The sequence below is a fragment of the Apostichopus japonicus genome, chromosome 18 (assembly GCF_037975245.1).
Source record: "Apostichopus japonicus isolate 1M-3 chromosome 18, ASM3797524v1, whole genome shotgun sequence".
Taxonomy (NCBI): Eukaryota; Metazoa; Echinodermata; class Holothuroidea; order Aspidochirotida; family Stichopodidae; genus Apostichopus; species Apostichopus japonicus.
This window is the reverse complement of record NC_092578.1, coordinates 10,392,233-10,680,590: the sequence shown is the minus strand read 5'-3', so window position 1 is coordinate 10,680,590 and position 288,358 is coordinate 10,392,233. Positions and strand designations below refer to the sequence as shown.

The 288,358-nt window shown below is 37.7% G+C and overlaps 9 protein-coding genes, 2 long non-coding RNA genes and 1 other non-coding gene across 17 annotated transcripts in view; 7 read left to right on the top strand and 5 right to left on the bottom strand.

Annotated features, from left to right (window-relative positions):
• LOC139958328 (F-box/LRR-repeat protein 4-like) overlaps window positions 1-4,125 on the top strand; it is a 45,603-nt gene extending 41,478 nt beyond the window's left edge. For all 3 annotated transcript variants that reach the window (XM_071955315.1, XM_071955316.1, XM_071955317.1), the window contains one exon: window positions 1,074-4,125. The gene's annotated coding sequence lies outside the window, so the exon portion shown is untranslated. The remainder of the gene's footprint in view (window positions 1-1,073) is intronic.
• A 146-nt stretch (window positions 4,126-4,271) lies between these two features.
• LOC139958326 (uncharacterized) lies at window positions 4,272-49,199 on the bottom strand. Its single transcript, XM_071955311.1, has 9 exons — window positions 49,054-49,199; window positions 46,939-47,185; window positions 44,656-44,727; window positions 43,806-43,874; window positions 29,879-29,944; window positions 29,341-29,486; window positions 20,605-28,749; window positions 19,774-19,962; window positions 4,272-4,544 (listed from the first exon to the last, which is right to left on the bottom strand). Exons 2-9 carry the CDS (start codon window positions 47,166-47,168, stop codon window positions 4,531-4,533), a joined length of 8,931 nt encoding a protein of 2,976 aa, XP_071811412.1. The 5' UTR covers window positions 47,169-47,185; window positions 49,054-49,199; the 3' UTR covers window positions 4,272-4,530.
• Window positions 4,551-6,026, top strand: LOC139958329 (uncharacterized). Its single transcript, XR_011789763.1, has 2 exons — window positions 4,551-5,381; window positions 5,991-6,026. It is a non-coding gene; the product is annotated as an uncharacterized lncRNA (long non-coding RNA).
• Window positions 49,200-89,109: 39,910 nt separating the features above from the next.
• On the bottom strand, window positions 89,110-92,856 carry LOC139958835 (uncharacterized). The gene is made up of 3 exons (XR_011789889.1): window positions 92,593-92,856; window positions 91,543-91,759; window positions 89,110-91,104 (listed from the first exon to the last, which is right to left on the bottom strand). It is a non-coding gene; the product is annotated as an uncharacterized lncRNA (long non-coding RNA).
• Window positions 92,857-100,499: 7,643 nt separating this feature from the next.
• LOC139958682 (small ubiquitin-related modifier 1-like) lies at window positions 100,500-113,533 on the top strand. The gene is made up of 5 exons (XM_071955946.1): window positions 100,500-100,813; window positions 104,589-104,675; window positions 105,660-105,737; window positions 106,334-106,405; window positions 108,297-113,533. Exons 1-5 carry the CDS (start codon window positions 100,790-100,792, stop codon window positions 108,360-108,362), a joined length of 327 nt encoding a protein of 108 aa, XP_071812047.1. The 5' UTR covers window positions 100,500-100,789; the 3' UTR covers window positions 108,363-113,533.
• Window positions 113,534-117,981: 4,448 nt separating this feature from the next.
• On the bottom strand, window positions 117,982-144,252 carry LOC139958678 (uncharacterized). The gene is made up of 8 exons (XM_071955943.1): window positions 143,574-144,252; window positions 139,241-139,359; window positions 135,912-136,120; window positions 134,344-134,502; window positions 127,386-127,441; window positions 125,939-126,128; window positions 125,344-125,416; window positions 117,982-121,194 (listed from the first exon to the last, which is right to left on the bottom strand). Exons 1-8 carry the CDS (start codon window positions 144,042-144,044, stop codon window positions 121,107-121,109), a joined length of 1,365 nt encoding a protein of 454 aa, XP_071812044.1. The 5' UTR covers window positions 144,045-144,252; the 3' UTR covers window positions 117,982-121,106.
• A 457-nt stretch (window positions 144,253-144,709) lies between these two features.
• Window positions 144,710-144,783, top strand: Trnan-guu (transfer RNA asparagine (anticodon GUU)). Its single transcript has one exon. It is a non-coding gene; the product is annotated as a tRNA-Asn (tRNA).
• Window positions 144,784-149,478: 4,695 nt separating this feature from the next.
• LOC139958680 (C-C chemokine receptor type 8-like) lies at window positions 149,479-159,816 on the top strand. The gene is made up of 2 exons (XM_071955944.1): window positions 149,479-151,102; window positions 152,598-159,816. Exons 1-2 carry the CDS (start codon window positions 150,402-150,404, stop codon window positions 153,037-153,039), a joined length of 1,143 nt encoding a protein of 380 aa, XP_071812045.1. The 5' UTR covers window positions 149,479-150,401; the 3' UTR covers window positions 153,040-159,816.
• LOC139958677 (DNA-directed RNA polymerase I subunit RPA2-like) lies at window positions 155,850-198,132 on the bottom strand. Of its 2 annotated transcripts, XM_071955941.1 has the most exons (26): window positions 197,824-198,132; window positions 192,396-192,533; window positions 190,963-191,037; window positions 187,362-187,481; window positions 186,133-186,273; window positions 183,471-183,569; window positions 182,483-182,578; window positions 181,143-181,219; window positions 178,658-178,858; window positions 178,045-178,162; window positions 177,146-177,239; window positions 176,725-176,831; window positions 175,413-175,548; window positions 173,777-173,850; window positions 172,386-172,592; window positions 169,611-169,808; window positions 168,740-168,847; window positions 168,183-168,359; window positions 167,379-167,523; window positions 166,796-166,892; window positions 164,502-164,643; window positions 163,776-163,932; window positions 163,043-163,168; window positions 162,486-162,613; window positions 161,088-161,252; window positions 155,850-160,179 (listed from the first exon to the last, which is right to left on the bottom strand). In XM_071955941.1, the coding sequence occupies exons 1-26, from the start codon at window positions 197,914-197,916 to the stop codon at window positions 159,952-159,954; spliced, it is 3,447 nt and encodes a 1,148-aa protein (XP_071812042.1). In that variant the 5' UTR covers window positions 197,917-198,132; the 3' UTR covers window positions 155,850-159,951. The 2 variants fall into 2 exon arrangements, with proteins under 2 accessions (XP_071812042.1, XP_071812043.1); XM_071955942.1 differs by lacking the exons at window positions 190,963-191,037; window positions 192,396-192,533; window positions 197,824-198,132 and adding an exon at window positions 189,123-189,132.
• Window positions 198,133-199,386: 1,254 nt separating this feature from the next.
• LOC139958681 (cyclin-dependent-like kinase 5) lies at window positions 199,387-216,153 on the top strand. Its single transcript, XM_071955945.1, has 8 exons — window positions 199,387-199,596; window positions 202,330-202,418; window positions 206,000-206,185; window positions 209,123-209,218; window positions 211,015-211,186; window positions 211,388-211,518; window positions 212,843-212,923; window positions 213,483-216,153. The coding sequence occupies exons 1-8, from the start codon at window positions 199,560-199,562 to the stop codon at window positions 213,576-213,578; spliced, it is 888 nt and encodes a 295-aa protein (XP_071812046.1). The 5' UTR covers window positions 199,387-199,559; the 3' UTR covers window positions 213,579-216,153.
• A 9,440-nt stretch (window positions 216,154-225,593) lies between these two features.
• Window positions 225,594-239,519, bottom strand: LOC139958676 (kelch-like protein 12). Of its 3 annotated transcripts, none has more exons than XM_071955940.1 (6): window positions 239,381-239,519; window positions 235,022-235,996; window positions 233,477-233,839; window positions 230,642-230,757; window positions 229,025-229,134; window positions 225,594-228,553 (listed from the first exon to the last, which is right to left on the bottom strand). In XM_071955940.1, exons 2-6 carry the CDS (start codon window positions 235,989-235,991, stop codon window positions 228,310-228,312), a joined length of 1,803 nt encoding a protein of 600 aa, XP_071812041.1. In that variant the 5' UTR covers window positions 235,992-235,996; window positions 239,381-239,519; the 3' UTR covers window positions 225,594-228,309. The 3 variants fall into 3 exon arrangements, with proteins under 3 accessions (XP_071812041.1, XP_071812040.1, XP_071812039.1); XM_071955939.1 differs by having other exon boundaries at window positions 239,193-239,481; XM_071955938.1 differs by having other exon boundaries at window positions 239,203-239,481.
• Window positions 239,520-248,109: 8,590 nt separating this feature from the next.
• Window positions 248,110-287,852, top strand: LOC139959093 (mucin-2-like). The gene is made up of 29 exons (XM_071956667.1): window positions 248,110-248,302; window positions 252,092-252,250; window positions 257,432-257,493; window positions 260,167-260,205; window positions 260,946-261,147; window positions 263,024-263,169; window positions 264,278-264,739; window positions 264,926-265,048; window positions 265,306-265,414; window positions 265,794-266,051; window positions 267,432-267,621; window positions 267,936-268,160; window positions 268,784-268,958; window positions 269,588-269,721; window positions 270,405-270,514; window positions 271,692-271,744; window positions 274,025-274,265; window positions 274,679-274,791; window positions 275,372-275,632; window positions 276,007-276,305; window positions 277,440-277,596; window positions 278,307-278,544; window positions 280,015-280,067; window positions 280,605-280,765; window positions 283,282-283,380; window positions 283,973-284,033; window positions 285,935-285,973; window positions 286,675-286,728; window positions 287,243-287,852. Exons 1-29 carry the CDS (start codon window positions 248,241-248,243, stop codon window positions 287,653-287,655), a joined length of 4,698 nt encoding a protein of 1,565 aa, XP_071812768.1. The 5' UTR covers window positions 248,110-248,240; the 3' UTR covers window positions 287,656-287,852.
• Window positions 287,853-288,358: the final 506 nt, after the last annotated feature.

The window sequence follows — 288,358 nt, the reverse complement described above, 5'->3', positions numbered from 1 at the left end:
AGCCAAATATAAAAACCCACACATCACATCACAAGGACAGGATGTCTCCTGGATTAAAAACCCTATCTTATATTAGCTGGCCAGGGTTTCAACCTACTGTATAACCAAGTCCCAGATGCTAGGTGTCATAGGTTGTAGTGGAACCACCTTTATCCACTCTTCAATAACACTGTTGTATGGTAGCTATGGTTGAATTCTTAGACTGTTTGGGTGATGATATCTCTGATGTGCAGTGCAGTTCCACGCCCAAAATGAGCCTACTACAGCCTTGGTTGCTGCAATGTGTTCCGTGCTGCTTTATACATGGGTCCCACCTGGAAACCTACTGGGCACAGGTAAGGCCCAGGGCTTTCTGTGGACTAGCCCTCCTTAATTGTGGGTATATCATTTTGGTTTCTTTACTTATTTCCTCATTGATTCCTTGCTGGCAAAGGGGGAAGCAATGCAAGTGACGTGTGGATATTGTTTATGCTGATATGAATACATCAATGGGGCGCATATGCTGACAGATGGATTGAGTTTTCTGTTCATAACTGTACTATAACTGTACTGGCTACCCTGTATATGCTGGGCATGTATTTTATGCAACTAGCCATGCCCAGCATCATTTGGTAATGTCTGTCTCACTCTCCGCAGCAGAGAGAGCTGTTTGAATGACCCATTTCACAAATAATATTGAGTCATTAGTTGCTTCCCTTGCATTGAGTTTTGTGCAAATATTCTGTGTAGTGCATAGGCTCCATATTGATGTCAAGACATCTGCTCGCACAAGGTACGGTTTAATGTTTTGGCACAGGAACAGGGATCATTTTGTTTGAATTTTACAGTCACTAGATCGCTTCAACTGGGCCAAATATTTTTGAAATAATCCTCATTAGTACGGAAACCTTGCGAATCACTTAAAGTCAATAATAGTCAACACTTAAAAATGTACTTTGGATGTGCTACTGATGAATATTTTCATAAAAAATGTGGGAAGGAATCCCTATTTAAAGTCAGTTGGCTGTTCTTTCTTTTTTTTCATATTCTGTCATGTGTTCAGTTTCAAATGTTGCTTGTCTTTGTTCTTTCAGAGTGACTGAACAGTCTACCCTAACATATGCCCATGTCAAATTTGGACATGGCAACTCCACCTCCCCCTGGCCTTCTCATTCCACATGATCACCTCAGGGCCCAGTAGAGAACACAGTGTCAGGCAGGTAGCTGTTGGTGGTGTCTGCAGGTGTCCAAGGTGGGGATAACTTGGTTTAGCAAGTCTACAAGTAAAGTAGTGTCTTGTTGCAGGTATCATGAAAACTTTGCTCTAGGTCATGTCGCTGCTACATTTGATTTATTATGTAATAAAAATTGATCATGAGGCTGGATTATGGAGCTATGTATCAGCATTGTTTGATTTGAGTGAAGTGCCAACTCTGAACTCATTATTGTATATCCAATGGGACAAAGAATTTCTGAGTATTCATATTTGCAATGACCTACATGCTATGGTACCTCAACCAAGAATGCAAACTTGAGATCAAAGAAACAATTAAACATGTTTATGCAATAGCTGAAAGGCTATTGAAATGGAAATTAAGAGATATTTATGATAATATTGACCTATTTGGTTGGGAATTTTAACTCATAACAAGACATGCTTGTTGCCATTTGATTTATGTAGATCACTAACTTTTCTTTGTATGGAACTGTCTCCTCCAAATACATATTACTGATAAAAAGCATGATATAGAATTCTAGGACCCTCTTTATGTGCATAGTTTTATATAGTATTGTAGAGTGGCAATACTATTGCTACTACTTCATGTGTAGAATATTTATCAGTGTACATACAACATTCTATATTTGTCATTGTTTGTTTTTACAAGGAAGAATTATGGGTATTCTTTATGTAAGAAGTAAATGTAATGTATTTTTGGTTGGTATATCCTCTATATTGAATTCTCTGGCTCTTAAACTGTCATAATTTTAATAATTTTTGGTTTCGATGATAATCGTTACCTTTGCATTCATGATGGCGTGTGTGTGTGTATGGGTGTTGCGTGTGTGTTTGTGTGTGTCGCCTTGCTTGTAAACACAATATCTCAAGAAGGGAAGCTTGGACCAATCTCATATTTCGTGAGTAGGAGAACCCTATTGTTTGTGTGGAGTTCAAAGTCATTTGGGGGTCACCAGGGGCCAAATTGTGGAGACCTGTGTAAAAATCTACCTTGTCTCCCACCGACCAGCCTATTCGATAACATTTGCATTACGCCTCATAAGAATAGGAGAGGTTGTTGGCAATTGGAAATTACCTTATGGGCATCCGTAGGATCTGAATTCAGAAGTCGTAAACAAAAAGCATCAAAAGCATCCTTTAAAATCTAAAATAACAATTTATTACAGGGAGTGGTTTAAACTAACAAATTAAGTAATATGCCTTTACAGGCATTTGTAAATATGTTGGGTTCATATATTAGTTCCTCAAGTAATTAAAAAAAGTGTTTAAACATCGATATCACCACGGCTTGGTTATGAGCAGGCATACCCATACAGAGGAGTACAGTACTAGCAGCCCCGGTATAGACTACTAACAATAAACATTGGTCATCCCCATCTGAGTAGGGTACAATTGGATTTGTTAACACAAAAACCTGAAGGAAAAATGTTTCGTGTCAGAATACCACTTATGGTGGCCAAACAGCTCCTTAGTTATTTGTTAAGGCATTTCCTACATGACGTCAGTCATATTTTGCAAAATATACAATTGTTATTGCTGATAGTTTCTTGGCAAAGATTTTCACGCAACCTAGTTGCAAGTGAAAGATAGATGCTCTTTCAACCGTTTGGTTTTCATTGCGTAAAAGATCGCTTTGATTTAGGTAGTGTAATGGAGTAATGGCGATATTTTTTCGCCCCAATCTGCAGCTAAAAACAAGATAAATAATTGGGATAATGTAAAGAATCACGCTTATCGAGTAGCGGTTCAAAGTAGCAGTTAGGTACTGTATGGGCCAAAGACTCGCGCACACCTACAGTAGCTACTATTTAGTATATGCCACGTTCTAGAGAAGCCCTTTATATGTAACAGAAGCCAAGCTATCTTCGTAGGTATTTTGCAGATGTTTTATTTGTATTTGGTTGAGACACAACCATGGGCCTAATTGCTTATTTATGATGATGCGTCATGTTTATTTGTTCTTCACTTACTTTTGGTGGAAAAAAGTTTAAATTTTATACTGCATAGAAACATAATTTTCCATTTGCAAGTACGTAGCACCATGTTTCTGCCCAACTATAACCTTTGTTCATAGAAAGTATTGATTTTGTAGATCTGTACTATGGAGATTTGAACAGCAGTCAAAGTGGCGAGTGAATTTTGCGTATTGGCAAGTAGACTTTAAGTCACGGTCGCCAGATAGCGAGTACATTTATAAACATTTGTCAGGCCTGAAAACCTTGAAAACTTGATTTCTCATGGCAGAAGTCTTAGACACTTTTCATAGGCTAAATGGTGCATGTATTTGTCATATTGAGTACAAGAATCCTGTTGCTTGTTAGGTCAAACCTCATTTGAGGTCACCAGAGGTCAAACTCTGAAAAGCCTTTTACATTATAACAAACGATGGAAATCGTTGATATTTCTCATACTATGTATGTGGATGCATGACATTGAGTACAAGACCCTATTGTTTTTGGTGGAGGTGTGTATTGTCACGCACAGTAGACTGACTGATGTTTACCATGCCATAGTGTAATTGTATATTAACATAGTGTTTCGGGCCATTTATATTGTAACAGCTATTTCTGGTGTAACAAGCAGAAGTCTAGTGCAATGAAGCCAGCGAAACCTCAATGAGTTTCGCATTCTTGTTAAGAATCCTCTTGTGTTTTATGGAGGGGAAACTTCATTTTAAATTTAATAAAGGTTTGTAAACATGCCGTAACTCAAAACATAAAACTCGGATAAACTTGATATACAGATCCAACTTGATGAAACAAGAATTATGTTCTTCTTTGTGGAGGTCAAATTCTTATAATGTTAGTAGAGTTGATAGTCTGAAAAATTCGTGAACACAATTCGGGGGGAAGGTTGAAGTTTAGACTTATAAGTGCAGTGTTATAGTTATATCAATTGTTGTAGCAAGCAATCACCTTTTACGGAGGAAAAAAGAATTGGTAGGCAAATTGATACGCATTGCTTCAAATGAATGAGGTAGGGGAATCTATCTCGAGCACGGTTCTATCCTTGTTTTTATAAAGGCGTTTATCGGTAAACGACAATAACAGTGAGGTAGCTCTCTTGAATTTTATTCGAAACAAACCTGAACAGTGGTTAATTAGTAGTTTAATTCAAATGTGAAAACACAAAACTATGTCGAAAATAAAAGATCGTAAATAAACTGGAGATAAGTCAAAAAGTGTAATACAAGTGTCAACCATCAGCCTCTTCTATAACAAGTCTACTTCCGAAGAATGAACTTGTAATGCTCGTCATAGATGGAATTCGCGTCACGGCTTCTTTGCTGCAACTTGTGGATCCTCATACTTTGTCTACTCCAACGAAACTGAAATAATAAATGAAATAACAAGTCGGTGCTAAATCGTCCCCTTGACAAATAACGCACCACATATAATAAATACATAAATAAACTGAGAAAGAAGGAAAATGCTGCGTGTACAACACTTAGCCATAGTATATGAACATTCGGATAACAGAACAGACCATTCATTATTGCTAAATGCTACAACTAGATTCTCCTCAGTCATAAGCTGACTTTTGGAACCTTCAATATCTAACTAAAATTCAACATTAAAAGTGAATGAACAAAGGAAAACTGACTGGGAAATTATAAGCAATGGAAAGAGCTGGATTCGAACCAGTGTCCTCTGGATGACACGCCCAGCGCTATACCAACTGAGCATGCAGTCGTATAGTGACGATCCCATTGTAGCCTTTTGTTGCTAGTACGGCGCCAGTCATAAGCCACTGTACGTCCTGGCATACCGTGTAACCAGGGATGACGGCCCAGTTTCATTCGATATAATCCAGAATGCGGCAGTTAGGGATTTCAAAAGAAATTCAGCTTTTATCTTAGAAATTTTACAAGACCTCTATAGTATTCGCCATAGTGGTATGCAAATCGAAACGACTAGAGAAATTCCCACATGATCCAACCAGATTAAATGGAGTGTAACAAACTCAACAAGTTGATGGCATATGCCTTTTTTGTGCATGGGTGACCGAGGACATAAAGGTTGTTTTTATTCCCACTAAGGGTTTTGCTAATAATCCTTTTGTTTTGGATGTCAGGTTTGCTGCTTGACCACACATATATATTCTCACGCTCGGTCTGATCATATGTGGAATTTACTTAACTGCAAAGCTGTGTGAGTTGACTTTGGTGAGTTATCTATGTTATCAGAAACTACAATCTCATTACAAATCAGTTGATTTCACAGACCAGACAAGTTTTATTTCACGTAATGAAGAATAAGACGATAACTTTTACTTTTGTTAATGTTTCAGTAATATGGAAAGGTGCCTGGGTGACTTATGTTTAACTTAACATACACTAGGTAAATAACAGTACAGGGTAGTTGGATCCTTTGCAATTTCATTTTGAGAAAAGCTTGAATGGTTGGTGCAAAATTGTAGAGGTCGACTGTAGTATGGTAGGCGGTCGCGCACCTCGTTTGGAGGAGGACATATTTTCAGTTAATTTTCAGTGAGAGGAGCGCAGACGAATGTCACCCTTACAGTTGTACCTTGACATATCATACCTCTATAAACTACGATAACAGTTCAAAACAGTTTAACAACACAACATGTTGGAAAAAAAAGATGTATAAATTTCTCTTCCCTTCAAGTAAGTCAGTGTATTTATCAATTTTAAGTAACCCCATTAAACTGTAAATAAGAATAGATCCTTATTGAGCATTTCATAATGAAATTAAATAGTAAATTAGGATAATAAATGCATTTGAACATTGGATACATTTTTAATTTTCAGTGCTACATCATACGGTCGAGCAAACAGGTAAATCAATTTTCAAACTGTAGTAAACATAACAGCAGATTTTAAATACAATTAAAGATATATACATGATCAATACTGTACAAGACAAATAGAATGAGTTAATAAGGGTGAGTTGGCACTTGAAGAATTAGCACAGTTTCAACACTGTATAAAACAATAATGATTTCATGTAAGAATAGTGTAGTGAGGAGATTGTTGGAAGATATAACGATATTATGTACATTGATGTAGGTGATATTATTTCTGAGAGTAAAATGTATACAAATAAAAGCATACACTTGCAGCAAATGTCATTTTTCCTGATACTTTTGAAGTATTAAACACTGTGATGGTAAAGGTACCTGTCATAGGTTCTTAGTGGGTTCTACAACAGCTAGCAGATGCATGGTTTCTGCCAAATGACTAGCGTTATATTATTATTATTATTATTATTATGATTATGATTATTTTTATTGTTTTCTGTTAAGGTCAGTTGACTGTCAACAAAGGTAAGAAGTGGAAACGTAAACATGATAACTCTAGAATTAAAGGTTGGGTGAAGTTGATTCTTGCTAAGTTGATCCATCTTAATGTGTAAAAGAATCCTATTGCTATCTTTGAAGGTCAAAGTTCATTTAAAGTCAAGAGACAAATCAAAACCTTGTAAACAGGTCAAAATGAATGCAATAACATTTCTGATAATGTGAATTCTGAAATAGTAAGTCTTATCGGTAGAGTTGCATTAAATATTTGAATGTACAATGTGGCAACGGGTTAGCCATTTGGCTTTCTGGTCATGAGGGGATTTCAAGGAGAAGTGCATAAAGTGTAGTATTTGTCAGCTCACTTCACAAAGAGTCGGAAAACGCGAACTCAAATCACTCAACTCACTTGTACAAAACCACCTGATTCCAAATCAAATTCCCTTTTATCTTTGGTCTCGGCAAAAGGCATTTTCCTTGCAGAATTTGAATAAGAATACAATGCTATTAGGGAAATAGGGAAAACAGCCCTCTAGAGTTAAGGAGCAAAGAGGAGTAGATGGGATTAGGCTCCGCAAAGGGTGTGAAGACTTGCGCAAAAAGAAACGTCTCATGCCGGTAATCTGACCTAGTTTCGAATGAAGTGTAACAGAAGTGTTGGACACCACCATCGATCCCAGAAAATACACACAGCTTGCTACCGTCGGTAATTAGACACTAGTGTACAGTCAGTACATACAGCTGCGGTCGATATCCACAGCACAGTATATAAACGATACAGCGATGGACATCTCAGGTCCAGCTAAAGATAACAAGGTATCACGTTTCATTACTGTTTGCATTGTAGTGACACGAACAAAACGTCACTTGCAAGCAACAGAAAGTTAACTTTTTCAGATGGCCGCACGCGGTTTGGGGCGAGTCTTAATGCCTTTAATTGCATACTAAAATTGCTCACATTTGCAGGCAGCTATGATGAACTGAGCTATATCTACATGCAATTTAACACTAAATATATGTTATAATATGACCTCACTTCTTCAACTTTATATTTGAGGACTAAAAGTTATGCAACATGTGACATACTTATATAATAAATAATATATACGACATAAATACAAATAGAGAGAACATACAAATCAACTGTACAAACCCTTTCCTTTAGCTATGCTGGTGAAGTTTTAAATTGCTTGAGAGCAGAAAAATGAATTCGATGGTTACAGAAACTGTCCGGTGTTCGGCGGATGCAACCACACGACAGTTCATCACCTTGGGAATGTGAGACAAGGGCCTTAACCCTTTTGTGTTAAATTAGTGATAATTTACGAGAATTTCCTCAAATTCACACACACGACTGTAGTCAAATGACAGATATTGGCACCTCCTACCCAGATCTGTTCCTGAATTTAGTATGCATGTTTTAGACAATTATATCACAAGATGGCAACCCATGGAGTTGCAGATCTCACCCACAGAGACTTAAACATAGAAGCCTGCTGACACCAGTACGCTTTACAGATATTTGAAGGTCGCTCGCGCCATCTTGTACACCCAAAACGACGACTCACGCAAGCTGACTTGATCATGTTGAGGTAAAACATTTCCTTGAACAATTTTATGGCAATTTAAGTCTACAAAAGCTGAAGCTCAGTAAAAGATCTTCGAAATATTGCTGCAGTTTTTTAACTGAAAGGTACGTCGCGATTAAAGAAACAACCAATATGCCATTATTGCTGTGTATAATTTGAAGAACAAGGTGTTAGGAAAATAGGTCAACACGCAAAACGGTTTTGGATAGAACTTCCCAAAATGTATTCCTCTGTAAAATTTCTGTTGCATACGTGTAAGCATGCATACATTTCCCTCAAACATTTCATCTTCATCGTCATTTGCGTTGAGTGTACAAGGACTGTCGTGTTGCATCTTAGGTTTCTAAATGAGGAATGCATGTATAAGCAAACAGCAAATGCAGACTGTCATCTCAGTCCCAACAAAGTTTGTTATCACCATTACATGAGTTGAATTCTACTTTCCTATCCTAGCACTTGGCTATAGGCTCGGCCTAGTTACTACTGTAGTCTTAGCACAACGATAACTTTATGGTTATACTAGTAGTCAGTGTTCGACTTATGGCCAAAAAATTGCATAGCAACAAATTTCGAAAATTGCTATACAATATTTTTGTTGCATAGCAGTTCCCCAATATTGAATAGCAGTTTTGAAATTACCACAAAACGGACCAAATGTTGGCGATCAATGTATTAACTAGAAAATGTTTGTTTATTATTATTATTTACACTAGTGTTGCTACGATAATCGTTTTCAATATCGGTATCGGTCGATATTTGCAATATCGGCAGCATATCGGTATCGGTAAAATTTTGCCTAATTGCCGATAACAGCAAACCGATATTGAACTTTTCTTTTTAACAGCAGAGCCACCTGTACTTATTTATACTTGCAATGATTTGTTAATCTGCCCATGACGATCCATTTCTTTAGCGTTAGTTAAACTCAGATTCATTTTCGATTAATATCCATGGAAACCTGACTCTCCGTAACATCTAAAAAAACGTCTACGGCATGCGAATATAACCAATGACCTTCGTGAACCTTGGCCTACACACAGCATTAGTGCAGCATATATACACTGTACTAACCATTCATTTCCTCAAAGGCCTCCGTGAAAACCTTGAACATGATGCATACAGTAACTGCACAGTTCAGCAGTGTTGGAAAACCTTGTTCAATTTCCCGCGAACACACTGCCGATTTCCCGCCGGTGTTCGCCTGCCTAGCACGCGTAACGTGCGAGCATAAAGGCGTGGTGTCTAGGGGCCCGTCTTAGGACTATGGTGGGGTCATGGGGTAGAACCCCTCATGGGGATCCTGGGGGCGAAAGCCCCCGAAAATTGTTGTCATTTTTGCGATGTCTGGCGATGAAAAAATTCGCAGTTGAGGATGCAAAATACTGACAACTTGTTTATATAAATTGTCACGAAACTGATGAAAATTTTAATATGACAAGTTGAAGTTGCTATATTATGTTATAAAATGAAAAGAGATTTAATCTGTCTTTCAATCTTTAAAAAGTGCAACTTACAAAACTTCCGATATTATGAAACAAACCAGTGGCATAGTAAGGTACGTTTGAGTGGAGGGGGGGGGGGCTGAAGACTGATGGCCGGCCTGGGGGAGGGGTCTTAGGGGAGGGGTGTCTCCCTCCCCCTTTGGATTTTTTTTGCATTTCCAGGTGGCCTCAGATGCAATTTGGTACAATATAGCACACTTCAAAACCCACTCCATTTTGTAAATAATTTTGCATTTTCACCTGGCCTTAGATGCAATTTGGTGCTCTTAATGAGATTTTGTTCTCATTTGGAAATGAAAAAGGGGTTTTCTGACTTGCGAAGCGGGGGGTCTCCATATTTTTCACTGGGGGGGCTGGCGCTCCCCCCCCCAGCCCCCCCCCCCCAGTTCCTACGCCCTTGAAACAAACAACGTTCAGCAAAGCCCCGTTTCTAGGCTGCCTAACAATGAATAGCGTGCACTATGCATACAATTTTTACAACTGCAGTGTTTAACCCTATACCCAACTACTGTACCACGGTACATGTGCTGCGAATTTGCCCAGGTACCTTCCCAACAGCTGTGAGCTCATCCCCTGTGTAACACCTGTTTGTTAACATTTTTTTGGCACGTTGCCAGGGAACCTTTTAGTTACGTGAGATTCGTAACCGCCGAGGTGGTTAGGCTATTTGCTTTACACTTAACTATGGTAGGATATTATTTTTTCAGGTTTTTTTTTCGCTATACGGTCAAGTGAATAAGTTGTACATTGAGTATAAACTCAATAAATTATAACTTCTACATTGTGATCGACAGTTCGTAAGTTAAGGTTTGAGTGTTTGCTCCCAAATCTGACTAGGAATTTGTATCGCACAAATCGGCACAATGTGCGATGCTGATTTGGAAACGTATCGCAAGTTTGTCGTTTTGGATCGCATTTTGCGATGCGATACCGGAAAAATCGAACACTGCTAGTAGTATAGTCAGTTAATTTGTAGCTAGGCAAGCCATATGCTATCGCCCGTCTGAGTCACTGCCAGTGAAATGCCAAAGGACAAACAGTCGAGTGGTAATATAATACTGATCGATTAAACTCCGGTTACATCCTATGAGTTGTATATTTATTGAGTTAAAAACTTGGAAACGTTGTTAAAGGTGCAGTATGCTTCCGTAGATAGACAGTGTTACGTCTCAGCAGTACAGATCGCGCAGTTAGAACCTGCTTCGTGAAACCAAGTTTTTTTGTAAACAGAAACATGATAAAGATTCCGTTTCGTTTTCAATCCCGCGCACGTTTACCCTTAGAAGTGGCTCACAATGTTTTATTCTTTTAAGTTTAATTTAAAAATTTCTTACAGTCTGGAAAATTAATTGGGCACTTCTTTACCTAACGTGCATTTATTGTGTACGTCGACGCTTTTGGGTGAGCTGTTGATCTTCAAATTTCTATGATCTCACCTCTGCTATGACGGAATGGATCTATATTGACATTTTACCCCTAACAACTACATAAGTATTATTTCACTTTCTTACTATTGAAACTGGATTATGATGTTCGCAACTTTTCATACAACTTTACCATTATCCTAAGTTGTAAGGCCAGGGGCGTCGCAAGAGGGGGGGGGGGGGTTTCTCACCCACCCAAACCTTGGTAAAACTGACGATAGTTGGAAAATTGGAGTGCGACAGTCGGAATTTCCTATTCATATCTTCCTGTGATTGTGAATGACCTAAATATTGAAAAATTTCGGTTAAAATTGACCTATAATCAGTCATATTTACCACGTTTTCCTTGCCACTTTGAGAAATTGTTGTATATCGCGATCCTTATACTCCACCATACAAACTTCGTATGATTTTGAATACTCTAAACAAATGCCTAATAGAAATACCGTACAACGTTCGCCAGCTTCAATTCGGTTTATTTATGTACTAATTTTGCTATCGGGTGGGTTGACCCTGTTCGCTAGCTTCAAGTAAGTTCAGGGGGGGTCACGGGGGGAGCAGTGGGAGCAACTGCTCCCCCTTTCAGTGACGAGAAAAATGTTAAAAACTTATATTTTTTGCATGGTATTTTGTTAGTGCTCTTTTGATCTTGATACTCGTCAGCTCCGTTAACTCGATTATAATCGTAGTAACATTCAGGCCTACTGATTCAGCTACTTGGTTTGGCAGATGCAATTAGCTAAATTTAGCCTATAGCCTAATACCAGCCTGCGTAATAAAATACATAAAGCCTACCAACCGCACTCGATGGAGAGGCATGAACCGTATGTACAATGATGACGACAACGTGCGTTCTCATCCTTTATGATTCGTCATAAGTTGTTGCACGAACAAATTTCTCAAAGGGGAGGGGGGGGGGGGGGCACCCAGTGCCACCCACTCCCCTTAATCCCCTCCCCCATATCACTTATTTTTATAAAGCAACTATGTTAATATCATGATCAAAGTCATGGGCGCAGATCAGTCACCGATAATGGTGGGGACGCGTTTCTGTTCTTTGATACTATGAAATTTTCGTAACAATTGTAGTCATTACAGAACAGTATAAAAAAAGAGTAAGCGGTCGAAATGGACTGAAAAGAAATCACAATCTATAAATCTGCCAATAAAACAACTAGATTCAGATTCTAATTAGTAACTGGAAAATATTCATGCCTGATGACATACGTCAATTTTGTCATGTTTTTCTGAAAGTGCTTATTGTTTTTAACTCTCATTCTCCCATTTCAGCGCCCCCTCCAAACCCGGGGCACGTGCCCCTCCCGTGCCCCACTCTAGCTACGCCACTGGGTCTAATGCACGGTTAATCTATTGAAAACAATGTAGGTCTAGTCTCAGTGGCGTAGCTAGGATTTTTTGAGTGGGGGGCCATGGGGGGCTGTTCTTTCTTGTGGGGGGGGCCGGCGGTTACTATCTGAGCGGAGCGCCACCTTGGTTGGCGCGGAGCGTACAGAGAAAATTTGAGATTTCAGCACCCCCCAGATCGCAGGAGATGGCACCTGTGAGGCAAAATAGCAACCAAAAAGATGTGCAACTTTGGTGACAGAAATGCAAAAAAAAAATTTTCTCTTTCATGCTGACTGGCCTTGTCAACTCAGCCAGACTTTTAACTTGAGTGAAGTTGACATCAAAGGCGTACGGGACCATTTCAGTTTGGGGGGGGGGGTAGAACTTTTTGTGCCCGAAAGTTCCCGTGACACTATCTAAGCGGAGCGCCACCATCGGTTGGCGCGTAGCGAACAAGAAAATTTTTGGCACACAATGCCTCTCAGATTGCCGGAAACGGCACTTCTGAGGCCTTGCAAGTTGCATCTAAACATTCTTTATTTTATAATCTCACGTTTTAGAAATTTACAGTTCCCCAAAAATTTGGTAAATTAGAAGAAGAAAAAATGGTGACATCACTTTGAAGGGGAAAAATGGGACAGTATATTTTTTAAGCTGCTATATTTAGTTACCTTATTTATTATTTTAACACAGTACTCAGCTACCTCCAGAAAAACATTGTTCAACGACACGTAGGCGGGATAATGTCGCTGTGTCGGGTGAGACTGCAATTTGTCTCACAAAAAAGTATAAAATATAACAAAGAATATGATAAACCTGTACTTCTAGGCTTGTAGACACTCCCCCCCCCCCCCCCACCATCCATGAAAAAGAAAATGTTTCTTTTATACACTCATGTCGGGGATATCCAGGTCAAGGGCGGCGGAAGCACTTTTAATCTGGGGGGCACCGACATCAAAGGGCACTTTGCAGAAATTCGATTGGAATGATGCAGCGTTATATTCAGTACCCTTTATAACTCTTATTGTATTATCTTATTTGTGTATACACATCACTCCATCAACGTCCCCCCCCCCCCCTCTCAAGGAAAATATGCATACTAGCACTGCAATATCCAATGCGCAAATTGGGAAACAATGAACAAGTTTTCTTTTGAGACAAAATGAGGTGAAATCATGCTAGTTGCTAATGTAGGAATCTTCCGAATTAGAGTTTTTTTTCAAATCTTAACAAATTTTTTCCATTCGAAAATGCTTTGAGTTTGACTCACAGAAATTCGTTAAAAGTCACGGGCTTAGCCAGGATTTGCAAAGTTGTATGCACGGCTATCTGTTTCTTTTATACACTCATGTCGGGGATATCCAGGTCAAGGGCGGCGGAAGCACTTTTAATCTGGGGGGCACCGACATCAAAGGGCACTTTGCAGAAATTCGATTGGAATGATGCAGCGTTATATTCAGTACCCTTTATAACTCTTATTGTATTATCTTATTTGTGTATACACATCACTCCATCAACGTCCCCCCCCCCCCCCCTCTCAAGGAAAATATGCATACTAGCACTGCAATATCCAATGCGCAAATTGGGAAACAATGAACAAGTTTTCTTTTGAGACAAAATGAGGTGAAATCATGCTAGTTGCTAATGTAGGAATCTTCCGAATTAGAGTTTTTTTTCAAATCTTAACAAATTTTTTCCATTCGAAAATGCTTTGAGTTTGACTCACAGAAATTCGTTAAAGTCACGGGCTTAGCCAGGATTTGCAAAGTTGTATGCACGGCTATCTGAGCGGAGCGCCACCATCGGTTGGCGCGGAGCGTACTTTTAGAAAATTTTTGGTTTTACAAACCCCTCAGATGGCCGGAAACGGCCCTTCCCGAGTGTTCATTCTGGTTCCCTGGCCTCTTGCTAACTTGAGGCACCTCAATTTTTATGTAGAAAAAAGGCACATTTCTAACCTGAGGAAAAGTGGGGGAGGGGCACGTGTCCCCTTTTTCCCCCCGGTTCCGCCGCCCTTGGTCCAGGTATACAATTGACTAGTTATAAGAAAAAAAATTGATCGTGCAAAAAGCGTGGTAGCCCAGATGAACTGCGCTTACGGTGGTGTTACACGGAGATATTCGGGCATATTCTTGTCCTCTGGAAATTTAGGGGGCAGTCTGCCCCCCCCCCCCTGCACCCCCCGCCTCGTACGCCTATGGTTGGCATCATTTGTTGTTTCAAGGTGTCAAGGCCTTTCTCCCAACTCAAACCCCTGTGGGCTACCGGTAGGTTTGCAGGAAATGCCCACATGTGGACTTAAATAGCATTAGAGGAAGGGGATGGAAGACTAACACTCATCGATGTTTCGGTAATGGTCCACATTGGTGGCTCGGTGCTAATTAGGCCATTTATTGGGTGTCTTGAGGCAGCTGTCATCAGAATCTGGGTTTTTGTGCCAATCGATGACCGATAACATGTATTGGTAGATATCGATATCGCGCAGCACATGCACAAGGTTCGTGGTGTATGGTCGCAACCGTCGCATCGACCATTGCCATGCCATGCTGTATGACCATTCTCATGATTACTACAGATATTGTATTATTCTTATTCTGCCAGATGCAGACGAGAAAATTGTGTAACTCTATTTCCCAAATTATTGAACAAAAAATATTAGTGAATCCCACTGATGAGTTTATTTTTTGTTTTTTTTTACATTTTTTGTTTTTTACAATTTTTTTTACCCCATTCCCAGTGGGGGGGCCAGTGGGGGGGGGGGGGGGCAGCCGATTTCATGGGGGGCCCCGGCCCCCCCCAGGCCCCCCGTAGCTACGCCACTGTCTAGTCTATAATTGCACAAATGTAACACTCTCCGGTCTATTAAAACTGCTTAGTCGATTTCCTGGCCCTGGTTTATAATCATCCAAAACACGTAATATACGCTATATACGTACGGAGCAGCTATATAGCTGTGGAAATTAACTATGGCGGTGTAGTACATAATGCCATGCCTATACAGGCTAGCTGTTCGTGTCCGCGATCATCAAATAACACCGAGTCGTTGCGGATAAATGCGATTAACATTTGTTGCTTGCAATTTTTTTGCAGGATGTTTTTAACTCAAATGCATTTAAATGTTACCTGTCTTGTTTAATTGGAGAATGACGAACCAAAGTAGAGAATTTAAGAGAAAAGATAACCGGTCTCGTATGCCTACTACGGTGACTATACCGAACAGCAGAACATCCAAATTTAACGTTGTCGAAACCTGACCACCTAGAAGTTTACTCCATTCTTTCGGAACTTCTGTACATTATGCATATTAATGATGACAAGTTCATTGTCGAGCACTAATCAAGGACTATATTCAGTGACGCTCAGATGCTTTTCAAAATTCTGGCCCTAAATGAAATGCAACTTGAACTGCAGTCATATTTCTGGAGAAACTGTGGAAGTATATTCAGTATATTATTTGTTACCCCGCCCAAACGCAGATAATTTTGTGGGGTAAACATACCCCCACCCACCCCTATCTTGTCAAGGTTTGAAAGCATCCTTCATGATAAGCAATTTTTTTGCAGAAACTGTCAAGATGTTACCTTTTGAGTTCACAAGAATACAAAATTGTAACCATCATATACCTGTCCGTTTTGATAATAAAGTTACTTTATGAAAATTGTTGTTACAACATTTTCCTGCTTTACCACATATAGGCCTACCTCTCGCAATTCAATCACCTCATTACACCTTGTATTTGTTGAGAAGGATTTAACCACGAAAGTGTGCCTATCTCTTTCTTTATCGTGTCGATACTGTGGCAAATATTGTTACATAAATATTGGCGGGACATAGCTGGCCCCGTTCGGCTGTCCCCTCCACATGAAATAGTCCTGCCTGCAACAACGCCTCCCAAGGAAATCAAAATGTTCTGTATATGCATTGCCCCACCCCCAATTCTCTACCACATTAATTTAATCTGAGAAAGGTAAGTTGTGAAATTCAGGTAGTTTTATGAAAAGCGCGATTCATCAATCCTGCCATGGGTTGCTCTTAAAACTTGGCAGGACTAACTTTTGTGCCAGTTAGCACACGCCACAAACCTCTTGAATAGTGTCAGAAGTTATTAAATTATCTAAAGTTTTGTTTTGAGAAAGCATTGTAATGCCGGAATTTGGTATGATGGATCCGTACTGTCGGGATTTGTCTCACTTCATCAAGTGAGTTGTCTCACCTCGGAAGTTGTCTCAAACTGGTTCGACACAATTCCCCGTTTGGTGTTTGTGATGGTACTTGGATTATTGTACTGATCAGTTCACCTTATAAGCAGGTTAGTTTTATAACATTTTTAGGACATTATGCAGAACATTTTCATTACATTTTTATAACAGTTTTATGACCTTTAATAACAGCATTAACAGCTATAGTCCTACTTAACACGTGCCATCTTCTTTTAATGACGAAATGGGTTTCCCATTTCGCCCTTTCTATGACACCAGCCATGATCATTTTACTGAATATGAGGTCTCGAGACTCAGACATGGTCACAAAGCTAGTGGAAATTGCTTCATAGTTTTTATGGTTTAGGAAAATAACACACAAGGCTTGATTGCTGACCCTGCTAAATCATGTGTGAAGTCCCATTTGCAGGTTTACCTCTCGACCCCTCTCCCCTCCTCACCCGCGCATATTATCTGTAGATCATTTCAGCGATAAACAACTATACAATAATCCTATCTCGATCTGGAGATAGGCTTAATAATTCTTCATAGTTCGTGGAAACAAATATCGCTAGTCATGTTGAAGGTCTCTATGGACGTCATCAATAAAAATGTAGAAAGTTGAGAGAAAATCGATATTTCCAGCGTTTGTATTATTGTTTGTCAACTGACCAGCAGGACTACCCAGTTTAAAATTCAATTGGTCCTACAGCTAATCGAATGGCCCACATGTTTTGAATGGGACGATAGGTAAAAAAAGGAAAGTTCCCATTATTGAATGTTAATTAATAATACAACCCTTAACTTATTGTCTAGTACTTATCTGCAGCTAATACTGCATTGCAAAATATAATAATGGTATGTCTCACAAAAACTAAATAACACAAACAATCTAAGAATATTTATTCATATTTGACAAATTGTTACGATGAAAGGGAATTCTTATGTCATCTCAAACAGAAACCAACGACTTTAAACTGCAGCCCTGAAACAAACGCCTTATCGTGAAAGACTCCATGAAAGATATGGATAACGTCATCTGTTAGTTCGTGAAGCGCTAGAGTCTTTGAGAAACTCAGAAAAAATATATGTTGAACAATGTTTGCAACACTGTACAAACATTTCATTTTTTATTTTGGGCCCCAAAAGACACATTCATACTTTTTTTTATGTAACAAATGGATTCAAGTTACCCCTCCCTATATATAGAAACAGGTACATAGGCGTACGCGGCAGGGGGCCAAATTTCCACAGGACAAGAAATTCGGGCACAAGTCCTGAAAAATTCGGGCAGCCTAAGAGGAGAAAAAAATTAACAAATATATATAAATATGCAGTAACTTGCCCGAATCTTTTTCAAATTTTTGCCCGACAATTCCGTGGAGAGCGTTTTGTTTTCCCCCTTCAAAGTGATGTTACAATTTTTTCTTCTTCTAATTTACCAAATTTTTGGGGAAGTGTAAAATTCTAAAACGTGAGATTATGAAATAAAGGATGTTTAGATGCAACTTGCAAGGCCTCAGAAGTGCCATTTCCGACAATCTGAGAGGTATTTTTTGCCAAAACATTTCTTGTACGCTACGCGCCAACCGATGGCTTAGATAGTGTCACGGGAACTTTCGGGCACAAAAGTTTCTGCCCCCCCCCCCCCCATATTGAAATGGTCCCGTACGCCTATGAACAGGTAGAAAGAGTTGTGTGGTGTTTTGGTAAGATTATACATGCATTTTAATTAAGAAAAACATCGCATCCTCGATATTTTCTTGGCAATTGTGCATGATGGGATTTGATTACAATAAGCTTATGAATAACCATGTAGGTTAATGCTTTATATCTCGATATTTAACAAATGTGTCACTTCCCTGTGGGCTTAACAATGCGAACCATCCTTAAAACCAAGTGGCGTTTACAAATGGAGAGGGAGGTGATGGGGACCTCTGATAGTTAGGGGGATATTCCTTTACATTCAGCCAGGGAAGAATTGGACCATTACTACAAGTCCCCCTCGCCCTTGTTCTTTCAACCTCACAGACAGTATTTACTAGTGGAACCTGAAAGCCACTTATATAGACCTAAATTATCGTCTAAGTATGCCTCAAAATGCAAATTTGGCGTTTAGTTTTGTCTCCGACCCCCTCCCCCTCCAGAGCAGTCGGCTTCAATAACCCTGTGGGGCAGAATCGCCTGTGTAAATTCCTCCATACGTCTCTGACCATTCATGAAAGTTCACCACCTACCTAAATCAGTCGGGGAAATCCCCCCCCCCCCCGCCCACTATTGCAATCTTGCGATTGGTAAAGGCATTGTTTAAATGTTCAAACATAGACGTCGCATAACAACATAAATTGCATTGTCAGCTAAAGTTCACAAGATACAAATGGCAGGCGATCATTTGCTCGTTTTTTTAAAAATCGTTACTCATTGTAGCTAAGACAGATCTACAAACTTGTGAACGAAAACCAAACAAAGGTTTCGTACAATTCGTGTTTACTCGGAGAGAAGCTTCATAAGAATAAGAACTCAGTTTGTGTAGTGAAGTAGTTGCAATGAAACTGCACGAAGAGGGAATCACCTAAATGACCTAATAGATTATCCGGACATTTAATGGAACGTTTTCATACTTTTAACTGGAGCGGAAAGTTTTGAATGTTTTGTATAAGCACTACCAATGTTGTTGTTTAGACTCGTTTTTCTTGTGTTCTGTTTGTGTTTGGAGTGTTTTCCTTTGATTTTGACTATATGTTTAGCTGTGTACTACTCATCGAGTTCAGGACACATACATTCATTTGGTGTATTGTTGTATATGTTTGACGAGATTAACGCATTCCGTTTGTCTTGAACTTAATTCCTGATGATGCTTTATATTCTTTCAAGTGTTTCTAACATCTGCTGTTAGGTTTACTATGTTTGAAAATGGTTTAACTTTTTGCGATCTTATGATATAGGATAGCACTGAAAGGTGAAACATTATTAATGATCAAATGCATTCGTCTCGTTCCAGTATGTAACTCTCTTTCCAAAAGTATTCCAGTTTCATTGGTATGTTGTATATAAACACTGATTAAATTAAAAATGAAATTTATCTTCGTTTTTCAGCGTGTTCTATTATATGACCACACTATATTGAACTAATTATATCATTGTAGTATACGGTATATAGAGGGCTCAAAATATAGTGTCAGTAACGACATGTTGATAATTACTGCTATTATTGTAAAAAAAAATACTTCTTACCTGAATCGTAATCTTTTTCTTGCATTGCACCAATTATTTGATCCCTTATCTTTGGGTCATCGATGTGAGATAGAAGACTAGAGTGATGACGGAGATGACGGAGAAGCAACCCCAGATCATAGGGATCATTTATATCCACTGGTAAGTCTATCTTTGTCGTTGAGAGGAATTCTTTAAGTTGTTCCAGTACTAAAAAATAAAGTGACAAGAAGAAAAGTAATATTGTGCAACCTTATACTGCATTTGGACAAGATTTGTGTGGTATTATTCTGCAGATTTATATTGCATCGGTGCACACATTTTATATGATGTTATTGTAAGGACTTATATGGCATTAGTGTACAAGTTATGTGGTGTAATTGCACAAATTTACATTATACCATATGAAATTATTGTGCAGATTTATAAGGGTTTGCAATTTTGAAAATTATAGTATTATATAGCCCACCCCCTCACCCCAAATATTACGGTGACCATTTGTTACTCAATATTACTCTTATGGCAAGTATGGACACAATGAGGTCACGAAGTTTCCATATTATATATTCATATTGTGCATATGTAAATTTTAAGTGGTTAGGAGAATTCAGCTATGTCATCGGAACGAAACCAATCCTACAGGGGTAATCAATTTTTAGGTCTATCAGAAGCAAAGACGAATAATTTTATTATTCATCCCTGGAGAGAGAACTCCAACGGGAACAGACTGACTTGTCGTTATCGCAATCTGTAACAATACTTAATAAGTAGTAGACTTATAACATCAACAACGAATACGACGTCAACTACAGTAATAATGATACAAAAACTGTTACTGGTAATGAAATGTACCTTCTTCATCTATTTGTGTAAGCAGACGAAACATGCTTTCGTTGTCAATGGTCTTGCTTGCCTCAGGGTAGTAGTATTTTGAAGCACCAAACAAATTACCTTGGTTAGGTCTTGTGAACAATTTGTTTTCGTCAGAAAACGCGTCGGAAGATGTTTGTTCATACGCTACGCTACCTGATGGGTAGTCTTCATCCCTACTGTAAGGATGTTCGTATAATCCTGTTATTGCCTGCTTATATGGAGTTTTAATAAAATTATTATCACTATCAACGAACTGCTTATCAAATATACTCTCTGTTAATCTTCTCTGTGTTAGATGTTCCCGATTGGCACTATATTCAGTAACCAAATTCCTACTTCCAGACTGACGGTCCGAATTGTTCGTTACAATATGCCATCCGTTGTGGGGTTCATTCTCAGATAGTAACTGTCCGAATTCATATCTGTTATCCCTGTCATCCCGTTCGTCATTCGAATAACCATATGCTGAAATGACGTGCAAGTTATTCGGTGTCGTGTGAGATTGATCAGCGGTTTCTGTTTGGCTGTCTATGTGTTCGTAATTCAGTATATTCGCACGATACCTTTCAAGGTTTAACTCCATTGGGGCATTACCATCCTTGGAAAGCGTATCAAAACCACGATATTGTGATATTTCGGTTACTGCAGGTTCCCTTTCGCCAGTTTCTTCGGACTTCCTCTCATAAGGAAGACCTTCGAGTTCTGTTCTCTCCGTAAACGAGTCTCTTTCAAAATATGGAATTGAATTACCCTCTGCCTTGTTCACAACAGTGTTTATTTCCTCCTCTGAGAAAGCGTGCGTGTCTGCAATATGTTTCTCTGAAACAGTGTCTTTGGATCCCATTCCTTCGCTTGCTGGTTTTTCAAGTGGTGCCCTCTCTGAAAATGAATCTCTTTCAGAAACTGACGGAATTAAGTTACCTTCTGTGTCATCTTTCACAACAGTGATTCTTTCATGAGATGAAGCCTTTGTTCCTCCGTTACTTGTCTCTTTAAATTCCCTCCTTTCGCTTGCTAGTCCGTCACTTGGCGATCTCTCCGTGAATGAATCGCTTTCAGAGAACGGCATTGAGTAACCCTCAGTACGATCGTTCACAAAAGTGTCTGTTTTATCTGGTACTGCATGCGTTTCCTCGAATGCTGTTGCATGCGTAATTGAATCTTTTTCTGAAAACGAAATTGAGTGACCGCCTGTACCGTCGTCTAGAGCAGTGTTCATTTCCTCTGGTACATCATTTGTTTGTTCTTTAGGCCTACCTGCATTTGGAAGACGATCTTTAACTACCCTTGTTTCGTCTGCCAATTTCTCGCTAAGATTCTTTAAAATAGTGTCTCTATCCTCTGGTACAGCATTTTTGCCTTTGATTGGTATTCTCTCAGTAATTGAATCTTTGTCATTGAAAGGAATTGAGGGTCCCTCTGTACCATGGTTTACAACAATGTCGACTTCGTCTGGTACAGCATTCGTTTTTTCGTTACCTGCCTCTGAAAGACGATCTTTGACTACCCTTGTTTCACCTCCCAGTTTCTCCTCAAGACTGTTTATTTCTTCTTGTAACATATTCATCTGATTGCTAGCCTCACTGATTGCGCTCCTTTTGTTCTTCATTTCCTGTGTTAATACTTTTAGTCTTTCGTTATATTCTCTTCTTCCATCAGCTCCTGGTGGAATATCCTCTTCCCTCAGTTGTACTAATGTATCCCTTAGTTGAATTATTTCGTCTTTTCTGCGTTGAATTTCTGCTAATTTTGCAGCCATCTCAGCTGTTTTCTCTTGAAGTATTTCCCTAACAGTTACTACACTTATCTCTTCGCCAGCTTCTTCGTAGTTGCTTTCCTGAGATTTGTCATGGCCATCTGCTGTTTCCTCTTTGCGGGTTTTGACCAATATTGCAGGTATGTCTTTTGTCTGATACGATGAATCTGCAACGTAATCCTCTTCACCATTGTTTACAACAATATCGACTTCGTCTGGTACAGCATTCGTTTTTTCGTTACCTGCCTCTGAAAGACGATCTTTGACTACCCTTGTTTCACCTCCCAGTTTCTCCTCAAGACTGTTTATTTCTTCTTGTAACATATTCATCTGATTGCTAGCCTCACTGATTGCGCTCCTTTTGTTCTTCATTTCCTGTGTTAATACTTTTAGTCTTTCGTTATATTCTCTTCTTCCATCAGCTCCTGGTGGAATATCCTCTTCCCTCAGTTGTACTAATGTATCCCTTAGTTGAATTATTTCGTCTTTTCTGCGTTGAATTTCTGCTAATTTTGCAGCCATCTCAGCTGTTTTCTCTTGAAGTATTTCCCTAACAGTTACTACACTTATCTCTTCGCCAGCTTCTTCGTAGTTGCTTTCCTGAGATTTGTCATGGCCATCTGCTGTTTCCTCTTTGCGGGTTTTGACCAATATTGCAGGTATGTCTTTTGTCTGATACGATGAATCTGCAACGTAATCCTCTTCACCATTGTTTACAACAATATCGACTTCGTCTGGTACAGCATTCGTTTTTTCGTTACCTGCCTCTGAAAGACGATCTTTGACTACCCTTGTTTCACCTCCCAGTTTCTCCTCAAGACTGTTTATTTCTTCTTGTAATATATTCATCTGATTGCTAGCCTCACTGATTGCGCTCCTTTTGTTCTTCATTTCTTGTGTTAATACTTTTAGTCTTTCGTTATATTCTCTTCTTCCATCAGCTCCTGGTGGAATATCCTCTTCCCTCAGTTGTACTAATGTATCCCTTAGTTGAATTATTTCGTCTTTTCTGCGTTGAATTTCTGCTAATTTTGCAGCCATCTCAGCTGTTTTCTCTTGAAGTATTTCCCTGACAGTTACTACACTTATCTCTTCGCCAGCTTCTTCGTAGTTGCTTTCCTGAGATTTGTCATGGCCATCTGCTGTTTCCTCTTTGCGGGTTTTGACCAATATTGCAGGTATGTCTTTTGTCTGATACGATGAATCTGCAACGTAATCCTCTTCACCATTGTTTACAACAATATCGACTTCGTCTGGTACAGCATTCGTTTTTTCGTTACCTGCCTCTGAAAGACGATCTTTGACTACCCTTGTTTCACCTCCCAGTTTCTCCTCAAGACTGTTTATTTCTTCTTGTAACATATTCATCTGATTGCTAGCCTCACTGATTGCGCTCCTTTTGTTCTTCATTTCCTGTGTTAATACTTTTAGTCTTTCGTTATATTCTCTTCTTCCATCAGCTCCTGGTGGAATATCCTCTTCCCTCAGTTGTACTAATGTATCCCTTAGTTGAATTATTTCGTCTTTTCTGCGTTGAATTTCTGCTAATTTTGCAGCCATCTCAGCTGTTTTCTCTTGAAGTATTTCCCTAACAGTTACTACACTTATCTCTTCGCCAGCTTCTTCGTAGTTGCTTTCCTGAGATTTGTCATGGCCATCTGCTGTTTCCTCTTTGCGGGTTTTGACCAATATTGCAGGTATGTCTTTTGTCTGATACGATGAATCTGCAACGTAATCCTCTTCACCATTGTTTACAACAATATCGACTTCGTCTGGTACAGCATTCGTTTTTTCGTTACCTGCCTCTGAAAGACGATCTTTGACTACCCTTGTTTCACCTCCCAGTTTCTCCTCAAGACTGTTTATTTCTTCTTGTAATATATTCATCTGATTGCTAGCCTCACTGATTGCGCTCCTTTTGTTCTTCATTTCCTGTGTTAATACTTTTAGTCTTTCGTTATATTCTCTTCTTCCATCAGCTCCTGGTGGAATATCCTCTTCCCTCAGTTGTACTAATGTATCCCTTAGTTGAATTATTTCGTCTTTTCTGCGTTGAATTTCTGCTAATTTTGCAGCCATCTCAGCTGTTTTCTCTTGAAGTATTTCCCTGACAGTTACTACACTTATCTCTTTGCCAGCTTCTTCGTAGTTGCTTTCCTGAGATTTGTCATGGCCATCTGCTGTTTCCTCTTTGCGGGTTTTGACCAATATTGCAGGTACGTCTTTTCTCTGATCCGATGAATCTGCAACGTAATCCTCTTCACCATTGTTTACAACAATATCGACTTCGTCTGGTACAGCATTCGTTTTTTCGTTACCTGCCTCTGAAAGACGATCTTTGACTACCCTTGTTTCACTTCCAAGTTTCTCCTCAAGACTGTTTATTTCTTCTTGTAATATATTCATCTGATTGCTAGCCTCACTGATTGCGCTCCTCTTGTTCTTCATTTCTTGTGTTAATACTTTTACTCTTTCGTTATATTCTTTTCTTCCATCAGCTCCTGGTGGAATATCCTCTTCCCTCAGTTGTACTAATGTATCCCTTAGTTGAATTATTTCGTCTTTTCTGCGTTGAATTTCTGCTAATTTTGCAGCCATCTCAGCTGTTTTCTCTTGAAGTATTTCCCTGACAGTTACTACACTTATCTCTTCGCCAGCTTCTTCGTAGTTGCTTTCCTGAGATTTGTCATGGCCATCTGCTGTTTCCTCTTTGCGGGTTTTGACCAATATTGCAGGTACGTCTTTTCTCTGATCCGATGAATCTGCAACGTAATCCTCTTCACCATTGTTTACAACAATATCGACTTCGTCTGGTACAGCATTCGTTTTTTCGTTACCTGCCTCTGAAAGACGATCTTTGACTACCCTTGTTTCACTTCCAAGTTTCTCCTCAAGACTGTTTATTTCTTCTTGTAATATATTCATCTGATTGCTAGCCTCACTGATTGCGCTCCTTTTGTTCTTCATTTTCTGTGTTAATACTTTTAGTCTTTCGTTATATTCTCTTCTTCCATCAGCTCCTGGTGGAATATCCTCTTCCCTCAGTTGTACTAATGTATCCCTTAGTTGAATTATTTCGTCTTTTCTGCGTTGAATTTCTGCTAATTTTGCAGCCATCTCAGCTGTTTTCTCTTGAAGTATTTCCCTGACAGTTACTACACTTATCTCTTCGCCAGCTTCTTTGAAGTTGCTTTCCTGAGATTTGTCATGGCCATTTGCTGTTTCCTCTTTGCGGGTTTTGAACAATATTGCAGGTATGTCTTTTGTCTGATACGATGAATCTGCATCGTAATCCTCTTCACCATTGTTTACAACAATATCGACTTCGTCTGGTACAGCATTCGTTTTTTCGTTACCTGCCTCTGAAAGACGATCTTTGACTACCCTTGTTTCACCTCCAAGTTTCTCCTCAAGACTGTTTATTTCTTCTTGTAATATATTCATCTGATTGCTAGCCTCACTGATTGCGCTCCTTTTGTTCTTCATTTCCTGTGTTAATACTTTTAGTCTTTCGTTATATTCTCTTCTTCCATCAGCTCCTGGTGGAATATCCTCTTCCCTCAGTTGTACTAATGATTCCCTTAGTTGAATTATTTCGTCTTTTCTGCGTTGAATTTCTGCTAATTTTGCAGCCATCTCAGCTGTTTTCTCTTGAAGTATTTCCCTAACAGTTACTACACTTATCTCTTCGCCAGCTTCTTCGAAGTTGCTTTCCTGAGATTTGTCATCGCCTAGTTCAATTTCGTTGATGTCATCTCTTGGGAACCGACCAAGATCCCGTTTTTGACGTTTCTCCTCAAGACTGTTTATTTCTTCTTGTAATATATTCATCTGATTTTTAGCCTCACTGATTGCGCTCCTCTTGTTCTTCATTTTCTGTGTTAATACTTTTAGTCTTTCGTTATATTCTCTTCTTCCATCAGCTCCTGGTGGAATATCCTCTTCCCTCAGTTGTACTAATGTCTCCCTTAATTGAATTATTTCGTCTTTTCTGCGTTGAATTTCTGCTAATTTTGCAGCCATCTCAGCTGTTTTCTCTTGAAGTATTTCCCTGACAGTTACTACACTTATCTCTTCGCCAGCTTCTTCGAAGTTGCTTTCCTGAGATTTGTCATGGCCATCTGCTGTTTCCTCTTTGCGGGTTTTGACCAATATTGCAGGTATGTCTTTTGTCTGATGCGATGAAACTGCAACGTAATCCTCTTCACCATTGTTTACAACAATGTCGACTTCGTCTGGTACAGCATTCGTTTTTTCGTTACCTGCATCTGAAAGACGATCTTTGACTACCCTTGTTTCACCTCCCAGTTTCTCCTCAAGACTGTTTATTTCTTCTTGTAATATATTCATCTGATTTTTAGCCTCACTGATTGCGCTCCTCTTTATCTTCATTTTCTGTGTTAATACTTTTAGTCTTTCGTTATATTCTCTTCTTCCATCAGCTCCTGGTGGAATATCCTCTTCCCTCAGTTGTACTAATGTCTCCCTTAATTGAATTATTTCGTCTTTTCTGCGTTGAATTTCTGCTAATTTTGCAGCCATCTCAGCTGTTTTCTCTTGAAGTATTTCCCTGACAGTTACTACACTTATCTCTTCGCCAGCTTCTTCGAAGTTGCTTTCCTGAGATTTGTCATGGCCATCTGCTGTTTCCTCTTTGCGGGTTTTGACCAATATTGCAGGTATGTCTTTTGTCTGATGCGATGAAACTGCAACGTAATCCTCTTCACCATTGTTTACAACAATGTCGACTTCGTCTGGTACAGCATTCGTTTTTTCGTTACCTGCATCTGAAAGACGATCTTTGACTACCCTTGTTTCACCTCCCAGTTTCTCCTCAAGACTGTTTATTTCTTCTTGTAATATATTCATCTGATTTTTAGCCTCACTGATTGCGCTCCTCTTGTTCTTCATTTTCTGGGTTAATACTTTTAGTCTTTCGTTATATTCTTTTCTTCCATCAGCTCCTGGTGGAATATCCTCTTCCATCAGTTGTACTATTGTCTCCCTTAGTTGAATTATTTCGTCTTTTCTGCGTTGAATTTTTGCTAATTTTGCAGCCATCTCAGCTGTTTTCTCTTGAAGTATTTCCCTGACAGTTACTACACTTATCTCTTTGCCAGCTTCTTCGAAGTTGCTTTCCTGAGATTTGTCATGGCCATCTGCTGTTTCCTCTTTGCGGGTTTTGACCAATATTGCAGGTATGTCTTTTGTCTGATGCGATGAAACTGCAACGTAATCCTCTTCACCATTGTTTACAACAATGTCGACTTCGTCTGGTACAGCATTCGTTTTTTCGTTACCTGCATCTGAAAGACGATCTTTGATTACCCTTGTTTCACCTCCCAGTTTCTCCTCAAGACTGTTTATTTCTTCTTGTAATATATTCATCTGATTTTTAGCCTCACTGATTGCGCTCCTCTTGTTCTTCATTTTCTGGGTTAATACTTTTACTCTTTCGTTATATTCTTTTCTTCCATCAGCTCCTGGTGGAATATCCTCTTCCATCAGTTGTACTATTGTCTCCCTTAGTTGAATTATTTCGTCTTTTCTGCGTTGAATTTTTGCTAATTTTGCAGCCATCTCAGCTGTTTTCTCTTGAAGTATTTCCCTAACAGTTACTACACTTATCTCTTCGCCAGCTTCTTCGAAGTTGCTTTCCTGAGATTTGTCATGGCCATTTGCTGTTTCCTCTTTGCGGGTTTTGACCAATATTGCAGGTACGTCTTTTCTCTGATCCGATGAATCTGCATCGTAATCCTCTTCACCACTGTTTACAACGATGTCGACTTCGTCTGGTACAGCATTCGTTTTTTCGTTACCTGCCTCTGAAAGACGATCTTTGACTACCCTTGTTTCACCTCCAAGTTTCTCCTCAAGACTGTTTATTTCTTCTTGTAATATGTTCATCTGATTGCTAGCCTCACTGATTGCGCTCCTTTTGTTCTTCATTTCTTGTGTTAATACTTTTACTCTTTCGTTATATTCTTTTCTTCCATCAGCTCCTGGTGGAATATCCTCTTCCCTCAGTTGTACTAATGTATCCCTTAGTTGAATTATTTCGTCTTTTCTGCGTTGAATTTCTGCTAATTTTGCAGCCATCTCAGCTGTTTTCTTTTGAAGTATTTCCCTGACAGTTACTACACTTATCTCTTCGCCAGCTTCTTCGAAGTTGCTTTCCTGAGATTTGTCATCGCCTAGTTCAATTTCGTTGATGTCATCTCTTGGGAACCGACCAAGATCCCGTTTTTGACGTTCGTTTTTGTCATCGGTGGTAAATTTTATTATTTCCGTTGTGACCGTAATATTATCTTCGTTAGGTACAACTGTAGACAGCCTTTGTTGCTGATCAGCTGTGATATTTGGGTTATCTGTTACAAGGAAAACAAATTTCAGATGCATTGCTTAGTGTTTTGGGATGTAGACGTGAACCACTGAATGCTTTCAGTGCAGGCTGGTAGAACAAAAGTATATAGATTTAAATGTTTGTTTTTTGGTCTGAATTGAACCGTTTGCATGGGCCAACAGTTCGATTCAGGTATTGAAGATGACTTGCGTTGCAGTTTTTGTTTTAATTGGCCCTTGACGGTATTTCTGGCAGTATAGTAAAAGACAAACTTACTCGCCATGCAATGAGGTGATTGAAAGTTCCTTCAGCTTGTAACAATTCCAAATTGCAAACGCAAACGGGGATGATATTCGTGCAGGGATTATTGTCAAGTAGTCGCATATATTCAATATATAATTATTTTAGAGCCCAAAACATTTTGAGTCTAGCATCTTACACATTTTGCGGAGGTTATATGAGTTAAACACACAATGCAACTTTATTATTAATCAGTGACAGCCATATTGTTTGATGTAACATCATTCCTAACTTGCAGTGATAAAGTTGAGTGAATGATATTGTTCTTATACGTTCCGACTGTCCTACTTTACTTTCAAAAGATTTAGGAACTTACGACAGGCTTCAAGAAAGTCCTTGGGAGTGTATTCATTGGTAGGAAAACCTTCAGTCAAACAGCCGGTAATCACTGAAGTTGGCGGCAAGATAGTTTCAACCAACATCCGTAAGAGCAAGCAAGAGCAAGGCAAATGCTTTCCTAATCTTTGGACAAGTAAGACAGGATTCGTAGTTGCAAATCATATTAAAGTAATATGAATATATAATCTTCGCTTTTGTTTCATTTTGTCAACCAAAACAAAAATATAATAATTTGACTAAAAATTCTTTAATAACTGTAGTCAAAGTAAATTAAGTAAGCAGTATACTTCTTGGTGATTTTAAATTTAATTTTCATTCATGGAACTTTACCATTTACAAATGTAAGGAGTGTTCAAGGTAGCCTTCAATATGTTGCGATCTGTACCGGTAATAACGATAAACAATAAAGGACTTAGTTACATACTGAACGTTACATTTAAACGTTCTTCCATACTTGTGTGTTACTCGAATCTGTATATTTAGCATATATGGCATGTATTTGTTTTAAATGGTACCTCTCATATAAAGCCAAGCTCAACGAATTTTCAGCATTTCTTGTATGTTCGCCTGCTTCGAATGATCTAAAGGATTGAAGATAGTACAGAATTCAGTTCAAATACGTTTAGCTATTAATGGTCAGTTACTGTCTTACGTACACTCAATGTGCATATATAAGTTAACCGTTTTAATTCAAACTTTGTACATAAATCGGTTTCGCCGATAGATCATTAAATACTGCAACTCTAAAAGGCTCCCCCAACGGCGAGCAAAGTGTCAGCGGATGCTCTCAAGTCAGTCGTACCTAGTTCTTCGAAATTTTAAAGGATACACTATCTAGGCGCTTTAATAACTAAATACAAACAGTGGTATGATAGTAACAACCATAAAAGACTTGTTTTTCCATTGACCTTCAATTTCCCTACATGCGATTTGTGTTTTCTGAAGCATGTTTCTTGTTTGTTGATACTGCACAAGTGGAATCTTTGGTCAAGCATGCACGTTGACAAACTGAACGAAAAGTAGTACTAACGTATAGTGCAAATTAGCGCGTTCACCCATAAAGAAAAAGGCAGACCGGGGACACTCTCCTAAAGGGTGGTCAAACGGCAGCTCACTGAAACGACCAAGATTAGTAGGACATGCCCTTGTTAATCAGATCTTTCAGCGAAACTAACATGATCGCGTGCAAACCACTATGCAGATTGCGAGTGTAATACTAGCATTGTGTCTAACAGTTTATGCACTGTTATTTATATATAACTTATATATATTATTAAATAATTGAGCCTACCCACAACAGCCACACTGAGCGATGATCACAACAATGATCAAACACGGAGAGGTTAATGCTCATACTTTACAGAGATTAAAATATCAGTGGAAGTTCTAAATAATCCAAAAAGTTGCCACGAGTGATTTCACCTATTCAATTTCAAAAGATAAGTACCATATATATTTTCCTTACTAACTTATTGCTCCTACAAGATCCAGAGCAACGGTTGTGAATGTTCCTGAATATTCGTGTCTCGGGTCACCTATGGTAGGTGCACGAGGGTAAACAAAACGGTGCCCAGACAACCCCCCCCCCCGGACGATTCCCCCTCGGACAATTCCCACCTGGACAATTCCCAATCCTGACAATTGTCAACCCTGACAATTGCCCCCGGAGAATTGCCGCTCCGGACAATTCCCAACCATGGCAAATTCCCCCGGATTATGTTGTCTGTCATTACCGCTTTAATATACTGTAGTATGGTAGTTCTTTATGCAGCTTCAGTGATTAACTTTGAGAACGCGAGGTAGTAGTTAAACTTCAAGTCTTTGAAGTAGCGTATTGAGCATTATTGGCGATCGGGGCAGGGAGGGGCAAACTTCGCTTTTGGTGCCCCCTGTCAAATTTGTTAGTACAGTTTATATGGGCCCAAACCACATTTTGGCGCCCCTATCCCCTTGCGCCCCTAACTATGCCACTGGTTCTTTGCTAGGCAATCCTTTCAAATAGCATGTAAAAAAGATATCACAAAGATGATAAACAGTATAATAGACTACATGATACTATTGAATAAAAGAACACCATCAGTATTTTTCACGCCCATGACTTAAGGAAGTATACTACTGTTGAATGCACCATCAGGGGCGGGTGCAGGGAGGGGGGATGGCCTGCTCGAAAATGTTGGCTAAATAATGAAGATAATTTACTACAAAAGATGGCAAAATATTGCACCAGTTTGCATCTATGCAAACTTCCTTATTACAATATCTCTAAAAGGGGAGGGGACACCCCCCTCCACGTAGAACCCTCACCCAGGACGACGATCACTACTTTTCATCACATGTTGGACCCCCCCCCATGTGGCAATTTCTGCACACGCCCCTGACCATCAATCACAAGTCGATCCAAAGTTTAAAAAGTTACATTTTGGTAGGGATTGAGTTCAGGTGTATATGACTTCCTGCAAGTATCTTTCCAGTTAATATCACCTCAAAAATTTGCCCGCTTTGCGAACGTTTACAGCGTCTTTATCAGTGGCCATATGCTTGCATCCACGTGTGTATTTTGCGACAACTAAAATATTCAGCGTTTATGCTGTGTTAATTTTTGCGCAATTTGAATGCATGATAGATGGCTAGACCAGAGAAAAGTTCGCACGCATCGCGTGCACTAGCTAGGTTGATACTTTGATAGCTTTTATCTCCTTTCGCATGCATGTTCGCTAGCTACCACAGAATTTCCCGCGCGCATTAGCTGCACTGTTAATTAATGGCATATAGTCCTTATATTTGCTCATTTCGTTGACCTTGCATGGTAGTATCAACTACAAATTCTCTGCGCGCACAAAATGTACTTCTACTATGATATTTTTACACATTTCGCATGCATGGTAGCTCGCTAGAACAGATGTTCGCGCGCTTCGCGAGTGTTTTCATCCTTAATTCCATGCATTCTTGATAAACATAATGCAGGCTTAATGATTTTCAAACATATATTATTTATAAGAAATTTCACCGAAAATTAAGGAAGAAATTAATCTGTATTCAAACGCGGTTTATGTTGTGATTACTGTAGGAACTGTATGGAGCGTGGGTTATGTCGCAATCTGCATTTTCGAAGGTGACGTCACGTTCTGTACTGTTCAAAGTATACTTCAAATATCCATCCTACACGATTAAAAAATCGTTTCTCTATCAAACGCAACACTAGCGTTCTCATATTTTGAAAAACATGTTTGGATAATTAGTTATCGCTTTTTAAGGTAACTTCTAATGGCTACCAGACAATTCTTTTAACATGTTGGTCGTGAAGTCTCGCAGTTTCCAACATTGGCATGGGGAGCGAGGTTTGTCCCGTGTATTTTTTGGCGGGGATTGTATGCCGTCAGTTTTGTAACTGTTTTAAGTGCTCTAACACGGTTAGTAAACACTATTATGTAGTTTATCAATGTATCTTCGATACTTGTATCACCTCAGCTTTCTTCAAACAGTTGCCGTTCTTCTGGTTGAAACAATGAGTTACCTGAATTAAGCTTACAAACAGTGGAGTATCTATGTTTTCGTGTCAGGGCGGGGGGGGGGGGGGGCAACATTCTAATGACCATGCCAAAGATACCCATTGCGAGCTCAAAGCGCGAGCAAAACGGCGTGTGTTTAGAATGGTTGCATTAGGAGTCGTATATAGGTCATGTTGGGATTCAAGGTTTCTGATTTAGCCTAAAACGTGAAACCAAGGATGAAAACGCACGCGAAGCATGGAAAATGTGCAAAGTATTACTGTATCACTGACAGCAGAAGTGCAGCTAGTGAGCGTACTGAAAATTGTGTAGTTGCTAACTACCATGCATACGAAGTTGGCCGATGAAAGGACTGTTAACAAAACAGTGCCGCTAGTGCGGCGAGCGAAACGCTCGGAAAATGTTGTGGTAGGCTAGCTACCATGCATAGAAAGGGAGAAAAAAACTAGCACACATATCAAGAAAGGTGACCCAACACAATTTGATAACTATAGACCAGTTTCTCTTTTTAACTTCATTAACAATCACAATGTATTGTATAATGGTCAATATGGATTCAGGCTTAAACACTCAACGGAGCTGGCACTTGCTGATGCAGTTGACAAGTTGTCCAATGCCCTAGATAATAAGATTTCAATTGGAATTTTTCTTGATCTTTCGAAAGCGTTTGACACCATCGACCACAATATTTTGCTTTATAAGCTTAATCAGTATGGCATCATAGGAAAATTCCTTGAGTGGATAACATGCAGGTTACATTAATAATAGAATCCATTTTACAAGTTTTAACGATACTAAGTCTATAAGTCATCCTATTCGCTGCGGTGTTCCTCAAGGCTCTATCTTAGATCCAGGCTACTTTTATTATTTATATATAAATGATATAAGTAATGTTTCTACTCTATGCTCTACGATCCTTCTCGCAGACGATACAAGTGTCTTTTTCACTGGTCATGACCCAAATGTCTTGGAACATATTATTAACTTAGAACTTGTTAAGTTTCATGATTGTTTTACTGCTAACAAACTTTCAATAAACGTCAGGAAAACTAACTATATCGTTTTCAGTAACAGTAAGCGTATAAGGCTGATGAAGTTAATCTAGATCTTAAAATGAACAATGAGAGTCTGCAAAGAGTGGATTGCACTAAGTTTGTAGGTGTTTATATTGACTCCCGTTTAACATGGAACAATCACATACAGTATGTTGCAACTAAAACTGCTAAGGGCTGTGGCATTCTCTCAAAACTTAAGCATGTTTTACCCAAGAGAATTTTGCATTCGTTATATCTTACTTTAATCGCACCACATTTTACATACTGCATACCAGTATGGTCTGGTACCAGTCACACATGTTTAAAAAACTATTTTATATTCAAAAAGAGCAATTAGACACGTTTCATTTACCAATTACAATGACCACAATGATACAAGTAAACTTTTCAAAGATCTTAACATTCTCAAGCTCCCTGATTTAATAAATGAATATGTAGCCACATTTGCCTATAGAGCTATTCATGGACAGGTCCTATCTGCATTCGACAGTTTCTTTGTTCACAACCATGCCATTCACAATTGTGTTATTTTATAACACACGACACATACAAAGTTTATGCCCTAATTGCATTCACACCAATGTAGGGAAGTATAGCCTTCGACATCGTACAAGCATCACATGGAATTCTTTGCTTCTTAATATCAGGTCACAACCTTCCCGAAATTCGTTTAAATACAAATTAAAGAGATTTTACTTCAACTTATACTGAGATTGAGGTTCCTCTTTCCTTCTTTTCTTTTTCTTCCTTTCTTCTTTTCTTCTCTTTTTCTTAGTTCTTTTCTTAATTCTTTTTTTGTAAGTTATTTGTGTACTCTATGTACAGGGAGTGTACTAGACAAGCCCACAAGACTTTCTTCATACACTTCCTTTCACATTCCACAACTCTCTGTGTTCGCTACATTTTGTTGTATATATGTTGTGAAAAAACAAATAAATAAACGAAAATAAAAGAAATAAAATATCAACCTAGCTAGTGCACGTGAATCGCGCGAACAAATTGTTGGCACAAGCCAGTTACCAGGCATGCAAAATGCGTAAATTTACCGTAACACAACATAAATGCTACGGGGAATGTATAGTAGCTGGCTATAATGCATAACAAGAGTATAGAGCTTCGTGGTTCCTTGCCTTTGGATTTGAAGCCAGGTATAATTGTTTGACCTAGCGCTGTTGACTTCAGGTGACCTTTGACCTTAACCAAAACAAAAAGAATCATCTACTCACTATGGATAATCCACCACCGAAGTATGAGAATGATCACACCTTGACTTAGAGTGATTACGAGCAATTTTCAAAGAAATTACATTTGGCTCCGCCCCTCGTGAATATGAATGAGACGCGATAAGGTATTAACCTACGCATGTACCCCACCTCCTACCAATGCCACCAAACAAGTGTGAACAAAATCGGCCTTTCTGTTGCCGAGATACGGAGTCCGTCCACTTACGAATATTAATGAAATTGGCACCAAAAACGATAGGGACCATCTACTCACTAGTATGAGACCGATCAGATCTTGTATCGTTCAGTTATCGTGATTACAAGCCGGCGTCACAGACACGCAGACAAACACACGAACACACATATGCGTGACTGCTTATATTCCTTTTGCCTCTGGCAAGGAGTAACAAAGAGTCAAAGAAAAGTCTACCCGGAAACAAATGCAGCTAGAGTGCGCGCGAAGTGCGCAGAAAATGTTAAGGTTATCTAGCTAACATGCATGTGGAAGGAGTAAATAATTCTCACAGCATCAATGCAGCTCACCAAATCTATTTTTCCACAAATTTACTAAATTGACAACCAAAATATTATCATTGTGTCAGTGAAGCTATAGTATACACAATGCACGCGAAACAAAAAAATGTTTTGGTACTTTGTCTCGTAAAATACAGTCGTTTTGTTATTTAAGCTTTTCAATTCAACGGTGTTCGTATGTTTTACTACATTACAAAATTGTTACATTGATAGCGTGACAGGACAAAAGTGGTAATTCAGATCTCTATGTAAGTAGACCAAAGATAACCAATATCTCACACCTTTATGTGGAAAAGTTCAGCGAAAGTCACTCTCTATAGGGCACATGGTTTACACACAGAAAACGGAAATAAATAAATATTTCACTATGGCACGAGAATCTCGCACAAAGATACTCGTTGTTCGTATCTTTAACTTCTCGATTATTTTTTTCTCATTTGAGTTGGGCCTGTTGGTTATGCTAATATAAAATAATATAGTACACACGCAGTTTTTATTGGTGACTAGCGTTATAAAATCGTCCAAATTGGGTGCTCCCGATTGACAATTATCTGTTGGCCAATTGTCCGGGGATATTGTCTGGGGGGGATTGTCCGGGAGGGGAATTGTCCAGAGGGGGGGTATTTGTCCGGTCGGGAGTCGACAGGGATGGAAATTGTCCGTGGGGGGGAGTTTTCTAGGGTGTGAACTGTCCGGGGTCGGAATTGTCTGAGTGGGAATTTTCCGGGGATACTTGTCCAGGGGGGGTTGTCTGGGGGTAATTGTCCGGGGGTAATTGTCCAAGGGGTGTTATCCGGTCACCACCAAAACTCCACATAAATATGGAAGGGGGTAAACAGATGTTCCTGTGTGAGTGTTTGACTATAACATCAATATTGTGTTAAAACCCCTCTTCAACGGCAGGGCCATTTTCTTTCAATCTTGTTAGAAAGGTGCCTTAGGGAAATGTATAGGGCAAAAATAAAAAGGTCAAAGTCCACGACAAATATATTTTTAAACTTTCACATGCATAATAAGTATGTCAAGTACTATCTAAATAATTATGTGGTGCCATGGTATCTGAAATCAAAGGTCAGGGTCAAGGATTAAAAGTTTTGTGTAAAACATCCTCCTTCAGGGTAATCAATATGTACTCGTGCCTTGCATACCTACAGAAAGAAAGGTCAGAGGTCAAAAGGATCTGTAAAGTGACACATTAAGAAAGCGAGGACAAATGTTAAATAGCTCTACAACCTTCACAGTTTTCAAAATATGTATTCAACAACTGCAACTGAAGTCAAATCTCAAGGGCTGAGAGGGCAAGATGTTTTGTTGTTCAGTGCGGAGTTAATGAATAAAGAAATGAAGGAAATTGTCACCATGCTATTTTGAGGACAATCATCAACAGTTAGGGTTAAGCCCGGGTCACATCTGCGCGATTCAAGACGCGATTCAACTCGCAACTAAAATCACGCGCATCAGAAAAGTTGCATCTAAGAAGTTGCGCTGATTAGGACATTGCTCTATTGCAAATCAACCCAAATCGACGGCGCAACTTTTATTGCGCAACAAGTTGATACCCGTGTCTAACTACGCGATTCAACCTTCAATTGTATTGCGAGTTGAATCGCGTGTTGAATCGCGCAGATGTGACCCGGGCTTAAGTGTTTGCGATGAGCAATGCAACTCCGTGGATTGCCGTCTTGATTCGCTTGTGATGTATACCCTTGTGTTGTGATTGTCAACGTTGATGCACTAACTTACGATTTGGTTGCACAGTTAGTAATGGTTATGCTATGTTGTGTAGGTAGGGATAATATATATGATTGAAATTTCTATAATTAAATCTTTTCTGTGTGCAGACTGTTTTGTGCGAAGTCGCCGTTAGTTTACTCAGTGACAAATATTTCAATCATATATTCACCCCTTTTGAAATTTACTCCTCGGTATCTTGCCTATATATGACAGGACTCTCTGTAGAGATTTCCGAAACGCTGGGTAGCCTCACCTCCCAGATTGCTTTGGAAAACCTTTCTTTTCAAGTATATTTATCATATGACTGTTTCCATTAACAATTCGACGTTAAATTATTAGGTAAGAAATATCGTTGGAAAGAAAAATACAAGAGGCCAATCCACGGATTTTCACAGTCTCGCAGACTTTGAGAACGAAAGGTGAAAGGTCAAAATAAGCAAAACAGGTCTTATTTATAACTAAAATGGGTGCATTAAACTGGCTTGCAACATTCACAGTTATAATGAGTATGTCAGGTATTATAAAATTGTGTGGTTTCCATGAAATTTGGGTTCAAAGGTCAAATTAAGTGAAACGAGATTTTTTTGTGCTATAAAACGAAGGGGAGGGGGGGGGGGGTGAAGGAGGCAGGGGACAACCTTCACACGCATAGTCATTGTGTTAAATTATATAAGAAATGTGTGGGTAACATGGTAACAAAGGTCAAATGTATAATTTTAGTGCTTATATGTGTGAAGGTATCCTTAATCACTCGACGGGTAACCTTCAAAATTGCCGCGTGATAGGACTTTTCCGTTGAAGACCTTTTAACTATACTGGTCACAGGCGAAACGTCAAATTAAGCGAAAGGTGACTTGTTGCCATGTAATGAAATAACTGTTATAAATAGTTACAATGGCGGCAGAGGTCAAAGCTCAATAGATAACCAGAATGCAAAATACATTGTGGTTTCGATGACTTCATTGCACTAGACTTCTGCTTGGTAACCAGAAATAGCTATTATAATATAAATGGCCCGAACCACTATTTTGATGTACAATTACAGTATGGCATTATAAACACAGGTCAGTCTACTGTAAGTATGAGAAGTATCAACGATTCCCATCGTTAGATATCATATTAAAAGGGTTTTCAGAGTTTGACCTCTGGTGACCTCAAATGAGATTTGACATCACAAGCAATATGATTCTTGTACTCAGTATGGCAATAACATACACCATATTTGAAAAGTATCCATGATTACTACCATGAGAAATCATGTTTTAAAGGTTTTCAGGCCTCGACAAATATTTTTTAAGTACTCGCTATTTAGCGACTTAAATTCTACTCGCCAAAACTCAAAATTCACTCGCCATTGTGATTGCTGTTCAAGTCTCCATATAGTTTCTGTGAACAAAGGTAAGGCACTTAGGCAGATGCACATGGAAATGTATGTTTCTTTGCAGTATAAAATTTAAACTTTTTTCCACTAAAAGTAACTGTTGTAATAAAGTAAAACATGTCGCAGAATCATAAAGAAGCAGCTAGGCCTATTGTAGTGTTTCAAACAATTAAACATAAAATATCTGCAAAAATACCTACGAAGATAGCTTGGCTCCTGTTACATTAGGGCTCCTCTAGTGCTAGGCATATAATATACAGTAGCTAGGTGTGCGCGAGTCCTAAGACTATACAGTACCCAGGCGCGTATCCAGGATTTTCTAGCCCGGGGTGCGCGAATTACTATCTAAGCGGAGCGCCACCATAGGTTGGCGCGAAGCGAGCAAGAAAATTTCTGGTTTTAATACGCCCCAGATCACCGGAAATGACACTTCTCGGGCTTGAAAATGACCAACCAGATGTACACTTTTGCCTGAGAACCAAGTATTTCCAAATAGTTTTTTTTTTTAATCCATAGCCTTTTTGAAGAATGTCAACAGTCACACATCATGTTCGACCTCATCGCATCTCCTGTGGATCATTGCTTTTGTACGTGATTCTACGTCGCGGCCCACAATACCCTTCAGCCCCACTTTTCAAGGTTTTAAGCCCATTATTTGTTCAGAATTTGAAAATATTTCTCGTGAATAAATTCACTTCAAAACATACCCATAATGTTGCAAAAAATGTCATCTATGGACAACCAATATAGACAAACCTCCTTCAACCCCTATAACAGACCGGTCGAGTAGAGGAAAGTTTGATGAAGAATGTTGGTGAGGGAATTTTCGAAAATTCAGACACAGTTCATTTATTGGTGTAGACATATTAAAACCCCTTATAACGGATACTATAAAACTTCGTTGAAGGAAATAAAAAAAATACTAGATATTTCAGAAACCGAACACTACACACATAACCGTAGGAGGCGAGGGGGGGGGGGGGGGGGGCTGCAGCCCCAACCAAATATTGTTGTGGAAATTCGGGCAATATGCTGAGAATAAATTGCAATGATGTAGCTATAGGAAATCAATAGTTTAATAAAAAATCTCCTTGGTAATTAAAGTTCTAAGCTTGCCCGACTAATTCGGTAATAACACGGCAAATGATTGCATGTAATTTTGCATGCGATGTAGTAACCGATGCATGCCTATATGATATGTACATTAACATGTTACAACGCGAAAATTTGGGTTATATTTTTCGGGCAAGTCGTTGCAGCCCCCCCCCCCCCCCCAAATTGGGCTTCTATGACTAGTACTACACACATAGACAGTTTGGAGGCTGTTCATCCTGCTCACTGATATGATGTGATATCTGCTGTTTGCTTTACGAATTCGAGTAATTGAAATCATTTTATCCGTTTATTGTGCAATGCCCCACGTTCTTTTCATTTCGAAAGACGCACACTTTCAGTGTTCATTACACACTGAAGGCTTCGATTTTCTATCTGCCTTCAATTTAGGGAAGATCTTGGGATTTTCATCCGTAGATATTGCTAGATATCCATACGGTACAGTGTCCTTGGGATTTCTTGGGATTTTTCGGGCCTGATCTATGGCGGGCCATCAGTCTCAAATCGTGCCGGGGGAATCGACTTATATCGATTTAAATCGACATATACCAATTTCCTTCGACTTATACCAGTTTAAATCGACATATACCGATTTAAATCGACATATACCAATTTAAATCGATCATAAGTAAAATAAATCGGTATATGTCAATTTAAATCGACATCTACCAGTTTAAATCGATGATATGTCGAATTAAATCTGTAGAAGTCAATTTCCTTGGACTTATACCAGTTTCTAGCAACTCAAATTGACATATACCTATTTAAATCGACATATCATCGATTTAGCTCATTAACATATTCCAAATTCCGATTTCGGTGATGATTGACATGTGGAGATAAATGACGTGCAGTCACCTGACAACGCGGGCGAATTATTGAAATAAACACGAGTACAGTGGAATGCATGATTTGAGCTTGAATACTGTAATTGTTAATCCACCTGGGTATATATTTTGTCGAGTTCGAGACCAGCCACAGTTGGTTTCATAGCACAATTGTACAATTGTTTAAGGCGTCCATACACACACACACGCGTAATGATAGACCATATATATTATATATATATATATATATATATATATATATATATACATTAGTGAGAGAGGAAAAATTGAAACGTCAAAAATGGAGTTGTCGGTGTAAGGGGTAGGGTGAGGCGCACGCCCCTTCCGAAATCCTTGATCCGTCACTGGCTACCTTGTGTATATAATAAGGATCAGCGCTCACGGTAGTCACTGTTCCTCTTTTCTCCTACCGGTGTCTTGGCGTTTTTCTTGTACTCCTTCCTTTCCTTCCTCTCCTTCCCCTCCTTTTTCCCTTTTTTCTTCTCTCTTTTGTCTCTCCTCTTTTCCTTACCCGGGGGGGCGCTCCCCCAACGCCCACCCCCCCCCCCTGGAAACACGCCTGCTACCTCACTGCTACTTTGAACCGCTACTCGATTAGCGCGATTCATACATTTTGCAATTATTTATCTTGTCTTTTAGCTGCAGATTGGTGCACGAAAAATATCGCTATTACTCCTAAATCAAAGCGATCTTTTACGCAATATCAATTTAAGGTTGAAAGAGCACCTATCTTCCACTTGTAACTGATGTTGAGTGAAAATCTTTGCAAAAAACCTAGCAGCAATAACAGCTAACTTGTCTAAAAAACTCCTTTAATAGTTGTATATTTTGGAATTATGACTGAATGGCATGTAGGAAATGCCCCAAGATATCATTTAGGAGATATTTAGCCACCTTAAGTGTATAGGTATTCTGAAACGAAACATTTATTCCTTCACCTTTTTATTTTAACGAACCCAATTTTACCTTACCGTTGTATGTACAAGCAGGACATGCACCTTTATTCACATGTACAGCGACGGATATCCAGGTAGCGACACAATTAATTAAAGCAATGGTGGTTTGATCGACTTCTCTGATACTATCTACGGATGCCCATAAGCTAATTTTCAATTGTAAACAACCAGATCTCCTATTCTTATGAGGCCGTGGAGCACATGTTATCTAATATGCTGGTCGGTTGGAGATACGGTAGATTATGAAACAAGGTTTCCACAATCTGATCTATGGTGACTCCAAATGACCTTTGACCTCCACAAAAATGGCTTCTTGTACTTAACGTGTCACAATTACATACAAAATATGAGATGAGAACTACAGCACTGGATAAGAATTAGTTTAGTATAATTGCTCAGTAAAAGGTAGTTGAGGATTATCCCCCTCTGAAGTCAATAGGAGACTATTGAAAATTTGAAAGTTTACTTTAGGCGGAAATGATAATTCATAGGAAAGAAAAAGAAAATACCCAGTGCATTTTAGAGGCATGTTGCCTATTAACAATATTTCCTTCTGTATCCTCTTTCTACAAAGAAAACTTATTTAAGACATTTTTAAAATTGCGATTTGAAATAATAAATATACTTCAGTCAACCAGTTAGTAGCTCTGATCACTCAACTAGATCATATCTTCTAACAAAAGAGTTTCAGCAAGTCATTGATCACTCCACAGAAACCTTTGGTGGTCAATGTAACCGATGACGTAATGAACATTCCTATTTTGGCATACCGCCCTTACCTGATGCATATTTAACTCTATTATATATTTGAAGAGGCAGAAATGTTAGTCATAGTGTGCTTTTGACCATAGTGTGCTACAGTAGTTCAGTCTTAAATAGGGTTTGTTCTTTAGGAGATATGAAAGATATTGAGCCAGTCATTGTTGTAGGCTTCGAGTTTATGTGGGGTACATATCTTTAGTGGAAGAACCAGGAATAGACAAAGGAACAGGTGGTGTGGGGCAAAATGATGTTTCTGCCGCCACCTTCAACTGAAGATGTACTTTCTCAGCTGAAATTGTTCTGTCGATATTTCCAAAATATAGGCCTAAATTGGGAAACAAAATGTCAAGATTAAACGTACAATTTAGCAAGACAAGGCGCATTCAACGTTTGACATAAAAGTCAACATTACGATAAGGCGCGTTTACCCGACACGATTTTCCTCACGATTTGTCGTGCACGACAGTCGTGCGCGATAAATTCGTGGCGTGTGAATGGACTTTTCGCAGAAACTGAATCTGAAACTGAAAGTGCTCAACTTTGCACGACAACTCAAGATCTTGTCGTGCGCGACAGATGTTGAGCAAGATTCCATTCACACGCTGCGATCAAGTCGTGCGCGATTTTTAAAGAAATCGTCGACGATTTTGTCGTGAACGGTATTTTCTCACGACAAGAGGAGAAGCCATACACACGTACCGACAAAATCGTACAAGTCAAGTCGGCTAGAAACAAAAAAATCGCAGACGATTTGGTCGTGTCGTGTAAATGCGCCTTTACATCCTTATGATATACTAACTTTCCGAAGGCGCCTTAATGACCATTTAAATGAATAAGGTGCTCTTAAAAATGTCTTCAATACATTGTCTATGCACTGGAATAGCTAGACAGTACGTGTACCCCTGCCCACCTAGCTTGACTGAATACATCAGACATGTTTGAAGAACATATACAGCTATGACGTGGTCAGAGGTGTGATTCGGATGGTGGGGTGTGGATTAAGGGAAGGAATTTAGTTAAGTGAAATCGAGATAGAGTGCATAGTTCAGAGCCTGGACTCGGACTTAGACTGGGATGCCCTAAACTTAGTCTTGTCTCGGACTCGGCCTGCTTTGGATTCGGACTTGTCTCGGACTGACTGGACTGTTGGATTCGACTACAACCCTGTTATGACGGTAGTCCATAATCAGTTATTCATTAAAAGTATCTGTGATGAGATATGCAACTCCGTGAGTTGCCGTCTTGTTTAATGGAAGGTTAACAACGTCACGATATATAAACGCTGGTTAAATAAAGGATAGTAAGTAGAAAGCAGTTTGATACATACAGATCAACCATTCCTCTGTTATCAAACAATTCGGTCTCTTCAATAAAGACATCATTCGATTCCTTGAGCCTATAAAAAAAATGAACACAGGTTATCAAGGCTTAAGAATTGAAGGAAAGTAAAACAAGTATATCTTAGAATAGAGGTCAGAACACCACTCACTAAATATGCCAAACCAGCAGTGTCACACCGTTTTGACAATGTATGTTGTCCCAAGATGATGTCATATTATTTATTTAGCGGAAAAGAGACAAGGATGAAAATACTAACGTGCATAGACAGTAGAACAATGGCAATTCTGGTCTGTTATGACCAAAATTGATTGAATGCTATGTTGTATAGCACATAGTCAAGAAATAGTTCTGAAGTAACTTTTTTATCAAGTTCCCAGTCATCATCATTCTTTTAGATGCTTGGATGCTGAATAGGATGACATAAACTACCGACGTTCTAAAACTCGGGAGGATTGAAGGTGATTTAAATCAAATTTCTGATTAAATCAAAACTTTTCCGGAGCAAAAGCTGGCAGATGTGTTGGAGCTAAATTTCTACTTCTATCTCATATTCTAAGAGGTCATGGTGGTCAAATTGAAATAATAAGCAATCAATCAAGCAACCTCAAATTTACCGTAAAATGCCCGTTACCGTGGCATTCTGTTGTATAAGAAACACAGGGGTTGTGAAAAGTCATAATTGGAAGGCTAAGAATTTTCTGTAACTTTCCGTATTTTCTGAAACATATAACCCAACTCTCCATCTACTAAAGGCAAAATTCTATATATTGTAAACGCAATGTTAATAATAAACGTCTTCCAATTTTTTTTCATTAACGAGCCAATGGAAAACTTACACAATGTTTTTCAAATTCGGTGTACTGGCAATGTAACGCGATATATCTTGAGGAGTCAGGCCAATCAGCACTCTGAAATGAAATTGGTTGGTAAATTAGAAAGTGTGCTCAAAACACTAAATAACATAATTAACGAATAAGTCAGAATCGACCAATAAGTAAAAACAATTATTCGATATTCGATGTTTCCTACGGCATTTGCGTTTCTCCAAGTTTCGTTTTTTTCCCACATGTGTAATTTAAGGTTCTTTGATAGCATGCTGTGGCAAAATTGTAAAGGATACTCCCTGGAGCTGGCAGAGTTGCCCGTAGTGTACATATGAAGTGTTAAGCAATGTTTACCTGACTCAGAGTACACAGGGATTCGTAAATATTATCATGACATGGAAAATACTAGGGTAAACTATTGAGTTGTGATTTTTATGAAACATTTAAACCGACTGCAGGTACATACATATACCACGAAGATATGATGCAAGTCTATAGGCTAAGTGGTGATGTTTATCCTTGTTTCTACTTTTGTGTTGCAAAAAGTAAGGGAACAGCTCAAAAATTATAATAAAATTGACAATCTTCCAACATACAAACGAAATCGGTAGTCTCTGCGCATGCGCTAACGACATCGAGAGTAGTTCCGATGCGTACGTGATGCATGAATCGAAAACGAATCCAACAGCTTCAAATAATCAAACCATTTCTTTTTTGTGCTGCTATACCAACAACGAGATCATATTTAACGTCGTTGGATAGTTATCAAAGCTGCTATAATATTACCAAATTTATCTATCTGGCCCTTAATATGTAACAAGAGCCCAACGGGCACTACGGTTCCGTAGTCGGTGGAATATTAAAGTCTTGTATGTCATCACCCAATAGCATAATATTTATGCCCACCAGTATATGTACCAGCTATTAACCAACAACTGTATTCCAAGTTTGGACATAATCTGATTTAAGGTTGTGGAGTGATTGTAATTTAAATGTTGGTCCCTCTCAAAGACATTGGGCCCGATAAAGTTTTGCGTCTAACAAGGGCCTCACAAGTTCGGGCTCAAAGAATGTGTCCCAAATATATTTGAGGTGGAAATAAAAGTTGGGCCCACCTGGCCGAAAAAATGGGCCCAATGTTTGGGGGCCGAGATGGTCTATATGTACCAGCTCCTAATCAACAACTTGATGCCAAGTTTGGCTACAATCCGACTTAATATTGCAGAGTTATTGCAATGTAACAAGATATGGACCCAAATGGTCCCAAACATATTGGGCCCCACAAGTTCGGGCCTAAAGAATGTGTCCCAAAATGCATATGATGAGGAAATAAAATTTGGGTCCACCCGGCGCAAAAATGGGCCCGGAATTGTTTGGGCTCAGATGGTCCCAAAATATTTGCATGTACCAACTGTAAACCAACAACTGTATACCAAGTTAAGCTACAATCCGACGTCTAGGGACACCTAGGAACAACATTCTCCTAATCATACTAATATAGGCACCAGAAATCATGAAAATAGCTGCAACTCAAAATCTATCAAAGATTGACCATTCAAGTCTTTTCTTAACTATAGTTTCATTTATGAACAAACCTAAGCACATTTATGATGTACAGGGAGTGACTACCAAATTTTCTGTTATGTTATTCATTTGTGTTTTAAGGGCACTGAACACAGGTTTGTGGCATAAGACGATTTTTTGGATATATTTTGTTGTCTTTGAAAAGAGGAACATCACATTATCCAAGCGATATGGCACACCTTCCCATCTATAATACATAGCAAGTATGATAAATACCCATCACTCCGTTGTTGAGTTATCGCGGACCCAAACAATTGCCACAGACGTACACACCGACGCACACACCCACCCTAACGTGACTGCATCGGTTCATTTGCTTCCAGCAAGGAACCAAAAACAAAGAAGGTCGCCCTTGAAAGTATCTCCGCTATATTCGTCGCTCTCAATCCACTTTGCGTCTTTGACAATTGGATCGCTATAAACCCACCTCGTTTTTTTTGTATTTACAAAAGTTGAAATATTTAGTTTCCCCAACAGAGCTAATATGCTTTTGTTTTCATAATCTTGATAGTGCGATTTATTTGAACTGATGCTTTAAAATCACGAAACTATTTCATTTTATAAATCTCTTTATTGATATATATATAAATGTTCACCATGTCATAATGTAAACAATGTATATAAGTTCTCGCTAGTATACTCTCTCAGTCATACTGATTGTAGAACAAAACAATGTTTTCGATCATCTTGAACCTTCATAGCCATACTCACAGTGATTCGATGGTCGAAGGTAAAGGAACTTCGGTTTCAGGCAGAGGTTTGAAGCAACTGGCTGTCTCACCATTACAGTGGCAGGAGGAAGGACAAGGCCCGAGAGGTCCGTCGGTTCTAAAGAACCATGAAGACAACTTCGGTATGGATGGGAAAGGAAACGCTCCGCTGGGAGAGATAACGTGCAACACTAGAGCCACCGTCAGTGTAAACATCTTAAAACGAACCATCTCGAATTTTCCGCGAACTAAATGAAAGAACAAAATAGGGCATTTTTGCCTAATGTAGATTGGGTCTTCATTCAATTGACAAAAACCAATCATTGCTAGGACTTACAAGCAAACTTTTTCTTCAATAAATGGCTAACTGTCCAAACAATAAAACAGTTTACAATACAAGAATTAATCAATATTGATCCACTTATCTGTGACTGCATGGGGGTCGCGTAGCAAGGAATAGTGCAGCAATGTAATAGATACCCAAAGAAAAGTCAATATTCATCCAATCCGTGGTTTCGAATGGGTTTTTTTTTTTTTTTTTGGCTCCACTAGACGACCTAATATGGCACTCTCGGGCTTTTTCTGATGATAACATGTATTCTTTTGACTTGGGCTGACTTCAGTAGATGTTTTTGCCTTCGGTTCTTGTCACACCGCTGTCTGTGGTACTTTCTCTCAGTACCGTACCGTATTTTGTTATTTGGTCGATTGCTATCCGATTTGGCCAATTATCTCTTCGGAGGGTGTATAGTAGATCGATTCTGAGACCGACCAATCTTTCAGACCGACAGCAGTGACTTGCTGAGCAACGTTTTAAAATTAAACCTATAAAGTGACAATTTATTTGATAATTACAGCTGAATACTCAGACGCGTATAGGAAGTCGAACACTGTTATTGGCTTGGGAGGAGAGGGATGCAGTATTTTCAGATAGTTCCTGGCCTCTGCGAGAGATTTTGAATACGCACACGGAAACACATGTCAGAAAGAGGAATTACTAATATTTTACTCTGTGGCGTATCATAGCTCAGAACCCTATAGTATAGGTTCAGAGTGAGAAGGCCCCGAAAGCTGCAGCGTTCCGAAGTTCTTGCTTCTTGTAGCGAGTTTAAAACACGAAAATACATATCATAGAGAGAAATTACGTTTCTCCTAATTTATTCTAAGCGCGGGAGGGGGGGGGGGTGTCCTAGGGACTTCAGTTGTGAATTTTTCAAGTTTTTACTTTTCAGATGCTTAATATGAGCACCAAGGCCATTTGTCAGACAAAATAAAATTCATTGGAATGAATTTGAAAGCCCCAGAAGGGGCCAGAGTGCAAAGCCCCGGAAGCTATAACATTTCGAGATATTTCTTGTTCTTTTTTGACTACTTTTACTACTTTGATATTCTCCACCCCCCCCCCCCCCCCTCCCTATCGACCTCCCACCCCATTTGACAAGAAATATAAAGAATTATATAATTGTAAAGGTCGTGAGTTTAACTCCTCGAAGCAATTTTCCTAACTTCGCGCATGCATTGACATTTATTGTATACTTCGTAAGTAATTCAAGAAAATGTCTCAAGTACAAATTGGTATTTCCTTGTTCCATTTTGGCAAATTTTCGTTAAAATTGTGCACATTTATGAATTTACGATCGAAAATGTGTATAATTTAGTTCGCAAAGTTAAGGGGGAAAGCGTAAAACATATCTATCGTCAGCAGTTGGTCCTTAATCATTCTTTTACTCGGTCCTAGTGTCTAATTAATGTTGTGCAGATTAAATTTACGATCGAAAATGAATATAAATCAGTATACGCAAAGTTAAGGGACACTTGTAGTTACCGTATACAAACACATATCTATCGTCAGCAGTTAGGAGTCCTTAATCATTCTTTTACTCGGCCTTAATGTCAAGATTATAACTTTTAGACGAAAGTCAGAAATCACAGGAATAATACCAAGGGGCATTGAGCTCTAGCAATTTTTTGACGATGTCAATTTTTGGTTTGCTTTACCTCTATATCCAGCTACTCTATACGTCTAGACTATATATAACTACGAGAGACATAAAGGTTAATTAAGCTACTTTTTTTTAACAAATGAACTTTAATATTTAAGTGAAGAAAGTTTTACCTCTTCAATTGCACCGTTCAATCGTCTTTGCTTGTTCTTGTTCAGTTCAAAATGGACAGTTCCAGACAAATATCTGAAGCATCTAGGCTAGTGTGCAGAAACACGGCATTTGAAAGTTTCGTACGCTTGATTTAAATATTTGAGCGCGGCGCTAGATTTGTTGCACCTATCTTTTTTACACGCAAAAACGTTAAGCCAGTACACGAGCGCGTTTGCACACGACTTGTACGATTTTGACAGTGTAATTTCTTGCAGCAGCGCGTTTGCATACACGTAATGATGAAGCAAACTTTCTCGTATACGCTCGTGTCTTCGGTTGACTTTGCCATTGATTTTGTATAGCACCGAAGGCGCTAGATAGATGAATCATATACTTCTTACACATAAACACGTGAGCAAATAAACGCGCGCGTTTGCAGACGTACATTTTTGACAATATGATATCTTGTAGCGTGTTCGTATAATAGAAATTGAAGTAAATATCTTAATGGATATGAGAAAAGTATTTAAGAATATTCGATTTCTTTGGTTCGTATGCACTTAATATTCAAGCCAACTTGCGCGTATACGCTCGGATATCCATTTGATTGGTTGTTCGTTTCGTGAAACTGCTTTGCCGTATTTCTGAGATGGCAACCAAAACTATTTTTGGTTTCGTAGTTTTCGTAAAACAAGACACAGTTTTGACAAATTTTTGACAATACGATATCTCGCAGCGTGTTCGTATACACGTAATGATGCAGCCAATTTGTGTGGATATACATTTGACTCGGTTCTTCGTTTCGTGAACCTGCTTTGCCGTATTCCTAAGACAGCAACCAAAACTATCTCTTTCTTCGTAGTTTTCGTAAAACAAGAACACAGGCACAATTGAGACGTTTAACATGGATTTAATGGTAGGAAACTAGTCTTTCTGGAAAGAATGAACAAAAAATCACACCGGAATATACCAGTTTATTTCCAATTACGATCTGGGATGCATTAAAACATATATGCGGCATTAAAATTCATTAAGGCTTCACTTTCAGTACGTCAAGTATATCTCTGGACAAAAACGCTATTATTTGAGAGAGAAACATATCCAATTTCTCTGGATAGTATTTAAAAGCTTTCCTGGGGTATACGAGGCAAAGCCCCGGAAGCTGCATTGTTCTTAGATATTTCTTGCTTGCTCGTGTGTGGCGAGTTTAAAGCACACAAATACATATAAAAGAGAAGACTTCAATTTCTCTGTACTTTGTTTAATTGCCCTAGCCGGGGTCCAGGTTGCTAAGCCCCTGGGGTACGAATTACAAATAATACATAGGCATACGAAAGAAAAGTACTCAATTTAAGTGGAATGTACTTAAAAGTCCTCGTCGGGGTACATGAAGTAAACCCCCAGAAAGCTTCAGCGTTTATAGACATTAGTTGCTTTCTCGTAGCGAGTTTCAAGCACAACGATACATCTGAGAAAGATGTATGCACTTTCTCTGGAATGTATATGTAAAAGCCCTAGTCGGGGTAGTGGAGGCAAAGTCTCGGAAGCTTCAGCGTTTTTAGATAATGCTTGCTTTCTCGTAGCGAGCATAACGCACAAAAATACATACGAGAGAGAAGTATTCAATTTCTATGGAATGTATGTAAAAGTCTTGGTCCTGGAGGCAAAGCCCTGTAAGCTGCAGCGTTTTCATATAATTCTTGCTCTATCGTTGCGAGTATAAAACACACAAATACATACGAGAGAGGAGTATTCAATTTCCCTGGAATGTGCTTTAAAAAGCCCTAGCCGGGATCCAAGAGGCACAGTCCCTGAAGCTGCAGCGTGTTTAAGATATTTCTTGCTCTCTCGTTGCGAGTATAAAACACCAAAATATATATTAAGAGAAGTATTCAATTTCTCTTCAGCATACAGCATTTGGAAGACAGGAATCTAATTCATCTGGAATGTATTGAAAGCGTTGTTGGTTCCAGAGGGCAAACCCCTGAATTTGTAGTATTTAGTGCGTGTGTCTTGTTCTCCCGTTGGGACTTATAAAAAACAAAAACACGCCAGAGGAATTACAGTACGTTAGAATGTATTGCAAGTCCTGATGATCTCAAAATACAAAAATAGATTTCTGAGAGGAATGGAGTTCCAGCGGATCTTACACCGCCCGGATGGGTGTGCATGCAGGGGTAGGAGCCGGGGGCACTGGGGGCACGTGCCCCCACTTTTTTCCAAAAGTAGCAAACGTACCCTACTGGCAAATAAAACTTGCCCCTTGATGAAGAACTGTCTTTTGGATATCTTAAGCTTTTGTTAATTTTAATATTTTATTTTAATTACTTATTTTTAGTCTGTACATGCTATTTTTTTAAATAGCATCCCATATATTTTGTAGCACGGTTAACAATATTAAACAATCTCAACAAATAGTATTGATAGCATACTAATACATCATACATATTTAAGTGACATGGCCGGCGTGTATCGGTTTATAGCATAACGAGTGGTGGTTGTGGAATGAGAAAGTGCCCCTCTGATATTGTGCCCCACCCCCCCACTTTTTGGAAGCTTCCTACCCCCTGTGTACATGTCTGTATAGTATCGCCTGTCACGAACCACGTCTGGTACATATACACCTGTCACGAACCACGTCTGGTACATATACATGTAAACTGTACAATGTACTTGACCATGTATAGTTGATTATCACAACAACCGGCAACGAACCAAGCGTGTGGTGTAGTGCGTATATGTGCAGAATGTAAACATATTACCATAAGTCCCAGTGTATTCAGGCCTCAGCACTTGCAGCGATGTGTTTCCATTCAACTTTAAGTTTTCATCAATAGAGTATCTGATGAAACTCATCTCAACTCCGGAATTGAGACGGGCAGCTCCTCTAAGTCCCTTTCCAAATATTTTCCCAATATCTTTACAAATTAAAAGTGTAAATAATAATTTAATATGAAGGAAGGTTCATGTAACTATGAACTTAAATTAAGAATTCAATAAATAAACACCGATCCTTCCTCAATTAGCTTATAGACTCTGACGAATATATGATTTATATACTAATGCCAAGCAGTACATATTGTTAAAATATTAAAGTCGTCCACTTTTGTTGGACTTTATCAATACTGTATCTTTGTGTTATGCGTTAGTGGTAGTTTTGTTAATTACGTGAGCCCTCAAGAAATTGCGTCATTTTAATACATTTGATATACATTGTGATGTCTAAGAGCTGTGCATTATACGGATGTAGCCATGCTGGGAAAGTTTCATGCCTGTAATTTCATGAGAATAAAGTTTTAAATCAAGTAAAGAGAAACTCAATTGACAGAGTCGTCTCTAGCGAGTTGACGTCTAATATCCAGTGCCTCGCCAACAGGTTATGGGCCCAGGTGGACTACATGCACTAGTTGGTATACTCCTATTAGAGTCTATATCAACCCTCCCATCAGGAAAAGTGCCGTAAAGCATCAGGAGAACGTCTTTTTTATGTTATCAAGCAATATCTGGGGTTTTTTTTGGCTTGGATGTTGAAGTGCATGAATGGAAGTACATGTGGTGCAATAACTGTGTCAATTAAGGCAATTTTAGACCACTTTAGGCCTCCCAGGAGCACCGTGCGAAAATTGTTTACTACTGAGTAAAAAAGTGTGCTTACAGTTGACGAAAACTTCAGGCTCTCATAGCAAGAAAAAAACTCCGCAGTCATCATGAAAAAAATGATGGTGCCATGAATGGCCGACTTGTCAGCAATCCAGTGATACGTAGCGTTTAGCTAGTGAAAACTTCTATACAGACTTAGAGACCACATTACTTTGATGATTTAGTGTGTAAGTCAATGGGGCCTTTGATTAGGAGTCTGCTACCTTAAGTAAAATTGTGAATCTTTTAATTAAGTGCTAGAAGTCCCAAATTTGAACCAAAGTATAGTTGCTATGATGTGTAAAAAGCTTTTCCAAGAAACGAATCAGGATTTCACGCTCGGATGATTTTTACGCATCAATAAAACAGTCTTCTGAGCATAATTATGTCTGATTTGTTTTTCCTCCCTAATAAGCTCCCGGATGATTCAGCCTTCACCAGTCAACACCTCCGTACGTTGGTTCTGTCTTTCAACTTGCATAGTAGTTGCCAAATCTACGAAATTCAAAATCCATATTGTACGTTATTCTGCTAAAAGTGTGTTGTGTTGGGCCCAGCGTCAGAAAGAGAGCAAATAAAAACACGTTGCCTGTATACGTAGCCTACTGTATTCGTATCTCTATGTATTTGTCTTACACCGATATACACTATATACACCATACAACAGAGGTTCCCTAACTGGGATGCACTAACCTAACACATCCCAGGGTGTTCGTGAGACGTTTCTGAAAGTCAAAACTAGAGTACTTTTTGTTGAATTAAAATCGGATATATCATATAATTTAGTAATGTACAAAATTCGTACCTAACGACAAACTTTTTCGTGTTACATACGCATGTGTTGCCATAGTAGTACCGTACCGTGCATGTGATAAATAACTGAATTATGAAACAGACACAGGCCGCATGACTTTGGTGAAGTTGGTATACGCATGACAGTACGTTGTGAAGATAAAGAGCTGATCTGATCTTGAATTTTCCGGATAAATATTTGTTTATCTCTTGTTTTTTTTTTCCATTACAACATTACACTATGTACTTGATCTCTTACGAAGCACTGTTTTGCGTATTATAGTATAATAATGACTCAGTTCGTGTCACGGAAAGTTGGACTTTCGTGGACAACTCTGACATCCACAGGGGCTTTGTGGGGGATAAAGTTAGGGAAACCCTGCTAAACAAAGTCACTCATGCATTTTATGTATGTATACATTTATTCAGGGACGTATAGAGGGGGTTTGGGGGTTTCTTACCCTAGCCCCCCCCCCCTTAAAACTAGGTAAACTGACGATAGTTGGAAAATTGGAGTGCGACAGTCTGAATTTCCGAATGTCGCACTCTCATTTACCTAGGCTTTATTCATATATTCCTGTGATTGTGAATGACCTAAAAATTGACCTTTAATCAGTCATATTTACCACGTTTTCCTTGCCACTTTGAGAAATTGTATCTCGTGATCCTTATACTCCACCATACAAAACTTCGTATGATTTTGAATACTCTAAAAAAAAATGCCTAATAAAACTACCGTACAACGTTTGCCAGCTTCAATTCGGTGTATTTATGTACTAATTTTGCTATTGGGTGGGTTGACCCTGTTCGCTAGCTTCAAGTAAGTTCAGTATATATGTTATGCGCTATCGACCGATTTGCGCAATCGATCGATAGCGCTGCGCTATCTATGGATCCGTCGTTGGCGCAAGCATCGGTAGATCGCGCTGCGCTATCAATCGATAGTTCGTGGGTCGTGTAGGATGAGATTTAAAGGGGAACTGCAGGCCTCGTCTACGTGAATACCCTTGACGTAGACTGAGTTCGTCTACGTGAATACCCTTTACAGTTTACGAATGCACGTTTTCAGCATTGACAACTCGCAGGAACTTGGCGCTTCCCTCAAGGCCAGGAAGGTCGACAATCTGAAAATTCCGTGTTTTGACCCAATGTCGGAAGTGCGAGTCCACCTTGATGCTTGGATGAAGAAGATGAGATTTTATGGCATCGTACTTCTCCGCGCTGATGACTGGGCTCTTTGTTGAAGCAGCTTGGTGGTCGACGGTCTCCTGCATGTGTTTTCGAAAAGCTGGCTCTTTTTCCATTTTTACGAATATCGTCACTATATATCAGTACTATATGAGGTCGATAGTCACTGTTGGCCCAATCATATCAGTAATTTAGCAGATTTCTTAGAACCAAGGCCTGAAGTGATATGGTACAACCTGACAAGGGCGTAGGAACCGGGGGGCTGGGGGGCGCCAGCCCCCCCAGTGAAAAACATTGGAGGGCGGAAGTATCATTCCGCCCCCCCCCCCCCCCCGCTCCACAAGTCAGAAAACCCCTTTTTCATTTCCAAATGAGAAAAAAATCTCATTTGGAGCACCAAATTGCATTTAAGGCCAGGTGAAAATGCTTAAAAAAATGAAAATTGTGAAAATTCTTTACAAAATGGAGTGAGAGTTGAAGTATGCTATATTGCACCAAATTGCATCTGAGGCCACCTGGAAATGCCAAAAAAATCCAAAGGGGAGGGGGACACCCCCTCCCCTTAGATCCCCCCCCCCAGGCCGGCCATCAGTCTGCAGCCCCCCACTCAAAAGTACCTTCCTACGCCACTGCTTAACCTGATATATATGCCTGATTCAGCAATGGATTGAGGATATCTCCATGATACAACCAATTTATTGGAACTCATTGTATCACTATCAATTGATAAAATTTTATTGAATTTATCATAAATATTTACATAGAAAATGATAATTAAACGGGCAATTTTTGGAAAAATCGGTGATGTGTCCATTAAACAGCACTTGGCGTTGTCCTGAAGTTTAAGAAAAAAACATTGTCATTATCAAAACTAGACATACAATCCGTCGATCGATACCTGCGCGATCTACCGATGCTTGCGCTAACAACGGATCCATAGATAGCGCAGCGCTATCGATCGATGGCGCTAATCGGTCGACAGCGCATAACATATATATATTAACTCTATGGTATACAATTACAACACTCAATGCTAGTCAGTGATTTCCTTAATTTTGTTGTTGTACGAATTATATTCTTCAAAGTATCGGCTTTTCCAAATTCCATTGGGCCCTATGCTAGGCTTAATTAGTAACAACTGATTATCAATTGTACAGTGGCCGAGAAATCCATGTAGTTGAGAAACCTCTCGATTTTACCATTATCGAAGGTTGCACTTTCTTTAAAAATTATTGGGTAAATAATTTGGTGTATGTAACATGTGGGCGATACTTAGTATGTTCCTTAACTGCATCCTCCCCGCCCTAGAGATATTTCCCGGCTACGGTTTCGCATTGGCAGAGGCAGGCTGACTAAAATTGACAATTAGCGCCCTTTACAGCTATTTTATATGTATGTGACTGCCACGAAAACACTACTAGTTTTAGTCACGGTTGTAGTTGTTTCATCTGCGAACTTTATCTATTCATCTTAGAGCAGAGTTAACCATCAGGTTATTAGTTACTACGGCTTGGCGTATATCGCCACCGAATTTGTCCATATCGAATTTATATTTAGGCCTATGTGAGAACCGCAACCACTTAAAACTGTATGTTTTTAGTATGTTTTTATACTTATTTCTAAGAACTCTATTGGTCCTTGACGAAGATGATAGGCAGATTGTTCATGTGAGTGATAAATAGCCCCAACGCCGCCCCCCCCCCCCCCCCAATAAAAATATATTAAGCGCGCGAGGAAAAAGCACTGTATTTTTTGGTAATTCACTATGTCGTCGAATATAATTTGTTGGGAAAAAATATTTCCCCTTCGTTACATTAACATAGGTTTTGTAGTTAGTAGTCTATGTAGCCTTCAAGCAGATAACTTATACTCAGTTGCTTACTTGCTAAACTAGAGTGATTAATAAGTTTGTGAAGTTAGGGCCAGTGGGTACAAATGTATCGAAAAAGTTCGGAACAAAAGTGCAGTCGCGAAAGATGGGGTGTATCATTGACGAGTAGCGGGGGGGGGGGTGGGTACAAGGCAGCAGTCGGAATTTTCTGGCTTAAAAACCCATCCAGTTGGAATTTCAGCCACTTCACCCCACCCCCCCCCCAATCATCAGGCCTTAGCTATACGCCCTGCATTTATGTATATATTTTGTTGTAGTTTTACCTTATGCTTCACCTTTTTCTATGTTGACCTTCGGTAACTTATAGCCAACAATATTATCTTTTGGTCGCAAATGTCTCCCATGCACTAACAGTGATGGAGCCACTACCTTTGTTGCATGTGCTGTAGCTCTATTTTCCCAGAAATATGCCAATTTCTGCTTGGTTGGTGCAAGTGTGAATGGTGCGGTGGACAGGCATTGATAATGAAGCAGAGAACAAGATAACAGGCCTAACGAACTTGTATGGAACCTGCTCAAGCTGAGACGAAGTATGATTCAGGCCAGAGGCGTGAGAGTAATGCTAGGCAGAGGGCTTACAATGTAAAGGCTAAGCAAAGAGACAGCAGTAGCTCAAAAAATCAGAGTGTTGGGTTGGTAGTACGCCACGTGGTGTCAGCTAATGCCGGTGGTCCATAAGACATCTGGATCGTGGTGGACCCAGGAGCAACCTGTTACATGTGTAAAGATGATAGCTGTTCGTTGAACTTGATAGCCTGAAACAGTCATGTTAATAGGGAGATGGACACCCACAGCAAGCGGCAGGGCACGGAGTTGTTGAGTTTGAAGTTAACTTGTCAAACGGCGAAAGAAGGGACTACAAACTACACGATGTGCTGTACGTGCCGATACTGTCTTTATAACTTGCTCAGCGTGTCAAAGCAGCAGAATCTGGGAATATGACCAGATGCACTAATGCTGGTTGTGAAATACTGAATGCACAATGGTTCTCTCAGAAGTTTGGAATAGATTATGACGCAACCTTTTGATGGACGTGGCCACTGCCTTCTTAAATGGTAACCTCGAAGAGGAGGTGTAATTGAAACAGTCAGATATTTAGTCGCCAATGGCCAAGAACAGCGAGTTTGCAAGATAAGACAAATCATTATGGCCTGAAGCAGTCACCCTGATGTTGAAATTTTGTACTACATAACAACTGATCAAGATGGGCTTTGTGCAGACTACAAACAGTGATCCCTGCCTCTACATAGCCTCAGAAGGAGAGATGTTTATCATTGCTGTAATATTTGTTGATGGTATTCGCTTGGCTGGAATGAATGATGAACGAATGGAACAAGTCAAGTCACTCTCGCCGATCAGTTTGAAGTGTATAGATATGCGAGAACTCCAGTATTTCTGGGGAGTGAATGTCATTCAGGACCATGAGAAATGACAAATTTGGATTCGTCAACCGGCATATGCCGAGATATTCTTATACAAATTCGGCATGGAAAATGCCAAAGTATTTGCCAACCCAGTTGACTCCAGCGCAACATACGAGTGTGCTAGTGTAGATCAAGGACTGCTCCAATCTGCAGTGAGCAGTGTGGCAAGGTTCAGTGCCAACAAAACCCAGCGTTACTGAACTGCCATCAAACGTAATACGCGTCATCTTAAAGATACTCTGAAATTTGGTCTAATGTACAGCAAAGATGGCTCAAAAGACGTCATTGGATACTTAGATGCTGACAGGGCAGGAGATATCAATGACTGAAAGTCAACCTCAGGCTAATTGATTCAGACGAGGGGAACTGCAATCGGTTGGAAAAGCAAACAAGTGTTGCACTCTCTACTGCGGAAGCCGAATACATGGCATTTGCGAGGGCTGCACAAGAAGTAGTTGGTTGCGGAGACTAAACAAGAGTGAACCAACCTCTGTTACCGTCACCTTTTAAGATAACCAGTCTTACATTCACATGGCGAAAAATCCGTAGTTGCATGGAAGAGCCAAGTACATAGACATTAAATGCCAGTTTATTCGCCAACAAGTGTAAATGAAAGTTGTAATCCGTAAGCTCTTGCGGGTTTCTCCCACATTTGTGGTCGCTTAAGCGTTGTAAAAATAACTGCCTGATTAATTATTATTATTAAGTTCAGAGAGGAAACGTGAAGCTCGAGTGTTGCAGAACGGAGGAGATGGTGGCGGTATGCTTAAGAAAAGATCGCATCGGGACTAATGTAATCAACTGATAGAGATGGCTGGGGTCAAAGAATTGACTGGACATTCCGCCGGCAAGTGAAAAGGAATGTTAAAATATCAAAGTTCACTCTTGTCGGACTATATGTATACTGTATCCTTGTGTTATGCGTTAGTGGTAGTTTGGTTGTATATATGTGTTGTATGTGAACCCTCAAGAAATTACTTTTGATGTACACTGTGATGTCTAAGAGATGTGCGTGATACGTACTGTAGCCTGCTGGGACAGTTTCAAGCCTGTAATTTCATAGAATAAAGTTCTGTACAAAGAGAAGAGAAACCCAATTGACTGAGTCGTGTCTAGCTAGTTAACCGCTAGTTTCAAGTGCTTGGCCAACACATATAACAGTTAAATTAATACAGTAATGCTAACTCCTCAAACAACGTGACAGTTACCCGATATAAAATTTGTAGCTCTTGTATTTTAATTACGAGAATCAAGCATCACAATGTGTATGAATTATTCACAAGTATAGTAACCTCCTTGACAGGATACCAAAAGCTACAGCATTAACTACTTTTCAAGTTAGAGTTTCAAAATACTGACGGTAAAAACGCACTTACGTGACCAAACAGATGACATACAATATTCCAAATCTAAATGATTTGAAGCCAGGCAATTTCGTTGGGCGAAACCAATCTGTTGAGTGTCTGAGCTTTTGCTCACATAGGCTATTAATTGCGTTAAATGCAAAATGACTGACTAGATATTGGACTAAGATTCTGTGATATTTTGCATTTTGGCATTTGGCAAACAGCTAGCGTGATAATAGTAAACAAAGCACCACTGGAGCTGGTTGCCACACGTTTGGTACGTAAGTCAATGGTGTAACAAAAAGCACCATTTCATTAGCCTGGCATCACATGATTAATTACCTCCATTAACCTTCCGTGAAAATTATGGCCCCACACAAACTTAGCGCATACATGCCCAACAAGCTTATTAAAAGGAGGAAAAAGTAAGTTAAAACTCTCACTGTTGTATAGTATCCTTCAATAGCATATCAAATCTCGGAAACACTAACATGGCAGTCATGTATCATTATTGTCCCACATGTTTTAATTGGTGAAGATAAGTTTGAAGGACTGTATCGAAATTTTCAATACGTAATTATTGCAAATATATATATATATCATTTCTGTTATCGTAGATTTCCCCATGTATTCCACTGAAGACAACATTTAGATAAATATATTATTTGAGAACTAGATGATATACGACATATGTGTTAAAATAAGAATACATCGGTGTTCAATGGTATTGTATACGTTTCACAGCCCTTTAGCGGTGTAGTTCAAATTTGAACTGCAGCAGTGTGGGCCGAAAAAATAGGAAAGTAGTCCTGGCGTGAAATTACTAAGAAAAAGAAGTAGTGCTAGACTGAAATTACTTAGCCTAAGCCAGCATTCCAAAGTAAACTTGTGGTGTCAGCCTTTCTTCCCGATTTAGTTTGTAACACAAACTACACGCAATCCCTGTTTCATGGTAATCAGGTGCGTATCCAGGGGAGGTGTTGGGGGCGCGCGCCCCCCGGTAAGAAAAAGGGGAGAGAAAAAATAGAGAAGAAAAAAGGAAAAAAGAGGGGAAAAAAGAGGAGGAGGAGAGGAAGGAAGGGAAAAGAAAAAGAAGAAAGAGAGAAAAAGGAGAAAAGGAGGGAGTAAAAGAAAAACGCGAAGAGAGAGAAAGAGGAACAGTGACATCATTACAGCGCTGAAGGGTAGCCAGTGACGGATCAATGATTTCGTAAAAGTGTGACTCACCCTACCCCTTACACCGACAACTCCATTTTTTGACGTTTCCATTTTCCTCTCTCACTAATGATCTATATATGTACTATATATGGTCTATCATAACGCGTGTGTAGAATTGTGCTATGAAACCAACTGTGGCTGGTCTCGAACTCGACCGTGTCGTCGGGGAACATGACGCACTTTGGGATGGGGGCGACCGCCCGCCCCCCCCCCCATTCAGCATTTTTATAATGATATCGCTAAGTAATTTCAAAATAGAAAGTGCTTAGAGGCAACTTACAAGGCCTGGGAAGTGTCATTTCCAGCGATCTGGAAGACATTTTCGGCCAAAATTTGCTTGTACGCTTCGCGCTAACAAATGGTCCTGGGTAGTGCCATTTCCAGCAATCTGGGAGGCATTTTCGGCCAAAATTTTCTTGTACGCTTCACGCCAACCTATGGTGGCGCTACGCTTAGATAATTTTCCTACAGGCTTCGCCCCTCCCTTGGCAAATTCCTCGCTACGCGCCTGTTCGAATTTGTAACGCAAACAGCAGATATCACATCATATCAGTGAGCATGAAAATGGCGTTCCAGGATGAAAAGCCTCAAAACTGGCCGACTTGCATGAAAAAATAACCAAAAATTTTCGCGCGCCAAGCGCGCGTTCAACGTCTTCATGTCAATATCATATAAGCAAGCATCCGTTATTACGTCGCATGCCATCATGTACCGTACGGTCCGTTCAAATTGCGCAGTATTTCGCGGGATGCTAATGTAAACAACGACATGTCTCATGTAGATGTATAAAAAGCATGGAGGTCCAATTATGTCAAAACTCTCTTTTACATTAGTAATGGCGAATTAGGGGCTGCACCCCCGCCGCGCAGTGGCGGAGCGTCCATACGGTCGGGGGTGGATCCCCCCCCCCCCTGACGGACTCAAATGGACTGCTGGCGCCTTTTTCAGCTCTTTACCACTTTTTACTTATTCTAGATTATTGACTTTTTGATTGCGCTCTCATCTACTTATTGACATTTCTCACATTTTGTTGGTGTAATCTGGCGATGACACCTTATTCTTCCTTTATCTGCAAATTAGCCAGGCCCGGAAAGGGTCATTTCCGGCGATCTAGGGAGTATCTTTATTCAAAAATTTTCTGTACGCTACGCGCCAACCAGTGGTGGCGCTCCGCTTAGATGGTGTCGAAAGCGCTCCTACAGACCATTCTCGCCACTCCTGACCAATACCCCTAGCTTCGCCACTGCCGCCGCGCCTCCTACGCCTATGTGTGTAGTGTTTGCTCTCGGAAATATCTGCTATTTTTTCATTTCCTTCAACCAAGTTTTATAATAGCCGTTATAACAGGTTTTAATGTTTCTACACCAATAAATTAACTGTGTCTGAATTTTAGAAAATTTATGACCAACATTCTGCATCACACTTCCCTCTACTCGTGCAATTTTGACCGGTCTGTTAGGGGTTCAAGGAAGTTTTTCTATATTGGTTGTCCATAGATGAAATTTTGTACAACATTATGGGTATGTTTTCAAGTGAGTTTATTCACGAAAAATGTGAATTTTCAAATTCTGAACAAATATGGGGCTTAAAACCTTGAAAAGTGGGGCTCACGGGTATTGTGGGCCGCGACGTAGAATAACCTACAAAAGCAAAGACCCACAGGAGATGCCATCAGGTCGAACATGATGTGTGCCGGGTTGACAAACTTCAAAAAGGTTATGGATGGAAAAAAAAATATTAGGAAATACCTGGTTCTCAGGCAAAAAGTGTACATCTGGTTGGTCATTTCAAGCCCGAGAAGTGCCGTTTCCGGTGATCTGGGGGGGTTTCAAAACAAGAAATTTTCTTGTACGCTGCGCGCCAACTGATGGTGGCGCTCTGCTTAGATAGTAATTCGCGCCCCCCGGGTTTGAAAATCCTGGATACGCGCCTGGTAATGATGAACTATTGCAGGTAGGCTACAACCATTGAACAACAGTTGATTACTAGTGAAGATTGGCAGCTTTACCAATCATAAAACGAGATGGCATGCACTCGCACTCGGTAGTTAAGAACATAATATTGTCAACTGGGGAGTATTCCACGATCAGGGTAATGCTACTGCAAACAGAGGTACATGATAATCTTTACCTATCATTGTCTATAAGTTTTCGTCAGCATCATATTGATTAGCTTTTACTGTGTTGTTTGTACTGTGTGCACAATACATATATACGTACCTATATATGTTGAGTACACATTCAGAGGAGAAAACGTAGTTTCCTTGACGTCTCAAGTTGCAGATCGACGAAGACAACTGTGAGTGGAAGGGTTTGTTGATTGTTTTTTCTCTTTAACCTTACCTCAGAAGCGTATGTCCTGTTATATCAGTTCATTTACCGTCCAGTTTGGTAGCCTGTTCGTTTCACTTCGTGACTGATGGTTCTTCAAATTAACTAGTCAGAGGCTTTGACCAAATCTTTGATCCGATAGTCCTTATAAAAAAACTTCTGTTTCATAATCTTTCATTGAAATGGACAAATAATGAGTACTTTAGAATCGTGCATAAGCAATATAACCTTACGTCGAATTTAGATACCGTAAGCTTATTAGTCAGAACAAAGAGTGATTGACGTGTGAACAAAGAAGAAACTGAAGAAGTGTTTCGAACAGAACCTACAGTTTCTGTCCGGTATCTTACACAACAGAATATTGAACATTAACTATATAACATTTAGCCAACTTAAATTGATACAGCTAGACAGATACAGGCCTGTATTACACCGATGGATGTAGCTTAATAGTTAACGAACTTAACTCGTTACATCAATGTTGACACATGTACCTTTATTACTTGGATGGATATCTACGCGACAGGCGCTGAATCAACGTCACGTTTGTAAATTACCATCAAGTTGTCCCAAAGCTGACTTTTACATACTGATGTTAATCCTTACAAATTAAAATATGGATAACATTTTCCAGTGAACAACCAATCTTTGTCAGTGCTTTCTGTGAGTAATTGTTGTGCAAAGCAGCAGGAAGCAGGTAGTAACGCCGACATGCATGGCAAAGGGATAAGCCAAGGCTTTAGCCGGAGCTTATCAAACAATGATTCAATGGAAGCTGACGAAGAGTGGATATTCGATGACATTAACCAACGAATTATTGTAGCTTCGTTACTTTTGATCATCACTGTATTCGGACTCATAGGAAATATACTAACGGTTGTTGCTGTGATGCTGTCCAAGAAACTTCAGACCGTTGCCAACGTGTTTGTTCTAAATTTGACGATTGCAGCTGGGTTAGCGTGTACGACTCTGCCATTTACCATTGTAAACATGATTGCTAACACCGAGAGTAGTGTTATCAACACGCAACTGTGCAGTTATTCAGGTATTATGAGCTACATTAGCTTTTCTGGGACCAATGTAGCCCATGCTCTAATTGCATTCGACAGGTTTTACAGGATTACGAGACCGCAATACAAATATAGTCGAATGTTTACAAAATTCCGTGTTCTGATAATGCTATGTACAGCTTGGTTGTATGCGAGCCTTTCAGTTATTTGGGCAGTGGTAACTCAGGTTCAATTTGGCTACAGCACAAAATACCGAGTGTGCTTGCCAGATATCCTCGACGCTAATGTGGCCAAAGTTAGCATCGTTAGAGCCACGACCATAGATTTGTTTATTTTAATTTTAGTACTTATATGTTACACCGCCATACTTATCTATATCTATCGTCATAACAAAAAATTAATAAGTATGTTACAGTCAAGTATTGAAAAGAGACATTCACCAAGTTCTCCTAAAGTTACAGGTGTAAACAAAAGAAGTAAAAGTACAATTCAAGGATTGTCAACCTCCGATGTAATTGAATTGTGTGATAAGGGAACCTCTGTGGATCATGTCGACATAGAAACAGAAAGAGGTACTACTTCAAGAAGTGGTGACCATGTTCAGGTCAACACGATAAGTGAACCTCATTTTACTGGACATGTCGACGATGAAAGACATAAATTAAGAATGGCATTGCCTATGAATGCAACCTCCATGGGTGACAGGGGTGACGTCACTTTTTACCATAGAAATTCACAGGGTTCACCAGCTAAAACAAATATTTCATGGTCAGAAAATAGCAAAGACGATCTCAAATCAGCGGTCTCCACTTATGAGGATGATGATAATAATGACGGATACAACACAAATGATACTTACAGAGATAAAGTGAAAATGAGGAAGAAGTCTCCTAAAATATCTACCATGTCACACAGTCAAAATTTACGCGAGACTCTTAATGCACGTCAAGTTAAAATCACAATAAACATGTTTATTGTTGTTGCTGCGTACCTAATATGCATCACTCCGTATATGGTCTGCTTAATAGCAGAGGTGTTTGAACAAGTCTTTCCTTATGTTGCTGTTTTCTACGCATTAAGTAATGCCATAAATCCAGCATTGTACGCTTGGAAACATCCTCAGTTTAGACAGGTATTTAAGCCTATGGTGCTCTTAGAATGTTCGAAAGTACCAGAACAGTCTAGACTGTTAAAGTTCCTTTTAGGTTCAAAAAATAGAAACAACGTTTTTAAGTAATGGTTATATCGGTGGGCATGTTAATAACGTAACAAAAGTATACCAACTTTATAAACTATAGGTAACATGTATCTGTTAAGAAGCCCCTCGATGGCTTGTATATAATAACTTTGTGTAAGTACGACTACACGTGCGGGGGTGGGAGGGGACCCCATGCTTTCTTCTAGCACCAATTGCCTCATCATGTATGGATAGCGTCTTCACAGAATAAAATCGACAGAAACACGATATGATTGTAGGTTTGGCTACAAATCAAACAGTCCTATACTGAGTGAATGAAATATTCCGTTTAACTTAGTTCGGTAGAAATATTTATCCTGAAAAACATTGAAAAGTAAAGGAATGTTTACAGTAAGGTTAAAAAAGTAACCAGAGATGAGCAGCAAACAACAGCAGCTATAAATAGTAAAACAAACACACAATGCAAGACATTCATACTCGCGAATGAGAAATGATGTCAGAAACAACTTGTTGAAGCCTTGAACATGTGAAGCGTAACGAAAACATTGAAGAAAGACAAAGGTCAATAAAACTATGTCTTAATTGATTTTCACAATCTAACAAAAGACATGTATTCCCTAAACTGGTAAATTTTACTTAATTATTTCATTAATATTGAATATACTTTATTCAATCGGTACTTCGCTGGTTAATCGCCCTGAAAATATCAGTGATGTGGAAGTTGCTATCTCATTTAGTCGATTTTTTTAGCAGCTTTAGTTGATTTTTACAGTGATTTTCTTTTCATTGGCAATGCATAATACAGAAGGGATTTAACAATATTATAAAACATATTTTACATATATACATGGAAAGATTTTGTTACTTTATTCCACTAAATTTATATTTCTGTTTTAGTATGAATGTTCATTTTTTATTCTTTAACATATACATAAATTGTTGCATATTTATATTGGAATAAAGGATTTTGACACATAAGATTTTGTTTTGAAACATCACACATTTTACTTTATATGTGACTGATGGGAATATGTGCGGAGAATCATGCTATATATGTCGTGGGCTCATATCCCACTTTGGCTGTTCGATTCCATTTGTTGGCGGTAATGCTCATTGGAATCAACGCGAATTCAAACTTGGGTCGAATACAGAATTGGGCAGATTCATTCTTTCGCTCTTTCTTTCTGGTCTGTATTGCCACCAGACGGAAGTTGATAAGTTGACGAGTTGACCTTCGTGACCTCGTACATGTGTTAAGTAACTTGTCATTGGGACCCGTGTTTCAAATGGCTTAGTAAATGAACGATGGAAGTTGACCGGAAAGTTTGAAGCAAACTTGAAAAGAGCAAAGATGTCCTGCCCTCACTTGTTCGGACCCCGTTTTAAGAATGCGTGTAAGTGGTAATCTATCTTTAACGTTGATTAACGATAAAGAAATGCACAAAACTATTTCTGACTCTCCAGTTGAACGGGTTCATACTTATAAATACTTAGGGGTTGTTGTTAATGACAAACTTAGCTGGTCAGATAATATAGATCTAATTATGTCAAAGTTAAATTCTCGTCTATACTGTTTGAGGAAATTGAAATTATTTCATGTTGAACATACCCTTCTGTCATTATTCTACCGTTCCGTCATTACCAGCATTTTCACTTATTGTATTGTGTGTTGGGGTGGTAGCATTACTGAACAGGACAAGAAGAGAATCAATAGCATAATAAGGAAATCTGAACGTCTGATTGGGAATCATCAGCAGCCGCTCGATTCTTTCTATAATTCCTGCCTTCAACGTAAGCTCCGCACCGTGCTTGATGACACCGATCACCCGTTACACAGTGATCTCGTTGGACGATTCACTGGGCGGAGTGGTAGGATGAGACCCCCAGCTGCTGGGACAAACCGCTACAAACATTCCTTCGTTCCGATGGCTGTCACACATTTTAATAATACTTTCACCAGATAGGCAGCGTGTCGTTAGGTTCATTGTGCAATATTCTTAATTCGATTCCTATGTTTGATTATTTCATTCTTAATACACTAGTCTTTGTGCAATGTTTTTAGGGTCACCTTTGTAGGGTACTAGACTATTGTCTCTTTTCTCTTATGCATATTATCATTATTTTTTTTTTATCTGTTTAGGAGCAGTATATTGCTTTATAGGTACCTTTTAAAGTTTAATTGTTTTCAAAATTGAATTTTGATCCTTTCGTTTTTGATCCGTTAGACTGTCGTATAGGTTTTTCAATTTTTTAGTTTTAGGTTTAAATTCCTATTAGTTTCGATTCTTATAGTTTGACCATTTTCGAGAGTTTTGATTCTTATTCCTTCAGTCAGTTGCAATCCTTATTTTTCTTAATAGTTTGAATTCTTATTATCCTATTAAATTAATATGTGCAATTCATAGTTTGGTATCCTTTTAGTGTATTTTCATGTATACTATTTGTATTATTCTTATTCCATCTTATCATTGTATTGTCTTATTGCGAGCATTTAATTGCCCATTTTTGGTGCTTAATAAAGTTTATTTGAATTTGAATTTGTATAGGATGTAAGTATAAAGCAGCTTCAATCACGTTGTTTTGGGATAATTTGTAGTTGGTCGTCCTGTAGTTGGACTCGGATTGATTTATTTTACAAATCTAAACCATTGCCAAATAGTGGTACACTGATCATTTACAATCAGAGATAAAACTTCCTTCAACTTTCCTTAAAGATTGCAAAGTTAATTAAACATTAACCTAGACATGTCGTAATCACAATGATACAAATTCAGCTCTTGCTATAACAACAATAAACCTGCATTTGTACTGCAATTTTTCTTGCACACACGCTATACCCACCCTGCTGAAATATTGTGAAATTTATTATGGTTTATTTTCGATGCTACCGTATTCGATACTAAAATGCCACGTGAAAGCAGTGAAAATAATAAATCATGTATATATGTTGCATTTCCAGCCATCCACAGAAAACAGTGGGCTGGTTTTGAGTCCCAATTATTTCTTAATATTTTTTTTTATTTCCGTTTGCTATGCCCATCCCGCCACCAAGCATATTGATGATTGGTTATTAAGTACATGCTTATAATTATGAGAGCTATGTAACCAATCTTGTTCATTGTCGTAACCTGTACTTGTGACTACAATATGACCATTAATGTCAGTACATTACGTTACATGCATCACCAGTAGGAATTTGTATATGTATATATTACGAACCCTATATACGGTCAAGTGAGTCTGGTGAGGGGGCAGTGAAACTCCCAGTGAAAATCAAGTCTTTTTCAAAATTGGAGCCGAATCCTGCGTGGTATTACAACCATTAACGGAAGATTAATATACAAAATGAAGAAAAATAAAACAAATTTGTCTCTCAGTTTCTCTCTTGCGTTGCATGTCCCAGAGTTGGATAATATAAGGTTACCAATGAATGCTGCGGCTTCGCCCCAGCGCTTTTAGCTTGTGTTACATTCCAGGGAACTGTATTTCCTCTTTCTAACATGCCTCTTTTGTGGTGTTTGAAAGCTACAAGAGAATAAGAAATATTTAAAAATTCAGCTCCCTCCCCCCCACCTCCCTCTTGAGGCTCAGACATACATACCATAGAACTTTACATCCTCTTTCTGAGATGTTTTTTTTTTCTTTAAAATGCTGCATCCGACTGTACTCCGAGCTTATAAGAGTGTGTAGTTGTAAATATTAAACAACTGACTGTTTTTTGTTGGTCTGATTTCTACACGTTGCTCGGCCAGTCAATCAGTGAAGTCGGTCTCAAACAACGCTCTACAACAACCTTGAAAAATGGTTAATGCACAACCATGCTCGGCACTTCGATTCCAATGTAACATTCCCTCTAACTGTTACATGGTACTTTGATCCCCAAAAGTTGTTCTTGGAGTTAGGTACTCATGCAGTGCGAGAAAGCTTTAGTACCCTACGTCGAAATACTTGTTACTGGACGATGGCACGGGTAAATTGAACCAGTACTTTTCAAAGGTCAGATAACCCCAAAACTGCATTTTTAACCATTACCTGTTTGTCGACAAACGCTAAAAACGCTAGTAGACAAGGGATGTAGAGACGAAAGAAGGAAACCAACAGCCGAAGAGGAGAGGTAGGAGATAAACAGTGGAGGAACAAAGAGAGGATTAAGGGATCCCCTTTCATCCATCTCTTTGTGTTCACCATGCTCATTAACCTGTGTGTATTTTGTACGTGTTTTTGTCCCTTGTGTTACTGTTACCTGTCATTTAGCCTCTGAAGAAGATCCTGCTAGGATCGAAACGTCAGGCCAACTTACTTTTACACATTAACAATTTAAGGGACAAACTAAAACGAATGACAGCGAATGACTGAATGACAATTGACTTTGTACAGGGTTAATTATCATTCGCGAATGACAGCGAATGACAGCGAATGACAACGAATGACAGCGAATGACAACGAATGACAACGAAGGAGGGTGGTGAGAAGCGATAGAATGGAGTAGAGTAAATGCGGTTATTGGTTTTCTGCGCAAAAATGATTTGAGAAAAATCGCATGTTACGTGGTTGCAGGGTTTTGGTGTAATTTACGGATAGAAACACAGGAAAAGTTTTTGTGTGAGATGATGCGCTTGAGTGCTGTGCTTTTGACATTTACCTCTGTAGATTTAAATAGAAAGATAACTGAAGTCGTTTCAAGATTATAGTATTGTTAGTTTCTAACAATTAAAATCGGAAAATGACGTTTAATTTACTTTTTTTAAATCATTCTTACAATTTTGCTTACTATAAGGTGCGTTTGTATCTTGTCCGTACTTTAATCCGTAAGCCACGCACTTCGCGTCCATTGGTTTGCCGTGGCTTTAATATACCCACGAAGTCTGAACTGTGATATCCGGTTGAAGCAAATGTCTGTGCTGTCATTACTGTCATTCGTTTTAGTCAACGCAATTTTTTAGTGTGTACAACATATTGTCATTCGTTATGTGTAACGCAATTGTCATTCGTTTTAGTAACACCCCAATTTAACTCATTTTCATCTTAGCAAAACGTCAAAACTGTGGAAACTATTTTGAGATATAATAACCGTGCAAATTGATAACCTTTTAAGAAGTAACGTTTCACCCTTGCATCTTTGCAAAACATAAATATTAAGATTATCATCTATCTCTCTCTTGTGTGACGTCCTCGACATGCAAACCGCTTTTGTCAGATTTTACTCCTTTCTATACGAAACGATAATTTCCTTTATTGTCTCACCACAAGTGTAAATCGTCAGTGTTATGTGCCTCGCGTTCTTAAATCTTGACATATCAGGTCATTGATAGAGATATTACCGGCATGATTGGATTAGAACTGGCAATTTCCTCGGTTAGAATTTCAACGCCTTTAGAATACGCCTTTACATATAGTATAGATGATAAGTGTAAGTTCATTCACCAATTTTCCAACATATGGGGAACAAAGGGTGAGCTTATACCCCCCCCCCCTTCCTCACAATAAAGGACGGGATGCACTCTACGACAGTGTTGGTCTCCAACTGGATCCAAAGTGTGACTTTAAGCAAAATGTTAATCTTGAAATGTTATGTTCCTTAAAAAAATTAATTGGCATAGTGATTTTTATATATAGCTTTTGCGCTTTCAAGATATATGGATCCAATATCAAAACATTCTACATCTCTGCAATGATCCTTGATATGCTAACTATATTATATCGGCCGGTCAGTGCAGATCTATATGTTAATATTAATCCAATGTTTTAGAAATCAGTTTCAACGCAAATATGTTATTGTACATTCGTTGTTAATGCATCTAACTATGAAGAAAATTGGAGTAGGATTTTAAGGATAATAGAAAACAATTTTGTACATGTGCATTAGTGGCACCACATATGTTTGATCTGGTTCACTTTTTGTACATAACATAGCAACCTCAAATCTCATTATCTCAAAAACGTTTCACGGGAACTGAACGCCAAATGTCAGCACGATGCTTACGATATATTTTCTTTTATTGGTCCAAATTACATTTTCCTCTGGACTATCCTTCTCAAGTGTCATTTCTCAGAAATACAACCCGGAATGATCGCAGTGTGCTACACAACATATCAAAATTAAGTTTTAAAACACTGCTACCATTCCATGTTTTGTATCTGTGCCACTTTTAATTTTTGAGAAATTTCCATATAAACCTCTGAGGCTCATCAATTAAAGTGGCTGTCCTAAAAAAACACACCTTTATGTCTGTCTTTTAAACGGGACACAAACTTCAAAACAGGAATTTCTGAACAAAATCTTTGCTCACGTATAGTGCAGCACTCTATCTCCAATGGCTCGTATGGAAAGCCATTTTAACATTTAATCGGTAATTTCAGATATCTTAAATTGTTTCTTATTTTAGATATCTAAATTTCTATTTCAGATATCTAAATTAAATTCGAGATATCTTAAATTCTATTTCAGATATCTGAAATTGAATTCGAGATATCTGAAATTGAATTCGAGATATCTGAAATTCTATTTCAGATATCTGAAATTGAATTCGAGATATCTGAAATTGAATTCGAGATATCTGAAATTGAATTCGAGATATCTGCAATTCTATTTCAGATATCTGAAATTGAATTCGAGATATTTGAAATTCTATTTCAGATATATCGAATTCAATTTCAGATATCTCGAATTCAATTTCAGATATCTGAAATTCTCTGGTTATTCGAGATATCTGAAATTGATTTTAAGATATCTGCAATTATTTGTAGATATCTTAAATAAATTTGAGATATCTGTAATTTAATTTGAGATATCTGAAATTATTTCGAGATATCTGAAATTCCTTATTAAATGTTAAAACGGCTTTCCATAGGCTCGGCTCCAGTGGCTTATCACAATTGTTTATTCCTAGCGCACGATAATCTATATCAGGTATACGATATATGATCATTGTTCAAGTTAAAAATTAATCGTACATATATACTCATTTCTTGTAATCACGTTGAAATCTTGCATGTTCACGACAAAAATAAACATAAAATGTAGACAGCTTTCACAAACTTGCATGAATATACCGACAACCTGCTGTTGTCGATTCCAATTAGACGCAATTGATCTGAACGAGGAAGTCAACAATTCTCTGTGGCGTAAGAAGAAGAAAACTAAGACAATTGATGCCACATACATGCCGCGCATTTCCACTTGAAGAACACAGTACAGGGCATACCTCATAGAAATTATTTGACTTACAATGCAAAGATATAGTCTGTGTTACACAATAGTCGCAAGTAATAAAGGGCGTGAGTAGCGTGTAGAGAGCATTACACACAATGCAGTATGAATCTCTTATCATTTGAACAGGAGAAATCCGGAGTTCTAACAAGGTTGGTGTATCTTGTCCGCTTGAAAGAGGTGACAAATGAGCATCGATTTTATATCAATGGAAAGTAATAATGTGCCCTTTAAAATGCCGTTCGAACGGTAGTGATTACAGTAGTGTGTATGGAAATTCTTTCGCTAAAATGGGGGGTTTTCAAAGAGGTATTTAATGTGCTTTCTCAATGGGTTTCTGTACTCCAACTTTTGTAAGTTCTCATATTCAACGTTGATTATAATCAACTATTCCAGACTTTTCTTCCAAACATCCTTAACAGGATAAGGCTTGACAAATGAATCACATTCTCGTGCGGGGCTGAAGGAGTTCAACAAGATTGTGACGTCGTTTCAGTTTCACTCATCCGCACTTATATCATAGGACTAGCACTGTCCGTTTCGTCATAGGACACGCCATGACTTAACAATATTTTCACAGGAGTAAAAAATACCTAGGGGAGATGCAACATTGCCACATCGGGAAGACCACATGATGTTGGGCCAACCGGGATGAATCAATTATATGTTACCTAAATTAATTTTCTCCAAAAGAGAATCAACCAATTTCAGGTGCACCGCCTGTTCAATGCAGTTATTTACCAGTTACTGTAGTGTGCGTTCCCGTGTTAGTGACGTATGAATGGTCAACGTATGAATGGTCAGAATAACGTATGAATGGTCAACGCATGAATGGTCAAAGTAACGTATGAATGGTCAAAGTAACGTATGAATGGTCAACGTATGAATGGTCAACGTATGAATGGTCAAAGTAACGTATGAATGGTCAACGTATGAATGGTCAGAATAACGTATGAGTGGTCAACGTATGAATTGTCAAGTAAGATATGAATGGTCAGAATAACGAATGAATGTGAACCGTCAGCAAATAGACCACGTTGTGGTTTGCTATAGAAGGATACTATTTCAATTATATATTAAGACAACCCATAATAAAACTTGTTTTGTAATCTAAACTAATGTATGAGTATTTATAGACACCCTCATACAACTTTGCGCCAGTTTAAATTTCACATTACAGAAACCCGAGTGGAACTTCAGGGTTGTTTTACGAGGGAACATTTTATGGGGTCGGAACCAGTGTAATACGAGGTTGTAATTAAGGAAAGAGCAAATATGGGTGTGCATTTGTGTCTTGGCCGACCCACGGTCATATCAGAGTTAAAATTACCCTTCTGCGAATTTTAATAATAAAACGATGATCCTCTGTTCTCTATAATGATACTTTCACGACTTTCTCTGTTCTTTACGCTGTACGGTCCTTATCCCCTGCGTCAATCAGTGCTGACATAAATTGGACAACCTTATCAGTATATATGTATTTACTAGCGACCTTCTGACTTTAACCAGTGAAGGGGTAAATTGTAACTTGAATCAAACTATAGCGAACAGTCCAGCCTCTCAAAACGATAATCAGAAAAAGCATATACAAAGCCACCCTTTCTGTTGTCGCCTAATATAGTTTATTCGTAAAGGTTCAATGATAACAATCATGGGCGGCGATCCGTATTTCCGAGTGGGGGGGATATGACCTTGTTGACTATCTAAGCGTAGCGCCACCATGGGTTGGCGCGAAGCGTACAAGAAAATTTTGGGATTTACAAACCCTCTAGATGGCCGGAAACGGCACTTCCCGAGGTTTCCAAGCGGCATATACCCAACTTTAAAATAGGGATATCATGTCCGAAATATCTCATAATCAGGATCCAAAATACTTTTTTTTTTTTAATTTCGGGTGTTATTTTGGGAAAATTGCCCCTGTCAATCTTGTTTCAGGCGCTACGTTAGAATGTTCGATAGCTCTTTTATATTATTCGATGAAGAAAATGGCCTCATGCAGGCTATTATAGGCCTATACACATGCAATACACAATTACACATAGTTACATTCCTAGGTACCGATTGCTAGGGCATCCAGGCCCTACCCTGGTAACATGAGATTCTCAGCTGTTCGAGGGAACATGTACGTGTGTAGGCCTACTTTAGGGCCTATATGAATACTATGAGGGTGCATATATGTACTATATCAATACCGTGGGCGCAATAATACATTTTGTTACTATAGGGCCAATGAAGCCTACAGTCAACTATTCTTGCTTTATAAAGACGGTTTATTTGAAAAGATCGCACTGCGTTTATGCCGTGTAGGCGAGAAATGAAGCTAAAAAAGAGCCGTACATTCACGATAATGCATAAATTTAGGCATGAAAAAATTCTTATCCCTGGCATTTGGTGGGGGGATATGGTGTATTACATCCCCTCCACCCATTTTCATGGGGGGATATATCCCCCCTTCCCCCCCCCCCCCCCCAGGATCGCCGCCCATGATAACAATTAACAATTGTCATGAAAGGGCTGTCTTCCTTCTGTTCCTGCATTACTTTCCATTAGACTTAAACAACGCACTACAACAGCAGATCAATGTACATAGAAACAGCCGCTTTAAGTACCTCTCACCGTATACTTAAACCCATACACGAGCACTTCGATCACGATCAACACCGATCAAGTAACAGAATTGTCATAACTTGCTGGTAAAAATAGGGCATGAACGCCAATGCACACGTAGAGAATGCGGCAAAAGGGCATGCTGGGCATGCCTTATTACAGACAATGCTATAATGGCTACATCAGCCATAAGTTGTCTGTGTAACTGGACGCATTGATTGACATAAACGTGAAAAGCTGTCATATTCGGTACTCTAAGCACAAACAAATACACATGTTATAGAAGGGACACATCTTGTTGCTGTTTTTTTAGTCGAATTTCTCTTCACATCAAATAGTATTTAAATTTGAAACGATACAGAAATTTATTACCGAAACTCACTACCACACTGTCCATATGTCCAGTAGTGAGTTGTGGGGGTATTTGTTGGATTACGATATCATAGCCGATCACGAGAAGGAAGATTTCCCATATTGTAGGAGCTTGATAACGGTGCTATACAGCAAAGTGACTACTCTGTATACAAAATTCTAATCACAATGCGGCTTCTTGTTTTCATGTAGTACATCTATCTATACGTAACAAGTCAGTCAGTTTCAAGTTTCAATTCAAGTTTTGAGATAAGCATAATTTTCACAACTTGACCTATGCCGATCTCAAGAGATCCTTGAATTGCGTAAACCAGTGTGGCTTCCGGACTCAAAGCCTTCATCCACATAAACTAAATAAAGTCTTATTATACAACAAAGTTATGGTTTTCATCAACATAGGCTACCTAAATGTAAAACTTAGCAAACTTTACTTCTTGAGATAGCCTTATTGTTTACAAAGCTCGCAGATAAATCGATGACATGTTGCGCAACCATGCTCCTCTTTGACCCTGCCGACTCTAGATGACCTTTGACCTACGATTGTCGGCCTAGAAGGCAGTTTTTTTACAACGTTGAGCAGTTATATATGCATGTGGTAGCAGCTGAATGGCATATTCCTTACACTTTACGTCGGATAGCTATCCAATATATGGTCGTAGCTCATTTTGGATTTGTTAAAGTTTTATTTGATGAAATTCTAAGAATAAAGAATTTGATGGCTAAGCGATCATTCCAAATTTCTCAGGTTTCAAAGATATATATTAAAAAAGAAGACTAAAATAGCCCAAGAAAAGTTTTCGAAGGGTATATTTGCCCAGATGACATTACAAACGCCATATTGTGATCAGACTTCCTGGAGTAGTTGCAGGTTTAGCCAGTCAAAAATAGGTACCATTCAATCAACCATATCTCGAGTTAAGGGCAAGGTATCGAGATGGGGTCTTCAACTTGCACTGAGTGAAATGATTTTCTCTTCAATACATACAATATACGTTTCACATTGCTTGTCACTAGAAAATCCACTTAAACAACTCGATTACCAATTAAGCATTAATAAATCGCGTTATGGGAAAACAAGGCTACATAAACCTGCATTTATTGTCAGCTGTTCAATGCTCGGTTAAAATCCTACGACATACCATCAACCGGAAAGGAGCTCATGTTGATTACTTGTCCAGCTCTTAAACAAGTGTAGATGTAAAGTGTAGATGTGTAGATGTAAAGGCAACCATACAACCGACCTGACACAAATGCCGTATTTAAACACTATGTCTAGCTTTGCGTACATTAAATTCGATGGTACCGCACGGTAGGTCCACGCATCGCGAACTCAAATCAGCTTTGAAGCTGGTCTAACCAAATACAGTGAATGATACACTTGACGCAGATGTTAAATCATAGAGTTGGATGTGCGTTTCATTGCCATGCAGTAACAACCCCGGTTGTTTTTCAATATCACTGTTGTAGGAAGAGATTTAAAATTTTGAAAAAGTCTGTTGCTTTCCCTGCATATATGCTACATCAACATTTGCCTAGACAAATCATACTGTTAAATAAATTGCCCAATTACACTGTTTAAATAGGTTGTTATACTGTTTACATGTATATGCTGATTACATATTCATGAGGGGTCGTGGTTACGTCAAACATGAATTTCATTCATGTCATTTATTTGTTTTGTTTTTTCACAACAACTAAGGTGCATGAATAAGTCAAATGAATAAGAAGAACAGAAAGTGATCTAAAAACCTTTGTGGGCTTATCGAGTAAAAAACTCCATGAAAACGCCGGAAGAAGTAGAAGATAAAGAGAAAAACAATACAAAAAAGAAGAACCTTCTAAACGTTCCCTCCCCGACCCCTTTCCCACTAAAACACCACCCCCATCCTACCACCACCGTCAACCTACCACCACCCACGAGAACACAAGGGTTGCGATTACTAAAACTTGTAAGGTATTATGTACGTGCTAGCTGCCTAAATGAAGCAGCAGAAGGCTCAAATTTAAAAAATAAGGGAAACTTATTTCACAATAAGGTAGAGCGAGAAGTGACTAATATAGCACAGTAAGTAAATGTTAGAATACATAGAGTAATGAGATCATCAAGCTTGAGTACATTTAAAAGAAGCGAATAAACGACTCTTGCACTATAGCGAGTGGAGGAGAACGTTATATGCCTATACTGCTCTCTTCTGCAGAATATACTTGTTAAGATCAGTCTTAGAAAGTACCAGACCAGACGATGGAGCAACACGAAAGATGAGGATAACGTACGCGTAACTTGTAAATAGTCCGTAAAATATTCTTCGGAAAAATATGTTTTAATGTAGATTAAATACCTACACCTTCGAAACTTGTTTAGTGATATAATGAATACAACCATTAACATAATATATATAATATATATATATATATATATATATATATATATATATATATATATACATATATATATATTATATATATATATATATATATATATATATATATTATATATATATATATATATATACAGTAGGAAGAGGATTTTCTAAATTGGGGTCAATAAAAAAATATTAGTATCATCAGCAAAAAGAACAAGCGAACTTTTAATGAAGATGGAAAATATTATTCACGTAAATAATGAATATTATTGGGCCCAAGATGGAACCCATGGGAACCCCTCAAATGATATGATGATGTTTAGAATGACGTATACGGCCACCTATTGGAAAGATAGCTAGCAAACTACGAAAGAGTCAGTACCCTTATGACATGGTGTGACTACTTAGTAGTTATATATGATCAATGGTATTAAAAGCTTTTCGAAAAGCCTAAAAACACCTATACAATTTTGCTCCAGCATCAAGCGCTCTGTGAATTTTATCGATCGCATTTGCCAATGCATCCTCCGTGCAGCGACCGGGTCGAAAACCAAACTGATTATGCTTATTAAGGAAAACTTTAAGACGAGTGAACAGAATTTTAGGAAGACAAGGCAAAATAGAAATATGGCGATAATTACTTAGTTAATGAACATCTCCCTTTTAAGTAGGGGAATAACTTTTTTTCAATCTTAAACTGATCCGGAAAAACACCTAAATTAAATTAAGTATTGGAAATGTGAGTCAGAGTTTTCACAATATGAGGAATAATCAGTGTGATTTATCAGGCCTGAGGTTGCCAAAACCAGTAGATGTTTTAGTACTTAACGAAGAAGGGGCAACATTGGAAACAGTTTCAGACACAGGAAAAGAAACACCGAGGAAGGATTATGAATATACCGCGGAAACTAAAGAAATGTGCGAGGACTCAATGGAACTTGCCAAAGAAGGACCAAGATTTACAAAATACTTATCAACGGCATCAGAAATTCATGTACGTCCGTAATTTCACGTCGATTGCTAGAACTGAAACTGTCGGGAAAAGTTATCAGTTTTCTATAGAATACCATTGAGAATGCTCTATGTTATTAGTTATCTATAGAATACCATTGAGAATGCTCTATGTTATTAGTTATCTATATAATACCATTGATAATGCTCTATGTTATTAGTTATCTATATAATACCATTGATAATGCTCTATGTTATTAGTTATTTATATAATACAATTGATAATGCTCTATGTTATTAGTTATCTATATAATACCATTGATATAATGCTCTATGTTATTAGTTATCTATATAATACCATTGAGAATGCTCTATGTTATTAGTTATCTATATAATACCATTGAGAATGCTCTATGTTATTAGTTATCTATATAATACCATTGAGAATGCTCTATGTTATTAGTTATCTATATAATACCATTGATAATGCTCTATGTTATTAGTTATTTATATAATACAATTGATAATGCTCTATGTTATTAGTTATCTATATAATACCATTGATATAATGCTCTATGTTATTAGTTATCTATATAATACCATTGAGAATGCTCTATGTTATTAGTTATCTATATAATACCATTGAGAATGCTCTATGTTATTAGTTATCTATATAATACCATTGATAATGCTCTATGTTATTAGTTATCTATATAATACCATTGAGAATGCTCTATGTTATTAGTTATCTATATAATACCATTGAGAATGCTCTATGTTTTTAGTTATCTATATAATACCATTGATAATGCTCTATGTTATTAGTTATCTATATAATACCATTGATATAATGCTCTATGTTATTAGTTATCTATAGAATACCATTGAGAATGCTCTATGTTATTAGTTATCTATATAATACCATTGATAATGCTCTATGTTATTAGTTATCTATATAATACCATTGAGAATGCTCTATGTTATTAGTTATCTATATAATACCATTGATAATGCTCTATGTTATTAGTTATCTATATAATACCATTGATATAATGCTCTATGTTATTAGTTATCTATATAATACCATTGAGAATGCTCTATGTTATTAGTTATCTATATAATACCATTGAGAATGCTCTATGTTATTAGTTATCTATATAATACCATTGATAATGCTCTATGTTCCTTTCAAATCGTTTTTTGTTCTCATTGAAGTTGGTAAAATAAAAATATCATGTTTAATTACATTTGTTTTCTGGGATAGCTGATTTCAAATAAGCTGTGTAAAGTTCATGTGTCGTCCCTAATATACTTGAAGATCCATGAAGTAATCCAAGGTGCCCTTACCTTACTGCCCTTTCTGTTAAGTTCAAATAGGAAACTGTCAATGTAGATCTCATGCACTTAGCTTACAATAAAGACTATTAAGTGCTATATTAGCATTACATTATTTGAGACATTTGAGAAAGTAGTTGGTACCAGTCAGAATAAGCAAGTTTCAAGAAAAAGTAATTGAGATACGTTTACTCGAGAACTCTTGAACATAAAAGCAAGGCTAGTATTATGGAAAATGATCACTCCAATTTGCAATATTTAATCCCGCATTAGAAGTCATGAAATCGCTATTGATAAGGTTGAAGCTGTTAGAATATTATTAATTAGAGAAGCGGAACTATTGGACACGGGCTTAGTTGTAGTACACTCTTAAAACCCAAGCAAGGGCGTAGGAACCGGGGGGGGGGGGCGCCAGCCCCCCCAGTGAAAAATGTGGAGGGGCGGAAGTATCATTCCGCCCCCCCGCTTCGCAAGTCAGAAAACCCCTTTTTCATTTCCAAATGAGAAAAAAAATCTCATTTGGACCACCAAATTGCATCTAAGGCCAGGTGAAAATACAAAATTAAGTTTACAAAATGGAGTGGGTGTTGAAGTGTGCTATGTTGCACCAAATTGCATCTGAGGCCACCTGGAAATGCAAAAAATTCCAAAGGGGAGGGGGACACCCCCTCCCCTAAGACCCCTCCCCCAGGCCGGCCATCAGTCTTCAGCCCCCCCCCCACTCAAAAGTACCTTCCTACGCCACTGAACCCAAGTGCTGAAAACAGCACTTAGCATTGTATTTGCAGCACTTTCCAAGAGCCCTGAGAGGGACAGCACCCTAAGTGCTTTAAACAGCACTCTCAAAGGTGCTAACTATACCAGCACCTACAAAGTGCCATAACAGTCCCACACTTTAAGTGCTACCACCAGCACTGGAAAGAGCAACTATATATCCTGTAAGTGCAAGTCCTTAGGTCGGATAAGGGTCTACCGAGCACCACTAACTGTAAACTCAGAATCCGTACATATATATATATATATATATATATATATATATATATATATATATATATATATATATATATATATATATATATATATATATATATATATATATATATATATATATATATGTATGTATATGTTTACTTTTTTTTCAAAACTTGCTTACCAGAAACAAAAGACTTTGTAATATTATTTTCTGAGGAGTATATGCATGTCATATCTTTACCATATATATTTCTTAACAATTTTGGGGTTCTCCTTAATTGTAACAAACTTTAGTATGAGAGTATCATGAATAAACATGCTTGAATTTGCTAAGCTCTTTGGTTCTCTCCAGATATACTGTAAAAATTTAGGGCTGTTAACCAAAAGTTCTAGAGGAAATCCTGCATAGTGTTCTAGCCAACTTTATGTTTACATTTAGCCATGGATGTTACAATGTTCAAACATGATATTAATTTACTGTATTAGTGAGTGATATTGACAGGAGATGGGACTATGCACCCCTAAAATCCAGTAAAATCCAGATTACAACTGGATAAGATCTCAGATTGGACAAAAATTAATTATATAAAACCATTTTTGACCACCAAATGAGGCTTTGTTCCCCTGGTCCCTTATTTTGGACAACATCTTCAAACCTATTCACTCCAGACCACTCTTTTCATGATGTCAAATGAAAATAACAACTTGATCCCCAAATGGGGCAAAAATAAACTGGAAAATAACACTGAATAACATCTAAAAGTCGGAATGAATGTTTTAAAACATGATAAAAGGCAAAAGTAACAGTGACAACACCCAATCAAGACTAAGATATAGGTAAACCTACGCTCCCATGGGGCGAGCAAGTACTTGACATATTGTGAGTCATTAATTAGTAATGAGTAATTCGTGTGAGTGGCTGTGGCTAAGATCTGGTGCAAGCAGTATCCCTCCCATGTTTATAAGCCCAAACTTAAATCATCAACTGTACAACCTGGATAACTGGTCAAAACCTGAATTTATCCATTCACGACCAGATTCATCTGGAGATGATTTTAGAGATATATGTGGGTCTAAGTTGTGTAGTGGTCAGTTTTGTATTTGTTAACCCTGTGTTGTAGGCCTTGTATTTCTGTTAATGTCAAAAATCAACTACACTTTAGATAATAGCTACTTACTGAGCTCTAAAGGATTACTAGAATTGAAACACTGATCCCAAAGATAAAACATACGGCATGTTTTACTACTACAAAATGGCCATCGCAACTTAAAAAAATGTTAAGAGAGATCTTGAAAGAGTTAATGCTAGTATTTAACACAGATAAATGTTAACACATGCTTGCAAGAAACTTTCCTTAATGCTTTTAAATTAAACTGCGAACAGCAAGGGCGTAGGAACCGGGGGGGCTGGGGGGCGCCAGCCCCCCAGTGAAAAATGTGGAGGGGCGGAAGTATCATTCCGCCCCCCCGCTTCGCAAGTCAGAAAACCCCTTTTTCATTTCCAAATGAGAAAAAAAACCTCATTTGGAGCACCAAATTGCATCTAAGGCCAGGTGAAAATACAAAATTAAGTTTACAAAATGGAGTGGGTTTTTAAGTGTGCTATATTGCACCAAATCGCATCTGAGGCCACCTGGAAATGCAAAAAATTCCAAAGGGGAGGGGGACACCCCCTCCCCTTAGACCCCTCCCCAGGTCGGCCATCAGTCTTCAGCCCCCCCACTCAAAAGTACCTTCCTACGCCACTGGCGAACAGTCTCTACTCCACATTTTGCAAAGCAATCCTTCTCTCCTTAACATGATTACTTATCTTTTGACCTGATGGAGGTATGCCACACAACACAGTTTGGATAAAGGTGCAGAAATTTGTGAGCTGCACCGCATATGCTACATTTAAAACATAATGAACTTTCATTCGAATATCTTTAGCTGCTACAATTCCACATGCTTGCCTGGAAACAGGAAGGGCAACTCCATCCAACTACAAAAAAAACTGCTGCAAGTCAGTCACATTGCTTCCAATGGCCAAGAGGTGTGGCTGTTTTCTGCTGAGTTGGCCTTTCTTTGCATATTCTTCCACATTTGTTCCGATCTAAGAAGAAAATAAATTAATTCATGCACTAATTTCTACAATAGTGCCAATTTCTCTAGTAACCTCTGAAAAATTCAAATAGTGCAGGTGACAATTAGTTCACATTCTGCTTGCATCACTATACCGTAATAATATGTATCTTGCCTGAAGTGCTGCCTGGCTCGTGTCATATTTTAACCAAATATAAAATCCATATTAATAACTAACCAGCTACAAAAATATGCAGATATAACTTGATATATAATAAAGGATTATCTGGCTCAGGTACAGAATAGTCTACATTAACCCACATCTGTATCAGATAGTTTTATGTGGTTGACTCTTATCTCCTGAAGGAAAGACACATTTAATAAGAGCACCTACCTGGACCGCCCAGCGCAGATTGAGCCAAGGGGGCTGAGGTCTAGAGGACAGTATGTCAGCACCAATATCCCCTAGGCTCAAATGGTTAAAGATTGATCACTCTGCAAGAATTGTGGCAGATCTTTCCCACTCAACACACAAAACAACTTACTAGTTGCCAGACGATGAAGTAACGGACATTGTCACCTCGACTGCATTTTCCACTTTTCCTTGTGTTGAAAGACGGCAATAGGTGAACCAATGCAAAGAGACCATACATGGATGCATGTTCTAAAGAAGAAAATAATTAAGTTTCTTAATAATGAAAAAAAATAAAAACGGATTACATATCTCAACAAAACAGATGTATATGTCAACAAAATAGTGTGACTTGTCAGTTAGTAATTGGTTGTTCCTACTACTTGCTCTAGCAATTGCAATATCAAATACAAATTACACATAGGCACTGCATGCCAAAATAAACCAGAAAGCCAGTGGGCTTATTGTGATTCCTTGCCAATTGAGATTATAATCCCAAGCTTTCGTTATTGTTGATTAAATTGATCTACAAGGTTCTTTCACTGACTGTAGACCTACCTACTAAATATGTTAACTTACCATGTTTAAAGCTAATTTTAGAAAAAAAATCAACTCAAGCACTACCCTCTAATAAATGTGCATAATATCACATTGAACATACATTATCATGTACCGGCTATCTACCAACACCTTCACACAATGTATGATTCAATTCTGCAAATGTTCACGTTTGACCCAGTGTCCTCATTATTATTCATGAGATGAGCACCAAATCAATAGGGTTGATCTACTCACTATGGCGCATATATTTACCAAGTATGACTTCAATCCAACTTGTCGTTGTTCAGTACCGTGTTTACAAGCTATTTTAGTGAAAATCAACTTAAGCCACTCCCCCTAATCAATATGCATAATATCAACTTGAAAATATATCACCATGTACCCACTATCTACCAACATATTAATACCAAGTATAAATGAATTCTGACTTTTGGTTGTGGAGTTATTAGCATTTGAAGGTTTTCACGTGTGGCACCGTGACCTCATTATTATTCATGAGATGAGCACCAAAATCAATGTGGTTCTTGTACTCAGTATGGAGCATCTATGAAGAAAGTATGACTTCAATACAACATGCCATTGTTGAGTTATCGTGTTTACGAGCCAATGGCGTCACATACGCACCCACACACTTACACACACACACACACACACACACACACGCAATCACCATCGCATAGATTCCTTTAGACTTCATGCAAGGAATCAAAAATGGTTCGCTTTCGCCAATGAACATTCACAAATCTTTATTTAATTTTTTTGTCTTCACAAAGCTCGTTTTTACTACAATGCAATACATGTTCGATATTACAGAAATGTTTGTTATACATATCGAAATAGCAACTGTAGCATTCTTAACTTTGCTTACTGATAGACAAATGGGCTTATTTGTAACGGCAGATCAACGTTTATCGTGTTCTTAGCTAGTTCGACTTCGTAGCAATCATCTAGAACAGGGTTTCCCTAACTTTATTCTCCCACGAACCCCCTGTGGATGTCATAGTTGTCCACGAACCCCCAACTTTTCGAGACACAATCTGAGTCGTTATTATGCTATTGTTAATGCGCATAACAGTGCTTCGTAAAAGATCAAGTTCATAGTGTAATATTGTAATATTGTAATGAAAACAAACAAGAGATGAACAAATATTTATTTCGAAACTTCAAGATCAGATCACGAATTGTATCACTCATCGATCACCCATCACACACGATGAGACAGATGCTCCTGTTTTTTTTTTATCATATACACACGGTACGGTACCACTATGGCAACATATGGGTATCGAACGCGAAAAGAGTTTGTCGTTAGGTACGACTAATTTGTACATTAATAAATTATATGATATATCAGATTTTTTTCTTCGATATTTCTTCGTACGTGTACCGTGGTCTGTGGTATACTGGAGGATTATGTGACATATATGCATGTCCATGATAGTAACAACCATGGAACTGAAAGACAATACTAGTTTACAGTGACCATCCACAAATATATCCGACGCAATCCTATCCTTTTCTCGATAGTATACGTATACTATGACGTATCTGTTATACCTAACACTCATATGCATACTGATTGGTCTTGTGCGTACAGGCTCAAAACCATTTTCTGCCCTACATCGAGTAAAGCTACCACCAGTCGGCATATCATGACCAAAAATAGAGGGCATTAGCATCATAACTAATAACAAGATGCTTTCACAAATGGTTCTGTATCCCGATTGTTATATCATATGAGGAAATCTCCCATGGTTTGTACATACCTTCTTCTTTCCATAAATGTTGACAGTATACTTGAAGTCTTCGAGTGAGTTATTATTTTCTGCGGTCACTCTTAACACCTAATGCGGGCCATCAGTCGTCATACCATCGATTTAAACTGGTAGATTTCGATTTAAATGGACATATACCGATTTATTTTACATATCATCGATTTAAATTGGTTAATTGCTATTAATCGAATTCAATTGGTATATGTCGATTTAAAATGGCATATACCGTGTCCAGTCGACATTATCATCGATATAAACTGGGAGATGTCGATTTAAAATTACATATACCGATTTATTTAACATATCATCGATTTAAATTGCCTTATGTCAATCATCACCGAAATCGTGATTTGGATGATGTTTTTGAGCTAAATCGATGATATTTCAATTTAAATCTGTATGAGTCAATTTAAGCTGCTAGAAACTGGTATAAGTCAAAAGAAATTGACTTACATCGATTTAATTTAATATCATCGACTTAAACTGGTAGATGTCGTTTTTAATTGACATATACCGATTTATTTTACATATCATCGATTTAAGTTGGTATATGTCAATTAAATCGATGATGTATGGCGGGCCATCAGTCTCAATTAGTGGGGAATCGACATATACCGATTTAAATCGACATAGACCAATTTCATTCGACTTATACCAGTTTCTGGCAGCTTAAATTGACTTCTATCGGTTTAAATTGACATATCATCGATTTAAACTGGTAGATGTCGATTTAAATTGACATATACCGATTTATTTTACATATCATCGATTTAAGTTGGTATACGTCGATTTAAATCGATGAAATTTCGAATTAAAATGGCAAAAGTCAATTTACATCGACATCTACCAGTTAAAATCGATGATTTGTCAATTTAAATCAGTGGAAGTCAATTTAAGCTGCTAAAAACTGGTAAAAGTCGAAAGAAATTGGTATATGTCGATTTAAATCGGTATATGTCGATTTCCCACGATTTGAGACTGATGGCCCGCCATAAACACCTTCATGGGGTTGCAAATGCAGGCAGGTTAGCTTGCTTATAGAAAACCACTCGTATGGGAAGAAACCTTATTGTCTGAGAACATTCGATTACTTCTAAGAAAGCCTCATAACTGAACCCCGGTGTAATGTTATTGTCTAGAAATGTACATGTAGTTATGATCCGAGATATGATACAGTTCATACTATCACTCTGAATCAAACATTTAAAGAATACTTTTTTGATTAATTAATGTCGTATGTACCGGAGTTAGATCCCAAAACAGGCATTTCATTTATCGAACTATTAACTCATCAAGTCTTTAGATAATGTTGCTTATAGGACGACTTTTGCCTTGATATTTATTTTGAGGGTAATTCCAGTAAATTTCATCTTCTAGAATGTTAGCCTCTATGTCACAAAACTTATGTTGAAATGTACCATTCAGAAGTATTAATCTGCATCTAGAGATTTAGACAAATGCTCTAATATACTCTGAACTAAGACATTTGGTTCTGTTTCCAAATGTAAATGATGCATCGGGGTTTTCAGAGCCCGGAACATTACAACAGACACTTGCGCTGATAGGGATATGTTAGCCTCCCATACCAACTTTTTAGAGGGGTCGTTTTTCTCTTCACATGTTTCAAGAAGACACTCAAAATCAAAGACGGCTCTGTAGCTATGATAACGCATCTCTTTTCGAAAATTGTTTCTTTCAAGCTGAAATCACACCGCCAGGAAACCTGTGTCTGGATCAGTCTAACAGAATAGTTGTGCTATAACAAATAATGTATACTCCAAAATTACCCCGATTGACTTTATGTAAGGGCCAGACGTGAATGCAGTATTCTATAAAGGAAGGGGTGTTGCCGTTGGGTCATTGAACCAACTCCCATGTATCGGAAGTTTGAGAGTCACCTCCTCCCCCCCCCCCCCCCCCAATAAAGAAAAAGAAAGAAATAGGAGTCAAGTGGTGCTCTGTGAGGCATATTAAACTATGATTTAGGATTTTAATAGCTCTAAAGGCGAAAGGTTAAATGTGCTAACAAATAATACTAATTTAAAATTACCCCGACTGATTAAGTTAGGGTCCTGAACCTTTATGAGAAGGCCAATGAAGGAGTTTGTAAGGGAGGGTTTGTTGCCCTTTGGTCATTAAAAAGCTGTCTGTATCTAGGGGGGTTTGTGTATGGAACGCGAAAAGGGCAAACTTATTTCGTTGCTTAGTTTAACGTAAGTTTAGACAACGACGTTAAGTTTAGACAACGGAATTTTATACATCAACGTGAGTTTGAGCAACAGCATGGTAAAGCAGCAGCAACAACTTTAGTTTAGACAACAGCAACATAAGTTTAGACAGCGAAATCAGTTTGCCCTTTTCGCGCTGCACGCGCGAAAAGGGCAAACTGATTTCGTTGTCTAAACTTATGTTGTTGCCATCGGCGCTGTTCAACAATTGCTCAACCACGTGGGCTTCATATGATTACTATACGCACGAGTTGGTTCTTGCTGCCTGGGTTTAGGAAAACAGTCACGTGGACAAGGCCGCCCCTGTTATTCGTATATACGGGGGTTTCTAGAGGAGCAAAGTGGGCGGGGTCAGTACATGTATGTGGCATGGTGGAGAGCGTTGACCGGTTTGTAATTGTGTCGGGATACGTGTCAATCTTACTATTTCGTAATTGGTCAGTAAATTAACGACGTGTATAAACAGCGCAAGTTGAATTTATATCACGTGATTGGGCAATAACGTTAGTTTGGACAACGAAACCAACTTAAGACGGCAACGTAGGTTTAGACAACAACGTAAGTTTAGGCAGCAACATAAGTTTAGGCAACAACGTAAGTTTAGGCAGCAACGAAAGTTTAGACAACAACGTAAGTTTAGACAACAACGTAAGTGTAGACAACAACGTAAGTTTGAGCAACAACATGATAAAACAGCAGCAACAAATTTAGTTTAGACAGCGAAATATGGTTTCCCTTTTCGCGTTCCATATTTGTGGTCCTCCCGAGGATTTACATTAATTAGACGTCAAATGATCTTTTTTTTTGTGGTTAAAACACGGCAGGGCGGTAGCCTGCGCAGAATCCCTAGGGAAAGGAGGGGGCAGCTAAGGAACACCGAGAAACATGCATCGTCCAAAAATTACATACACTGTAAACAATAGTTAGTCAATATGACTAAAAAAAATTAGTCACAACGATGTCTCTATCGACCAGTTTTTTCTAGTCATTTGACTATATAACATAAGTTTTGTGACTAATTAAATTGAGTTTTCTGACTAATTAAAATTAGTCCTACTACGATGCCTCTATCGACCAAAGCTTAGTCTAGTGACCAAAAATATTAGTCATTGCAACTGTGACTACTTATTTAGGTCACAAGACTAGTTTAAGATCAAGTACTGATTAGTTAAGAAATGAGATAGTGACACACATTGTAAGTTTTATGGTAATTTTTATTAACATTCAGTATTAATGCAAAATGTGACAAATAAACATTCCATTTAAAAGTCATCTCATAAAGAACAGTAACAAACACTAAAGGTTAAAGAACATTTAAAACTAAAATAAATATTTATGGGAAAATTGGGAAAACTTATTTTTACAAAATTGTCAAAATCTTTTCCCACAAAACATCTTGAGAATACTTATGGGATTACTTTGAAATGCTCCTTAGCCATTAAGTTGGCAGTGTTCAACAGTTTTCAAACAATTAGACCCCCTGATGACCTATACCTACAATTTCTTAAAGACCCTCATTGTCCACTGACCATGCATCATTATGGGCTCCATCAGTTTCATCAAAATAGCAGCATGGAAGAGATGTGGGCAGACAAAGGGAAAATTGCGAGTACACAGCTCAAATATAAAAATAGAAGTTTAGCCAAATAAATTATCTTAATAAATATTTAAATATACATAACATATATTAAATATACACAAAATAATATATCATATTTTTAAATTTATTTATAAAAATAATACCCCATGTCAAATCAAACGGTATGAAAAGGCCTTGAGTAGCTCTATATGACCTTAGCTGTTAAAAAGGGCCAGAAAATATCCTTATAATCTTCATCTCGAATTAGGAACTTGGAAGTGATATTATTATCAGTTTCTGACCATGGATGTGATGGTACAATATTAATGCAGAACATGTAAGTTGAATATGTTATTATCCTTGACGCAACATTAGGGTGGAACAGAAAACAAAGTAGTTAAAACATTTCTAAAAGTACTTTATCACAAACTATAAGTTATGTCTTGAATGGTAGAAACAATGCTGAGCTACAGCTACATGTTCCCCAGGGGACATCCCATATCATTGCAGCCATGAAGCGGTGCAAATGCTATATTTTTGAATTACCTCCCAGGGTACCCTATACACCTGGGTAAAGAGCGGCAATTGAGATTAAGTGTCTTCTTTAAAGATACATACGTATCGACCAGGTTGGTACATGAACCTACGATCATGGAATCATGTGTTCAGTGCCCCAACCATTCCGCCACAACTTCTCTATGTCTTTACGTACTGTGGTTATTTCAGTGATTGCATAATGCGCACTATATATCACAGATTGTTCCTTATATGTAACTTAAGGTAGCATAAGCCCATTTAAAGCTCCATTGACTTACACACTAAATCACAAAAGTAATGTGGTCTCTAAGTCTAGATAGAAGTTTTCACTAGCTAAATGCTACCTATCACCGGATAGCTGACAAGTTGGCCTTACATGGCACTAACAATTTTCTGTATCATGACCATGTAGATTTTTTGCTATTCGAGCCGGAAGTTTTCGTCACTTGTAAACAAACCTCTTCACTCAGAGGTAAACAATTTTCCTACGCTGCTCCTGGGAAGCCTAAAGGGGTCTAAACCTGCCTCAATTGACCCAATTTTCTCACCACATGTACATTCATGCTCTTCAACATGCAAGCCACAAAAAACTATATTATGATTGATAACAGGTCAAAAAGATGTTCCCCGCTGCTTTTTGGCACTTTTCCTGAAGGAGAACAATCGAAGGGATGGATATAGACTCTAATAGGAGTATGCCAACTTAAGTGAGAGATTTTTTTTTTTTCATACCAAAATGATACTTTTAATAGTCGTCACAATATAAAACCACAACATATTTCAATGCAATTATCATTTTTGGTCCATAAAGATGTCTTTTCAGAGATTTCAGTATGCACTGTGCAGTGTGTAAATACACATATGAGCAATACTGTGTAAGCAGTAACCAGGTCTACGTCTGCAACAACATTTCCAGTCACCAATTTTGATAAACTTGACCAAGTTGGGTGCATTTATGATTCTTGCAGGTTTTATTGGTATCTGGATCACAGTCCACTTGGTCTGGTTTGCCATACCTGCAGCAACATCATCCAGAGAAGGGTCAGCGGGGAGGGCTTTTTTGTCTCTGGCTCTGAAATGTGATGAAATTGAAAACTGCTTTTGTTTAGCTCAGTTGATTCCTCCCAAACTGACCTACAGGACATACCCCAATGTATTCCTGAACTGTTTGGAACATGTTAAACTGATATTGCCTGTCACTTCAGTGCAACTGTTAAGTTACTTAGAATAAGAGAATTGAAGGTGTTCTTTGCCAAAACTGGATCATTGGGATTTGTAAACCACAGCCTAACTGTAACAGTATGTACAGTAGTCTAAATGAAAGCTTACTGAAATGCTATCTAAATACACAGTTCACCTCAATAACATATCCAGTCCATTTAAAGGTTTATCCATAGGTTGTTACAATGTATTAAAGACAGGTGTAGGGGACAAGAGGTAGATAGGGGGCATAATTTGTGATAAAACATTCAAATTTGTTGCTCGTCAAAGAACAACAACGTCAAATTACCTTATTCTCCATGGGTGGCAAACACTGGTTCCTATAGTTACTACAGTAGATCTCCCATGGAAGTATCAGGATATCTATTTCTGCTGTCAGAGTTGTTTGGAATTTGTTGTTACCTCATCTAACCAGTTGAGTCCATTGATACCACTGATACCACCATTGATACCACCATTCAAAGTATATAGCTGTGAATGCTGAGGACTTGGCTTATCAACTTTCTCTGAAAATTGACAAACAACAGAAAATTAATGATAGGCTGAGTAGGCTCAAAACCCCTTGATGCACATATGCAGGAGCAGAAAATGCATACCTTTGTGGATTATTTGCTAAATAAGACTCAAAACATTCTCTGTCCAGGGTATTAGCACTCAGCAGCCACTCTACTTAGGATACAGAACCCTACAACATTGTGCTACAGCTGGTGTAGATTTGGTCTAGGAAGTAGGATACTAACATAGCGCCACTATGAACCTGAGGCCTAGGCCTAAGCTAACAACATTATGGGTATTTCATGCATTGAAACTTAGTTTTTGTTCTTAGTTAAACACCAGGTACTTCCAACTTTATCAAAAATAACCTAAAATGTGAGTACCATGTACTTTGTACCATGTACTAGCCTAGAGCAGAAGGTAAGTACCACTCCGAAGATCTTCAGTTCAGAGTGCACGAAATGCAGACCGGGTTGGTGGTCGACGAAGTGTCTAGAAACTTGATGTATGCTAGCCTACACCACAGGCGCTTGTAACATTATAGAATAAAGGCCTAGTATACTAGCTAATAATACACATTTATATAAAATATGTCATATAAGTGTGTATTACTGCTTCTATAGTACTATACATCTACGAGTGCATGTGGCCTACACTAGGTAGACTACACTCCTAGCCTAGCTTCGTCCTAGCGTTAGCCACAGTTTTGCTTGCTATGGCCTAACGTTATAATTTTACCCATACTTTCCAGCCAAACATATCGCGGATATTCAAACCTTCTTTGAACATTATGTCAATTGTGTCAATTATTATTTATTAGAATTTCAGTTGTGATTGAACTTACCTAACTGACCACATTTTGAAACTGCTTCTGACAATTTGTTAAATGATTAAGAATCTTCTTATTTTGTTGATGGCCCTGTTCTATCTGCAGTTAGGTAATGGCCGCAATGTACGACGTACGACGTACTACGTACGTGCATACAGTATACATGTAATCGCCGGACGTCGTCTGAATTTTTGATCTCTGATCAGCTGAGCACACGGTATTCTACGGTACGATGATTGGATAAAAATAATGACGTCATTGGTCAAAGCTGAAGGTTATAGAAAGTAAACAAACAGAAGACTAGAACATTCTCGTCACGCTTACATACATGACAAGCATAGTGAGTGTCAACAAAGTTCGTACAAATTTATGTGACTAATTTATGTTAGTCGAACGACCATGCAAATTGGTCTGCAACTAACGAATTGGTAATGACTAGCTAACTCTAGTCACTGTGACTAGATTTTTGCCATTCGTGACTAACTAATGTTTTCACTATAGTGGTGCTTTGATGTGCGTATACAGGCGCGTATCCAGGATTTTCTAACCCGGGGGGGCGCGAATTACTATCTAAGCGGAGCGCCACCATCGGTTGGCGCGCAGCGTACAAGAAAATTTCTTGTTTTGATACCCCCCCCCCCCAGATCACCGGAAACGGCACTTCTCGGGCTTGAAATGACCAACCAGATGTACACTTTTGGCCTGAGAACCAAGTATTTCCTAATAGTTTTTTGTTTCCATCCATAACCTTTTTGAAGATTGTCAACCCGGCACACGTCATGTTCGACCTGATCGCATGTCCTGTGGGTCTTTGCTTTTGTAGGTGATTCTACGTCGCGGCCCACAATACCCGTCAGCCCCACTTTTCAAGGTTTTAAGCCCCAAATTTATTCAGAATTTGAAAATTCACATTTCTCGTGAATAAACTCACTTGAAAACATACCCATAATGTTGTACAAAATTTCATCTATGGACAACCAATATAGAAAAACTACCTTCAACCCCTAACAGACCGGTCGAAATTGCACGAGTAGAGGGAAGTGTGATGCAGAATGTTGGTCATAAATTTTCTAAAATTCAGACACAGTTAATTTATTGGTGTAGAAATATTAAAACTCTTATAACGGCTATTATAAAACTTGGTTGAAGGAAATGAAAAAATAGCAGATATTTCCGAGAGCGAACACTACACACATAGGCGTAGGAGGCGCGGCGGCAGTGGCGGAGCTAGGGGTATTGGTCAGAAGGGGAGAGAATGGTCTGTAGGGGCGCTTTCTACACTATCTAAGCGGAACGCCACCACTGGTCGGCGCGTAGCGCACAGACAAATTTTGAGTAAAGATATTCCCTAGATCGCCGGAAATGACCCTTTCAGGGCCTGGCTAATTTGCAGATAAACGAAGAATAGGGTGTCATCGCGAAATGACACCAACAAAATGTGAGAAATGTCAATAAGTAGATGAGAGCGCAATAAAAAAGTCAATAATCTAGAATAAGTAAAAAGTGGTAAAGAGCTGAAAAAGGCGCCAGCAGTCCATTTGAGTCCGTCAGGGGGCGCATCCGCCCCCTGACCGTATGGACGCTCCGCCACTGCGCGGCGGGGGTGCAGCCCCTAATTCGCCATTACTAATGTAAAAGAAAATTTTGACATAATTGGACCTCCATGTTTTTTATACATCTACATGAGACATGTCGTTGTTTACATTAGCATCCCGCGGTATACTGCGCAATTTGAACGGACCGTACGGTACATGATGGCGAGGGATGTAATAACCGATGCTTGCTTATATGATATTGACATGAAAACGTCGAACGCGCGCTTGGCGCGCGAAAATTTTTGGTTATTTTTTCAGGCAAGTCGGACAGTTTTGAGGATTTTCATCCTGGAACGCCATTTTCATGCTCACTGATATGATGTGATATCTGCTGTTTGCGTTACAAATTCGAACAGGCGCGTAGCGAGGAATTTGCCAAGGGAGGGGCGAAGCCTGTAGGCAAATTATCTAAGCGTAGCGCCACCATAGGTTGGCGCGAAGCGTACAAGCAAATTTTGGCCGAAAATGTCTCCCAGATCGCTGGAAATGACACTTCCCAGGCCTTGTAAGTTGCATCTAAGCACTTTCTATTTTGAAGTTACTTAGCGATATCATTTAAAAAAATGCTGAATGGGGGGGGGGCGGTCGCCCCCATCCCAAAATGCGTCATGTTCCCCGACGACACGGTCGAGTTCGAGACTAGCCACAGTTGGTTTCATAGCACAATTCTACACACGCGTTATGATAGACCATATATAGTATATATATAGATCATTAGTGAGAGAGGAAAATGGAAACGTCAAAAAAATGGAGTTGTCGGTGTAAGGGGTAGGGTGAGGCACACTTTTACGAAATCATTGATCCGTCACTGGCTACCCTTCAGCGCTGTAATGATGTCACTGTTCCTCTTTCTCTTCCCGGTGTCTTCGCGTTTTTCTTTTACTCCCTCCTTTTCTTCTTCTTCTCTCTTTCTTCTTTTTCTTTTCCCTTCCTTCCTCTCCTCCTCCTCTTTTCCCCCTCTTTTTTCCTTTTTTCCTTCTCTTTGTTTTCTCTCCTCTTTTTCTTACCCGGGGGGCGCGCGCCCCCAACGCCCCCCTGGATACGCAGGCGCGTATCCAGGATTTTCTAACCCGGGGGGCGCGAATTACTATCTAAGCGGAGCGCCACCATCGGTTGGCGCGCAGCGTACAAGAAAATTTTTGGTTTTGATACCCCCCAGATCACCGGAAATAGCACTTCTCGGGCTTGAAAATGAGCAACCAGATGTACACTTTTGCCTGAGAACCAAGTATTTCCCAAAAGTTTTTTTTTTTCCATCCATAACCTTTTTGAAGATTGTCACCAGTCACACATCATGTTCGACCTGATTGCATGTCCTATGGATCATTGCTTTCGTAGGTGATTCTACGTCACGGCCCACAATATCCGAAAGCTGCACTTTTGAAGGTTTTAAGCCCATTATTTGTTGAGAATTTGAAAATTCACATTTCTCGTGAATAAAATCACTTCAAAACATACCCATAATGTTGCACAAAATTCAATCTATGGACAAGCAATATAGAAAAACCTCCTTGAACCCCTAACAGACAGGTCAAAGTTGCACGAGTAGAGGAAAATATGATGAAGAATGTTGGTGAGGAAATTCTGGAAAATTCAGAGACACTTAATTTATTGGTGTAGAAATATTGCAACCTCTTATAATGGCTATTATAAAACTTGGTTGAAGGAAATGAAAAATAGCAGATATTTCCGATATCAGGTATATCGAAACCGAACACTACACACATAGGCGTAGGTCCCGTAGGAGGCGGTGGCTGCATCCCCCCTCCCCCCCCCCCCCGCAACCAAAGTTTTCCCCATCTTTTTCGGGAACCTACTGAAAGAAAAATAAATAGCAATGAATAGCTAAAAAATGATCTCCTTGGTAATTCAAATAAAGTTGTAAGCTTGGCCGGCATTACTACTGTAAAAGAGAGTTTTGACATAAATGGATCTGTATGATTTTTCTCCATCTACATAGGACAATTCTTTGTTTACATAGCATCCAGCGGTATACTGTGCAACTTTCACGGACCGTAAGGTAGACGATGCCATGCACTGTAATGACTGATGCTTGCTTATATGATATTGGCATTGATATGTTGAACGCTCACTGATATGATGTTATATCTGCTCTTTGCTTTACAAATTCGAACAGGCGTGTAGAGAGTAATTGCCAAGGGAGGGGCGAAGCCTGTAGGCAAACTATCTAAGCGAAGCGCCACCATGAGTTGGCGCGAAGCGTACAAGAAAAATTTTGGCCGAAAATGCCTCCCAGATCGCTGGAAATGACACTATCCAGGCCTTGTAAGTTGCATCTAAGCATTGTCTATTTTGAAATTACTAGCGATGTCATAAAGAAAATTTGCTCGGGGGGGGGGGCGGTCGCCCCCTTCCCGAAATGCGTCATGTACCCCGACGATTCGGTCGAGTTCAAGACCAGCCACAGTTGGTTCCATATAGCACAATTGTACAATTGTTTAAGGCGTCCATACACACACACGCGTTATGATAGACCATATATAGTATTTATATAGATACATTAGTGAGAGAGGAAAAATGGAAACGTCAAAAATGGAGTTGTCGGTGTAAGGGGTAGGGTGAGGCGCACACCCCCTCCGTAATCCTTGATCTGTCACTGGCTACCCTGTGTATATTATAGGGATCAGCGCTTTAACTATGACTGTTCCTCTTTCTCTTCCCGAGGTCTTGGCTATCTTCTACTCCCTCCTTTTCTCCTTTTTCTCTCTTTTTTCTTTTTCTTTTCCCTTCCTTCCTCTCCTCCTTTTCTTTTTTTCCCCTTCCTTTTCCCTTTTTTCTTCTCTTTTTTTTTCTCTCCTCTTTTCCTTACCCGGGGGGCGCGCGCCCCCAACGCCCCCCCCCTGGATACGCACCTGATACGCACCTGGTATATAACAGGGCCATTTTAATTTAATTTTCAGTGGGTCGGCCATTTCTCGACTAAAGGGAACATCGTACACTATCTAAGCTGACCGACACCATCGGTTGGCGCGTATCATCGCCAGAAAATTGTTGCGAAAAAATCCTCCTAGATTGCCGAAAATGGCATTTCACAGGCCTTGTAAGTCGCACTTAAAAAAGAAGAAAAAGAGAGGGGAAAAAAGAAGGTAATTTAGAAACATTTTATTCGGTAAACTGAAAATGAAGACTTTTACCTTACACTATAGGCCTAAGCTAAGCTCTTACACAGGTAATTGCATTTTATATGGAGATATGAAAAACACATTAGGGCATTCTGATGGTAGCCGATATATGCTGAGGGGAAGACATGTAGGGAATTTAGGTGTAAATTAATTTTTAGGTTTGCGTTATCATTATTTGTTCTACATGTCAAAATGGACCTATTTGGGGGGGGGGGGGGGCAAATGAGCTGAGTGAGTGGGCCGTGTAGGGGAGTTTTTGTAAACATATAGACCCTAGTATATACGTATGTTAACAGTGCCTCAATATTCCTAGTTAAAGCATTGGGACACTGGTATAACTGATATATGGAAATATATATAAATATTGTGAAACTGATAGGCCTTCGTAAAACACATAGACGTAATAAATGTATTTATGAACCGCCTGTACTTTCACATATTAGACGGTTACACTGTTCACGCAGGTTAATCTTATTAGGAGCTCTACGTTTATTGTTATTCTAAAAAGTAAAATCGTGAAACCCAACAGAAACGCACGGTCATCGCGTCCGCGATCGTTCATATACGTTATGAACGGTTAAAGTAAACCTCGTAATATTTTCGAACGCCATTCCTACAATATTTGCCTAAAATTTTGAGGTTGCACACTACTGACTAATGAAATCAGAATTGATATGAACATTGCGCTGAAACTAACTAAAATCGCACATACGTTATCATAGGCCTTATTACATTAAGGAAGTGGAAATCTCAGCTGGGCGGCTTCCCCTTCAGGCTACGGCCGGGCCGTAACCTGAAGGGGAAGCCGCCCCGTAACGGCCCTGAATGGTGCGGGGAGGGAGTGGGAAGTAGACCCATAATAGTGGTCCTTTTCTTCCCAGTGGCGGAGCGTCCATACAGTCAGAGGTGGCGGATGCCCTCCTGACGGACTCAAATGGACTGCTGGCGTCCTTTTTCAGCTTTTTACCACTTTTTACTTATTCGCGATTATTGACTTTTTTATTTCGCTCTCAAATACCTATTGACATTGTAACATTTTGTTGGTGTAATTTTCTGACAAAATGGCGATGACACCTATTTATTCTTCGTTTATCTGCAAATTAGCAAGGCCCGGAAAGGGTTATTTCCGACGATCAAGGGATTATCTTTACTCAAAAATTGTCTGTACGATCAGCGCCAACCTTCGGTGGCGCTCCGCTTAGATAGTGTCGAAAGCGCCCCTACAGACCATTCTCGATACACCCCCCCCCCCGACCAATACCCTTATCTCCGCCACTGTTTCTTACCCGGCAGAATGAGAAAATAAGGCTGAACTGAACTATTTCTCCGCGACTGACGATCGAAGGTGGGGGATGGACAGGGCCGTCTTAACGCATGGGCCCACTGGGCCCTGGCCCAGGGCCCCGCGATGTCAGGGGCCCCGCAATCACAGTAACCCCGTGTCTTAATCTGGGAGGAAAACTTATTGAATGGGCCATTATGCCTGATTGAATTCGATACTTGACAACTTGTGACGAGAGTTGGTGAAACACTTGAGAGTTTGACATTAAATATTCAGAACTGAGTTGGCAACCCTGGAATATACAATGGCCCGAAGGCTTACACAGAGAAACTGTTACTCCGTAACTATAAGAAAGAGGAAATTGCCTCAGCCAGGAAAGGCATAAAATTTGAAAACCGTGGGCAATACCTCACTACCAAACCTAAACAAAAGTAACCACCACTTGTGTTCAAGCTCACCTTTACACCCCATATCAAAACCACGCATTTGAAAAAAAAAACACTTTAGAAACATTGGCACTTAATCTCGCAACACGCAACAATTATCCAAACTGTTTCCAAAAGAACCGATTCTAGCCTACAATAGGGCCCAAAATCTCAAAGATTTACTTGTTAACTCAAGGTTTCGTACTAACGAAGAATCAGCTGACTCTCAAGGTTCACACGAAGCTCTTTTAGATGCTCTTATAGCTGCACCATGAGTCCATAAAAACTTGTGCACAGAAAATAGATGCATTTTGAGAATGAGACGCCCAGGCCGAATATAAAATATTCAAAGGCTACTACTGATGAAGCTCCTCCTATGAAGTTTGAAAGCAGAAACCGGTCTAGTTGGTCATAAGAACCCAGTGGCGTAGGAAGGTACTTTTGAGTGGGGGGGGGGGCTGAAGACTGATGGCCGGCCTGGGGGAGGGGTCTAAGGGGAGGGGTGTCCCCCTCCCCTTTGGATTTTGTTTGCATTTCCAGATAGCCTCAGATGCAATTTGGTGCAATATAGCACACTTCAACACCCACTCCATTTTGTAAACTTAATTTTGTATTTTCACCAGGCCTTAGATGCAATTTGGTGCTCCAAATGAGATTGTTTTTCTCATTTGGAAATGAAAAAGGGGTTTTCTGACTTGCGAAGCGGGGGGCGGAATGATACTTCCGCCCCTCCACATTTTTCACTGGGGGGGGGGCTGGCGCCCCCAGCCCCCGGTTCCGACGCCCTTGTAAGAACCTACGCTAGTCTCTCCTACTATTAACAGTACACTCAATTCACCTAATAGGTGCAATTATGTTTCACCATGAGGAGCATGCTATAAGTTCATGTTCCTCGGGCCCTCCCTTAAAAATACTTCATGTTCTTGGCGACTACGTTGCGTTAGATAGTGTAAAACCGCCTACACCTCCCTCTCAGTTGAAAGACTCAACACAAGGGTGTTACAAATGGTAAGTCCAGTATTGTTAGGGAAGGGATGGAGGGCAACTGGAAGATTTCTCTTCTATAATGTATTTCATTTTTTAGATATATCACGTATGTTGTTCAGCTAAAGTTTTATGCTTTATGCGCGACATAGGGAGGAGTGGTAAATGCAGGCATGTCTATGCTTGAGCGATTGTCAAGGATGTCAATTTTTCACGCAACTTTTTTCGAACTCACTTGATTGATGGGCCCCGCTCCATTGCCGGGCCCAGGGCCCGGTGATCACTTAAGACGGCCCTGGGGATGGAGATGCCCCACGGAACCCTTGCGCACGCCACTGCGGCAGTAACTGTTGTTTTAGCTAGGAACTGAAAGTCAGCGAAACCAGCGGTAACTTCGACATTTCGGCTTTTATACATACAGACTGGATCATGGTTCGCGTTCCCATTAGAATTATAGGCGTTCCAGGTGCGGATTGAACCCTTTCAAGTCGTCGGCGAAGGGCTCGAGGTCAATGTGTTATCGAGGCGATTCTAGAACCTCCTTGGTGTAATCAACTCCCTGGTGTAATCAACTAGTACTATTACAGAACATAATACATCACAGCAGAATGTCCAATGAACTTCGGCTTCTGCGCGGGTTCCTGCCATAAATTGACTGCGTACCTCGTCGTTGTATTGTGGAAATCGTTGCTTGACTCTCCACTTTTAGCGTCTCGCTTCCGGTACCAACACTTTAGTGAACTCACCACTCTTTGAGTCCTAGTCCAGTCACAGATATTCCAAATGGCGGACCAACAAGCCGCACAGGTAGCTATTCAAACGATATTAAGCAGGTTTAAGTATTGCAGATGTGGTAGGTAGGCCTAAGTTAAAACTGAAATGTAAAGCAGGCCTAATGTTAACTACTAACACTACTTACACTAGTACTAGCGTCACTTACAGTAGCGCTAACACAAGTCGGCAATGACAATCGCGCAATTCATTTGGCTTACAAGTGCACGCTGGTACAATAGTTACGATGTACAACGCGATTGAACGCTGTCAAATCTAAATGGAATTCATGATACCGTTTTCCGAAAATGTTCAAAACAGTGTCGCTCATCCAAAGTGAGAAAATAATATCAATTAACACAAAACATGTGGAGGTAAACCCACACAGACTTACAAAACTGTCAAGCCTTAGGTCTCGCTGTGTAAGCCTAGCCTGAAGTATAGCTGAATAGGTAATGCAATAACGTGAACAGTCAATTTCCTTTTGGATTAAAATCTCAGTGAATCGGGAAGAAATATACTTAGCTGTACAGACAAACAAATAAATGATACCAACAACATTTCTCATAATTTCGATTAAACTATGTCCAAAGGAAAACACAGCTTAGGCTAATTTAAGTTGAACCTTCCAAGAAAGATACAAACTACAAAACAAAAGCTGCTAAACAATTCAGGAAACTTGTATTTGCAAAATGAAAACAAAAGTTGTTTTACCCATTGCCGACTAGGCAAAAAAAAAAATGATCTTTATAGATTCCTGCAGTATTAATCCACATTTCCTTAATTAATTTCACGGAAGTTTTACCTTTGCAGAAGAAAATATAATATGGCATATAAACACACTATCTTTGTGGAATGGTTGGAAACCTTCTGACTCTTAATAAAGAGTGCTCTTTTGTTCAACTCGCCATTGTGTTCAAATCGGCTTATTAAAAGTTGACCGCAGCTGTGAATGTAACTGTATAGCATGGAGGGTAGTTTGGAGACAGTTTGCACTCAAGTGTGACTCATATATCTGCTTGTGGCTGTGCTCATTATAGCCGCAGAGAAATCCACCTGTCCGGAATCGGCAGTTAGATTTGCAAGGCTTCCCTTACTGAGTACTTGCAAGGTTACCGGATCACTGTATTATACTGTTGCTGCAAACTTTTCTATTTAATGCATTAGAATCATAGAGGGACATAAATGTAGCTCTGTTGCTACTGTAATTTACCACTAATCACAGAGATGTACTAAACCTTTAATCACAATTAAGCTACAGTATATTACACTGAATTGTATGCACATGTTTTAGATCATCCTGCAAACAGGAACTCTTGAAGAAGCCATCATTGGCTGATCAAAGCCGCAAGCAAAACAGAAAAAAATCTTTCCTTTTCATATATAGTATATTTCAAAGTTTACCAAGCAACATTTTTTTTTAATATTTGAAATAGCACACCGGGAAGTTGTAAAAATGGGGAATTAAAACATTGTTTTTTGGTCTCGGTAATTAATACAAATTAAGGAATTTACAAACACTGCAACGACCTTGAACAGCACTCAGGTCAGTGAATGATGTCACTGTGATGATTTTATATATAGTGTACTGTACAGTACGTATCTGTGCCTGCATATCAATCCGCATAACTCTTATTTTAATTTTCCAGCGTAATGCTCAAGACTGAAATAGATAATTAGTGTTATACAATTTCTTGAGAACTTCACCATGGTATGTACAAGGTTTTCGTGGCAACATTTGCAACAACAAAGTAGAAGCGCTTGTATGCACTACTGTTGAGTCTGACAAATGTTCCTTCTTCAGTACGTTATTAAATCAAACAGAAAGGTCACATTGAGCTTGAAATACAACCGCGTTTGAACTCAATCTAGCTCTTATAATTTTGTCACTACAATTAATGCCTATTGCATGTATCCACACGCATGTCTCGTGGTTTGGGCTTCAGGAGGAATCATTCCAGCCCAACTGCACGGCGGTCCGCAAACGGTACTTCCACACTGTGCAAACACAAGTGGCAGTGTGCGCGCTACCAAAAGTCATACTTACACAATGTTTTCGCTCGAGCATACAGAACACATTTCCTCTTCATATTACACATTTAAATGGTATCGAGGGTGTAAAGGCATCTCGTCCGCAAAAGCTGCCCTAAGCGACATCCATGCCCCAATTGTAAGTTGTATGTGGATTCTTTTCCCACATAGACATTAGGTTGTTCACGTCTGACATGTCTCCCTGTTCCAACACTTACTGTTGCATTTATCGGGATATATATAAATAATGCTGCATAAAATCATCAATCTTTCAAACATAATAATAATAAGTTTAACAAAATTGATTATCTTGTACATTCAACACCAACTGAACTTTATTGTAATACCGGCACTTCTCATTCACTCCCTCAATACATATACTGTATATTGTATATTAAAATCTGACATGTAGTGACAATGAAATGACCACAGCTAGTTATTTATACATCCTGATGAAGTGTGACCCACTAAGGAAACACCTAAATGAAATTGCTACCTCAATATACCCATGATTCATAAAATTGTCATAAAAACACTCCCAACACATTAGTAGTCAAAACACTGAAAATATCTGCATGTACTCATGTCACAAAAAAGGAGAAGATAAGAATTATTTTAATGCTGGAATTAAGTAATATAGCACATTTCAAATCATATGCTGCTCAAAAGAGGTATGGAATGTTATAAAATATTAATGATGCAATTTTGTTGCATCATTAATATTTTACTTTGTAAAATCTTCTTTTGTCATTACAATTTGGTGCAGTCAAGGTTTGCCAGATGACATGCTGGTTTGAATGTCAGTTGTTTGAAGATCAGTACTAAATTTGTAGTTACTACCACATTGAAATATGTATGCTAGAAGAAGATACAACAAAAATGCTAAACTTTGAACCACTTGCAGCTGCATTAAATGGTATGCATCTACTTTTGCAAGTGGAATGTAGTGCTCAGAGCAAACTTAACTGAACATTTCCATCATGCATATCTTCCCAATTTGTTGCAACAAATCCGTAGCATCTACTATTGTATTCCCCAGAAGTCAAAGAAGGTCAAGTCAAATCAAGCAAATCAAGAGAAACATTCATTTCTTGTCAAGTCAGAAGAGTCATTTACTGCCGAGATAAATCACAAATAGTTGTGAATTACAGTATCTCTGACTTGGCATCCACCCAAATGAAGTTCCATTGAAGTTAAAACTTTATTTGGCTTCATAGCACATCATGTAGACTGACTTTGTATCAGGGCATCTGCACATCCAACAAAACGAATCTTGAGCGACCTTGGACCCCCCCCCCCCCCCAGTGAATCTACTCAAATATAGCTCCACCGAAATTTGCATTTCTGACTTCATCTCTGCTCTTGTCAGCAGGCATCTGCACACCCATTTAATATTTACTTTTTATCCTCATTTGGCATCTTTTCATCCACTTCAAATATATTTGGCCCAACAAACTTACCGTAGGCTTAGAATCTTTGAAAAATTAGCCTTGGAGTTTACAAAATGGTTACCTTGGACTTTGACTATGATGGCATGTTTTGGCAACAAGGTCTAGCAGAAAGTACCTAATGAATAAGTCTGACAACAATTTGAGGTATAAATCTGCTGACTGTGCATCTGGATGTTTGCTGGATGCTGTAGTCTTCGACACCGCATCGTGTCATTAATTCATTACAGTGCAAGGTTACTGATATTAATATTTTACTTGTCACAAGTTGACTGCAAGTTGTTCTTGATCATGAGCTTCTTGGTTCATAACATTGTTTCTTTTCTTGTCAGGACAATAAACCAGATACAAGTAGTGGTGAAGGTGGTGGATCCAGTAATGGCAAAGGTGATTTCATCAAGCTGAAAGTGAAAGCTGTTGTAAGTCTTCATTGTCCAGGCTTGTAGGCTTATATGTAATAAAAAGAATAAATATTTACTGATTGATGAAATATGAGTTATGCATTTCTACAGAGTACAGACCGTTGGAAATATATATCAAGAACCCAAGTTTTACGGCAAGGGAATGGGGCAGGATGGTGTGAATGGGGAAGGGAGGAGAGGAAAGATGCAGGATGGGGTGAATGGGGAAGGGAGGAGGGGAAAGGGGCAGGATGGGTGAATTGGGAAGGGAGGAGGGGAAAGGGACAGGATGGGTTGAATGGGGGAAGGGAGGAGGGGAAAGGGACAGGATGGGTTGAATGGGGAAGGGAGGAGGGGAAAGGGACAGGATGGGTTGAATGGGGGAAGGGAGGAGGGGAAAGGGACAGGATGGGTTGAATGGGGGAAGGGAGGAGGGGAAAGGGACAGGATGGGTTGAATGGGGGAAGGGAGGAGGGGAAAGGGACAGGATGGGTTGAATGGGGGAAGGGAGGAGGGGAAAGGGACAGGATGGGTTGAATGGGGGAAGGGAGGAGGGGAAAGGGACAGGATGGGTTGAATGGGGGAAGGGAGGAGGGGAAAGGGACAGGATGGGTTGAATGGGGGAAGGGAGGAGGGGAAAGGGACAGGATGGGTTGAATGGGGGAAGGGAGGAGGGGAAAGGGGCAGGATGGGTGAATGGGGAAGGGAGGAGGGGAAAGGGGCAGGGAGGAGGGGAAAGGGGCAGGATGGGTGAATGGGGAAGGGAGAAGGGGAATGGCCAGAAGGAGGGGAATTGTCGGAAGACAGTATTTATTTAAGCCTTGCAAAGTGATTCTAGTTGTTGCACCACAGCTGATCTTCCTGGTGATAAGTTTTGTTGAATTTCCTGGAAAAAGCTTTTGATGCTCAACCTCTGATACAGTTTTCCTTCGACGCCTACAATATTTGTTCATCTGTTGTGACAACTTAGAGCTATTTCTTTTTGATATTTTTACCCTTCAGGACCAGACAGAAGTACATTTCAGAGTCAAGAAAACAACACAGATGAAGAAACTAAAAGAATCCTACTGCCAGAAAATGGTAAATGACCAGTTTTATACCAGCTTTTCATTAAATAGTATTCAGTTCAACATAGTCTGTAGATTCGTACTACACACCATCCGTTTCTCTATATGTACAGTAGCAGATGTGAAGTTCTATGTGCAGTTGGCATAGCAACAGTAGTTTACATCACCAGGGATACTGTCTCTCTTTGTTAGTTTAAAGAGAGACTGTAAATATGGCAGAGTTTATGTTTATTGTACCAGTAATAGTAGGTAGCGTTTACATTAAAGAAGTGTTAAAGACAAGAAACAAAGGATGGTATTAGTATAGAATATTGCATTAGACACAAGTAAGGTTATTGGTGGTTACAGAGCATATCAGACAGTTGCTGACAGTTACAATCAATAGATAATGAGGATTCCTGAGTGTGCACATGTATTTTCAAATGTAGTTGTTAGCATGTGCCTAATGAGAAATAATCTTCTTTTTAATTGAATAACAGTTAAAAGCTTGAAGGTTAGACCATTCTAGTACCAGTTATTACATAAATCATATGACTGGCAGTCATGCTGTGATCCCCTGTTTGTACTCATAGATACAGAGATTAATTTGAGTGTTTATATTTTATCCAGGGTGTTCCAGTCTCCTCTCGAAGATTTCTGTTTGATGGTCAGAGAATTACTAATGACATGACTCCTGAAGTGGTAAGCTACTTATACTCTCAAAAATAAACATCATTAGCTAGTTAACATTCACAGATGTAGTGCCATCACAATAGAAAATATAGGAACTAATTGCAAAAACTAAAGGCCACCGTCATTCTGGCACCATTATAACTAATTGCTATTTTGATATGCTTTTCTTTCTGGTGGCCCATTGGCATTGAGTACTGTCTTTGTAGTGTGATACCATTAATATTGACTTGATCTTATGATTAAATAGATTACTTTGGGGCCCCAGATTATAACAAATTTGAACAGTTGTTTATCAGCAATGCTTCATAAATTGACTTTCATCTAAACTTTGAGTTTGGATTGAGGTTTTGCAGAAATAGTGTTTTTTGTAAATAGAGAATATTCCCCAACACCAAATTTGTATGTTGTTCTCTTATTCACCATGCTCTTACTAAGTCAAATGTAATTGCTAATAGGGTAAACTGGTATAGATGCGATGTTTTAGCTTAACGACCTTGCAAACAGTATTTTGATTGGTGCAGAAGTTCTTTTGGACTTTTCAGCTTTCGTTTGAACATTCAGTGACAGATTGGCAACTAAGACGCTAATTAATATGCAATAGTCATCAGCAAAGATCACGAGACCTAGACATATTTTCATTCTGTTTATTGTTTAATTAGTTTTGAAATGCTTTAATAGATAAAAAAATATGTGATAAAAAAATTCAATATAACTGCAAGATATGTATGTATTTAGATCCTCCTGCAAGCAGAAACTCACAAAGAAGCCTCATTGGCTTATCAAAGCCGCTAGCTGACCAGAGTCAGTCTCTTAGATTCATATATAACATCCATGATTATGAATTGTCAATTGTCAACAACCCTGTAACTGGACGACATACATTAATCTTGGAGTGACCCAAACTGGGGACCTTATGATTGGAAGGCACCGGCGTTAACCAGTGAGCTAACACTCCTTTGTTGTGCCTCTAGTGATTCAGTACATATGGTATAGAAAGGTAGCAGTTGATCAAAGTGAAAAGTTGATAAATGAAGGAAAAATCACAAACACATGACAAAAAATTCATGTCAAAGTTCATTACGGTATTACACTAACATACAAAATTTTGGTCTGAATAACCAGATCATCTTCCAATCCATGATTCTTTAATAACTTTTCTATGTATAAAATAGTTATCATCAGCTGCAAGTATACTGTAGATGCATCAGTACAGACCTGAGATTTACATTACACAGATTTTCATGCTTAAAATAGAGAAAAGAGATCTCCTTGTGATTTGATTGCCATATGGTCTGTTACCATTTGGCTGGCAGTTTTGCATGGTCTCCTGTCATTGAGGTGTTAACCAACAAATTTTCCTTTATTTTACATGAATCAAATAATTATGCCATTTTTTGAAAAGTGCAGAACCTTGGCTGCTAGTATTTTCTGTCAACATGTGTTACTGTATGACGAGAGTCTCCTAATTTCATGACCATAACTGGGTGTATTTGTTACTGCGTCTTAGTTTTAAGTTACATTTGGAAGTGTTTCTGCACATGACCACCAGACATAACACTATCATCAGCACATTGTGCAGAAGTTTAAATGTCAGAATGTTGTTTCAAAAGTGATAGATCCAAGATGGTTGAGAGGAAGGTCCCAGGAGATAAAGAAAGATATCACAACAGCAATCATAAGAAAAAATATTAAGAAAATAAGTTACATACCTAATGTTAAGTTATGTTATGTGTGTGTATGTATGAACAAACAGACATTGGGATAAAATGCAAGTGTCATTTGTACTTGACCTATGCACATTGACCTTAACTAATGTTATATTGGGATTTAATGTCACATGTACTTTACACCTATGCACATTAGCCTTATCTTCTCAGCCTCTTTCTTTTTTATCTTCTAGCTTAGTATGGAAGATGAAGATGTTATAGATGTCTACAATGAGCAGATTGGAGGTTTTTGGCTATGATGTGTTTGAGGGACTTCATTTCTTCTGTAAAGACCATTGAACAACTTCCTGTATCCATACAGTGGCAGCCCGCAGCCAACCAATATAATTTGTCCCTGAAAGTCAACAGTAAAATATGACCACTTACTGTCATAAACTTTTGGAAGGACTTGGAAGTAGATCATTATTTCTGGCTGTGCGGCTGATAAGATGGTACATGCATTCTCAGAGTGAAATGAGGTCATTCCAGGGGATAGTTGTACAAGTCAAACATCAGTTAACATGGAATGGTTTTCACTAGAAGCTGCAAATACTCTTTAGTAGTAACACTGTTCCACAGTGAGAAGCCAAACTTGTTAAACTGGTCACTTCCAAATCTTATTTAATCATCATTAAGTTTCAATTGTTGTTTAAAGGCATATCGTTGATGTTGATCAAAGGACTGAAGGAAACTGAAAGACATGGAGAAATGTTTATGTTGTTGAACAAATAGCACTTTAACTTGTATGAATAAGTTTAGCTGCTTATTCCAATTACAGTGAAGTTCCAATCTGTGTGATGTGTGATGTCAGAAGCATAAACAGCCCAAACATTCAGAGGGGTCCATACAAATATGCTGCCAATATGCTGCATTTCCTGTTTATATTTTTCCAGACAGTCACCTTGCAAATGTGAAAGCTGTAAGCTTGTAATGTCAACAATTTGCAAAGAAAGTTTGATCATCTGCTTTCTTGCATTCCTCTACATGTCTGAAACATTGGACAGGCTTCACCTTCTTTGTTTTCGCAGACAGTAAAACACTTGGGCAAAGAAACAGTCGAGTTGACTAAAAGTTTCATTCTTTTCTAGATGTAACACTTGTAAGGTCCACAAAACAATCCAAAGATTTGCACTGATTGAGAATAATGTCTGTTCTTGCAGTGTCACACCCATTAGCACAAAATGTAATGCATATTAGAACAAAGTGAAATAGAAAACCTCTGAATGTTATGGACTATTGTCTTGGTGGTTTTTCAATATCATGCTAAGGCATCAAATCAGCCTTGTACCCTTAGTACAGTATGCATTATAGATCAAGCTGTCTTTAGAGTATGACAAAGTTGGACAGCAAACTCATAGTGTATGAATAGTGGGTTCTCATTCTTTGGTTGGGGATTGATCTTAAGTTTGTTTTTCCTTTGGCATGGAATAGTTTAATTTATTAATTGTTTGTAGACTTAGTAACTGACATGTGTACATAAAAGAAAGAAGTCGGAAAGCATCTTTGAATGCCACCACAGTAAATCTGACTCACTGTCTTTGACTGTGACATCTGCAACATTCCTAAAATACAAAATGATTATATTCTTAATCTTGGAAAGCTATCATTAAACAGTCAAGTTTGATTGAAAGTTGTTTAGTGAGGAGGGTAGCAAGTTGAATTTGAATAGGTAATAAAATGTTCAAGTAAATTATTGCAGTGTAATTTGTATTTTGGTAGCAAAGTTCTACAATAAGCTTAATGCTGTTAGTCTTGTTACCCACAGGGATATTGCAAGTCACAAGTGTGAAAGTGCAACAGTCTTGGACTCAAATTGGAGTGTCCTGAAGTAGACAATAGCTTTGTAAAATTGTTTATAGTCCTGGCAATGTTTTTGGCCTTTTTTATTTGAGAGGCAGGAGTTTTCTACATCTACAACAGTGCACTTTTCAAGATACTTTTCTCCATCATTGATTCAAAGGCTTGCCACATCAAAGCGCCAATGGACTGTATTTGTAAGGGGAATCACTTAATGTGTTGAATTATGAAGAATAAAATGTGGAGTGCTTAAATTAGAATGGTTTATAATTTTTAAGTTTTGTGAAAAGTTGGTGCTGTTGTTGGCTACTTCAAGAAATTATAGTCTGCTTGTTACATAATGCATAAAGTCAGTTCACACTTAATTGATCTGAGTGGCAAGGAAATGGAAGGGTAGGAATCTGCCTTAGTATTAATTAAGTATTTATTTCTTTACTTCCATCTTACACATAGCAGTCACCCTTTTCTAGTATACTTTAGTAGCAGTTATTGGTTAATAGGACCATGGATTTGTTTAGGAAACACGTCCAAATTTGTTGGTAAATCGGCTCTAATATTGAGCAGAAAATTGAGTTTGCATGGAAGATAGCTAGAGGTAACACCAAAGGTGTGTACTTAGGTAGTGTGTCACTTAGTCACTAAGGAGTTGTGACATTTGTACCCATCAAAAGTCATTGATTGTCCCAATAACTGAGCAAACATGAATATACCCACAGCCTGGGTGATCATTGCCCAGGCTACAATCTATACCTCATTATGGCTCTATTAGTTTTGTAAACTACTTGGGAACAGGCAGCGTTAGATGCTTTTTCTGTAAATGTTTTTATGGTAATTCAGTATTTGTCAGCAGTAGGACCTGAGCTGTCTGTCATACATAATGTGCAGTTACAGTTTGAATTAGATTACTAATTCAGCATGAAACATGTTACAATGGTTCATCTGTTCTGCAGTGTAATATTTATAGCTGCCAAGGCAGAATTTATTCAAATTTAAGTCCTCTGCTTGGAATTATTCTTTAGTAGCTGTTTCAATCATTTTTCCAGTTTGTATCATAGATATGATAAGTAATGACATGTGCCAGCTGAGGGTAATATTGTGTTTGTAATTGAATTTATCATTTGCCATTGTTCACTACCTTAATTGCATGTCACAGTTCACATTTGCAGAAGAGACAGGCAGAGCTACTAGTACTTCTGTTTCATAATAATAAGCTAGGTAAAAGTTGATTGATTCAGATAAATATCAAATTAGCAGTGAGAGTATGTCCTCAAACAGATTAACCATTGTACCCGACTAAAAATGTATTCCTTTGATAAAAGCTCTGAATGGAGACTTTTCTTGATCCAACATAGCATTATTAAGATAATGCGGTATAAAGATACTGTATATGCTTTGCTGTACTAAGCATACTTGTCAACTTTGTGTGCCATAGATTGACAACAGAACAGTGGATGCCTTTTAAGACAACACAATGCAGCTTTCCTAACAAATGTTGGTCCTGCCGACGTTTGTAGAGACAAATCCTTGTGGTTACCATTTATATTCCTTTAAAGTTTGCTAAATGCTGTACTATATTGATTTAGCTTGATACCTAGCCAGTGGGTACCTATGTGAAGTATGATACTTGATTCATTTCTGATATAGTTGTATTTAAATATGTAACAGTCACCACTTATATTACTTAATTCTTTTGAATATTAAGCCGAATAGTACTTTTTTCTAGTGTTCTTTTAAAGACCCACACTTGCCAACAGATATGTTCTGTTTTGCCAAACATTTGAGTCCTTATTCCTCGAGATCACAGTAATGGCAATATTTCCATGCATTCTCAGTTCATAGTGGGAAAGTTTGTTGCAACCTTTGTATTGGTTGAAATGCTTGCGAGTCACTTCGCCCAACAACCATTTCGCCCAACTGCCATTTCGCCCAACCAGCCTGGTCATTTCGCCCAACCGCGTTGGTCATTTCGCCCAACCAGCATGGTCAGTTCGCCCAACCGTGTTGGTCATTTCGCCCAACCGTGTTGGTCATTTCGCCCAACCTTATTTTTACTAATATTCAGTCAGAATAATATTACTTTTTCTATTCCACCAGTTCAATTTGATTTATTTTGGGTAAGGTTACTTCGTAATAGGTAAATAAAGTGAGGTCCGCTCGATATCGATCGGAGTCTGAGCAGTTATTTCGGGTATAATGGGAGGATTACACTACTATTACTACACCTATTGTTCTGCTTGATGACTTCGGTCAAGGTTTATCAAGTCCGCCAGGCATTAATCAAGGGTATTGTTCACAGCAGTTATGTGTTTATCTAGTTCTACATAGTGTTAATCTTATGTTATACAAACACAGGGGAATCGGTCTTCATAAAAACCTATCAAACCTAACCCCTAAAATACTGGTCCATCCTACTGACTAACAATTCCGGAACGTTAAGTGAAAAACAATATATATATAAAACCCGTCCGTAATATTTATCAATGTAACCACATATGTAATCACATATGTAGGCCTAATCAATTTAACCACGACTTCAAGTTTCCTTAATACTCGGTTCGTATCCCGTAACGTTAACAATTCCCGACCGTTTACTATCAAACCTAACCCCTAAAACACTGATCCATCCTCAAGATTCCTTAATATTCGGTTCGTATTCTGTAACGTTTCCTTACTACAGTTATACAAAGAAAAGAACTTCAAGTTTCCTTAATATTCCTTAATATTCGAACGTTTACTATCAAACCTAACCCCCAACACACTGATCGGTCCTCAAGTTTCCTTAATTAATATTCGGTTCGTATCCTGTAACTTTAACAATTCCCGAACGTTTACTTTTCAAGTATCATATTTAATCAAGGTTGGGCGAAATGACCAGGCTGGTTGGGCGAAATGACCAGGCTGGTTGGGCGAAATGACCAGGCTGGTTGGGCGAAATGACCAGGCTGGTTGGGCGAAATGGTAAGGTTGGGCGAAATGGCAGTTGGGCGAAATGGTTGTTGGGCGAAGTGTCCTGCTTCCGTTGAAATGACATTGATGATTGGATCAGAATGGATGAGTAAAAGGAGCAAGGGCGTAGGAACCGGGGGGGCTGGGGGGGCGCCAGCCCCCCCTGGTGAAAAATGTGGAGGGGCGGAAGTATCATTCCGCCCCCCGCTTCGCAAGTCAGAAAACCCCTTTTTCATTTCCAAATGAGAAAAAAATCTCATTTGGAGCACCAAATTGCATCTAAGGCCAGGTGAAAATGCAAACTTATATACAAAATGGAGTGGGTGGGTTGAAGTGTGCTATATTGCACCAAATTGCATCTGAGGCCACCTGGAAATGCAAAAAAATTCCAAAGGGGAGGGGACACCCCTCCCCTTAGACCCCTCCCCCAGGCCGGCCATCAGTCTTCAGCCCCCCCACTCAAAAGTACCTTCCTACGCCACTGAAAAAGGAGAAAACATTGTGGTCCTCCATGTTTAGATTATAAGAGCTGTTGTAATCAAGTTGTCTTTCTAGACTGCTTTTGAATAGGTAAGATAAAGAACAATATTTTACACCTCCATCTGATCAATGTGTTAATAACTTTTCTTCTAGCTGTGTATTTTATTCTTGTACCATAGTTCTTGAAATAATAAAAATGAGTCAGAAATGCACCTGTTTTGTTTTTCATAAAGGCAAATAGGGGTTGGCACAAGTTGCACCAAACATTTGCAGACAATTTATGGCATCAATGCTAAAATCCTCACCCTTGTAAAAATGCTCACAGTTATATATTTCATAGTTGAGTGATATTTATTCAGTTAAGTTAGAACATGTCATCTATCTACAGAGAAAAGAGGTACATATTAATGATTGTGATAATTTACGACACATTAGATTGTAGATAACAAAAGGGGTTTCCAACTAGGGTAAAATGTTTTTGACATATAAATGGCAAATGGTTTTGACTGCTTTTCATTTATCTACAAATCACAATATCCTTTTATATTAGTCTCCTAATAATCAGACTCCTTATAATCGGACAATATCCTAATATTCAGACTTGAAAACTGGTCTGGGGAAGAGTGACTAACATTTAGTTTAACTGCCAGATTTATCCATAAAGTTTTCTACTGAAAATTTCGAAACTGGTTTGGAGAAATCAAATAGTTTAATGACACTCTGCTACTTGAACACAAATATTCCACAAATACAATGAAAGCCACACAAAGCTGTCTCACCGGACAGTCCACACAATCTTCTTTTTTGTGCACAAATAGATACCAAACCAGAATGCAAAAATGCATTGCGGTTTCAAAGATGTAATATGTGCAGTTTTCTACATGAATCCGATGTAATGTATAGTGAGGGTGTACAACATACTTGATCTAAGCAGTGATGTGACAAACAATAAATTCACAATGGCACAGGCTGTCCTGAAATGACCATTGACATCAGTAACAGGCTTCTTGTACTAAATGTGATTGATACATCAACATACTAAATATGACATCTGTCCTTGTTGAAATATTGTGTAAAACATGGTTTTTACCATTTGACCCCTGGTGAACTGAATGACCATTGACCACCACCCACAACATTAGGCTTTTTGTACTCAATGTGGTACAATTACATACCAAATATGCGATCTGCCAAGCTTCCCTTGCAATATTATGTTTAGGAAGGTGTGTTAGTGTCGAGAGACCGGTAAGAGGGGAGCAAAGTAAATGTATGGCATAAGTTGACTTCAAATGACCTCCACCAAAAGCAATAATAGGCTCCTTAAATTTGATGCTGTACATCTACAAACCAAATATGAGATTTGTCAAAGGTTCCCTTCTTACAATATCATGTTTACTAGGCTTTTGAGATTTGACCTGCTGCCCCCAAATGACCTTTGACCTCCACGAAAATCAATAGGCTTCTTGTACTCACCTGTAATACACCTTCATATCAAGTATGAGATCTGCCCAAGCTTTCAACATTGAGATATCATGTTCACAAGGTTTTCACAATTTGTCACCTGGTGACCCCATATGACTTTGACCTCCACCAAAAACAATAGGCTTCTGGTACTCAATGTGGTACTTCTACACACCAAATATGAGGTCTGCCCATGCTTCCCATCTTGAGATATCATGTGCTCGTTTTCACAATTTGGCCCCAAATGACCTTTGACCTCCACCAAAAACAATAAGCTTCTTGTACTCCAAGTGGTACTTGTAAAAATTAAATGAGGTCTGCCCAAGCTTCCCTTTTTGAGATATTGATTTTACAAGAGTTTCACAATTTGACCCCTGGTGACCCCAAATGACCTTTGACCACCAAAACAACAGGCTTTTTCTACTTAATCTGGTACTTCTACACACCAAATATGAAGTTGGTCTCTTCTTGAGATATCATGTTTACAAGCTGGGTGTCACAAAGGCACACACACCCACTCCAACAGCATGACTGCATAGGTTCGATTATCATCAAAACCAATATAAGTGTTAACTAGGCTAGATGCTTCACACAATCACTATGCCCCACAGCATTTTGTTGTATCGGTCATAAACTTCTGGTCTGTCTCAGCAGCAAAATATACATTTAATGTACATACAAGTCATTAGTTGCTTTACTGGAAACAATCTCTAGATCAACAGAAGTGCTATGTCGGGTTCATTTTCTTCGTATTCAGGTAACGATAGAATTTACTGAATAATTTCGCAACTATTTTGTAATGAGGCAAAACATTTGCTCATGCATAGGTTTGATTAATGTTTTAGAAGCAAACAGGTTGAAGGATGATCAAACTTGGATTGTTCATTCCAAAGGGCCCAATTTGAAAAAAAGTATTTCTTGATGATTGTGTGGTCAGTGGTTGCACCAGAAAGTGAGGTTCAATGGGGGAAGCAAAAACTTTGGGGGAGGAAACACTTTTGAAGTGCACAAACAGACCTGTTTAAAGTGTACATCATGGGAAATGTAAGGGGGCTAGAGAACACGTACTATGTGATATAGGCAGGTCAAAGATATGTTATTGATTTAGCTCAGCATAATTTCGAAAAAGAACAACAGGGGAAACTTGCTTTATAATTACAACTGGGAATGCCCCAGAAGCTGTAACACTTTCAGATAGTTCTTGCTGGCCTTTGAGGCTCACAAATACATGTCAGAAAGATGAATTACACTTACATTTCTCTGGAGTGTACCTCAGGACCCTTCTGGTGTCAAGCCCCTGAAGTTCAAGCCTTTTCTGAAATTCCTTGTTCTTTCATAGCATATCTGTGTGCGATCATTTACTACACATTAGTGCAAAATGTTTGTGTAGACTGTTGGCATACGTATTGGTTTGTCATATTTATAAAAGAATGAACAAGGCTTTGGCAGACCAAAGCTTAAAATATGACAGGACAGGCATTTTAAAGTGAAATGTTTTTATGGCAAAAATAAAGATCACAAATTTACAAGTGATGTATGTTCTGTGGCTAACAATGAATCCTGTACAAACAAGCATAAATGGTATCCTTTCACTAAATTATACATATCTATGTTGATTTTACAAAAAGTCAATCAGGCTAAGTATAATGCATGTTTGGTTGTCACATGACAAACCTTGCAAAGTACACACCACAACACACTTGCTGGGCCACTTAAAAATTACCAACAAAATTCACCACCTCTGTGTCAGGTGGAATATAGCAATTTTAAACACTCAAAGGCCAGAAAAGTACAAAGTTGGTGATAACATGATGTAATAGCTTTAGCTTTGACATTATAGCTACACATTAGTGTTGTAGATTGTAGCTATACATTAATGTTGTACATTGTTCTTTCAGGTAAATTTATGAACCAAAATACACTCTAAATATTTGCAAATAGGCTGGCTACGTTTTGCCACAAGAATCCAGCAGCCAATGGTTAGTAGCACCTCTACAATCCTAGATAGAAAATGACTCCAACTATCATTCTCCCTCTACAAGCTCTTCCTTTCATTGAATATGAACGATATAACATACCCTGAGTATGTCAATGCAGTCTGTAATACACTATGTAATATATTCCAAAGAATGTAGGATTTTTGAATACCATCAAAATTGCACTTTTACTACAACTCAATGACTACTTGAATAGAGGGCTTGATCTGAATGCAATCTATGAAGTGAATTTCATCACAAGAGTATTTACATACGATGGCTGAATAGAACATTGGTCAACTTGCTACAATTCAAGTACAGTAACTGTTAAGACTTCACATTTCCTTACATCTGGAATGAGGCAATGGCCATCAACCAATCCTGAACATGATGTTACATTGCTTGAGAGGCGGCTCAGAGTAAAATCTTTGAGTATATATATCTGTATATATATATATATATATATATATAAATATATATATATATATATATATATATATATATATATATATATATGTTTATATAAACTTGTCGTTAACCTCCATTTCATTAACAAAAGTCTGTTCAAAGTATCTCTTTCAGAATCCGGCTTTAGGAATCACAAATGATTTTGAGTTGGTTAGCACCATGTTTGATTTCTAGAGCAAGGCAAATATGTCACCAAAACAGAACTAGTATTGTTCGATACAGGTGACAAACGCATACAGTGGACATACAATCAGCTCAGATTTTCTCACTACGATTTCAATTATATATATATATATGTATATATATATATATATATATATACACACATATATATACATATAGAAACATACTTATATATATATATATATACATATAAAAACATACATACAAATACATATATGAATACATATACATACATACTTATACATGGTGTAACAATTTGGTTTGTATTTCATATCTCTGGTTTCTAAAGAATTTGGTGTGGTTGTAGTATCTGGTTTGGAAGTGGTCCCCTGAAGACGTATGTACGAAGTTTGTTTGTTTTCTGCAGTTACCAAACACACCAGAAAAAATTCCACTTCATGACCAGTTTTGTCCTTTTGGGACGCAAAGGTAGGAATCGAACACCAGACCTTGGTGTCACAGACCGAAGGCCGTACCACAGATCCACACAGTGATTATACTGGTGTGAATGCATAACTATATGGCTTTGTATAACTGTCAATGAGAGTGTATTACGCAAGTGTTATGATTGTACAGAGTGCACCCCTGATGCATTTTTATTTTGACAATATACACAGAATTACCACTTTTTACAGGCAATGTGTAGCAAGTGGTATGACAGACATGTATTAAATTAATAAAGACAAACACACCAGAAAACAAGTATATATATATATATATATATATATATATAAAAGTATAGAAGTACATATACCAGTGGATTGAATCTACTCTTACAACCACAGTATTCAAGTTTAAAAAAGAGATTAAACATGAAAACAGCTCTCATCCTTTGAGATAGAGATGTGCTAGGATTGTGTAACTGCTGCATCATGAAGTCTACAATATGTTCTAGAAGAGACATGACTTACATGCATTTCACAAATCCCAGCAATGATAATCAAGAAACACCTTTGCTTGAAATGGTCCAACTTTGCTATCAGTTTATCAAAATTGTTACTGGATGTTTTATACAACAGCAAACAATTGCCTGACAAAGATTTAGTGTCGCTCATTCATCACTTTGAAGTGACACTTGCAGAAGACATTACAGATTAAGCTGACCTGTCCCCTAATTTTCTCAAAAAACTTTTATGCATTTTGAATATGCAAAATATGCCACACTAAAATGCATAGTTAGCAGTATGCATCTACTTACTTGGTAGAAACTGAACATGTAATCTTATTTTGCTATGCAGTTAGGCATTAAAACCAGAATATGGTCTTTAACAGTTTGTGACTAGTCATTGATGAGGAAAGGACAAATTATATCAGAGACATACCATTATAGCTAACAATTCAGAGATAATAATGCAAGCCAGAGATGAAACCAGAAAACAAAAACATTTAGTGGTTATGAAAGCATATTCATAGTGTGGTAAGCCATATATGTTAATATTCATGAACTTGTGCACACAAAAATGAAGAGTATTATCTATTGACTAATGAGGCAACATATAAAGGAAGGTACCAGGAATCAGTTATCATGTTGACAAAGTCTTTTTAGAGACACCGTATAAAAACAGGTACATGCATGAATATGAATGAGGTCAACTTTTATGATCTCATAAGCATCTGTCTATGTACTTACATTGTATGATGCAAGTACATGTATTAAGCTTATTAGATATACTATTTCAGAGGTATCTGATTGATATTAATGATATGCACACAAAAAACAACACGGTTGGTTGTATGAATGTAGAGTGACAGACCTTATGTGCCAAGGATGAAAATCATGGAACATTTGGTTCTTGTCTTGTGTTAAAAAGCCATTGTTTAAAATTCATGAATATTAATGACATAAAGTTGGAGACGTGACATGAAAATCTGCTTATTATGTACCAACATCACCACATCAGACTGAACCAAATTTTACATTAAGCCCCACCCACTCATTAATATTCATGAGATGAGAACCACCACAATAGGGCACATCTACTGCTCATGGGGCATATATCTACCAAATATCATATTGATTCAACTTGTGTTTGTTATTATTTAATGTTTACAAGCTGACAATTTCCAATCAAGCCCCACTCACTCATGAATCTTAATGAGATAAAAATTGTTGTTGCAAAGAACATGCATATACAATGTAGTTACATCACCATACAAAGTACAAACTAAATAGGACATACAGTTGCAGAGATATTGACATTTTAAATCTTTATGGTAAGTCCTGCCCACCATTAATATAAGAACCAAAAACAATAGTGCACATCTACTCATCATAGGACATCTATCTACCAAGTATGACATTTATTCAACTTGTGTTCGTGTTTTCAAGCTATTTTTGATGATTTCCCATTAAGCCCAACCCGCCATGAATATTAAAGGTAAAAGTTGTTGTTGCAAAGAACATGAACATGTAGTTACATCACCATACCAAGAATGAACTAAATCGGATATATGGTTGAAGAGATGTTGATAAAAGGTTGGTATACTTTTGACTTGAATGATTTCCACATTCCACCTCTTCCTGTCTCAGATAAACTCTTCAATGCCCCAAAATGTGTTTCCTGTGCTCATAATACATAAGCCACATGTCAAGAATGTGATGTTTGCTATCTTTGAGATATACAAGCTAGCATCAAACACATACACAACTTGACTACATATGTTACTCCTTCTTGAACAAGGTAAGCAACCAATCACACAGACAAGATACTTAGTGACCTTGCAAAGTGTATGTGACATTTAACGTAACACAGCATACAAGATTTACACGTTTTGAACTCAATTTCCCTCTGACCTCCCCACAAAACTTTATAGATCATGTACTCATAAAATTACATGTGAAGTCATCCAAGCCTTATGATGGGAATAAATCATGTTACAAAGTTTTCAAACTTTGACCTCATCTGGACTGTAATGACTACAATTTCAATAAAAACATTAAGTTCAATGCACTGGCTAAGGTGTAACCACAGGCCAAGTATGAAGTTCATCCAAACTCTGGAAGTTATCATGTTTACAAGGTTGTCAGACTTCAACCTCAAGTGATCATTAATGGCATTTGACCTCTACAAAAACACAAATAGGTTTCTTGCATTGATTAAGGTGCATCCAAGTATGCAGTTCATCAAAGTTTTTTTTGAAGTTATTGTATTCACTGTACAAGATATTAAGACTTTGACCACATATAACTTTTGCCCTCCACAGAAAAGAATAAGGTCCTACTCACAACCCTTGATCCACATGCCATGTATGAAGTGACATGTACATTTGAGTTATAGTGTTTACAAGGTTCTCGGACTTTACCTCTGGTGACCTCAAATGGCTGTTGACCTCTACAAACTGTATTAATGTTTATGTATTAATCAAGGTGGATCCACATGCCAAGTATGAAAATCTTAGTTCTACCTCCAAAAAACAAAAGGGTTCTTCTACTGACTATTCTTCAACTACTTTTTCAGTTACAGTGCATGCCATCCAAGGCATCTTACATAAAACACATACATACTTTATGACCATCGCATAGATTCCAGTTGCCTTCTGCCAGGAATAAAAAACGGTGTCATGGTTGTAACAATTCTTACTTTGTAAATACATGTTAGTAACAAGCCATTACAACTCCATACTGGATACCTTCCTGCCACATATCATAGAATGCACTAATAACTACTCTAGCAACACAGAACAGTCAAGTCTTCACTTCTTTGATGCTCTACTTCTGGTCTGTCTTCTTGTTTCATCTCTCTCCTTCTGAGCTAGATCAAACCAAGGTAGATAGAACCCTCTGTGTACAACAAAAACAAAATTTTTAGAGGTATATTAAATGTCCATATAGAAACAGAAAGTAGAAAAAGAAATAGAAAAATAAAATTAATGCAATAAAATTTAAAAAATGTTTACTAGAGCACAAATGGTGCTGACCTCACAGTAAACTAATGGTGCTGACCTCACAGTAAACTAATGGTCAGCTTTGTATAAGCATATACAATGCTGGATCTGTTTAGATGCAAGCACTACAACCTTCACACACTACAACTCATGGGCAGGAGGATGACCAGCATACACGTTATCTATAACCACCTTTCAGATTGTTCCTTAAATTCTTACTAAATGTAAACTGACAATTTACAACATAGAGGATCCCAAATAAAGGGTAGTTAACCACAACCTACTGTAGGTTACCATTGCATAATAAATGATAAACTTTCAGGGATTTTCTTTTGTCGTTTGACATTTCATGTGTAGTATTGCTAGGCTACTCATCATTTTGTAGGGTGAGGGATTAGTATCTTTTGCATTTTCTTTTTATTTTATTTGTAAATCATATATGAAAACAGAAGCTGATGGAAGTCGACCTATAATACATCATCAACCATCAATGTTTACTGATAAGTTTTACCAAAGTAAAAAAAGAGCAAATCTGCTTTAAATACTATTTTCAGCCAAATAAAATGTAATGTTCATTACAGTGCACACTTAAAACTGCTCACAAGTAGATTTGACTCCATAATATTTTTGTAACTAGAGCAGCAATGCTGCAGTTGCTCAACCCATTGACTTTAGGAATTGTTCTTAGTTAGTTGCTTGTGATTGTGAATATTCCCTACAACAGTAGATGTGCAAATTGGTTGGAATTTGTCACTGGTATGTTTTAGTTTCTTTCATAAGGAGCGTCTATAGGCACTGGTTATTATGTAACAACCCTGTGGCGGTCTTTGAGTCCTTCTGGGTGAACTTTTGAAATATAGACATTTGCAGCAAGAAACCAAACACAAGCAAGTGTTTGGACTTGGTAATGTTTCAATTGCTGTTTTGCTTTTGAGATATTCAGTGTTAAATATTTTGTATCTCCGCAATGCTCCTTTAAGGCTAAAGTGATGATGAGTGAAGGCCTTAATTCTAATAAATTCTAATAACTCCAAACATGTTCTTTTGGGCAACATGGCATCCTTCGATGACATTAAACACCATTTTTACTTAACAAATTCATACTTCATTGTAAACAATGTTGTAGGTGGTAATAAAAATCATCCCATTGAGGCTTGTGTTGCATTTGAGGAACTAACTAATCTATTAGTCTTTATATTAAACTACATGTATATATAAGTACATGAACAATGGCACACTGCATGAAAAAATATCCACAAAATGGAATACAGCAAAGAAAGTTAGCAAAGATATGGCAAACGAAATTGCTAGGGCTGGATAGCTGAGATGGTAGAGCACACGGCAAGTACCCCTAATGTTTGATCCTGTTCTAGCCATAAGTTTATTTGCTCTTTTCCAATTTCACAGATTTGTTAAATTTCACGTTACAGCAAACATTTGACATGACAAGTGCTACTATGCCAAATATTCTGAAGGTGTTACCCACTGAGTTACACCATTTAATCCCATTACTGCCCTAAAGCAGGACCTGGACCAAATACCTCATTTGTTCCCACACTATGCATGTTCAATGCCTACTTTGAAAAATAGTGGGAAACAGGGTTGAGCAGTGACTATCCCAAAAATCACAGAAATAACTTATAGGTGACGGAAGGCAAGTGTTAAGCTGATATGCATGGAGTACAGAGGGCAACCCTAGGGGATGCATGGCTAAATTTGTGGAAAAGGCTCATCAATGGGGATATTGGCAGTTCTAGCAAACTCACATGATATTCAGCAAACTGTTCTACCCCTGTGGGCAGGCAGCCACCAAATGACTGATTTGACACAACTATGAACTTTAGATGAACCACCTTTCCATTATATTCCCTCTTAATGCACAATCTGATGCTTAACACAACTGCCTATTAAAGGATGGACACTTGCAGTTAATTCTATGAATCAATCATTAGATAATAAAGCTACTGTAAATATCAACCTCCTGTTCAATATAGTATCTTTTAAGTACTGAAATACAGCAAAAGGTTAACAACTTATGCAACTAGCAGCAATTAACAATGAACGGTTATATCTCTCTTTCTAACATTCTGTGATAATATACCAAGTGTCAATCAATTGGTTTCTATGATATAGTGCTGAAGAGGTTTCACATGATTACAGAAATCACATTTCCACTAAACAGCTAGTCAGTCCTACCACCTAGCAATTTGTGAGGAAAAACATCTTCTGTGTTATAATTCAACACATAAATTTGCCACTTAAACAGGGCCAATTCACACTGGTACCAAATGGCCACTTTGGTTGTAAAAAAAAAAAACCAGAATGCAAAAATGCATTGTGGTTTCAATGATGTCACATGAGCAGTTTCTCCATGAATCTGACGTAATGTATAGTGAAGGTGTACAACATACTTGATCTTAGCAGTGTGATGTGACAAGCAATAAGTTCACTATGACACAGGCTGCCCTGAAATGACCATTGACCTCAACAACAGGCTTCTTGTACTAAATGTGTTACATAAACATACTAAATATGACATCTGATCTTGTTGAATATTGTGTGAAACATGGTTTTCACAATTTGGACCCTGGTGAACACAAACGACCATTGACCTCCACCCACAACATTAGGCTTTTTGTACTCAATGTGGTACAATTACATACCAAATATGCGATCTGTCCAAGATTCCCTTGCGATATTATGTTCAGGAAGGTGTGTTAGTGTAGAGAGACAGGTTAGAGGGGTGCTAAGTAAATATTTGGCATTAGTTGACTTCAAATGACCTATGACCCCCAGCAAAAGCAATAACAGGCTCCTTAAATTTGATACAGTACATCTACAAACCACATATGAGATTTGTACAAGGTTCCCTTCTTGCAATATCATATTAATAAGGCTTCCACGATTTGACCTGCTGTCCCCAAATGACCTTCGACCTCCACCAATATCAATAGGTTTCTTGAAATCAATGTAATACACCTTCATATTAAATATGAGGCTTGGCCTGGCTTACCTTCTTGAGATATCTTATTTTAAAAGGTTTTCACAATTTGACCCCCTGGTGACCCCAATAACCTTTGACTTCCACAAAAACAATAAGCTTCTTTTACTCAATGTGGTACTTCTACACACCAAATATGAAATTGGTCTAACCTTCCCTTCTTCAGATATCATGTTAACAAGCTGGGCGTCACAAAAGCACACACACATACGCCATCGAAACCAAAGTTGTGGTCAAAGGATTAAAAAATTTCTTCAAAGAAATGATAGAGAATGACATATTCTCATTGAAACTGATTTTGTGTACAAAATGTCTTAGTATATCCATATCAAGGACTTCTGACTATCCCGTATGCTTACTGCCGCCAAAATGAAAAAGTTTCAAACTTATATCAAAACTTCTGTTCCACCATTGAACCATAAGATATGACAGATAAGCCAAACTGCTTCAAACTTGAAAAAATTGTTATGAAACAGGCAAAAACTTGAGATATGTAAACTCGTTTATAAACTGTAAGCTCTTCAAACATTAAGGAGTGAAAAGCCCAATCTGGTAAAAGATCTGATCGCTCACTTTTGCAGTGAATTTGTGTCATGAAGGAATGGTTTCTACGTGTTGTAATACTTTCTCAGGGTACCATTGTGATGGGTAAAGACAATTGGTCTGAGCATGTTAAAGTTGTCTTGGACTATTTGCCTAGTAACAGGTATCTGGCAGCCAAGGCAATGGCTACAGCTCAGAAGCCAAAGGCAGGATTGTTGTGTAACTTACTGTGGCACACAAGAAAGGAACAGGGAAAGAAACACACAGTTATCTTCCATGTTTAGTGGAGTTATAGCTTCAATCAGTTGTTAATGGACTTAGACCAGACATCATGCATTAGTATAGGCCTATCATTAGCCTACTTCAACTTTTTTTCTTTGGAAAGCATGTAGACTGCTGACAGACCTAGTTGGATAGGACAGATTAAATGGTAAACAGTTCTGAAAATCGTTCGTTTAGTGAAATAAACAGAAACCAGCAACACAAACACACCAGACTTACGTGTTTTTGGGTTTTGGGACAAGAGCACCAAATGCAATTACTGGAATGGATTCTGAGACTTCAATCTTTTTAGCTGTTATTAAAAGAAATTAAGAATTAACAGTAGTTTAATGCAATAAAACTTCAAGAATAACATTACAGCGTCATGTCATATGTGAGCGAGTAGAACAAGGAGAGGAACCAGTTCACACAGCAGAAAATACAAAGCTTGTCATAGCTATACCAATAAACTCAAAAATGTAAGTTATTAGCAGAGAAAAAAAACAAATTGTTATCACACACACACTGATAGTATCCTATCTACGAGGAATGCCATGGTTGTACTGTACGACAAAATATAAACAAGATCAAGCAGCATGGTAGAAAAACAACAATGAACCTTGTGCAAAGTATATATGCTAGAGTAATGAAAACAGTTTAGAACTAACTTATAGGAAGTAATATCTGCCAATGTGTCAACTGTGACATCTAAAACATTACTAGTCTTGCTAAGACATCCTAATTACAGAAAGGCATTTAATTAAAAGTTGGTCTTTTACCTCAGATCTTCTAGGAATGCTAAATAAACAAGAGGAATACATATTACAAAACTTACTATCATTTGGTTCAGGACTGTAGGTGGTGACAATGTGTGCCCACTTTGCCATTTCTTTCTGAACTGCCTTCCACTCCATTCTCTCAATAGTCCGAAGTTCTCGAATTCTCTGTGCATCCCATCGCTTCCTCTTTTTCTCCTCCAACTCCATTTTGGAGTGTCTCCTATCATAATCCTCGTCCTCCATATCCTGGTTCAATAACAAATACACTACTTCCTTTGATAATGATCATGCAAGGATTGAATTGTATTACACCTACAAAACATAAGCATTACTAGTCAGGTAGCAGGGAATTCACACTACTAACTGCTATCAAAGAGTTCAATTTCTACATATCAGCAATTCCACTTCAACTTAGTACCAGTTGTAGTGCCGGACCAACAATCGGGTTCAATAACATACTGTAACTGGTAAACTTCCACATACAGTAGTACAGTAGTAGCAAAAACTCAACTGTAGCCAATTAAAGCTCAATACTACACAACCTAAACTTTCTCATGTGATATTAATATAAAAGTGATTGGCCTTAGTCAAACAGGTCAGCCAAACGACAAGTATATATTCCATTACGTTCCAGACAGCAGTTCTTATACACAGTTACCAAACTTTGTACAACTGTGCTGGAAGATTAGTTGTAATTGACACAAGTTGGAGTGGGTTTAAAATGCCTAGTGTACAGTAGTTGAAAGTTGCTGAACATGGTTCTTGCTACAGTTAGCTGCTTCAAGCTCAGTGCTGCTCAAATTGTTTCCATTTCTCAGATTCACTTGTTTCACAAAACAGGTCTCATCCAGGATTGTTTTAGCTGGCACTTTACATTCACTACCAATACATTGTAGCAGGTAAGAATGCAAGTATGCAGCACACATTAAAAGGCCAGCATTTACCAATGTAACCTTCCAGATAGCTAAACTGGTACCAATCTATTACACTTGTAAATGTTGGAAAGTCAATTCTATACTTCACCTTGAATTTATAGCAAAAGGTTGCTTTTTGGTTTAGTTCGACCTATGACCCATAGTAACCACATATTTTGATAGTACTTTGACATTCTCGTTCTGAGAGTCTTTGCGACATAAATTACCACCATGAGGCACCTTCCTACAATGTTTGATGAAAATCGCCCAAGCCATTTAGGAGTTTTTGACAGAAATATTGCAGATGTAAGGACACACATACACAAACACTGACAACTTTTTACCCCTCCCACAGATATGGACTTCCGTTCACCCTAACATGGGTGACCTCCTATGATGCGCTATTCGGGACCATTTACTTTTAACATAGCAACCTTTGCTATTGCAACTGAGCAAGCTGAGATAGGCTCAACTGACCAACAAAATACATTTTCTCATCCCCCTACCCTCTACAGGAGCGATCCCCCTATAGGAGCGACCCCCTCCCCCCCATAGGAGCGATTAGATCAAATACTTGTATGAGTCTTACCTCACTTTCATCTGCTGATTGACAAGTTGTTGGTTCAGATGTTCTCCAAGAAGGTACTAAGGAAAAACAAGATGTTGTAATATGATGTTAACTACAGAACCCTGGTACTGGCAAAAAACTTCCCATGACAATATGGCGACTGCACAAAATCAAAGGCTCTACAAAGACTTCATGTATGATAATCCAAGTCCTTTTGGAAATTTTAAATGCAAAGGTCTTCTTTGATCTAGCTATATTGCCAGATGCAAATTTAAAAGGGGAACTGTGGAAGGTACAGTTCATGTAGCATGCCCCTTTAAAGGACAATGGTCAACTTAAAAAGTTCCCATAATTTTTTTTTTTGGAAAGAAACTTTTTTCTTTTCCAACAGAAATTCCAAAACTTACTGGTTTGGATATTTACGAGTGACGAGCTTACCTGTCTCCTCACAACCTTAGCACCTCATTCTACCGTGCCTATAAAGTCCTGGTAAAATAATAACACTGTGCGCCCTCTATGACCGAACCCCCCCCTCGGTCACTCCTCACTACTCATGAGACCACTCCTTAAAAGTGGCCTCACGGTCACCGAAATAGGGGTGGCCAGAATCCTCTGGCCACCCCCAAGGACTCCCGTCGACTAAACTTCTCAAAGGTGAGCCCTTAACAAAAGGCACTGATGCCTTCCTAGCAGGGAGAGTGTAATCCTCCCCGCCGCAGCGGGTAAGGGGGGGGACACTCTCCTGAGCCCTGCAGGCGAAACTACCCCTTTTTCCTAACAAGGAGCCTCATCCTGTAAAGGCCCAACACTTGCTAACCCTAAGACAACTTAGGTGAGTACGCATATGAAAAACACAGGGTGCAAAGTTACCCTCACCGATAGACCTGGCCGGTGACTCTTAGTAGTTGTTGGCTCTGTCTATCTGGTGTTGTGCTTGGAGTCGTGAGCCTAGTCGAACGACTGCTCCCCCGTCCGGCTGTGTCCCACCCCCTCGGGGGAGGGAGGCGGGAATGGAGACAGGTAAGCTCGTCACTCGTAAATATCCAAACCAGTAAGTTTTGGAATATTTACTTCGCTCCTCGCTTACCTGTCTCCTCACAACCTTAGCACCGAGTGGCACTGCCCGATGGTGGGAGGCCCGAGGGGTGGGACCAAGTACCAACCGGACCTCGCATCGCCGAGCTACCAAAAGCTGCCTCGGCGTGTAGAGTGTCCGGTAAGTAACAGGCGACGAACGTAGTTGGTGTTTTCCACGCTGCCACCTTGAGGATGTCCTGTATCGGGATACCGGCAGAGAGAGCTGTGGAAGCCGAGGCCCCACTGATGTTGTGATCTCTTGGCCGGGTATCCCCCCATCGTGAACGGGCGGATCATCTCTACTAGCCATCGGGATAGGGTATCCTTGGCGGCTGCTGTTTAAGGTGGTCGTGGCAGGATGAAAAGGGAGGTTGTTTGTCTCAACTTCTCTGTCCTGTTTAAGTACCACTTCAGTGCCCTGACTGGGCACCATCGCTTGTCCTCAGCCACTGATGAAAGGGTTTTGATTTCCGGAAAGAAAATGTCACCGGGCAAGAAAGTCAAGGCCCGGTTCTTGGCAATAAGGGCCGGTCTGGAACCGTCCTCGCCCCATGGCCCTCGAATCTGATGTGGTTCTGTTTGGTTGTTAGGGCTTGGAGGTAACTCCTTCACGCTGACGCTACCGCAATGACGAAGAGTGTTTTCTTTGTAAGAGCAGCCAGGGAAGCGTTCCCCGTTGATTCGTACAGCGGTCCTGCCAGGGCATGCAGCACTGCTGAGAGCCCCGCAGAGGGGGCTAACTGTCTGACTCGTGGACGGCGATTAGCCATGCCTTTGGTGAGCTGGTCAATGTCTGGGCTAATGCCCAGCGTGGAGCCGTCTGGAAAACCAGACGTCCCCGTCTGGGGCCTGCGTGTGGGACCTGCGGCCTGGGACCCGGGGTCCGGAGGGAGCCACTAGGATGAATTTACCCTTGGAGCTGCGAATCTTCCTCAGTATCTGGCTGATCATGCCAAAGGGGGGGGAAGAATTTAAACCTCTGGTCCGTCTCAAGGCAGGGACCTGGCGCTATGTGGAAGGCTGCAGGTGGGACCGCCTGTTACAAAAGATGGGCAGCCCATTGTTGCCCTTTGTCGTAAGCAGGTCTATCAGAGGTATGCCGAACATGTGGAAAAACCTACCGCATATTCCTTGCGAAGGGTTCGCTCGTCGGGGTCGAGTTGTCCCCTGGGCAGAGCATCGGCCCTCACACTCTCCTTTCTGGCTATATGGGAGACCCATAGGGCCGTGCCAGATTCTGCAGCTGTGGTGAGGGTCTCCCATGCCAGACGGCACAGTCTCTCTGCCCTGGTGCCACCCTGTCTATTGATGTAGCTACTGTGCAGTATGCCACCACCATCGTGTTGTCTGAGAGGATGGTGATCAAAGTGCCCTGTACTTGGGCGGGCTCCAGAGAGCCCCAACCCCACAGTCCTGAGAGCGAGGCGGAAGTACATGAAACCTGGTTATCTTTGCAAATAGGGTGTTGAGGCCGATCCTTTGCCCTGCTGACGCCACTGTGGTGCAGGAAAGTGGTTTCTCTGTATATGCTGCTAAAGAAGTCAAGGACAGTGGCCTGTATGATGACCTTGTTAGCGCCTGCAATACAGCAGCACTCGCAGTACTGCTTGCAGTACCACAGTACCGCTGATGACCCCTTTAGTTATCAACCAGTTGCAATCAGAAAACCTCTGAAGAAAAGTACTGCCTTGATGATGTAGACCTAAGCTGTACCCTGTAGGGAGGTTTCATGGAGGTTCTTTCCATGAAAAATAATATTAATAATAATATTGAGGGTTGAACTGCGCCGGCCTATCTATCGATAACGAAGCCAGAGGCGCTAGCAATATTACCCTTCTCAAAAATAACCTGTTAAACAGAGAGAAATCCCTCCTGGATGGAAAGACGCAATGGAGATAAAGTGCCTTGCCCAAGGAAACAACAGAATGATCTGGCCAGGACTAAAACCTGCAAGCCTTAGATCACCAGTACACTGCCTACACTGCTTGACCACAGTGCTCTCCAAAAATTGAGTACTGAATGGATAGTTTGCTTCATCAGAGTCTTAATCAATGCTACAGCTGCTATGTGGCTTTTACAACTACAGTTTACAACTACAGTATATGTATGTATTTGTGTATGTAATTTAGATCATCCTGCAAGTAGGAACTTGTGAAGAAGCCTCATTGGCTTATCAAAGCCGCAAGCTGACCAAAGTCAGTCTCGTACATTCATATTTAATGTCCATGACTATGAATTGTCAACAGCTCTGTAACTGGACAACATACATTAATCTTGGGGTGACTTGAACCGGGGACCTTTTGATTGGAAGGCACCGGGTTTAACCACTGAGCTAACTAAGCTACAGCCCTACTCACCAGGAACAAACTCCCAACAGAGGATGTGTAGGGTGGGTTTGTGGAAATTCCACCTCATAAATCCTGGCTGTTTAACGGAGTCCAGGGAGTTACTCAGCAAACACAAAGGCGTTACTAAATGTTTAGTCTTTTGCTATGATAGCGTTATTAGAGGTGTAAGAAATATGTTACCGAAACCCTTTAGGGGCTATTATTTCAAAACAATTTCCGTTAAGACATTAATATAACATTAATATAACGTAATATCTCATAGACATCTTATGTCAACGTTTTATCAACACCACATTTAACGTAATAAACACGTATTGAATGTTATGATAACGTACCCGTTACTTCTCAAATCTCTTCCTGTCGAGATGTGTCCATTTCGTAGTGCAGTAAAGGTTTCCAGCTTCCTATTGAAACCACCTAGCGCCTAGGCTAGTCAAGACTAGGCCATCAGGTGCTACGAAATGCAACTCTGCTTAAGATGTCGGAACATCGAACATTGCTCATGAAGCGCATGCTGTATGTTCGGAGCGTGTTAGCGCTTGTAACTTGCTGGGGTTGTATCCTACCACTTTTTCAACTTACTAACGCGTTTGTCTTGGTAATTCACCAAAGAAATAGGAAGAAAGGCTTATTCCATAGGATCGCTCACGTAGTCGATAGCTCGTTGCGGTAAAAGTTGAGCTTACACGTGTCAAGCCAGGTGGCTGCTTGGCCCCCCCTCCTCTCTTAACAAATGTGCCACGTTGTACCTTTTTTTTTTTTTTTTTCTGGCAGTTTGCCAAGGATCTATGAGCGTTATGTTTCCTGGCACTTTGCCAAGTCTCGAGAAAGTTCTCTTCCTAGCAGTTTGCCAAGGTTTTAAAGTAAACGGAATACTGTACGTCATGAGAACCGATTTGAAACCCCTCAGTCTTACGCATTTTAACATGTTCTGGAAGTGGGTTCACCAGTGTTTTAAACGACAGTGTTTTTAAACACAAGTAAGATTTTAACCTAGGCAAATGGCGATGAATTATGATTAGAGAGGAGTATAATTAGCGAGGAGAATATGACCCCTGAGTGTCTGCAGGTACTCGATAAATAAACACACATTTGGGATGTGTAGTGGTAGCGGTGTTTTCCCGCAAATGATTCGAACCTGTCGTCGCCGCTCAAGCTGCTAGTTCCGGGGGGGGGGGGGGGGACGCTCCCCCTATTCTGGGAAGCGGGAGTAACCGTCCTCTGTAACCCCGAAATCTAGGGGTTGCGATCGCTCCTCGGCACCGATGTCTGTGTTCGGTGTCTGGGGATAGGTATTTCTCCCTTTGCCGTGGGAACCTGGCTCGGGGCTGGTTCTCTTTTCGGATTGGGCGCTTGCCCCTGCTACCCCGTTCTGGGGGCCCGGCATTGGTAATCTCATCGGTTCCCGGCCTCAGGACCGGCCGCGGCTCCGGTTAGGGGGTCTGCGGGCCGGGCTTCTGCACCTGCTACCCCGTTCTGGGGGCCTAGCAGTTGTTAATCTCGTTGTAAATGTTGTTGTAGTTGTAAATGTTATTGTAAATGTCGCAGTTGTAAATGTTGTTACTCTCGTAGGCTCCCGACTTCGGGACCAGTTTTGGATCCCGTTTGGAGATCTGCGGACCGGGCTTCTGCCCCTGCGCCCCTGTTCTCGTCGGGCCCGGGCCCTCCGGAGCCAATCTCTGAGGACCCAGCAGTTGATTGTATAGCTCTGGTTCCCGGCTCCGGGGGCGGTCTCGGATCTGGAGTGAAACCTCGGTTCTGCCTTCCCTTCGAGTCTCGCCGGACCCGGGGTCTCGCCGGACCCGGGGCCTCGCCGGACCCAGGCTCCCGGAGCCCGTCTCTGTGTGCGTACCACGCCGGGTACCACCACGCCGGTACTCCTCGACCCGGACATTCTGTCCTTTCCGGTGGGATTTTTTTTTTTTTTTTTTTTTTTTTTCTCGCCGGACCCGGGCTCCCGGAGCCTGCTATGGGACCGGCTCCGTTTCAGCGACCCCTCGGTCGTACTCTCTCTCTCGGACCCGAGCTCTCCGTGGCCTGTAGCCCGCGCTCCATGGGTCTCTCTTGCTGCGACCCGGACTGAGACGTTGCCTCTAGCCCGGCCGAGCCGTGCCTCTTCTCAAGAGGTCTTTTCTTGGCGGGAGCCTTGCTCCTGCCCTTCCCTCTGGCCGTAATCAACCGGACGTCGCCGGGACCGTTAGGGGTACTCTTTGCTGCGACCCGGACTGAGACGTTGCCTCTAGCCCGGCCGAGCCGTGCCTCTTCTCAAGAGGTCTTTTCTTGGCGGGAGCCTTGCTCCTGCCCTTCCCTCTGGCCGTAATCAACCGGACGTCGCCGGGACCGTTAGGGGTACTCTTTCTCTCTCTCTCCACCTCTCCTTCGGCCCTCTCCTGGCCACTTTCCTCCACCTCTCTCACCACTTCTCCCTCCTCCTCTCTCTCTCTCTCTTGTCTCTCCTATATCTTTTTCTGGGGCACCGATGGCCTAAGGAATCAAGTCCAGCCTGCCCTAAAGCTTGCTTCTTAGACTCGTAAGCCACTGGTCTATCTAGTGCCACTGGGCTGGCGAAAAATTTATGCAGACCAGGCGTGGGTCCCGTCTGGTGTAGGTTCTACACTTAGGACACAAATCGTGTTCGACCCAGGTTCTGCCTGGCCGAAACATCGAGTAGTTAAAAAGCTTTAGCTGGTTACGAGACAAACTAAAACGCTCGAATTAAGGAAAGACTAACTCTTAAGCTTACGGAAAAATGCAAACTAACAAGAGAACGGGAGATAACGGGAGGTACATAACGGTGAGTAGAGGTACGTAGCGTAACCTAGCAACGGCAAAATACGAAAAACGCTACGAAGTGGCCTAACAAAATCAACACAAGCTGAAAAAGAACATGAGAGAGCGAAATATAGAAGAAGGAATCGTGAATAGAAATACAATGTAGACATGCTATGAACATGAAAATACAACGACACGCCTATAGCGTGGGGAAGGGAAAATGGCGGGAAACCTAGGCAGTTCGCGGAACTGCTACCCCCGCAAAAAACCTAAGGGCGGAAACGCACTAGGAATAAAAACAGTCCCCAAAACCCTCCCTTTCAACAAAAAAGGATACTTATCGGGCTGGAAAGGACTGCAATACTCCTAAGAATCCGAGGAAAGAAACTTCCAAAGATCGCTAAAGAAAACCAAGACGAAATCCAAGGGAAATATATCCACAAGAAATTCACGTGAAGACACTTTTAATGGTAGAATGAGTAGTGAGGAGTGACCGAGGGGGGGGTTCGGTCATAGAGGGCGCACAGTGTTATTATTTTACCAGGACTTTATAGGCACGGTAGAATGAGGTGCTAAGGTTGTGAGGAGACAGGTAAGCGAGGAGCGAAGTAAATAAGTAAAATCCTGTAGCCTGTAATGGTTTGGACAGAACTGTACGTTTGATCTTCAGTTTCCTGTGTTCCTGTTCACTCGTAAATTAATAACAAATGCACCACAATCATAACAGATGTCATCTCTTCAATGTTCATAAAACTAAATGTTTGGAACAAACATGATCATACCTTCTACATTTGCACTGTTGTTTGGAAGATCTGGATCAGGAAGGATCACCCTAAGATCTTGAAGAGTAGGATAAAGGACATCTGTGAAGAGAAATCTGTCCTCCAACCTCAGCATTTTCTTTTTGTCTTCTTTATCATCTTTCACCTCTTGGGATTTCTCTACAGGGTAAATTAGAACGAACTTACAAATTAACAAATTATCTTCCTTATCCGCACTAAAATGATGAATAAACTGAGTGCAATGTACAGTAGGTATGAAGATTCACAAAAGAATACTTATATGTGAATATGAAGTATTTGTGAACAAAGTGGTCAATCCTAAGAAAAAGAGTATGAAAAGTTTCGGTAAACCTAGTACATACTTCACGTAGTATACAAGTATATTAGCTGTTGAACACAGAATACAATGTAGGCCTATATTCAAAACACTAATTCTGAAGATTTTGATGGAAAGTTAATTTGGTGAATGTTGCAACAAGTTTCTGTTGATTTCTTGGTCAGTGGGTAAATCCTGCAGTATAAGCCTGTTGACAATAGTTTGTTAGCAACCACTGCTAATACTCTGGGAGTCTGTTAAATCATCCAGACATGGTCCTGGTGACAAAATGCCAACGAATTGTGTAGTAGGAGGTTCCAAACACACTTCTGGAAACCAATATTTAAGTTTATTTATATTTCCCAGCCATCAAACTGACGAAAAACGATGCAGGCTTTGGATTCATTTTGTAAGTATAAAACATAAAATCTTCTACAGCATTAACAGTAAGCAGCTCAAATTAAACGTTGATCACTCAAAAATCGCACTATTTTACGGATGTCTTGTCACTAAGTTTCTTTATTATTTTCAATGTTCAGGGCATATGCATATATAGCACATGCTATGCAAGGGAGTCGTACCATAAAGTAGTGTGCATTGCATGCTGTCCAGGCCTGCACATGTAGTAACTCATCTACACGGTAATTCCCATTTCACAAGTTTGTTATATCATTGATTTTTTAAATGCACATTATAGACTTATTATGATATGTATGCTTCCATTTTGAACGAGCTGATGTGCCGTCAGGGGCCATTATTGTTTGTTCCTGTACAGAGGAAAATTTAAAATGCACTTTTTCATGGCAGACTGCAGTGATACAAGTTTTTCTGAGTGCCTTTTTGAAATGTTGCATCCCAGGGATGCAAGTTTTAAATCTTTAGTTACAATACTGAAGATGCTATGGAAATGACAGGTTTTATTCTTAGGTTTTAGTGGAGGCGTGAACTGCTTTGGTCTAACATGCGTTTAATGGAGAGTTACGATGGTTCATAAATGAAGGAAACATTTCTTGTGTTGTCAGTTCACAATGCATATAAACTGTGGGGAAAGATGGTGTATTAAGTCACCAACTTTTAAGTTGCATATTTAAATGTGGAAAAGCAATATGCTATTAAGCTTACTGAACTAATTTTTGTAGTCATTACTACTTGTGAGAAATGACTTGATTCATATTCAGTACTTGTTGACTGGGGAAGCTACCAAGTGACAAGCTGGTATTCCAGTATTTGTTAAGTTATATTGAGTTATTACCCTCATTCAACTTTTCAGTTTCATCTGTGCCGGGTTCTTCTTTTGCCTTAAGTTTCCCTTTTCTGTTTACTTCCTCCTTCCGTTGCTTTGATCGCCTCCTGTCTTGCAATTGGTCAAACTTAAGTTGTTTTGATGGAGTATCTTCTTTCCCTGCAATCTGGCTTCTTCTTACAGCAGCAGGTGATGACTGTGCAATACTATCGACCTTTCTGTGGAACACAGAAACACGAAGGAGTTAATGTTAATTAGTCTCGAATACCACCAAAACAAAGTTGCCCTTCTTGATGGGCTTCAACATAAATTACTTTGTTAATTTGCTGTCTCAAACAGGTTGGTCATTTTGTTTCATTTAGAAAAAAAAGGAAGCCCATATGCTTTGTGATGCTTTGCCAAGTTTCTTCTGCAAGTTTGGAAGAAACTTGAAACCAGAGTGAGGACAGTCCCAATAGTTTCTTTGCCATTTTATAAAAATTACAACTACAGTAGCATTGTAGAAGAAAATTTCTGAAGTAAATTCATAACTGCCACCATATGCTGCCACATTATGGGGAGAAAGTCTTTCATCTACCAGGGAGCTGCTATTGCGTAGATGTCCTGATGTCAAATCAATTAATTTTAATCAGGGATCTCACAGGGTCATACAGATTGGTGCTAGAGGGAGAGTCCACTGACCTCAATCGTGGAAAGGGTGCTGTACTTTCAGTATGTTTACACACCACAAGGGTAGCAGAAAAATCCCCTTTTAATGGGTGTTGCACCTCTGAGAACTCTCATTAGTAGTAGTAGCAATGTGGTTTTTTCATAAAAACAAGTAATTAAATTTACTTAAAGGATTGAATAAAACTTGGTTGGTTGGTGTAACTGCCATAAGTGGGAAACGAACTCCAAAAACTAAACAGTCTTACTATAATGTTTGGCAATAATTGGTTCTTGAGAAGCTGACTTAATAAGAGGGTTCTCACTTGGCAACTTTCATAATTGACTTTAAGGTGTGCAACCTATTGTATCATTTACATGTAATAAGCTTTATCCACAATAGTTTGTAGTTCTTGTGCTTACAAGGTTTTCAGACTCTGATAACCTCAATTGACATTTGACACTAAAGGAACACTAGGAAACCTATACTAAGATGGCTCTTCATACCAAATATGAAATCCATCCAATCTTTTTTTAGTTGTCCTTCTTCAGTTGTGTTTAGGTTTCAGACTTTGACCTCTGCTGACCTCAGCAAATTACCATTGGTCTCTACTTATTTTAGCCATCATATATTTTTTGAGTTATACCTCAGGCTTCCTTATGCTTACAGCAATAAATAGAACCAATGTTTCAGGGTAAGTGATATGCTTTTTGTGATGTTTTGGTTGAACACAAAATTTCATAGATTGTGTACAGACCATTATTTGAACTTGTACTGTACTTTGAGTGAATCTGGTGAAGAGTGGATTATGACTTTGAAGGGCAAGCAGTTCCTTCAGGTTCTTTCAGTTAAGCTTGCACGGTTTTGAGTAAACAAAAAACCGTTTTTTTTTTCTAGCCAAAAAAATGAATCTGGCTCAAAAACCGTTTTTTCCCCCCCTCCCGAATTGCATTAAAAACGTCCAAATCTCTGATAGAGGTGTCACAATCACTAAGATGCTGTTTTTTGTGCTATACCAACAGCGGTCCAAGCTAGTTCGTTGCAGTAAAGGGTAAAATAAGGAGAATAAATTCAAGAAATGTTACTGTCTTTTTTATTACCCACGTTAACTTAACTGAAGTAAAAATGTTGAAAAGAAATGTGTTACTGGTATGTTTTCTTAAAGTTTTAACATAATGTACACATATTTTTTGTCTTGTGTTTACTATACTTCACAAAGTTCACGTTCAATTTCATGTTCAGAAAAAAATCACAGTCATGTCGATCACCAGATGACTTTGTAAGCTAGAAAACTACTCTGATAATGACAGCACAAGTAAATAATTACTAACAGTCGTCTCAAAATTTCTGTTAACTAAGGAAGGGTTTGCTCGGTCGGTTGCTTACTGTTTAACCTGCTAATGATGATAAAATTGCATTCGATTGTTAACACAAAAACTTTTTGCCCCAGATGGAGAGTGTTCCTAAACGTAGAGGTTATTGTAATACCCCCTCCCGAGAAAATACAATCAATTGCTCTACCCCTATTGACGCTATTAAGATGTTACATTTTCGGAGATTAGGGCCAAATGTAGACCCTGTTATGACCAATTGAAGATCGTCAACAAAATTGCTTTACAATATGATTGGTCCAATAAAATCAGTAGTGGCTGACAAAGTGTTTGAAGGTACCAAATTGCACAAGGCTCTAGCCATGTTCGCAGGTGGTAAAATAAATTTCTCTTCAAGGAGTGAAGAGAATTTACTGTCTACACTTTCAAGTACAAGTTGAACAATATCGCTGGCAAAAGCGGGCATTAGGTCGGCAAAGATAATAAGTTGTTTATGTTAAAGTTGGAAACATGTGTTCAGCAACGTAACTAACAACCAACTGAGAGACGCCTTGTCTGATAACTGATCAGAAGAAGTAGTGAAAGGAAACTTTAAACCAAAAAATTTATTAGCATACAAAGAATAATTATCCAACAGCAACATTTGTAATTTCCAGCCATATATGCAACATTTTTACTCCAATAGTATTCCTTGGCTCAAGCCTGATGCCAGGTATATCTGGTGGATAGGAAAATGGACTGTGATTGGTCTAATATTACATATGGCATCTTTGTTGTCCAACTCACAGAGCCCTGCTTAAATGTTTTCTCACTGCTAGGCATTTGTTCTGGGCCGGCTGCGTGCAAGGCTGTACACGTTGTGTGGTATTGTGGATTGCACAATGTACCTTTCAAGTTTTAACGATCAGTACAGTAAGGAACAGTAAATGGATGGAACCTTTATCTTTGTTTTTACCAGTATTTGCTATTCCAATTTCGTTTTCTTAAAATAAAATATAGTACCAAAATTCGGTCTTCAAAAACTGGTTTCTGTACTAAAACCGGTTTCCCCGTGCAAGCTTACTTTCAGTATTACCTGTTACTGAACCTTAACAGGTTGACCAATATGTTTTCTTCTGTTTTCAAAATGCTTACTCAAGTATTGAATTAATGCTGACTGACAACCTGCTCCAATCAGAAGAAATTTATGCTCTGATTCCATTTCTACATTTGCATAATGCCACCACCTTCATAGGCCATATAGCTTCATGATACCTGATTGAAGCCAGACATTAATTTCTGAAAAGACAAACAGCTCTAACAGCAGACAGAAGAAATTAGTAACACCTTTGAAAGAATATTAAAAAACAATTAAAAAAAACCTTTTCACTGCTGCTGTGGGTGAATCTGTTGTCCTATCCACCTGTGGTTGACCATGGCCACGTACAGCTTTCTCAGCAAGGCTGGTCCTCCTCTGCATACGTTCCAGACGCTGTTCCAACTGAGCAAAGTACAATTGGGATAAAATGTAAATAAGTACTGTAGGCAATCCATGGAATTGCGGATCTCATCCCACTATTGGATGCATGACTATTATGATATCATCACTTTGGAGGCACATCCATCATGATACATATTGATACTGTATACCAACCAAGTCTGAAACTTACATTTGCCACACACTCACTTTCCACAGGAACAGTTTTTACTTCCTAAATGAGTAAAACACTTTCAGCAATGTTAGCATGTGCATAATAACTAAAAGCACAGGTTTCTTTATGTTTAGACTTCCAGCAATATGATTAGCAATCAACAAAGAGCTGAATTTGCATTTGTAATTGTTAACCTGATGAGATCCATTGATATTTTCACATTTTGCCCTCTGCTGACTCCAAATGACCTCCACCCAAAATAATAGCGTTCTTGTAACCATTTATAGAGAAGCCACATGCAAAATATGCTTATATTGAGATATCGTGTTTACAAGGATTTCAAGTTTTGACCCCCTTGGTGACCTTAAATGAACTCTTGACCTACACCAAATTTTGTAAAAACTTTACAGTTTAGTACATAACTTAAGGCTATGCTAAAATGCATATGAGCTCCTTCGATGTTCAGGTTCCGGAGATACAGCATTGTTGAGATGCTAACCCCAAATGACCTTTGACCTCCACCTAAAACAATAGCATTATTGCACCAATTATGGGAAAGTCACATGCCAAATATGAGAACTGCAGAGTTTACCTTTCTTGAGATATCGTGTAAACAAGCTAGGGTGTCATATACACACACACGCCAAGTTGACTGCATAGGTTATTTGCCTGCCTACGGCAAGTACCAACAAGCCTGACAAGGATTAACTTTGAAAGCGAAGGCCAAAACAAATTGGAACATACAGTAGAGTAGTAGACTATATGTTAGATATAGGGTTAGATAGGGTATACCTGTCTCTAACAACATTTTCCTGTCCCTACACTCCTACAGTATACAAAGATCCTTTCTTTAACCATTGCTTTATGCCAGCATGTATGTTTTGGAATGTTCTCACACATGTTCAAGGCATGAACCAAGGTGGTTTCCAGGTTGTATCCAATGGTGCCTATCTAATATGAGTAACAATGTCTGAAATGTACTTATAGGAGTTATTGTAATTGCTCTACATACTATACTGAAAAATTATCTTAAGATGTTATGGAATCCATGCCAACATTGAATAGACAAAATTGGTGGCAAACAGCATCCCTGTCAAGCAAACATAATATCATCTAAATATTGTCATTGTATGTATTGAGATCAAATGGAAACCACTCTTTCCTCTCAGCCTTATTGCTGGTGGAATTTGCTTCCTTTTTGACCATGCCATGATGCAATATTTGAAATTGTAACACTTTGTGAAAGTGAACAGTAAGCAACCACATGTATGTGATATAGGTGCACATTTAATGAAATGTTTCTTTATCCAATGCTTTGAATTGCATTAATATCAATTGTATTTTCTGATGCATTCAGTTTTGGAGAAAATGCTGGCAATGTACATCTCCGAGTCTGACATCTGAATTTTTTATTGAAATTCACTAGACTATTCATGATCAAACAAGAGCGACAACTCTTCAATTTGTTACATGCCATTATTATAAAGCTGAATGTCTGTAGGCCTATGCAGCTGTACAAGGCTAGTACTACGTACTTACTTTGGCAACTTTTGAACAAGATTCTTTATAAAAAACGATTACCTTCACAACAATTGAGGTTTAGGCTACCAGCTTTATACTAAGGCTAACTGCTGTTAACTGCTTGTTAACCGGTTGCAAATCACAAGGACTCCCCACCTATGCCACACATTAAAAGAATGGCAATACACATGCAGGGCCAAAGATATGTTAGGGTAACCCAGGTGTGAAAATTTCAACAGGAAGTTTGAGGTAAATTTATCTTTCTTTCTTTCTTCAAAACTGTCACATTCTCAGCATTGCTATCCCTTAGAGTTATCAGATATCTGATTGGGTTATGTATTTGGAAAGTGAATAATTTTCTTAGTATTTTTCAATTATCACTTCGAAAAAATCAAATATACTACTGTACCTCATCAGCTATCAATGTCCAAGAGCCAATAAAAGCAAATCAACAAAAAAAAAGGTGAAAAAAGGGCTATGCTCAGTTCATATTCTTTAATGCAGACATTGGTTATTATATTTTGGTTTATATCTGGTCACCAAACAGTGCTGAATAGTTTTACCGGTACTGGCTGAGTGTCTTGCATTATGAATATTGTGTGGCATACTTGGGAGCCCTGTGTTGCACATCATCAAAGTAATCAACCATACTTTACAGACTTGTCCAATTTAAAGGAGGGTATTGCACTCTCAGCACTGCCAAAAGTGATTAACAAAACCATGACGATTGTACCCTAAATTTGCTTTGTATGGCCCCAAATGCATGTAGTGTTTGCATTTGGTCGTTTGAGAGGATATTTCATGAGTGAGCTGTCCAAAATATCTTACAATTTAACACAACTGTGAGCGTAAATAAGAACTCTCCTGGTAATCACTGTTACATGCTAAATATTCATATCCTATAGTGATTGACAGGCCTTCCGTTGCACAATGCCTACGTAGCTCAAGCCAACAAAACAATTACCCTATGTGTCACAAAGGTTGTACTACATGGTTACTACATTATACTAATACTGTAATAACCCAGAACTGCCATTGAGCTCCCTGGTGATAGCCTACTGTCGGTATATTACTAATACTATAAGACCAGCATTAATGATACTATATGACAGTATGTAAAGGCAATGTCACTCTTATTTTCACATACATTAAAATTTACTGTTACAAACATGTTACAGTCCTTGAACCTTGAAACGATTTGCTGCTACAGTGTGTTTGGAAGTTAGTAAATACTCAAGTTGATGGTTTACCAGATCTAGCCATACGAGATACTGCATGTTGTCTGGCCTGTTATTCTCTGGGACAGTGGGACTAAGTTCACTTTGCAGAAGATTACTTTGCTGCAACAAATTTGGCCTAGGCTAGCTAATTTGTTGTAGCCTACCAATATCCAATGTTCAGTGTGGTATGAATAACCACACTACACTGTAGACAAGCTCATACATTCAGTATGGTTGTGTTTGTTAACTTAATTTCCCCTCTATTGTCATACTGTGTTGTAATGAAACTGCACTGACAGACCCTGTACTTGCTGTGTTTGTAAGTCAAATTGTAACCACTTCTCAATGGCAATCTACAAAGTCTTCTAACTGAAACGGCCAAACTTGCAACAGGTAGTACAGTAGGATGGTGACTTCGAAGTTCGCCCACTTAAGACTTAAAACACCCCAAAACTAAATCTTCTGGTATAAATCATTTGAAAATATACTTCATATGGTGGGAGAATTTTGTTATAGTACGATACACGGCCAAACTTTCTTTCCTGCAAACTGTTTTCACGTTGTTTTCCAAGAAGATTCTTCGTGATTGTGGAACTGGTATTTCTTGCTAGAGTATTGCGAATTTCGGCCACGCAACCTACAGTGTGGCGCTGGTAAAAATTGGTGGCGCTGTTGCTCTTTCAAGTAATTATAACAGACTTCATAGATCTTCGTCATTTTATTGACAAATATGTAAGTAATTTCTTGCACACGGGTCATTTTGGAGAGAAAATAACTGTAGCTTCGTACTTTTTGGTGAAATTTGGCTCTTCCTGTAGGTTTTCATGGTGAAAATCGTGTATTTCTTAGGGTGCCCGAACTTCGCAGTATGGCGAACTTCGCAATACTGACTATACAACATGAGAACATAATTTGTTTTACTTTGAGATCCTCATCACCACTATCCTTACAAGAACATTAGTGCCTTTACTACCATTTACTTTAAAGGAAAGTAATTAGTCTAAAGTATGGGGCAAGACTTAGGCATTGTGCCTTATTTAACTTTTTTAATTTGACACAATCCTCTCCTTCAACTTCAAATCAAGTTTCAATGTACTAGGCCAAATTTTGACCTCTGCTGACCTTTGCATACTAAAGCTACACAACGAGTTAAGAATTTGCGTACATGGTTGTCGTTTAGGCTACACAATAAGTTACGATTGTAACTTGTAACATTAGGTCTTGAAATAGCACCACGTTTGCAGAGTTTAATCTTTGAGTTAGGTCTGGTACTTGATAGGGTTAGGCCAAGGACGTCATGCCATCCATACCCGAATACTTACAGTGTACTTTTCGCTTCGAACCTTCGACAATTCTTTATCACGAGCAGACAGTTGGCGATGTTGTTGATCGATAACATCAAGATGAAGTACAGATAATGACCTCAAATTTCGAATCTGTGTTCTTAGTTTGTATTCTGTATTCCAGCTGTCTCTTTCGTTGCTGTTTCCGTTACCTTCATACCTTCCTTTGGTGGCAGCCTTGTTGCAATTTGTATCCAAACTAGGATTGTTTTCAGAGTCGCCATTAAGCGTTCTTTCCATCTCGTCTTTTTCGAGAGTGTCCGTTTCTTTGGAAACCTCCATGTTTAGAGCACAATTGCGAGAAGCTGAGTTTCGCAAAGGATACGGCTTCGATGACAGTTTACTTCTTTGACAGCTAAAATCACCAGATTGAAGATTCCCGGGAGCCATGGGTAGCTGATCGTTAGGAAATGCGGAGAAAATGTTAGCGAATATCGATGCTAACCACATAGCTCATGATGCTGAAGCCCATTGTTCCGTATGCTTCTGTAGTATAAATAATAATACGTATATGCCCAGCGTCGACTACAAATATAGTACAGTTCGGTAGTCTACACAACAATTACATGTACAGAGTGTTAGGGCACATGTGCCAGTTTATGGAGGTTAACAAATTGTGACTGAGGTATCGGCTACGGACAACATCCTCGTTAAACTTCGAAATTTCGTTTGGTATTTAAAACAGGCATAGGCTAGACAGTTGGGAAACGGGATTGAAAGGATTAAACTAAATTAAATTAAGTTCCGAACGCTTTGAAAAAAATGGCATCATTAAAACATACTTACACCCTTAAATGAATTGAATACGAAACTTGTTTAGCTTCTATGGAACTTAGTTGGATTCTAACGTTAGACCATCACTGATTTGCGTAGAGAGAGAGCGTTGTGTTGAAATAAACAATGGCTTAGGCTTTCAATATGCCGTAGAAGATAGTTCGTGGCTAACTTATGACATGCACTCGCATAGTTTTGATTTTGTTTAAAAAATAGCGAATAAGCACATTAATCCCTTTGGATAAAACATATTATATCAGTCTCAGATTAAATTGACTAAAGAAATAAAGGGCTGGAAACAATTAGAATCATATATTATTAGTATCCCTCATTTTTTCATGGCTTCTGTGGCGCAATTGGTTAGCGCGTTCGGCTGTTAACCGAAAGGTTGGTGGTTCAAGCCCACCCAGGAGCGATGTTCTCTTTTGCTACGTTACTGCTAAATGACTGGTTACAGGTAACGGAACTTTTAAAGGGCTAACGAGACATGATAATATCTTTTAGATGAATTGTCTAAATATCTTAATGTTTGGGCATTAAAATATTCAACAAATTGAGCTACGATACGTACTTTGACATACGTACTTTGACCTGAAAAGAGGAGCTGTTTGCCACAATATAAGCTGGGAGATAGTAAAGGAATCGAACACGGACAAACGTAAATTGTGACAGTGCAACCTCTGCATAGAAGAAAAGCGAACAAATTTATGTACCAACATAGGCATGGGAGCCCAATTTAATTTGGGGGGGGGGGGGGGGCTGTAACGACTTGCCCGAAAAATATAACCACAAATTTTCGCGCGGGAACATGTTAATGTGCATGACATATAGGGCATGCATCGGTTTTTACATCGCATGCCAATATCATACAAATTATTTTCCGTGTTATTACCCTTCCATATTGGTTATAATTATTGGGTATGTTAAGACCAGGATCTCTCGATCCCACTGTAGACGGAGAGAGGAAAAACAGTTTGGTTTTAGTTGTAACGATAAGGCACATGGTATTCAATCGCTGGGGCTCCGCCCACTATACACGCTATTGAACGCCAAAACAAACAACAAAATTTTGGGTAGGGCACCGCTAATCATACCCATAACACTCTCCCCTCCTTAAGAGATGTCATCCCTGACATGTAAACATGTATCGTATGAAGAAATATAGAATTCAATGTAAGAAGAAATGAATGGTGAATAAAAGTTTGATAAAATGCACTCTATACTGTTCTCATTTGTCGAGTCTTGCTAATTACAAGCTGAAGATATAAACCTTAATAGTCATCTCACTACTAGAAACACCTTGGCACCCATACTATTAAATGTATACACGTAGTTTACTTTAACCTTCTTTGTAGCAAATTTACCACTGACTATACTTTGATCTGAAGTCACAGAATATTTAAGTACATTCGTTTGGCTAAAAGACAAATAAATTTGAGCACTGCGCAATACTCAAAAGACATTGTCGTGTTGCAAATGACCAATTAGTCACTAAAACCTTGCATACCATTCCACCAATTTCCTTGTGCCCCTAAGAACTAGCATGTTCCCATTTAACTATTGTATTTACATACCTCACTACCAATGCTATGTTAGAAAACACATACACATGTCTCGAAATCTGTCATTCATGTGCGAATATACAAGTTTGATAACAATATAAGTTATAACGTATAATACAATGGAACTCAAAAGTTCTCTCAGTGTTCAAGTAATGTCTGGTAGAGTTATAAAATAAAAACTATAGTAGGACCTGTTGGCAGTGTGTGCCACTCAGCAGACGTCTGGTAATGGGAAGGTCTAAGTCGTCCCGTCCCTCCAAATAGTCCCTTAGCTGTATACCAGGTGTAACAGCTCTACAGCCTCTACATTTTCTTTCTCAGGATACCCTCTTTTAAGTCCACTGTCAATCTGGTGGACCAGAGACATGAATGCTAGCTTGTCACGTTGCCCAGGGTCCCCGATCTGTCCCTTTATCTTGAACTCTTTCTTGTATGGCAGAGCATGATCTGTGGGAGGGTGACTTTCCTTCTCGGAGGTTGACGTGGTCACTTTTAGTTCCCCTAGACATCTTTCAAACTCTGCTTCCAAGTCCTTGAGCTTCCGCTCATACATCTTTACCGTTTCCCTCATATCCGTTTCAGCGGCATCATCGGCTGAGGTGCTTTGGTCCGTCTCCATTGTGGTCTAATCTAGTGGTTACTTCAGTCCTGTCAGGGTCGCCAATTTGTTAAGACCAGGATCTCTCGATCCCACTGTAGACGGAGAGAGGAAAAACAGTTTGGTTTTAGTTGTAACGTTAAGGCACATGGTATTCAATCGCTGGGGCTCCGCCCACTATACACGCTATTGAACGCCAAAACAAACAACAAAATTTTGGGTAGGGCACCGCTAATCATACCCATAACAGGTAAGTCGTTACAATAATAATGGTAATCATTATATTAGTTTAACCATTGAAAAACACATTGCAAATTACTTTTCTTTCAGTAGGTGCCCGAAAAATTCACAGCATATTGCCCGAATTTTTACGATTTTTTTTTTGGGGGGGGCGCTGCAGTCCCCCAGCCCCCCCCCCCCTCCACCCGCCACCTACGCCTATGTGTACTAAGGACAGTATAAACTAAAACAGAGCTCATCTCAAAGTGTCACCATGTCAACAAACCGCCCGACCGTGGACATGTCAAGGTCACATACACGAATGTTTACGTGCAGTTGTCTGATGATCGCCGCACACTGCAGGCGTGAAACTCGAGTAACAACATGCTTTATGTAGTCTGTATAGGTAGACTATATTATGTACTTGCTCTACTGCTATGTATTGCGCACTTTTGCAACAGGAGGTGAACATCTGAATCTTCGTTATATACATGGGCGGGATTACGGGGGGCAAGAGTGGGCATTCCCCCCCCCCCACTTTTCCCCAGACCTTAGTTCACTCTTTTGTCGTTTTTGCAGACAAATAATGTGCACAACCCTAATCGAAATTATTCCCCCACAACAGCTATATCAAATAGGCCTATTTGTTTCGAATTTAAGTCGAATTTGTGTTTAACATCTTAACATGTAGCATGCAGAATAACTGGAGCTGGAGCTAGCACATGGTTCGCAGTACAGGTTACGGAATCCTGGAGCTAACACACTAGCGATTCAATTCTGCATGTGATGAATCCGCGGCATGTAGGCTACAGTGTTAGCTTCAGGAATTGATGTTCAACGTTGCTGCTCCACTGAATGCGTTGAATAACTAAATCCAGAGAAACGATTTACGAAAGCCAGATTTGCATATTGGGTATATCAATAATTAAATTCAATACAGTGACACATGACACCCCCGCCGGTGATAAAAGTGTGGGGGGGGGGTAAAGGTATGTTCAGCCCCCAATATTCGAAGTGGGTGCTGAACATATTCTTGATCGGTCCAATGCACAATATACAAAAAAAAATTAGGGGGAAAGAACTGTCTAGATGCGATTTATTGTTATCAGAGGTGTCATTTTTGCTGATCTAGGATTTCCTTTTTGCTTAAATTTCGACGCGCCGCGCCAACTGATGGTGGTGCACCGCCTAAATAGTGACGTATAAGCTTCAATTGTACATCACCATATAAGTTCTTCTATCCGTCCTCCCTAAATTAACACGTTCATTAATTGTTTAGATGCAATTAAAAACCTTTATGGGTGTTAATTTTACCGATCTAAGTGTACCATCATCGAAATTTCGACGCTCCTTGCCAACCGATGATGGCGCTCCGCCTAGATAGTGACGTATAACAAAAGTTGTACATCACCATCTGACCATATGTTCTACTATCAATCCTCTTCAAATTTTAAACAATAATTAACTATCTAGATACAATTGCAGACATGAGATCCATATTTCAAGGATGGGTACATGCATCTTAGAGCACTCGGGAAGTGCCGTTTCCGGCCATCTGGAGGGTTTGTAAAGCCAAAAAATTTCTTGTACGCTCCGCGCCAACCGATGGTGGCGCTCCGCTTTCATAGTCTTGCTGGCAGGTTCGCCCCCCCCCCCCCATTTTCACAACTCAAATCCCGCCCCTGGTTATATATATGGCGACATATATTTGCCTTACTCTAGAGATCAAACATGATAACTCGAAATCATTTGTGATTCATACAGCCGGATCTCCAAAGAGATACTTTGAACAGACTTTGTTTTAAAGAAATGGAGATAAACTACAAAGGCAAATTAATATATATATATATATAATTGAAATTTTAGTGAGTTGGAAAATCCAAAACAGTGAAAAAACTTCCAGCCTCCATCGGGATTCGAACCCGGGCCTCCCGCTTTATATGCGGACACCCTAACCACAAGGCTGAGGACGCTGATAGTATGTCCAGAGGTTCGAAACCGGTAAGGAAAGTTCCAGGATTAACAGCCTCCAAACTGTCTATGTGTGTAGTCATAGGCGTAAGAGCCCAATTTGATTTGGGGGTGGGGGGCTGTTACGACTGGCCCGAAAGATATAACAAAACTTTTTCGCGCGCGTTCAACATGTTAATGTACATATCATATAGGCATACATCGGTTACTGCATCGCATGCCAAATTACATACAACCATTTGCCGTGTTATTACCGAAATGGCGAATTAGTCGGGCAAGCTTAGAGCTCTATTTTAATTACAAAGAATATTTTTATTTAAACTATTCATCGTTGTAACATCATTGTAATTAAGTATTCTTTCAGTATGTGCCCGAAAAATTCTCAGCATATTGCCCAAATTTTCACAAAAATATTTGGTTGGGGGGGCTGCACCCCCCCCCGCCTCCTTTGCCTATGTGTGTAGTGTTCGGTTTCGGAAATATCTGGTATTTCTTTCATTCGTTCAACGAAGTTTTATAGCAGCCGTTATAAGAGGTTTAATATTTCCACACCAATCAATTAATTGTTTCTGAATTTTCGAAATTCCCTCACCAACGTCTTCATCATATTCTTTTTTGTGGTCGTTGGCGCGTTTAGATTGTCAGCTTTTCTTCCACGGTACTTCTCGTGTCTGAGAGATTTTGTTCCTTACAAGAAACCAATTAACAAGAATATTCTTTGAAACTCGGTTTCATTTTATTGGTAACGCCATTGTATTGGCACATTTCGCGACAATGACAAAACATTACATGCACAGTACAGAAAAACCTGCGATATGTGATATGTAGTAATTGTGTAAAGTTGGTATGTATGAACTCATTGTTGGGTACAAATTTTATCATATAAAAACGAAAGAAGGAAAAGGAAGGCCTATCGACATTAATAATGGCTGTTTTCAATATCGAGAGTTAGTGCAAAACTGTGAAAGTAGAAGTGCACTCATCTTACATTCTTCCCTGAATACATACTGAAGTCATGTAAGCAGTTACATGTGACGTGTAGTCACGATCTAATGGCGAAAATATTGTTACAGTAATGGTCGCATCCTTACACCAAAAACATCTTTACATTTGATTTGTTCAGGGTTATTGCTCATTGGATCACGAAGAACAGTTCAGTGTAAGCGAGAACTTTCTGCAACTTTACGTCATCCTCCGAAACACTGAAGAACTTTTTAGTTAGAAGAAAGATTTAGTTCAAAATTGTGGATTTCATTTTTGCATAGAATGGACATATATGACAGCCTCGCCTATAGTTTCACGCAGTGGGTGTGTTCCTTACGGATACTGATTTAAGTCTGCAGTAATTTCAAAAAGACGACCTGTGGAACTTCTCTTCTCATGAAGGTATAGCCTACTGCTAAATGTTTTAGCTTCCTTAATCAATGGAGCGCGTTCTTTTGCACACGGAATCACAAATCCGTGTATAGTCTACATTTAAATGCCCTATAGATGTATTCCTGTTAATATGTTATTCCAAAAGACTTCAGTTTAGATAGTTTTTCTGTTTATTCCCCATCGCTATCGACCAACGGTCGTAAGTAGGCCGCAGCTATAGATGACTCAGTGTTCAAAACGCAGTAATCTTATAGATTGGGAACCATCTTTTAGATTAATTACACTTGCTCTCATGCTTGACATAAAATGACAACAAACTCCGCCAATGCTACCTTCGAAATTCTTCGAAGTGCTAGGGTTTTTAACAGTATAATTTTGATGCTAGTCAGTATGATTGGGTTGATAGCCAATAGCCTAATCATCGTATCGTACGGAGTGACGAGGAAGTTGAGATCTAAAACTAACGCTCTTGTTGTCAATCTAGCAATTGCAAATAGTATTTCATGTGTTTTTCTTCCCGTCATTGCATTTTCCCTTGTCACTCAACAAGTTGATTCGCCCCGGCTGGATACCCCTTGCATCATTGCCATAGGAGTCGTACGCGTTTGCATAGGATGCAGTGTTCTAACGGTAACGTTAATAGCAGTCAATCGTTTCGTCTTGATAACGAAGAATCACGGAACATACAAACAAATGTTCAGAACAAAACTGTTACGCTGTTGGTATACAATCTTATGGTTGTTCCCAATTGTTGTTGTTACTGTCCCTGTCATCTTCAGTAGCGATGAGTTTGGGTTTGACAGGAAGCGCCATGTGTGTGGGGCGAAGATAGACAACAAGAAAACTAATCTTTATGGTCTTATCTTCGTGACTCTTCTTATTCCAGCACCTTTAATTGTAAGTTTTTACTGCTATATTAGAATATATACACACATACGGAGACATAACCACCAGTTACAGCGAAAACCTACAACTTGTGAACAAGTGGAAGCGGGCTCGTCTTCAAGGTAATTACTGATTCACGTATGTAACTAGAATGAGTTATCAGCCGAAGTGGCGATGGGGAGGGGGGTATGCCCCCAGGAGTTTTTAGAAACCCCAAATAGGCCTTTTTTCATAACTAAGAAATGACCCTATATGTTAGTGAAATGTACAGTTCCATTTTATAGTTTAAGTGCCCTTTGTTATTTAAAATGTGACAATTGTAATTAGACTATAACCTTTGATGAAACTTTGCAGTTTTCTTCTCAAACGAAAGACACACGTGACACTGCCATTTGAAGTTTGTGCCCCCCCCCCTCTCAAGACTTAACCGTCTATACAGTCGCCTGAGTATCAGAGTTTGTTTGAAATTACCATAGCCTATTATGTTCCAAATTCCAGGTTGATGGCAACGACAAAAGACATTGCCTACGTCTGGCCATCTGTATCAGATCACGCGAATAGGCAAATACCAATTTAATGCGGTACATCTATACGGTCACGATAACGCACGTAGGACCTATTTAATTGACGTGTACATCTATTTTATATATACCCGTATAAATTGAACAATGTCAATTTAAGTGGAAATGCACCATTTAAATTGACATAAACCAGTTTAATTCGACATATGACGATTTCAAGAATAATTGACAACTATGTATGTTGGGAGGATGAGGCAAGCAAACATTGGGGGGGGGGCATAAATGTTGGAAGTGAAAAAAACGCACTTGATGTAAAAAGTGCACATCACCGGAAATTTTAGGGGGCCATGTAACACGTCCGACACGAACAACACCGAATGCAGTGACTCGCTGAACGTTTCGATAGATATAGCAACAAAAGGGACAATTTAATGCTATATAACTAAAACTTTTTGCTGTTATTGGCTGAGAATATATGGCACACAGAGGCTGTAGCACTTAAGAAAGTTCTTATTCGCCTTTGTAGCGATTTTGGAGCCCAAAAGTACATATCAGAATAATGAATTACACTTACATATCTCTGGAATGCATCTCAGGGCACTAGTGGAGGTTCAATGGGAGGCGAGGCCTTGAAGTCCCTTTTCGTACTTGAACATATATTTGATTACATATTGATAACTCCAAAGCTGTCATACGTTCTTGATATCGATAATATGTCGATTTAAACCGGAAGCTTTCAACTAAAGTAGATATTATTAAGATTTGGGTAGATATTTAGATTGACATCTACCCATTGGAGTTGATATACACACGGATCCTCTGTGCTATCAAGATCATCAGTCATAAGACTATATGCCTATAATATCCCACGCCTAGGTGGGTTGAAGTCAAGGGTAAATGTTATATACCTATATACCTTAAGTACCCCAGTTTTAAGTGACGTATGTACATTAAAGACTGGCATAAAAAAAATCACACATTTCGACAAAAAGTCGATATTGTAGATAGTATGTATCGTCAAGTTTTCTGAATTTCAACGCAAAAAGTCGTAAACCTCGAGAAAAGAAGTTCATGTTAGTCAATTATTCTTCCTCAGTCCTGACGTTACCATCGAGTATACATCAAGATCATTACCGATACCAGTCAAGAGCCCCAATCCAGTAGAAATCACTCGCAGTTTGTTTTGGGTGTTACTATGTTTTGTAGTATTTTTCACTCCGCAACTGATCGCCGAGATAGCGAATGCTTCTGCAACTGTCATACTCCATACTTCAGTGTTAGTGACCGTCAGCTGCTGTATCAACCCTTTGCTCTACGGGCTCAGTCAGCCTCTCTTCAGAGCTGTTTGCCAGAACATTGTGTCCTACCGATGGAAAGAGATCCCAGAACCAACTCTCAATTGTCTACAGGTGCAAAACAATGACTCTGATATCACAAAGATGAGCCGAAGAGAACGTCACACGACAATTGTCAAATACAATGATGGTAAAACACTGTCTGTCCTTGGACAAAGAGCTAACATGGTCAAGGGGAAATGACGCAAATAAAGTAATTACTTACTTACTTACTTAGATGGAGGTGAGATATTGTAATCCGTTGGTCATTGCCGAAAAAAAAATCTTTTTGTGTGTTAACAAAATGGACAAAAAACACACTGGATTGACTTTTAACCTTCACTGGTTTAATGTCATGTTCTTTACTATCAAAATATGTGTTAACCATGGTGAGTGTAGTAGCAAATTAAGCACAATATATATATATATATATATATATATATATATATATATATATATATATATATATATATATATGACTATTTGGGAAACATTGACTTGGCTTGCAACTTTCACATGTGTAACAGGTACGTCAAGTAATAGCAAATATGTGGTTACCATGGTAACTGAGGTCAAAGGTCACATTGTTCGCTTAGGCCTATTAATTAATCCAAAGAAAGCCAAGAGGCGTGGTGATTCATTGCCACAACTGAATACAAAATGTTCTTTAACGGGATCCACATCCAACATATGATGATCATTCAAAAAGCATTGCTTTTTGGGTTGCCCTGTTTACAAAGTTTTGAGATTTTGAGCCCGGCTGACCTAAAATGACCTTTCATCTCCAAAGAAAAGGGTAGGTTCTTGAACTTTATAAGGTAGAGCCAACAATCACCTATGACGTTCATCTGATCTCTACTGTAGACGGTTACATGTTACCATATTAAAATGCTTTCAGAATTTCATCTCATTTCAGACTAGCCATTAAACCTCAATAACCTTGGCATATTGTTTATAACTAGGTGGATGCCAACTATGAAGTTTATCCAAGCTCTGCTATTGGAGTAATCACGTTTACAAAGACCTCTGTCGTGCTCGACTGACCTTTGAACTGAGGGATCATGAATATCAGTAAAGTGTATTTGCAATCTATGTGTGAAGTTCATCCAAGTTTACTTTCAGAGTTATCGTGTCCACAAGGCTCCCCATAAGGTTTGACTTCTGATGACCTCAACTGACTTTTGACCTCCACAGAAGACGACGTTCTTTGTAATTATTAGGCTGGACCCACATACGACGAATCCAACCTTTCATAATTTGACCTCATATAACCTGCGGCTTCCACACAGAGTGTTCTAGTTATAATCCACAATCGAAACAGAGGGTTCATCCAAGCTTTACTTTGGGATTTTTCATGTTTTCAAGTACCGCTGTTAAACTTCACTGGAAACTATAGGTACTTCTACTAACTATGATGGATCCACATAGCAATAATCAATTTCATCCTAGTTTTCTGTTGGAGTTATCTTGTTTACATAGTTTTCAGTAGATATTGGACCTCCACTCATTTCAAAAGTAAGTTGTCCAAACCAAGGAAGACCTACATTCCACGTATGAACTCACCAAGAATAACTTCAAAGAATTAAAGTACTCTGCACAATACAAGTTCTTACAAAGAAAATCCCTTTATGTTAGAATTGTTACAATAGGGTGCCACTTTCTTGTTTACTCTTCTCACATCCCATAGTATTACACTGCTCTACAAATATATGCCTGTACTGCATTAGCCTACTGCTAGTACGCTGTAGGAAGATGAATGCATGATTGATGTACATGTTGCTTACGTATGAAAAGACAATGTATTACAGGCATGAGACTGAGCCGGGGAAAAAAAATCTGAAATTTATCGATCGCCGTCCTGGGGGAGGGGTTTAAGGGGAGTGGGTGCCCCCTCCCCTTTAGAATTTTTTGTCGGGTAAGGAGGGCTTAGATGCAAAATGGTGGACTCTAGATGGAATCTATCACATCACATAACTCGCCAAAAAAGTGTGGAATTTCTGCTTGTATAATTTATCCATTAGCTTTTTTGAACCAAAAAAAGGCATTTTTCTTGCTTTGTGCTACTTGATTCCACCACTGGTCAAATTCGGTGTTCCTTCCCTTCACAGTCCAGCATGTTCGGCAAAAAAAAAAACAAAAACAAAAACAAAAAAAAACAAAAAAAAATTAAATAAAAAAAAATTAAATCAAAAAAATAATAAAAAATAATAAAAAACGCGAATTACGAGAAAAAACGCGAAAATGAAAAAAAAAAAATCGGAAATCCGCGTTTCCGCGGAAGAGTCTCATGCCTGGTATTAGGCTGTGTACGGGACAATTATATCTGAATAAATATTTGAATCAGAAACTTCTCATAATAATTATTTTCATTTCCGGCAACTTCATTCTACATGTGACTCAACTGAATTTACCACTGAATGAGCTTCATAAGTTTTGCTTCTTCTTAATTACTCGCATTACTCTTAAAGGAGGAAATAAATCAACAGTAACCTATTGTAACTCTTCATCGTTATTTGAGTGATCACTGCGTAATTTATAGGCTTCATAGTCTAACCTTTAATCTAAACGTACCCGCTACCAGGAGTCTATCCTGTAATCATGACAATGTCACCCATTATTGCCCCGAGGGAAATAAGTTAGAGGAGTAGGGATGTCATTTGTTCCGGTTTTATTAAATATTATTATATATATATATTATCAAATATTGGTACATTATGAAGCATATTGGGAGCCATTGAATGGATATCTGTTAAGGTTTCATAATTCTTTTTATTGATCTCTTAAAATTGGATTCATTGTATTTTATTCCTCCTCTCATTTATCATAAAGTTGAAATCCTACCCATTCCAAGACCAAACCAAGAGAAGGAAAATAGATGAAAACATAATGATCGTGTAGTGTGAGAGTGGGTAGGGGCATGTGACATCCCACAAGTTCACATTTGGTACAAAATGTGATAACATTGAATCCTTTATATCAGTGTACTGAAAACAAATTTCACAAGGATACTGAGATTATGTTCCTTCCATCAAGATACATTTTATTCTGGAATACTCTTTTCAAATATTACCAAACTAAAGATGAAGATCGTCAGGATGCTATTTATGAAGTAATGCAATGTTATATTCAGAGACTTCATGAGGCTTTAAAATCATTGCAAATCACCTTGTGTTGTACAACACAAGCAAAGATTAATGCTCCTCAAATCTACATCAGAAAAATAAAGGTGCAACACTCAAACATGGTCTGATATGTGAGACCTTAACCAAGTCAATCAATAACTTCCTGATAAGTTCAAGCTTTTCAAATTTGAACCAAAAATATTAAATGAAACAGTGGTGGATGATATTATTGTTTTGGTATGGTACTATGGTAAGATGACTATGTTGTTCAAGTTGGGAACTTTGGATCTTGTACTGTGAATGTTAAAATTCACAAATTCTTGTTAAAATCTTCATAATGGAACAAGTCCTGTACTGATTTCATCCAACTCTGAAACAATCTTGGAAATTGTATGCAGTAAGTATACCAAAATTTGACCTCTTTCACTTCCGATGTGCCCAATTCTGAAATTAGACTGCATTACAATACTTCTATTGTGAATATATATTGGAAGACTTTTGTACCATTGTATCATAGTCTGCAAGTTTTGATGGCTTCACAGTTTGAACTGCAATATGTGTTTATCGTACATTGATTGATGTTACCATGGTAATTTGAACCAAAACATCAACCACAATTTGTGGTAAATTACAAGATGAAGATGCCACTATCAGCTTAAATACACTTTCATATGTTCAGCTGCTTGCTAAAAGCATTAACTCATTACTGATGCCTTCCTCCCTAGATAAATAAAGGTTAACATTCATATGTGGACCAAACAATACTAAACCCCTCCTCAGAATTGAACAGGTCACCCCGTTTATTGTGTTGTGTGCACCACACATTACTGATTAGGTTTACTAATAAATGCATTGCCAATATTATTATAACAGCACTACCTTAGTATAGATTAATATTAACTGCTCTCCATGATTTATTAACAGTTGCAATTAGTACGATATTGTACGTTGAACAGAACTTCTGTGTACTATGTAGTTAAACATATTGAACAATATTGAAATGTTGTTCATACCTTGATAGTTACAATGCCTTTACTTAAACAAACAGTGTACAACATTAAATTAGTCTAGTCAAGGGCTTTTGATCGCAGTTAAACTGACAGTCTGACTACTAACTTGGTACTGATCTAAATCCATATTTAAGAAACATTGAGGTTACATAGTGATATCCCAAAGATAACTCAAAGACCTAATAACTAGTGTCACTATGCAACCATTCATTTGTGTCTATCAAAGAATTGTGACATTGGACCTGATATACTACAGTGTAAGAATTGATGTAGTTATTAAACAGTCAATAGTGTCATGCAACGAGGAAGCTTATTATGTTAAATATCTTGCTTAACCTCTGAAGGAAATCACAATGTGAAAGTGACTTCACTGGCAAACTTCATTTTGTTCTGAAGACATTGCATGATTGAAAAAGAAAGTCACTCTCAAACAACAAAAAGAAAACTAATATTTTCAATTTTCAATCAGTATCAAGATGTGAGTCAGCACTTAGTAAATGTCAGTTTACAACCATTAAGTCAGAACGCTTTGTGATTCCTTGCCATATAAATTGCTCATAGTTCCACCTAAATAGCTGACTAATGTAGAAAGAGTAAGTTAAAATTTTTCCAAGAATACATATATATATTTTTAAATGTTTCAATATCGAGAAAAAGAGTCTTCCTAGGTGAAATATAGACACAGATCTAATGTGTATTAGCAAATGTATATTTCATTTTACCAATTGTGAGCTAGCACATTAGCTGTCGCCAACCACCCCTTTAATAATTGTTGTTAATGAATGAGAGTTACAATGACATTGTTTTAATATTCACTGTGAAATATTTTCACAACTTACAGTCAAAGTCATCTAGTATAAATCACAGAGAATAGATCTCAACTTTGAGATAACCTGTTGACCCTTTCAGCCAAGTTTGGAGCCATTGGAGATAACCAGTTGACCCATTAAAACTCTGAGTGTGAAAACTAACAAGGGGCACTTGAGTGTGTTTCAGTTACTCATCACAAGAGTATCTCTTTGAAGCAGATCTCATTTCCTGGCTGACTGTATGTTTTGTTGAAGATTACATCAGACCTATTGTGTATTGAGCCCCTTCAAACAATAAACTGAACTGAAGTTGTTCACCAAAAGAAAATTACAACCATCAGAGAATGCAGATTAGCTGAAGCTTTAATTATGGATTTATCATGTTTACAAGGACTTCACACTTTGATACTGTTGACCTCATATGACGTTTGACCTGTTCATAAAATACTAGGGTTCCTGTACTTACTAATTTGGATATATATATCATGTTAACAAGCAGGTGTCACATACGCACACATTCCTTTTACCTCTGGCAAGGAATATATATATGTTTAGTTTCCCATGACGATGGGTAAACTTTACTTATAAAAGATATTATTTTTCTGTCGAATGAATTTTTATGACGACGACAAAATGTAATTCAAGGGTTCCAAATCAGCACATTGTGAGAAAAATTAAACATATATTCATAATTGATTCCTCTACTTGTCATGTCTGGGATTTTTTCTTGGAAAGGAATTGGGGTGCATAATTCCACAATTAAAGGTCTATGTACATGATATGAAATGATCTATATTTCATCACCTTCGTAATCATCTTCCTGCTCAGAGACTTTATTCACTACCTTCAGACTTGATTGATGTAATCATGAAACCTGTATTTGCACTGAGTTTTCCCATTTTTGTACATAAACCTTTCATTATCTACGCATAGGGTGATAGAAAGTTAGACAGCTAATAACAGAACTCTTAATCTACGCAGTTAATGACCAAACACTGCTTTTGACTTCCTGTTGGCTTACTAGCAATTCATGAAATGATACCTACTAATCGCTAGCAGGCGCTATTTCCCATGTTACCATGTGAGTGTTACTTGTTTCCTGTTGGCTTACTACAGTAGAACACTTCATCAAAGTGATTTGTTACCTACCAATCACGAGCAGGCGCTATTCTCCAATGTACCATGTGAGTGTTACATTTTATAAAGGAGTGGCATATCTTCCCGAAAGTGTATTGTCTTTGATTATAGTTAGTCATGCACCAATGTACATTTAAGTGTATAGTTACACATAAGGGTTACCATGAACAATCAAATGATCAAATGTCACTCACAATAGTTAGCAATGTGATATTTTTAGGCATATAGTCATGAACTTATGGTAAACATGTTCATTACTTCATAATATGCTCACTTAACATCCTCTGCTAGAAGGATGGCCACTGATATGATGTGGAATACACATCTATGACTCAAGAACTAGACATGACAAGATCACATAAACTTCTAGTCCAAGCATTGGGAAACCCCAGCAGGATATACACAATAAATAAGAACAACTGCACGCAGTTAACATGTAGCTAGCAAAGATCATGCTATTAACTGTATAGAATTTACCTTGTTTGTACAGTGATAAATGCATATAAGCTTACACCTACATTCATATGCAAAAGCCAGTAAGATACACAAACAACTAGAGATTAAGAAAATTGCAAGCTGTACGATTTGTAAATATTGAACGTTGATAGTTTGGTTTTGCTTCAAATCCTTTAATAAATGCACTGAATTGCCAGATTCTGCAGCCTGATGCCAAACATCTGGTCACCCTAGTTATGAGTGCGTAGGAAACTTCACACAAACTGAACTGAATTAGCTGAATAAAAGTTCAGAAGGTAGGAAGTCTATCAAACAGAGTGCATGCCAGAATAACACCTAATATATAAGGCACAATAAAACTTCAAGGTAACATTCTTTCTTTGCTAATCTTGTTGACAACATCATCACACATGTATTAGCTCAACGACATTTTCTCAAAAGCCAATACTTTTAAACACAATCTGGAAAAAAAGTTTTGCTTCAACTCTTTCAAAATCTGACTGGATGATGACAGATGTAGTTACCATGGCGCTGTGTATTTCATCCAAGTTATGCTCTTACCACTTCCATGTACAAATGTCTTCATTTAACTTCAATTACAGTTTTGACATTCATTGCACACAACTCAGCCACCAGATATCGAAAGACATATGGCAGGTAGATAGCTTCCAAGTCTTCTGATGAGCAACAGATGGCACAAGTCCACTGTCGTAAATTGTTCCCCAACATTCTTTCACTGACAGCGAAATCAGCTTGTGGTGTTTCAAGGCTAATGCCCAGTAAAGTACCGCACTTCTTACATACATGAGTCTATGCGGAAGAAAACAGAAAGACCTTAAGTTGCAAAAACATAAATATTAATGTAGTCATGCCCCCTCTTTTCTGGAAATGGTCCAGGTAATGTTTCATTTCTTCTGCTAATTAAAATGTTCTTTTGAGGTAGTAAGGAGTAAAAGTTTTATTTTACTTAATTTTTAATGATACCTTAATAACCACAACATAAATTTTGCATACTACCAACAAAAGTATACACAAGAGACTGGATTCTATCAAAAACACTTATCTAGGAAAAAATGCAGCATGAACATTAGTAAGAACTCCATACGATGTTTAGGCTACATGTATACTTGGTTAACTAAATCACATAAATTAATCAGAATTTGAAAATTTGTTCATTCTACGTTGGCAAATAGAAAAATTACAATAACAAAAAAGTTACAAGAAATGGTAGTCAATTTCTGATGCTACTTCCAATGCAAATTCCATCTATGCCTGGACGTATAACACAGCATGTGCACACTACAAGTAACAATAATGTAGTAATTCAACAGAATCATTCTAGTGTTATGATTAAGCACATATCCTGGCCAGAACTGGGACTTTCAATTAATATCTTTTCATGTAGTAATAGCACACACTTTCTTAGGCAGTTTCTTCAACTAGTATGACTAAACTTTTGTTACATTCTCTACCCTGATGGGACTGCATCACAAACATCATGCAATAGATGACAAATTTGAAGCTTCTATCTAGCGATTGTGGTGACAAATATAGTTGTACTTGTTGTTATGCTAACTATGACTAACAATTACAGACTGTTTCTAAGTAACAATTGTAACATACTTCAAGATGAAAGTGAGGAGAATAATTCCTTATGTAGTACATACATTCCTATCAAGAAGTCATATCAGATAACAATTGCAGATGACTTTACTTACCAATGTCTTATCAGAACAGTTCATCAACCTATCGTGTAGGAGAAAAGATGTCCCATGAGCTAATAAGGAATCTCTTTCCATCTCACCAAATCGGATGCCACCTGCTCTCTTACGACCTTGGACAGGTTGATGGGTCAAAAGGTCAATGGGTCCGGTAGATCGGACCTACGATATAAAGAAAGATATAGAGCCTCAGCACAAGCAATCCATTATGAATTACAAATGTATAATAAAGTATTATTCCAATATGTCTTGAACATCAATTGGTATTGAACTATAAGTAGAAACTCCCTTCCTGTTGGAAGTTCTCAGAGTAAATATACACAATTGAAGTAATACCTATTGCTCATAAAGTAGTAATAGCAAAAGTGAGGTACTTTGGCATGGATTAGAATAAAAACGAGTTAACTTTTACATAATGAACAATTATATTAAACATTCATGATTTCAGGGTGGTTTACTCTGGTAAACACACAGATCATTGAAGTGATTCCTCAATGGTACAAAACATTAGAGACAGTGTGCTAATATGTTGAATTAAAGCACCTGAAACAACAGCAGAAACTAACAAAGTATGTAGAAGCATGTCTTTGTTGCTGTCCCTGGTTGTTTATTGTTACTATATTTAGGGAGTGTTAGCTCAGTGGTTAACACCGGTGCCTTTCAATCATAAGGTCCTGAGTTCAAGTCCCTCCAAGATTAACGTTTGTCGTCAAGTTACAGAGTTGTCGACAATTTACAATTCATAATCATGGACGTTAAATATGAATCTAAGAGACTGACTTCGGTCAGCTTGCGGCTTTGAGGCTCCTTCCTGCTTGCAGGAGGATCTAAAATACATACATACACGCACGCATACATACATACATACATACATACATACATACACACTCCCATACATACATACATACATACATACATACATACATACATACATACATACATACATACATACATACATACATACATACATACATACATACATACATACATACATACATACATACATACATACATACATACATACATACATAATAGACTTAATGTTTGGTGTCTCACCATGAGTACCAGATTGTTAATGTTGCTTTGTACTTTCAGTCATTGTTGATTTCTCTCTTTTGTTCTCAGCAAGGGTCAATAACAATGAAGATGAACTTCTACTACAACCATTGCTACTGCCGCTACCAAAGGTGTATATCTGTGATAATTTGATACAACTTTGAAAAGACAAAAGATAACCAACATCTTTTTCCTTCGAATTTCTCTTTATTATTTGCTGTTATGAATGCCTTTTAATTAAAAATTGTGAGTATATGGTTGGGGGGGGGGGCTATAATAAACCTAATTCAAACCAAATATCAGACAGAGAAAGGTAGGATGAGAAATGATCTGGGATACCTGAAACTTGTCTGACACCATGTGTCGCAGCCTTTGATAATAGACAACACCAATGAATATTTCAGCTTCCAGTTCCACACCTGATGTGCCACTATACATGGTCTCAGTACCATAATAATTGTAGCCAGCTGTGAACAATAAGCAACAAAAAGTCGAATTTGAATGGTAATAATGGCAGTTTACGATATCAGATAAATGGCAACAATGAAGCAAACATTCACACTTTTATATCTTCAGAGAGCAGCAAAGGAAAGCCATGTGTTTCATTGATAAGGTTTGGAATGACTTTAAAAACTATGACCTAGCATAACTAAAAGTACACATGAAAGACTGACATATTAACCTTCCAGTGAAAAGTAGAACATTTCTGACAAATCTGCCATTAGGTTGGAAAGTCACATTACTTCATGTAAAGCATGCAGTATTTACTTTACAATTGAATATTAGCTTATGGGTATTAAGTATGGGTGCTACCATATGTTTTGTACCAATTTAAACAATTAGCCAAGACCAAGTTGAGGATTATTTCCATCATCTTCATGTCTCTAGTGCATTACCTTTAGTGAGACATTTTCCAAAATACTCAACAGCAGTATTCTTCTCAGAGAATGTAAATGGAGTGGCATCGTGACATAGTCCATGAAGACAACTTGATTTACCAGCCATGCTCTCAATCATCATACCTAAAAATATAACCACATTAACTTAATTCAATATTATTCATTTAAAAGAATGTGCTATAACGATTGGTGCTGGGTCATTTTGGATCTTGCCCATAAAAATGAATCTGCACAGTCATAGCATGTACTGATAAAAACAATGGATGAATTGAATCGTTGTAAGGTGTTATCTCATACCAAACAGAAGTTGCTGATCCATGCATTGAATATGTAAAATGGACATGCAAAACTGAAACTAAGTGAAATGAAATACAACCTTAACAGTGGTAATATGTGTAACTGGTGATATTTTCTAATTATCATTTGGATAGTAGAAGGTTATATCTTTATATCAGCAAATAGCAAACTGACCGAGCGAGGGAGAGTCCCTTACAGCCCCCAACTCAACCCCCACTCCCCGAACAGACTAATAAACGGTAGAAAACCAATAACACATGATATCAACAACTGAAAATATAATAATCAGCACTTGGGAATTTATATCAGCATGAGTCAATATTTGTAACTTCAAACAATATCAAATGTGACTGAAAACTAATGTGATACTAAAAGCAACCTATGGTTGCAGAAACAGCAAGAAGCATGAAACTTAGAATAGTTCAATTCTTACCTATTGTCATACGGGATGGGAATCCATGAGGGTTGAATATAATGTCTGGGGTCATACCACTGTCTGTAAATGGCATGTCCTCCTGGGGACATTTAAGACTGCACACACCCTTCTGTCCATGTCTACTGGAAAACTTGTCACCTATGACTGGATTTCTCTAGGAAAGAAATACTTTATGTACAAATCTGTGCACATGTGCAGTAAAAAACAGCACAAGAGGAACCCTCTCATGGATTCACTAACAGATAAATTATGAACATTCACACTTCTTATAAGTCATTAATGGATTCACTAACAGACACATTATGAACATTCACACTTCTTATAAGTCATTAATGGATTCACTAACAGACACATTATGAACATTCACACTTCTTATAAGTCATTAATGGATTCACTAACAGACACATTATGAACATTCACACTTCTTATAAGTCATTAATGGATTCACTAACAGACACATTATTAACATTCACACTTCTTGGAAGTCATCAATGGTTTAGAAAGATGAAGCAAACAGAATGTTTACTTTGATAAATTTTGTGTAAATCTGCTAATGTCACAAACCCACCACAGTTAAATGTTTCATTAATGATACAGTAATGCAACACTATAGTGCTCATCAGCTGCAGAGAATTTGTGGAAATGTTAAGACAATTTCTTTAGTAAAGTTAGAATTGGTATGCAGAAATTTTAAGATGCCTCTGCTACCTGGCATTTACTTACCTGAATTCTCAACTGAATGTAGGCCCTCTGACTTATTTCATTTCCCATATCATTACCAACCACTTTCACACTCTCTACAATTCCGGTCTCAGAACCTTTGTACTTGGAAATATCACTCTGTCCAGTGCTAAGCTGTACATACCTGTAGTGAAACATAGTACTAAGGCATATTATATTCAGTTTTTAGACAGTTAGAATTATTACTAGAATTTAAAATAGGTTATGACAAATAGAAGATGTCTACATAGATCTTTATATTTCTTTCCAAAAACAGGTGGTAGTCTAAGATGGTATCTGTTTATAATGGGCTTTACATTCTTGGAAACATTTTGCCATAATATAAGAACAAGAGTAGTCAGTTGTTACTTGCAACTTAACCAAATAGGCAATTTATTGCTATGAGCATACCCCATCCTTTCTAATATACATCTTTCATGAGATAGAAAAAAATAATCAAGACAAAAAGAGTCTGAATCTCTGAATATAATACTAAGCATTATTAATTTTATGAAGATTTAGTAGAAGAAATGGTACAGTGCAAACAAGAAGGCAATCCAGGGAGTTGCAGATCTCAATTGATCTTTGTCCTTGACCGTAAACACTAAAATCTGCATTATTTAACATTTGCCTCATTATTCTCTACATATTATGTGGTTTAATGTCTTTTTCTTACATGTTGACAAGCAGAAGATGGCTAAAAGGTATTTGACCTCTGACCTATGATGTCATGAATTACACAGGCACAAGTTTACATGATCAGGCACCTACCCACCAACTTGAACTTAATCCAACTTAAAGTTTCATAGTAGTTCATGAAACACTTTTTCTCAGGCCAATTTGACCTATGACCTCCACCCTTTATAACAGCATAAGTACAATTTTAAGATTTGTCCCATTATTCTCTATATATCTTGTAGTTTAATGACTTTTTCCAGATTACTGAAAAGCAGGTAATGGCTAAAAAACAGTTTTTGGGGTATTTGACATTTGATGTCACCAATCACGCAGCAACAAAAATTCATGGTGAGGCGCCTACCCACCAAGTTTGAACGTGATCGGACTTTACAAGTGTAGGAGTTGGCGACACACTTTTTTGCACAATTGAGGCCAATTTGACCTCAATTAACCTTTGACCTCCATCCTAAACACCTAAATCTGTCCTATTTTAAAATTTGTCCCATCATTCTCTACATATCGTGTGGTTTGATGTCTATTTCATACATAATGATATGCAGAAAATGGCTAAAATACAAGTTTTAGGTTTCTTGACCTTTGTCTTCTAACTTTTTACATCCTCAATCACGGAGGCATGAGTTTACATGGTCAGGCCTCCTACCCACCAAGTTTGAACTTGATTGGAAATTACGGTCTAGGAAGAGTTGGGGACACAATTTTATGCTCACTCACTCACAAACACACACATTCACGCACCCACACACTCACTATTCTGCTGTGGGTGAAGTGCAAATTATAAAACTTACTGGTTTATGTATTTACAAGTGACCCGCTTACCTGTCTCCCCACAACATTAGCACCTCATTCTACCGTGTCTAGTATGCCCTGGTAATCTTTTAACACTGTGCACCCTCAGTGACTGGTCCCTTCCGGTCAATGCCCTTCCTTTTCATTCTACCATCCAAAGTGCTTACTCATGCGTTTTCGTAGTGGATTCAAATCTTTCGAAAACTGCCCGGTTTACATTGGATTATTACCTTCTTTATATCCTATTGGATTTCTAAGCGTTTCAACCGCCTATTACAGCCTGATAAGTATCCTTTTCAAATAGGGAAGGGAGTTTGGGGGCTGCTTTTAGTGTGCAACTCACGCCCATGTGTTCGTTTTTTATTAGCGTAACGTTATTTTCTCAAGTAGTAGTTCCGCGAAACTACTTCGTTGGAACCGCCTATTTCACACTATCGCGAATAAGCGGTTTCTCTTCTTTGTGTACATGTTTTTATCTGTTATACTTCTTCTAAGATGTTATGATTGTTTTCATGTACTTTCGTTACTTGTTCCCTTTCTAAGTGTTGGGTTTTCACTTTTGTAGCGTACTTGTAAGCCGCGAGCCCCTATCTCGCACTATCGCGGATAGGCGGTTCTCGTAAGATGTTACGATTGTTTTCATGTTTGTGGGGAGACAGGTAAGCGGGGAACGAAGTAAATTACCTCATACACTACAGACTCTAGGAAGATGAGATAATTAGTCATTTTAAGACAATCAAACTATGCAAAGTAAGATAAGCAGAAAGAAGTTTGCTTTTGGAAATAAACCACTAAATTTAACCAAGACTTACCCATATAGAGGGTCTCCTGGTTCAATGATAGTACCAGGAGGAGGGAAGCCATCTGAATCTAATTTATCCATTGCTCTTGGGTCACTTGGGTCACATCCTGCAAAATATGAATGAAATTATTCTTACCAAAACCACAAAGAACTGATTTAATTAATTGATAATGGATAAACCAAGGGATTTAAATTAATTAAGACAACTTTCATGGACAATTTGATGATACACTTCCCCCTCCCACCTCCCATGCAAGAAAGAAAATGACATAACAGGTAAAACGTTGATGGGAATATTACATTATGATGTGTGAATTGCAACTGTTAACTAGGAAACAACTAAGAGTACAAGATAATGAAAAGCCACAACACGACTCTGAACCATTGAAGAATGCGGCCTGAAATCACCTTGTGACTTAGGAAACCACAATTGGACTGTTTACCTTTGTGTGTGTTCTGCATGTTTCCTGTATACTTTGCTAATTAGACACAATTAATTGTTTCAAACCACATAGATGTCTTAGAGAGGCTGATAGATAATTAAATAATTCTGGTTCGTTTGGTTAGTTTACTAATTTTTCATGACGGCTTACCAAAAGCATAAGTAACCTCATTGCTCTTGGATCCTTTAAGGTGTTTCTTCAAGTCAATGACCTCAGTTTTATAGATTTGTCCATGAGCAAAGCCTCTGTCCAAGGCAGCTTTATTTAACACCATAGCATCTTCCATGTCATAGCCCTGTGAATAGATAATGGAGGAAATGGTAGGAACTGATTGAGAATTAAATAAGCTATTTATAGTAGTGGTGGCATCTACTGAATATTTTGATAGTTGATAGACTGGAAGATCTAACTGCCTCTTAAATGCGGGTCTTTGTACAAGGTTGGTAACTGAAGTGTGACAAGAAATTGGAAAATTGAAACGAGCACGTTTCAAAATTATGGGTATTAAAAGATGGGAACAAGACAGTAGACTGTCAATTAGGAAGAATAAGTACAATGTCCCACAACATTTATGAAAACATACTGTTGCTAATATATTTACAGTACATTATTTTCAAAGTTACTCAAAATAAGATTGCAATTGAAAAGCTTATTCATCCTGCTAGACGGTAGATTATAAAATGAGCAAGTAATTCTCAACATTTCATCTGCCAGGCACTTGTCACATTGCTATTAATGTTATGTAATATTATAACAGAAAAATGTTAAACTCAATTCAATTGAAATGAAAAGTTATTAGTAAAGAAAACAAAGTATGTTACTTTGGCATCCTAGTATCATAAAATCAACTCAAAAAGCAATGTTGAATGTTTTGTACATGCATCAGTCATCTAAAACTAACCAACTGGTTTAAAAGAGCCATCTAGAAAAAAAAAACAGTGTTTATAAACTTACAGTATATGAAATGACTGCTACAATGGCATTGGTTCCCAGTGGATAGTTGTCCATGTCAATGATATCATAGGCTTTTGGTCTAACAACTGGAGTTTGAGCAGTCTGCAGCCTGTACATCTTATTATCTATTCGATAAGGCAACACATGACATGGAAAGCCCATTGTCTGTTTTCCCATCTGTAGAAGAGAAGTATTATCATCATAATACATGCTAGTACATGAACATCAATGACATCCCACCAAGGCAGATCTGTTATGCTATTGTCATGGGAACGATTGGCTGTGTTCCCTCACTAACATTGCATAATTCTTCTTCACTTTCCAGAAAATTCACTCTGTATAATTGCTATACAAAATTTCACTTAACTATTACTTGGTATTTCACTTTTACAGGTGATAGCAATACTTATTTTCTTTCAAATGTTGTTATAATGGAAATCATGCAAATGTATTGTCATGTTGAAGGATGCAGTTGCTTAATTACAAGACAAGATTATATTGTGCACTTGTTCTTGCCAATCTGAGTCATGCTACATCTGTGTGTAACCTACACTTACTTGACACTGGTACATATTTCTTGGACTCTGATTGAAATCAGAGAATGGGGTTAAACTGCCAGCTACACTCAGTATGCCATCTTCAGTTACTTCCATGTGAGATGTGACCTGATGAGTTCAAATGAGATATAGTATCAGCTCTCAATCAATAATTACATGAATAACCTCTACTTGATGGTCATCTTTACAGTATCTTTTCTTTTCATTGTTTTATTTGGACATATCTATAGTTGGTGTTTGTGTCCAACATATTACTTTTAAAGGTAAAGAAGAAAATCTTGCTACCTTTATACCTGAAACAACAAATTTGGATTTCCTAGAAATACTAGAAATGAACTGTCTTATTCACACATCCAATAGCTGATGTTGCTGGTTTATGACTAAAACTTTCAGTTGACATGTACCTTTGTTGCAACCCAAAAGATGTTATCACTTAAATACAATGTGTTGGCCATTACACAAAGCATTATAGGCATATACAGCTGATCTGAGCATTTGTAATTAACTTTGAAAACAGTTTTTCCATGCCTGCAATTGTCCCCTTTTGAAAAACAACCTTTAATACATTCATTGATGGAATATGTATCATCTATTACAATTACCACATTACTTTGTTGGAGGAGACCTTGCAATATATCCCTGCAAGCTAACTGTAACACAAGAGTGCTACATTTCTCTGGTAGATAGACTGTTTTTACCTCCATGGATATATTCATCTTCAACGACTAGAACCAATCATACATGTTAAGACACTTCATATCAAGTTAGTTCATAACAAGTTATTTCATACCAAGTCACTTCATAACAAGTCCCTTCATAACAAGTTTCTTTGGCTGATTCACACTGTGAGTAGATTAATGTCTTACTGTACCTCTGGTATGACCTCCTTTGCATTCACAGATACATTGAGATACACCTGCTCCATGGTACCAATCAGCTCTTCATTTTCTGTCATGAGGTTTACAACTGGTCTCAGGAGTCGGGCAGGAGTTGTGAAGAGGAACAGTCCAGGGTACTGAGTTTTCTTGCCAGTAATTGGTACCAAACAAATTTCAAGGCTTTTAGGAATCTGCAAAAAATTCTCTCATGATTGAAATGGACTAATTGGAAAGTCTTATTAATAGCAATAATTATGCTCTTATAGTACTAACAACATAGATTTACCTTCATTTAAGAAGTCCAGGTTGCTTCTTGATAAAGACAGATCCACAAAAGAAACAAACAAGTCAATCACCATGTAGGAGACACAAAGTGATCAAAAGAACTGCCCAGGGAGGCAGGTATATTTAAATGTTAATCTGTCGATTATAATTCTTCATTAGGTTCTGTGCAATTAAAGTTACAAGTTACAATTAGAAGAGAACAGATGTTCCACAGGCTAAATACAGAAGTTTAAACAGAGGACATGTCCACTACAGGATTTACTGTTAAAATGACAACTTTATGCGAAAAATCTTTAATTGACTGAATTTAATCATTTGTATGTATTAACAATAATTTGCTTTACCAACTGTTTACATAGTTGAAGAAATAGATTATAAATTTCTTGTATAATATAAAAGCAAAACAGCACATTTTCAAAACTTACTAATAGTATTCAAGTGATAGAACAGTATTATTTTAACTACAAAAGTTTTCAGCTACAAGAGAAACATATACAATTATTTGTAATGTACTTAAGGTATGCCAGACACTTTTGAGACAACCAGAAAGCCAACAAGTTCAGAGATTCCTTGCCACATTTACAGTATATGAGAACATATACTGTACTCTCTTGCACATACAGTTCCCACACTTAATAAGCTGGATCCACATACCAACTGCAGGAGCTTACATTAGTGACCTCGAGCAACATTTGAGTATTCAATGAGGTAGAACCAGACACCACATTTGAAGCTCATCTAAGCTATCTTTTTGAGTATTTGTGTACAAGATTTCAGACTTCGAACTCTGCTGACCTCAAATGACCTCTAACCTCCACAAAAACTAAAAGGGTTCTTGTCATCACTAAGGTGGATTAGAGCTGATAGTCGACTCTTTCTTTTGTAGTCGATTAATCGCATAGCTCTTCTCGCGATTATGCGATTACTCGGTTACAGTTATGAGGTCACCAATGTCATTTTTACATTGCAGAAATACAGTCAAAACAAATCTTTCTCCATGGTGCACTGTCTATATTTCTTCTTTCGTGTCTTAACGTGTGGTGTCTAAATCATGTTAAAACATCTACCAAACAAAACCTTAGCGCAATGGTTAAACATTGCTAGGACTGAATGTTGCATTGCAGAACAAGCGTATTACTGACAAGCAAACGCATGAATCTAATCTAAGCAGGTGGTTGCTGATATTTAACACAACACAGTGCTAGTGTAGCACTGTGAGAACCTGTATACTTTTGCGATATTTGCTGACAAACTGCTTTAGTGTTGTTTTTGAAAGGTTAGGCTATTTTCCAAAAGCAAATTATGTGTAGTGCTAGCTTGTAGTCGAGTAATCGCAACTTAAATTGTGAGCGCGATTAATCAAACTTCCAAAGTGTAATCGTGACTACAGGTGATTAATCGATTACGACTATCAGCACTAAGGTGAACCCACATGCAAAGTATGAACTTCATCCAATCTCAAATTTGGAGTAACAATGTTTTACTACTGTTGACTTCAAATGACCTTCACACAAATAAAACAGTGCTTGCAGTCATTAAGGTAAATCCATATCCTGAGTATGAACTACATCCAGTGTTTACTTTTGGAGCTATAATATTATACAGCTTTTCAGACTATTCCTTCTCTTGACCTATGAACTTCACAGAAAAGTTTTGGGTACTTGTACTCACTAAGGTGGATCCAAACACAAATGATTAAGCTAATCCAGCCTTCAAATTTGGAGATAGTGTCTACAAGGTTTTTTGACTTTGACCTCTATTGAACTCAAATGACCTTTGACCTCCACACAAAAGTATAGGGTTTTGTACTCACTAAGGTGGATCCACATACTAAGTATCCATATTTATAATTTTCGATTGACAGTGTTTACAAGCCAAGGTGTAACACACACATACAGCTGTTTAACATTCAGATCGAGGACCCTATTGTTTTTCTATTGTTCAAATCCACATACTCCAACCTGAATAATACCCCATAACAATAGAATTCTTGTGGTGTTTCGTTAGAAATCACATCCGAGGACCTGGAATTAATATGTTCAAGTCCTCAGTCAGAATACAGAACAAGTGCACGCACATCATGGGCCATCACCACAAACATTCATTATGCACTCAGCAAGGAATAAAGTATTACACACAAAGCACATCTTTCAGGCAGAAGGTTGGTGCCATACAAAGAATTCCTGAGCCTTCTGTTTAAGAAATTCCATAACTTCACTATAATCAAATTATATTGTTTATTGAACTTCTCAAATGTCAAATTCAGAAGAATTTGTTATAGTGGTAGCCAAACTATTGCTTAATGTACCCTGTTTATTAAATTTGAGTCCATTAACATTGTGTGACTATTCAATGATCTTATTCTTGCTCCCTAATTTCATGACACTTGCTTCCTCTTATCAGGCCAGTTCTGTGACCTATTGAAATATTAATTAATTCAATGGGTTTTATAATTATGAGGTGTCTATTACTTAACCACTCACTTCTTGTTCTCCTGTGCATTTCATAACCCTCAAGGCAGCAACGATAGATTCTGCTCCTCCTTTTGGTAACGATCCCACCACTCGACCATCCAAGACAACTTGGTATGTCTCACCCCAGAGGGCTATTTGAGGTGCATCTAGTGCCAACATACCCATCGCATATAGCACCTGTAAAAGGGGTGCTACTTTTGGTTGATTGGTAGTGACCTTAAGAGAAAAGCAAAGAGTTTGTTATAAAGAATAATGATGTAAGTTATGGAAGCAGCAGATACATTAAGATCTGTACAGTGATGGTATGCAATGTCAGTTTTGAAGTGAATGCAATAAAAATCATGATAATATTACTGGATATGTTTCAGGACAACACTGTATGTTTTTATCCACTGTTGTGCAAAAGTTTCACAGTACTTAAACAGTGTAGGGTGGACATACATTATTTTGTAAAAAGTTGACAAAGATTTTGTCCCAGTATAGTTAAAGAGTTGAGAAATGACCAAACCATAGTTATTAAAATGTCACATTGTTAGCTGTGCAGTTGTGCATGATACTAGTTTGGTTTTTCTTGTTGCCTGATATCTTGATCATGGTTACCACATCCCTGGCTGTCAACTGTGATGTATCCAAAGTTTGGGTTAATGAGTATCATCCAAATAACCTTATTGTGTCTTCACTTAACAAATTATCAATGGTATGACAATCTCTTGTATCATGCAACTTCTACATGATGTGTCAGAGGAGTTCTACTAAGTTACATCAAACTGGGGGAGTGTTTATTTATTCTCAAACCATTTGACGGTTAGCTCCTGATTATTCACTAACTGGCAAACTTTATTAGGATATATAAGCAAACTTCAATTGCATTAATCTATATATCTGCAAAAGTAACATTTTCACTGGATCCAAAGCAACAGTTCTTGTAATATCTTTCTGGTGTCCTCCTAAATTCCAAAATCACTTTCACACTAGTGACATGAATACTCTTTAACAACCTGAAAGTTACACCAGTATTGGGTCAGGTTCATATGTTACTTCCACTAAACAGCAGAGGTAGGCAAAATAGGCCTCAACTACTCTCTAGATAGAACATATATTTACCACTGATTTTAGAACAAAAGATGGCTACATTCATACCAACCATTTGCAATACAGGTCATATGTAACAGAACAAATGACAATCAACTAAATTAAAGAAATAGTCTTCAAGTCTTCTACTTGAAAAAGTCCTTATTGGAAGTGCTACTGAAAGAATAATCAGTATAAATCTCCAAATCTACAAAAGGAATTTGAATCAAAGAAATTCAACAGCTGCTTGATGATCAGGAAACATTTGTTTGTGTGGAGACTTTCTCAATTGTTTCAGAGAGGACTGATACATAGTAAATCAGACAAACCTGACACGAAGCTGAAAGATGATTCAGTAGTCCACATGGGGTACCATCAGGGGTGTGGACAGGACACAAAAAGCCTGTCAAGAGAAAAGCAATAACAATAGTATCATTAATATCAAATTAACATTCCCTGTTACTGAATGTAGGTAATCAAACCACAGTGGTCCAGATAAACCTTCCAAGGAAAGTTTACTAAGAAAAAGTTGACACACCTTTGTTCACCTTCAGGCATTTGCATACCTTCTTAATCAGCATGTAAAGAAGAGATATTTGAAAGAGAGCTTTTTCAACACTAAGCAAGTGCTAATCTTCACTGAATCTCTCACTATTTTGATGTCTGCATTGTATAATTACACACCAAGTTTCTCTGTCTCTCATGTGCAGTTCAATTATACACACAAAATGTAATCATTAAATTATGAAAGAGATCATTTCACTTACACTGTAATTGCAATACCATTATCATAAATACTCTTGTTGTATGTACAAAGGGTAGAAATACCTGCATATGGTGTCACAATGACTTTAGTATAGTCACATAAGTTTGGGAACAGTAAATCATAAGTTAATGACAATACTTTGACAGCTATGTCATGTACTTATAATACCATGCAACAATATTAATTAAAGCCTTACAAATACATGATGCAATACTTAATTGCAGATTAGGTAAAGACTTGTCTTAAGGCCTCCACACATTGCCTGATTGATCATTACATGGACAATCATGGATAGTTGGGAGTATGCATGTACTTAACACTGCCACTGGTCAAGATTTTGTCAGTTTAAAGAATTTTTCAGAATGGCAGTTGGCATTGTGTTGAATAAAACTGGCAAGTTCAACAAATGTAGCAAATCACAGGAATGTAATTTTACATATATATAAACAAGCACTGGTCATAGACATAAATCGGCCATGTAGTGTGCACTAATCAGTTGTGAGACCATGGGTCTTAACGACTATAAAAAAGTAGGTAACAAATGCTGAGTTGAAGTTGGATCTCATTCAGTCAGGCCAGTGTGCAGTCAGCTTAAAGAGGCCATGACATGTAAAATCCAACTAATCGAGAGTAATTTCCTCTGAATCTATGAGAAAATCTATGTTCAAAACTATCCTCATCACCTTTAAAATCTCAAGGACTAATTAGAAATTAACGTTTTAATATTTGCATCCAAAAACAGACCTCTGAAAAATGAGATTTCAAAACAACACAACGATGATGTCAAATACGGAACACAAGTGCTAAGCCCAGGGATGTACCGGATGTGCGACAATCATACCGTCACACATACACGCACATTTATACTGAGAGAACAACCACTGTATTATGTTGTAAAATATCGGAGAAAATGCTGGTCCGTTGTGTTGTTGGGTGCTGCAGTAATGTCATATACCATTCAATTAGCCTTCATCGATGGCCGAAGGACGAAAAAACACAGCCATAATGACCAAATTAGTGCAGAACACCAGCCTCGATTTCACTGGGCCTAGCCAGTTTACAGCTACGTATGTAGGGAACACTTCACGGAAGCAGACTACGATCCCTCCTTTCTACTGAAATAAAACAAATTGACTTTAACAGGTCGACAAATCAAATTAAAACCAAAAGAAAGATAACTTACTCTAAATACTACTCACCCCAGGCTTCTGGGAGAAGCTTTCGAGCTGAAGTTGATCTCATTTCAACAAAATAGGACCCACGATGAAGACATCGAAAATGAGAGAGGTACCTCATGAAGTTCAGTTTATCAGCAACCACAGAAAACCCAGACGTCTTATAAAAGTTAAAAAAATCAAGGAACAAACATGAAAGGTTGCATTCAACGATTATATTTTTGTTTATAATGAACCGTTCATTAAAAGGGAATCACAATACAACACTAAGCAAAATATAACAAGTAATAAGTATCAATCTGCCTTCCATTTCAATTTGTATCCATGAAGCAATCTTTGATACATCAGAATTACCAACCAAAGAAACCACCATTGTTAGGGTTTGTTCATCTTCAAATAAGCAAAACAAACTCAGGAAGCATTAACTAAGCCATTCAACATCCTTAGATGATAACTATAGCCAGAAAATATCTTTTGATATTACCACTGCTATCAGTCCAGGTTATATTTCTATTACAGATGCAATAAAATAAAAACACACAAGCATTTCATAGCCTAAGATGACAGGATAGGACAAATGGTGCTGCATCTTGCCCAAGGGTGCCCCATTGTTAATATGAAGTTAAAAGAACATGTTTGGGATGAGTTATTAGGATTTACAAAACAAATGATTAAAATTAACATTTAGACATGTACCGAGGAGCAAATGTCATGACCAATTTAGCCTTACATGAGCAGTCCAGAGATTTAGCATATTTTAAAGCTGAATATCTTGCAAACCAAACCAGCTATGAGAACATGACTAGCACTCCATCTTTTTCTTGGGCTATAACATATAAAGAAGCTCCTGCCGAAGGTTATCCTTTAAGGAAATGGTTCCACAGGAATGAATTTAATTATGTCTTTATTTATAGATACTAGATTTCATATAAGAGCAACAACAGCATCATAAGCACTGACTGGACTATAACTTACACATATTTGATAAGGCCAACTGCTACATATGAGACTTACATTCATAAAGCTTTCACTGCATTCTGAAGTCATTATAAGATTGGAGAAGAGGTATATGCCACAATAAACAAAGTAAATATTTCCTGCCTTAAATCCGTCAGTATAATTTACATAAAGGGATGACATTACATAAGTTAAAGCAACATATCAAAGAAAAAGACTAATCATTCATATTTTTCAGGTTATGTGTAAACTTTACTTTGTTGTTTACATAAAATTTCTTTCTTTCCATTTCACTGCATCCAATTTTCACATATTGACATTGGCATATTTACAAAGATTGTGATAAATTATGATGAAATGAGTATTTGGTACTATTTACCTGCATTAAACCAAGGCCTGTTGGTGACACAATATTTCCTGTTGCAAGGAAATATTCCATTGGTCTTGTGAGGCCAGAGGTCAATTTCAAACACTGGTTGATCAAAGCTTCAGGTTTCAAAAAGAATGCATTAAGCAAAAACAAAATATATAAATAACAAAATAACAAACCTCAAGAGTGATAGTAAAAGTCAAGCACTAATATTCCGTACAATCATCCTTTAGAAAATTGATGTAAAGTTTAAAATAATTTAGAAATTCCTTTCCCTACAACCAATACAGGTTTCTTGTTATTCAGTGACCAATAGACACATTCTCTAAAAGATATGACTTATTGGCCTATTAAGCATACATTTTCCACTGTAACACATAACAGCCAATGGGACAGTTACAGATGATAAGAGACTTTGTTTTCCACTGACCTGGTGTGACCTGGTGTGTAATTTGATTCCGATTTGCATTGGTTTTCTTCTCGATTACATAGCGAAAGTTGGTGAGCCAACCTTCTAGTTTTTCCTTAACAATGAAGAAAAATGCTAAGAATGAGTTATTCTTATCAGCTATGGTTTCACTTTAATAATGATCCCCATGCTTACAAGATTAATTCAATCATAGCAATAAGTTCTCAAGAACTAAAAGTCACAATCATTATTTGAATTAAGTCACAGGATTGCTACGACCATTTGCCAAAACAGGGATAAAGAGAAAACAAGAAAGAGTAGTTCAAATCATCATTACAGAAAATGTATCATAAAACCATTTGAAGTTGTCAAATTTGTTCCTTTTAAACAACAATTAAAGTGATACAGAGAAAACACTGATAAAGTCATGGAATTATCCCCACATCAAGAATATTTCAATGGAAATTTGAGCAGGTTATTAGTTTAGGCATATTGCAGCAATCTTTCGTCCATACGGTTTTGCTTATAAAAATATTTGATTCTACAGTGCTTACCACCCCACTATGAACTACATCTAGTATACTAAGCTGGTCTCTGATTTCCTCTATAAAACATTCACATTAATGGCAGATACCAAAGAAATGCAGCTTGTGGTTACCCTGTGAGTAGACTAGAGTATTCCCTGGAATGCATCACAAATTCTGAATTCAAGAGAGAAACTACCGCAAGTTCTTTACTAATGCATTAGAATGACAGCTTGACTGGTATTATTGTACACACATGCATGTAAACATAGAGTTCTGTACTAATACATTAGAATGACAGCTTGACTGGTATCATTGTACACACATGCATGTAAACATAGAAAACAATGGTTCCTGACTCTTGGGTTATTCTAACTTTGTTGCTAGAGAAGTTACCTTAAGGACAGAGAGATACAAATGTCCTGGGAGTAATGTTTCATGGTTCATTGGACTATCTGGATTCTCTTGACAGCACTGACCTCTAGCAAATGCAAACAACTTTTGTGTCATCAATCTACAAAGAGAAGGAGAATAAACTAAATGTCTTATAAATGATGCAGATTTCAACACTTCAGATCCCTCCCTCTCTCTCAAATGATATTTCCATAGCAGAGTGAGCCTTTCAAGGATACATTTAACAAGTAGCCTTCAATCAATAACTTCCATGGCAGATGCATCCAAAGAAAATTGTTCACTGTATAGGCCACATTGTTTGGACATGCCCATCTTTGAAAATTTATTTAAATCATGCTGAACATACAAGTACAAGGTATGAGTTAGGTCCAAGCTTTCCTTCTAGAGTTATATGCTTACAAGCCTGTGCCTACACATACACTACTTTACCTGGGAGAGATAGTGCCACTTAAAAACAACGACAAACATTAGTCAAGGGACTACCAGAATTAGTAATTGTAGTACTAATACTTGGTGCTGAAAACCAAACTTCAATGCTACTACTTCATGACATTGGAAATTCCATTTTTCAACACTAAAGTATACCATAACTTACACCAGACAGTCATATTTATGCCTTTTGTTTGTCAAATGGATGCAGATACATTTCTGGAGCAAAGTTTCTGTTGTCTCTTCATCTGTGCACCAGTCAGGAAGACCAAGCTTGATGCGAAATCTTTCTCCAACATACTGCAAAGCTGCCTTCTGATGGAATAGTTTCAAATGTTGTAAATTCCTTAACATTCCCAAAACACACCTGTGTAAGAGATAAGAGACTCTGAGAAAGCAGTAGTAGTGAAGCTATGAAATTTTAATATTTATGAGTGTCAAGTCATCATTTGAAGGACAGAGCAAAGAAAAACATTTCACTCTGAATTCAGAGCTGTGTGCAGCATTGCCAAACCAGGAAGCCAGCAGGCTTAGTCATTCTTTGCCACATTTTATGCGAGAAGAATTTATAAAAGACTGCAGTGTGCATTCAGATTAAAATCTAATTTTCTTTCGATAGACATAACTGAGGAGAAAGTACTGGAGGAAAGTAAACCATCCCATTCCCTCAATTCATGTTTCTTATTCATCTTTATCTCAAAACCCATCTGTGGTAATTTGAGACCAAAACAAACAAACAGGATGGCAACATATATTCAAACTGCCTCTCACAGAGAGCAAATAATATATACACGGGTCAGATGATTATGTATGTGAGTCAGTGTACAGATTAACACATAAAGAAAGTGAATACTTGAGATTTCATAACAACATCTGCTACACTTTGCACTAATACTTAACCATTTAAAAAGTATAGACAAAGCAGAAAACATTTGAACAAACTGGTCTAGAAATCTTTTGAACATTATGCTATTGAGCTGATTGGTCATTGTGGAACACATGTAACTTCAAGAGCACCATAAGCAATGCTGTTATATGGTCTTATAATGTCTCTTACCCAGAAGTTCTGTTATATGGTCTTACACTGTCTCTTACCCAGAAGTTCTGTTATATGGTCTTACACTGTCCCTTACCCAGAAGTTCTGTTATATGGTCTTACTGTCTCTTATCCAGAAGTTCTGTTAAATGGTCTTACACTGTCTCTTACCCAGAAGTTCTTTTATATGGTCTTACACTTTCTCTTATCCAGAAGTTCTGTTATATGGTCTTACACTGTCTCTTACCCACAAGTTCTTTTATATGGTCTTACACTTTCTCTTATCCAGAAGTTCTGTTAAATGGTCTTACACTGTCTCTTACCCAGAAGTTCTGTTATATGGTCTTACACTGTCTCTTACCCAGAAGTTCTTTTATATGGTCTTACACTTTCTCTTATCCAGAAGTTCTGTTAAATGGTCTTACACTGTCTCTTACCCACAAGTTCTGTTATATGGTCTTACACTGTCTCTTACCCACAAGTTCTTTTATACGGTCTTACACTGTCTCTTACCCAGAAGTTCTGTTATATGGTCTTACACTGTCTCTTACCCAGAAGTTCTTTTATATGGTCTTACACTTTCTCTTATCCAGAAGTTCTGTTAAATGGTCTTACACTGTCTCTTACCCAGAAGTTCTGTTATATGGTCTTACACTGTCTCTTACCCACAAGTTCTGTTATATGGTCTTACACTGTCTCTTACCCACAAGTTCTGTTATATGGTCTTACACTGTCTCTTACCCACAAGTTCTGTTATATGGTCTTACACTGTCTCTTACCCACAAGTTCTGTTATATGGTCTTACACTTTCTCTTATCCAGAAGTTCTGTTAAATGGTCTTACACTGTCTCTTACCCAGAAGTTCTGTTATATGGTCTTACACTGTCTCTTACCCAGAAGTTCTGTTAAATGGTCTTACACTGTCTCTTACCCAGAAGTTCTGTTAAATGGTCTTACACTGTCTCTTACCCAGAAGTTCTGTTAAATGGTCTTACACTTTCTCTTATCCAGAAGTTCTGTTATATGGTCTTACACTGTCTCTTACCCAGAAGTTCTGTTATATGGTCTTACACTGTCTCTTATCCAGAAGTTCTGTTAAATGGTCTTACACTGTCTCTTACCCAGAAGTTCTGTTATATGGTCTTACACTGTCTCTTACCCAGAAGTTCTGTTAAATGGTCTTACACTGTCTCTTATCCAGAAGTTCTGTTAAATGGTCTTACACTGTCTCTTACCCAGAAGTTCTGTTAAATGGTCTTACACTGTCTCTTACCCACAAGTTCTGTTAAATGGTCTTACACTGTCTCTTACCCACAAGTTCTGTTAAATGGTCTTACACTGTCCCTTACCCAGAAGTTCTGTTAAATGGTCTTACACTGTCTCTTACCCAGAAGTTCTGTTAAATGGTCTTACACTGTCTCTTACCCACAAGTTCTGTTAAATGGTCTTACACTGTCCCTTACCCAGAAGTTCTTTTATATAGTCTTACACTTTCTCTTATCCAGAAGTTCTGTTAAATGGTCTTACACTGTCTCTTATCCAGAAGTTCTGTTAAATGGTCTTACACTGTCTCTTACCCACAAGTTCTGTTAAATGGTCTTACACTTTCTCTTACCCAACAAAATATGTGTCCTCTTCTCTACCTCTAATCAGGTCTGCATACATCTGCTCATCATTGGCATCAAATAGAGACTACAAATGAAACAAATAGCACTATTAGTATTATTAACTTATGATATTAAGTGTTTGGTTGTAACATCACATCATCATTCTGATCAAGTAATGCAGTACCAGGACATAATAATATTACCTTCAGTCTTAGAAGAGGACACAAACCCAACCATCATCTTTGGTTTATATGAATGAGATCTTTGTGAAAAATTCTCCCAAAAGCTAAGAAATATCTTGTTCTGTTTATGATATATCCTAGTTTAAATCTTGTGTCAAGTAGCTGTTATTTTTTTTAATCTGTGATGTCATAGTGCTGCTCAGATCTGAAACCTTTTACTTACACTTTATCTTTTCACGATAGAATGTAAACAGGTTGACCCTGAATCAAAGACATTATTAGATCATATTAAGTGGTTCAATATTATAGATTCAGCATATATAGACAATAAATATTGTACTAAACAAAGTAATTGAAACACATGGCTCAATGATGTCAAATTAAGACTGGATCAAGTCTTCAGTCTTGTCTGTGAAGAAACACTAAATCTGTGATATTGGCCAAATGAATCAGATTTTTCTTAGCTTTTTGGGGGAGCTGTTCATGACAGTTATCTCTACCACATAGACCATTAATGATAGATGGGTTTGTGTCTCCTTTAACTAAAAGAGCTATATGTTCCAGATAGCCATATGGTCTTAATTTGAGACATTTTAATGGTTAAATCCAAAATGGTACTGTATGTACCCAATGTTTATGTAATGTTTGGTGTGGTCATTTTGCAAAATTTGAATAAGTTCTTGTTCTAGGTAGTACTTGGTGGACTAAATAAGAACCTTAACTGATTGAAAATTGAACCACAATGATGGAGAATCTTATATTCCAGGTGGAACTTGTAATTGCTTTATGCCCCTCTCCTCCAGCAGAAAGGCATGTTGTTGAAGTACAGAAGTGATCCTAATTGAAGAAATTCACATCAATCAAGCATGATGATATCAGCACTCTCAACAGCAACAATAGACAAAACAAGGTACAGTATATGATATCATTTAGCCAAATACTATGCAAAGATAATCTAAAAAGCTACACAAATAATTGACATGTTGCAGTGCTACAATACAAAAGCTTGAAACTGCTGTACAAACATGAAATAAAAGGGAAAAAGATGTGCAACTGATGGGGAAATATTCCACATTGCAATAGCTTGGTGAAATATCTTATAATAGAATACCACAATATAACTCATCACCAAAATTTCACATCTTTTTAAATGGAATTGTACCAACCTTTAAAACTATCATTATTGGAATAAAGAAGATCTCTTTTCGATGAATGAAACTCAAGACTGCTGTACCATTGCTGAGGTAATGAAGGATAAGTGTCTGTCAAATAAACAGAAGCTGCTTGTCATTCAAACAGTTACAACATGCTATAGGTTACCATATACGAATACATAGCCTCCACCTGGATTCAAACTCGGGCCTTCCGCTTTATATGCGGACACCAAAACCAACTAGGCGGTGGACACTGATTGTATGTCCGAAGGTTAGAAACCAGTAAGGAAGGTCGTAATTCCACTGTACGCATTTGCCATCTGTATTGAACAATGCTAATTCTGTTTTAGTGACTTATTTTGCCTTACTCTAGAGATCAAACATGATGGTTAAACCATTTCAAAATAATTTGTGATTCCTGAAAGCCGGATCTTAAAAGAGATCCTTTGAACAGACTCCGTTAAATGAAATGGAAATAAACGACAAAAGGAAAATGTAGTGAGTTGTAAAATCCAGAACTGGAAGTTTTTTCACTGTTCTGGATTTTCAAACTCATTACAATTTCATTTATATATACACTCAAACTATACAGGGAGTAAGATGAATGACAGAGCAAGAACATGTTGTCAACACATTTAAACATGTAGGAGAATAATTGTCATTCTCCACCAAGGTTATTTAAACTGTCCTGAAGCAAATCTCAATTGATTTAGGTGAGCTGGGGACCTACTAAATTGGATCATACTGAAATTATTGTCTTGACTTGTAGTATGAAACTTTCTTGTTGACAACTTAGTAATGCATCTTACCTTACAAAGTTAATACAAAAATACAGAAAGGAAATGCAAAAGTTTTTGTCAATTATTCTTATATATAAAAGATTGTAAAACATATTGAATTATAAACGAATAAAGTTACAATGTTATGATGGGATTACAGACTACTCAACAAATATTGTTTTAAATGAACCAAGCAAAGGACTTTGGCCATGAAAACTTACAGATCTAGATTGATCTTTACTGACACAGTTCATTGTCACTCCAAACTCTGTGTAGAACTTCCCTCTTGACTTCCATTTATCTCTTAGAACAGCTGTGGGCTATGAAAAGGTAAATAACAGGTTTCAAACATACAATAGGGTTGTCGTTAAGCAAGAGTTTTAAGTGAGCAATAAAGATGAGTATTATAATGGTTTAAGCGAGGACTTCTGGAAAGCACCTCAATTGGAAAATAGGGCAATTTCATGCGTTCCAGATCAGTGATCTAAACAAGTGGCAGTTTGCAGAAAACAGGAAACACAAGAGGGGTGATCATTGAATGTTGATTAGTTTGGAGTATTTATAAGCTTGTAACTATCTCTCTCCTTAAGTAAATATTATTTTATTATTTTTAATATGAATCAATAGTATAACTGAATTGTTGAGCAATGATAACATGTACAGTTTAAACAATACATGACAGTGTTAATGCAATTTATCCACAGTCCTGTAACCAACAGTGATATCAAGAGCATGAAATGTCATCCATTAAGGTATTGCTAGAAAATTGCTGTACTAAGCCACCATTATTTTACAATGATTCACCCTTCAGTACATCTGAAATGTAACCAAAACTGTGAATTATTTCAATACTTAGGATGAGCATCTGGGCCTGACCACAAACTAATATTTAGCAACTGCTAAAGGAATTAATTCCCATAGAGGATGTTATAGAACTTTATACTAAAATAATTTCTGTAACAACTGTGAACCTTCCATGCACTGAGGTTATGATGGATCCACTTAACTAAATCCAAACAGCACAAAATTAAAAAACTTTTGTATTTCATGGTTTAGACTGTTTCAGCAGAATATTTCACTTTCAATTTAAGAGACATAAACAATCACAAATACAGAGTACATGTTGTTGAATCTAAATGGAACAGACGTCAGTCTAATCATTAAGAATCTTCTTCACCATACAGATAATATTAGTTTAACCATCATTATTAGAGATAAAGACAACTGTCTGCAATATGTTAATTGAATATCCAAGACAATTATGAACTGATTCAGGGTTTGTTCAAAATTCCCTGACTTCCCATGACTTTCCAGGACATTAACTGAATTTACTGAAAAAGTTCTTGGACTTTTTTAACTGATCCTACTTATTGTACATGTTGCTATTTCACTTTTCAATTTCAATAGCAAATAATATAAACCTCATTGAGGCATATAAGAATCATCAGTACAGTACATAACAGTTTCAGAGCAGTGAGGGAACGTTAGGTGAAATGTTTCTCTTCATCAGGCCTATATTCAGAGACTTTCTTTTTTTTTGACGGAGAATTCTTTACTTGGGTAAAAGGGCTTTGGGTAAAAGGTAAAAGATGCAAAATGGGGCTAACAGTTCCATTATTTTAAGTACAATTGTGCCAGTACAAGTATTAATGTTCTCAGTGTTTACAATTTGAAATGTGTGTTCTACTAGAGCAGCAATGCCACAAAACTGATTACTACTGATGAGCTTGTACTTTGATGTGGAGCAGTTAAGACAGTTATTGCAAGGTATGGTAGGTGGAAGTCATTCAAGGCTTGTGTGATAACAGACATTTTCATGCACAGAGCATAATTTAAAAAGAGATTATAAATACTACAAAATCACTTAAGGGCAAAGTGGCAAGATAAACTACCTTAAAGCAAACAAACAGAGAACAGAGAATCCATCAGTCACTAGGAAGCTAGTGGTATCACATAGCACAGACTGTGACATAATTGTTCAGTGAAGTGTTCAAATAGCTCTCTAAAATTCAGAGGCACAACATCCTTTATCTCTTCATCCATGTATAAAGGTAGTTACTGCAAGAATGTGATTGAGATTTAAATGTAACCTTAGATGGGATGACATGTAAGCTTAGATATTTCATTGACCACAAAAAGGCAAAAATGCCTCATAATTTGTCTCTAACATGAATTTAGGCTACAAAACTAAGATGTTGACTGAATAAAGACAAAAGCCATTTATTTTTTCCTATCGATTTAAAGGACAAACAAGTTATTAATCCTTGTTTAGGGTTGACAATTCCAGGTTTTAAATTTTTTCGATATGATTTTGTCATTTTCTATTTTATTAAATTTCTTTGTAACTAAATGAACGGCATTAACTATGGTTACAGCTTGAGTGCAATGTACTCTCAGATAACAGTTTAGTGTAATGATTGCAGTAACTGCAATCATAAACACAAGGAAATGAGTGTGATAACTATGATTATTGCATTCCACACAGCTCAAATATTAGGTTAGTTAGGAATGGTTCTGTAGTAAAGGCATATTGTTTGACTAGCTCTTGAGTCGCTCGTATTTGTTGAGGCCAGGTAACTAGTACAGGTGTTGAACTTTGAGATTACTTTCTGTCATTACTGGCAATGTTTTGTTGCTTTTGTCCATTTTCTGTCAAACACTCTACAAATTCAGCAACAAATGGGGCAGTTTCTTGCATTCATACTTCATAGCAATGACACAAGCTTCCCTGACTCCTTTATGACCTCCTCCAAATAGTGTGGATTTTCTCTGTGATTTTAAATTTTAAATTGATTTTCCAGAATAGACAGGACATACATAAAAACATTGTTATTGTAAAATTTCATTCCTTTTAATATGAAGGTAATATAAGATGTTGCTCACATAATTTCTTCTTGGCGTTACTAGCATTCTGATACATTTCTCGATACCATTGATGATAAAGTAACCTCCCATCTCCTCTGCCTCTTCCTTCTTCTGAATCAACTGTATAGGGCTCAGCTGATGAAGGTTGCAATGTAGGCTCTACATAAGGCAAATATAGTATTTATAACAGAATATATCAACAGGGCAATGAACAATGGTATTTACGTAATAGCTATGGATGAATGTGAACAATCTTATGAAATCTAGTCTTGCAAAATGAGGCAATGAGCTAACTTGGCACAGCTACAGACACACAAAATTGATAAAAGAAGCTATAACACCCACTTGATGTGTACAAGTCTTCACTCACTTTCCAGTTAATAGTTCTTAAGAAGAACCATGATTTAACTGTAATCCATGCATGTATTTCCATGGTCATACATGTTATCCAATAATATTAAAGAACATTTAAATGAATAGTTCAGAGGTTTGACATATTAATCATAGGAAAAAAAACACTTCAAAAATGAATACACATCTGGTTTGCAAGTTGAGAGAAAATGATATTTGAAATACAGTAACAGTATGAACCTGGCTGTGCATGTGATGTCAAGTATTCACTTCGTGCAGACTGCCACAAATTATTTCAGGGCCTCTATCGCTGGGTACTGTTTCCACAAACCCATTCCAACCCATTGCAGTGAAACAATACTTGGCCATTCACCTAAAATGTAATGTCACTAAATACAGTATTGTTATTTATAATGGAGTGTTATCCAGGGCAGCAAAGCATAATTAACCACATGAAGAGTATTGAGATGGGTACTCACCTTTACTTATAGACATTTACTCCTAATCTGGGTATTAGTCAACGTTCAGCATAAAGAGTGGATTGAAAATAATATATTTTATTCAGTGTAAGGAATTTGGAATCTTCTCTGAGGTGCTTTGAAGTCTTTTTGCAACACCTATAGCTTTGGTATCTATGGACACAAAGTGAATCTGTGACATCACAACCACGTTCCTATTGTTTATGATTTTGGGGTTTGAGCATTTCTTTCAGTTATCATTTTTTCTTAACCTGTAATTCAGTTTGTATTTTAAATATTTACAGCTTTCCTAAAGTTATGATTTAGAGAAGATTAAAAGAACACTAAACTATGTCAACTTGATAAAGTGCCCTCTTTTCACTTGTCTGTACATGGAATTTACTTTCAGTTGTCTCAAAGAACTGCTCTAATACTTACCTTCACCATGATTGGGATTTCACCAAGGATTCCCTCCCAAGTGCCACACTCTCCAGAGCTACTACTCCAGTGCACTCTAGCAGTAAGAGGGGCCCTGTATGTCTTCCCACTCTGACGACACTGTGTTATGAAAAGAAATGCAGAAGGTATATGTGTATCTAGATCTAAAAACAATAACACTGAAAGACTTTGGCACAGTAACATAAAGTCAGACAGAAACAACACTAGGCCCGAGTCGGGTAGCCCCAAAAAAAAAATCAGAACCGGGTAGGCGGGTACCCGTTATCATTACCCAGTCCGGTACTGGGTACCCAAAACTCTGGACTGAATATTGACAAAAAAATTGCAGATTTAGCCAAACACAATGTAAAATGTACATAATAGCAAAGCACTATGCTACAGTACCTTACATTACACTTCCGAAATATACTTTTTCAACGACACTCCTGTTTATGAACAACTGGATTTCATGTTGTGATGTATCATAAATAATAATGCACATGAAATAAAGAAAGCAAGCTTCAAATTTGGAGTTATATTGCATAATCAGATTATTAACTCTATTGAATTTGACAGTGACATTCACTAAAAGTACTACTGTTCTGAATCAATTGGTGGACAAACATACTGTACTCCATGCACGGCATAGATTTGATATGCCAATGGCTAAACAAAAACACTTATGCATTAATGATGACATAGCTTAAATATGCTTTACTTTGAATGTTTGCATTTCCCTGTAAACATCACATACTAAATTGCTCAATCTAAACTGCATGAACAGGATTATACTTTGCTTTCTACAGTGTTTCAAAATACTTTTACCTTCACAGAATGTGTACATATTTTAACTTTGGCGATTATTGACATGAGACAAACTGAGACAAAGACTTTCAGAATCCCTATCAAAGAACTTATTGCATTACTTTTACTAGATATGCTTCATAACTTGAGAGGGTTCAATACTTTTCACCTGGCCTTGTCCTATAACACTTTCAGTGCATTTGCTACAGTATGCTTAGCCTAATTGCACACAAGACTGGGACAGATTTTGTTTTGGCATTAACTGTAGAATTAGGTAACAACAGTCAATCACATGGACCACTTGTCATATTGTGGTTGAGTAAATCTGAAATCTACATGGTTATAAGCTTAGTACAAATACTGAAAATTCTGTTCTCATACTACTCATTACCATCAAGTAAACACTATCTAATATGTCAATATGATATGCCCTGAAAGACCACACAGATTTATAGTTGGAACAACGTAGTGTTCGACCGATAATCGGTTAGACAATCGGCATCGGGCCGATTATCAGACAATCGGTAAATAATCGGCATCGGCATCGGCAAAATCCATTGCGCTACCGAGTAGTTGGAACCGATTATTACGTTCCACATAAAGGATTGTATTTTTCTGCGCTTTTGATACACCACAACCACAGCAGGAGAAAATTTTTGATCATACGATTCAATGCTATTCATAGCCGGGGAAGGTTCGCTAATCTACCGTGTAACGGTATCGTAAGTCCCTCGCGCGAGTTTGTACAAATGCTGTTCGATACACTATCCAGTTTTGGCAGTTAATATCATGCAGTATACCCGCGTAACAACACACAGTATACCCACGATAAGCTTAGGGGGTCGACGTATTTTTTACTTCGATTGTTGCATCTAACAAAACCACCTGTCATCATGTTAAAAGATTGATAAGAAAGATTAATTGTCTATACTAAATATAAACACCAAGTCAATATACCTTAGAACCACTTTGGCCGTGTCACCGTAGGTGAAAACTGGAAAGTGAAAACAATAACATTAGGCTTTGTTCATTGTGAGTTCTACGTACATTAGGCTAGTCTGGCTGTAGAACGGTTGAGCTTCAGAACTTTTAAGTTTGAAAATGCGCCCAAGATTTTACAAATGGCATAAAATGATGAAATCAAGGCTCCAAATACTCCTAAAAATTCTTAAAACGTTTGGCGACAGTCCTCAGTAGTTCTACTGCATTACAGTATTTTGTGATTAGGCGAACATTCTTACGCATATTTTTGCGAAAAACCCCAAGCAACTGTTTGTCCCATGTCGCATGTACCATACGTGCTAACAGTAACTAAACTGCTTACCGCAACCGACTAAAAGCAAGTCTGATTTCCAGTGACATGCCGCGACAAAGTCAATGGGACTTTAGTGTGTGATTTCTCCCACATGTAGTTAAGTCAATGGAGAAGCGCCATTGACTTACTGTCTATGATCGTTTGAAACAACGTTCGTTCGATTGAAAGTTTTACCGCGCAGATGGTAATCATTGAAAACTTGAAGCAAACGTTCGGGATTGTTTTATTTTTCATAATAAAATAAAACTGTAAGCAAAATGCTTATCCACTAAAGAGCCTGTGTAAGAATATGTGTATAGGTAAGTTGGCGTGATCTTTCGATCCTGCTAGGATCGAAACATCAGGCCAACTTACTCTTAGGCTTACACATTATTTTTCATATCAGATAATATATTTCGATATCAGCTAACGAAATAAAGAATATTTTATTTACGTGCGATATACTTTTTACTTTATTTACGTTGGAGTTGCAACACTGATAATGGTTTTGATAGCAGTTGTAAAAGCTGTCCCTAACTTATTCGTTTTTCATTTCGTAGCCAATGGCTACTATTTTTCCCCTTCTGTAGTCTGTACAGTACTGTGTTGTGGCGGGATTGCAATATTGCGACTCCTCGTTATAATCGTACATCGCCCTATGTATGTATTACAGTGTTCTTTACTTGCTCCATTTATCTTTACTGTGAAAAGTTAAGTCGTTCATTTACATCTTTGATTGTATTGGCCTAGAAGTTGGTAATCATGCATAACACTAAATCATACATTAGGCCAGTTCCACGAAAATTTTGAAATAATCGGTAATCGGCATCGGCCGATTGTCACAGGAACTAATCGGTAATCGGTAAAACCGATTGTCATACAATCGGTCGAACACTATTAATAACTACAACTATTACACCTCTCTCTATCCAATTGACAACCCCTCTCCCACAGAGATTATTTCTCTCTAAGGAACATTTACATAATTTGGATTCCTACAATGCTCATTTAATTCTTCACACAGCTGGAAGGAATCCTACATATAAATAATCTATTTAAGACCCACAAATCCAAAGCAAACTAGACCTGCATTTGTCTGCAAATATGCAGTATTGTAGTGTGCGTGGAGTGCTCCCAACATTAGGAAGAACTTTTGGTTGTTCATGGTGTTATTTTTTAGGCGGACAACACACCAGGGAGTATAGTCATGTAGGTACCTACAAAGAGAGGGAGCTTGTGAGCACTGTGACAGGCTCAGAATAAGTTGGCTACTCAGCTAGCCTCTGAAATTGCAAATGTACAGAGGCTATATGATATTTTAAGTTTCAACATCCATGTAGGTATCATACACTTGGCAAGTAATGCCAATATTGTAGCGCGCACACACACTTCAATATACGGTACAAAAGCAATTAGTAAAATTTCAATAATGGCTTCTTGACAAGGGGAAACAGAAGAACTACTACATACATTAACTCCAAACATAAGAAAAAGCATACTCACTTCTGATGGGTATACTTTATGGTCCATGGCATAAATGTTACCTTTGCTAATGATGGGTTTACCAATAGATGCATCCTGTAAAGAGAGATGAAATTGGAAGAACAAAAATGTTACCAACTGTTGTAGGCTAGGTAGATTAAGTGCATAAGTAGGATAGAGACAGGTACTGTAAAGAGTTGCTTAGTGTTGTAAAATAACTCCTTCCAGGGTGAAATTCAGATGAAAGCTTCACTGTTGTTAGCTAAGTATGTCTTCATCATGTTTTAGCCAAAATTGGTTGTGTCTGGGGGACGCAAACTTTTTATTAGAGAAAAAAAAACCAAGTACACAGACTTACAACTCCACCTATGCAAACAAAACAAATAAAAGTTTTGAATGAATATCTTTGTTTCTTTCTTTTAAAAAAACAACTTCTTCTGAATATACTGTACTTCTTCTAGAATAACCAAAATTTCTTCCAAAACTACAGTTGATTGAAGTTGTTCAGAAACAAATAAATCATAACAATCAATGCAAGGTAGAGGATTAACAACATTTTCATTACAGAGATTTTCATGCTACAAATAGTCAATGATGCTTTTCCAATTTTCCCGTGATTTGATTAGCTAATAGTCCCTTACCCCCAAGGTTTGCAGACATTCTTCCATCTGTAGTGCTTAATGAGCACAAAGTATGCAACTATTTGTAACTTACTTTCCCCTGTGTAGAGGTAGAATTTTGTAGTATGGGCTATCATATGTGTGCACTCATTACTCAAGTATCATAACGTTAGGCACAGTTGGCACAACAAGCACTTGAATTGTTTCTGAAACTATAAGTAATATTTGAACCATTGAATCATTGTTTCGATCACAAAACGTTATGAGTTGAGACAATCTATGATTTTGCGGGAAGCATCTGTAATTGAAACTCTGAAGTTCAAACAGGCCTATGTACAGTATGCAGTAGTGAACTGAACTGTTCAATTTAGCGAGAGATATGAGCACTCTACTGTAGGTACAGGGATTTTTGAAGATTTGGTTGTTGGAATCACTGCAAGGTCAAAGCATGGAACTACTACAGAGTTGGTCAGTACAAGTGGGGATGAACGAGGGGCTGGGAGGGCAGGGATTTGTTGAAAGGGCAGGCAGGCAAAAAAAAGGGGTGGGCTGGGCCGCCAATGTAAAACAGCAAAGCTAAGGCACTGGGCCATCTGCCCTACATATTGGGTAGAACATTCAAACAGTTTGGGTAGTGATACGATTGGATCTTTACAAATATTCTTATAAACATAGGTCATACAATAGACGCAATTGTTGTTCGATCAGGGAGCACGTTTTTAAGCGGGACGCAAACTTTTTAGGGGACTTTTTTCTCACATTAGTGCTTAGTATAAAATGCTTTACAGTGTGAAAAGAAAACTTCATAGTTTTTTCTGTGAAAATATGACTTACCTTTAATCCAACCGATAATTTTTCCCCATTTGCCAGGACAAATTGTACAGGAGATAGGTTTTGCAGAACAAGATTTAAGCCTTCTTTTAGTACAAAGTTGAAAGATTCGACATGAGGCCTCACAAGAGCTTGAAGTACCTGCCAGATTAAGACACAAAAAATATTACACAGTGAGTCAATTCATCATAAAAAGTGTGACAAACCCCATCAAACTCACTGGTTTGGGTATTTACGAACCATGATACTTACCTGTCTCCTTTACCTTTGCACACCTACAGAACAGTATCTACCGTAGTCTATTAACTGGTAAAAAAAAACTAAAGAAAAACACACTTTGCATAGGATTCGGTTAATAAATTAGGAACTGGGTAGTATCGCCTCGGGTGGGTAGCCTGTGCAAACACTGCTTTCCATACATGTATGGTATGTGGATTTGCCATATTGGACAGGCATCCTGTTGCTTGTGAGGTCAAATATCATTTGAGGTTACTAGAGGTCAAACCATGAAAACCCTTTTACAGGATATAGATCTATCGATGGAGTTCGTAGATACTTCTCATACTTGGCGTGGAGGGACGCATCATATGGAGTGAAAGACCCCTATTGTTTTTGTGGAGGTGTGTATTGCCATGCACAGTAGTTGAACCTGGTTTTATCATGCCATAGTGTAAATGGACATCAAAATAGTGGTTTGGGCCTAGTGCAATGAAGTCCTCAAAACCTTAATGCATTGTGCTTTCTGGTTCCTAGTGTACCGAAGCACGTGTTTTGAAACCTCCAACAGGTACTGTGCTGTATTCTGTACCCCCCCCCTCGCCCCCATCCATATGTAGACTGTTCCAAATTATAATGTGTAAATGTACCCCTTCCATGCTCGTGATTGGTTGATAAGGCTTAAACCATTTTTGAAGCTGAAAACACAAGAAACATATCTGTTTTCTCTTTTTGTTGACCATTGCTCGGTACAATGCAAGCAACAGATGCAAGGGCTAAGATTGTGCAGCAAGAATGTTAACAGTTTGGGATTACGAGGAGTGGTAAGGTATACACATACGATAAACAGTAGCAGCGGGAATATTGGTACAGTACTGTGATCGCTTAACGATCGTACAATTTCAAAGAAACGATATTCTGCGATTTTGTACAATTTTATTCGACGTTATTCAAAATTATGCGATTTTGAGCGATTTAAAAAATCGTTGAAAAATTCGGACGAAAAGTTTTGTACGATATTCGCACAATTATTCGCGGTTTTTGCTGTCAGTTTTACAACGTACAAAATCGCGCAAAATCGTTGAATAGGCCTTTTAGAATTACAACAGTCGTTATTTGTATATAACGTGTGTTCAAAGTATACAACACACTAGTCGAAGCAAATCTTAAAGTACCAATATTTAGGATAGGACGATTAAAATTCATTAAACTACAAAGTAATATTCCTACAGGTGTAGTAGCCCGACAATAACCTTTCACGATACGGAACGACCATTCATGAAAGGATTAAATCGAAATATTCCACGATGGACTTCTGCACTGACATACCTAAATTAACGAGTAAACGGCATATCCCAAGTTGTTTGTATAGCGCAGCATGTTCTGTACCAACTTTGATATAAAATAGTGATATTTTTTATTTATAGCCAGATATTTTGAGTACTTTAACTGCAACTTTTGTTGTGGAAATGAACAGAAGAAAAATTACCTTTCCGAGTACAATGTCGATTAATGGTTACAATCCACTAAAATTGGTGTAGTACCGAGTCCAATTAATGATACATAATCACCTGAAACAAAGATATTTCCATTCCTTGCGTCTTCTTTTACAACCTGAATGATTTGTTTTCTCTTGGCAATACCTTACAAATTAAAGGCACCATAAGGTGAAGAGAAAAAACATCTGCTGACCAAACCAAGACTTAATCATCTTCGTTCAGCATTTCCAACTACAGATTAGTGTTGGAATAAGTTAACACAACAATCATCGAGTTTAGGGTTCACCGTTTCTCAACGTCCCCGTCAGCCATAAGCAGTGTTACAATGCTGTGATTTGTAAACGGAAAAGTAGGGCCAGTGATTTTTAACTTCACATTATACAAAATGCCGTTTTCAGCCTCTCAAATCCCGTTAAAATTCTGTTTCATGAATAGCCAAGTTTCCGGATTTTCAGTTTTGGTTAAGACGGTCGCAAAGTACCCATTAACCCCTCACCCCCCCCCCCTTCCCAATTAAAAAGTACAATCAAAAAATTTGGATGCATGTTAAATCACGTACCTTGTCCGTAGTAGCGACTTATGCATCATACAAATGACGTCATATTTACCGTATTTTACACCAACGAGACCGAAAATAAAAAATAATATCCAAATCTATGATTGGGATACAGGCTGAGGTCTGTTGTTAACTTTTTCAATGCATCAATAACTGAATTCTAAGGAATTGATCAACCAGGCCTCGCGCCCATAACTCCATATGGTTCAGACTAAAAAAATGCAATGTTTCAACTCAACAAAAGGCTGCGTCTTTCTGTAACCAAGCAACTGTCAATCACTCCCAACAAACATTGCATGTCGGCCATCCGTCCAGGGTATTTTATTCTGTGCACCTGTTGCTAGCTAGCTACATCTGATACAAGGCAAAGGAATTCCGCCTTTTGGTGTAATATGCAAATGATGTCTGGTGCAGTACTGAACTGCGCGGTTAAAACTTGACCTCTGGCGACACACATGTAAACAACCTGTGTAGAGCTAGCTGTTATAAAATAACTTTTGTGTCAATGCACTGTAAGCCTATGGTACATTTCAAGACTTTGTTTTTTTCTGAGGTGGTCGGGAAGGAGGATTGTTTGGGTGTTCTAAATCTTTTGTATACTCCTAAATATAAAAGATGGTATTTTCAACATCTAAATCTTTAATGTACATGTAGTTTCTAATTTTCATCAGTTAGGCTTACTGAGTAAGAATAATACTTGTCTAAAAATTGCCAGTTTTACCAACATCGTAGTTCGTACGCACTTCCGTTTATCCTCCGTCACGGATCTTTATTGGAATATACGAAATGTGTTGTTTGAACATCATACGCATTTTACGGTAAGCATTTTAATAATCATTGAGCTTCAAAATCCATTTGAAACACAATCTCTTGTGCTTGAAATACAAATCCAACAAAGGGCTAGGCTATTGGCGAAATTAAACTGTCAAATGTTTGAACCTAAGCACTGTAGTGACAGGTGTTATAGACCAAGCAAAATGTATCTTGATCTCGCTCAAAACTTTACAGAAAAAAAAGGACGGCAAAAACCTAAACAAAAAAGGGGATGCAGACGAGGAACATGTGTTTCCACCTAGCACTGCATCAAACGCCCTTTATAAGTTTATCATTTCTTCAAAATCTTCCCAAAGTTTAAAAATGAATTTAAGCTGAATTTTTTCTTCATGGAACACAACCTTTATGTTAGAAAAGGGGTATAAAGACCATTGAATAGTTTCCTTTTTAAAACATTACAGTATATGGGAAAACACTGTACCAGCGTCCTCTTTCCTTCTACAGTAGATGTATATCATTAACAGTAATCACAGCATCATGAGCTAAGTACGATGTAGGAAACGGCTGTTTCAAACATCTCACTAATTCTTTCGGCCACTTTAATCTCCATTAATCGAGCACAATAGCATTTCCTTTTATCAACGAGTTTATGCTCTGTTGTACTTGTTTAAATACGCTTTTATACGATCCTGTGCGGTACACATGTCCACTTATATGGAAGGGGGTGTAGGCGGTTTTACACTATCTAACGCAACATAGTCGCCAAGAGCCTGAAGTATTTTTAAGGGAGGGCCCGAGGAACATGAACTTATACAGTAGCATGCTCCTCATGGTGAAACATAATTGCACCTATTAGGTGAATTGAGTGTACTGTTAATAGTAGGAGAGACTAGCGTAGGTTCTTATGACCAACTAGACCGGTTTCTGCTCTCAAACTTTATAGGAGGAGCTTCATCAGTAGAAGCCTTTGAATATTTTATATTCGGCCTGGGCGTCTCATTCTCAAAATGCATCTATTTTCTGTGCACGAGTTTTTATGGACTCATAGTGCAGCTATAAGAGCATCTAAAAGAGCTTCGTGTGAACCTTGAGAGTCAGCTGATTCTTCGTTAGTACGAAACCTTGAGTTAACAAGTAAATCTTTGAGATTTTGGACCCTTTCGTATGCTAGAATCGGTTCTTTTGGAAACAGTTTGGATAATTCCGCGTGTCTGGAATGAAAGGGGGGTGTACGTGTCTGGGTCCGGACCAGAAACCATGATTGTCATCTCCCATTGGTCGCCAATATAAGAGTTACATCAGGAATATCTAACCTTTAAGGGTAAATAAGCACTCTGTATTAACCAACAATCAGGAAAATATGTAAGCTCAACATTATTGAACCGACAATCGGGTAAATCAGCACCCCCTGTTAAACAATAATTGGTTAAATGCGAATTAAGGCAATGCCTATTGAAATGATGATCTTGAATAAAAGCAAGATTGCCATCCTTATGGGACAGATGATAGAGTGAATAGCTCCACTATGTAGGCTTGGTGTAATTGTGACTGTTTTGTAAAGGGCTTTAATCATAATAATAATAATCAGCAGTTATTTTTATGACGCTTAAGCGACCAAAACTGTGGGAGAAACCCGCAAGGGCTCATTGATTACAACTTACACGTTGGGTGGCTTCTAATTCAGCATTTTAACTCAAATTTGGAATCTTTTCAATATAGAAGGTCATTTCAGATGGGAAACCGTTGATTGCTCTTTGATGAAAAACAGACCTTACTGTGATCCGGGTATCGAACCCAAAACCTCCCAATTGCTATTCCTCATTGCTTCAAATGCCACCGCGGCTATCCACTCAGCCACAGTACTGGCTGTTTGTGATTTGTTTATACTTTTTATTCCTTGCCATTCTGTGAGCTTCGGCGCATCTGTTCCCGTTCCTTGTTATTAGCATTTCTTATGCTTTTATTGTCCTACTGTTTGTTCTCTTATTGTTGTATAGTATCGTTTTTATATCTTACTGTTTTATCTGCAAGCATGTAATTTCCCTTTCGGATGCAATAAAGTTTATCTATCTATCATCCTTGCTCTTACACTTAGGCCTAGACTTAGAGTTGTATTTAGCACTATATATAAATGTTTTACTATAACGAGACACACACTTAAGTTGTGTATTACAAACAGGAACATGTTGGACCTACCGAATGCCTAATCCAATGTCAATATGGCTTATGCAGTTGGGTGATGCGCACGTGCCCAATGTGTTAGTTGATATTGTAGCAAAAGTCCCAATGTTAATGTAAGGCCCTCTAGCCTAAGTTACTGCAATACTCGCTAAGAGGGATACTGTCAGTACTGGTTAAGCTACAACTTACAAGTAAATGCACTTACTTCATTTTGTTGTTTTGGGGGCACGCCATACTCGCCAGTGGAAAGCTTTGAAAACTGACGAGATCCCATTGTAGGCTTAGGTGGCCTTTCCATTCCTAATATGTACCTAGGCCTTACCAAAGAAATATTACGAAACTTTGCATTTCGCCGGTGTCGAACCGCTGGGCTTGATAGCTAAGTGTCATACACAGAATTTCAACGACTCGTTGTGTTGTGAGTTTTTTCTTCACGTGTGAGCATTTTTAATGTAACCAGAAATGAGCATTACAGGAGATATAACGGAAGCTAGGTAGAATCAGAAAGCTAATAGGGCAAAAATAGTAGGGCGCAGTGATTTCGGCGACGTAACAAATCTTTGGCAGGGATAGTTTAATAGAAGTAAGATAACTTCCGTGCCTAGTATCATATTAGCTAGCGGGATTAACGAACTTTCGTGGTCCGTCTAACATTTCACCGCACAGATTGTAGATGATTAAGAATGAATAAATGGTCAGCTATATCAGAGTTGAGTCCTTCATTCCGAAAAGCCACCCCTACTCAGTTGACCACACCTACTGTAAGATAGAATTGATTCTTGACGGGCTCCAAGAAAGGAAAGTCCTTTTTAAACCCTCCTAACTTTAGCATAAAACAGATAGAAAAGTTCAAAAACAACACAAATAAACTGACAGCACTGTACACTAAAGACACACTGTATAACTCCAAATGCCTAAAAAACATACAGTTCCTCATCATTTAGGTTCCAGTGGTTGTCCAAGTTTGCCTTGAAGGTTATCCGATGAAGTTGCAGAGACAACAACCTCAAGAGAGAGTTCCATGTATTTAACAGCTCAGTAAGAAAAATAGTTGAGACGTGTATTTGATTTGCAATGCTTTTTGGCAATCTTGAGGCATATATGCCCTCTAGTTTTGGCAGACTGATCTAAGGTTAACAAATTGCAAATTACACAATAGCCTCCAAACCATGAACAATCTTATAGGTTTGAATTAGACCCCCTCTCTTTCTGCGATATGCTAATGTAGTTAACTGGAGTGCGCGTAATCTGTCAGAATATCCATAGTACACTAGACCAGACACAAGACGTTTAGTTTTGCGTTGAACACTCTCAATACAGTTTCGTTATTGCATCCCTAAATGTAAATATTTGCCGTGATTTAATGATTTTCTTTCTTGAATAAAACACTCATGACCATATTTTGTTTTGGGGGACTGAAAGTTGTTAAGGATGCAACATGAAACCGCCAGATGTGAAGAACAGAAACAGAAAAGTGCAGTGCCTGAACGGTGTGTGTGTCTCGATTAAAATGCAAATATACCTACGACATACTATGATACTTCATGGAATGGCTTGCTTCAATTGAAAAGCATTTGCAGTTCAGAATTATGCTCTATTTCGACAAAGAAGCCAGATCACGAAACCAAAATCGGATTTAAGTTTTTCGTTTGTAAGGTAAGGAGGCTGTCTATCACAAATGTAGGTGTGGCTACTTCCTTTTTGAGTGATTCTACTGGCTAGTTACCATTGATTGGCGCCATCACTCTGGAATCAAGTACTCAACATTTTTGACGCAATCTGCACTATATTGATGAGGCTTAACACTACGGTAAAACTAACAGAAAGGCTTTCTGAACGATAAGATTCTTTCTATGGTAGTTAGTTTTTACTGAATTCAACCAAATTGTATTTACACACATCGTTGATGACGTAGATTCTGATCTATTGACAGCAAGGGCAATGCAGAAATATGAAAAGTTAGAAAAGATAGGGGAAGGTAAGTCGTGTTGTGCTACAAAGTAATTAGTACTTTAGCATTAGTAGTATGGTGGTGTACGGTAACTTTGCTTGTCCCAAATTCGCGTGCTGTGTTATATGTAGGCCTAGGCCTACGTAATGTACAGTACTGACCGCCATTGTAGTTGCCATTTTCGTAGAACGAATTTTATTTCACAAAGCCTTAGCATCATCTTTATATTTTGAGACACTTAAGTTTCGTGGATTAATTCTTCCATCCATTTAGTCGAATTATAATTGATACAGTAAATGACAATGCATATGCAAAGTCAATATTATTCCTTTGATTGAGTTTGAGCAGTTTGACTACTTTTAAAAGTAAAGCCTAATTCTTTGAATTTCTGACGGAATCAGATCGAACTATCCGTGAAATCACATAGCTCAAGGCAAGAACTAAAGCACTGAGCAAAATCAGCTAGATTGTTATCACCGCTATCATTTAAAATAACAATAATGCCCTTACTAAATATTGTAAATTTACCATATACCATCATATTCATGCTGCATAAATTCAAACTACTACTAGGCAAAGCTAGGACTGAACCGTTGATGTTAGTTTTGCTACAGTAGGATACAGTTTGTTTCTGCCATGGGTTTCCAGAATGGCGGAAATCTCCCTTCGCTGTGACAAAAAGCTACTGTTTATTGGTTGGGTATTAAATGCCAAGGCAGCAACATAAATGATTTTTGGTAACTTTCAGTCACTCGATAGTTTTCCTTACTCATATGTGTCTACAAAAATGTAGCCTAACTACGTTGTGAACTGATGGAATACATTCTACAAAGCTACTCTTCAAATACTGATACTATCTAATTAATCATGAGTTGAGATAAATATTCTTCAGCTTGGGAAAGCTCACCATTGAGATTACATTGTGTAGCTATGTGTCAAATGCTGTGGAGCTGTGTGCAATAAGGTGTTACACTATTTGCACATGTTTTGACAAGGGGTAACAGTCTGCCATGGAAATTCAAATTGAACAATGATTTGTTTAAATACTTTTAAATTCTTAAACCATCCTGCAATGTTTGCAAAATAATATCTACAGGTTATTAAGTGTTCACGGCGGAGTAGATATGAACTTAAAAGAAAACAATAGTTTGGTATGTATACAGGCAATTGTCATTCTCCTCTGCCATGTGGGTGGAGTGCTCATGGTTCCTTGTACATAGAGACCAAGATGCACCCCCACCAACTGTCGTGAAACATCCATACCTACAATATGTAGTTTTCTCCACTAAAGTGACAACAATGAAGCTTCATTGCTTATGCAATGAGCTTCCACAGTAAATATTACATTGCTGAATTAACATAGACGATACCTTTTATACTGTAACTCAGTTCATTGATGAAACAAACAGTTGTTCACAGACTGTGCATTAATGTGGGCAGGCCTGCCTAGCCTATATACATAGTAACACAGGTTTATGTATGATCATAGTAAACAGGTACTGGGTGGCAAAGGTTTGTACAGTTCCCATCACTAGTACTGTATCATTGGTATGTCTCTTATGAATATAACTTATGTTTAGGTGAAGTAAACCCCAAATTTGAACTAAAGCTCAATCATTGGTCTTTAAGTTGCACTACTATAGTATGAGTTATCTCAACTACTTGCTGGTTAATCTCATCCACCTTAAAGTGGCAATGAAGTACACTATATAAGAGAATTATAGAATTCATGATTTACACTCAAATGGATGCTGTAAATGTTTTGTTCAGCTGTGAATATTCAAAATCCACTTCAAGAAGTAGTGCTGTAATAGGAGCTGGCAAGGAACCACAATTTGTTTCTGAATCACCATTTCTATATAATAATAATCAGCAGTTATGTTTATGTTATGCTTAAGCGACCACAAATGTGGGAGAAGCCCGCAAGGGCTTATGGATTACAACTTACATGTTGGGTGGCTTCCAATTCAACATTTTAACTCAAATTTGGAATCTTTCTAATTTAGAAAGTCATTTCAGAAGGGAAAACCGTAGATTGCTCTTTGATGAAAATCCACCTTACTATGACCCGGCCGGGTAAAGAACCCCGAACCTCCCAATTGCTAAGTCTCATTGCTTCAAATGCCACCGCATTTATCCACTCGGCCGCAGCACCGATCTTCATTCTCACTTATATGACTCTTGCTTTAATTTAATGAGGTTAGCAATGATTTAGAGGTTATGCATTACATTGCGTATAAAGGAATAGTGATTGAGTTAATCAGGTAAACGTCCAACCTTTTTTGTATCCTAAGGTAGGAAAGGCTGAGACTGACCTTGTCCCTAAATTGTATACAATATAACTGGCCAACAAACTTGGTGCCTGTGGGCTAGGCCTAGTTCAAAGATCTACATCAACAATTTGAGTACTAGTCAATTAGGCTTCTTCACACAGACAGTAATGATATATAAGTGGTGTTGATTGGAAATTCTGACTGAAAAGGGAAGGTCAATCAAGTGTGTGGGACAGAATTCCACCTTTCCAAACTGGTACAGGTAGTCTAGAGCCTAGCCATGGTAAAGTAACCTTAGATAAAAACGTAATCTAAATTCCTTTCATGCAAATCTAACTACAGTGCATTTATCAAACATTTCAAATAGGACACTTGAGTGCACAAACATCAATAGTGACAGTATACATACAAGAGGTTTATTAATACAGACTTTGATGCAATTTGGCACTTACTGTATTCATATTTTCTATTCTTTTTTTTTTATCAGGTACATATGGAACTGTCTTCAAAGCCAAAAATAAAGATAATCAAGAGATTGTAGCTCTGAAAAGAGTACGGCTAGATGATGATGATGAGGTAATAGTTTGAAGAAATATTGTTTGAGTTGTAAGAAATTTACTGTTTATTTTGTTATGAAGGTCAGTTGTCATGTTGGTGACTGTGAACACTGTATGTGATATCTTGGCTTGTACACGACTCAAGAAGTACAACATGGATGAGTGTAGTACTTGGTGAAAGTTGGTAATGTGTCGGGTGCAAGTCAAAGGCCAAGTGCAATTCAATGGATGTCAAAATATTGAAAGCTTTGTCAATCTTGCATGGCTGGACTAAATCTCATTCTTGACATGTATTAAAGCAGCATTTTGAGTCCTTTTCTATGATTTTTCTCAACCTCACTGATTCCACTATGCCATAACAACATACATAACTAGCTAATCTATTTAAATCTTACTTCAAATGGTGGCATAAAAGTCGAAAAATTTGCAACTTTCAACTTTGTTTTTCTCCAAGATATTTTCCGTTGGGATCCCAATAAACCTCGCCCATGATATGAATATTTAAACACTACGAACGTCATTTACCAAATACGTAATACAACACCATGCTTGATTTGTGAACAGTCTTATGGCAGTTGTACCAGGGGGTTCCATAACAACTCCCTGGTTGTACCAACGCAAAGTCTTGAATCCTATTTTATCAACGGCTCATAACTAAACCTGCATCTCTGATTGGTTGCATTCAAACTAGTGGGTTTGGGGGAACTGTATGCGATTAATTTTAAATGTGGAATATATCGTGGACACTTTTCTCATTATCTGCAAATATCCTTAATTACTCGCCAATTAAAGCTGTTGGCAGGGAAAAACTTGGCTAACATTTGAGTTTGCTGTTTTGTGATTGATATACTTTATGTATAAAACTCGATGGACCAAACGCAAAATGCTGCTTTAAACTTTAAGAAAAAACTTTGAGATACCTCCACTCTGTACAGTTTACTGATTTTATATACATTTGTAAGTAGTGACATTTATGTGATACAGTATATAAGTCAGTAGCTGTACAAATGCTCTCATTGTTGTCTGAAAAGTATATGTTGCTGTACTCAAACATACATCAGGGCTGTTGGCTAAGGCAAGAAGCTAGGGAAGCGTGTCACATCACTTAAGAGAAGAGAAGGGTGTTTTCTTATCTAGAATGTGTCGAATAGACTAATGATAAAATAACAATGGAGAATAGCTATAGATTGGTGATAAACATGGTGACCATTTATTCACTGTCCTGAAGGTGTACATAAGTACGAAACCATTACATATTTCACTCCCCCTCTGAAGCTTAGAGAAACTGATTGAAATGATTTACAATGATTTCATAAGCAGGAGGTACCTAGGAACTGCCAAAATATACATGACGAATGTACTAAACATCATTTTATTATGATTAAATACTTGAACCATGCAAAACTACAAATGTAAACGAATCCTTGGTTTAGGTATGCATGAGGTGCGACAGGGTTTGATCGTTGTAAGCAATTCAAACTGAAATTTGACAAGTGGAAGAGCCAGATTGTTATAGATAATCTGTAAGCACGGGCTGGTATTCAGTCTTCACTTCATAACTTTGATCACTTGCAACAATACTGCTGTTGGAAGCAATGTCAGAATCTGAGGAATAATCAGATTCATTTGGGCTTTGTTCTAGTTGCCTACGAATCTCAGTAGCACCCTGTCCTTCCTCATCATTTGTATAATGAACATGGATTTGGTCTAAATGTTTAGGACTTCAAACATATTAGTGCTAGTTTTGTGACTTACAGTTCCTGGTAACCACATAGTACCCTTTTAGTAATTGCGAACAGTAAACCTTGTCTCCAGCGATCATGAGCATGCTGATCATGGTACTTTCTCTGATACTCTTGTCTACCCAAAACTCTTCGGTGCACTTTAGGGTGAACTAGACTAATGGGTACACTCAATTCTCTGTTAGACATGAGCAATGCTGGAGGGACACCAGTAGTTGAGTGGGGTGCATCTCTATTTTGCAAAAGAAACCTTGACAATTTGGTTTGGAGCAAACCACCAGCCATTATCTTCTTTCCATTTTTGAATGTCTGAACTGCCTTCTCAGCCTGGCCATTAGAAGCTGGCTTAAAGGGTGCTTGACAAACTCCTGAAAAACTGAAGATTGCCATATTGTCCAAAACAATTGTTTCTGGAAGACCATATTTTGCGAACATCTGTCGCAACTTCTCAATAGTTATTCTGTATTGTAATAGTACAAACTGTACATTAATGCGCCCAGTTCACCCCATACTGGTTTTCCACTACATTTGCTGCGTGTTCGGTGCCAGGTCGATAGCTTCTCTTCTTAGATCTACATGCTTTTTGTATGTGGTCTTTATTGTTACAATGGTGGCAAATTGCCTCTTTAAAACAACAATTTGATGGTGTATGATTTGTCCCAGAACACCAGAAACATATCCCTGACGAATTAGGCCTATTCATTACTATGCTTTGTGTTTGATGTAGCCTTTTCCTGGTGTTTGTTACTTCAAACTTTTCAATCTTCGGTTGACTACATGATCAGTTCCTGTTTCCATATCCTGTGCCGTTGTAAACAGTGATTGTGCGAGTTCTACTGCTTGCATATAATCAAGCTTTTATACTCTTGACAACAACTGCCGCTAATGCCAATTACAGTCCTGTCAAGAAGTATGTCACTTAGGCTGTCCCCAAATTCACATGGCTCTGCTACCTAACACAGGTTAGCTATGTAGTCTACAATAGGCTGTTTGTTACTACGTGCATAGGTGTAGAACTTATACCTACTGTAATAATGCTGGCTTTGGGTTCCTGGTGTTGCTGTGTTTTTTTCCTGGTGTTTTTTCCAGAACCTGAACATTAATGGAGCTCATATATGCATGGTGTGATAGCCTTATGTATTGTAAAGGTTTTACACAATTTGGTGTAGGTCAGCATTAATTTAAGGTCATCAGGGGTCAAAACTTGAAATCCTTGTAAACACAATATCTCCAGATAGGAAACTATTGGCTCTCATATTTCGTAAGTGTCTTCCCTATAATGAGTACAAGAATCTTGTTGTTTTTTGTGAAGGCCAAAGGTCATTGGGGGTTTTCAAAGGCCCCACTGTTGCATAATACTCTTTTGCTGCAAATATATGTTATTGCTGGGAGGGGGTTTCCCACTGGTTTAATTAAATTGACCAGTTCCTTGTATGACTTGGATCATTTGGATGTAGGTTAATAGCCGGTGCTAATAAATTCTTTATATCATATTTATCAGCAATATCGATATCGTAGTAATGTTGTAATAGCAGCTAGCTACCATGAAGCTCCTCTGTAAGTGTAGGTCTATTACTAGCATCCCTGCATTAATAATACTGTTGACAACTTAGGCAAAAGGAAACTGACCTGATCCCCATCTGCATCAGTCTTATTTCACATATGTTTTACTGAAAACATGGAACTGTCAATCTCATCAAGACCACCTGTATGTTAGGATCCTTGAAATGCATATACAGTCATGTCTCCAGAGTGTGTTTGAATGTTGGTAATTGGTCAAGTTGTCATTTCATTGGTTCACCCGGGTCTGGCCAAATATATGATGTTCACTTTTTATTTCAAACAATTTTTGTTCTAGGGTGTTCCAAGTTCTGCTCTGAGAGAAATTTGTCTGCTGAAGGAGTTAAGCCACCGAAATATTGTACATCTTCATGACATTCTTCACAGTGACAAGAAACTGACATTGGTTTTTGAATATTGTGACCAAGATTTAAAGAAATATTTTGATTCCTGTAACGGTGAGATAGACCCTGATGTAGTAAAGGTGAGTTAACTTTTCATTTGAGCCTCTTTTGTTAGGGTCATACCATGCCAACTCATGAAGTGAAAAATAGTGGTTTAACTGAAAGGGCCAAGTTTAATCAGTAATGAGTTAATTCCTCGCAGAGGTTAAGTCCTACAGCTTCACCATTCAGAAACATGGTTAGCCGTAACTGCTTGCTGGGTATTCCAATATTTAAGTTTGGTATTTATTGCAAAAAAAGTTAAGAGTAATGTCAAGTATATTAGTAAACCATCATAGTTCTTTCACTACCAAAATCGTTGCCACTTTATTAGAGAAATTAGCCCTTGGCAAGGTTTAGTTCATGTTGGTAGGTTTAACTTGAACTTATGTTGAAGCAGTGGTTGGGCTATTCCACAGTTCACTATTGAACTTTTTGTCACTGAGCTCTGAAAACAGTAAAACTCAAAGTTCAGGAAAACTTGGCATATGGAGGTATTGACTATGTCATACATCAAAGAAACAATATACACAGAATGTTTAATTCAGTTGTGTTTTGTAGTAGAATGTCTTCTCTGAGGTATTTGCTTTGAATATCAGGTAAAATAATTTTATTAGGGGACAGAAAATCTCTCAATGACATATTATTGTATAGGTGAATAAAGTGATTGTCAATAGCTTTGTAAAATTAAAATATATGGTTTTAAACAGTTTTTTATCTCAATACATTACATGTATAGAGATATTGTAACAGTAAGTGGGACTTTCTCTTCTCTTAAAAATTTTTCAGCATCTTCAAACAAAGTTCTTTTTCTCTGGAATTTCCAGAGCAAGAATATATCATATAGACCAACAAAAGTAACTATTTGTTATTCCAGAATTGTATCTCATTCTGTGACTTTATCACCGATTTATGTCCAAATCGGGCCAATTTGGACTGAAAACACACTTTGGCAGACCTGTTTTGCACACGCTCCAAAACTTATGTTTTATGAAAGGGAATAGAATAGAACTGTCTTTCAACAGTGGTATCGTCTAAGATAGGTTCCTACGTATTATATATTTTATTAAAATTTTAAACTTTCATTTGTTGTTTACAGGTAGGTATTAATAAGAATTTTACTACCTGTATATGACATTTAATGGCTTTTATTTGCTTTATTTGATGTTTAAATGATTTTTCTTTCTTAAAACAACACTGAGCTGCCGCCCCTACTTTTAGTAAAAAGGTCCGTTTTTGATGATTAAGCCCCGCCCCCAAGTCTGTTTTGTAGCAGATTGGCTATGACTCATAACAGCTACATGTTAGATATACGAAAATGGCTACCCTCGCGAACAATTTTCTGTTCTGTAGTTAGGTACGCGAGGTGTTAGTGTATTGCATGCTAATTACATTCTGTACTGCTGAATTCTACGTAGTGCATTTAATTTATATTAGGCCTTCGTTTTTGTAACATCCATTTAAGGATAGTACTGGTGTTCAGGTAGCTTTTCAGAGCAAGGGCCATGATAAGTGTGTTTGATTGCTCTTCATGTATTTTGTATAATTACGTATACACATTCTTGTATTTCTGAAGGCTACTTACTGTAGGCCTAGTGCATTTAAAAATATATATATATATATATATAGGCCTAGGCCCCTAGGCCTATTAGGCTTTCAGTGATAGCCACATTAGCATTGTACTGGTGTTCAGACAGCTTTTCCTAGGAAGGACCAGGGTAAGTTTGTTTGATGGGTACGTATAAAAGAGGAGCCGGCCATAGCATCACAACTTTGATAAGACTATAAAAATTGTATAAGGTTATGTTTTATTTATAACGATATAAGATGTATAAGGTTATAAGAAGTATGTTTAGCTTTCTTTTGAACCTGTAATGTTTGACATCAAATGTACAAAGAATTAAAATAAAATAACAAAATGGAGAGGAACTGAGGTGGCTATTAGGGGAAGAGGAGGCCACCCATCACTTGCATTATTTTTTCCAAGTCATAAATCCATGAAATCTTCATGTCCGAAAAATTGAGATGGAAAAACGTGGGTTGTTTTGATATCTAGAAGTGGACACAGTTTTGATGGTAGTCACCACTACAGTCTACAGTAACATACAGTAGGTCAATAGGCCTAGCTCTCAAGGCAGGCATTAAGAATATGGTCGAGTTGTTCGCCTCTTCTAATTTGGCTGTTGTCATTGACCCCAAACTATATGACCAAAAAGTCCAACAGAGACTGACCTAAGATGAAGGATACCACATAAAAAACAAGTTCTTAAATATTCTATGACATTTCTAAATCTTGCAACGTCGTTCTTTCGACTCACAGGCAATGAGCGCTAAAGGCAAGACTAGCAGGATAAAGCGTAACCTGCAGAGACTATTCGTGGCAGAGTAGCAAAAATGCAAGTTACATATTTGTTGTACCATGATTGATATTGATAATTGTAGAGACAGAGCAAAGATTTGAAATTAGGAATCAAAATTAAAACTTCCAGTATTGAGATACTGCATCATTGATGCTCTTGTATCATGATTGAATAGTAGAAAGTGGTTGATGAGATGGACTTACCTATCACTTACAGAAAGGAAGAAGTGTTGCCTAGGGAACAGTTTGAATGATAGGTGCATTTACGGTTGTGTTGCACGCTGGGGGTGTTTAGGAATTACTATGTTGTAGCAAACCTTCAAATTTTTTCATGTTGCACATGAGAGCCTGCTAATTTCTGTACATCAGCTGTGACTGATGATTAATTGATAATTCATACAGTGTAAGATACAATTTTGTGTTTAGTCTGGCTGTTCACACCAAGTTGAAAAGTTCCAAACTATTCATCCTATCTGCCCTAGTGATTTTGTGTGGTAACTACAGTAGTTTGAATCTGATGCAGAGAATGAACTTAGTAGGTTGTAATCTCTGTCTATGATTTTACATGGTATATAGGTTATTGGTCGATTGAGTAAGCTTCTGTTTGGTTTTCTTGCAGTCTTTCATGTACCAGTTGTTGAAGGGTCTAGCATTCTGCCACAGTCATCATGTTCTACACAGAGACTTGAAACCACAGAATCTTCTTATCAATAAGGTATGAGTTTGATTGACATTTGGGTCCAATGTGTATTCTACTCTTGTGTTATCTTCTTTCAGAGAAAGCTTTGGCTTCATAACCAACCACAGAAACATTTATGTGAAGTCACCCATATGCAGATCTAGTACAATTTTCTCCTCTGACTTCCACATGTAAATATTATACTGTTATCTTCAAAGTGAAGAGCACAACCCTCCCTCAACCTCACTCCAACATACTGTAAACAATGTATAACCCGTTGTCTTAACAATGAAAACACCATAAGGCATACCCAGTGGGTAAAGTTATGACCAAAACGCAAAGTTATATTCCCTGAAGTGATTTTTGTGTTTTATTGTTTTGCAGCCCCCAGCCAATCAACCGTTCTCCCACACTGTTAGGATTCCATAGGCCTCGCACTAAAAGCTCAAATGTTACTGAATCTTATTTTGGTTCCTTGCTGAAAGCAAAGGGACCTTTGTAGTCACACCGGCTGTGTGCGTGCGTGTGTGTATGTGTGTGACACTTTTGTTGTATGCACGATAACTCAACAAGGGAATGATTGATCAATGCAATACTTGGTGGGTGGGTGATCCATAATGAGTTGATGAACCCTTTTGATTTTGGTGCTCATATCATGAATATTAATTAGGTCAAAGGGTCAAACATCAAAATCTTCAAATTGCAATAGCTAGGCAACCATAAGTTGAAGTGTTTTCAAACTTGGAATGGAGATATTGGTAGACCACTTATACATGCTGATGTGTCTTGCAATTGATGTCATGCATATGTACTGTATGAGGAGGCAGGGCTGAGCGTTATATTTGTAACAGAAGTTTGTATGCAAGATAACTCAACAAGGGAATGATTGATCAGTGCCATACTTGGTGGGTGGGTGGTCCATAATGATTACATAAACCCTAAGAATTTTGGTGCTCATATAATAAATATTAAGGAGGTCACAGAGTCAACCGTCAAAATCTGCAAATTGCAATAACTTGACTTTTCATCAATATGAGTGTGTTATTGGTAGGTAGCCTACACATGGCAATATGTGTTGCAATTGATAACATGTGTATTTATAAGGAGGTGTGGCTTTGCATTATTTAGGTTATAATTTTGTATGATTAATAACCTCACAAAGCAATTATTGATCATTACCATATTTAGTGAGTAGGTGAACCTAATTGTTTTTGGTGCTCATGTCATGTCATGTGTTTTTCAAATTGCAGTAACTTATTTGGAAATCATATGTTTGATCTTCAAAATTGGATTAGTGATATTTGTAGATAGCAGACACATATTGATGTGTGCTACAAATGGTTCATGCATATTTAGAAGGGCCCTGGCTAGCATTATTTTGGTAACAACAGTTTGTGCGCATAACTTAAGGGAATGCTTCATCATTATGTACTTGGAGTGTTCCCTCTTAATCAAATCAATGAGCACATTGAGCAGAGGAACCATGAAATGTTTTTGTTCTGGGTAGTTCCTTACTGGAAGCAAAGGAATTTATTCAGTCAGGTTGGCATGTGTGTGTGCGTCTGTGGCACTTGCTTGGGACCACGAGAACTCAAAAATGGAGTGATGGTACAACTTGTGCATCCAATAAACATAGAAAACTCTTCTGGTGTCATGAAGATCGATCTGTCAAATTACTTAACACTGGAATTTTGTTAATTTGTACTATAGTATTTGAATAACTATAAACATTTGAAACATATTGATGTTTGTATTACTGTGACCCTCCAGTACGTGATTTAACTCTAAGCAAATGTTAAAGTTGAATATTTTTTTCGTGCTTCTTGTTTTAGAATGGAGAATTGAAGTTAGCAGATTTTGGTTTAGCTAGAGCTTTTGGCATTCCAGTCCGCTGCTACTCTGCAGAGGTTGTGACCCTCTGGTACCGACCACCGGATGTTCTCTTTGGTGCTAAGGTTTACACCACTTCTATAGATATGTGGTCAGCTGGTTGTATATTCGCAGGTTTGTTTCTGTTGTACAGTAACTCTGTATGTTCTTATTTTCTGAAATAGCAGTCATCTTCGTAACTTTATTTCTAATATTATATAAAGTTGTCTCTATTGATTACTAAAGATGAAAACATTTTCTTGGGTTAAGTATTCTATCCACTGGGTCTTCACTCTGAGTAGAATTTTTATTTCATTACCTTCACTTTCTCTTCAGAAATGGCCAATGCTGGAAGACCTCTTTTCCCAGGAAATGATGTTGATGACCAACTCAAAAGAATTTTTAAATTACTTGGTACACCAACAGAAGACACTTGGCCTGGAATATCAAAATTACCAGACCACAAAGTATGTGCCTGAGTTGAATTTTATGCACCCTGATCACATCCTTGGCAATCACAGTTTAACAAAATTATTTATGTTTTAGGTTCATTCTAGAAGTTATGGGTCAAACAGTACCTTTTCTCACTAATTGAGTACTGTACATCTGAAGCTTTCTGTGAAATGAACCTTTTTCACAAAGTTTATCATCTTGTTAATAGACTAGCTTAATGGTACTTGATGCCATTTTGTATAGATTGTGGTTGTATATTTTATTTCAGTTAGATGTTCATTTGCCTGTCTTGTCCCACCCTTATTGTCTTTGTACTTACAGCATCTGCCTGTTAAAAATTGCTTTGTCAGCATAGTGATTTTGTGTCATCTGTGAGCCATTGACTTCATGATTGTAAATTGTGCCATTGTCGCATCAATGAACATTAGTAATCATATAATAATTGTGTAATTTATGATGTAGCAATCTTCCATTAATCAAACTAGACATTTCCATGCTAGGTGTAACTGACATTGGCTTTGTTTTTTTACTTTTGTATTAAAAATCCAGTCTACGAAATGGAGGCCAACAATGGCAGCACCTTGTAATATATTAATTACAAACATTTGTAGGAACAACTTGTTGTACTAGTATGCTTGTGTGCATTGCACAGAGTGCCTTTGGTTGACTAATTATGTAAAATTTGTTGAATCCCTTTGTTGTGTTGTTTCATCAACCAGTTCACTCAGTTAGGCATCTTTGCTTTATCAATCAGTTCATGCTGAAGCAGAGCCTAATACAAACAACAGGTACATTCCTGCATAATATTATTTCATAATGTTCAAAATATTCAACCCAAAAAAAACCCAAGAAAAAACCCAACAAGATAACATGGCTATTCTCCAATTAAACCCTCTCAGCTGGTTCATTATTGTTGCTCCTTTGAATACTATTATCATGAAACTTAAAACTAATTCATTTATCTGATCTGCGACAGTACAAACTTCATAAGAAAGAGTTTATACAGCAAGCACATATTATAATATTGATTTGAATTCAATACTGTAATACCCTTTGATGTATCTGATTTCTTACACCTAGTTAAGAAAAGATGCATGAATCAAATCAAAACCTAAATGTAGCTGTACATAGGAAAATAATGGAATCCTCTCTCCGTTTCACTACCTTTCATGTGACATCTTAATATCAATATGAAAATTAAATGAAATTCTTTTTAGATATCAATTATTGGAGGATAACAAATAAACTGTCTAGTCTTTCACTACCTCTCTCTTTACCCTGGATCATGACTTAATGTAATGCTAGACAATGTGATACTTATGTTCTTTTGTCTCCTAGACATACCCTATATATCCAGTCACCACACCTTTGTCATCTGTTGTTCCAACTCTGTCACCGAAGGGAAGAGATCTGCTCCAAGTAAGAAATGTTCTTTTACATGAGTATTCAGAGTTCTTTGCTTTAATAGAAATTGTCTCTCTGATTTATATCACTGACATCAGTAATTTACAGGAATTCTATTTTGAACTCATTATGTGTCATTCAACACATATCTTGATAACTTTGAGTATTCATTTAGTTATTTTCACTTTTAGCCATATGTAGGGACATTGATGGCTTAGTAAGTCCAAAAGTTACTTTCAGGTAACCATCATGTATGGCTGGCAAATCTAAGGTTCTAACTCAAACAGGTGATACCAAACTTTCATTAAACCATTAATAAGAATTGTGTCACAAGTTGAAGCTAATTCCTTGTTGCACTACTTCTAAACTTATGTTCAGGTAGATCCTTGCACTTAAACTAGTTATTGGAAATTGTGCAAAGTTGTGTCACTGATTACCAAAATTTGATCACTTAACCAAGTATCTTGTTGCAAACGATGAAGTTTATCACTGATATTGTTGCTATTCTGTGCTTCCTGTATAACATTTACTACTCGGTTTATGTCACAAATCTTTTTTTCCATTTTTTTTTCAGCGACTTTTAGTTTGTAATCCATCACTTCGGATGTCTGCTGATGACTCACTGGCACAGAGTTACTTTGCTGACTTATCTGCAACCAAGGCACTGTAACAGTACAGACAAACCATCTGTCTACTTACATCCTCATAAAACTGTCACGGAATAGTAATGTATTGCTTCTCAGCAAATTGTTATGTTAACAAAGGTGATAGAAATGTTGCCAGTCCTAGCAAACTATATGAGCTCATGGAAGAATGAATGTTGACAAGATGCATTGAAGGATCATGGAAATGACACTTGGAGACTCACATGTGCAATCACCAGTAGCATGTAGGCTGTACTGTCAAATTTATGGCTGTATCTTTCTTCAATTAAACTTCATGCACCATGTAGATCAAAATTAGATCTACGCAAACATTTCCAACAAGACATAATAAGCAATCAAAATGAATACTGCAGCAAAATGCCACATCATTGGAAATGAAAGCCTGTGTCTTGCTTTATTAGCTTCCAATATCTTTTGTGGTGTAAATTTTTAATAGGTTTACCATGGTTATAATTTAAACAAAAATAGAAACACATGTATCATGACATTTAAAAGGTGTGTATGTACATGTAGGACAGTATAGATACTTGTTAAATTAACATGGAAAATCCATATTAACATAATTATGCTTATACCTGATTCAAATTTGTACTAACAATGAAGAATGCACAGGTGCATGATTATTAGTTCATACTAGTGTACTTAAAGTCATGGTTTAGTATGCATTTCAGGTTACTTGGAAAGAGAAAAGTATGTAGCATTTTTCAATTCTTAAAATATTGTTGGTGGTCACAGATAGTGAAGCATCCATTGGAAAGAACAAATATTCTAGACTGCTATTTGAAAGCCCCAGCTGTTCCTAACTATGTTCTTGTTGAAGGTTACATGTTTTTGCAATGCAGATTATCTCTTGAGGAAATGCAGTGGATGGTCTATGTTATAACAGGTTACCTTCTGAAGCTTACCTCTCCATGTTGGTTGTAACAGAGCCCTTGAAATGTGACTTTTTGATGCATGTTGAAGAATTCCAAGGCTCTTGTAAAAAATCTTATAATTTGGGCATAACTGTTTGATTGTCATAGGGAAAATAGCAAAATTTATCGATCAATTGCCATGGTGATGTCACTCACCCAGCTGTTGCCAGAGACATCCATGCAATTTAAGCATGGTTTAATAGTTCATATCTTTCCTATTAGACATGATATCAGAATGTATTTCCACCCAATTGTTACAGCAGATTAATGGAACAGTAAACTCCTTTCACTAGAATATCCATGTAACATGGACTGCCTTGAAAAATCACTGAAAGTGATGAAAATGGTCAGTTTAGTTACAAATTGTGAAATGTTTGATAAAAGTGTGATAAACGAAAGTATGCATATATGCAGAAACTTCTGTATAAGCAGCACTGACATGACACTAAATGTTCTGACAGAAATGGACATTTCCAAGTTAGATCAAGACTTCAAGATACTGATGCTAATTGGTTTTCACTGAAGATTTGTGATCTAGGGTAAATTTGGTCATAAAGAAGGAGGCTTTGTCATTTCACCTTGAAAATGTTTCCAAAATTCATGTAGGATGTTAGATCATGTAGAGTTTGCTTTGAGAGTAAATGTTAACAGTTTCTAGGCCTTGTCTTGCCAGATTTTCTTTTTCTTTGTGTGTGCTAGTTATGTTTATGTTTCATCACGTGATGGTTTTTCAGTGTTTAGCTTATTTGCATTTAATGCTGTAGTGGTAATCATTCCAGTTTTACTTAATATTGTAAATATCGTAAATTCAGTCTGATATTAAGGATGAATATAACTTGAGAGTTTTAAGTAAACTGTTTTGTTTTGTGTTATCTCCATATGCTCCAATTATGATGTACGTCTTGGGTCATACCTCATCTAATCTTAATTTTATTTGGTATTTTACAATCAATGTCTAAAATAATATAGAATCTTTAAGGAAAGTACATTGGAAAAATTTTGAAAAAAGTTTTGTTGGCAGAAGCATATTCTGTGTTTCATTTGAAGTTCAGAAATTGCATAATAAGTAAGATATGAAAGGATGTGTGGAAAGTAATTTTTACAGTATACTAAGATTGTAAAATTTTACAAAACAGTGAAAATTTCCATCAAGATAGATTTGTTAATATTTCTCATGGGAAAATCATCAGAAGTATTCAGAGACACAAATCTTGTTCAATATATATATATTTGTTTACTTGTCAAGTTACATTAAAATGACATCTTAACCACAATTGTCAATTTGTGGAGATTTTCCATTTTACTAGCACTGTAAGTCCACAACTTGTTTGTCACTACAGAACCATGAATTCAGCATCTTGCTTCCTCATTTTCAGATTGATAACACTTAGTTGGCACAAAAGGTAACCATGAGCCACACGTTTTGGTCGGTAACCAAGTGGTGTAACTGCTTGTAATGGGTGGATGTAGACTGCTCTTATAAAAAACAATGCTTTGACTGTGATGCAACATTGAAGACTCACTTCAGGGGTACAAAAATCAGTAAAATACATGTATAGGAATTTCTATAAAAAAAAATAATCACATCAACATTTTATTGATATGTATGTACAGTTGATTAATTGTTAGTTATTATGTTTGTCAATAAAAATGTGTTGAAATATAATTTTGTTTCCTGAACATTTGTGTTAGAGGTTTTAGCTATGTTGTAATGACTCAAGTCAGTGACTTGAATCCAGTCAAACTCGAGTCCAGATTTTAGGGACTCTAGACTTGTTCCGAGTCTTTGCATGAAAAGACTTGAATTGACTTATGTCTCTGATTGGTATGGGTCGACGACTGGACTCATGTTTCAACATATTGTGGATCCTATTGACTAGTCTCTTGCTGTGATGACTTGAGTTGTGCCCTAACATCTGGACTTGAAACAACTTGCTGGAGTCATAAAAATCAAATTATAACTATTACATAAGGACAGTGCAATAGTAGGCTATAATGACACAACAGTAAAGTGGATTAATGATTAAAGCACAGGTTGTCAACTGTTTTACTTGGCTTTTCTTGATTCAGCAAGTAACCAGCAGCATTGTTGCCTAATTTTAAGAACCACTGTATCATTATGCATTGGTCAAAATGTTCAGTTAGACATTTTAACATGCAATATATATTCCATTTTATCTTGCAAGTATTCTGTTTATTACATAAACTCTGAGAACTGAGCATCATAGCAATCCAGTGTTTGACACCTGGGAAAGAGGTCATTGAGTGTGTTCCATCAAATTTCAGTTGTCACAAGTGAACCATTAATCATAACTAGCAACATTGACTAAAAATAAACAAGTATGCGCCCAATTGTTCACATAATATTTTAAGTTCTATTTGAGAAACTTGGGAGTGACCGACTTACATAATTAGGGGACATAAACTCAAATTGGATAATCAGGAACTGGACCTACTTAACCAGGCCTCCGTGTGACTCACAAAGAAGGGACTAAGATGTCAAATGTGAAGACTCAACTCGAGACTTCGAATGCCGTGGGACCTGACTTGAGACTCAACAATAAGGTACCCAATTACATCACTAAGGGTACATAATTTCTTAGCAGACAAGTAGCCAATATCAGTCAAGTTTGCATAGAAATGTTTCCAAACCAAAAAAATTCCTTAGTCATAAGGTCAATGGACTTCAAACTTGGTGGGAGTTTGCCTTGACATGGAAAATAGTGCTGCCATGACTTAAAATGTCATAGGGTCAAAGGTTAAAAACATGAAAACAGCAGTTTCAGCATATGCACATACCAAAATGATCAAGAACCTTCAACCCCATGTAGGCTATGGGACTCATATTGTTAGTTCATATCATACTAATGCAGAATTTAGGTGGATTTCCTTTTCAAATTTTCACCTCTATTGACCTTCACTAACATATCTTGAATGACGTTGTACTTGGTATGTGGATATTACCATTGGCGTAGGAGCCCACTTTGATTTGGGGGGGGGGGGGGGGGCTGTAACGACTTGCCCGAAAAATATAACCAAACTGTTACTGTGCATAACATATAGGGCATACATCGGTTATTACATCGCATGCCAATAACATACAATCATTTTCCGTGTTACTACCCTTCCATATTGTTTATAATTATTGGGGAAGTGGTTACAATAATAATGATAATAATAGCATAAGTTTAACCATTGAAAAACACATTGCAAATTATTTAACTTTCAGTAGGTGCCCGAAAAATTCACAGCATATTGCCCGAATTTTCAGGAAAATTTTTGGTTGGTGGCTACAGCCCCCAGCTCCCCACCCCGCCTCCTACGCCTATGGATAGTACCACAATGAATACAAGAAATTATTGTTTTCTCACGGTGGAGAGAAAAGGTCATTTAAGGTCAGTGGAATACTGAAACATAATCACCATAACTTCAGTAAAGCTTCTATAAAATCCATACATTATATGTGGATGCCCTGTAGTGGATACATACAAGAACAGTGTTGTTATTTCTTGAGGTCAAAGGTCCATTGAGTTCAAATGGTCAAATTAGGAAACTTTGTAAACATGTTAACGCCGAAAATAAAGAATGGATGTGCTTGATACATGAGTCTTGAGATGTGGATTGACGATTGATTAAAATTGAGCTGAACTATGTTATTTGTTATTTTCGTGTTAGAATGTCGTTGTGTCATACTTTCCTTCCAAGTGTTTTTATACATGTACATGTCTTGTCGGTGGGTCCAAAAGGAAGAACTCCAAAACGAAGACCGAAGAAGGAAGACTTGAGACTTGGAAATCTCCAAACAGAAGACCTCCAAAACGAAGACCCGGAAAACGAAAACTTTCTCAAATATCTCTTTCACTACATATATTCACGACGCCTTCGGTTGATTTACTTCCGGGTCTTCCTTTTTCGGGTCTTCCTATTAGAGATTGCCATAATAGGACAATCTCTAAAACGAAGACCCGGAAACCGAAGACTTTCTCAGATATATTACTTTGGTACTCCGATAGCGTCACTTATCGTCTTTGCAGATGTATTAAAACTGCACGACAACCAAAAACAACCTCGATTTATTCTCTTAATGATAGCTATATAAAATAATATGAATAAAGTACATTCATCTCTTCCGTACTTGTCTATTTTAACAGGTCAGGGTAGTATTATATATACTCTACAGTATTGAAATGCCGGAGTAACGCTGAATACCATTGTCAAGGCCGTTGGTTGATTTATTTCCGGGTCTTCCTTTTAGAGATTGCCATAAAAGGGCAATCTCCAAAACGAAGCCCCGAAAACCGAAGACTTTCTCAAATATCGTACCTTGGTTCACTCTTAGCGTTAACATTCACCTTTATCTGTTCAACATGTACAAAGTAAACACTAGGCTCGACATTCACATCCACCCTTGATTTATTGAGAATGTTTTTTTCAGAATGAAATTTAAATTACATAATATAAAAGAAATATACACCCATCTCTTCAGAACTTGTCTTTGCTGTCATTTCCACAAATATTATATATACTGTACAGTATTGACATGTGAGTAACGCTGAAAGCCATTGTCAAGGCCGTTGATTGATTTACTTCCGGTCTTCTTATTCAGGGTCTTCCTTTAGAGATTGACATAATAGGGCAACCTCCCAAACGAAGAATTTTCTCAAATAACATACCTTGGTTCGCTGATTATAGCGTTAGCATTCGGTTCAACATGTAAAAAACCACTGCTCGACATCCACATACGCCCTCGATTTATTGAGAATGTTTCTTTTATGAGAGTTCTAGGAAATAATATAAATTAATATGTATTTTCATCTCTTTCATGGGCGTCAATCCAGGGGTGGGGGGACGGGGGGACACGCCCCCCACATTTCGATGGGTGGGGAAAACAATATCAAATGTCCCCCCCCCCCCACACACACATTTGAAAAAGAGTAGTGTCTATTTGGTTAGGGCATACACATCTCAGGATTCATATCATCGAATATCACTCAATGTTGCTGAATGGAGAATTCCACCAGATCTCGTGAGTTGGTACCCTGAGCTCTCCGACAATCTTAAGCTTAGTCTGTCTTTCTTTCGAGGCCAGTTCCAGTCGTCGTCGGTTGAAGGGTATAGATAAATATTCAAGTCGATGAATCCAGCGGTACGGGCTATGTTTGGTGAATTCGAAACTCTCTTGCGGTTGCTCCTCGTCTCCTCCGCCAGTTCGACGGAAGCCGAGAGATCTTTTAGTGCTTTGAGGCGTTTGAAGACATGGCTACGGAGCACCATGACTCAACAGAGGCTGAACCATGTGATGGTGTGCCATACTCACCGCGAACGTCTAGCCCAGTTGAAGCCTGAGGAGTTAGCAGAGAAGTTCGTTGGTTCCTTGAATTACAGACGCCGCATCTTCAGGCGATTCCAGTAGAAAACTATAGTGGGCTCCGTCAATATCATACTAGATAGCACTTCATAGCTAGAGCCAAAGCTTGTACATAGTTGTTGTTTAGTTGTAGATGGTGTTTCAAAGACGGTGCCCGTTCCCTAATATTGGGGAAATGAAATAGGGAGCATATTCCGTGGCAGCGCATCCCATTTTACCTTGTTGTTGAGTGATACCGGAGTCTACTCCACAGTGAGAACATTGGGTACACGCAGGGACGTCGCTACACCCCCTCTATAGAGGGGGTGTGGGGTGTCTAACCCCCAAACTTGGTAAAACTGACGATAGTTGGAAAATTGGAGTCGGAATTTCCGACTGTCGCACTCTAGTTTATCTAGGCCTATTCATTTATTCCTGTGATTGTGCATGACCTAAAAATTGACCTTTAATCTGTCATATTTACCACGTTTTCCTTGCCACTTTGAAAAATTGTATCTCGCGATTCTTATACTCCACAGTACAAAACTTCGTATGATTTTGAATACTCCAAAAAAAAAATGCCTAATAGAACTACCGTCATAGGCGTAGGAGCCCAATTTGATTTGGGGGGGGGGGGGGGTTGTAACGACTTGCCCGAAAAATATAACCCAATTTTTTCGCGCGCTATACGTGCACGTTCCACATGTTAATGTGCATATGATATAGACATGCATCATCGCATGCAAATAACATACAATAATTTTCCGTCTTATTACCCTTCCATTTGGTTTGAATTATTGGGGAAGTCGTTACAATATTAATGGTAATATTTATATAAGTTTAATCACTGAAAAACACATTGCAAATAATCTTTCTTTCAGTAGGTGCCCGAAAAGTTATCAGCATATTGCCCGAATTTTCAGGAAAATATTTGGTTGGGGTGGGGGGGGGGGGGCTAATAAGTTTGTGAAATGAGTGCCAGTGGGTACAAATGTATCGAAAAAAAGTTCAGAACAAAAGTGCAGTCACGAAAGATTGGGTGTCTGACTGACACTGACCGTATCGTTGACGAGTAGCGCGAGGGTGGGGGGGGGGGGGTACAGAGCAGCAGTCGGAATTTTCTGTCTTAAACCCATCCAGTTGGATTTTCAGCCACTACCCCCCCCCCCCTCAATCATCAGGCCTTAGCTACGTTCCTGGGTACACGGTGGTTACATAGTACGCTCCGACCAGAATTCATCCGATTACCAGATGCAGATCCACCTAGCAACCGAGGTAACTTGCGTGAGGACTCCAACGAACAACCACTGATATATTTTGATGCCTTCATCACTTTAGCCACCACTCACATGAGACCTATTCTAAGTCTGACGATACATGCGCTTGTGCGAGGTCCTGAAACATATTTAAAGTGGTTTGTCTTGCCATCCTTGTTTCAAATTTCATAGAAATGTATTTTTGTAGACCTAGCAAAATATTTAAACTGACGCAGTCCCATTGGAAGTGTGTCACGGGTGGCATTAAAAGTCATTGGTGGTTTAACATGCTGGCGTATGACGACTTTTGGCCAAATTTGCGCTAAGCTCAATATACGAACTCGGATCTGGGCTGTGCCTACTTAGTTAGTTATTTAAATTATTAATAATGGCGTATGAGGAAATGCACCATTTTGTGGTATGACTCTCAGGACGGCAAGTCGAGAAACTCACATACACGCAGTCGCGGCGGATAGCTTCCTTCGCCTATATGTCCGGGACATTATGTCCAACATCGGACAGCGTTCCTATAGGCGAGGGGTGGGCAACCTACGGCCCGCGGGCCACATGCGGCCGGCCAGTGATTTTTTGCGGCCCGTGAGATGTCTCAAGGAAAAGAAAAAAATCAATCTATTTTACATCATCACAAAAAACGAACTAGCTGCTTAGAATTTATCTGCACTAATGATGCTGTCAGGTAGGTCTATTATCACCATTAATTATCAATTGGACTACATTGACATTATGTTTTTGTGAATACAGATTAGTACACACACCTATTGCTTGAACGTCCTCGGAAGCAACGGTTTGAAATCAACAGCAGGTCGTTGGTTAGGTGCGGCCCTGTCAATCTTTCATACCTAAAATCTGGCCCATTCATTCAAAAAGGTTGCCCGCCCCTGCTATGGCCTATATCTGAGGCCCTGGGGTCATTCCTTTACCGACTTGGTGCAATATAATGTGCCCATTTCGAAGTTAATTTATTCACAGATTGTTAGTTGTCATGGGTTCGAACAAATGAGGGGTATTTTATGCTGAAACATAGGCAAAATGGGGCTGGGGTTCCACTTCGCCACATCATTTGTCAACTTGCACTGGGTTCTAATGTTCATGTCAATTGGAATCATATTCCACCAAAAATGAAGGCCGCATGAACTTTATTGCAGATATCCTGAGTCACGAATTTGTCTTTTTCTCCCGAAATCACGCAACTAGATGGCTGCTACCCTGCCTGACAAGTGCCATCTCCAGCGATCTGGCAGGTATTCATATCTGAAATTTTCTTGGTACGCTGCGCGCCAACCGATGGTGGCGCTCCGCTTAGATAGTACTTACGGCCGGAATACTCGAATCGATTACGTCCCCCCCCCCCCCACGTTTCAAATCGGATTGACGCCCTGCTTCCAACCTATTCTATTTTTCAGGTCAGCGTGGTATCATATTTAATATACAGTGTTGACATATTATTAGCAACGCTCAATACAAAACACTGCTCGATATCCACGTACACTCTTGATTTATTCAGAATGTCCTTTTCCTTGTTTGGATCTTCCAGTGGCCGGACACGCATATACTTTCCAAAAATTCTTTTCTTTGGTATGCTGATGGCGTTGCCACGCTTTGTGGGCTTTGCCTTGTACATGCAAAAATACTGCACGACATCGTCATATGCTCTCAATATAATGAGAATTAATTTGAGAAGTTAAACATGTTATATAATAGACTAAATTAGACTTAAACGAGATAGACTAAAACATAGTAAAATAAAAATAGACTAAAATAAAATGAAATAATTTCCCCCAGAATAGATTTGCTTCGTGTTGGATAGAATATGGTATGAAATTTTTTCGACAGTGTTATGTGAATGAGTTTTCTTAGCGGGGAGGGGCAGGTGCCACAAGTCATATATCTTGCCCCTCCACTCGCCCCCCCCCCCACAATGACATTGGTTTGCAAAACTTGTATATTGGACGAAAATTGCCTTTAATCTGTAATTGACGGGAATTCTCAAATTCATATCAGCCAACTGCGTCTTATATATTATCCTATCATTTTGCAACGAGCCCCCCCCCCTCCCCTCCCTTCCCCTCGCCACACACGATATCCAATTACAGCTAAAAATATATATTTTATTGTACAGGTAGCTATATTATGAAGAATATTTTTTCATTCGAAAAATTGTGTATGAAGGTAGGTATTATCTTGTGTGCTAATTTTCCGACCAAATGTGAAAATTGCAATATGGGTAATTAAACAATGCAACATGGCTTTGCCAATTTTATATTAAAATATAACTAGCTCTACATTAGTAAAACAAATAATGTTCTATCTTTTTCGTGATATACATTTGGAAGTTATGGTCATTTTGCTGTGTACGTCCATAACCAAAATTTTATTGTTTTTACATTTTAAATAGTTAAATTTTTCTGATTAAACTTAAAAATAATAACCAAAGCAGACTTTTAGTGCCAAACATTAACACCCAAAAATTAAAACCAAAATTTCAGTTTTTATGCGAAAATCTTGGTTATGGACGTAGGCTACAGATTTATGTACGTCCATAATCAAATTAACATACAGCAGGTAAGTAGAGATCCATTGTCCTTTTTTGAGTCACTTCCTCCCAGACACTGCTTGGATAAGATGATGTTTTTATACAGATGAGTATTTAATTGTGAATTACAAGAAATGTAGATTTTATCTATCTTTGAATCCCAAGTTATTGAGGCTGTTTTACTTCTATGTAATGAGAATGGTTGCCATCATTGATGAGAGTTGAGACACATAGAATAAGCAGGATTAGACGTAGCTGACTTGTCTTTTTCGTCATTTACTTGATGAACGTTCTCGCCAGGGTTGGTCCTTCCGAAACCTGATCATCCCCTATGTACTTAACTAATTACCCATCAACTGTCTCCAACCTCATATCCTCATCCAAATTAATAATACTAAAATCAAACCTATTATCACCTACGGAAGTATCTGCCTCCAAAGTCGCTCAAATTTTCCATTTAATATTATTAATAACAATGCAATTAAAATTTGCCTGAACATCCCTAGGTATATCTCTACTACAAAGCTGCTTGAACCCTCAAACAAAATCCATCTTTTTGACCAGCAAATTGCTTCTAACAAAAACTATTTAAAAAACACCCTTCTCCTCGACCCATTTAATCAAAATTTCCTTCTGAAGTATTCCTTCTAAACATTTTGCAAAAATTGTTGAATTGCTCAGATGGAACGAAGTGAACAATTGAACATTTTGCAGAAAAATGTTGAATTGACGACATATGATAAGTTGTCAATTAAACATTTTGCAGAAAAATGTTCAATTGCTCAGTTAAAGCAACTGAGCAATCTAACATTTTCTGATTCTTGACAAGATGTTATCTTGTTATCTAAACAATTTACTGAAAAATGTTGACTTATTGAGGCAAAGTTTTCTTATGTTGATGGCACTTTTAAGCTTCTGTAGAGTACAACTTTTTGCGCGCAATGAGAGTACACTTTATGACGTACTAAAGCCTATGAGACTTCGTTCGCGTAATTTTATTTGATTCTACGGAATCAATCTTTGGTGCGGTAAAATGTGATATCACTGTGCCCCATAATCTAAGATCATATTTTTCTGAAATGCCCCCTATGTTTCAAAAATACAGAAGTCGGTATTGATGATATTTGAGAGTAAATAGATAAGCACACTGAATTGCATAATTTATTAAAACATCCGCGTAGAACGTTAATTGGCAGTTTTCACGGTGAAAAGATTTTAATCGCCACCTCACTTTTGAATTGGTACTCGGAATCACATACTAGTCGTTACGAAATTTATCAGCTTACGCAGTTTGTTCCTAATGCAATATTTAAAAGCCTTGGTGAAGAGGTCAGTGATTCCGATGTGACAGTGATAAGGATATCTCAAAAAGTATCCTGGGCGACACCATGAAGTTTAATACTAGGTAATTTGGCAAATGGAAAACTGTCAGTAATAAGGAGAAACAATTAGATGTTAAAGTTTGTACTGACCAGACAGTATTTCAACATGTAAATGACCCTTTCTTTAAACATTTGACGCAATTGTATAGACAACCTGTCATTTTCAATTCCAACGACACATAAATCATTGTCGTCACATGATCAGAATTAGACAGTGCATAAGAAGTTAAATAAGTTGGGCTAGAAAGCCGGCAGGCTTAGGGACATGTCTTTATGGCTCCCTGGTAGTGGTTAAGGTGGCCTAGTATCTGAGCAAAGGGACACCGGAAATACAATTGAATACAAGTCAAATCCACAAGTTTAGTACCTGATGCTCCATGCAAGCTTCTGGAGATAAATTTTTTTGAAGGATCCTGGCAAATCATGTTGTGGCCAGGTCTGGTGCATCCCTAGCTCAACTGTAAGTTTTTCTTTATTATAATTGTTCCTGTTCTTAGTACATGGGATGAATGAGAATAGATAGTAGAAATTAAAGTAAAACTTGAAGAGAATAAGAGAGAATATATATAGACGTTTGCAAAACTCAATATTTTACTGATGCTGCATTTATAAACAGTTTGAATGGTCAAGTATTTACATTCATATTAATTGCATTTCATAGCTTATTTCATTCTTGTACACTACTATTGTCAGCATTGAGGTACTGTTAATTACACATGAATACACATACTACCTGTAAAGATAGTCAGTCACAATCTTCTCAAGTTGTGCACATAGGTAAGTCCATGAATGAACCTTTGAAGGTCTGCAAGGTATTGACAATGACTTTAGATTCGTTTGTACCATTCTCTTAATCAAGATGCTTCCACCACAAACAAACTGAACTACATGATGAAGTTACCTACAGCATATTTACCATTGTAACGTTCAGCCAGTTAGTACCCATTTGAGATAACTTGTTGAACCTCAGGGAGTGTAAACTGATAGGAGGCTGAAGTGCATGTTTAAAGTGCATGAGTAAAAACTCTGCAGCAGATTTCATTACTTGAATGTCAGCTATGTTTTGTTGAAGACCTATAGAGCCCCTTCACAGAACTAAACTGAACTAAAATTGACCAAACTATGCTCACCATAGAGAAAAAAAGAAAATCATAGCATTGGAGAATTCACAGATTGATTGTAGCTTTAATTTTGGAGTTATCATGTTTAAAAGGTTTTAAAAAGGCTTTGATGCCTGCTGACCTCATGTGACTTTTGACCTCTACCAATTTTAGTAAGGTTCTTGCACTCACCAAACTGGATCTACATACTAAGTATGAAGTTCAAGAAAGATGTACTTCTTGTATTATCATGTTTACAAGATTTTCAAACTTTGACATATGTTGACCGCAAATGACCTTTGACCTCCACCAATTCAAAGTGGTTCTTGTACTCAACGAGCTGAATCTGCATACCATGTATGAAATTCAACAAAGAGGTACTTTTTGAGTTATTGTGTTAACAAAGTTTTCAGGTCTCTTGGTGACCCCAAACGACCATTGAACTTCACACAAAACAGATGGCGTGTTACTGTGTTTACAAGTGTCACATACATACACACACAAACACGCCATCACCATCGCATAGTTTCCTTTTGCCTCCTGCAAGGAATAAAAAAGATATTCTGCAGCAGATAATGTAAGACTTATGGAAGAGAAAAATATTCCTCACTGTGAGTTGAAAACCCCATATCAATATCTTGTCCCTAACTCAAGATGTTGTTTCATTGAATGGAACTTGTTTTTAAAGGATAAACCCTTAATTCTTCCCGGGAATAGATCACAGTAGGTGGTCTGTGATGTCAACGACAAATGTTCTTCAAAATCTCTACATTTCTATTATAACCTTCTTGTTGATTTATTCTTGAAACTTGATACATTTGGAATGTTTGTTTAGCTGTAAAGGTTTTTTGTATTTAGCATTTCACCGAACTGCAACTGTGTTGTAGAAATATCATTTTTTTCTGTGAATAAGTGAGTAACATATTATTAAGGAACACAAGGCATTTCTAACTGAATTACTGTGATGATATTATTCACTCAGTTGTTGCCAGATGAATTGATAAAATACCACCAAATTTGAAAATTCATATCTTCTTTGTACAACATGCTGTAAGGATGCCCTTTGAGGTTGAGTTGTACAAAATTTCCAGCATCGTTATTAATCAATCATCCTCAGCGACCAGAATATCCCTTCAAAGTGACTTTGATTACACCAACATACAGAGAATAGTTCATGTGCCACATTTAGGGAGTACTGTCACCTGTGACCATCCAGAAAGAGATAGAGCCAAACCAAAGGGAAAAATAAAAAAAAAAAATAAAGAAGAGATCATCAAGATTCATGGAAAAGATTGCTAATATGTTATGTCATAAACATCTCTGTTGAACACTCATACAAAAAAACTTGTTCCTTTCGGTACTTTGAATTAAGACAACCTCTGACAAGTCACATCCATTATCACAAATTCCGTTTTAACTTTTGATTGTTTATTACTTTTATCCTTACCAATACATGCCTTTTTGTTTTAGGTTGGTACCTAATTTAATCAGTTTTACAGCACTATCTGTAACAGCTTACACTTATGTAGTATACTATTGCAAAATGTCAGCTCATGGTGGTGCACTACACTACTAAACATTCATGATTGTAGTGAATGTAAACTGTAGCAGATAAGAACTACAGTGAAACAAAACAATGAAGGAAAATAGTCGCCAAGGGCTAAGTTCCAACTTTGGCAATTTAGCTGAAAGAATTTGTGAAAGACAATGTTTAACATGGCCTCCTTTACCATAGAAACAGTAGGCAGTAACTCATATACCTGAACCTTGAAGAGGCATAGCTCACTAGAAAAAATGCATTTCAGCTCGGTCAGTACACATGCAGTACTCAAACTGATTTACCACCACATTATGCTCAGAATAATAGCTGTTTGTTTTCTTTTCATTTTAAATGGATAACAACAACCAAATTAAACTTTGAAAGAGCAGTTTCCGTAAGTTACGGCTCCTGGGCAGGTTGTAATATATGCTTCTAAATTTTGGAAGAAAATAGTTCATTAATATGATGAAACAGTGCCCAGAAGTTACATGATCTTTTGCAGATAACTTAAAGTACTTCCTGAGGTAAGGTCCTTTGAACTACATTCTTTTCAAAGATACAAAATTTCAGGTTTGACTTTTGACATTGAATGCAATACTGTAGACACATTAAACAACTGATTAGTTCCTGTTGAAGGTGTTTACTACCTGCCAGCACAGGATCCAAACCTGTAAATAGCTGATGGCATCTTAGAGACTACCTTCCATGAATCTTCCACTTCATCATAACGTTCAATTGTTTCTAAGTTGGTGCTGCCATTGCAGCCACCAAGGGCATAAAGTTTCTGGTTTATAGCAGCAAGTCCCAGTCCACTCCTGGGATTGCACATGGATCGTACATGGTACCACATCTTCTCATTTGGGTTGTAATATTCCACTTCTGAAAGGCTACAACAAAGAGGAAAGAGTTGCTTGAATTGAATGATGTATCAATTTGGTCTTAAGTTATGTAACTCTCATGCAACAAGATAAACTTCAAACTTGTTGTATAGGAAAATTTATGTCAATAACCTTACAGTTTTATGTAGATTACTTAAAGAGTACATAAATTTGCCAGTGTATGGAAATATTCCAAAACAAATTGCTGCCTTCATCATACTAGTTGACACAATTTAGAGACAGAATGATCATGTTCAACAACTGAACAGCCTGCTTTGAGACAAATCCAAGAACATTTTGTTGAAAACATTGGCTACAGATAATTCCATGAAACGATTTCCTAGCAGAACAAATATAAGTTCAACCTTTAACTCAATCAAGGATAAACTACTTTACCACAGAATATTGTCTTGGGTAAAACTGATATAAAGTTGGCTATATATAGAGACTATATAAAAGACTGTAGTGTTTGACGTTTACCTTCCACTAGAGCCACATCCACCTACGACATAGATTCTCTCTTTCAGTACTGTAGCTGCCATCATGGATCTTGGTGATGTCATTGAAGTTACTGCCTGCCACTCTTTTCTCTGTATATTGAATAATGCTCATTACAAGTATGTGTCTTCTTAATTAACTGCTAGGTTTACTTGCCATATTGTTTCAGTTCTTAACACAACTTTATGCACTGATTTTTAGGAATGTTTTTTTTTATAGGGGATTGGATACAAAAATTTCATAACAATGCAGTTTATTGGGTTAATTAATTAACTGTTGAAAAGTTGCACGTCATCAAAGAAATCCACTATGAAATACAAACTTTGTTGAGGAAATAAGACTTGTGAAATATTTTGACTTCTGCTAACCTTAACAACACAACAAAAGAAAGAGACTTTGTACTCATTGTGGTAATGCAGCATGCCAAGCATGACACTCCCCTTGTAAGATATTGGAGCTGACAAAGTTTTTAGATTTTGACTCAACTTACATCACATAACCATTAACCTATACCAACTGAACTTAATGCACAACATAGGACCAAGCTATGATGCAAGTATAGACATGTTTACAGTAACCATTCTTTAGAGTAAGAGATTTAAAGATTTTGCAATGATGTGTACTCACACTTAAAACACTAGAGACCTTGTTCTAATTATGGGCTTACTGTATGCCAGGTATAATAGAAAACATTCTCATTCTTGAAATACCTTCTGTACAAGGTTTTCACCTTCACTGACCCCAAATGACCATCCTCCTGTTTCCTAAACTAGATGGCATCATAATGCCAGTATATGATCAGTGTATAATCTCCCTCAAAGTTATGATTCTTCAGATATAGGGCTTTTATACATACTTTACCCTTTTTTTAAACTCAAATGATCATTGCTCCCACCAAAAAAAGTGAAACACTTTTCTAATTTAATCATAAAGTCAGTTTTCACCATATTTTGTATTATTTTCTGTTATGTATTGACTCTTAATCCTTGTTCAATGAATCATATTTCAAGAGCAATAATATAAATAAACACTGTGTGTTTAGTTTGTGCTAGTCACATACTAAAAGTAACACTTGCCAAAATTCCTCCTCTTGAGATATGTTACCAAGGTTTTCAGTGCTTTAACCTCAAATTACATTGACCTCCATCAACACCTCTGCGATTGTTGCACAAGCTAAGGACTATTTATGAAGCAAGAGCAACACAGTCCTTGAAATGTAAATCTTTACATTCCTTTATCTCTTCTGACCTCAAACTACCTTCCCCTTCACTCTCCCAAATCAAAGAGCAACGAGGATCATGTTTTTATTATGGTTTAGGCATTGCCCACTTTTGATATTGAGCTTAGAAGATATCTCACATTTTGACCACGTCGACATGAAATGACCTTGATCTCCACAAAAAACTGTGCATTTGTCGCAGAAATCATACAGATCTTTATCATTGGTTGAAGGTTTTCACCGACGAGTTTCTGATAGAGGACGTTACTGTTGAGGATTATATTGAGTGTCATCCGTGTTAATTATCATGATCAGAATTGTACCAACATTGTAGCACAGAGAACAGACAAGATTACATCAAATAAATATATGAATCTTACCATAGGATTGTAACACTCCACAGAGCTTAGGTCAGATGACCCACTGTAACCACCAATAACATAGACACAGTCTTCATAGGTGACCCCTGCAGCCATACTCCTAGATGAACTCATATCTGCAACAAAAGGAACAATTTCATGGAGTAAAATGTTTCCTTGATATATATTGCTAAAGTCAACTCTATGTTTGTAGATTTATTGGAACCAAAATTGTTCCACTAGTTCCACTGTCTAACTAGGATGAAATGGCCATTGCACTTCACTAACAATGATAGGGATTTGGAACTCACTAAGGAAATCCTCACACAGGGTATGAGATTCATCCTGTATACCCTACTTGGCAAATTATAAGACTTCCAGACTTTGGCTTCTGACCCACAAGAAAATAGGGTTCATAAAACTAATATGCTTAGAAAACATATCATCCAGGTTTCCTGCCTTGAGATGCTATGACAGCAATACTTCCAGACTTTGGTCTCTGCTGACCTCAAATTACATTTGATCTCTAATAAAAACCATGGATTTATCTACTTAATATGAGATCTCCAACTAAGATATCCTTCTTGAGAACTTTTATTCACAAGGTTTTATGAATTTGACCTACAGTATGCTTGCCTCAAATGACCTATAGAATAAGCAGAAAACCCAAACTTACCCTACTTACTTCTGGTTCCTCCACTTCCATTATAGCATATTTTGAACTTTGTTTATTGTTATTTCATCATAATGTGAGTAAATTGCTCATTGACTCTGTTACTGTTTATATATATGGAAAGTGGAAAATAAACTTGAACTTGAACTATTGCAGTAATCTGATTGACACAATAACTGAGGAAAATGTTTTCTAAATAAGAATGAGGACATCAAAGCATATCAGATCATTTGACCATAGTAAAGATATCCTTGTGAATGTTAATAACAGCAGGGTCACTACTGAAGAGAGCAAAAGTTCAAATCATGTGACCATTAGTGACATACAACCAGAAGGCCAAATGGTTCAGTGCTTCCTTTCCAGATTTCACATTGGAATACTTAATGTAACACTGCAGACAACATTTCAAATAGTGACCATTGCCGAATCATTGGTCACACAACTTGGCCTCTTTCACACTATCATATAATTCCAAACGTGTCACCCTTTCTTGTACAAAGTTTCAAATGTTTGACTGGCAACATGCATAGATCTGCTTTGGAATTAACCTTAACTACAGTATATCAAATGAGCAAATTGATTTGTATTTTAACACATGCTAAAATGTAACCAAACATCTGACTGTAGCCCATTTTAAGCAAATGTTTTGACAATTTATATCAACTTACAAATAAATTTCCATGTAATTGTCAGTCAAACCTCAAAGATTTGAGCCTTAATTTTTTTCATTGGTGGGCAATCCTCCATAAAGTTATCGTCCACTTGACTTTCTGACCTTCTTGTGGCCCAAACTCACCAATAAAAGGGTGCAAGGTCTGAATAAGAGAAATAGCTATATACTACAAGCCTGCAAACAATTTCATGCTCTCTATTGACCTGAAATGACCTTTGACTTCCAAAGTTATATGATTATTGTACTCACTAAGATGAATCCAAGTTTGAATCTCATATGCTCATCTAACGATCAATTTTGGAATTATTGTGCTCAAAAGATTTCCAACTTTGACCTCTGTTGACCTCAGTTAACTTTTGACCTCCATATAAATAATGACAGAGTTCTTTCACTCAGTAAAACAGATCCACATATCAAATATAAAGTCCATCCAGGCTTGGCTTTTGGAGTTATTATATTTACAATAATTTCATAGACTTTAACCTATGTTGAACTCAAACAAGTAGGTCAAGACCTTTGACCTTCACCATTTTCAATAGGGTTCTTTTACTCACCAAGGAAAATCTACATATCAAGTATGAAGTTTAACCAAGTTGTCCTTCTTGTGTTATTGTGTTTACAAGATTGGTGGACTTTAACCTCTACTGATCTCTTTTTTTTTGGTTTTGTTTTATGTCATCTTTCTGGAATACTGAAAACTGGGTTTCATGTTAACTACTGTAATGGGTGAACTATTGGCACATCTTGTAAGAAACTTAAGCACATGTTGGTAAGCGACATGTTAGCTTGACTTCTACAAAGACATAAGGTGGATCCATATGCCAAGTATAAAGTTCATCTAAGCTCTGGTTTTGAAGGCCTTTATAACATTTACCATGATTTCACACCTACCTGTAGTGACTTAAAATGACATTTAACATCTATAAAAAGCAATAGGGTTTCTTACACTTGCTAAGGTGTAAACAAATGCCAAACTTTTATGTTCATCTGACACTCCTTTTTGAGGTCACCTTTCTTACAAGTTTTCAGACTGACCACCACTGAAAATAAGTGGGTTTTTGTACTCAATACAATACTGTAGGTGCAAATACCAAATTAAGAATAAATTACCTTGCATTTAAGGGATTTTCAGACTGTGACCTTAGTTGACCTAATATGACCTTCGACCTCTACCAAAGTAGTTGAGTTCTTGTAGTCACTAAGGTAGATCAATTTGTTAGAATGGAGTTCATCCAAGCTTTCTTAAAAGTTTTCAACTTTGACCACCACTTAAAACAACCGGGGCCTTGTGTTCACCATGATAGAGGCAAAACCAAGTATGTTATTAAACCACTATGCACTTTTTCAGTTATGAACGTAACAAGACCAAGCATCATACATGCACATACACCAATATTCCCCAAAGCAATGGTTCTTTTTGCCTTTGGCAATAATACCAGAAAATTGATACTTCAACATCAATGCAAGAGAACTTGACATTGTTTGAGCTCCCTGCAGAAGCATTTCATACCTGCTATTGATGACCACTCATTAGCATGAGGATCATATTCTTCAGCTGTTGCTACACTGGTCATCCCATCATATCCACCAAATGCATACAATTTCCCTCTTAGCATTGCTACAGCCACACTGCTCCTTGCAGAGTGCATGGAGGCCACTGTCCACCAGGTGCCAGTCTGAATATTAAAGCTCTCAACATCTCTCAACGGGGACTCATTTGCCCCTCCCACTGCAAAGATCTTGTTTTCAAAGATAGCAACACCAACACCACGTCTGGATGACTTCATAGAGGGAAGGCTTACCCAATTGTTTAGAACTGGTTGATATCTCTCAAATGATCTAAGCGTTGTGCGACTTGGCCTTGATTCTCCACCTACATATAAGAACATAAAGCCTCAATTCCTGCTGTTGCTAAAAATTATTATCTTGTGGAAAATTTCTTTGCCAACTTGAAAAGGTGCTATATTTTTTGGTTGTTTGTTCAATATAATAACTTCAATGAAGTACCCAAGCCCCCATATAAACAAAGTTTCATGCATGGTGTTTGCCATCAATTTCCAATTAGCCATGAGGATTTCAAAGCAGAAACACTATACGAACTGCATGCTAACTTCACATTTAAAGTTTAATTGTGAAGGAACTAAATGTAAGATTTAGCATACTGTGAATGTAAGGTAACCTATATTAGCACGGTATTATCCTGCCTTGTGTATAAATAGAGCTGTGTTTTGCCTTTAATTTCAGCAAACCAAATGGATTCTCTGAAAATAGGATTACCAGTCATTAAATCAAGATTCTGCAAGATTTTTCAACACACCGAAGTTACTCAGTAAGAAAAGGTTCAATTCAATTCAATAAATTTCATTCAAAGCTTTTTTGTACAACTGAATAAAATCAATAACTTAAAAGTAATTCATTAGATCATGGCTTCCTAACAATCACATCAAAAAGTTGAACATAACCCTTCACACAGTTGGAATAATGCTTTCAACATTGAATTGTTTGAAGAAACAAATTATGAGATGATCATTTGTTATCTGCATCTTTCTAAATGATAATATTATACAAAAAGACTGCTGTTTCTCAAACGACTTCATTGTTACAACTTTTGCCTTGATCACCAACCTTACAAATAAGAATGACAAAATCTACAAATATACAGTTAGAGTTCTATACATTTTCAATAATAGTATGAAGAACGGAATGAGAAACGCTGTACTACTCAAATATAGTATGAACAGGAATGGATTATATTTCAACCAATGAAGCACAGGTGGTGGTTTTTATTTCTCACTTGTAACATTTCTAATGCACCTTCTTTCAGTTTGCTCCATGCCACTAACTTAAAAGACTGAACCTTCTTTAACAAATTGCCACCACATTCTGAAAATTGAAAGACAGCATGCAATTGATATGCTGATATTGTTATTACTACAAGAACTGTTATATACATTTCTCTTTCACAATATGGAGGCACAAAACAAGATTTTTCTTATTGAGTCAGGATGCAAAGTTAGTAGCAATACTGTACACATTCTACACACCAAATACTCACCTATGACATAAATGTACTGACAATGGTTGAAGGAGTCTCTGGGAATAGTCCTTACATTGACCTCCCAGTGCAAGCCAGGATAGAACTCACTTGCATGGAATCTTCTAGCTTCATCAAAGAAACGATGACATCTCGCACTAATGTCAGTTATTTTGTCCCTAACAACTCTACTGTTGAGAAACTCCCATGCTAGGAGTGGTAAACGTACATATTCAAACACATCCCCCACAAACTGCTTCCTAGCATCCCAGTCATGTCTCAACCAAGTCATAACAGCCTTGTAAACTTCCTCTTCATTTGGTACATTCAAGGAGTCATGTTCTATCAACTTAATCAGATCCTTGGAGCTCAGTTGCAAAAATTCCTCTTGACTGACAACTTGAGTAAAATTTTGCCGGGCAAAGGACTCCGCAGCTTGTCTTAAGTCAAAGCATCCATGAGATTCAGCAAAGGTTTGAATTCCAAGGCAGTTTGAATGATGGAGTTGTGTTTTAAGGAAATCACAGCATGTACTAATTATTGGCTCTATTTGCAACAGACAAGCTGCATTGAGAAGAGCCTGAACATTGTTTTCTGTGAGGTCTAACTTTCCTGAGTATGCAAAATTGACAATTTCCTGAATAGATTCTGAGTCATGCTCACAGAGTGTAATTGTTTCTTCTTGGCACTCCTTCAAGTTACTTGTAAACATTGCATTGAAGTAGGGGCTACAAGCTGCCAAAACCAAACGGTGTGCATGAATGGTTTGGCCTTGAACCAAAAGGGCCACATCACAGAGTGTCTGCCTGGAATGCATTTCTCGCATCAGTGTCAGCATGTTTAAAGCATGTAGTTGTCGCATTGTATGTGAATCTTCTAGTTCACTACTGCTGATGCAGCCATCCTGGAGAGCAATTGAATGGTTCAATTTGGCTGATTCAACAGCCGTGCTCTTCTGGTACTTCCTGGGAGTGTCACCTTCAAGTTCCATTTGCACTGGAAGATGAAACAAAATGAAGCACTTTGTTTTACAGTCATACTATTCTGAATCAGTTGCTGCATTTCCTTTATTGCAATTCATTTACCATGTAATCATGAAATGTTTACATTTTGGCATCATTTCAACACTGATAAATTGAATATTCTGTAGGTGCTACAAGCATGAAAGTATTCACATGAAAGTATTGACAAACTACAGGAACATGCATAAGTGAATATAGTTTGGAACAAACACTGATAATTGTTTTAGAAATGTGTTACTTAGATTATTTCAATTCGTCATGGTATACCCATGTACATTATCACCCCTATATTGGCCCAAATGGAGAAATTCTATATTTTATAAACAAACGACAATCAAGTTCCACAGGACGCACAAAACTTTGAAAAAGTGTCAATCACTAAAAATCAAAGTTAACTTGTTCAATGCAAAAAACAAGTATCCTTTCCTTATCAATATATCATATAGCCATTTATTTCTCCTTTGCCAATTTTCTTGGCCATCCCAGTTTTGTCCTCAAAAATTCTGTGGGGCACTCCCCCATGCCATCTGGTCACACCACAAATTCTACTTTTGTTGATGCTACAGTGGTCCAGATGGAAAATTTCAACATTTCATCTCAAATTGTTTACTATTATATCTCAAAATTTCGCCTTTTACCTTAATAGTCTTAACTTAATTCTAAAATATTCCATCTTTTCTTCGAAATTACCCACTGTAATACCAAAATTATTGCTTTTTAGCTCCAAATTTCAACTTCTTTCAATGTTTCTCTTGAATTTCTTTTTACACAAAAAGAGATTATTTCAAAAGTGCTCAACTCCAAATTTATTATATTTTATTTCAAACATTTTACCTTACTGTATTCTCCAACTTTTAACTTACTTCTGAAAATGTTGACTAGTACTGTGTCTAAATCACATAATATCATAAAGTTTTCAGCTAGGGAACATGAGTTTTTGTGAATGTTTGCATTAAACAAGATGTATTACCACTGTTTCTTGAATAATGCACATAATAAGGAAATATGGATGTAAAATTATATTGAATGTTTACTTTTGTAAAATAAGATCTATTCTTTTTGCTATTTATGGTACTTTGTGTTGGTTAAAATTTAACTTGAACACCAAAAAGCTTATTAACTCATTGCCATGTTCAAGAGGTAGGAGCATTACATCCTCTTACCATCCTGCTAATTTCTCAAACCCCAGCAAACATGTGTACTTGGCTGCCATCAGAATATGTTGTTGGCATTGAAAGCAAGTACCCTTGCTACAATCCTGTTGGTTTGGTGAATGTGATTATGGTGCTTTTGAACTATGAACTGGTTTCATCTTTACTACAGTGTATCCACACTGTATTTGCATTAAGAACCAGTTAGAAACCTTTCCAATTATTATCATTATTATGTTAGAGTTAAGACTAATTAAGACATCTCTCTGAATGATCCAAACTGTTTACATGTATAATGAATCCAATTTCCCAAATTTATTACTACAATTTACATCATAGTCATCAGAATATTTTACACTTGTGATGCGTGTCACATTTTCTTGTCAAGTTAGTCATAATCACATTATTTGTTTGGGTGGGGAATGCGTTCCTGGCACAAGGCACTTTACAATCTGGACGTCACTACCGGACAAATTTGCATAACAATGTTTGGTATTCTTAGTACCTTATTTCTTCATTTATCAATGGAGGTTTCAGCCTTCAGGTCACGAACCTCCAGTTCTTTTATCTAACATTGATAGGTGACAACTGTTATTCAGTACAACTTCATGCTACAGTATGCTTTTTCCAAATGAGTAAATATCAACTCGGAAAAGGAAGGGTTGGGATTTAAATTTTTGGTTTGGGTTGGTTCTAAAAGTTTAAGTTTTTTGTCAGTTTTCACGTAAAACTTCAATTCTTAATTTCTTTTTTGATGCATTACTAGAAGATGTAGATAAAGTCAATGCGGAGACAGAATGGGAGGTGGTCATTACCAAGAGTAATGACATACAACACTACTAAGTAGGGATGGGGCCGATGAGGGTAGGTTGTTATGGGGATAACTTAACGGAACCATACATTTTACTGGTATAATTTCGCAGATTGGGTATCTCACTTCTAAGGCAGGCAAAGTAAGTTGGATTGTCTAAAAACAACCAATTTTTAAAAAAATATTTTCAAAATGAATTATGGAAATCACTAGACTACTGAAGAAAAAGTATCTCCTTCCATTTTCGAGTTACAAGTGATGTTGTGTTTGTAAGTCTATTATGGAAAAGGAATGGAAGCCAGTCCATATACTACGCATGGACAGTAATGTGTATGGTGCATTTGGAACTTAATTGGATTACAACATAATAATGCTGTTAAACCTTATTCTCCTAATTAAGCTCAACTTGAACTCAGGCCATTGTGGTAGGCTTACCTTTTGGTTACTAAACAACCAAAATCAAACATCATGTCGGGACAGTAGTGCCGCAAATGAAATGGTCAGAGGGGGAGGGGGAATTATAATTGTTTCCCCAAAATTAGTATACAGTAGTTAACTCCAGATTATAGTTGACAAAACCAAAAAGAAATGAAAAAAACTAAAATATAACATACATATAATGTAGTAGTGTGATCCATTATAGCTTTCAATTTCTGCTGTACTAATGTGTGCATTTTTTATCATCTTCGATAATAAATGTCTGTCGTACTTAAGAAATACATACAGTTATAACCTTCCAAGAACTAATACTTAATAGGCCTAGTTGTAAACCCGACGTTTTGGACTCTTTCCGAAGATATTGACTCTGACGTTTTTGTCAACTTCGACAAAATAGCCTATACAGGCTATAGTTTAGTTAGACTTAGGCTAGTCATTGTAACTTTTGTTAGTGCTCCTTGATTACTCAGTTGCAACTTGATTAACACTGACATTTTGAAATTCACTTTCACAATAAAATAAATCATGAAAAATATAGAATTTTTAAATTATGTTTTGCAGAAGGGTGGAAGTGTAACCCGAACGTGACGTAACGCTAATATACAGTAGGCAGGTGTTGGGCCTACCCCTACGATAATATAATTCTGCATCTGAAGAAGATCCTGTTAGGATCGAAACGTCAGGCCCACTTAGGCCTACTTTTACACAATAATGATATGGTTAAGGCTTGTAAGTTGTAGTATTAGTACAACTAGTAGTAGTGTACGTACGGCTATTTACCAAATTAGTGTTAACAATAACATCAAAGTCACTGTAGCAGTGAGCACCTATTTGACCTCTTGGAGAACACGGCCTTTCTTCCTACACGGTATACGTTACTGATGGACAAAATAGGTCACACTCCTCAATATGTGGAAGAAGAACGACATTTTTTTTTATAAATGGGTCGACTACTAACATCGTTCCCTGAGTTTACGGGTTCAGGATAGGCTATCTTGACTTGAATCAGGTGTTATGCAATTCACACATGTCATGCTACCAGGCTTGCTGCATGCACTGCACTGATGTTTTTTCTGCAGTGTACCTGCAGTTATGGCTCGCGAATCAGGTAAAAAGTCGTTCATCAAACATAACTGAAAACAAGTTCGTTGCAGCTCTCGCTCGTATGGCAAGCCGTTTTAACATTTACCTCGCAATTCGACTTAAGTCGAATACATTTCACTTATGTGGAATTCAATTTCACTTAAGCAGAATACTATTTAACTTAAGTGGAATTCTATTTCACTTAAGTGGAATACCATTCCACTTAAGCTTAATTGTATTTTACTTAAGCTGAATTCATCAACTTGTCACTGCATTTTACTTGAGCTAAATTCTATTTCACTTAAGTGGAATTGCATTCCACTTCAGTGGAATTGTATTCCACTTAAGTGGAAATGCATTCCACTTAAGTGAAATACAATTCCACTTAAGTGGATGCATTTCCACTTAAGTGAAATACAATTCCACTTAAGTGGAATGCATTTCCACTTAAGTGAAATAGAAATGTCCATTTCCACTTAAGTGAAATTGAATTCCACTTAAGTGGAATACATTTTACTTAAGTGGAATAACATTTCACTTAAGTGAAATGTATTCGCCTTAAGTCGACTTGCGAGGTAAATGTTAAAACGGCTTGCCATACGCTCGCGCAGCAGGTGTATCATTCAGTGTCGGCAAATTTACAGACAGGACGCAGCATTACCTCCATTTGCGGTCACACAACCCCAGGCGTGGATCTTGGATTATTTTTTCTTCTGTATAGAGTAATATTCTTTTGTTTTTGTAGGTATCGGACATGGAGTATTTTCACTGGAGATTGTTCTCTGATGTCGTGATGTGGGCCAGTATATTTGTGAAGGCATCGTCGTCGTATTGTTGTCCCCACATCTGCTCGTCTATAGGTACCGGGGAATGTGATCCCTGTTGAGTCCCTTCGTTGCCTTCATCGCCATCTCTATTTTTGCCCAATAGCCATCGATAGCCTGGGTGTTCACACCCGGATCAACAAATTTGAGGGAGTGGTTGACTGTCTGGTGGAAGAACCAGAGCCATTGACTGAGCCAGTGAGCCATTGACAGCATACGCACGCCACTGGTTCAAGTGTCTTTCGGTGCCTGGCTTGACGTGGCGTTGGTTTATGGATAGAAGACTGACTGCATCTCGTCTTTCGACAATCTCCATGTATCCTGTTGATGGTGAGGTACTCTTGTCCACCATACCAAAGACCCATCTCTCTCCGTTAACATTGGGCACACTTATACTTACGCATGTAGGAAAATATGCTCTCATCTAACTACGTACCAACTACATACTAAATATGAGATTCGTCCAACCTTCCCTTCTTGAGATATAGTGTTTACAAGGTTTTCACAATTTGACCTCTAGTGACACCAAATAGACTTGGACCTCCACCAAAAACAATAGGGATCTTGAACTTAATGTTGTACTCCTACAAGCGAAATACGAGATTGATCCAAGCTTTTCTTCTTGAGATATCGTGTTTACAGGGTTTACACAATTTGACCCCTGGTGACCCCAAAGGACCTTTGACCTCCACAAAAACTAGAGGCCTTTGTTCCTAACAGTGTGATATCCACCACATACAGTTATTATACCTTATGCATGTCACTACACTGCTTCAATGCTGACAACTTGATGTGAGCGACTCCTAGGAGTGACCCCTGCGTTGACAGATACTGACTACCTGCTGTGGACGATATTGACCATGAACTGTCCTATATCTTATCACTAGTTAGTTTCACACCTACTGTACATACATATATTATTATAAGAGAAAACCAGAGAAATAAGATATGACTCATAATTGACAAATAAGGAGTAAAGTTTTAGAAAATATATTGGAATTTTCGGTCCCTCTGGGACCTTCGTCAGCAATACTTGGCAGTCGAATGAAAAGTACAAAATGTAACACAATGAAAGTATGACGCTAGATAAGTGTAAGTTGCATTGATTGAATTAGAACCAAATAAACCATGACTATACAGGAAGCGGATTAAGGAGCAAAGATTATACATATGTTTGTAGGGCTGATAGTTGTTAAGGGGTCCCGAGTCTTTGCTGAGGCCGGTGATGTGGGAATTAATACGAAAGATCCAATCGATTTCTTTACGTTTACGTTCAGTAGCGGATTTGAAGTTCGATGCAATTAAAATACATTTTAGGTTTTTGAGGGAATGACTATGAAGATTGAAATGTTCGGAAACTGTGAATCCTACAAAATTATCACGAATAGATTTTTTGTGATTATTAAAACGTAAGCGGAACAGGCCTGTTTCACCTACATAATTGCCCTCTTTGCAAAGTACACAGTAGAAAATGTAATAACATTACTAGAATCACAAGAGAGGGAAGGGGGTCCTATAGCCTATAGTCAACATTGAGAATTTTGACCACGGTGCCTTGGGTAATATGGGGCATATTTGGCAACGAGGTTTACCGCAAGGGAAATTGCCTGCGGAGGTGGAATCTGAGTGAGGGAGTCTGGAGGAAGTGAGTAGAAATTTAATGTTGGGGGTTTGACGAAATTCTAGCATGGGGGGGGGGGGGTACCTTAAACGATTCTCCTACAGATTGATCGTCTTGGAACACAGCAAATTCCTGTTTGATGGAGCGAATAAAAGGATATGATGAGGGGATTGTAACTGGTAACAAACGGAATGCGTGTGTTAAGACTTTTAGACTTGTATTTTAATAATTCCTCACGGCTCAACTTGTCGGCCCTGGATATACCTTGTCTAATTAAGTAAAGGGGATATCCGACGTTCAAGAAATAATCAGTTAAAATGGATACCTGGTGTTCAAAATCACGTGGGTGGGAGCAAATGCGTTTAAATCTAAGTCATTGGCTGTAAAAAATATAACTCTTGAGATTATGTGGGTGAAAACTATAAAAGTGCAAATACATATGAATATCAGTGGGCTTATAATAGACCGAAGTGGTTAAGGAATTGCCATCCATTTTGACCGGAACATCTAGGAATGATATTTGGTGTTTAGAAACTTCGAAAGGAAATGTAATGCTGTATGAAAAGAATTAACATGGTCGAAGAAGACTTAAGAGATTCTTCACCATGTGGCCAGACAAAAAATAAATCGTCAATGTATCTATAAGAATATAATATGTAAAATATATATATATATATATATATATATATATATATATATATATATATATATATATATATATACTTGAGTGAACACGACAAACAGTTTTTCTGTCTTTGGTATCGAATTGATCTAAAAACACATCAATATCATAGCTTCTATGTATTACACCAAAACTGAACTATTGTTCTAAGAACTATATGGTAAAGTGGAGTCCCACGGTCAATCAATTGCTTAACATAACCCAAAAAAGACACATTCATTTTGAACGGTTGGTTTGAGCTGTATCATATACAATGTTTTGAACGCACTGTGTGTCAAATGAAGTTCATCCAAAGTTATACGTAGCTTAAACTATATTAGCGCTCTCATCGCACCCCAATTGTCTTGATACACACGAAGAATAGATTCGTTTCCTCCAAGCGCGTCCCTGACTTCAACGGGAAATCTCTTGCATCTTCATCCTCAAGACGTCCTGAAGATGATTCCCTTTGTTGTTTTTGAGGGCGGCTATTTGTCCTTTTTAAATAAAGGATAACAATATTAATAGTCGCTAATTTTAATGAAATTCAATATTGACGATGAAGATGATATGATACTGACGAATATAATACAAAATGGTACCACATCACAATACAAACGGAGACGATTACAAATATTTTGTATTATCAATAAGGTAATTTACCTGACAACTGTTGAATTTGAGAGCTCATCCGTGTATGGCAAGTCACATGTGCAATAATTCGATAAACCGAGTTTATCGAGCGATAAACTGAGTTTATCGATAAACTCAGTTTATCGATCGAAAAAAGAGTTAACGGCGATAAACTCGGTTTTTCGAATTTTATCGAATTATTGCCCATGTGGCGTGCCATATCCAATTCGATAAACCGAGTTTATTGATAAAATCAGTTTATCGATAAACAGAGATTATCGATAATTATCGAGCGAAAAACATAGTTCCCATTTGATAAACTCGGTTTATCGCCGATATAATCTTAGTTTATAAACTGAGTTTATCAATCGAAAAACAGAGTTTAACGGCGATAAACTCGGTTTATCGAGTTATTGCACACATGGCTTGCCATATCCGCATCGAGCAGTTCTTCCTCTTCGACGTCTAAAGCCAAATTTTTCAAGGCCAATTGAATGTCGTAGTAGTTAAGGGCGTCTATTGACGTTTATTGCCCGGTGGGATGCAACATGGCGTTTGAGATCCCATCGAGTCCTTAAATCCCCTCTGACGTACTTCACAAATATGAATGTATGGTGCGTGTACTGTAACGCTGCTTTCGTCCTCGAGTGTGAAGGGGCATATTTCTATGAGTCGTAAACGGGGGTACGGGTATGGATGGGAGCTAGAACACTAATTACCAGATCAGGGGCCTGTTTCACAAAGCACTAAGTCGCGTCTTAGTGGTCTTTTCATGGTCATTTCTTGAGGTTTCACCAAATAACACTAATGCATAACACAAAGATACGGTATAAATACAGTCCGACAAAAGTGGATGACTTTAATATTTTAACATCCCTACCCCTTAAATGAACGTACTGGTCATATTCAATGATAACAACAATTGGATTTGTACATAAATTCATCAGCCCTAACTTCTTCTTCCGTGTAATCGACTTCAAGTATAGTCGTGTGTTTTAAGTTACTGTCCTTGAAAGTGTAAGGGTCATTACACATTGTTTGATTCACATGTAGCAACCTATTGCACATCACTGAAAAAATAGAGGGAATCCACGGAGTTGTATATCTAATCGCCAGCAAACACTGATTTCAAATGAACAAATTTATTATGAGCTATGCAATCTGGCAATACGGTTTTTGAAGTTAACATGACTACATTCTTTTGTTACCCTACACTGAACAAAACTATGGGCTCGGAGTCCTGACTCCAGAATCACACTTTTAACAGTGATAAAATTATTGTGAAATTTTCCTCTTTTTTCTAGTCCATTTTATACTAACTTTTACACTATTACCAATCATTGTCAATCAGTGAAATTCTAATGTCGCACGAAGGTACGTACGTAATTAATTATACGTAGTCTAGGCTATAGGCCGACTTTATCCTCTTGCGCGCTTCGACTCAGGGAATAGACATAGGCTACGCGCCTAGGCACAATGTAGTATATATATATATATATATATATATATCGCGCGTCCTCAAGCACGCTTTAACAAGTTATAGGCTAGACGCTCGAAGGTGAAGGTGAACCCACTGATCTACATCTGTTAGTGTAGATCAGTGGGTGAACCGCGTCACAAAACTGCGACTTTCCCATTTCCATTTTGAATGCGCAACCATCGCGTCGACCGTTACCGCAAATTCCGAAGCCCGGCCGTCAATTAAGCCATGTTTTCACACACAACTGGACCAGACAAGGCACAATATTGTACTTTGTAGCCTATAGTTGAATTTATCCTTTCCCCAGGCCTAACATGACAGTTAGGTTCGGGCTAAAACCAATCTTTATCTCAATACATAACACGTATATTGTCACACAATAGTTAAGTTCCGCAACGTTACAGAAGCTCAGATAAACTTCTTTTGATAAATATGTTTGGTTTGGCAATATTTCTGAGCATTTTATCCATTTATTTGAGCAAAAAAAAAAACAAAAAAACAAAACAGACGTCTGCGCAAATACGGTGTCATTTCTTTTCCTCCCATTTCATTTTGTCCTTGCCTTATGCTCCTTCTTATAGCAAACATAGTTTTCACAATGTTATTTATAATCTCTTGTTTTGAAAAAAAACCCAGAAAGATTAATTCTTGTTTTTATTTGATCGAATAAACAATCATAACATTATATTTTTTTAAAGTCAAAAGGCTATAATTACCGCTAAAGTTGTTTTCTTGAATATTTAAAATACAGAGCTATCTTAGTATCTTTAAACCAGGATGCATAACTGTATTGAGGTTTGATGGATGACGTCACCCTAACAGGAAATAAGCAAATGTTTTCCTTGTAAGATATCATGAAAACAAGTTTTGTTTATAAGTTCTGCAGATACTGTTGACCAGTAGAGTTCCTATATAGAGAGAATTGCGACATGAGCGTTCCTAAAATTTCAGGTCACGTGATGAATGGAGTCATTTGTTTCCTTATGTGTTTCCGTCATTCTATTTGCACATCGATTGCAAGCATCACATACAATAAAACTTTGCAGTTTGGAAAGTTCAAATGATTTTCCAAGCAGCATACATATTTCGTTCTCCATGCCAAGTATCTATAGATTTTCTACAATATTTTCCCGTTCGGGTTCACTAGGGGTAGAATGAAATACGTCCTTAGCCATGTTTTGTATATTGTCAAAATCTAGCGAATCAATTACTATTATTTAAGGTAATTTTCAACTCAACTCACCACACCCCTTTACCCTTCCTAATGTACCCCCACTAGAAATTCAGCTTCCACTACCCATTCCCCTTGTAATCCCAGTAGTTATTCGCCATTTGTAAAGTGTATACTACTGTGGAAAACTATACAGAATTGAAATTATCATCACCCTCTGTCATCCACTTGACCCTCGTAGGGTCTGACAACGCCACTGGCTGGAAACTGGTCTTTAAAGTCATCAATAGTATGGGAATGTTTAACTTAACTAAACTTTAAAAGTTGTACCCCATTTCAGAAATATCCTTATAAACTATATGATGTCACCAAATTTCACTGCATTGATGCCAAAAATGACTGTCCCTCGATAACAATAACTGGTTGTTCTATTAAAATTATTCAAAACTTAGTGTTACTCTTAGCTACTGTTAGTAATGTATTATTTGAGGAAACTATCGAAACAGTCTAAATAATAACACAGAATAATCTTTTTATTATGATTTATATGCCCAGAATTGATATTACCAGAAAAGGATGACAGTTAAGTCGCTAGGCTTTCGGAGCCACTCAACTATTTGAATTCATCCTGTGCGTTTTAGCAACACGTGTTGTGAGATCAATGTATGGTTTGTCAATAAAGTTGGCACCTAAACGCAGAACTGATGCTCCACCCAGTCGTTAGACAATAGAAGTTAGACAAAGGCACAGCCTCTATAATGATCACTTCTAATAGAAGGCGTCGTGATTAGTTGGTCGATTTTATCCGCCACTGTTATGTCCTGTGCGACCTGTTGCAGGATATTCGACAGCTTTGCAACAACTTCTCATAGTCTCTACGGTCTTAAATGTTATGCAATGATACACAACTAGATTGTGTAAGATCATTATGAGTTCTGCTTATACAAGTAGTTAAACAAAAAGAATTGCATGACTAATGAAGAATGCAAAGACTGATAAAAAGAAAAATAAGTGAATAACTTTTAATTTTAACTGCAGGCACCGTGGTATGCTTATCACTTTTTGTTTACAATTATATTTCGCTTTAATTTAAGTATTAAATTGCAGATTACGAACCTTTATAAACTTAACATTCTAGAAAGCATTTTTTTGCGCTGAATTTGATAACATGATTGATATTGTATCGATCGATTAAAAATCTTATTACACTGCATTAGACTATAGACTAGTCAAAGTTGGTTCAAATTAGTCTAACGTACAAACTTTTCCCATTTGTTATACGTGATTATAAGTTAACATTTATCTGGGCACTACGAAACTTATACGCTGCTTAAATGTCAAGTTTTCGATTGTTTTTTTTTATTTGTCTCTTCAAATTAATAGCTTATATTATCAATTGGTGCTCAAAGGAAATTCCTAATCGGTATATGAAATATGCGCCTGTGTCTTTTCTTCAGAACGGAAAAGTTATAACGGGAACGCTACCAGCCAGTGAACAAATTTAAATGTTCATTATGAAGCCAATGTTAATGTTCCGAGAATAACTATATAGGAATAAAGCTATAACGTCTTAAGTGTCACAAAAAGTATTCTCTTTATATATTTATTTCAAAGGAGTGCATACAGTGCAAAGGTACCATTTGAATTCAAGTCCGACACCCCTGCACATTCCGTCTGTACGGACTTCAGTTTTGTGTAAGGTACCTGTACCAGCTAAATCTTTGTTAAGTTTTCACGGAGTTGTCCATCGGATCCACCCCTCCCTATCCCTTCTTCGTTGCTCATGCCTTGGAGCATGTGCAGTATAGTTTTCGACTTTACATTTTAGCCATGCTTTTTGTTCGTGTATGCATGGTTATATATAGCTCATCAAACTTACCCTGTTGTATAAAATCTGAGGATTGCGACATATAATGAAAATGCAAAATTGAAACAATATGGGAACTCAATAATTAGGCATGAAATTTTGCTTTAAATCAATAAGAACTGTCATTATTAGCGAAGGTCGCCTGGTCCATGCAACACTTCTACTGACAATTTATTGATTTCATATACCCAGAAGTCCCAAACGTTTCAACAGTGTTGTACATGCTCGCTTCTGATTGGTCCAATGTAAAGGGTGCAAATTATTGACAAATAATCTGTAGCCGCCGAGGAATATATTGACGATCCCTGAGATCGACGAACCAGTTTCCGTGCGACATCATTCGCCTGTGAAGTGTCAACCGCACGAAATTTACGATAAACTATACTAAAATTTCTGGTTTTGTATGCTTATTCAAATACAAATATTTCACGGAAACGATTGAACAAACGGACTGAAGGAAGCTATTACTGCGGCAACAATGCCCAGGCCGCAACTTTTAATTTCCATCTTGCTATGGACACTTTTGCTGCAAGGGAAAAGGTGAGAATGTATTTCTTTTACTGCCCAGGGAAAAATGACCATTGACTGGTAATATATCGCTGTAGTTAACAGACTGCTCTGCGAACTTGAGAACTTGTATGAAATGTTAAAATAAATGAGGTACTTTATTAAATGAATGAATAATTCCTTAAAATCATTGGGATCACACCATACAAGTGCGCCGCAGTTACGAACAAATTTGTAAATGTAATACGTAATTTTGATCGATAATTCAATTACTGGAACATTGAACTTACATTGTTAACATATAAAAAATAATGATGATAGCATCACAATTGAAGTGAAATGTATATTATATTTTCCTTTGATTTAATCTCATTATACGTTCGATATCATACAATAACAGTACGTTATTCAACGTTATTTGTGGACATCTAGGCACACGATGTCACGTTTCCGTACATCTGATTAAAGTGTGTTTGCATATTGCTATTTCAGACCCAAAATGTTAATCCGTACCGCAAGTGTTTCACATATATTTTTGGCGTGTAAAGGCTGAACTACTATGCAAAATAATTTTACTTTTCAGTTTTATTTAAAAAATAATTTGAGCTTATATGATGTATGATATATGAGAGTTTTCATAGTTATCTTTGTAATGGAAAGTCACCTGCCATCAGTGGCGGCACCGTGACTTCTAGCGTGAGGTGGGGCGGGAGGGGATAGCGAGCGAACTTTTTTGTTGTTGTTACAAAGTGCACATCACTGGCAAATTCAGTCTGGGGGGGGGGAGGGGCGGTCTTCAGATTTGTTTTGCCGGAGCCGAAAGGGGATGGTGGTGCAGTATCATGATTGGGGGTCAATGCCACATATAGTTCCCAAATAGCGTCGTAACTGGGCAAGGTGCCGTCAGGGAGAGTGGTTCATTTGGTTACTTACATTCATTCAGGGAGGCATTATACCACTCTTCCAGGTGAACAACCTTACACAATGCATCATTTGATGTCACAATTAACGTCGGCTTCAACGATACCAGGGTCACACCCTCCGTTATAAAATCCTTGATTTGCTTCTGGCCCTACCATAAAAGTTAAGGCACCTGTCATGCAATATTATTACCCAGATGTAGTTCAAAATGTATATTAGCACAAATGTGTGTTAAAACCACAAAGATGCCGTTGTTTCAAGGAATAACTACACTTTAAAACTTTTAAGCAGTGTTTGATGATAGAGCATATTTAAAAGTATAGCCTAAGTAGTATTTATAGAACGATCAGATCTGACTTTTTTACATTAGGCTATAAACTGGTTCTGCCATTATTATCAGCTAATTGTGCCTTCGACAAGAAAACCAAGCAGTTCCTTCGGAATAGTTCGTGCATTCTTTGAGTAAATTAGAGGAAAGCAGTTGTTTGGTTTAGCACACGATTCTTTATTTGTTCTGTATACAATTCTATATTGGTTTTCAAAAGTGTTATTGAATTAAATAAATCAAAACAACAAATGTTAGAATTATGTAATGAAGGCCCAGGGAGTTCGCCAGAGAATTATACATTGTGAGGGGTAATGTGATGTTTTGCCGACTAAAAAGGAGAAACTACCGACAGGAAGTGTTGATAAACGAAGCGCGAGTCCAACGGGATGAGGTCCAGTGGATAGGGGTCAGCTGAAGCCTGAAGGTTCCCTAGTTTTGGTCCAGACAGCACAGAAAATGCTGAAGTTTACTGTATTTTCTGTGCTAAAATGGCGCAAAACTTCGACCTGTACTTTGGCATATGAGTTGTAATAGAAATAATAAGTGTTCTACAGTCTACATGTATACATTCCAATCTCCTCGCCTTCCTGCACACCCCCCCCCCCCCACACTTATTCTTCCGTCTTTCTCTCTCTCTCCCTTCCTTCTCTTCTATTGCCTACCTAGAATAGTTGGCATCCGGACGGAACCTTCCGTCGTCACCCCGTGCAGAGGATGCTGTCCTGGGGGGGGGGGGGTCTATGGGAAATTGTTGTTATGTAAGGTGGCTTAGATGCAAAATGATGCTATCTTTGGCAAAGCGTTGAACTGATTACACGTTTAGGAATTCTCTTTCTTTAGTGAATGTTTCTTCATTTTTCCTATTGTTTGTTCAAAATATCTTTTTTTAGTAGACATTTTAGATTGGCATAAACCACCGAAATGGTTAACAAAAATAGGGAAAATTTCCTCTATAGCTGGCCGCCGCTAGCATCCCCATAAATAAATATTTCTTTTATGTTATTGTTTATTCATCAATTTTGTATGGGGCTATGGCATGGCAACGCCCTGACTGGTATCCGGGCGGAACGCCCCACCCCTCGCTTACTACACCAATGCCTCTCTTTCGTCTCTTTCCTCCCTTCTCTCCTCTCTATATTCTCTCTTCCTTTTATCCTTTCCTTCCTCTTCTTTTCCTTTCTATTTTCTCTTTCCTCTTTCCTTCAGTTTGCCGACTGGTGTAGAATTTAACCGCAGGCATGGGTGAATGGGGGTGTCACCCCACGCAGCCCTCTAGCTAAGGCCCTGTCAATGCCGCGCATGTAAAATCCAGAGGCATTGCGCAAGAGTGTGCACCCCACTCCGAATCCTCAGTCGGTTGAGCCGGGTGATTTGTGTATTCAGCTGGGGAAGAATTGGACCACCACTACGGGTGAACTTTCCCCCATCCCCTCCTAATTCAACCTCACATAATGTATTTATTAGAACAACATTCAGTTTAGTGATACTTACAAAGACCAAGATTATAGACTTAATATGCGCAGAATGCACCATTTGACTTTTAAAGTATTAATTTTTCTGAGGGTTTGGCCCAATGACCCCACGGCAGCAGCCCTCCTTTATAAAATACTTCATTCGCATCTGACCCTCTCATAAAGATCCTGTTCACTACCTAAATCATTCGTTGAATTCTTTAGTGTATTGTTATTTATTAGTACATTCATGGGATACGAGCTACTTAGATAGACCTAAATTATTATCTAAATATGCCTCAGCAGTCGCACAATGTGACGTTTCACCCACCTACATATGTTTCAATGACCCCAATACAGCCACCTCCTCTTTAAACTCCATTTGTCTCTGACCCTCCCACAAAATTTCAGCCCCACATTAGTTAGTCTAGGGAAACTTTGGAATTGCCGACCCCCCCCCCCCCCCCGTCTTTGAAATCATGGGCACGCCTCTGTAAAATCCAGTTGTTGAGGTGTAAATGATGTTAATGTGTCTGTTATTTGTTACGTTATTTTTTTTATAAGAGCACAAAGATGAACACCTCATTGTCAGGTTAAAAACCGCCCAAAGGTTTCCTTTAATCTCGTAAAACGACCGGGATGTTGCAATCTATTGTTATCGCTTCACACAAAATTTATGCGAAGTAAAACTTAAGTCGATTAATACTTTTGTTTAAGGAAAAGTCGCCCAGGAAAGAACCTGGGCACGAAACCAAACTACCAAGTCGATTAATTGAAATTATGTCCCGAGTAGAAACCACAGAAAGATTTTCTTCTCAGCAAAAAGAACATTAAACTAATGATTTATATCATACGCTTACCCCCAAAAATATAATTAAAAAGGTACATGTTCTGTTACCTATGACAATAAGACTGTCAGTATATGCATAACTTGAATAAAATGTCTTTCTTTAGTGTCAATAAATGATGAAATTGGTTTGTTAACACTGCTACGACCAGGTTAAATGCTTCAATTGAGTATCAATATCCATGTACAACATTTACTAGTTGGTGTATCATTTGCCAAGTTGGAACAATGTCGGTGGTCTGGTGCTAACAAATACCAATTTTCTTTCATTGCAGTGTCCTTGGCCAAGAAACTCAGAATGACGGCATTTGTGACGAGATCAAGGAACCTGAAAAGGTGGAGGATGGTCTGACCATTCGTTGCTCTGATTTCGATCGTGATACTGACACATTGACCTCGGGATTACTGGAAGACGAAATGTGCATAATCTCTAGGTGAGAAAAGTACTACAACCCGTCCCCCTCCTCCCCCGGCCACGACTGTTACGCCTCATGTTTCATATTAAAAGAATAATTTCACATTTTCAAATTAAACAGATACAACAATCTGTCTGTAGCTTAATAAGTAACGTTTGGCGAGCCTGTGTAGCTTGGCTTTGCAAGGAGAACCCATCAAAACAATAGCCCTTTCTTTCAACTTTTCAACATAAACATGTTAATACCCCTGCACAGGCATCGGCTGCCAATGTCACGCAAATTGTGTTTCACCTCTCTCAGTGTACCCGTGGCGTCGACTTGGCTTTGGGTGTGTGTGTGGAGGGGGGGGGGGGGTCTCTTCGTCCCGATCCCTGAGTGGAGGGTCTTTATCTTTTTCATCGTTTAAATTATGTATTAACAACCTACATTAAGAAACAGTTAAACCCTACAAACACTGGTTTGGCCATTTTGCCGTTTTGTTCGATGTACAACAGGGCTGAAACTGCCATCTGGCAGGTGGCAGAAAGTTTGCCGCAGAACGCGATTTTCCCAGTTTCTATGTAAATTTCCATTGCAAAAATCACTATTTCGAAAAGGAAGCAGAAGAAATATGGGATAGGCGATAGTTTAAGCCTATTTCGTCATAGCCTAATTTCGAGATTGTAATCGACATTTTATACCAACAATTGTAAAAATTTCCAGAAAAAGTACAATTAAATGGTCGAATTTTAAGAGCTGATTGAGATGTAAATCTAAATATTTGAAAACGAGAAGAAAAACGCTTCAGAAAAAAAAGTATGTTTATGTCGATAAGACTTTGAGATGATGTAGTGAGTCAAAATGTAGAAAAGTTAACATTTCCAAGTTTTATTTCCAAAATTTCCAGAAAAAAATCACAAGTAGAAATTTCGTAATAAACAATTGACAATTTCGGTATTAAAAATCAAAATGACAAAACCGACATGTCGAAATTTCGAGAAAAACAGTAGCAATTTTGAGAAAATTTGGTTGAGGAAAATTTAAAATCTACAATGTTCCATTGGGCCACAGTAGTATAAAAAACTACAATACTTCTGGGATAGTTCCTAAACCCCACTCATTCCGCTCCCTCCCACTTTGTAATAGATTGCTACGCCACTGCATGGTTACAATTTACCTCCCACTTTGAAAAGCCAATCGACACCCGTATTTGCCTGGTGTTATCACCAATATAGTTCAGTTTTCCTCATGCATGTTAAGGGCGTCTGTAATGTGGAGACACAGTCGGGTATCTGAATCCATCTTTGGACTGTCAGCAGGCCAGATGCATTTTCAGATTTCGGGGCGATGAAAGAAATGCGGTGACGAAGGCCGCACCCTATACATTAGCACGAATGGTGTGGTCTAGATTGTATTTCGTAAGAGTAATAGTCGTGCTACTGAAGGTCAAGGTATGACATGGTACGGTACAATAGGTCAATGAATGTTGTTCAAAACTGGCCTCATGGTAAAAGTTATTTAACGGCACTTGATGTATTTAGCAAATGTATGGTGATTAGGCCTATGCATTCCCGGTTTTATCGAAAAGTTTTGCCGAGAACGCGTAAGTTAAGGGTAAATATTTTCAATGTTATCCCGACCTTCCAGAACAATCTATCGCTAAGCGAAATCCTCAAATTGAGAAAAGTTGAACATATGTAACAAATTTTCCTCGTCATGATGCCATGGGAAAATTCGTGACAACAAATAAATTGTTTCGTAGATAACACCCTTCTAACACGCGAGTCCACACCCTCTAATTTCCGCTCTATTTTCATACAATGAAAGGGAGGAGATAAACAATGAAAGACCCCAGATAGAAATAAATAAATCAATTTGTTTCGCCTGTGCCCAAGCAGCTGTCTGGTAGGTATCAGGAGAGGTGTGAATGAAGGGCAGTTTATGTACGCAGGGTGTTAATTATCCACGGTTTCTCTGCATAGCCTTTTGTTTTAATTTAACGGAAATCGATGTAATTGTTTGAAACATCTGGATTACAAAACAATATCAGCAAAACATGACGCATGCTTAAAATTGTAAGTAATTAAAGCAGAATATCCAACTTTTTTTTTTCATTTCTAACGAAAGGAAATGTACAAGAAATCTTAAGGGTAAATCCTAATAAACTTAGACACCTTTCGCCAATGATCTCTTTTTAACTTTCTTTTGCACATAACAATTACTGATTAAAGAGATAGATCTGCTTTAAACTTGAATGACTTTTAACTACTTGCTAAATTAGAGTATACTTCAGGTAATTGGAAGGTGGTTTAGGGAGGGAGTCTCAGTGTTTAGAATTTCATAAAAATGCAACTGATTTTTTATTTTCCTCTGTGAATAAATGAATGAAATATTATAAAGAACAACAACATTTTAGCCTAGTTATATTGATGATATCATCACTCTATAGTTGCCAGATGCAATCAGAAAATAAAACGAAATTTGATAAATTGATATCTTCGCCATAAAAGATGCTATGAGTCTGGAATTTTGGCTTACGGATGCAGAAAATTTCCAGCAATTTTAAGCGATCAACTTTAGCCAGCGAAATATCCCTTTAAATCAGCGAGTATTGGTTTGAGGGTTGATAACCAGTTTCCAATTACATATGACTTTCTCGCTAGAAAAAGTAGGAATAAGCCCACTTGATCTCGTTTTAGTGTCTTTCCCAACAAAATTGCAGTAGTCCTTGTAGTAATATACTGTTATATACTCAACTGGACAAAGCTTTCAATCTCAGTTAGTTTGCAAAATTTCTGAAAGTAGGAACAATACAGAACATGTGCCCGGCAAGGGCTGTCAATCTATTTTCATGATTAGAGGAGCAAAAATATCGATACAAACTATCCATTATATTAATGCAACCGATCTTGATCAGAAGTATACTCAAATAGGCAAGACGTACCTATTTACTCCATCCCCTTCCCCGTATCTATGTCTCCGTGAAGCAAATTGGTTCAGTTACGTATAGGACGCTATCAAAACTGTGTATGTGTGGGATGGGGTGGTGTTGGGGGGGGGGGGAAAGAAAACCTGTGGACAGTTTGGAGATCTTCCCAAGAAGAATTTAGTTTTGTTGATGCTATACTGTGACGCAGATGGGACATAGAGAAAACTGAACGTTGTATCTCAAAATTTCGACCACATTATCTCAAAAGTTACCATTCCCCCTCAAAGTCTCGACGGAAGTTCAACTATTCCTTGAAAGTGTAACTTTATTGAGTGAAGATTTAATTCATTTCTCAAAAACTCAATTTTATTTCTTCCTCTAAAATCGATAATTCGACTCTCTATATTGAAATCTTGACAGTGCCTCTCTCAACTGAAATTTCGACTATTTTATTCCAAACTTCCGTCTCTAAATATTTGACATTTTCTGTGGAAATTGTTTTGCATGGAAATGTCGACTTTTCATCTCAGTTTTCATCTATTTTACCTTAAAACCAGTTTTGAGTATTTGACCTATGACGTCACCAATCACACAGGCACCAACCTACCATCGGACAAACGGTCCAGGAGGAGTTCGCAACACACTTTTTCGCACAATTTAGGCCAATTTCACCTTTGACCTCAATTTACCTATGACTCCGACCATGAACACCTGAATCTGTCCTAATTTAAAATTCGACTCATTATTCTCTACATATCGTGTGGTTTAATGGCTTTTTCCTACATGTTGACAAGCAGAAAATGGTTAAAAATTAAGTTTTAGGGTTCTTGACCTTTCACCTCAAACTTTTGACCTATGACGTCATATTTCACGCAGGCATGAGTTTTCATGTCAGGCATTTATCCACCACTTTATTAATTGATCGGACTGAGGGTCTAGGAGGAGGTCGTGACTAACCGTTAGCCCAAGTTACAACTGACGTTCGATCAATCTGATCGAAGGAACACTGATTTACCATCTTTATTGTATATTCAATTCAGTAAAAATCTCGCTTCCAAAGTCCTATGATATAAACAGAATTGTTCGGTGATTAACCCAAACGTAGAGGAAAAATTAAGTCGAGAACAAAAGAACCGGTATCAGTAGCCTACTAGTACATATACTATGTAACATGGTTATATTAGTGTATTAGTTTATATTGTATATGTACAGTATGCATAACGTATACCAATGCATTACCATGCTGACGCGACCATGGGGCGAAACAAATACAGGCCATGATCGAGGCAGTCATTTTTACGAACACGTCGGCTTCCAATTCAACATTTTAACTCAAATTTGGAATCTTTTGAGTAATATGCATGTGTTACACCGGTGACACCGTCGTGTTGCACAATACTTAGTAAACTACGGAAGCGTAGAAGGAACATTGCATTGACGACTTACCGACTTGACAAAACGACAATTATCTTCAAATTGACGAGTTGACGAGATGGTAACGTGACAAAATTCAGAAATTGACGACCATCTCGACAAAATGACAAAATTCACATAATTGACGTTTTGACGAGATAACGGATCTCGTCAATGCATCAATTTTCTGCAAATTCACGAGTTGCACATTTATTGCACATCTCGACAAAATGACAGAATTCAGAAAATTGTTTTGTTTAACTCAGCTATATTATGATCAATCGCAAGTAGCAACTGTGCAACTCGTCAATTTGCAGAGAATTGATGCATTGCTGAGATCCGTTATCTCTTCAAAACGTCAATTATCTGAATTTTGTCACGTTACCATCTCGTCAACTCGTCAATTTGCAGATAATTGTCGTTTTGTCAAGTCGGTAACTCGTCAATGCATTGTCCCTTCTACGCTTCCGTACTAAACTCACATCTAGGCGTGGTCTAGCTCTTATAATGAGAACCGTTCGTTCAAAAACTGTAAAACTTTACGTTATTTTAAAGGCATTGAAGACTCGCACCAAACCGCGTGCGGCCATCTGAAAAAGTTAACTTTCTGTTGCTTGCAAGTGACGTTTTGTTCCTGTCGCTACAAAATGCAGACACTGTCATTTTCAGTCATTAAATGACGTTTTTCATATATGAACAACACCGGTGGTACATTGAAAAATAGAGTAAAACGTAAGATCAAATATTATCTTATGTTTTCCATTTTCGGTACACACGGAATCACTTTAAGGTAGACATATGTGCTTATTAATGTAATGACTTCTAATGTATGTATGTACAGTATATAAATGTATGTATGTATTTTATTATGTTTGCAGGCGGATCACACGCGTTAAGTACATCTGTTGCGAAGGATACACTGGAGACAAATGTAATATCCGTAAGTATCCACTTCGGCGGGACGTGGTGTATCTATAGCCTGCGTATGTGTGTGTGTCCCCGGGGGGGGGTCATGTAAACTGCACGAATTTGACTAGTTATACGGATGAGGTTTAGGCTCTAATTTTCAGGTAACATACATTTCGAAAGGCATATTTAGGTATTGTGCACATTTACTATACATACTGATCAGGTGATTGCTGTTAGGCCTAATTCGTTATGAACTTTGTGGTTATGCTTCAATTGCCATGATCTCAGCTGGCATTTCAGCAAGTAAATTCTGGGTCTCGTCATCGTCACCAACAAGTGATGACAGACTGGGCAAATTGTTTTTTTTTTCGTCCGCGTCTGTAGTGACGCTATGTCATATCAAAAATTTCTTGGTCAACCTCTGTTTGTTTGTTGTGCATGCTGGCAACACTGCTTGGTCTCAGTGGCGAATTGTAAACCCTTTATATTCTTGTCAAAACTGAAAGAAGGAGAAGCAGGGAAAAACATCATTTAGTCCGTTCGACAATTAAGAAAGCGAAAGTCAAATACATCCTGGGGAGCTGAACACAGCTCCCCAGAGCTGATACACCATAGCTTTCGGATTATGATAGTAGCCTACATAGTGCAGACGAAGAATTTTCACTGACAAGTTAGCAGGTTTTGTGGCTGATGGACCTTAAGTCGTCATATCGTTTGCAGCGTCGTCTGTTTACGTTATGTGTTAACTGAGCTGAGCGAGTCACATGGTGGATTTGTATTACATGTCCATTATACATCACCGTACTTTTACAAGCCAAATTTACAGTGTCGTCTGCTCTGCTAAAAACAAAAACAGGTCTTCGGTCCTTTGCACATCAACCATGTGTATGTGTACTATACTAGCACGGTAATGTACTAAAGATTCTAGAGACGTTCTTTCGAAAACAACTTCTTTCAATTGCAACTTTATTGAAAAGTATGCTTAGTGTGCATTAAAAGGGAACCACTATTTAAGTGAAAATGGCTCCGTGTTCTTCAGTTGAGCATACTTAGAGTTAGTTGGTAACAACTATTTAAACAGAGGTAAAAACTACGTTAGTCTTCGAGTGGTATCCCGTGGAATTACGCTAATAGCACGGTAGCCTAGACTAATGTGGTATGTTAATTAAAGCGTTAGGCATGTGGCCTAAGTTTGGTAACTAAGAGGAGTTGCCTTACCAAAGAAGCTGAATCGGAGATTGGGGCTGATGCGTGCTAATTTTCCACAAAAGATGGCATGTTGGTCTTAATTATTGCGTAATGTATCGTCATAATTTTGCCCAAGATATATGCCAGTCTAGACCAAGGCCCTAAATAAAAACCTTTGATTTTATTATTATTTATCAAAAACCAGGGTGATTAGGCCTAGGCCATTCTATTTCATGCATAGTCGAAAGACCCATTGGCCCAGGTACCTATGAATATTATGTTGACACACTCTGGAAATTTCATGATTTACCATAACAATGTTAAGTAAACCAAACCTGTGCTGTGGCGTATCTTGTTTTGTGTTTTTCACAAAGTTGAAGTTGACCGTACAATAATTTGCAGAGCTAGTCTAAACCATTACTATCCAATCACAGTTTTCATGTTATCTTGAAGTTTAAATTATTGTTATTTCTTAAAATTCAGGCCTCGACAAATAGTTTCAAAAGTAGGCCAACATTTCCTTATTGCCAAAGCTAAAATTCTACTGGCCACTTGCAAGTAGGAGACCGTATATGTCAAGGCCAATATCGTCCTTATTAACATTTTCCTTGAAAATTATTTCTGCTCAATCAATAGGATAAAAGAAATATCCTCAAATGATTCTTCTAGTCCTTTGTCATGGTACTTGTCATTTCTGTAATTAAACAAAGGATGGTATTGTAACTGATTTAAGTTCACAGTTTGAATGCATTCCACTATTAGCAATGTTACTTTTAAGAAATTTCATTGATACTTATCAAAATAAGTAAAATTTAAATGTGCATGTTGCTAAGACATTGCAAAGTTTATTAGTTTATTATTTGTGTATTATTACGTTTAATTAGAAATTTATTTGACAATGGATAAATATTTGTGAGTCATAATTGAACCCAACATGCTACCTATTGTGTTGTGGTTTGAAATTTCATGAATGTCACTTAAAAGCAATTGAAAGGAAGCCAAGTTTTGTCAAAATATGTAAAATATTTGCTGTGCATATTGTTGCTACCTTGCATAACTTGGAGAAATTACTTAGTCATTGGGTAAAAATTTCCACTACAAACACTAAGTGTGCCATAATTTGACAGTTTAGTATTCAAAATGTGTGTAACAGGTTGTCTCTAATAAAACACTATGGTTCCGATGAAGAAAACTGCTGTGAAGTCTAGCAATTTTGTCAGTTAACATAGCATATTGTGATGCAATACTGGATAAATTATTCCCTGCACACCAAAGTACTATTTACTCTACTTGGAAAAGAAAAGAAAAAGAAAATAAAATAAATAAAAAATGACTTGGAAAAGAAACATATTACTTGGTGTGACACTAAGCTCACTGAGCTTCATCAGACACTATCATTAATCAGGTACCATGTTCCTATCATATATATTTTTAGGTTCATGTGCGTATGGTGCGTATTGATATTAAACAATCTTGCAGTATACTTATTTTCCTCTTTTCTCATATTTCTTTGCAGGAAGTGTACCACAAGTCAACAACTTTGCCACTAGCTTTGGTAAGTCAATATCAACAAAAACAAACACACTTATGTTGGCTGACATAAACCGTGTTGCAGAGGTGTAGGCTTGATCTACTGCATACAGTGGCTTTGGCTCTTTTCTACTTAAGTTCCCTGAGGCAAAGACAACATTCCTTTAAATGCTGATGAAGCTAGTTTAAAAAACATTTTACCTTTGTAGTGGGGACTAGGAACCACTTTAGATGTGGTATCATAACAAAAGATAAATATTAGTATGCAGAAGTATAATGCTTGTATTTCCTAATAACCAACAAGAAATTGATAGAAAATGTGAAGATCGACATTCTGAAACTACTTCTCACTTTGTAACTTCCTTGTTCGTTTTTGAGCCAAACATGTACAGTGTACACATATTTGACTTTCAAGAGTGTATTATTACAGCTCTAGATCTTCCTGTTGAGCAGTTGTCAATGGAATAATGTTCTGCAGAGATCATTTATGGTTAATGGATGTGTACCTCTCTGTAATAAACATTACTGACACTTTAGCACATCGTAGTGGGTTTATACACTAATTAACAAGATGGATTGGAACATATGATTTCCACCAGTCAAATGATCCTTGTATGTAGGGAAATATCTTTCTACCTTACAAAACTAACATGCAGCAAATTGAACAATGGTCTACTTACAATGCATGTTTTTTGTCAAGTGCAGAAAAGGTAAGATATTCTTCTAAGTACAGTAGTTCATGTGTGCTCTTTTTCTCCAATACAGCAAATGCAAGTGCACCAAGACAATGCTCTTTGTTGACAACTTTAGTCCAAAGACCTGATGGACCGTACTTCAGATTTCCTGGAAAAGGTGTCTACAGTTTTGCATCTGACTGTGAAGATGATCCACTCTTTGAAGTAAATGTGCAAACAGACATCACTTGTGCAGGAGGAAGTAAATCAGACTGCTATGCTATCTTCATCAGGTTTGTATTAAGTCATCCTTGAGATGTAGGTTGATTTCCTTCAGTTCTATGCTGTAGTTTTAAAGTCATAATATATCTGCCATTTATGCAACAACACATATCTTAGTTATTGTTGAGAAACAGTGAATACAGAAGCTGTAGGATAAAGAGAGCCCTAGCAAGTCTGTTTTTAAAACCATTTAGTCAACTTGAACGTTGACTGATTGCTGATGGGAACTGAATTTTTTTTATTTGGCACATCAAGCCTTGAAATTCAGTTTATGTACTGACAAATGCCAGTCGTTTCATGTTTCGAAATTTTTCTGCCAGTAGCTTTGAAGAACAGAAAATGTAATATGATTAATAACATTCTTGGAATTGTTTCCCTACATACCATAAGCACAGTTTTACTGCTTGCAGGTCAAATGTTTAAGAATGCTTTTTAATTGTCCCTCAGACACTCAGGCCTTACATTTTGGTTATCCTAAAAACAGCAAATTTGCATTATGATTACTATCATTCTAATAGGCCTATGCTGTAAGACGTGTGCTGTAATTCACGAAAATGGCAGTGGCACCTTGATATTAACCAATAGAGCTTTTAAGCACTTGAAATTTATGACAAGATGCTAAAATTGTCACATTCTAGGCCTGGGAATTTTGTGTGACATTCAAAATGTACCGAATGCTTGGTAAAAAGGATGATAAGTACAATAAGTGTTCAATTTTCGTACCTGTAGAATACTGAGAATGAACTTGCATTGGTTTTTAACAGCTTTGTATGACAGAAGCTAACTTGCAAGTTGCCTATTGAAACCCTACATTTGTTGTAGTCATTCTTGTGAGAGGTCTCCTATCCACATTACTTTGCACAATTTATATTAAATTCATTCTGGGGCAAATTGTACTCTTGTCAAGTATGTTGACAATACTACCTGCTATATCTTGCAATAACTCTAAAGCCATATCAGGTAGATCAAAAAGGCTACCAGTCTTTTATTTTCAATTCTCTAAGTATTGTGGGCTCAAAATCTGAAATATTTAATCCAAAAAGTTTGCTCAAAAATAGCAATGTTAGACTCAAGGGTCTGAAAAAGATTAAGGAGACAAAAGCAGGTATTTGTGGTATTTTGGTTGAGCGTGTACATATTTACAATGTATTTATGTGTTTGAGTTGGCAATATACTAAGCTTTAACAATCACATTTCAAAAGGTTTGGCTGAAGCTTACTATAAGGTCTTATCTTTATCATATATTGCTCAATAATTTCCTCTTGTTACTAAGGAAAAATCTTATACTATGCCAATTTTGCTGTTCATAGTATATGCTGTCCCTGTATGGTATCACCTATATATGTTAAGGATAAACAGAGATCCTCAAGAAATTTTCTCAAATATTGTGCCAAAATGTTCTGCCACGATAGTCATAATCTTTTAGTGAAGCTGCTTGAAATTAATTTATAATGATTGCGGAACTGTAGTAGTTGAAATATCACAAACAACAGTGTAAGATATTTGGAAGGACAACCTAGGTTTAGAATATTTTTCTTTAAGTTTTATTGCAGAGCTGCTCTTTTAATCCAACTTGGGTTGTAATCTGTCTACTCTTCCAACCTTTGGTCATTCATGTTTTCTTGCCCTTGATTTTTGCTACTGAGGACCTCACTTTCTCAAGTTTGATTAATTTCCTTTTTTAATGTTTACTCATAAACTTCCTATTTCAATATTGTTTGAAATATATACTGGAATAAACTAAACTGAAGTGTTCAATATTTATTGCCACATTTCTTGCCCATTAAAATGAAGTGTCACTATAGAAGATAATTGTTTTTCATTTTCTTTGGGTTTGTGTGAAATTTTAGCAGATGTGGAAGTCATAACTTTCAATTTTGTTCACAGACTGTTCGATGTCGAAATTGAACTTGGTCCAGGTGGCAGGGTTGTTTGTAATGATGTGGAAATCACTAACTTCCCCCACGAAGCTGCAGAAAGAGAAGTCAAGATCTTTAGACAGGGCATCTTTACTGTGATTGAAGCGTACAATGGTAAGTTGAATTCCCTTGCTTCCATTTCTTATCTTAGTTTTACTTTCACAGAGAGTAAAACTTCCAAAAGTACAAAGATATCTCTTAGTGTATGGCAATAAGTGTACATTTAAATTTTTTTATGGAGCTCTTACTAACTTCCAGGTTTTCCCACTCACGGACCTGTTACTTTTGAATAACTTTGCCTACTTCAGATTTTGATTGTATTAAGATTGTAACTGTATAACTGATATATGTTTGCATTTCTCTTGGGGTGTTTCCTCCCCAGCCATTATGTTCCTACAAGTAGGTAAAAACCCAAACAAGATACTGTTTATGACAAAACATTTCCAGTGACGGATCAAATTCTAATAGATCCTCCATATTGTTCCACAAGTTGAGGCACTTTGAATAAAACACCATGTTAAACAACTTCAATTTGCACATGACTTACAGTGAAAATAGTTCAGTGGGAGCAGTGAAAGTTCTCTATATATTCAATATATATCACCTTTGTTTCCCAAGTCAATTATGTGTGATACAGTTGTTGAAGCTGTGTATTTTTTTATTCCAATCAGGGCTTCTTGTAATGTTTATCTATTGGCAGTGTTGTAATGAGTCCTGACTCGAACCCTAACTTTCAAAAGGGAATTTGTACAGGTTTTTGAACTTTCCCCCATAAATATAGTATTGTGATTTGATTCAATGACTCAATCTGAGTCAGGAAATCACTGGCAATGACTTGACTCATCCTTAAAGTAAGTGACCTTTTATAATCTGTCCATAGGAATCTGTCATATTCGTTACATATAACATTTGAAACAAATGCCAGCTAATTGCACCTTTGCAGAGCAAATAGAAATGCTTGACTTTGTCAGAACATTGGACTCGCAATTTGTGTACATGATGCCATACGTAAGTTTAGAAGTAAATGTAGTAAGCTGCTACGACTCATTACATCTGTGTTTGTTTCTCTTCAATCAAATAATTTTTTCAGATTCTATTTTTAGGCATTAACTCTGCATACCTTTGTTACATTAGATTACCTTATGTGTGTACTCATAAAGTATTTTCTACGATCTTGTCTGGCATTATCATAAAGTTCTTACAATTTTACATCATTCCACAGGTCTGTGCATTAGCTTCAATGGTGAACGTACCCTAGATATGCACATACCAGCAGATATGAGTGACAAGGTCTGCGGTCTTTGTGGATCCATGACATTTGATGGGACAAGCTTTTTTGATCTTGAGAATGGAGAACAGTACTCTCTTCCTTCTTTCATCAATGCAATGGCCATTGGGGAGAACCCCAATCTGCTCACAAATCTAACTGATCCATGTGATTCAGCAGAAATGAAATCTCAAGCTGAAGACAGGTGCAGATTCTTCTTAGAAGATGCCAAATTTCAGGCTTCAAACCTTGCTGCTAACATTCAGGCTCACTTTGAAATGTGTGTGACAGATGTCTGTACACAACTTGGAAAGGGAGATTCCAGTTACCAATCCTGTGAAGTTGCCGAACACTTCTCATCCACATCCAACAATAATGGTGGCAGATTAGAAGACTGGAGATCAGCAGATTTTTGTCGTAAGTTCAGAGTTCGGATAAATTTTGTCTTTTGATTTACGTTGCATGGTGAATTTATCTAAAGTTATCTTTTCTCTGAAAGCCATCACTACTAAAAGTTATAAAGGATACACAGAATGTACTTTTCACGTATACTTTAAAAGATATCTTGACTAATACTATTTGTATACACTTTGTTCCCTACAGCATATGCATGCCCATCATCCATGGTATTCAAAGAATGCAGTTCCTGCATTCAGTCATGTGAGGCAGTTGGTTTTGAAAATGAGTGCTCTGTAAAGTGCTTCCCAGGTTGTGTGTGCCCTGAAGGTAAGGTACCGAGTTTCAAGCAAGCAGTACTCTCTAGCTACACACTGGTCATAGAATCCAGAATTTCAATTAAGATTTATTCTGAATATAACATGCCTTTGCAGAATAATTACTGGAAGCCTTTCAGAGTTAGTTGGTATGGATGTCTTGCTTCACACTATGCAATGTAGCAACCATGAATGAATATAAAATGTCTGCTTCTCTGCTCAATTGCATATTTAGTAAAAAATGTAATGTTTGCTTTTTGTTTTGTGTAGGGTTTTACTTTGATGGCAGCGAATGCATTGAGGCTGCTTCCTGTCCTTGTAAATCTGGTAACATCGTTCACCCTGCTGGATCAGTCATCGATCTTAATTGCAATCAGTGGTATGTAAAATGGAGGGTCATTATGAGATTAATGCAAATTTTAATGCAGTTTTTAATATGCTACAATTTGGTGATAAAGTGAAGAAAGATAAAGTAGTCTGTGCCTTAGTTGAGATGTTCAACAAAATTTCACCAGGAATGATCATTAAATTCGGCAAAACTTCAGAGGTTGGCAAAGGAAGCAATGAAACATTACTCTAATGCTTTGGCAAACTTTTCTGTACTGATTCAAACCAAAGATCAACCAAACATGTGTGTACACTACCCGGCTTTATCTCAATGATGTTTAGGATCAACCTAGCAAACATTATTGATGTCATAATGATTTCTGAAAAATTTGTTAGACTCAAATGTTTTGTTTTGTTTTGCTTTTGTATAGTACTTGCACAGGTGGCAGATGGAGTTGTACCACAGAGAAGTGCCCTGGAGAGTGTACTGTATTTGGCTCTGGCATGTTCAAGAGCTTTGACGGCAAATGGTTTGATACTAAACGTCAGTGCAGTTACACTCTGGTTGCTCCAACAAAGTTGGCTGTTCATAAATTCTTCATCTACATTGACAACCGAGGATGTACCAACAAATTCACTGATAACTGCTTGAAGGAAGTGATTGTCATTCAAGGTGGTCTTAGATTTAGGTTAGTTTCACTTGAAGTTTTCCAAGAACCAATTGGAAACAATCCTTCCTCATCTTGGTTTTTTGGGGTTTATTGTCACTCTGGGGTATTAGGTTTGTCTAATATCTCAATAACAGAGTTTTCATAAACATGTTGAACACCTTTTTCATATTGGTCCCATATTGCAAATCAGTTTTACTATTTAGGTCACAACTTACCTCTCATATGTGGTATCAAGTCTCACTAGCAGTGTTTTTATGGATTTACTGAACCTGTTGGTCCCATATGGAAACTCATGTTTAGGTCACTGACTACCACTCATGTGAATATAAGGCTTATTTCAAGTCTCTCACTTACATGAGGCATGGTGAATCATGTTCCTACACTTACATGTGTGAACCTTCCAGAACCACATTTAATTTGATTCTGGTTCCATATAGAATAAATGGCTCAACTTATGTCTAACTGTCCTACAGTATTTAAGTGAACCATTTTAATTATCTATCCTTGTTATGCTGGTTTCATATGGAGTATTTTTGGAGTTCGTCTGTCATCATTACTACAACACCAATTCGTAGACTCCTATTGGAATGCAAGAAAGTCTTAAGTTGCAATGCTTCTATGAACCTTCTTGAAGAACCTTTGACTAAACCTGCAGGTGTAATATCAGTGTAGAGGAACCTCAGAGTGTATGTTCATCCAACAAATAGTTCATAAGAAGAGCTACAATTATTTGGAAAATATTGACGAGGGAATTGACAGTGAAACCACAGCTCAAATGTTAAACTGATTAATTTCCCAACATGCCTTAAGAAATATAACTTGTGAGAAATGTATAAAATGATGCTTTGGTGAAAGAGCTACTAAAACGTAATCACATTTGTGAACATAAATAACCAAATCAGGGCTTGAATTAACCCATTGCTAATTGTAATGCATTTGCATGTGCTACTAACACAAACTACTGCCATGCCTCTTATTAAGTTGATGCAGGTGCCCTCATAATTAGCTTTATCATGATTATCAGGGAAAAAAATTATCCCAAACTTCAATAATATTTGCACTAGAAAACAGTTATATAAGCACACAGGAAACTGAAGTGCTAGGTGTATAGTTTACAACAATCACATCTTTTCCTCTCTTGCAAAGTATGTCATGGTGTCCTTTCAAATTTTTATCCAAACCCTGGACCAAATGTTGTTCCTATGTCTCCTGTGTCTATTTTACTTTAACTTTGGTTTGTGTTAATACAGATATTAAGATAACATGTAAACAAGGGCATTTTCAGCATGTTCACATTGGTTAAGTCTTTTGTATTTTAATTCAGAACAAGTGGAATGTATGAGAATGAACAGATATAGTAATTGAAGAGAGGAACTATCTTCATTATCATCATTTTAGAATTGCAAAGAACAAGGAAGTGAACATTAATGGACTTGGAGTTACGCTGCCTACCACCAAAGAACAGTTTAGACTCTCATCTGTTGCAGAACATTTCATCAAAATTACATCAGAGTTTGGGCTTGAAGTCCTTGTCAGCATTGAGTTGTCAAGAGTCCATGTCAAACTTAGCAAAGACATGCAGAACATGGTGAGTAGGAATTTAGATTATGTGTAGTTAGTAAATATCATACTCTCCTGACATTTGCTTTGATAATAGCAATAGTGTTTTATTCAAGACTAAATGTTTATGAAAACTGTAACCAGTTGTTCAAACCTTGGCCTTACCAATAACAGCATTTGCATCATTCCTGTATTTGTCTTATGCCCAGACAGCTGATTAGAGTAAGACACTAGTTTTAGTAATTCATCTTTCAATAAAATTTACAGTCAATTTGTTTTATGGATTTTTATGGTATGTATACTCATTTTAATGCATTATCTGTCTTCTCCCCAATTTTTCAGGTAACTGGTGTTTGTGGAAATTTCAATGAAAATGATCAAGACGACTTCTTCACTGCTCTTGGTCAATTTCCAAATCATGCACAATTTTTGGAATCCTGGGAAGTAGTAATTGATGGTGTTGGGTGTCTTCCTGATGCTGGGTTTGCTGAGCCATTGAATTTCAATTCACAGTCTCAAGAATATGCTGCAAGTCTGTGTTCTGGTCTATCATCCAATATCTTCAGTGTAAGCTTAACTTTATTTCATCAGTTTCTTGAAGATACGTAAGGGTTTGGTGGGTTATCTATGAATACTACAATTTCAGAGAGATGAAATGAGCTGAAGAAAGGATAAAACACCACTAATTTAAGTGTTTTCAGTTACTACAGTCTGTTTCTTGTGTATGATATTGTCAGTTACTGTAGTTGTGCAGTCTTAATATTGAGTAAACTTTTTGTGTTCTAAACTAGGGTTAGCTCACCTAATTAAGTCTCTCTGTGGTACCGTGGCAGATAAATTGTGTCATAATTTGAATGTATAAAGTATTTTCTTTAGCTACTCCAACTTTTGCAGTTTTACTCAACACTTATCGTTACAACACAGCATGTCAAGCAACAAACAAATTCAAATTCAATATTTTCATAAGTATGGAATGAGTGTTATTGTTGAATTAATTAATTGTGTGGCATGCTAAACAGTTTCCTATCTACAACCAATCCACAGTGTTGTATTCAAGCAAATTGGTTAAAGTGTACATGCTAACGTAACTTTACATCCATTGTAAGATCAAAGTAGGTTAACTGTATTGTCATAATTTGTTTGAAATGTTGGATGTCCATGTTGAAAAGTGGTTTTGATTACTTGTGCAGGAATGTTCTGCAGTGGTTAGCCACACCATGTACTACGAACAGTGCTTGAAGGATGTTGCCAGAGGAGAAATCTTTGCTTGCAGTGGACATCCAATGTGTTCTTCTTTCTCCTTGTATGCAAGAGAATGTGCTTTGCATGGCTTCATTGTAGACTGGATTGATTCAACACAATGTGGTGAGACAAACTTAAGTTCAGTAAAAACTTTATGTATCCAACTAATTGTGAGTTTCAATTGTCATCTTGGCCAAGAACAGGAACAGTATCTAAACATACTGTATAAAAGTTTACCTCACTCTCCAAAGTCCTTTGAATTTCAACAAAGCATGAATACTGCACTGACTGCTAAAAAGTGGTTGTTATTGAAACAGACTTGTTTTAGCTTTGATAGATTTGTCTTTGCTTTGCATACAGGAAGAAACTGTTGATCTTTTGTTGAACAGCCTTAGTTCTTGTGTGGAAGTCACACTGTAGTATTTGAGATTACTCAAGGTTATTGTCTATGATGTGCATCTTCAATTTGTTGCATCAGCTTATTTAATGAATAAGGGTTTTGTGATACAAACACTACACCACTCCTCAAGAGGTAATTTACAATACTTCAATCATGATCAGTCACAATTCATAATTGACACTACTTGTCAGTTAACATGAGGCTCTGGGTACATTATAAGGACAATTTTTCTGATTTGTCTCAAGAGGTATGTGTACTTTAAAGTTAATAATTCTCAAACTTAATTAGTGTTTCCTATGGTGGATGTCCATGATTCGTATGAGTCCTTGTATTGTCTACTGCTTTGTTTCAGGCTCACTCTGTCCAATGGGTATGGAATGGAAATCAGACTGTGGAACATCCCACCTTTACAGCTGCTCTGACCTGACAGCACCCTCATCTTTAATGAGAGATTGCATTGATGGGTGCTTCTGCTTTGGGGATAAGGTACATGATAAGTTATTTCTTCGTCAGTCCTGAACTTTCCTTTGCTTAAGGGGCTTAAATGCAATGATTATGGTAAATCTGCAAGTCATATGAAACAGCATGTAAACAAAGATCAATTATGTCTACTTTTCTACTAATTTGTAGTAGTTCTGACACCAGTTTGTTGATGCACATCGTATCAGGTATTAATTAACCGATTCTCTTATCAACTAAGTGATGTCTCTCTCATAGAAAAAGGAAGTTGATCTGATAAGCTGATATATCTAACAAAGGAACTTGAATTTGTTCTTATATAAGTTTCTTCCTGTATCCCACAAAGGTATTAAACTGGTTGTGATATTCACTTGTTGACGTTTCTTACAAACAGAATTGAATCGTTTCTGATATGCTGATATGCTGTTGTGGATATTATACAAACAGACTTAACTAATTCTGATATCAGTTTGTTAATGTTTCTCACAAAGGGAATTGAAGTGGTCCTAGTAGCTATTTGGGGATGAATCTCATGAAGGGACATGTACTAATTCTGATATCTCCTTGTTGGTATATCTAACAAAGGAAATTGAAGTAGAATTGATATCAGTTTGTTGAAAATATAGTTTGGTTCTGGCATTAATTGCTAAATACATCTCACAATATACTTCTCCAAGGTGCATTGTGTATTCCTTCTTCTTTACTACTAGGTTGTTGATGACCGTACTGGAAAATGTGTTGAGAGAACTGCTTGTCCCTGCCAACATAATTCAAGGTTTTACGACAATGGCGAAAGTAGGGAAACACAATGTGGTCATTGGTAATTACATTCATCCTATATTCACAGAGCACTGGCTATTTGCTTTATTAATTACAGTCATAAAATATATTTTCATATGACTTAAGCTAGAAATTTATGACTTTAATTTATTCATTAACTTACTAACTTACTGATTAAGTTTAAGATTTAAAATGGGCATATGTAAATTTTGAGTGATGAATTTATACCGTGTCAAGTTTCAGACTTTGTAGTGTAATGTCAAGCTAGATTAAATATGGGTGTAGGAAGTTATGGTCATAGTACCCTCTTGTTTATTAATCAGCTTTTTTGTAACCAAGTCTATCAAGTATTACTCAAAGATTGGAATTTTTCAAGCTTAAATACCTTTCCATTATATTTTACTGAATGGAGTTTCATTAGTAAGTCATTAGTGATTACATTTGGTCCTCAAAATTTTGTTTTTCAGATATTTCTCAAATCGTTTTAAAAATCAAGTTGAAGTGATCTTTACCCTAATTTATAATGAAATTTGACTGGTCAAGATTAAAAAGTACATAAAAATAGGATTTTAGTATCAGATAGCATAGAACATTGATCAAAATCAACTCAACATGCTGTCGTAATGCCTACTACTTTCTTTGTGATATAAGTGAGATATGTCCGTGTGTTTCCTAGTTGTAATAGTCATGTACTCATAAGAATATTTGCAAAACTCAAAAAACAATTTTTAGTATTGTGTAGCAGACATTTAACTTGGGCAAAATGTTCTTTACATATATGAAAATTATGTTTTGTTTGTTTTAGAACTTAGAATACAATAGTGGCACAATTAGGAGCTAGTGACAGCTGTCTCAAAGTCATGATCTTACTACTAGTCTCATTGTTGCAAAAATATTGTATTTTATGATGTCAATTAAAACTTCCTTTACTTGCTGTACATTATTTGAAATCTATCAGCCTTTTGTGTCTTTGGAGTGTCACATTCTGTTAACTACTGCAATAGAAAACATCTAAGGAAAATAACTTCACAATGTTCCTCCTTGTTACATACATAACAAATGGTACAGTATGAGATTTGAAACACTTAATTTAGAAGAAAAAAGAAGGTGAATGACAACAAGCAAGAAGTTCTGATTAAACAATAATATCAGAAAGAAACAGCTAAGATAAAGAAATAAACATTTTGCATAATTCCGGTTGTGTTTTTGTTCTTTAGTGAGTGTACTAGTGGAGACTGGGTATGTTTCGATACTGAATGTGCCGATGGAGGTAATTATAAGCTTTCTCAGTTTTGTATAATTTCACAGATACATAATATATTCATCAATTCTTTTTATATTTGAATGTTTTAACCCTGTCTATGAATGCAGTTTTAATGCCAGAATTCCTCCTTATTGGCTATTATCAGAGACAGAATTAGTCAACTTCTTTCATATTTACTGTATACCATGGTATACCATCTGGACAGGGTAGAGTACTTGTCAAATGACAAGGGTAGTACTTGTTTACCTAAAATATTTCTGTATTGACAGAAAGCAGTAGTCAAGAGTAGCCAACAGAGTTTATTTACTAATTGAATGTTTTCTCTATTCTCCACAAAATCAGCAGTTCATTAAACAGTTGCTTAGAGTAACAAATACCAAGAAAGAAAACTAGATTCATGGTGAATTATTACTATATAGCTATTGCTTTTATGGCATATTCAATCAGCTAGTACTTGCCGGAACTTCCACAATAACTTGCAATCTTGAATACTTATAGACACTAACTATGAATAAGAGTTGTTTCACATTGCTTTGTGTTCTACTGTTTCTTGTTTAACTTTTTTATCCTTTTACTTTTAGTTTGGTATTCCTAGTGGAAATTAGCTTGATAACCAGTCATATTGTTTTTAGTGTCCATCATATGTATTACTGTCATTATGTTTACCAAAGACCTGTATTGAATGGCGTGTACATGTGAGAAATGGAATGAAATAATGAATATGAATAAATTTGAAGTGTCACAGTCATGTAACCTGCAGTATTTTGCTGGTTAGCTGTTTACAAAACAGCCATTTGTCATGTTGGCTTATGACAAGGTTCCTATAGTTCCCAGCAAATCCAGGACATACAACAATTATTGTTGGCATGATGTAAAGACCTTGGGCACATAATTCTGTGAACAGTTTCTTATGCCTTGCTAGTCTCAAATGTGACAATGCTATTTACTGAAACCTTTAAGCATTCACCTCCTGGCTACTGTAGCAAGCTGCCTGGGATCAATTTTTGAGGATACACTAGCCACTGCTAGTCATGAATTTTGTATCACATGGACTTCAGTACTTGTACAGTATACTGTACTTAGCTGTGTTGATGGTCTCAAAATGCCCAGTTTCAGAGAAATTTTCAAGGCCTTAACTGTACTAACACTTAAATTATCTGAAAAAGCAAAAACATCAATGATTAATAGTGAATAATCTCAGGAAACTGAGTGTCATTAAAAGTATTAAAGGTGGTATATTTTATAGCAATCATTTCAGTGACAAAGAGATGAAATTACTTAAGCATATGCAGATAAATATAATTTCGCATAGAAAGTAGAAAGGAGTAGATGATAACATGATTGAGGAAACTCCTGAAGAACACAAAGATAAAACCTTGTGGATTTTACTTCCCCTGGAGAAAGCAGTAAATACAGAGCACCTAAACACAAAGGAGAACCGCTCTGCCCCCACTTTCCATTTTATCGTTGACCTACAGCACTACAAACCAGACTAAAAGTGAACCTGAAAAACAATACTTGGAGAAGAAATCAGGGAATGTTATTAAAGAATACTTAGATAAAAGTTGATCGCACTACTTTTAAGGTTATTAATGGTATGCAGTGACTTGAGACAGTCTTTCACAGAATTCCTGATATTAGGACGTAATAATGAGTGGAATTTAAAGATGCTAAGAGAAAGGCTCTTACCAGAGTTGTGGTTGTGTATGGAAGAACAATTTGACATTAAAGAGTTTGAAGCACTTTGGTGAACCCCATTCACAAATGGAAGATAACATTGGTGATATGTAAACATTGAAGGTGCTGAGTTTCGCAAAAAGTAGGAGAGGAGCTTTGTACTGTAACATGATACCATTTCTTGAAGAATGTTAAGTTCCTACAGCCTTGAAAAGTAGTTGGTTGCCTACTCAACAATGTTAGAAGAAAACAAACAAAGTGTCATGAATGTGGTCATGAATGTGGCCTAAGCCTGCATGGCTTTGCATCTCCAGTTTGAACTTTCTTGTAGTGGGTGTACAGCAAGTTTCTGAATAGACCTCACATTTAGGTGCAAATTGTAACTTCAAAATGTGCCTGTCATCAAGTAGCCGTCAGTACCTGACATTAGTGAAAGGCCAAAGAAAGTAATGAAACAGGTGAATTCGGTTATTTGGTGTTTCCAGTTGTGCTACTACTGAAAGTTATGAATAAATTGATTTGATACTGCAAGCAATATAGAGTGACTGTTAGCCGAGATAGGCAATGTCTTGTTCATCATTCTTGGGCTTTAAAAACGTCATATTTCAGATACTGACAAGTGTCAGAATGGCCAAGTCTGGAGTTCATGTACAAGATGTGAAAGAAAGTGTTCATCACAAACCCCAGAGTGCATAGAAGGTGACACCGAGAATTGCAATGAAGGCTGTGCTTGCCCTGGTGACCTAGCATGGGATGGAGAACAATGTGTTCCTCTTGAGGAGTGCCCATGTTTACACATTGGATTGAAGTACCATGTTGGAGAGACTTTGGAACAGGATTGCCAAACATGGTAAATTAGATCTTAATTTCAATGGTAGTTTTGGTTTGTACATTTTGTTGTAAAAACTACATTTTATAACTACTTGGATTTTGCAAAGATGACATTATCATCTCATTACAAATAGATGAATGGTAATATTTTCAATGTCATGGAGTATAAAATGTTCATTCAATAAAAGAAAAAGAAGCATTTTTGTTCATATTAGTTCACTCAAGGGTAAGAAGTATGACAAATAATCAATACAAACCGACTTATATTCACTACATAACTTTAAGTTACTCTTAATTCATAGAATATTGTATTTTATATCAATTCACATCTGTATATCTATTATTGCAAAGTAATTTAGCTACAAATATAAACATTTTCTTGAGCTACTAATTATCTTATGAACTGTGTTTTCTTTTATTGCATTAATCCAGTTCCTGTACAGAGACTGGGTGGTCTTGTGATAGTAAACCCTGTATGAAGACATGTCGTGCATGGGGAGATCCTCATTATGAAACATTTGATGGCAAGATATATGACTTTCAAGGTTAGTAACCCTAAAGTTCATCCTTAACTGTGCAATCAGAGAACATTATTAAATTTACACATACATTCTACAAGTTTGAATATGTTTTAATATGCTGACAAGCAGTACAAAATTCACTTGATTTGGATTTTTTCTTGAAATTCTTTTTACAAAAATGCAAAAATAGCAGTAGCATAGCCTTACTTTTGTTCAACAACAGTGTTTTCTAATACAATTCAAAGTACAATCTCTGTTGTTTATTATACTATGCAAAACTTGCAAAATTATCAGTAATGAAGTCTGCTTATGTTTAGAAAGTAATTTTCATATTATAGTCAAAGTACATTTTCTGTATGTTATTCTTGATTTAAGAAAAAATGCAAAGTTAGCAGTAATGCAGCTTTGCCAAGGTTAAAGAATGAGCTCATAGAGTGTAACGCAAGTACTTCTGTCATGAGTTTAATTTAATTATTAAATTTGGAACTCTTGATGCTCGGTTTACCAGCATGTTATTACTTGATAGCTAAGTACCAGTTAGTTTATGTATTTTGTGTTTACAAATATGTATATTTAGCATCTTGTTACTGTTTCTTCTTTGCAGGTGACTGCCGATATGTTTTGGCAGAAGACGATTGTGGAACTGGAAGTAGTTCTTTCAAAATCATTGTTGAAAATGTTCCTTGTGGTGCTGGTGGTGCTGCATGTACCAAAGCTATCAAATTTTCCATTCAGGGTTTTGATATTCAGATGGTTGGAGGAGCAGAAACATCCGTGCAAAATAGTGGTGGAGCTGAAATTGATCCAAGGACTATCTTTCAGATAAGATCTGTTGGTATATATGAAGTCATTGAAACAACACTGGGTGAGTTGGACAAATAATACAGACCAGTTAAATAAGTTAACTGCCAGCATTTTGTTAGTCACACTTACAAAATAATGTTATCAATATAGGTCATGTGTTATATTTGGCATTTGAAATGTTACTTTTAGTGAAGTGAAATATCCTCCAATAAGATTGATGTTAATTTGCAAATGCTACAACAGTTCTGTAGCTCACAGATGAGACAAAGTTAAATCTTGTGCAGATGAGAGTGCTCTATTACAACTCATTGTTACTTCAAGTATTCATAGCGGTTTTGTTGAAGTTGTGATTACAGTGTGACAAACCAAAAGTCATTCATACTAAGATGATGTTAGACAGGACATTACTGAGATTTTTACTTTCACCTACTATAGGTATAACATTGCAATGGAACAGAGGAACTTCTATTTACCTTTCACTCGACCCAAGCTACTCTGGAAAAGTTTGTGGTTTATGTGGTAATTTCAATGGTCAAGGAACCGATGACTTCACCACACGACAGGGTGACCTTGAGTTTGCAGCCAATGTGTTTGGTCATTCATGGAGAGTTGACCAATGTGTGATGCCACTTGGCCCAGTAAATCCCTGTGATATTAACCCAGAGAGGAAGAAGTGGGCAGAATTCTCCTGTGGAATTATCAAGCAAGGAATCTTTTCTCAATGTCACTCTGCAGTAAGTATCCATTTGTAATGTCTTATTAAATATAAAAGATCCCACGGCTTCTTGAACATCATTTCTGGTTGGAGATGATGTACGTATGTTTATGTTCTCTGAAAGGTTAGTCTGTATCTAAGTGAGATATTTGGCTTATGGTACCTTGTTTTTTTATATAATCTTGCTTTAATGAAGTAGTAACATGTGTAAAACAGATGTGAAGTTCATGCAAGCAAAAATGGTAATGAATAGGACACTGGAAAAGTTCAGATTTGATTACATCTGTTCTCAATCATAGCCCTCTATTCATTCCATGTTATAACATAATAGTGTCTTGAAAATAACAGAAAATTGATGTAGAGCTATAAACAATTTTTTTTTGTTATCTTAGTTCAGCAAGTTACAAAATTATAATCTACTGTTAAGCAACATTGTCACATAACACAATGCACATTAATTGAACCTAATTTTATCCCAAAAGTTGATCATGTGAGCACTTAACTGTGGTGGTGTGTATCAACAATTATAAAGTTCATCCTAATAGCATAACTTATGGTAAAGATTTCATTTATTTGAAAGGTCATGCATGAATATATGCAAACTCTTTATGCATAGCAGAAGATAATCCTAACATATTGGTCTAATATACACCTTGAGTTCAGAGATTGTGACAGGTTTTTGAATTCCTGTCTGCTGCATTTCAAAATGAAACAATTGTTTGTTGCTTGTAGCAAAGGTCACTGTCAAGTTCATTGCTCGCTAACATCTAACTGATTGCTACAACAAACAAATAAACAAGTAATTGTGCTTAATTTGTAAACTTTATGAGATTGAATGATGTGAGACCTAAACGTGAATGTATGTATGCCATGACCATTCGATATTTTAGTTGTTTATCGTTGGTTGGGAGTGGTGGCAATGTATGACCCAGAAGAACATAGTAGAAATAAGAGCAATGCTTACAAAGATTTTACAAAATTTCAGTGTTGTGATGTAGGATGTCATAATGCATTGGGATTTATAGTTCTTGTTGAACTCAAAAATAGTAACTAAAGAATATGATCTCATTTTATGAGAAGCCTTAAAAGTCCTAAAGTAATTCTATTTTGAAATTTCTATGTAACTTGATTGTATGAAACTCTTTTGCTACAGGTGGAGCCAGAAAAGTACTACACAGACTGTGTGATGGATACCTGTGCCTGTGAACGAGGCGGAAATTGTGATTGCCTTTGTACAGCTATTGCTGCCTACACAAAACAGTGCAGTGAGAATGGAGTATCCATCAAATGGCGATCAGACGGCACTTGTGGTTAGTAAATTTGCTTGTTCCACATCCATGCATCAAAACACATCAATTGTTGATTTCCATTTTGATCTCTCATCTTGGTAATGTGTCATGTGTGTTAGAATATGTACATGAGGGTCAACATATATAACTATTAATGTGGGCATTTTTAAAACATGTCTTGAAAGTAAAGTGGACAAAAGTTGACAAAAGTGCAAATCTTCACTGCTTGAAAACTCAATGTGCCAAGTAAACAGGTTGTTGAACTTTTGTTACTGTACTCCATGTATTGGTTTTCAAGCAAAGAAGAAACTCTAGCCAGGACAAACATAGGTTTTATATAATTCATGTTTATAATGTAAATATGCAATGTGATATATATCAGTGGAGTGATAGACATTTGGTTTTTTTACACACTGATGAAGACAGATACATAGTGGAAATCTTTGTGACATTGTTACCTGATGTTTATTACATCTTGCATTTGACTTCTTTCAACTATTTTTGTATCCAAGTAAATGTTATTATTTTATGTGTGAGATCTTCAGAACATAGAACTAATTTATTCCTTGAATGGGTTCATGTATGATTTGTTTCTTTGTTAGTTTGCTACGTAGATCTATTTTATTACCACAGGTTTCAACTTGATAAATATGCAGAAGAAAGTTGAGTCCCTCTGTAGTGTTCTTTAGCAAAGTTACTATTTTGAGTCTTGTTTTCTGTTTGCTTGACAGGCCTGCAGTGTGAGGAAGGAAAAGTGTACACTGAGTGTGGTTCATCCTGTGAGAATTCTTGCTATGTTGAAGGTGACAAAGACTTTGGCTGCCAAGAGACGTGCATAGAGGGCTGCTTCTGTCCACCAGGACAGGTTGAGTATGAAGGGCGCTGCATAAGTCGTGAGGTTTGCCCCTGTTCTGTGGATGGGGTTCTTGTCGCTGGTGGAGATGTTTTCATTAGAGACTGCCAAACATGGTAAGAGACAGTCTCTATGAAATGTTGAATACTATAAGGCTGTAGCTTTGTAAAATTTCAAACAGTTTTTAGTACTTCACCTTTCATCGCATGTTTCATTCACATTTAATTCTGTAATATAGTATACCTGAACATTTATTAGACTTAAAAGTTAAATCAGAAGGATCTATGTAGGCTGAGAAATGCTTAAGCTTTAACATACCATAGCATTTGAATTTCTTCTAGTGTTCAAAACTGTGGTGTAAAGCATATGTGAAAGTCAATGTTAGCTCAAAGGAAAATGATTGAGTGAAACTGGAAAGCTTTGTTCAGGGTTCATTAGAGCTGTTCACAACCATATCTGTCATTTTATCTGAATATATATACAACATATTGAGATGCTGTTTTGCTGGAACATACTTTATTGTCTAAATTTTAAGATGTATCTTATGTATTTTCAGTATTTTACTGTTCATTGTATCAAATCAAACATGGATATATATCTAGGCCTGACCCACTGCTGCCCAAACATATTGCATATAGCAATTATTCAAGATGTGGTCTTTGTTTATAGCACTGTATAAATAATGTTAAAGCCAAGTATAGCCCTATGTCGAATGTTAGACCAACATTCAAGTCTTTCATGTGAATACAACTGCTTGGCCATGGTTTCAGTCTAGCATAGTTTAGACCTCAAAGTTAGAGAGATTGCAAGGAATGAATTTATGGGATGGCATGTTTGTTGCATGTATCTCTAGATCCAACAATATATATGTGTCACTATGTCGTCTTTTGTAATACAGCAATGTATCGTTATCAGAGTATTGAGATTCAGCAGCAATGCTGCTCTAATTATTTCTTGGAATCTGTCAATCATTTTTTGAAACTAATGGAGGAAGTGATATATTTTCACCTCTGTCCTAAGTTAACCATAATGCCAGAGTTAGGTAAATAGCTCAAAGGATATGTTTTCTGTTAGGATATAGAGTGTTCTTCGAAGTTAAAAAGTCATGACAACCTATCCTAATGTAACCTATCCTAATGTAACCTATAATATATTGGTAATATATTGGTATTGGTTTAAAGAGTGGGACAGCTTTGTAAAGACTTGCACAATAGATTAATGAAAGTGGCTTGAACTGAGTTTAAAACCAGGTTGTGCAAAATGTTAATATATGCTATGCTTATTTGTAAACTAATTTGGAATTAAGAATCTTTTGACTAAATTAGATAAACTAGAACTATTTAGAAAACTTTAAATTGTTGGTACTGCTTATATGATAATACATTGAATTTGTCTTATTAGAGAATCTCCCTTCTTCTTACACTTTCAACACCAAATGTGACAAATGAATGTAATGTTTGGGTCTTTTTAGGATAAGCTCAATTACGCCTGTGCTTTTTTGCCTCTCACACATCTTCTTTTGAATACATCTATTCACTTCTATTCAACAATATGAAACATTTGTCTATTTCCTCTATTCTTCTCAGCTTTTGCTTACCCGGGGGTAAATATGACTGCTTTGGATCAACATGTACTGCAAGTAAGTCCTCTTCATAGAAGTCCTAGTTTCAACTTAAACGTTTTAAATTAGTTTTAAAGGTTACAAAATGCATCCTTAGTGGACAGTAGAACTTTAAACTTAACATGGTATTATAAGTCATGGGGTAATGGGAGAGGTGTGCCACATGGCTGGGAAGAACAAATCTTTGAAGAAAATTGTAAACATAAACTTAAACACTTGTAGTTTAACAGAGACAAGGTTCATTGTGGTGGCTAATCGTAATTCATAGATGTATGGATGTAGAAAGTTGTATACTGAAAGGAAATAGTTATGTATTGCATCTCTGCTATATGTAAGACAAACCTGTGGCCTGTACCTATAATGCATTTAGACAAGAGTCTGCTATAAAAGGATCAGTGCAAAAGACATTTTAGTAATTGTTTAATTCTTTAAGGAATCGATATGCTAGCACATGTGAATCAACACACAAGATGCATATCTCATCAGAAGATTCTTAACATGATATTAAGTATTTGCATTTGTTAACACATTCTGTCTCAAACTAACTATTTGCAGTGGAAGAAGAAGATAACTGTCAATGTGAAGAAGGTTTCCTTAGTTGTGGATCATGCAATGGTTGCTTTTCAATTGAGGAAAGGTGTGATGGCACAGTACAATGTGCTAATGGCAGAGATGAAGAATTTTGTAATTGCCAGTTTAACAATGACATAAAGAAAGTAAGTTTCCACATACAGTGCAAGTTTTGTTTGTTGTTGATACATAAACCTCGATTATGGATTGAATTATTTGTACAACATTCCCATAGATATGAAAAATTGTAATTACATAATTATATATTGCATATTCCAAACATGGTAAATTTCATGTAATTAATAGCCACACAGCATTCATATAAAAAATAGGAAGAAGGTACCATTAACTAATCCAAGCTCACAAATTTTGAACTGGAATTGCAGCTTTAAATGTATGTGGCTTGGCAATGAGAAATTAGTATGTGATTGATTTCTTTAGAGTCTTTGGACAACTGGTTTGAAATTGTGTCATAGCATTCTCAAACTATCATATGTTATCAGCAATTAACTTTCTTGAGCAAGATCTTCTAAAGTAGTAACTGAAAAAAAAATCAACCTTCTATCTTCCAAATAAATGACTATGATTATTACATTACACTTACTTTTTTAGGAAATTAGTAAGAGAGACTTGGCTGTTAATACATTTTTTAAATCTGGCACTGTGTCAGCTGCTTGCCTTTCTTTGATATATAAATACTGTGTGGCATAAGCTATGAGCACATGAGGTCATAAGTATCAGTGTAAACATATGTAACATAAGGTCTCCAATTCAACTGACCGATCATGTACTTCCCTCTATATCTCTCATGTTTGTTTCAACTATAAGTCGCTTCATTCAGGATAGTTCAGAGCAGAGGAAGATGCTTTATCAGAGAGGATTCAGTTTAAGTAAATATGGGGATAATGGTAGTTTCGTTTAGTGTACACATTAATGTCCAATGAACTTCCTCTGACTTACCATCTATCTATGAAGTGAAAAGATTGGATGTTCATGTTCAGGAGTTACACCACCTTATTGAAAGAATGGCAAGTAAGAGTTGCAGTTTTGGAAGCTGGTTTGTCTGATCCTTTCTTTTTATTGCTGTGAGCTATCTTACCAAGTGAGCCGTCAATTGTTTTTCATAATTTGATGTGCTCTAAATCATATCTCTGTTGTAAGTCGTTATAACTATCAATTAGAGTTTATACTGTGTGTGATTTATCTTGTAGACTCCTTGCCAAAGGAAAAAGAATCTTTGTGATGGTAATGGCATCTGTGTGTACTTGTAAACCCTCTTACTCAAAAAGCACATGAAGGTTTAACTTCATTCTTAGTATGTAGATCAATGAGTAAAAGAACCCTTTTTGGTTACGTTGAAAATCGTAACCTTTGCTTCTATGATGGCGTGTGTGGGTGTGTGTTTGTGATGCCCAACTTGTAAACACGATATCTGAAGAAGGGAAGGTTGGACCAATTCATATTTGGTGTGTAAAAGTCCTACATTGAGTACAAGAAGCCTATTGTTTTTTTGTGGAGGTCAAAGGTCATTTGGAGTCACCAGGGTTCAAATTGTGAAAACCTTGTAAATACAATATCTCAGAAAGGTAAGCTTTGGCAGACCTCATATTTAGAGTGTAGAAGTACCACATTGAGTACAAGAAGCCTATTGTTTTGGTGGAAGTCAAAGGTCATTTTGAGTCACCCGAGATGATATTGTGAAAACCTTGTAAATATCTCAATATTGGAAGCTTAGGCTGATCTCTAACTTGTTATGAAGGTGTAAAACATTGAGTAAAAGCCACCAATAGATTTTGGAGAAGGTCAAAGGTCGTTTGAAGTCAACAAATGCCAAACATTTACGTCACTCCCTTCTTACCTGTCTCTCTACACTAACGCACCTGCCAAAACATAATATTGCAATGGAAGCTTGGACTTATGGCATTTTCGGTATGTAATTGTACCACATTGAGTGCAAGAAGGCTAATGTTGTGGGCTGAGGTCAATGGTCGTTAGGGGGTCAAATTGTGAAAACCATGTTTTACACAATATTTCAACAAGGACAGATGTTGATGTATCACATTTAGTACAAAAAGCTTGTTGTTGAGGTCAATGCTCAGTTCAGGACAGCCTGTGTCATTGTGAATTTATTGTTTGTCTCATCACACTGCTTTTCTCTGGTACTACTAAGATCAATTATGTTGTACACCCTCACTATACATTACGTCAGATTCATGAAAAGTGCACATGTTACATCATCGGAACCACAATGCAGTTTTGCATTTAGGTTTTGTGAAGGTTAAAGATCATTTGAGGGCAAGAGAGGTTTAAAAGTTTGCAAATAGGATAACTTTAAATGCAAAGATTGGGGATGAACTTGGATCTGCTGTGTGTATTCCTACATTAACTTTTCTCATATAACATGCCTGCGAGCTTTCTGGTTTGTTAATACAACATCTTAAAAAGTATCTATTCCTTTCTTTTAAGTATTTGTAAACAAAAGCTACAGAAATCTGAAAAATTGAAATTGTAAGAGCAAAATATAACTGGAACGGATTTTAAGGATGTTATGATAGATAATAATAATAATAATAAATAGCGATTTATAATGCGCACACATATCCGCCCTGTGGGGTGCTCAAGGCGCAAAAAAAATTTATATCTTAAATATTTGTCATTTTAGGATGGGACAACCTGGGTTGGCAGTCTATCCTGCATTCATTGTTCTTGCAGTGCTGGTACAACTGAGTGTATGAAAACCTGCAACCTTGTTTGTGGTCAGGTAAGTTGGCGTTTCGCTTAAATTTATATAAAATAAAAATGACTAGCTCTAGTGACAAAATGAGTGGCTGAACTTCATATTTGGTTTGTCGATGTTGGATAGTAATAATGTGTCTGATTTTTGTGTCCACATTCTTGCATAGAGTAATAGAAATTTCTTTACTGTGAAAGAACTGAGAGACATCTTGATGTATACATTTGGCATAGTAATATGTAGATGTACTATAAGCTTCATCAGGTTTTTATGTGATGATTTGGCTTTGAAACAAGCTTGTGGTTAGGTCTTCCTTTTCTCTGGTGAGCTGATTTTAACCCATATCTTAATTGAATATTAACTAGTTTGCTGTTGCAATAGTACACCTTATGATTTTATGTTCTGTTTTTCAGTTATTATGAGCCCATTAAATGCTATGGTGTGGAAACAGGCAGATCTTTAAAATTATAATATTTTGAAGGAATAGCATTGAGCTCATTATCTTCTAGGCAATGCATAGGCAATGTTATTTAATTGGCCTATTTGTAAAAACTGAAAGCAATAACTGTTTTTCATTATGGTACTTCAGTAAAGTTTGCATTCTTTTTAATGTTTGCAGGGAATGATGCTTGTATTAAATGAAGACTGTGAAGACAAATGCTGTGAATGCATCAGAGAAAGTAAGCTTCTAACCCATCTTTTAATGCAAGCTGTATGGTATATGTAAGACAGTGTGGTCTACGAAACCTGAAAACTGAAATGACTGTATTCTTGATATGCCGTAGGCAAAAGGAATCTATGTGATGGTGAGTGTGTGTGTGTATGTGACACTTGCTTGGAAACACAGTAACTCAAAACTTTCATGGCAGATTAACTTCCTACTTGGTATGTGGATCCAATTTATTGAGTGCAAGACCCCTATCCTTTTCTGTGAAGGACAAATGTCATTTCAGGTCAAAAGTGTAAAAAGTCTAAAAACTTTGTATACACAATACCTCAGAAATTATGTCTTTGTTGACCTTATAGATCTAGCTTGGTGAGTGCAAGAATCCTAGTGCAGTTGGTAGAGGTTAATGGTCACATGGGGTCAACAGGTTTGAAAGTTTTAAAATATTGCAAACATGGTATCTCCAAAAAATAAAGCTATACAACTCATGTGAGTTCTCCGAAGCTTTAATTTCTTTTGGTGAACATAGTTTGGTCAAGTTATGCATAGTTTATTGAAGGGCTGTATACAATAGGTGTTCAAAAATACATACACTCATCCAGGAATTTAAATCTGACAGAATTTAGATTACATGTGTTCAGAATCCCATTTCTGGGAAATGTTTTGAAAATGTGACTACTGCACTCTGGTCCATTGCTGCTGATGACCTTGTTGGGGATCCCATGCCCAGAGAAAATCTGTTTCATGTCTGTAATAGAGAATACATTGGTAGTATCAACGTTATTTAGTACATGCACTGTGCTTGTGTGGCTCTGTGCTTCTCAACTTTCATGGTCAGAAAGTACAGAGAATCTCAATGTAGCTTACACAGTTATTTATTGATGTTCTGCCCTGACTGTTTGAAGCACAAGAGAGAGATGTGTGGTGTGTCTACAAGCACTGAATTTAGACACATGCACAGTACATCTGTTAACTCAATTCAAAAGTATGGTAGCTTATAATAGTCATGCATATAACTGACTTTATCATATTACAGGCATGTGTGCATGTGTATGTGGCGCCAATGCTTAGAAACACAGTAACTGAAAAGTATACATTGGTGAAGGTCATAGTGTAGATACCCTGGGTGAGTACAAGCAAACCTATTGAATGACAGTACATCTTGTAAACAATGTAACTGAAAAAGCAAAGCTTGCATGAACTTCATAGTAAGTATGTGGATATACCTGGTGAGTAAAAGAAACCTTTGAATTGGTGGAGATAAAATGATATAAGGTCTACTATAGTCAAAATCTGAAAGCTTTTCAGACATAATACCTGCAAAGTAAAGCTTCAATGACCTTGAAAGCCTTTTGTAATTAAATGACAGTCAAAGTCATTTGAGGTCAACAGAGTTAATTTGTTAGAAAACAATGTAAACATGATACATGCAAAATGCCATCTTGGTGAGCACAAGATCCTTATTGACATCTGTGGTAGTAAATGACATATCAGGGCAATTGAGGTGCAACTCCTGTAGAATTTGGACAGGCAGACTTGATTACAAAACAGCTGTCAACATTTGCTGTAAACAGATTTGTATTTCTAGTGTCTGGCATTACTCTCAATGAAGAATTGATAACTGTGAAGATTGTGGTGAGTTTTTACATCTGAGTTGAAACTAGTGATAAGTTAATCCATAGATGATTGACATAGTTACATGGAAAGACCACTTTCTTTATGCTTTGAGACAATATTTCTGTTTTTCTGACTTTTCCCGTCAGTTAAAGTAGCAAGAAATGTAATACACATATGGAACAGCTTACATTATAATCAGCGAACAAAAACAGATAAGCTATATACCCCGAAGAAGAAGAAGAAGAAATACTGAGATTTTTTTTAAGTAACACCTGAATCACATTTTTTAATTTTTAGCTACTCCAACAACCACCACAGGAACTACAACTGCTGGAGGTTGGTAACTTTTTCTATTTATATGACATATTACGATCAATCTCCACTGCAGTTGATATTGTGAAAAATTGGATGTGGTTGCAAAGTTTCTTGTGGAGTTGAACTTGTTGGAAGCAAATGCAGTACTGTTATAATCTTGAATGAAACTTTAAGTTGAAGTATAAGATTGTGGATGTGAAAGGATGATAATCAATTGACCAACTTGAAACTGTGAGGATTTTGGCAGTAGATACGTAGGAGGCATCAAATGTAATGGACGAAGTAAGGAGTGCAAACACCATAGATGCTGTAGCTGTTAGGAGTATTTTGTCATCTAGAAGATGCATTAGTATTACAAGATGATGAAAAACAAGATCTGCCAATGATTCTTATGTTGGAAGGAGGCTTGCTCTGCAGGTACATCTGGTGGAAGAGTGAACTAAGCTTAGCAATTAATAATGTATGTTGTGATGTTAAAGGGACTATATTGTTGTGTCACTCAATCAAGAAGATATGTCATCATGTTTATTGGCCTTGCACATGAACAGCGGTAGTGGTTTGGTTGCAAACATACCCGGCTTGAATGATTTCTGCAGGTTTTCAGGTAAGAGTTTGGAGGGCTACCCCCTGATTTAGACATATATTGTACAGCCTAGAAACTTGTTGAGTATTAAAAGAAGTATTTGAAGTATGAATGATTACTTTATATTTTCCTCATAAAGCTCCCTCCACAACTACAACAGAGGAAACTACTGAAGAGAGTACAACCACTCTAGGTAATTATCAAATTCAGTGACTGTTCTCTTGAAAGATTTGAGATGTACTGTCATACCATAACCTTAGGGTTAGAGTGACCTCTTTGTTTCCAAATTTGGGGATCTCAACTATCAAATCAACAGAAAATCATCTAACAATGACAAATATTATGCAGACACATTGGTTAATTTGTTTATTTTATGAGTATGTGGTTGACATGTTAGTTAGTCATGGTGAGACTGATGTTGAAAGGAAGTTTATACTTTGTAATGAATTAAAGTGAGGTTGTCTCTGGGTGATAGTTGCTACTTAGTAAACATTGCAACTTTTCCTGTGAATATAGGAAGATGACTGATGAAATTGAGACATCTTAGATGATAAAAACTTGCTACGTGTATATAACGTAAGTTAGACTGGATGGTTTAGCTGAAGGTAGGGTTACACCGTGTGATTGTTTCTTTATTTGTTTCTGTTCAGACATGTTTGAACTATGATGATTGAAATGAAATGATTTTTGAATTATTGACCCCACAGCTTGCGAAGAAGCAAACATCAAATTTGTGACCGGCCTGTTGAGTGCTGTAGCTGCTGATGATGCCGAAGAGATAGCTGACTCAGTTTCTGAAACTCTGACAGACGTGGAAGTAGTGGCCTTGAACCTTGGAGAAGGTGGAATTCCGATAACATTATACCTGCACCAAGGCCTCCCGGAGGGTACTACCATTAAAGTTGTAGTGGTGCGTTCGGACACTTCTGAGTATGTGCTGATCAAAAATGATGATGGTGAAACTCCTGTAGAATTTGGACCAGCAGACTCGATTACAGAAAAGCTGCCAACATTTGCTATAAACAAAGTCGTATTACTGGTGTCTGGCATATCTATGAACCAAGAAAGGATGAATGTTGAGATTTGTGGTGAGTTATTACATCTGAATTTTAACTATTGATAGGTTAATTCATAGAAGATTGCCATAGTTACATGGAAAGACCGCTTTCTTTATGTTTTGAGACAAAATTTCTGTTGTTCACTTTGCTTTTCTGGCTTTTCTCGTCAGTTTTAGTAGCATGAATTGTAATTCACAAATGTAACAATTTACATTATAATTAGCGAACACTAATAGATATGCTATATACCCCAAAGAAGAAGGAAATAATGAGATTTTTATTAAGAAACACCTGAATCCCATTTTTAATTTTTAGCTACTCCAACAACCACCACAGAAGCTACGACTACTGGAGGTTGGTAACTTTTCTATTTATATTACATATTACGATCAATCTCCACTGCAATTGATTGTGTCAAAGATTTTGATTTGGTTGCAAAGTTTCTTGCAGAATTGAACTTGTTGGAAGCAAATGCAGTACTGTTATAATCATCTTGAATGAAACTTTAAGTTGAAGTATAAGATTGTGGATGTGAAAGGATGATAATCAATTGACCAACTTGAAACTGTGAGGATTTTGGCAGTAGATACGTAAGAGGCATCAAATGTAATGGACGAAGTAAGGAGTGCAAACACCATAGATGCTGTAGCTGTTAGGAGTATTTTGTCATCTAGAAGATGCATTAGTATTACAAGATGATGAAATACAAGATCTGCCAATGATTCTTATGTTGAAAGGAGGCTTGCTCTACATCTGGTGGAAGAG

Coding starts and splice junctions, on each gene's coding strand:
- LOC139958326 (XM_071955311.1), bottom strand. CDS start 47,168: ATGGTTCGTTTTAAGATGTTTACACTGACGGTGGCTCTAGTGTTGCAC. Junction 44,728..46,938: donor CCTTCGACCATCGAATCACT/GTGAGTATGGCT, acceptor ATTTCATTTCAG/AGTGCTGATTGGCCTGACTC. Junction 29,945..43,805: donor AACAGAGGAATGGTTGATCT/GTATGTATCAAA, acceptor TCAATCCTTTAG/ATCATTCGAAGCAGGCGAAC.
- LOC139958682 (XM_071955946.1), top strand. CDS start 100,790: ATGGCGGACCAACAAGCCGCACAG. Junction 100,814..104,588: donor CGGACCAACAAGCCGCACAG/GTAGCTATTCAA, acceptor TTTTCTTGTCAG/GACAATAAACCAGATACAAG. Junction 104,676..105,659: donor AGCTGAAAGTGAAAGCTGTT/GTAAGTCTTCAT, acceptor TTTACCCTTCAG/GACCAGACAGAAGTACATTT.
- LOC139958678 (XM_071955943.1), bottom strand. CDS start 144,044: ATGTGGTTAGCATCGATATTCGCTAACATTTTCTCCGCATTTCCTAAC. Junction 136,121..139,240: donor CCCACAGCAGCAGTGAAAAG/GTTTTTTTTAAT, acceptor TGTGTTCCACAG/AAAGGTCGATAGTATTGCAC. Junction 134,503..135,911: donor AACTGAAAAGTTGAATGAGG/GTAATAACTCAA, acceptor TTTACCCTGTAG/AGAAATCCCAAGAGGTGAAA.
- LOC139958680 (XM_071955944.1), top strand. CDS start 150,402: ATGACAACAAACTCCGCCAATGCTACCTTCGAAATTCTTCGAAGTGCT. Junction 151,103..152,597: donor GAAGCGGGCTCGTCTTCAAG/GTAATTACTGAT, acceptor ATTCTTCCTCAG/TCCTGACGTTACCATCGAGT.
- LOC139958677 (XM_071955941.1), bottom strand. CDS start 197,916: ATGGAAAGGCCACCTAAGCCTACAATGGGATCTCGTCAGTTTTCAAAG. Junction 176,832..177,145: donor TACACACCAGGTCACACCAG/GTCAGTGGAAAA, acceptor TGAAACCTGAAG/CTTTGATCAACCAGTGTTTG. Junction 161,253..162,485: donor TGGTGTCAGACAAGTTTCAG/GTATCCCAGATC, acceptor TTTATATCGTAG/GTCCGATCTACCGGACCCAT.
- LOC139958681 (XM_071955945.1), top strand. CDS start 199,560: ATGCAGAAATATGAAAAGTTAGAAAAGATAGGGGAAG. Junction 211,187..211,387: donor AGCTGGTTGTATATTCGCAG/GTTTGTTTCTGT, acceptor CTTTCTCTTCAG/AAATGGCCAATGCTGGAAGA. Junction 211,519..212,842: donor CAAAATTACCAGACCACAAA/GTATGTGCCTGA, acceptor TTTGTCTCCTAG/ACATACCCTATATATCCAGT.
- LOC139958676 (XM_071955940.1), bottom strand. CDS start 235,991: ATGGAACTTGAAGGTGACACTCCCAGGAAGTACCAGAAGAGCACGGCT. Junction 230,758..233,476: donor TGAGTGGTCATCAATAGCAG/GTATGAAATGCT, acceptor CTTTTGTTGCAG/ATATGAGTTCATCTAGGAGT. Junction 228,554..229,024: donor GGATGTGGCTCTAGTGGAAG/GTAAACGTCAAA, acceptor TCTTTGTTGTAG/CCTTTCAGAAGTGGAATATT.
- LOC139959093 (XM_071956667.1), top strand. CDS start 248,241: ATGCCCAGGCCGCAACTTTTAATTTCCATCTTGCTATGGACACTTTTG. Junction 274,792..275,371: donor CAAGATATATGACTTTCAAG/GTTAGTAACCCT, acceptor TCTTCTTTGCAG/GTGACTGCCGATATGTTTTG. Junction 276,306..277,439: donor TTTCTCAATGTCACTCTGCA/GTAAGTATCCAT, acceptor CTTTTGCTACAG/GTGGAGCCAGAAAAGTACTA.